Here is a 248235-nt window from a genome sequence, read left to right as displayed (position 1 = left end):
CGCATCAAGCGAATACATGGCACATGGTGTGGTGTAACTTTTGTTCTTTTAGTTAAAAAAGTTCACAGATATACGTGAGCGCCCAAACAAAAACAGCAACAAAAAATCCAATCCTCAAAACGGAATGGCGTCATCGCAGTGCGAAGTCATTGCGTTACGAGCATTTAACTGTGAGTTGCTGTTACTGGTGTGGAATGAAAGGAAGCAGCTGTATTCGTTGATACCTTTCACTTGCTGTTGGGTAACAAATTAATGAAATTCATTATGGCCTTCTGGTATATTGTAGTGAGGAGTATTGTTATGCTGTAGGCTTCCATCGTCCACTGGTGGGTAATATTTTCGTTTTGTCTCTTCAGATTCAGACCCACTTGTTGAGACAACAGTTCGAATCTGCCGGGGAAACTCATCAGACAAAGTAACCAGCAAGTGGAATAAGAAAAGTAAAAAAAAAAAACATGGAAGCTTTTCGTAATAAAAGAACAAAAAATCGAATGAATAAAAAAAACAAAAACATTGAGAGACATCCGAAAAAGTGCGCTGTAATGTGATTACTAAAGTTCGGATGATGTGACGTTTGCGCCGGAACAGAGTTGGGTGTGGGATGATAGAAATTTATCTTATTTTCATTTCCATTTATTATCATTACATTTCTTGACCGTATCGTTCCGATTTTGACGATGAACAAGGGGCGTATCGGGTACGAAGGAAACCCAAAATCGTTACAGAAACTTGTTGCAATGTGAAAGTTTATTAAAACAATGCTCGTCCGGTGGCTTTCCACTGTTTGTTTAGGAGCTGAAGGGGATGTTGCAAGAATGGAAGAGGAAAAATCGGTAAAACATTCACTTCACCATTTTTCGCTGCGTACGCTCGGCTGGGAAGGATTATGTAAATCAAGTGGCGAATCAAGTCTCGAAACAGTGTCCACCACGTCCGCGGTTTGATGATGTCCGATTTTTCCATTAAAATAGACTCCTTCTAGCACACGGACAGCATCGGACTCGCAGGGGGAAAAATGTAAAGAAGTCTAGTGAGAAGGAAAATACATCATCGCTATTGATGGTGAAGCGGAGCGAACATTTCCGAATTGGAAATTGTGAACTAAACGTTTTTATTGTACAGGGCGTGAGCTAATTGGAATAGCATTTCATTTGAAGCCAGTGTGTAGTTTCCGAAACATGATAATCTATTGTGGGAAATTAAAAATAGAGACCATTAAAAATATTTTTAATAGTTCAACAATTAGTGTCAAACTTTAGAACTGAACATAAACAAACAATAACATGGATATTCAAAATATTCACCAAAAAACCATCAGCAAATCCGTCTATTTGAGCTTTTGAATTGAAAAGTGATAGCCCCTAAATATAGGCAAATGTTATATCTCGGTAACTTATTAAATTGTTTTAAGTAAGCTTACAGCTTAACAACCTTAATTGTAATTGCTGCTGCACTTGAAATGAATCGTCTCTCCCAGCGTCTCACAAGACGTGAGACAGGTTTCAGCAAGCAATTACACGGCGACAGCAGTAGCAGCTAGTTAAGATGTCGGCAAAATATTCCAAAGCACGTGTCCATACTAGCCATGCTAGCTGGTGATATCGTTCGCTCGGAGCAAAAAGCAACCCCTCCAGTTTTCGTATCCGATTGGAGAAAATCGGTAGTGGCGTACTGCTGCAACGGAATGTCCATATCGTACACGAAGCGTTACGCAGCGGGAAAAGTTGGTGCAACAGCACGCAAGCGAACATACGGCTGGCTGTTTTCCAGCACTTTTCCAACACACTGGCAGCCCGCTGGGCAAGGTTAATAGTGACTGCTATTACGCACGAATTCCTATTTTTACCATCTGGCTTTTCCATCTGGCTACCCATCTGGCTCGTGCCCTCGCAGACCGCCGCCGTTCTCGACACCCCGTACAAAATGAAACGAAGCGATGAGCGCGTGGTGGTGGTGGTAGCATTTTCTATAATGAAAATGTTTTCACTTCGCTACACATGTTGCATCGTTTTAATTAAAACTACATGAAAATATAATGAAAATATTATCACATCCGAACACATGTTACAGTGCCGTGCTACAAGAAAATAGCCGACACTTTCATCGGGCACATCGTGACGTGGGTGAGGAATGAGGTGACGCACAGCGGGAAATGGGTTGGAATGAAGGAGCGTTTCTAAATCGGCACGAAACGCCATCGAATGCAGTAGCAAACATTACCAGGACAACTAGATCCGTTATATCCTTGAGCAACGGTTGCACGGTTGCTTCGATTACACGTCTTCGACTGAAGACGATGGAAAGTGGGAAACGTATCTCGTACGGATTCCTTTCTGGACCATCCAGGCAAAATGGCCATAAAATATCGAACTCAATTTTCCCTCTTGCTTGTCGATGACTGCTCCTGCCATTCCCTGCTTGCATAACTACATGAAATATGTGAAATTCTAGCAGGAACATATAACAAGACACCTGGAGCGTGCACTTGCCTGTCAGTGCGTTGCCTTGTCTGGTGGTAAAACTTTTTAAAAAGCTTTCACTACCAATATGAGCATCCGTTTGCATACCTTCAGGATGATAGTGCTATATGATCTGTAATACAATGCATCGTTGTTGTAAATTTCTCTCCTGTTAATAGACCGCGTATGTTATTGTTAAATGGATTTTTGTAGCTTGATTATTGACAGGTGCGAATGAAGAGATCACTTAATGTACGTATATTGTTTAATTGTTTATTTTACGCAATTTTCAGATAATTTTTTCGCAATCAATGGATTGCGGTTTTGAACAAAGGCTATACAAATGTAAATTGATTCACAGCGTGTACATTTCTATAATTTTCATTTCAAAACGCCTAGAAGTATGTAATTAAATGTAATTTTACCTTGTTCAACCCAATCAGCGGGAGTGTTTGGTGTATAATAGGTAACATTACATGTTGCTGTAGGTGTTATTAATTTGATTTGCGGTTTGGAGTACGGAGCGAAACGTTTACTTACAGTCGTTACATTAACATTCGTTTTGCTCTCTATCTAAATACATTAGCCATCTTGTTTAATCTTTTTACATACTCTGGTCTAGACGACACTATTACACTGATTCCTAATGACGAACAATGGAACGAAAACTTGTATCCCAATATACGAGTAGTGTATTGGATAGAATATATTTAAAATAAAGCTGCTTGTTCTATAGCGTACACAATTTGGCATCTGTTTATTCGAAAATAGTATGAATAGCATATCTATTATTGGGAACGTTCTTTCCGTATGAAGTCTTGCAATACTTTTCGACACAATTTTCCGCACAAGCACATATCCCTTTTGATGGAACTTGCTCGAAGTCCTACCAATAGAGAGCGTCAGCTTTTGTCTTCACCGCTTCAAACCAATAGAACGATGCGTTCCATCCTGTAAGCTTTTTATCATTTGCAGTCGATATAGCTTTCCATGCTTTCCATGAATAGCTTTCCTTTACAGCAATCCTTTACAACCTGCTGCAACCGAGCAGAGAAGAAAGTGCTGCAAATTACATTAACTTTTGCACACCACTCAAAACTTTACCCCTTTTCCGAAGGAGTGCCTTTTTGATGGTAGGTTTTAGCTTCTCTTTCTTGTGGTTTTTTGCCCAATCGAAAGAAAAAAGAGAACGAGTTTAATTGAGAAACGTGGAGGTAAGGTAAGAGGCTAAAAAAAAGGACCACATCGTGTTTCACACGATTCCGTACAGCTACCAGGGGAGTCTGGGAAGAAGCCCACCGGGATACAAGTGTGTATATGTGTGTGTGTGTGTGTAAAGTCCCCTCCTCCCCTTCTACGAGAACAACGTGAAGAAGTAGTTCCGGAGGCACAGAACTTGGTTAGAAAAAGTTGTGCTACCTCTGAAAACGCGGCTGGATGCTTGCAGTGGAATGAGGATTTTTTTTCGTTGTTGCGTTGGCTGGTCACTGGGACAGAAAGCGAAAAAATACTCCGGCCAACTGTGTAAAGAACGGATCTTGCCACCGAGTTATGGAACGTGATGAAAGTCTCAATTGCGCGATCGTCCTACCATCGTCTTAACATTGTTAGCAAATTTGTATGTGTATGCGTACTAGCTTTCCACACGGCCGGAGCGTTGAAAGTTAGTTTTACAAGTGGATAATTATGTAAATAGTTCTAATTAGAGACACTTTCCAGCCGGTCGGTTCTGGCCAGGCGCGGACCTGGTTCGCTGTAAAGATATTAAAATGAACGGTTAGGAAAACTCGTCAAAGTGTGGCCACCCCGAATGGAGAGCGAATTAAAGAAAAAAAAAATGATAAAAAAGGCAGTGAACAATTCTTGTACCATTCTTTCATTGCACAACTCATTTCGAAAGTTTCCCAAGGTTTGGTGCTCGGTGCAGGAAGGATTGCGTTACAAACTATTGGCATAACTATTTTTATTCCCCTTGACGACTCACTAATCGTTTTTTTAATACGCCTCAAGGTATGCAAGTTATACACTTTTTCGTCTTTTAACGACAAGGAGTAGAGTACATCCGAAGTCTACCATAACCGCGTTTTGAATTAATTACCTTGGATTTATCGCTGATCGTTTCCCATGGTATGTTGCTCATATGTCTAATTTTTTCAGCAGTATTACAAAGCTGTTGATAGTTATATTAAATGCAATACACCAGCAACCGTTCAAAAATGTCCCCATTTTTTGTGTGAACCGCAACGCCATACAAACTTGCGAGAGACATGATTGAGGTCTACCGATGGTTAGATTCTCCAAGGGAGTAAACAAATCAATTTGAAAAATTTAATTTATCGGCCAAAGTGATTGGTTCTTTATTGAATATTGTGCGAAGCTATCCGACCCCGGGTATTTTTTACGGGGCCGGGTGTGTTCGGGCTGATCAGTTTCAAAGTTCTGGAGATGTGGAACAAAGTTCTGGAACAACGCTGCACTCGATGCATTCGATCGGTTGGTAGGCTGATGAACGTCCGTTGTATCGATTACCACCCGGAAGGGTTCAGTTCTCCTTCTCGTTCGGAATTCGGTACGTAAATATATCCACCCAACTCGGACCGTATCCTTTCCGCAATTGGGAGTACGTGAGTGTTTGTGGGTGTAGTTTGGGAGCCATTAAAACTCAATTATGTGCCTCCTTGTTTCCTCCTGCTTTATGACAAAAAGAATCCTTTATCCCGGTAGTGTACGTTTCCGCCTGAAAGTAGGCTTTGCTCGTGTTCGGTATCTAAGGATGCAAGACGATCGTACCGGTTTGCAGATCGGAAGGTTTTGCACTTTTGCGTACAAAATATTTCGATGGATGGAAAAATGGGTAGAGAAAATTAATTAATTTCATGCTGCACCGTGGCCGGGCTGGGCAGAATGGATTTTCCGGGCAGTGGCCAAAGTGTCTCCCGTTTCCGCTGGTACTGGCCGTGTTGGAGGTCGTCGGATAATGGATTGTGGAACTGTTCGAGCGTATGATGTGGAGATGCTCCGATTGCGGTGTGTTGTGCGAGCGAACGAAGCGAAGGGAATGAATACTAATTGGAAACTGATTATCATAAGTGATCCGAACGTGTGTCGAATGAATGCGCTTAGTGCTCGGCGAGCATCCTTTTTGCTGTAGGATGTTTTTCCAATCCTTCCTCGATTCGAACAGTCACACACGCGGGCACATGCGAACATACAGCTACTCAGTATGATATCCTGGTTTTGTGATAAAACATGATCCTAATGAAGATTTTCCTTTGATCTCGGCACTCGTTCCTGCTGCCTGGTTCGCACGAGAGAAAATGCTCGTTTGTAGCAAATAGTATTGATTTTTGAGCACGTTATAAAATCACAGGAAATCTCTCTTCTCCATACACGCAACAAACACACACACAATTTGGGGTGCGTATCGTCAGCCAGAATGATGCCAGTGATTGACGGTGTTATTTGATATTAAAGCTCACACCCACTCACCCACACTTGCCGAACATCTTTTCGCTTTGATGGAATGTTTTGTGTTTGGGAAAATTGTTTTGATTTTCACCCGCCATCGCTTTCCGTGTCTTATCCGCCTTCCTTACCGAATTTCACCCGGCCAACAACCGGCACATTCCGGCAGCTTTGGACGTGCTTTTGATTGGGAGGCTTCATCGTTTCGATGAATTAGTTATGGGTTTGGTACAGTTTCGTCACCCCGCCTGAGTCTATCGTGCATCGAAGATTATCCTTGAGGCGCTTTTACTTTGAAGATCTGGCATACTGCCAAGCCATGTTGCGAATGTGCCGAGGAGTGACACGTTTATTATGGAATGCGTACAGTTTGAAGACTGTTGCGCACGATGGCTTACTGGCCGGGGGAACGACTTCAAATGATGGTTGGTGTTGGAAGAGTAAATAAAGGATTATAATGAAATCTTTGCTAATGAAGGCATTGTAGAGGAAATCGGCTACAATTAACCGAAAGCTGGTTGTGCCGATGCCGTGAATGTTTCGGAAGTTTGCACGAAAGTTTGATCGATGTTATTGTACTGAGGCAAATATTAGCTCATTGGGTATGAAAGACTTGTATTGATATGCGGTCTTTCTGCTAACTCGCGTATTTAGCAAGGTGCGCCTGAAGGTATACTAACATGCATAATGGTGAAACATTACTTTCCCACGGTTATTGAGAACCCAGCAGGCCATGTGAAGAGCATTTCGTATTAACAGTTGCTATTAGGGCAATTAATGTGCACAAATAAACATTTTGAAATATGATTTTAATTTTTCCGATCATTTTCAATGGCTTATTTGGGATTCCCTCAAATATTATCACAAGGATATGGATTACACTTCATACAATAAGCTGTAGGATTTGTAAGTAATTAACCGGAAATGTAGATTCCCTCTCGTCTGTCAAAGTATCAACCATTCAGTAATTACCATTAAAGGTGTGGTGTGATTTAACGTAACCAAAAGTATCTTCATTCCATTAAACGTATACAAGACGGTACCACTGTGAAGACGATACCGTTCGCAAAATCTTTTCCCCTAAATTGACACGCTTGACATTTGTCAATCAGTTGGCGCACGAGCCGGTAAAAGCACGAGCACGTTAAAACCCGCCCCGATGCTTCCAGTAGCCATAGGATTTATTCCCAGCAGAACCGCAATATTCTTTCATTAACTCCGTGCCATTTTGAGGCTGGTATTGTCTTTTTTATTTCAAGAAGGATTTCCGCAGTCCAACGGGCTGCGGTGTGAGCGGGGAAGCTAAGTGGAAGGGAGGGAAGCCGGTGCCGGTTAAATTGAAAATGCCGCCAGTGGTTTTGCTGGGAAATTAGAAAAAGCACCATCCTCCTCCGCTCGTTGTCAACTGCTCCTTGGAGACTATTCGATGGCTATAATACCTTAGTCCCTTTATTTTCCGGGAATCCTTCCCGGGGCAGGATATTCCCCGTTGTGGCTGTGGTGTGAGGCATGTGGGGGGGCGGGCGGGATTAGTGGCGGACGATACCAACCAACCGGTTTGAATTCAGTGGATTTAATTTTCCTTACTTTTTCCATTCCATCCCATTCGCTCACCTAGCTCGTCTCGTGTGCGATCAACGCCGAGTGGGGCTGAAAAGCGTAAGACCGGTCGCGGTGTGGAAAATAAATGAAAAGCGGAAGAGATTTATTAACATTTGTAAGATTATGCATAAGCTCTAGCGCAGGGAATCGTCGCCGTCGGAGTCGTCGTCGTCTTCGTACGCTCTTTTGGTCAGGAAATCGACGGGGGAATCCATCGCGCCGTGTTCCGTGTGAGTTTTGTACGGTGCTGAATTTTTCCTGCGGTTTTCCGGTTCCATTACTTGCCGTTTTATGTGTTTGTCGTTTGTTCGAGGCAGGCAAGCATCGGACGGGAAAGTTGACAATTGGCTGCCGGCTGTTAGATGGCTGGATTAAGACGGACGACGACGATGGTGCGCGGATGTTGTGTTTCTGTGTGTTTCTTTTTCTCTTTTTTTCCTGTGCCACCACATCTCCATTGGCAATTTCTCATTTGCGTGCTTGGCAAAGGGGCGGTTTCCACCTACTTCCACACTTAATCTTCCTCCTCCTCGTGACCGTGACCGTGGTGCCGTCTTCACACGGAGCAGCACACAATTACCTGCGGGATGTTGGTTGGGTGCGACCGGGTGCGATGGTGCGTGAAATTTTAATAGAAAAAGTAAATCCACTTATTATTCCGGAAGCGAATGATGACGATGCCACCAACACGGAGTACATGTTGCTCCTTTGCCGGAACCAAGCGAGAAAAGCGCGACAGATAATTTATCGATGCGTCGCATCGTTGCGATAAGCTTAATGGATTGTAGTACAATTCCGATGACCAATTATTCTGATCAATTGAGCGTGGCTTATGGAAAGGGGGATGGGAAGTTTACTGGCCAGTTTGGAGGGACGGTTTGGGTGATAATGGAAGAAGACATGCCGGAACGCTGGGACGTTGCAGCGTTGAGTTTAGCCGAGCAGTACAATGTTTGCAGTGCAGGACAAGTGTTGAGTTTTGGATGACAAATTGCAATTTAGTTTGTTGGTATTTAGTCATGGCACGAAATTCGTCTTCAACACGGCTGAGTTTACATGAAGGTTGAAATACATAGCAAATAAGCTAGGTTGTATCAATAGGTTACGAAGGATGTTTTATGGAGTTATGAATTTAAATGATCAAGTTTAAAAGTAGCATAACTTTCATGCTGCTGTGCTACGTCCTCCTAAAGCCTGGAGTTATGCAATATGAAGTATTTTTACATCATTAAGTATCTCGACAAAGGTTAAAGTGCTGTAAGCTACGCTACTCATGAATCGCCTTTGGTCTAAAAGACTGTAGACTCTGGGAACTTTTTGTATTTTTGAGTATATTCTTCGGATGGTTCTGTGCAATTTCTTCGATGATAATTCTACAAAAAAAAAAAATTCTCCAAATTTAGGAAAAATTTCTGAATCAAAGCAAATCGATTGATCGGTACTTCTGTTGCATTACTAAACAATCTGCTCGTAGCACATGGAGAGAATGCTTTTTTATCGCATTATTATTGCAATGCGAGCTTATAAACGGTTCAATGTTGCTTGCCCGGTTGCGCTGGTCGATCGTGACGAGCAGTAATGAGCATAAAAGCAGGGATTTCTAACCGATGAAAATCAATTCCCATGCTTACACGGGAAGAATGTAATAAAAGAAAGAGCGTGACATAAAGCATATTTCTTCCGTTGGGGGCGAATTTTATTCGTTGGCCCATCCCATAGAATATGCAATAGAATGATATGAGTGTTCCCATAACAATGGTGCGGTTCGATTTTGATGAAATACCTTCGAGAATATGTAAGAAAGCACACGTCTTGCACCATCAAAGACTGAAAGGAACAATAAAGTTAAATGAAGTAAAAAAGGACCGAAGGGCGCTTTTATGAACCAATTTCCAATGCTAGTTCTATTAATATTTTTGTTTTGTTTGCGTTGTTGCCGGTGAGTGAAGCGAATCCGTCAAGAGCCGAAAGAAAGCTCAATGAATGCAACAATTTTCCGAGCCCCCCAATTTCCGGTGAAGGTTATGCTTTCGGCTTGGTGCGGGGGAAATTTTTCCTCTTTATGCCAGTTTGGTACGGGCATTCCCCGAAGTGAATGTTTGTGTGCTAGAGGGCTTAGTGTGTGCGTGTTTGTATGTGGCTAGCTACGAGCTGTTGCCGCTGTGTCGTGACTATGCATAATCCATATGCTTATTATTATCATCATTATCATCAAAATTCACTTCAGTATAAGAGTTTTTTTTCCGCTCGTGGTGGGTTGGTGACCACCGAGCAATCGCTTGCTATTGTGATCTGCATAATTGTAGCGGCATATTCCGGATGCCGGCTAAACGATTTTTGCTCGAAAGTTTTTCCGGATTCCGCATGCCTGGGATATTACGTCAAATCGGTGGGTAAATGCCAATGCCCACCATAGCGAAGGGAGTAGTAGAGCGAATATGCATACACGCAAACACGCCCTGAACGCAAACCCATGCGCCAGGTAGCCAGTGTCACCCGTGTTGTATCGAGATTTAGTTCGAAAATTCGATACAGTTCCGACTCGGTTTGTGAATTGAGGTTGCCCTCTTGCTATACTGGAATTCCTGCATGAAGTTTTGCTCCATGCAGGGCATGGTTGAATGTTTGTGCCCGATAACCTTCCATTGTTTGATCTAGCATCCATGTTGGTAGTGAATGTGTGTGTATGAGCGTGTGTGCTTGCGTTTAGGATGAGCCACTATCGACATATTGCAACATGACGTGTGTCGTGGCACGTACGCTTGAACCGGTTTTTGGCAGGAGAAACAGTTTTGGTTAATGGCACAAATCTGCATAATTTTTCCGCCATTCCACTGATATGATAATGTTATTTAGTTTTGATTGAAAAATAAACGAAACTTGGAGAGTGGTGTATGTGTATGTTGCTGTTGTTAGTGGAGTCAGAGCTGCAGGGAGAATTGTGTTTACTCCGGTGCCAAGTTTTTGGATCGTCAAGCTTCAGTTGATGATATGTTCGTGGAGGATTTTATGTTATCTCTATTGTTGTATATTCTCATGATTTAAATTTTAGCACTGCATGATGTGATTTGTATTGAATGACTTAGGTGTGATTATGCTGATTAGAAATTAATTTTTAATTAATTAATCAGTTCGTAATCTTTATTACTTACTTTACTTACTTAAGTAATCTGATAAGTGTAATATAAGTGATTATTCATGAAGAATGACGTATTTATAGAACATGTGGTTTAAATAATAAACAAAGGAATCGAGTACTCTTTCCATAATTCAAAAACAGTCGAAATATGGATTGTTTTGTTAATGTTTCAGGTATCTGTGAGTTTCATACTAGCTAGTTGCATGATAAAATAAACAATGAGGTTATCCATAAAATTACTCGAGCCTGCAGGCTATGACATTGAATCACTAATCCGTGGGCAAACAAGCATAGATAACTATCGAATGGACTCAAATGTAATCAACATAACGCTCCTGTTACCATTTTTTTTCTCCGCACTAGAATATCTGTTGATTTGTGTTGATTGGAACAGCGCATGGAGCAAAATTTCCTCAATTTACGCTGTATACTGTCATTGATTGGATACATAAACGCATGAAAAGTGGAACAAAAAAGCATAAAAACCTGTAATGAGGTCTGCGCTAATGATGTGTTTAAATATTGATAGCAAACACAATTGCTGTAAACAGTGGCGGATCAAATGGTAAGCGGTGCACCTGTTGAATATGGAGGGATTAGAAGCAATGAAGTGTGGCAAAATGTTTTCTGATGCAATATATATTGTACACGTTTACAAGTGGATCTGATAGTGTAAAGAAAAGTAAAGTGTTATACACTATGTTCAGCCTTGGTTTTAAATGTAAATATGTCGAGGCAAACGATGGGAGTAACTGTTTTTTTCTTTGTTAAAGAAAATGAATTGCACCATTTTTCTGTTACAACCCCTTAAAATGTTCAACAACGGTAACAATTTGGTCCCATCGAAAAAATACCGGAAACTTGTAGCCTAATTCTGGGCCGGCCAAAAATGTGCACACATTCAGGCAGAGAAGCTGTAAAGCTGAAAATTTTCATAAATCACATTTTCCTCCACCCGGTAACGGTGTTTGTATTACGGGTACGTTGTTAGTACAGCCAGTTTCCAGTTTGCCGGTTGTTGATTATTGCCCTCTCGAACTTTCTTTCGCCTGTAGGCTTCCCTTGAGTTCCCGTGCAACCCTGGGTGGAGCGCAAATTCCGTCAATTTGCAGTCGATTGCAAATTTTTTAGCACCCTTGCTGGGACGTTACATCACGGTAGCCGGGTCGGTATGGGTGGAAATGGGTACTGGTACAGTGTAATAAAAAAAAGAAACTGGTACATGACAACAATCCACGATTCCGGTAAGAAAGTAGGAAAAACCGTTTAACCACCTTGAGTCTGATGAAGCAGCAGATGGATAAGAAAGCATAAGAAAGCAAAAGAGTAAGAGAGAGTGATAGAGTGAAACGAAAAAGGTTGAAATATCCCCGTCAATAACCGGCCTTGAACGACGTAACGTAATGTGAAGAAGTAAAAAAAAATCCCACTCAAAGTGTGAAAAATCTCGGAAGCATAAGAGGAAAATTCGAAATTCTTTATGATAATATACATCATAAAAATAATGAAACCCAACCTTCCCGTTTTCGCCTTCGCACGATCACATTCGTGCAGGGCAAAGGCAATGGAAAAACTCGGTGAAAAAGCGAATAACGTTACAATGAACGCTGAACATAACTCCCATCAACACCGTTTTCCGGCGGAAGAAACCTTCCTTCTGCTGCAATCGGGGTAAGCTCGAGCTGTGTGAAGTAGAAACGGACGCTATTCCTTCGCTTGGCCCACCGGTGAACTTCGATTTCTTAATGCTATTCATTAAACTGGCGTAATTTCGTCCGTCTCACATTATTGCTTTACTCAGCTGCGAGCCTTCCGGAGGGTGTGTTTTTTTTTTGTGTGAACCGTTGCACAGGAAGTAATCGTGTCCGGTTTCACCTTCACCTTACGCCCGAGTTCCTTGAGGATGGTCAATGGTCGAATGATGATGGCCCGTTGAAGGTTGAGTGCAAAAAAACATTGTTTCCTATGACTACGAGTCGTCTACGAGGTGGCATGAAATGTACAAAAAAAAGAACAGTAGGGCTTGAAATTATATGTAAAGTACGCGTTGCAGTTGATGAAAAGGAGGCTTTTCGGTGAACAAGAGTTGTGCCTGTTTTGTGACGGCGAATTTACATACTTTGTTCGATCGTGAACGGTGGTTCCTGTTTTGGTGTGTTGAGTTGTTAAGAAAATTAGCAATTTATTATTTTAACTGAAGGACAACGAACAGTTAAATCAAGAGGCTCGCCTCTTGAGATAAAACAAGATAGCAGCTAATTGGTTAACTAATTTATTATTACCTTCTTCTTATTTAGCTTCGAGCTAAATTATTAATTGAACCTAAAGGAAGTGTTGACATATTTTTAAGTAACCTTTAGTTACAAATCTTTCAAATTCAAGACTCAATCTTTAGTGAAAGCATCTATACAATGAAGTTTGCGGTCACAGTCAAACTTTAAATCCATTTACATTTTCCCCATTCCAGATGCAGAAATTCCAAAGAAATAGATTACAATCTACCGCAATCGCCCTGACGACTCTACTTACCTTCATACGATTCCATCACAAACACCGTTGAAACCCGATTTCTATTTATCAAATTACGAGCTGTCGTGCATATTCGCTTTAGGAGCATTTCAACACAATTCTTTCCACCCGGTGGCGCCCGGTTATTATTGTTGGGTGTGATAAATTTGCGCTAAACATGACATGCGCTAATAAAATGTGTATGCGCCTCATATGCTCGATCACATGCAAGCCAAAGGCAGGCATATCAGTTGAACACTTGCTTTGGTGCAAGAATACATCGGAACGTTTCTTTCAAGGATTTGCCTTTTTTTGTTGTTGCTGCATTCCTTTCTTGAAAGCCACTCAACCCAAAAGAAGGGGGTTAGAAAAGAAGCTCTCAAGCACGATAAGGCCCTGGTGGCTTACGGAACAATGTACCCCCCCGGGGGTGTGTGGGTACGGGAGGAAACAATTTCATACTTGATGTCCTGGTGCGGAAAAGCCTTTTGTGACGGAGCTGAGCTTCTGCGTTGTACGGTATGCTTGAGCGGTGTAATTCCTCAAGGTACTTTTTGTGTTTTACCTTGACGGAAAACCCCAACACACGATAATAACAAGCCATTTGTTTTCTGTGTGCAATTGCAAACAAGTGTAGCCGGCCGGCCGGGGTCACCGTCACCGTGATTTTCCCTCTAAGGAGCGCAAGAGTTGCCACGGGTGCGGGAAAACTCTATTGTATTCCAGCCGGCTCGGCACAAAGAAAAGTGTCCTCCGCGTCCATGCGCTGCTCGGTGCATTTTATTTTCATTTGCGACCAGGTGCTGAACCGTGCAAATTACAAGACATTTTCATGCACCACAAACAGTCACAGTGGGTCGTTTTGCAGTGGAAAGTCAATAATAATAACGGTCGTGCATGTGAGTGCCGCGAACAGTGAGCTTTTTGGACACGTGATACGGAAATAAGCGCTGTAAGCTTGTTGAAAGCAGTTACCATTTTTTCCTGTCGTTGCTGCGGTCGTTTGCATGCGAGAAGGTGATTTGCTCGTGGGATTAAGAAATTTTCAATCAACCATCGGGTATGTCGAGGGTTGGTAAAAAAAAGGAGAACTATGAAGTGAGGGGTCTGTATTAATGGGAAACTGAGAGAGGAAGCCAGAGCACTTAAATGAAGGTTTTTTTTTCTTGCACAGAATAAAGTCTCCAGAGTGGCGTTTTTCTCGTGTTGACCACCGGGATGAATGGTTGCATTTTAAGTGCACATTAATCATAATTTCAAACGGAATGATTTGCTTGCTACTTGATCGAGTTAGCATGTTAACGAGATTCTTGGAAGTTTTTTTTCTCCCCCCACCAACGGCCAACTTGATCGGTTTGTGTGATGCATTATTTCTTGTCCGTTACGGATTTAATTATTGAAGTGAGTCGGAATTCGATTATACAGAAATGGGGACAGTAAATTGAATGTCATTTCCACTGCATCATGCTGCTATTCGGACGCTACGCCTTGCCCGGTCACATGTGAACACATGTGAAGGATTCTTAATGAAGGGCAAGATATTCTTTCATAAGACGTTCCGCTTCTTCTCGCCTTCTTTCGCCTTTCGGCTCGGTCCGCTCTACCGGGCAGCCGGGTTAGGTTTTGGTACGTAGCATGAACTATGTGGGACAAAAGTTTTATCGTCTTGCGGCATTCGTTTTCATCGCAAGAAAGCAGCAGTTCCACAAATGGTCAGTGGTAAATTTCATTAGTGCCTCATCGGTTGTTGTTTACTTTGGTGCTTTCGGCGCCCGGGCCAACAACACTGCGCCAGTGCACTGGGTGGCCGTAGAATGGCCGTCTGACGAGTCTGTGTTTTGTGTTGATCGAATTACCGTTTTCCATTCCCGCTGCAAAGGCCAGCAAACGATGGAACGTTTTCGTTTCGTCCTTTCATTAGAGATAAATTAATAGAATTAGACACGGACGCAAACGGGGGCCGTCGGGAGAAAATTAAGAAAGTATAGTAGAAGTGAGTTGTTGTTGTGTGTGTGTGTCCTGCGTGGCATTACCTTTTTTTATTCATACGTCCCACTCTTGGCAGAGTGTTTAGGAACATGCCTTGCAAAGCTGCCTATCAAGCACGGCACAACACAACGTACGTACCACACAGGGGAAAGAGCTTTCAGGAGCTGCTTTGTAAAGGTCCGCTTATTTTGTTGTTGTTCGTTTCGTTCAGTTGGTTTTCCACTGAATGCTGATGCGCTTCTGATTTGTTTGTTTTGTTTTGGATTGTGTGTGTGTGTTGCTTTTTCTTTCAGTAGTTTTTCCACGAAAGCTGGTTTTGCTTTTGATGCGATAAAAAAAAAGAAACCAGCTTGCACTATGTAGCCAGAGTTTTCCATAATGTAGAGCTTACAGGAGAAAAACTCCACTAGCGGCAGAAAACATCTTTCTTCCCCATTTTCCTCTCGCCTGAGTGTGCAGTGTTTTTTCTTCATTACATTTTTCCTTTTTACAAGGGCAAGTTCGTTGATGTGAGGTTTTCATTCATTGGCAGTTGGAAATCACTTCCCATCGTAAGCTGATTAATGCCAATTAAGACTGACGAGAAATCAGAAACTTTTCCACGTTCTTACCGCTACCATGCTATTTTTTTCTTCTCCCCATTCGACATGCCAACGCACGATCAGTACTTTCTTGCTATCCATTTGCAGCGGCAACAAAGACCTACCCGCAGGATGAAGGTGAGTTTTTCCTTTGTTTTCTTCTTTTGTTTGTTTTGGGTTTCTTACTTTTTTCGTGGAAGTACAAGTGAGCGTAAGCATTTCGATGGTTTCCGGCACAATCGAGAGGTTTTTTTTCCGGCCCCGCCAGCACGGGAAATTGGCTAAATGCAAACCAAACCAAATCACTAGGCCAAACAAAACACAGCCAAAGATGTGCCGAAGTTTTTCGATTTCGTTGTAAATCTCGATAAAGCGTTAATTTCTACGGAGCTTTCCATTCTGGTCTGGGAATCTGTCGGCCCCGGATCGAATGGTTGATTGAAATGGTGGCATGGGAGAGTACAAGGGAGGAGAGTATTTCAATTGAACAATTGGTCAAGGATTTTGGGGCTGATTGGATTTCGCAAAGTTTTTCCTCGCAAATAGGCCGTATTAGTTGATTGATGGTGAAACGGACATGGGATGAGCGGGGAATGGAATGAGCACAGTTTACGAGCAAAGGGAAGTTTTGTTTGGATTGTATGTTGCATAGAAATAATGTTCATAATGCATTTATTTTTTGTAGATGTCTTAATGCACAAGACGGAGCATTTTTGAATCAGTTTGTATGCAAAGATGATGAGTTATTATAAAACAATTAGGTAAAATAGAGGTAAAGTGGGCAAAAATCTCATGCTCCCCAAAGGATGGTATCGTTGTTTTGCAACGCAATGCTGAGTTCCTACAGAGGTTTCCATCACAACAACTGTCACTTTGGTTACTCTGCTGCAAAATTGTGCAAAGATACTCCATCCCAGGAAGAAAACCATCATTAAACAGTATTGAATATTTTTCTCCGAATGAAACATTAAACACGGTTTGGCCCGTTTGGGCTCCTGTTGATATAAACCCCAGCAGCATTTCTTTCTTTCGAGCGAAATTGCTTTTATTTTCCATAATTTGAAAAGCCTGCCCCAGGCTGTCCTATCGGTTGCGGCATAATTTATGGCCACCCAGCTGCCCCGACCAGTTGCAGCCATGCTCCGATGGCAGGACCTTTTGGCTTTCAGCGGTATTATGGCCCGAAGGGAAAATCGTAAATGTGACGCATGGAAGCAACCGATAGCGCGGTTAAGGTTTCCGCTGTGACATTTGTTCCGCTCATTTCTTTAGCCTTTTTTTATGGGATTGCAGGGTGCTTTTCCGTGTGTATTTTCTTCTTTTTTTGCTGTTGAGAGAAAATATGGAGTACAAAATATGTTCCCGTTTTGTTCCTGTCGGTGCGTGGGACGGGACTGGATTTGGTGGTGGGCGGGTGGGTGGTCGTGAGTGTAGGAAAAATTAACTCATGGCCATTGGTAGAGTTTTTCCGGAAAAAAAATCAACCATTTCCAACGGGGAATGACAGGGTAACCGATTCGAGCGATAAATTGGATTTCTTTAAATTTATTGTTCTCTCAACCAATGTTGCACAATTCAATTGGACTGACCGTTGGCAACCCGGGACTGTCGGAGTGTGCGAAGGTATGGCGTAAGGCAGAAATAAAAAGGATGTTTACAACGTTCGCAAAACCCAAACAGCATGGGAATTGGCATATCGGAATGATGACTGTGGTTTGCCGTTTAACCGGAACGGTTTGAATGGGGTTAAAAAGAAAGAGGACAAAAAGGAAGTTTTAAAGCTTACGCAGCTCGTTTTCGTGGAATCAATTTCACTATTTTGATAGCCAGTGTGTGCAGTGAGTGAACCCTTCTCCGGGGTTTCATTTGACAACTCTTTTATGTTCGGTGGTTCGGTAACATCTTTGTTGTACTGTGAGCAATTTGTGTAAGTGGATCTTTTGTTGTTTTGTTCTGCTTGTTTGTTGTTTTGTTTTGTTTTTGTCTGTTTAAGATTTTATGCCTACCTTTAGCTAGAACTTTTACCTGTGATAATGTTTTTAACTAAGTTTCTTTATCGTTTCCCTTGTTTTACTTATTATTTTATTTCACTGCCTTGTATATCTTTGGGTCTCAGTTACAGTAACTTACTCGAATAAGCTTAGTAATCAAGGATTTTTGATTTATTTTTCAAAGAAACCACTATACAATTGCTAACAAAGTAAATCCTAAGCGACCTAAAGCATACGTAAACGTATGCGATCTGTTCTGCTGATCCCATGCTGCAATCTCACTATCTTGCAGCCTCCAGTTTTGTATCCTTTCTTTCGCTTGTCAATCTAGATTAGTGTCACAATTCCCGTAATGGTTTCCGCATTGGTTGAAGCAGCAATGATTGGAAATCGAGACGCACGGGCACGGTGCTAAATGTCCGCACGCCGCTCCTGTCCTGCAGCGCCTAATCCTGCAAATGCGGGATCATTCATGCTTCAGGAGTAATTTAGCAAAAACCTGTCTCTGCGTGAACGCGTGCTATCAACCATCGGTAGGATTAGGCTAATGAACAACGTCCCGCTTATCAATCGTGTTGGTGGAAGCGGAAATGTGTGTGTTGGCATACGGAAACCGGATTTTATAATGTGAGTATCTGTGTGAGTGTGGATGAGTTTGTTTGATCATGAGTGGGATGTTCACCTTGATGGGATTGTGTCTGGTACGGGATGAGAACAATGGCAAAACCGATGGGCCGAAGGATCGGTGAATTGGGTTGGAAAAAAAGGACGACGTAAGGGTCTGGAGGGATGGAGGAACAATGGAAATTCATTCGCCCGGGAATGGCAGAAGGCTTAGGAGATTTTTCCCGTGCTTTTGATGACAGGATGGTGGGTGGTTCCGTAGGTTAGTTGGTGGCTGCTGAGTGTGTGTGTTAATGTTTGCCTCCATTGCGTTAGGTGTGCAAGTATGTGCGTGTAGGAGTTGTCTAATAAATTAATAAAATCCATTTGCGGCAACGCTAAATCCCTGCAGCGTGACGGATGAGTGCAATTTGAATTGTGCGCAGTGATTTGCTACGATGTCTGATATTGCAGAGAGTGTATTAGCAGAGGCGATAGATATGTCATACACGGATATAATTGTTCCGTTCGTCGTGAGCTTGCAGTTACATTTTTTTCCTGTGTTATAGATAAGAATGATGAATATTTTATCAATAAAATTATAATTCTTTTGAAAAGTAGTTTATCCAACAAGCTTATGTTTCCCAGTGTCAAATAATCTTTCTTACAGCACACGTAACACCGATGGAAGATTATTAATTACTGAAAGGGCACATTGCACCCAGGCACAGTGTACAGGTTTAGTCGCAGAAATTGTGCGAATACGTTTGCTCCCAACTGTCCCATCTCGAGGATATGTCCTTTTTATCTTTACGGCACCACCGTACCGGTTGGTCACACAAAACGTGCCAGACGGTGCAACCGAGGTGCTCAAACAGTTAGCCACTCATCACCCGATGCAGCACACCCATGCCATCCGGATTGGATTAAAATGGCACGTTTCCGGATGGTTCCAGGGCGCTTATCGTACTGGGACCGCGTGGTTACGATGTTCCGTGCATGCCACAAGCTTAATCAATCATGCACGGGAGCATCATGTAGGAGAGCATTCGGTTTCGGCCCGGTTGCACCGAAATCGAAAAGCACTCAATGGAGGCCGAAAATAGTAATAAATTCGTACTCGTGTGTGATTTGTGTCTAACGAAGCCAATCGAGCATTTGGAGCTGGCTGGATTTTGGATTGGTGCGATGCATCTACCGGACGGTTCGACGTCCGTGATGGTTGCCGTTGGGATGTCATTAGCAAGAAGTTTGGCTGGAAATGCATGACATGTAGGACCCTGTGGACGGGGAGACGAGTTATCCTGATTTCGATTTCCAAAGTCGAAAATCACACATGAGTGTAGAGTCAGGAAGCGTCGGCTTAACAATTGCACTGGGTTCGTTTTAAGCAAGTGTTGGTGGTCCGAAGACCTATCGTCGAAGCGCATGATTTCCGAACAGGCGATTAGAGATGGTTCAGTGTTGTGCAAGCTTGCGATACTATAGTGGATGGCAGTGATTATAGGTTCAATTTTAAGGAAAGATGATAAACGAATAATGGTTCTTACCTAAAAGGAATGCCTAGTAACGTTGGTGCTGTCATGTTAGAGGACACACATCGTTGACATTTAGGCTATGGATCTGTTGCTATATAGGTAAGTTATAGGCATTGTGTTATTCAAGAGAATACAGCCCTGCAGTTTTAAACGTGATATTGCTCTTAAATAAATGTAAAACAATGAATACTGTACCTGGGAAAAATTTTCAATCATTTTCAACATAATTTTAAAGAATTAATACTCGCAATAATATGGAAAGCACGCATCAGAATATTGAATATCAAGCTTGCATTAATCTTCATCAATCCTCCGTTCACACGAAACGGACGATAAACAGGATTAATGTTCAGCAGAGGCAATGTATTTCCTTTTTTCCTTCTCGGTATGGTACGTTGCCCATTTCGTTGTACACGATGAATTGTTCAATTTGGTATTGTTTGTAGTATTTTACAAGAAATTACTGCTAGCGCTTCGTTGTTTTGGGGGTTTTAGGCTTAATTCTGGTATAACTTTCATTGATTCGATATGCTTCCTGGAGTTTGTAACAAGTTAGGAAAACTTATAAAAAAAAATAATCAAAACATATTAACAAATTGCATACTTTAAAGTGTTGTAATTATAAAATAAAATCGTTTTAGGCAATTAGCAATTTGTAGCGTAAAGCTCCGATTCCAATTTAATGCCATTTATTGTATTTTATCACATCAAAATGGTTTGGTATCTGTTTATACAAATTTCTATGCGCATCCTTCCGTATAATCAAATCATCCTGTACAGGACAAAAGAAAGGGTGGTTTTATAAAGAAAAGGCTTCCATTTTTTCAGCGACACAGGAAATGAGTCCCACACGAGTCATTCGTGCGGGACAAATGCGCCCATTCCCGAGATGTAGAGTGTTTACAATTAGATTTCCATCCTAGAGGCGACATAAAGTTAAAAATCCTCCGGACATCTCCTTCTGCTAGGCTAACGAAAGAAGGAGAGTGCGGTGGAAATTGGCCTACCATTAGTTTGGCGCAATGGTGGAGCTGTTGTATTCGCCGTAAAAAGTAACTAAAACCCGTCGCGATAAAACCCGTCGGTGTGTGATGGGCATTGAAACCTCTACCACTCGAATCGTGCTCGGCTCGAATGCTGCCGCCAGCCCACCGGTCCCACTGACCATCACGTTGCACGGGGAAAAGATGTCGAAAATCATTAAATGTAATGACCATCGTCATGGTGCGCGCACCACTCTCAACTCCGACGGGGCAGTAAAGTCGTGGCAAATTAACAGCAACGGTACCGATATTCGAGATGACTGTGATGCCAATAATCGGAACGCGAACCTTGGCTTGTGTTTGTGTTTACGGGGGTTTGGGTATACAATCCGATACAGTCGGTAATTCCAGCATCCTCGTGGTGTGGTATGCGAGGGCAACACTCAGCAATGTTTCGTGGGTAGGTTTATCCTACACAAACACAACGCAACGTGCAAGGGCAGCGGGACGCTGCTGGTTGTCCTGTGGCGCAGCAAAGGGACGTCCCCTTTGGTGCGCCGTTTTGTGATGTGTTTGTTGAATTTTATGATGTGTGAAGCAAAATTACTTTCCTAGCGATAAAACGCATGTTTGCTTGTTGTTTCATTTAGTGCACATCCGGGATCGTGTGTTTGCTGAAATGTTTCATCGTTTAGTGCGTTGCTGTGCATAGGTTAATGTTCCTGAAACGTAATTTAATTCTTGGAATGCTTTTGCATACAACCTTTCCTTCTTTCTTGACACTTTTGCCCTGGGGGTTAGTGTTGGATAACCAACCAAGTGCGAGGTTTTGCTTGGCTTGAGCATCATAAGCTGCTGGGAAGATACCGTAATGGGTATAATGAAAATCAGAAATGTTGGTTTATGTGATTTAATAGCCAGCAACTTTGAAGGACTGCAATGTACGTTGCTTATCAGACATGTGCAGGCGTAGTGATAGTAGATTCTTACAATTGATTCCACAATAGCTAGAGGGTTTAATCTGTCTATTGCTAAATCTCACAAGACATGAATTGTATAACACAACCTTATTGTGTCAAGTACTTAATAGCAAATATGACGATCATGCCTGCAAATGGAATGACGAAGAACAAATTTCCCTAAGCGATTGTAAAATTTCAAAACTGTAGTGTACCACCCACCCCGTTCAACAGTTATGAAATATGTCCAGGGCAGCCCGATAAGGATACTATCGGGCAGCCCGATAAGGATACTATCGGGCAGCCCGATAAGGATACTATCGGGCAGCCCGATAAGGATACTATCGGGCAGCCCGATAAGGATACTATCGGGCAGCCCGATAAGGATACTATCGGGCAGCCCGATAAGGATACTATCGGGCAGCCCGATAAGGATACTATCGGGCAGCCCGATAAGGATACTATCGGGCAGCCCGATAAGGATACTATCGGGCAGCCCGATAAGGATACTATCGGGCAGCCCGATAAGGATACTATCGGGCAGCCCGATAAGGATACTATCGGGCAGCCCGATAAGGATACTATCGGGCAGCCCGATAAGGATACTATCGGGCAGCCCGATAAGGATACTATCGGGCAGCCCGATAAGGATACTATCGGGCAGCCCGATAAGGATACTATCGGGCAGCCCGATAAGGATACTATCGGGCAGCCCGATAAGGATACTATCGGGCAGCCCGATAAGGATGCTATCCCTAACAAACTTAGCAGAAATACAATCGAACCCATATAAATTAATCAATCAATCATACATTTTTTGCCAATTACTCCTGGAGATCTGTATATGCTAAAAGGGTAACGATTCATACATCGTCGTTTCTTTTGAACAACACAACGTCATAGATGCCACTTAACGTTACAGTAACCGGGTCAATCAACCATCAGCGGACAAAGCATATGTTTCGCATCCGTTGTACTTTTTTGGAAGTTGTCCAGTATTTTACCACCCAACTCACGTCATGTCCCGTCGGAACAATCCCGCCTGCCGGAAGAGTGGTGACAGAGAGTAAGTTAGAATTTTAATTTAAAGTTTACCCACTAAACCGATCGGTTGCCATCCGCTCTGACCAGACAGAGGATCGGCTTACTTCGCATTCCAACCCCTTCCGAATCTGTTGCACCGTCTTTGAACTGTGCGTAAAGAAAGTGGTTATAAAAAAAAACTGCAGGACGCAAACCCCGCTCACAACCAACCAACTTTACTGTACTGTCCCGCCCGTTCGATTTCTTGGACGTAATAATGGAAACTTCGCGCCATTTGGTGAAGCCGATCGGGAGAAGCGTTTGCCGGAGGACAGTGCCGGGTCTGCCTGACAGCCGATAACTGACGTCGGGTAAATTTGCCGTTTAGCTTACGGGTGAAAAGTTTTTCAATAATATAAAATTACACGGCCGGTCATCGCACTGCTGACCACCGTACAGCGAAAGTAGTGGCAATTTTGTTGAGCGGTAAAGAAGTTTACATTTTTGGGTTATTTTGTTCTTTCCTGTGCTTTCTTCATCTCGGGTTTGACATAGTGATGGTGTTACGGTTTCTTGTGATGTGATTGTGTGTGTCTGGTTTTTTTTTCGTATGCTATATTAATATACGGAAAAAGGAACACACGTGGGATGTGCAGTGCACAGTGACTGATGACCAGCTTACCCGATGAATATTAAGCACGGAAAGCTTTCCCTATGTCATTGTTTTAACGAACGAAACAAACGAAAAGGAAAGAACCATTTACGGATTCCTTTTTTGTTGTTGTTTCAGACGCTTTCTTTCGGACCAGCACAAGTGCATGATTATTTTGAAGTGCACCGTGTGTGGGAAGGACACACATTGTGGGACAGTTCTTCAAGGGTTTCACATGCACTTTGGCCAAGTGTTGCGTTGTTTTCGTGCGCAGGACAAAGCGCAAACTGGGGACAGCAATAGAAGACATCCCTCCCCTCCCCTCTCTTTCCCATTGTTTGTCGCTGTTTGTGCGATAGTTTCACCAAAAGCAAATGTGTAATATTTTTCCATCTTGAATGCACTCTCGAGGCGCACAGTGTTCTTGAGCGTGTGTTCCGGCAGAGCGTTGGTGTTTCGGTTGTTGCTAGGTGTGCGGGAAACGGTCCTTGAACACGTTCCAAGCGACGGTACACACTGCAAGGGTTGAGATAGCCGGTTCGTGGTGGTAATTTTTCTTCTAAAAAATAGTCTCAAAATAAAGAATAGTATACCGTTTTCGTACTGCCGGTTCCACCGCTTAACAGGACCGCGTGTGCTTGGGAAGCGGTGCAAAAACATGCTCATAATATGTATACCACCGCCGGTACAAACCGACGGCTGACGGCTTAAATGCACACCAAGCAAACGGAAAGCTCGTTTTCGGTGGTGCGGCACTCCAGACTCATAAATTGCCCTCTTAAACGTTGATCCTCAAACCTTGTCGGAGACGATGCAGTTGTATGTGCAGTTTGTTCGCGACCCGCGTCGGCGGTTTACTGAACGTAGTTCGTTTTCTTGGCAAGCGAGGGACAGAACAGAGTAATATGGGCGGCTTAGAAGAGATTTGTACGCTGTTATTCAGCGGTAAAGTGATGGAAGATGGAGTGCATAAATTGTCCGCCTGGGGATGCGGTTATTTTAAATGCTGGCTAAAATATTTCCAAAGGTTTGTCAAGGTGACAATGATGTTTAAAGGAACTGGGGAACTTGGTTTTCGTGGACGATTTTGCATTCTCCAAATTCATGCTATTTTGACATGACGGCTCTAAATGTATATTTTAATAGAAATAGATATAAATTAATTGCTGTTGTAGGGCGAAATCCAAAAACCCCTTCGGTACTACCTTTTTCCTAAAAAGGAACAGAGAATCGACGGGATAATAACATTATGATAACTGACCAATTCCGCTAAAGAGCATCGGATGAAGATGACCCATATGAATTCAATTGAACACACGGAACTAACTTCCACCGAAAGCGCACAATAATGAACCGGAAATCAACCTCAATGGCAGCGAGCATAATTAAATCCACTTTACCACAACGGTATCGGACGGGGTAGTCTTTCTCCCTTGCGTGTATGTACGTACCATCCCTTCAATCGTCCCAATGTTGCTGTGGTTTCCCTCTGCAGTGGCATACGCAAGGGTCAGATCATTACTAGCGCCGTTGCTACCACAGAAAGGCCAATGTTGCCGTACGGTTCACCTCTACGGTATCATTAGTCAATGGAACCATCCCGTTTCCCCGGTAGGGGCCGAGGGTAGTGGTGGGAATTTAAGCGCAGCAAATCGATTGATCATCGGCGATGCCATTCCGGTGGGTTCGATGGATGCTGGAGGAAACGTTGCAGTTCACAGGTGCACGGTAACCGGTCTGTAATCACTGTTCAATCATGGGCAATAACATATTCGATATCCTCCCAAAATGTTTCGGCTCCGGACGCGTGAAGCGGTGTTTATGGTTTCCGCTTATTGTTCGATGGGGCCCTGCAACCTGGGCCTTGCAACAAATGTCCCATCCCATGCATATATGCAGTACGCGATCACACCGTTGGAAAAAGGTGCTGAATCGTGCGAAAATATGATGGGAATGCGGAATGGTGTGTGGAAAATCGTTTCGTTTGAAGGAAAAACAATATGAATCAATAATTTGCATTTTTGGACAGGGGAACAGGCCCAGGCAGGTCGGAACAGGTAGGACGCTACAGTGCAGACGATTGAATGGGAAGTATGTAAACGTAGCTGGTTGCATAAAATATTCGATGCATTGTTTTAGCAGACGGCTTGCGTGTAGAAGGTCTGATGGGAAATGTTTCGATGCGCAGTGGATGTTTATCAATATTGGGCGAAGAGCTTTATGCAGTTGAACACTTTTACGAGATGCATAAATTATTTACGGTTTGCAATTTATAGCTACATCTGGTTTAGATTGCAAGGCAAAACTAATCGTAGGACTCTCAAATTCTTTAGCTATTGTGGTTTATTTTGTTACCTTGTCCATATTTCCTATAGAAATGTTTTGAATGTTATTCAGAGTCAGAAAGACTGTCCTCATGTCCGCATTAATGGCTATCCAAAATATAAGCTTGAATACTTGTCCTATATCATCAAGAATGTTTTAAAAACGTAGCCATCTGAAACATTGCCGACAATGAAGAGGGTATCGTTACCAATTGACTGATTTGGTCAGGAGTTAGGATCATACTAGTTCATGGCTAGTTCTGGACATACCATAGCCATGTCGCTAGTTATAGAGATATCAAACAAAGAATGCAGAATTTTTCAAACCAATCAATGGACAGTCCTACCTAAAATTGTAAATCTAGGCTTGTAACAGGGAACAACTTAACTTGATCAACTTGGCTAACTTTAAACCTTTAATATGCGAGGTAAACACCATATAATTGTTGCATTTGAATTCTGAGATAGGTTGTTACAAATTGCAAGAACTCCTTTGCTTGTCACGGGTGTTCCATGACGGGAGGTTTATTCATACGTTTTTAAGAATAGCTACTTCCTATGCTTTTAAAATGTCTTAATGTAATTTGTTGGATCAAAATTGTGTTTCCTATTTCGTCTTGTGACTAAGCAAACACATGTTTGAATTTTCCATCCATTTTTCCTTCCACATCCATATTTCTAAAACATTATGCTAAAAAAGCCTCATTGGATGTATTTATTAATTCAACATCAACAATGCTTTCGATGCTGTGCGAGCATAGGCTCGATTTGGGATGCACCAAAAATGAATGTTCCAAAATGCGAACAATAAACACTTATCCCGCTTTTCCACCATCGAATAAAAACAACCCAATACCGGGCTTTAGTGCCCTTTTTAAACCGTTTTATCGACAAACGGCAAAATCACGGCAGCACATTATTATTCGCGTGAAATGTTTGTGTACCGAGGGTGGCGTTTGGGGATGGCCGTGTGGTATCTAGCTTTAGCGAACGTGACTACGCTTTGTTTTCCCGCTTCCCGGACGATGGGCCATGTTTTTGTGCAAACAAATCGCAAAACCCCCGGCAAACGAAGCTCTGGAGGTCGTTGCACGTTGCCGTTCGCCATGGCAACACGGTCACGGAATAGTTTTCTCGCAAGGGGGCGTAAAATTTGGAAATTCAAATTGCGGCTAATGGGATGGCTCGCACGGTGGTGTCACCTGTTGGCAGGGACTGAGTTGACAGTTGAAGTGATTTTTGCATTCGAACGACAGATGAAACCTTCAGCGAGATTCGGGTCCCTGTGGAGAGTGAATGGCACGCTGGGACCTTCATTCCAAATGAGTAATCCTGCCGCAGCGAAGGGTTGCGAAATGCCTAAAAAAAGCTTGAGCCGGAGGATAATTTATGCTCCTGCGAGACGCATGTTGTGTTGATCTCATGGAGTTGGTAGGAAAAAAAAACGGCCCCAGGCACCGACGGCCATCACTCGAACGACCGACCAAATGACCTACCCGTAGGGATGGGCTTATGTACGCATCGAGACTGGAATAATGATGGAAATGAGCACCAAATGAGAGATGCAAACTCGTCTGCCTGGTTCGTCCGTCGGTCCATATGTGTACGGTCATCATTTGTCAACTGGGATGGGACATCAAGATCCCGAACGACCCGGGTAGCCGGGTAACCGGGGCGCTGGTAGAGTTTTGTGCCTGCAAGGGAAGATCCAACCGTTCGGAAGCCTCGAGCCCCAACCGACCCGGAGTGAATTATAATAAAAAGCAAATAACAACCGGGCCGTGATGATGAGTGAATATTCATCAATTTAATTTCATCAACCAGTGACAAAAGTGAGTAGCGGGGAAAAACTGGACCCCGGTACGGTTGGCTTTTCCTCCGTGTGATAGGAACGTGGGTCGGAAAAATCGGAGCAGGAAGCGTGTATAAAAAAGGATGCTAATGCGACGGGCGTGCGAAAGCCTGACGATGGTGGATAATTTAATTTGACAAGCGGATCGAGGTCAAACCGGTGGCTGAGCTGAAATGAGCAGAAAGCGACTGGTGTGTGTTGATCTGGAAGTGTGTAAACGGTAAGGCAAGAAAGGCTCGCGAAATGCTGAGGTGGCGCTGGTGAAAAAACGTTCGCACAAATCTTCCTTCCCTTTAATCATGCTGCGCTCAATGGGGGAAGAGGAAATGTGTTTAATGAAAATTGTGTCAATTTTCATTAGAAAGCGTGGTCAGAAGATAAGGCAAATCGGAAGGCGAGGCTTTGTTGTAGGCAACAAAGTGACGAGGGAGGGAAAAGCTGTTACTTACCAGCTCTAGGGGGTGTACATTTTAAATTACTTATTTACCCCTGCGCAACGTGGGCAGCGAATGAGTTTTTACCTCAAAGCGACCTTAACAGAGGCCCATCGTAATGGTAACCCCGGGACGGGCTCACGGGCTCTTTGAGGCTCAGGCGATGATTAATAGTAATCAGTCGAAACGCAGCTTGGTTGGTTTGTTGTTGGGGGAGATACAGCGCTGGAGTGAACGACCAGGGGGAAAATAATGAAGTGACATTTGATGCAGATCATGGCCAAAACCACCAAAACGGTCAGGCAGTGAATGTGTGTAGAAGTTTTAATTTAGTTTCGGCACGGAATGATACCTTTTTAAATGTGAGAAGCAAGATTAATGATGATGAATTTTGATGACGAATTTGCGTTTTATAAAAAAATATTATGTTTAATAAAGTACACGAAAGGGTAGTAACATAATAAGTACAATATACTAAAAGTTACCTAAAATAATTCAGAGAGTAGTGTCGAGGTCGAAGTTTTTGTTTTGAGATTTTAAATTACTTAAAGACGAATGGTTGTTATTTGCAGACTAATTACTTATGATTATTACTTATAAATGTGTTTTTGGTTTAAATATTCCTTCAACTATACACACTCCACATTCCATAAACTGAAAATATTGGTAATGAAACACTAGTAAAGGGATGCCTGAAAAGAAAATAAAAATATGAAGGTTTTAAAAGAAAAACAACATCAAAATTTAAATACTTTTGAAATGTTGAACAACGATTTGCTCTAAAAGCTGGTACTTACTTGTTCGTTAATGTGTTATGATGACATTAGTGTTATGTGCTACGATACATTACAACAACGAGCTTATCATCTTTTTACAAACATTTGTTTTTATGGCGGTTTGCTTAAGAAAACTCCAGTTAAGTGGAACCAATTGAAAGGTCATTAGCCATTTAAAAACATTTCATTTGAAAAATTAATGTGAAATGATACTCCTAACGACTCTCTCCTCATTCAGAGTTACGAAAATGAGCAACAAACATATTGCAAGGGTTTTCGAACCCCCGTTTCGATGCACGGGAATGGAGTTTAATTGGCCAATTACCTGCAGGCTCTGGATGCATTTAGAAACATAATTCAAAATTCGACAAGTGCATCATCATCATCAACAGCGCCAGAGTTCTCTTTTTTAATAATTATCTTTCTTCCCCCGCCCATCACAAGACCGACAACTTTGAGAGTGACCGACATCAAAGAGCGAAACCAACCGTATCACTAACGGGAAAGGAATAGTTATAACGAATTCATGAAGCACCAGCACAGCTTCGTTAAGCCGAGTGCGAGGAACGTTTTCTTTGCGTGCGGGTTTTTGTATTGTATTTGTGTAGTGCAGGTATTGTACCGGTGGCTAAAGTTACTCTCCAGTCGGCACCGTGGAGTTATCTGTTCCCATTATCGTATGCCTTCGTTTCGCCGGGAGGAAATTGTGGGTAAATTTCGCCGAACGTTGGACGAGATTGTGAGGTTGATGGGGATTGGGAAACAGTTCTGTACAGCCGTGACGGCGGAGTCTTCTTGCCTTCGAGTGCTATGTACGTATGTATATGCAAAGACTCGTTGGATAAGGACTAATCCTTGAGATTTATTATGAATCATGAATATTTGTTGCTCATTCATCGCATCCGAAAATGTTACCATATCCAGCGTGTGTTCCCGCACGAGGTTCCGACAAAGATTGAAAATTGGAGGACGAACCTTCTTGGGCGTACGTTCTTGCAAAAGTGCTCTTCTTTGCCATAGCCACCACCGCCACCACCGCTTACGGCGGGTGGCTTCTCGGACAAAAGGTTCAAAGCCGGTTCTCTGGTAAGCCAAAACGGGCAACTTAGTATCCCGCCGGTGCTTAGCCGGAATCTCGTCAACCGAAAGCCTTCGGGGCGTTTTTGGCAGCGGGGCAGTGAATGGGCCGAATGGTGCACATTCGCTCCAGCTGAAAGGGAAATATTCGGGACGGGTGGGGGGGAGGATTCGTAGCGCAGGTTGTAGAATTGTACGTACCGTTCCTGCGCCTTCCGACACAAAACCGTCCTCGGACACAACCTCACACAAAGGGACAGAAACGCCTGCAAGGTCTTTCAACAAACTTGTTTGAAAGCGATCTAGTATAGGGTAGGGAGGGTTGGTTGGATGAAGCAGGATAAGGGCGACTATAATGGAACGGGATCAGAATGGGCTTACCCGGGACCAGGACCGGATATTACGTATACCGGCGCGTGTATGTATGTGTTGCGTTGAATAGCACCGGGAAGGAAAGTGAGAATGAAATTGAATTAACATTCAAATTCGTAAGCTCTTTTCATTGACGCATACTGATCCGAACGGTTAAGCTTTCGGAATAGAGGAAATGGACCCAAACGCATACACCCACGCACGTAACATAGCCCACCAGGAAGGGGAGTGTGCATCATCTCGGCATAATAAATACCATCATCAAATCCTTGGCAAAGGACAGTGGCGAAAGTATATACAAAGAACTTCTTAATCGTATGTACATCTTCGTCCCAGAGCTCTGTTTTTCTTGATCATGGTGAGGCTAAAATGCAAATGCGTTCTAACCCCATTTTTTGTTGGAGGGTGTTCCAACAAGGACTTCAATTGTCACTCAAGCCGAATTCGTCAGTAAGGGCGTTGGTTCGTTGGGCGTAGTTGGTGTGCAGTTGTGCCTTAAGGAGGGGTCATTATGAATTCCTTCCCTGACTTTCGATGGGCACCACCCGAATGGGAGCATATTTTGTCTGCCAAGAAATCGTTCTTCCAGCAATCGAAAATCTTCTACATATGTGTGTGTGTGTATGTGTTTCAATGTGTACGTGTGTAATGTTGTGCATGATTGCCGACACCTCGCACGAATGAGTTGCCTTGACGAGATCCAATCGGAAAACTCCTTCAGGGCCACAGCCACCTTTCACCGAGACAAAAGGGGTACGCAGACAGAGGGTGATGTTGTATCCTTTTTCTTCCTTTCTGCCGTTCATTGTCTGACAGTTTTGCTGGTAGGAACACACACACGCACACAATGCTGAAATATGAAAGTAAAGATATAAAAACAGATTTCCCACAGAGGAGTTATTATCGCACCGGCGTGTGCTTCCGTTGGCATTATGATGAATACTTTACTATGTGACAATTTCCCCCTGGAGGCCTGAAGTGGTTGCAAACGCTAGGGATAGGAAAATGGGGTTATACACGGTTATGGGGAGCAGTGGTAGAAATGATCTCTTTAAGCAAGTGAGCTACTTGTGCTGCTTTCGGAAGCATATCTTTAAAAACGGAAGGGATGGAGATGCTATCTTCGTCTGGTCATTTTTCCCCGTTCAAAGTTGGCCAAATAAAGCAATACATTTTCACTACGCAAGATAACACGATCATGTCTGTATGAAAAATTCGTATCACAAGGCGCTTGTTGGATCGTTGTGTTTTCGCTGTCGATTTTTTCCGCCGTGCAGTGCACGTTTGCTTCTTCATATGCATCGTTCCTGGTACAACGGTTCGTTCGTGGGTGCATTAACGGGAGAGGAAAAATCATTTTGTTGTGTGAAAAACAAAAAAAAGCTACGCATGCATGTATCGGAAGGAAGAGTTTAGTTTCAACGGTTGCGTTAGCCGGAAAATTGCACCCGCGTGCGCACGGTACCGTATGAGCCACCATGCGTCTCCATTAGCGATAGAAAATGAAAAACGAGCATGGTTTCGTAATGAAAAATCTTCCACCGCTGGTTTCTAACCTCGCGCCGTTGGTGGACGCGCCATTTCCGAGCCAGAAACGCAGAACGCAAAAACCAGCCCGATGATGGAACGGATGATAAAGTTCACGGGTGGATCATATTTTTGGTGGAAAGTTAATATACGCTACCGTGAAGCATTCGTCTTTGTTGGGACGGAAGGCTATCATTTGCGAGTTTTTTTTTTTTATCGTAGCAGTCTATTTTGCTGGACATACGGGATGGCCAGCTAAGTGAAAGAGGTGAAACCGAGTGGCAAATGCTAAGCAAGTTTTATCATGCGAGCTTTTGATTGCTCGGTTGAAGAATAGTGGTTATATGTTTGAATTGGAAAATAACTTCCCCATTTCAGTTTTGCCATTTTTGCAGCAACATTGGCTAAACTTTGGTATTTCAATTTCATTGTTCCTAGTATAGCTGCACGAAACTCGTTATTCAGATATGGTAAACAGCTATTGCTTGTCAACAAGTATGCAATTCGCATTACAAAACTGGCTTGTTAATGGTATTGCTGTAGTAAGAGTTCTATTTTATTCCATTCTAGCGGCAGTAAGGTATAAATCGTTGTTGAAGAAGCGATGATCCTTGGACCATTATTAAAATGCTTGTAGTAAAAATTAAAAATAATATTAACAGTGATCTGTTCTTCTCGTTTCTGTTTCAAATCATTACTTCATTTTAAGAAGTTACTCAACATTGTTCAACTTTTTTCTGTTATAAATCAAACTCCGCTACACAAAAACCTTTCATTTCATTCACCGAAAATGGTGTAACCTTATACTCCGGTCAACATCCATCATGGTCGGATTACGACGACCAGTTACGGAGAATATTATCAAGATACAGGCGGGTGCATCCTTCCGTGACTATCGTTAGTTCTCACGCGTTCCCTATCCGAACACGAATACAAAGTCACCGGGCCCGGGCGTTGGGCCCCCAACCCCCGGCCGGATGGAGTTGGTTTGCATTTCGATTCCGGATGCCGAAAGCACTACCTCGGGTTAGCAGCGTTGTGTTTATTTACAGTGAACTGAACAGAACAAACAGGCGGCTCTCCTCCTTGCCCGGTGCTGGTGCGTGTTATCAACAAAGTCTGCGGAAAGCTAATCTCTCCATCTCACCTCGCTTACAGTGGCCTGTTGTCTGGTTCTGGTAGCCGACTGTACTTTGCTCGGGTGGCGGTAAGTTTTGGAGCGATAGCCCGGGTGACTAAATTACGTCCATGTACGTGAACAACATGGGGTTTGGGTTGTCGGTGGCGCAGTGTTAAAGACCGCGCTGTGAAAGATGGAATGAAGCGCATCCGTATCCGTCCGAATCTCTTCCCCCCCCCTTCAGCAGTTAGCAGGTGGTGGAAAAGGAAAAACATCACGCCTCTTGACGGAGACCGGACGAGAATGCAGAGGAGCGTATATTTCTTCGTGTGCAAAAACGTTACAGTATAAGCTGCATTTACGCTTTGTCGTCGAAAGTGAAGGGAAAGATGATTGTGTTGTTTAGCACGTCGAACCTATTCTTCGCTTCGGGTCGTTCGTACCGCCGTACGTCATGCTTAAGCGGAAGGTAAATGTATGCAACATCTTCATCAAAATACGATCTTCCCGTGCACCGTGCTACTGCTGCATAAGCATCTAATTGTATGCATAGTGCCGAACCACGATTATCCTCGTCAACGTCATCGTTGTCATGCTGGGTCGTCGATTGAAGCCATTTTGGTGAACACATACACACGGTAGCTCAGTGGAAGGATCTTTCACTACGGACGGAAGCACTGACGATGAAGGCAAGCGTTTCGTTCATTGTTGCCTGTCCAGGAGCGTCGTAATTTACCTTCCCGGCGTGACAGAAAATGGGCTTGCACGTACCGAAGAAGTTGCGTCAGCTTCTTGTCTGCCTCGGGAGCTGTAATTTGCATTTATATTGCTGAAATAAAGGATTAAAATTGAGCAGCGCGAGGAAATGGCAAAATAGCTCGCTAATTTTAAAAGGAGTCTTCCGCGGTTACTGTTCCCGTTGCTGGCTTCTGCTTCCGTTCCGTTTAACCGGGGGTTTTTCTAACACCCGCCACCGGTGACGACACCCATGTTGTTGCAACCCGTACGTCGTCGCTAGGTTAGGCGCACCATTGTTGTTGCTTCGCTTCCGCCTTTGGTAATGGTGGTTTTCCGGCACAATAGCTAATGATCGCCTTTGAAGTGATCGTAGAGTATATTATTTTAAAGCAAGCAATTTTCTCCATTCCGAGTTGCTTGTTGGGGATGAAAGCTTGGGAATTCAATTTCCATTCTAGCACTCGACTCAGAAGCGGCAAATGGGGTAATGGAAGGTTGGTGAAAATTGAAACGATCTAATCAGATTAGAGACCTAACTTTGAGGCCGGTTTTGGAATTGATGGGATGTTACGATTGATTTGGGAAACGTGGCGCCTTCGGTGGGCGGAAAATCGGGAAAGGGATGTTAAGCTGGTCGATTTTCCGGGTGTCCGGATGCCGGGTAACCGAACCGAACGTGCCGTGCGTTGATTTGGCGAATTGTGATGTGCTGTCAGAATGCCCGGCCAAGCAATGACAGACATACGGCGAGGGGGTGTTTTGTTTTTTCCCCCGGAATGCACGATTTCTCCGGGAGAGATAAAACCTATCAAAACTTTTCCCTCAGTTTATCAGCCATTTTCACTCTATCCAGCGGTGGAGGTTCGTTGTTTTGTGCCGTTTGTTTGACAGCGGCAGCATTGTGCGAGGGCCGCGGTTGGGGCAAGTGTTTCAGGACGTTCAAACATGGCGTCTCACATCACCGACTGTGAGAGTGAAAGTTTTTGACGAGGGACCAAAAACCCTGCACGTGGAAGAGCGCTGAGACGAAGGCGTTGGCAAAAGGGGGCAACGGAGTGGGAGCAATGGCAATGGAAATGAAATTTTGAAACAAAGTCAAACAAACACGATAAATTAACTGTGCGAAGCGAGCTGTATTGCGGGAGTCCGGTTCTCGGAGGGTTAAACTTAGGCTCCGCAAGGCGTGTGATGGGCTTTGGTCTGTAAAACAATCGAGTTCGGAGTTCCGTCTGTCCAAACGGGGATCGGCGAGATGCCGTGCCAGGAATGGAGCGGAATCGCATTGTTTGATTTACGAACGAGAGAGAGAAAGTTATTCCTGAGGGAATGGTGTGTTGTGTTTCGCATCTGAAAACATTACACAGTGACTTTAGTTATCCGAAATTTACAGCGAAATTTGAGCTTACACGGAAGCGGAATTCTGAACCATTTAACATTGTTCACATGTAATGTGCAAACTGTTTTGCCATTACTCGCACCTAATAAAGCGTATAAAAATGTCCCTCCAGACAGTTTGTTTTTATGTTGGACAAACTAATAAGCTTGTCTCAGGTTGTCAATAACACTAGCAAAAAAGGTCAGTTTGTTCAATCGATAGGGCACGTTTCTTCGCTAGACTATTGCCATCAACCAAGATTGATCGATTTCTTGGTGAGAGCGTTTTATCTCTGCCGCTGTATTTTTTTTGTTATTTGGCTAAGAGAAGCCCACCCACAGGGGGGATATTGGGTCAAGTTTAAAATACATGTTTTGTTTGGTTGGGTTGGGCCCATCTCGTAGGGTATGGTTTCGTTTTGCTTTGAGGTTTTATTTTTCCCGATGATGTGCGAATGGACGGATAAGACGATCTCGTGACGGATAAGGCACATCACTCAAAAGAGATCCATTCCAACGGCGCACGTGACGGTGTAAGGAATGTTGGGTCCGGCGTTATCCAACACGGGTTGAAGTGGTTCTTATTTTGGTCTGGAATGACCGTTGAAGCGTAAAGAAGATGGAGGACAGCAAGGGAGATAGAGAGCGGAAGGGAAAAAGGTCAGTCGTGATGGAGGAGGATATGTTTTAAATTACACTCGAACCTTAACAATAAAAACATTCCAAAGTGTACGCTCGTAGAACGTACATCCGGGTGCGGTGGAGGGCATGGCTGGGATAAACATGAAACCACCGTCGTGATATCGTACCGAGGTGAGGGATGTTTTTGTTTCCAGGCAGGGCGTTGCACCACACCACACCGCTGCCCGAAAGAATTCATCCACCGAGCATGGAGGGAAACGGAAACCTCTTAAAAAATGTGTATTTTTTGGCCCTGAGATGATCCATTTGGTTTTCCCGGTTCTGTTCCCCATTGGTTGGGGTAGGCTTTCGGGTATTTTCTTTACGGAAACGAGAGTTTTAGTACAGGCGAGCACTTCGGTGTGTCGAGGTTGGTCGAGAGCAGGGCCGAAAGAAAACAGAAGTCGGTTGGTCGGTATTGTCATATTTAAATTAAATTTTTGGAAAATGTCAAACATTTTGTCAATTTCTTGTTCGTAGAAGTAAGGTATTTGTGTTGTTGGGAGCAGTTGGAAAACCGAGTGGAGCTTAAGGAAAAGCTCCACTACCGTGCTGGTGCGTTTCTGCAACTAGATCCAAAGTAGGAAAGGAAACACTTCACGGCTTCTTTGAAGGATCATCATTGTGGGGATTTTTTTTATGTTTTATAAGAACTGCCAAAATTTCAAGGAGCGGCTCGCAAGAAAAGTATCCGAGCGCGTGTGACTGTTGCTTTTTGTGTTTGGTAATGATGGAATTTTCGGGAAAAATTACAGAAACATGGAGCGGATTTTAGCTTCCTTTCAGTCAAATGTGACACGTTGCAGATCCGTCACGGTTAATATGTGTACGTTTTGCAGTCTGGAGTCGGATGTAATACCACGGTAAAAAGCTTACGAAGACTTTGTATCGTTAGCGGAATGGAATGTCGTTTGCGTTCCAATCATTCTGGAGATAGAGTTGACAACATAAGGAACTGAGTAAGGAAAACGTTAAGCAAGTGATAAGCTGTATTAATGATGCAGAAAGTGTACTGAAAGTGAAAAGTGTAAAGGAGGTCAGTGGTTTTGTTTTAAAAAATTTGTGACTTTTTAAAAACATATTGTTTCTGTTTTACTTACAAGCAATACAAAACAATTGTTACGAAAGATGTCCTTCGAGATGGTCCTTCGGTAACTTCGAGTACCTTTCAGGTATTTTTGACGTAACAGTACCATCGAGATTCCAAAAACAGGTGTTTCATGCTGTCGTATGTTACAACTGTGCTTGAGCTGTTTTACAATGTCGTAATGAGTGTAATTATTAATTAATTAATCACCATTTACACACGATTAAGTCGTTTGTTGGAGTTGGACAGGGAAACTTTCGCGTTCAACAGAAACTTCATTACAAGAAAGTAAACGCCTGGAGTTATGCAATTTGGATGAATAATTCGGATTACGAAGGATTTGACACAAGTTTAATAAAGCATGCATTGGATACAGTTTGACAGTTGTACGATAATGTTTTATAGTTCCGTTAGTCTCCACCCAATCCACAACAATAGTGTTTTCGCAAAACAAACAGATAATCGTAATCCGTTTCGCTTACTTACACCGCTCCACGCCGAGTAGTTCAGAGGATCACGTTGTGCAATATTTGCAAAACAGTATATCAAGCACAAACCCTTCCAGATTTTTTACCCGACCAACGTCAGCAAACAATCGGATTCTTCACTAACTTCGTTAGCGGGACGTACGACGGTGACGGTGCTAGTGAATTTGTAAGTTGATAACGATCATAAAATCGAATTAAGAAAACAATCGTATCGACCGAGTTGTGCGACTGAATCGGCAAACGAAACAACTCCCGTTGGAGATGAACGTTGACGTTATGCAAAGATTTCACTCCACCACGGCAGGATGACGAAGCGTATCGCATTATTGCTGAACTTTGATGTTACGAAGCAACAACGCAACAGTGTCTCGCGCTCGTTTGACGGTGTGCAAGTTGGTTCTTGTCTGCGCTGCAGGGTATCTTATCCTACCGGTGGTAGGTGAAACGAGAAAGCAACGAAGTCATTTTTACGAGTCGCTCCTCGAATGTAAATATAATGATGAAATCAAACACAGCCACAGACACCCGACCCGGGCGAGCATAAATTCAGGCGTAACGCAACGGAACGCAATGAAATGAAGGAAGGCAAACGACGCCGTGGTGCGAGGGACACTCGAACGATTTCTGCTAACAATGTAAGTCAACAAAGCGAACACAAATGCGAACGGTAAAGGCAAATGGCATAAGCAGCGACTTTGCAGGACATTCCGGACAGTGTCGGGCCGTGTCTTGGGGTTTTTTTGTTTGTTCTCCGATTCCGGTAGCGGTAGAATGAAGTCGGAATAAAAAATGAACGATAGTATAAATTTTAAAACAAAGCAAACGCAAATGTGGACCGAATGGCACACACTACGGAACGTTCCCACGGCAACGTCCGTTGCAGGGCGCTCAGGTTGTTCAACAAGTTTTGTGCAGTGTGCGGCTTCTTATCAGTGCTTAATCTTTCTCCGTTCGTTTACAATTTATTTGTTAGCATGGTGGATTGCGTTTAGATTTGGTTGATCATCCTTCGTTTGTTTTGGGCGAAAGCTCAAATAAACTTATGCTTCATACCGGACACAAACGGCACCACTCCTGGTGACTTTATCCCACGCGGCTCAAAAAAGCATAAGCCGATGCGCATGGGGATAGGGTATGTGTGGTCACATTTTTGTGTTTTTTTTTTCATTCTTTGGTTTCATCCTGAAGTTTCTTTTTATGGCAAGTGAGAAAATCTTGCGAGGGAACCCCACCACCTGTTTTCCCTTCCCCCTGGAAATGGGACCGGGGCTTATCACAGGGAATAAATCAAACTTTTAGCCCGCGCATTGAGTGGTGAGTTTGCTGCAACGAGGAAAAGAAAATTCTCACTTATAGTCTCACAAAGCCACCGAAGAACAACGATTTGTTCGGTGTGGCCGTGTGTATGGGGTGTGTGTAGCTTATGTTATGGGTTTCATCATTCTTTTCGAAATTTGAAGCAGCTTTTTTTGTGGTGGTAGTTGCTGGTAAATGTTTTTCTTCGTTACAACTTTACCACTTTCATGAAGGTTCTCGGTTGCGGAAGGAGACTGTCGGAGATTGTCGGAGTGGTCAGTTTTTGTGGAGGGCGAAGTTTTTGAAGATTGTTTGAGCCAAAAATTTACGCTCGAGTCCTTCCACTTCAAACGATGAGTTGGAGCTGGCTTTGGGAGGGTTTTTGAAAAGGATAAAACAGAAGGATCTCTCCCATTCTTTCTTTATCTTTTGGTTCAGAGTCGAAGGTGTAAAACATTCTGCTTCGTTCAGCTGGTGGCAGCTGGTATAATCTGCCCGAGGACATCTTTATGTTCCGAAAGTCATCTGCCCATACCTCACCATTGGGTGAACTCTTGACCCCGTGGAGCAGGGCGAGGAATTTTATGCTGTGATGTGGTTTACTTTTCGCTTCACAGTATGTTCCCTTTCGCAGAAAGAGATGTGGTTTAAATGAAGATCTGAGCTGTTTGTTATCGGGGGTCTGAAGAAAGAAAAAACGAACAGACAAAAAAAAAACGCACAATGGGTTGAGCTCTGTGTACGAGGCGTTGATGGAAATGTTTAGTTTGGTAAGTTTGTGCTCCCTTGCGAAAGGTTCCTCCTGATCCTCTTACTGACCAATCTCCAATCGGAGCCAAATGTTTGACGACAGTTTTCATTCACCAACCGGAGACACTTGGCTGACAATGATAAATAACTGCTTGTGTTTGGAAAAATCGTTCAAGATGTGCCGTGCCGGGGTAGTTAAGCACCAAACCCAAAGCATCGGCGCTGATGGTTGGTTTAGTGTACTGGTGTCAGCAGGTTCTTGCTCGTTGTCCAACGCGCTCCAGCCAGAAAAGTTTACGACCCATCAAACGCTTCTGTTGGCTAAAGCACAAACATTAATCGTGTTGGGAATGCTTCTTGGCCGTGAGTTTGATGTTTAAAATATGTTGCTGAAAGTATTTATCAGCTAAATCTGATAAATTTTGCTATAAAATGCTTAAGTTTCTACTTCCCCTATCCAGCGGCATCCCTGAATCGGGTTCGCTTTTAGTAGGTTTGCAATTAAGTAATAACATTGTGCCGTCCAACAGCCAGCAGTTAATGGTATCGCGTGATTCAATTTGCTTCCCGAGCCTCTAGCTATGTACGACCCGACCGTGAGCCGATCGATGATGTGCCACTAAAAGCTAGTGTCGCCGGATGTTGCCATAAAATGTTATCCCATTTTAAAATGGGACTACCACTCGGATTGCTACGTTTAAGGGGACGGTTCCGGGGCCTCCTTTCGGGCGTACCGGGTCGGACCGATAAAGAGGCTAAACTTATTTATTACCGAGATGATGCCGATATTGGGGCGCACATCGAGTGTGCAAAAAGGGACCGTGGCGACCCAAACAATCTCGTCACCGATTTTAATCGAACCTACATCCCCATGCTATTGGGGGTTTACAATTCAGGCGGAACAAAAAGGCTCCAAGGGACAACCAGGCAACTAGGTACGGTTGTATTGAACCCATTCCACTACGCCTGTTCTTTCTGCCTTCCACATTGGGTGATGGAGTGTTTGGAGCTGGTTTGAAATTCAGCCCTTTCGAGGCAGTTTCGGACATTTCAGCTGACGAGGGTATAATAATCAAAGTATGTTTCCCAACGTCCACCCGGATGCAGCTTCTTAAACGTTGGTCAGTAACGGACCCGGTAGCAGGAAATTAAATCGATCGACAACGCCGGTTCGCGAGGCGCACAGTTCGCCCCCATAAAGTAGGATGACTTTAGCGAAATTGTCACTTTTATTGCTTGTGGTGCCTGAAGCGGACCACATTTCGTAAGAAGCACATCCTGAGTGAGGTGGGTGAACAGTTCTTTTTTTTGTTAAAGCATTGAGAATAAATACGATTCCGATGCAGATTACAACAATTTTACTGGTTTGAGCAAGGGGATTGGGAATGTCCGTAAAGAAAGGAATTCCGACGAGATGTATAGGAATGATGTTGGAATGGAATGTGGATAAAAATGTTTAACAATTAATTTCATGACTCCATTGCGAATGAAAGTAGCCCTGGCGGTTGATAATAGGTTGACAAAATCGTTTTGTTTTTTTGATGTAATCCGGGTTTTTATGACAGTAAGCTTGTGTTATTGTTGATGTTGGACTACATTTTTTTAATTATCGTAATATAAGCATTTAGAAGTCCAGTGATTATTCATCCAGTTAAAATATGTTCAACTATTAAAAAACGATTTCTTAAAAGTAGTATTAAGTCACACACTCAAGCATTTATTTACACGTAGCGAAATATACACTCTTAATACTGAGCTTTTGTTCCAAAAATTGCCTATATTGAGGCGCTTTAACCTTCTACTTGTTTTATGTACAGTATGTAACAGCTCTCAACAAAGCTCACGTAAGGCATTTCAAAGTTTTTACCAGAAGGCACAAACTGTGAAGAACTTAATGAATGTTTTATTTTGAGCCTCATTTGTGCAGTAAGTTTTCTAGTCGCTGCGCTGAGTGCTAAGTGGTGCTAGTGATTGTTTCGGAGTTCGGGATGTTTAAGCTCCTTGAGCCAATGGGTTCAAAATAGCGGAAATACGCCAGAAGAGAAGGAGGGAGACGAATTGCTTGACGATTTGACGCTGAGTCACTTTGTAGAAAACGGGAAACAAGTTAATCGTGGTGGTTTAAAGAAGTTGTTTTTTGTACCGCTTAACGTTAAGTGAAGCAATGAGTGAAAGGAAGTTTGAGCGGAGTTAAACGTTCTGCTCAAACTGGCCATCTTGTCAATAGTCATGTTTCGCCTTTCGTAGGCTACCGTCATGGGGGATAAAAAAAAGTCAGAAGCAAATTGTACCACCGTCAAGTTATCGTTATTAAATCGTTTAATTACCTACTGAAAAACTTGGTCCCAATGTTGCGCATGGAAAGAATAAACCCTTCCCCCTTCGGGGTGGTACACTCCGAAAACCGAAAGCACTTTTTCCATTAAAACTTTTCGAGCCCGATTAGCGTACTTTGAGCGATTAGGGAATAATTCGTTCTCTTCGTCCCACACCCACGCCGTGGTCGGTGCTACATCGCTTGATCGTTCCCGATTTTGTAGGAGAGTTGCCCAAAAACTCAAATGCTTACTAACGACAACCGGTTTGCAGAAATTGTTTTCGTTAATTGTTCCGCACCCATTTTCCATGGTACCGCTCCTTCCGGGGTGGGGATAGGATTCCAAAAGTTAGGACATGGCCAGCCGCTTGCTTGATGGATGATGATCAGCTTTTACTGACGAGTTACGACAGCAGCATGTTGTTGTTGGCGCCAGAAAGGTTTTGATTTCGGTGGGAGCGGTTCGGTTGTTAAAATTATAGATTACCATGTTCTATTTGTTCCAACTAGTTGTCCATCCGGAATACCAGGACGTCGACTACAGAACACTGGTACACTGTGATGATGATCATGTTTTAGCCTGATGGCTCCGGATGAATTAATATAGCGTGAGTAATGAAGCTCGAAATGTAAGGCCGCCTTACTTTTTCCGAAGGATCTATCCATACGAAGTAACCGTTGATGAACGAATGTTGTAACCCATGTTACGGGGTTTGATGTATTGTGATGTGGACTATTTTTACACGGAACATATTCCGGGGGTAGTTCTTCTTCCGGGGGGATATATACGCTTGAAGGCAGATGGAGTTATAGCTGAATCCAACGAGATCTGCATTCGCACTCGCAGAGTGAAAGTTTCAGCTTGCTTTCGGTATGTTCGGCAAAGTGGAAACTCTTGTAAACAGCACGACCGTGTACGTCCTTGTGGCACTTGCCTCCCGGGATAGTGTAGCGTGGTTTTGTCTCCAGGCAGCCTACCTTCGGAGCAGCTTCGTTTCGGTTGTTGTACTGGGAAGATGTTTTAATATAGTTTCATCGTGGCAAAGGTAGTACCGAAAGAAGAATGGCAAACAGAACGACCCAGAGCGCTCTAGAGAAGCTTATGCAAATTTATTGTTTGTAAAAGTGTTTCCATTCGAGATTTATTTCATTAACAAAAGAAAAACGTTATTATTGTTCTGTTCGTGTCGGTTTAACACGTCCTGTTGGTTACTACACAGCTGGTTCCAAAAATTGTTAGGTGTTAAACTTTATCATCAGATGCACAGGTGTAGTGTTTAGTCCTTTGAAAGATTTTAGTTATTCCCAACCATGAAATTTAATTATCATTATTATCAGCATTAAAGAAAATATCAGACTTATTGTTGATGCTAACCTTCGTTGGACATTTTGGACACAAACACATCTACCACGTCTTTGGTTTTATCCAGACAAACGAAAACTCAAACTACACCACCATACCTCTTGCCAGGATTAATTGCATTCCCTGAAGAGGATCTGTTTATTATCACTCTCTTGCATCCGAAGGACAAAGATCATTCATTCACCAGTCGCAGGATCATTTCTCCCGTGTCCTTTATCCTTTCCACCATTATCACCATCATCGTTATCAATCCGAAACAAAGCGAACGTACGAATTGACCACACAACAGTACACCCCATACTTTCTCCCATCCAAACTAATGCCCATTCCGACCAGGCAGACTGTTTCTTCTTGCATTCAGTACAACTGCTGCTGTTACTACTGCTTGAACATTTTGTTTGCCGGAATCGGAGCACCGGTTCAGTAATGTTGTGTGATTACAAAGCAGTCACCAACAGACGCCATCTTTCGTCAGGATGAGTTATGAGAAAAGTTATGAAATTTGTTGCTTTACCAGCTCACCCCGGTCCAGCGGTTGCGGTTCGTTTCCTTTTGCTTAATCTTTCTGCCAACACCCGCGCGGCAACGCTAAAAGGAGAGAAAGAAAAACTCCATCTCTGTTGTTGGAGTGTTGGAGGAACTCCTCCGGGTTACTTCACTGGTGGCGGCTGGCTTTTATGACTGGGGTTTTTATTCTGCCACTGGGAAAAAGCTGACGGTTGACGCTGGAAGATTGTCTTTGAGCTGTAGGAAGACATAACTACACAAAACACTAAACCACTGTAACTTTCTTACAGTTTTCGGTCGGTCGAACGTTTCGTTTTCTATTCCGGCTCGTGAACGTAGGCATCGTTATGACCATCGTTTCCTTACACCCACTTTTTTTCTTATTGGCTCCCGTCGGGGTGAGATTGATGAGTTTTGTTCGCAGGAAGAGGTTTGGATGTCGCTTACACCGTGGGAACATTGGGTGGATTCTGGAGCGGCAGATTCGAAATAGTGTTGTGGGTAAGGTGATGATAAACTTCCTCGCGGTATTTAATGGATGTGGGTAAGAATGGGATTAGGCCAGCGTGGGTATTGGAAATGCTGTACTGGGCGAAACTATTTACTGTGCACTGGATTAAAAAGGTCAGTTGGCCATGCTAGTGGAGCTATGTATGAAACTGTCAGTCCCCTGAAAGTATGCAATCATTGTGTATCGGGATGTTAATGAGAGTAATTAAAATAGTATTTTGTTGCACATTTTATGGCCTACGTCAAATTGATTCCCGTCTAGTGCCTTGTGGAGGTGATGCACTCAACCAGCATAATGCATTTCTTCATTTTAAATCACATATTTAGGACTATCGGTTGTACAAACAACAGCAACTACTCATTGGTAATAAGAATGAACGAACATTTGTGAACTATTCTCTCATGTTACACTAAAGTGAAACGGAATGAGTAATTTAATAAATATCATCACTCGTTTTGCAACACAAAAATCCTTTCAAGGGAACCGTCGCTTCTGTGCAGACCAGTCGGTTTGTCTATGCGATAATACCAAACACAGACGCTACAAGACACCCTGTAACACCCTGTACAACACTGCGCTAGGCGTGTCGTCTCCAGGCGTATGTGCACAGTGGCTACACCGACAGGGACATCCGGTCGTCTTAAAGGTTAGCAACAATTTTGTGCTCGTGTTTATTATTTACGCAAGTCGGTGAAGTCGGTCTCCTGCTTCACGACGGAACACCGAAGGCGAGAGGATTATTCCAACTGGTTGAATCTGGAAGTTGGGAACAAATCGATGCAACAGGAAAGCGCACAGGGATGGCGCGGTGTAAGGACTTTCCCACCACCTCCCCTACCTCCTGCCGGCTGTCCTGCTCCACGACTGTTGTCTGCTGGACTGTTGGCTTACGATAGCCACGAAAGTCAATCCAGCGTCGCCTCAAGACGGTTTGGACGAAGAATTGATGTGGAAAATTGCTTAAGTGATAAGAAAATTTGCACTTAATACCAACGGTCGCGCACAGGAACGGGTTTGGTACGGCCCCACTCGAGCCAGCACGGTCAGCTCGACGTTCGGGATGGGTCGTATTGGACGCTTGGAAGGGTTGTATCGACGTGTCCTGGTAATGGAGTTTATCCACCAAAGCAATTCACAGTGCTGTATTAGTGCTGTTCGGTAAGCAAGGACTTGCTGTTGTCCATGGAAAGACCTTGGAAATGAGCGAAAGAGAAAAGACATCCACTCACTCTATCTCGCTCTCTCTCTCTCTCTCTCTTTCTCGCTCGTTTCTGGTGGGTGTCCCACGCTTAAAATAAACATAACCCGTTTGCTATCCTGCTGAACGGCTTTTCAATAGAATGTTTTATTATATTGACCGAAGCACACATCGAAGGCGAAGCGAAATTGCCTCGTCGTACGCTACCTGTTGGATCGGGCGTGTGTGTGTGTGGCCTGCACGTGCGGCAACGAACAAACGGGATGAATCATCGACTATGCGCCACCACTTCATGCCGAAAAGCATATTCTAACCGAAAACCGTCCAATGTAAGCGATGATTTATGATGACCGGCAAAGACTTCCACACTCTTACCGCCCCCCATTCATGACGTTCGATTAGTGAAGCTATTTGTTAGCAATTTGAATTGATAAGTAAGTGCGCGTTCGTCGGTATATCCACTGACGGCAGGGAAATGGGTAGGGGAAATATTATTTATCTCATTTCATACCTGAAAAGCTGTGTAACGACGTCCGTCCATGAATCATTTTGTGCCATCCTAATGTACTGGGCCCCATACTCTACCCATCTTACCTCAACTGGGAGATCAATCGTGTTGAACTTGTACGAACCGTTTTGAGACTTCCATAAAATTAATTCCTGCTCTAATCTGGAAAGTAAAACCAAAACGAACGGTGAATTTGGGGCAGGGACGCAAAAGTTTCCTGCCTTTACGCACCGTTTTGCTTGCGCAATATCTTGAAGGGAGGCTTGTGAGATTGACCAAATTTAGAGCAAAACTTTTTGCGCTGCCAGGCAGGAAGGTTATTTACCTATCGGTAGCAATTGGCCCTTCTGGAGCGAGAAGCGGAAGGGAAAGCGGTTGCGCCAGTGGGTGCGAAAATTAATTCCTACACCTGTTCCGATAAATAGGGCAACTTTGTCTGGTGTTTGGTACGTTTCGCGCTTTTTTTTTGTTGTTTGCATTTTCACCATTTTCCACCAGATGCTTCCGCACTCGGGAGGAGTGTTTTTATTATTTCATTTTCCCCTGAACACGCAGTGTACCGACCCGTTGGGGAATGATATTTCGAGTGACATATTTTTACCATCCATTAGACCGTAGTAAGTGCGCACGGATCATTAACATGGCATAAGGTACGTTTTGTACTGACGGTAATCCCCGGCGTGCCCGGGATGGACGGACGGCATGGAGCCGTGGACAGGAAAACGAGTCACCAGACACAGGATGTAACGAAGCAGCAGAATGGAGAAGCAATTGAATCCCGCGGGACATCATTGTCGGCAGGCACCACTCGACATGACCCCTGTGTCAAGCACGTTCGGGGCCGTTTCCAACCATGCTGCTGCTGCGCTCGCTGCTGCTCGCTGATGATATGGAAATTTGGTCCCGGTTGGATTCTGGGGAGGGATGGATACTTTTTGCTGCATTCGGTCACAAACTGTTTCACTGAACCGCACCCGTAGTCACGTTGCTTTACACGCATTCCAATATGTACCTATGCCCAACAAGCATGAGGTGGGAAAGCGACGGGCAAGCATAATGTTTCCAAACGCGAACCAGCGTGTGGAATGCGCTTTAATGTCGCGGGAAAATTGTAGTTCGATTACCCGTCGCTGTGTAGGTCGCCACTGTGCATGTCATAATGGTGACGTACGCGGGGCAGTAGCGAGGAAGTTTTTTTTTTAATTTTCAATATTTTTGCTCCATAAATGGTTTACCACGGATGAGGTCGGAGTGGAGTGAGCCAGTGTAATGTTTTATTTCACATTTTGTTTTCTTTGCTGGCTGCTTTTTCTTGCATGTCGTAAATGTTGCAGCTTATGCATGGAATCGTAACGAGCAAATGGGCTGTCGATAAAGGAACCGGAGAATGCTTGACTTGAAGAGAATCGACCAGCATCCAGTCAGCTTATCGCTTTATGGACTGAAGATAATATGTTTGCACTTTGCATAAGTCTTTGTTTATTGGAAATGTGTTTATGTTTGTAATAATGTCACAATGGAAGAGTTAGCTCGAATACGTTAAAGCGTTGTCTATTTTTGGTACTCTCAATGAAGGTACACCAAATGAAAAACACCTATTCCTAGTTGTTGGGGTGTATTGGGGACGCTGTGTGGTTATCAAGATCTTTTTGTTTTAAAGTTGATGTACAAGCAAAGATCTTGTTAAAAGTATGTTTCATAAATGTTCTTCTTGAATTTTTACCACGGTCTTGAGTTAACTTACACACGATTCTTGTTAAGTGTTACAGTCATAATACAAGTAGTGCATGATATTTGTATATTATTAACACAGTAATAAACATTACTATTAGCATCATATGTACGAAATATCTACGAAATAAACAGACGGTTCGTTTTATGGTTTGTTACAAAAATCGGTAATGATATATCCATTAGTGAAATAATTTTCAATTTTCTGATAACTACATTTCGTTTCGTTTCGTTTCGGGTCAAATATTTTGTCAGCGTAGGTCGGGGAAGCGAAAAACTAAACCCTTAGCAGCGGTTCCATCCCCAAAAAAAGCTGCTTCATTATTTCGCTCCACTGTTTATTGAGAAGCAAATTGCTTTTTTAATTTGTCCACTGTTTCGTACCTTCCTTGAAAGCGGGCACCACTGTGAAGGGTCTGTTCGGAGTGGTTGGGTTTTTTATTTGACTTATGCGTGGCCGTACGCATCCGTGCGCGATTCCTTGCTGCCGCTTTGCCGCACAATGGAAAACAGTGGACGTACCACCGAAAAGCGGGTACAACCTACGACTAAAGGACAAACCGAAAAACAGTTGCCCTTGGGATATGTTCGTGATTTTTTTTTATTCTTGGTTTGAAAAAAACGGAAAAACACGCATTTCCCAAGCGGGTAATGCGTAAAGTTTCGGTCGTCTTTTCCAGGGTGTGGGCCGTATCGAATGATAAAAACTGTCATCAACTTGCACTGATTGGTGCGGAAGGATGGCACCGGTGAGCGAGCAGGATGGCTTGCAAGTATTGCGGGAGGTGGTCTACCGTCCCGCTACCTGCTCCTGTTCTTCCACACACAAGAGGAAATACTTAATGGCGATAGCAATTTTCATACGCTTCATAAATTTGATATTGATTTTCGTTATGGCTTTGCAACCCTCGGCGCTTTTGTTAAACATCAACACACAACGAAAAAGTATTTGGGAAAAGGCAAGCAAGCAACAATAAAACCAACTGTTTCGCTTCTTTTTTTAGGTGGTGTGGAAAAGCGGTGACGGTGTGAGCCAGAAAAGGTTTTGCAAACTACCTCGCGACTTCGCTCGCATGGTGGCTGATTGGATTTTATTGTTACGAACTGTGCAGGTGCCCCGGCGGTGTCAAAAGGATGAGCTTAAACAAAGGACCCATCTCGTTCGCATGGTGGTTTGGAAAATGATGTTGTGTGAAATATAATGCCAAAGCATGTTTAATCTTATGCGCCGTTTTGCTGTTGACACGGTGCACAAATGTTTTAATTATAAGCGTCAATGGAAAATTTGACCTATTGCTGGGAAATTTAACAGAGGCATAGAGTATAAAGATGTTTTTCGCATGTCAACATTATCAGAAGCGCTGACAAAGCATCGGAAAACACTTACCAAAGCCACACAATTTCATATTCAAATATGTCATAAACCGACCTTTTTTGAATGACCATCGTTGAAATGAAGGTGAAGTGCGAAAAGGGAATGTACGAGGTGGAGTAAATAATCGTTTTGTTTAGAAAAGCTGTCGTTTCGAACAGTTTGTTGAACAACAGCTCTAAAATAAAAAGGCTAATTGTAATCATGGGGAGGCTGAGTTTGAAAGATCATTTTCGACTGGAAGGACAAAGCTTTCGTTTGCTTTTGACAAAAACATTCTGTCTGATATTATTTTGTAACATTTTGCATCAACAACAATAGATTGTAACATATTTTAGCAACTTGCACCAATGAAATATCTTTTCGTATTTTTTGAACATTCTTCAGTTTTGCATTACCCAATATTTTTTCTCTTTCGACAATCATTATTAAATGTTAAATTCAAATATAACGCAATGAAATGTTAAAACAAAATTAAAATTAATTCAAACGCAATAATGAAAATAGCAACATCTTTGATTGGTGTTCAATTTCCGCAATACGACAAACACCAAGCGTTAACCTTTCCTCGAAATCGCTGTCAACTAGAATAACTCGAACGTAGCTTTGAAGGGTACCGGTTTTTCGGATCGGGCACGCTGTAAATTGACACATATCATTTGATACAGCGGGATATCATTATCCGGAAATAAATTTCCCCACATCCACCCCGGTCCTTCTGCGGTGGTACAGGTTCCTGGCTTCCGACACTGTGACATCTCGTCGGACGAATTTATGCGAAAGCGCACATCGAAAACGTACATAAATCTAACCCGACAAGTCGCGCCGCTTGTCGGCATAATTGGCTTTTCCTACGTATTGCAAGCCGTGGCCAAAGGGGTGTCAAGAGTTTCTGCCATCTCGGGTTGGAAGGGATAGTCGCGTAAACGGGAGCTTCTCGAATGAATGGAGGACGCCGAAGCTGAGGTGGGTTTGGGGCACGAGGCGTCGAATCGTGCGGATTGTGTTTCATGGTCGAATGTCATAGGCTTACGGAGTGTTGGGCGGGTGAATGTTAAGGACACACGAACACGTTCGCACATGCAAACAAGATGAGATTACTTCAGCGACGGAAGGGACCGAAATGGGATACAAGTGTATGTTTGTACCTAGTCAATTATAATAATCCGGCGGAGTGTTACTTTTCCCAATCCTCCACCCGATCGTGTGTGTGTGTGTGAGTGCACACGTGTAGAATGTTTTGTATACCTTGGAAAGTCGGTACGAGTCTCGGTGGCTGGGCTTGTGTTCCAATGGCTTTGTTGATTACATTTGACGTATGTAAAAAAACATAAGTCAAAGGTTTTCGCTCAAAAATCTAAGAAATATCTTACCCTCTGTGTTTCTTCGCTTTTCAAATATTCCAAACAGGCCCACGAAATGTTTTTTGATTTTGTACCCCATTGGACATTATTCAATTATGATTGAATAATAGGACAACGACGTAACGGAATGATGAACTCGTCCCGAAACATAACGATATCGAAATGTCGAAACGAAACAATGATAATTTAGACAGCAAATTGATTATTGAACATTAATAATCTTTCTGTTTCATCCGTCATCTGCCCGGTCCGGTGGGAATAATTCTCGTACATCCGTTCGCATCCTACGGCCCATCTGAATTCTGACTTCTATTTCCGTGCCGTAATGCTCCACAGAAGGGAAGTTTGGGCGATACATTGTGATCATCGTGACATCATTAAAATGTTTCCACATTCCCTCGTCGGAACATGACTGAATAATGGAGACCGTTGTAGCAAAGGCAAGAGAGAAAAAACAAACAAACGTTACCACTCATCCCAACGGGTGTGCTTTTCCGCGAACGACCGAAACGAAACAGCCAAAAATTATGCATTCCAAACAAGTCTCCGAGGTCTGCACGGACGAGGGAGGATTTGTAGGGGTTATAGCAAGGCTTGGCGAAAAATGTTTCATCCGGATCATGTTTGATGGGACATAATAAACCATTAGACCAGGCCAAGAGACCAGGTTGACCACGGTCGGGGAGGCAAGGGACCACAACTACTATTCCCCACAGGGCGAGGCCTAAGAACCGTCACCGATGGCCCGCCAATGTTGGGTGCATGACAAATTCCGTACCATTCACCTGTAGGATATCAGTCGTTTATCATTGGAAATTGGACGAGCGTTGGATGATGCGTAGACAAGCTTGTTGTTGTTTCGCCCTAATAAGATAACCTTTGACCTATCGTGTGATGCGGCTGCTAACTTGGCACCGGCATGACCGGCCCCGGCTGGCTTTGGTGTCTTGTTTGTCGATGATGATTTTGACAAATGAGTTCCGTGAGTGTGCTGCATTAAAAATGAATAAACGGCGTGGCGCAAGAGAAATGGCACACCGGTACAATGTGTTCGAAAGATAAAGGTTGAGATCAGCATCGGGATACTGCGGAAACTTGCGGAGTTATGTCGTTCGTCTTTTTACCGGCATTGTTAGTGATTTGTTAAACAGAATTGGGAGAAGAAATGGAGCTGTTTTTAATGCACATTGATGTTGTGAAGTTTATGGAAATGTAGCGATAGTAGATCAGTGTGAGAGGATAATTTTGAGCTCTATTCTGGGTATTTGAGCCAAAAGTTTGTACAACGAATCTTAAACGCAAGTAAAGATGAATCACAAAGATAGATGCGACATAAGCAACGACGTTTCAGGCATTCTCGTTACATTGGCGTCGTATGTTTTAGCTCCCCTGCTTTAATCAATCTTTTAACGGGAACGCAATCATTATCGTTAAATCAATTACTGAGGCATTCAACACCTGAGTCTAATTTCGTTTTTCCACACACAACCTGCACCTGCATCGTACACAATGTTTTTTTTTTTTAAAAGAACAATGCCATACACCTTTCTCAATAATGCCGTGAGGTAATAAATCACGCTGCTGCCAAATAACTTTCAAACCCGTGTGCGATTTGCACACTCCATCACGAGGCAGTGGCCCACGGGAAGCGGGAAGATGATGATGAATATTGAATGGGGTTTTTTCGGTGCAATCGGGGTATTCTTGGGGGAAGAAAGCCATTCTACCTGAGAAAGTAATCCCACACTCTCTCTCTCTCCTTCAATCGTTCGCTACCTCCCAAAGGTAATTTTATTTCTTTTGTGTATGAATTTAACATCAGCAGTTTTGTGAGGATGATGTATTACCGTTTCCCTGTTGCAAACGGTTGTATGATTCTTCGGTTGAAAATCTTATTATGTAGATGAGAGATATAAGTTATTTCTCTTAAAAAGAAGGCTGCAGATAGTCTTTAATTTTATTCCAAGAAAATAACATGTGTCCCTAGACCAGTTATCTTGCACGGGGCCCTGGAATGTAGTCTTAAGCACGAGAAAAGCTAGTAATAGAAACATTAGGCACGAAGTAAATATGGTACATCGTGCATCTTGAATTTAAATCAGCTTCTCGTCAAATGCTACACCATCGCGTCGGATGGAGCAGAAATCCTTTTTCTTCTGTGACATTGAATTGATTATCATACGAGCGGAGACATCTGTCGCGTACACATCATTGAAATTCCAGCTTGTCTTTATCTGATTCAAATCATCGTACTGTGCACGGTGAAGGGGAAAAAGTTTGATCGTGACCTGGTTCGCTACAGTCCACCGAGTGTGGGTAAGTTTGCCCCGCCGGAATGGAAGCTAATGATGTGCGAAATTTGGAGCTTTCCTACTGGGAGTTGTCGGAGCTTTTACGCTATCTACGCGTGTGGAATGTGTGCGGGACATGTGAACGTTTTGTATCATATAAAGCTAACGTTAAAGGCTGTACGATGGTTTCATCACCTTCCCATTTGGTGTGTTCCATGTTGCGGATAGAGATAGCAATGGCGGACATCAGCACTGTTTATGGCTGTATAATGGTGCTGCTAGCGGAAAATGAACTTTTTTCTTGTCGTGCGTCACTGGCACACGGAGACAAATAAGCTGGCAAAAGGAACGGGTGGCATTGATGTGACTCGTGACGGTGGCTCCCCGTTGACGAAGGAGTCAGAAAAATTGCTCCAACGCAGGGAGAGCTCTGCTCTTCTTCGGCACACGGGTAAAATGGATGCAAGCAAGCGTTTTCCCTCGCTTCCGTGGCATGACATGAGCGCCTTGTTTTTTCGGGTTCCAACGAAATTCCCCAGTGGAAAGCGGTGCGGATGCACAGCGTTGGTGGGACGGAAAACATATGTCAAAAAAGCAGACGGCTCAACCGAAAAACCGGATGAAGGGCGAAAAGACACTCACGTACTCGTACGCACACGCTTTTCGGTTGAAAAGTGGGATAAAGAATGCTAATCTCAACCCGGTCGGTGGTAAGTCGGTTTACAGCTTTTTATACGTATACGTATGTACCGTCTGAAAGGCGTTCCACCGTCAGTGGCAATGAGAAAAAGGTGGAAATTGTTACCAAACCAACGGTAGAGATTGGGGGAACGGTTCCTTGGGCGTGCGTGTGCACATGGGGGAATGTTTTTTTACATTAAAGCAAACGCTATCAGTGTGGATGAATCTTGTTGCCCACGAACATTTCACCTCGTGTGCCACGGGGACCAGGCGAGATAAGCCCCCTGGAACAAATGTGGGATTCGAAGGCCACATTCGCGTTGATGGATGGTGCACGACGAAGGTGAAAACCCTTTATCCTTTTCTACACTCGCACCCTGGTGTCGCTACCACCACCGTTGTGAAAGTGTCGGTGCGATAGAAGACGCGGTTTACCGCGCGGTAAAAATACGGCCGGGGAAAAGCCAAACATGCGCACACATTTTCCGAAATCGAGTTCCCGAACCGTCGAAATAAATGTGGTTGCGGTTGTGCGAAACTTCATAAACGTAATTTATTTAAATTCTTTAATGCTTTTCTGCATGATTTCGGATGGATGCGAGACCGTGGAAACAATGGTTTCGAATGTGGATGGATGGGAAATGTTTGTTACGGTTTGCGCTATCATCGGTTTGAAAAGTGAGGCGAAAAAGCATTTTCCCGGGCGTTAAATATTCTTTTCGGGTTTGTTTCGAAATAAACAGATTTATTTCTGTGGAAAAAAAGATTAGCTGAATGTGTGTCTGTCTGGGGCCGGAGTTAAAAGCACGCCTCAATCCGCGATGGTGGAAGACATTTCCCTTTCCCAAGCAAACGTACGAAAAGACGGGCAATTTTCTGGAACGATGCGGGCATTATCCCCGGAACGGTTGTTGGCTTGCTTTCGCGTTGCGTTGATAATGCGTGCAATGATCTGTGTTTTGTTTGTTTATTAATTACCATATGCAAAGAGTGCAAAGCTGGCACCGCTAATGTGAACGGTTAATTAATGGGTGCTTATCTTATGGGCCGCTCGTGCTGCGGGATATTGCTATGGAGCGGGTTTTTTTTTGTTATTGGAGGGAGGTTTTAAATAGCGAAGAATCACATTAAAGTACGAGAGAATAATGATACGATTAACTTTAAAATATCAAACAATGATCTGTTTTGGTGTGTGAATATTGAAGAACGGATTTGAGCGCATATTAAATTGAAATTTGATTGTTTCATTTAAAGAATGGTAATATATTTGTATCGTGAAATTAATTTTACACCCATTCGGTACGTTTAATTGATCATTTACCTTTTGAAGTACTATGTAATTTGTGATGAAGATAGCTAATGGTAGCTCATCAAAGAAGATCATGAATAGAGCTTTTGATAAAGTTAAATTTTCATCCAAAATCCTTAAAGTTTTATTTTACCTCGCAAAATGGGTACTCAGTGGAAACAGATGTTTCCGGAAAGCATTCATCTCACATTCACATTCACTACGCAAAGCCTAACCGTTTCGCACCGTTTAGGTTTGGATAAGTATATTTACTTCCTCTCTAATAGAGCCCACCAACGGCCCTGGCAAAGACACACATGCCCCATGTGTGTGTGTGTGTTTTCCATTAAAAAGTTTGTTCCGGAAATTTGCTACTCCGTTTTTCGGTTACTTTTCCGGTACGTGAGCCTTCGCAGGTTTCGCCTGGCTGGAGGTGTAAGTATGACTTTCCTTCCGCGCGTGTAAAAGACTGACGATGCGATGATGGAAGCTACTATTGCTTTCCTATAAAGAGAAGAAAACTGAAGTAGAAAGAAAGGAATAAAAAACATCCCCAACACGACAGGGAGGAACAGAAATTGAGCGAACTAGGTGAAAGCGGGAAGGGAAGTTACATGTTGCAAGATTTACTTCCGTTTTATTGTGTGCTCGGTGATGAACTATGTGTAATGCGTGTATGCTTCTTTTTTTGTTGTTGTTTTCCATCGTTATTTTCTGCGTAAGGATTTCCCGCGCGATGTGAAAAGTAGTACAAAGGCGAAAGAATTTATGTTTCCCCTGGGGACATTCACTCAAACGCACTCACACACGGCCATACCGAGTAAAGTGAAATAAGACGTTAGAGGCAATGCCCTTTTTTTCCCGGGAACTAAGCGACACATGGTAACGAGGTGGTTTTTTTTTTGCCAGAAAGGAATGAAATTGGAAAACATAGACACTTTCCCAAAAGCAGCGTCCCAGCGTTTGCCAGTGTGCAAACGCTTTGCGCACTTGTGTTCCGATGTAATATATTTCCCTCAAGACGAGTTTTTTTCCCACTTTAGTTAGGCGTTGTTTAGGAATTTTTATGTTATTATTTGAAGCTACCTGTTACTGGATGTAGTGTTTATACAAACGACGCTATTTACTAAATACTTTTATTGTGCATTACAGGAAAGTATATCCATTTTGATATGTAACATTCAATTTTCCACGGTCTTAGTGTAAGAAAAGCGTTCAGTCTAATTAAAAATATTTTTTAAGAAGTTGTCCACTGCATACACTTCGTGTTAATAAATGAAAATATTACACCACAAATGACCTTAAGAGTTATTAATTTTTTTGTTCTAAAATTTCGGATTTAAAATGCATATACCAATATGCTTTCACTCTTCATTGGTACGGTGTCAAAGTTATTGAAAAAACTTTTAATCCTCACACAATCAATCCGTTACAGACCCATTACGCCGTTCCACCGTTCGCGCTGTACAAATATGGTTCACCTGTAAACCTGCGAAAAGGAGAAAGTGTCTTACATCATAAAGCATCTAGCGCCTCATATATCATTAAAGCGAAGGTAAGATCTACTACTGCCAACTCCAACGTTACGTTGCTTAAAGCCACGCCAAATCCTTACCGAAGGATAAAGCTCTAAGAGGCACCATTGCAATCGTACGGTAGGTAAAAGGGGTATCCCTTCACTTCACTAGCCATGATTTGGCTTGCCGACAACCAGGAAGGAACGGAAATAAGCGAGTGCAGAGTGGTGTGTAAAAGTCCCGGCAAAACGGTACCGTGGTGCCTCGTTACCCACCGACCGGTCGGATGGCTGGCTAGCCGACAAAATGGTTTCGCAAGCGCAACCCCCGGAAGTGTGCGAGAAAATTATTGCCGAAAGACATTTATACTTGCGATTGTTGAGTTAATGTGTCGTAAAAATGCTATAAAAATATTAAACGCATGATAAATGGATCGCAATCCTTTCTGTGTGTGTGTATGTTTGGGTAGAGAACAGAGGAGGGCCGTGGTAGGTGGCTTTTAACACGAGTTCCTAGCTTCCCCGCTGTGATGCTTCATCGACTAGCGGGAAACGAATGGTGACGGCTTTTTGACGACTATTTCACAAACTCTTTACTCAGATTTTCCACACCGGCACCACTCTTTCGCGCACACTCTGCTAATGGAAAAGGTGAGAACTACTTTTCTCAAGCAGTTACGTTACGTTTGAAAATCCGACACACTAAACGACATCAATGAGGGAAAGCAAAAGCATAATGTTGATGTTTAGCCAAGGGTAGGGGAGAACATTTTAATGCGCATCATGAGCGGATGCGCATTGAAGTGGTTTAGCAATGGGGAAAAAAACGAATGTAGGTGCTCGTGGAAGAATCCTTCGGAGTGTGATTCGATGTTGAATGTTTTCATCGTCAACTGTCGCGGTTAAAATTTGGGGATGGTGCAGAATGTGTTTCGGTAGCGGCGGATGCTTAAGCATCTGTGAACGCGATAGGCACTCAAGTGGGATGAGATATGAATGATGATAAACTGGCAATTAGTGGATGGATGGAAGGAGATTAAACTCGTGCTTTAGTTTAAGGTTATTCCAGCGTGTAGCTACTGACATGGATCTTGGTTTCTGGAACTAAGATTTTAAAATCTTTAAACTCATCTTCAGATACCTCGAATTTCTGAAAGTCCTTTCCCTTCTTGGAATTTCAATTAAGCTCTTTTTATCGAATCAGACATTGTACATGTTTTTCAACCCGGCAGCAGCAAATATCTTCTTCATGTGAGTTGGTTAACCGCTAACAAGAAACGACTCCCCGAAAACCATAGCTCCAGCGTGCATGGCAGACACGTTAAGCCGTTTTGTATCCGTGTGTCCAACCAAACAAAAAAAAACACAACCAACATGACAGCTTTTCGTAGAACTCTCAAAAGCTACCACTCATCAAACGGGGCCCTATCAACCGGTCGAGCCTTTTTAGCGATAAAATGCCAATGTTTGAGGAATTCACTCACGTTTCAGACCCGCGTACCACATTCCATTCCCTCCGTACTAACGCTTTACGAAAGCGGCAGGAACAGATTGGCCACGATAAGAAGGTGCCGAAAATGGAGCATTCTTGTTGAGACGCTAACTGGAAACGGGATGGGCCGAAGTTAACCGAACAGAAAAAAGCGGCATTGGAAGAATTTTCGGTTTGTGCGAAAGGGGTGTGTTTCCGGTGAATGTGCCGAGGGCATGGAGGTAGAGGTGGGTGAGTGTAAACGATGATGGAATGGTAGCGTAATTTGTAATATTTTCCACCAATTTATCAGCACTTTGACGGAGACCGATGACGGTGCGGATGACGGATGACGCGAACGGGCGGGAAAACGGGGCGGGGTACGCTTTTCTTCACGATTAGCCCGGACATTCCGGCACGAGATCTATTGTCCGCTCGGTGGAAGCAGCTACAATTGATGGTACCTTCCGTTGGTGGCAGCAGCAGCAGCAGCAGCAGAAACAGACAACAGGATAGTGGTTTGTGGAGGTTGGTTCTTATCGGGACACACGACCAATCCCAGAAATATCTTTCACATCGTTTCGGTTGGATCATCAATAGCATTTTTGGGCCAAGGAAATACGTACGTACTGCTTCGTGGAAGGCATCAACACCGAAAAGGAAATTACAATCGCTAGCTACCGAGAAAATTGTTCCACTTGAAGAAGTGGATCTGTCCGCTTCCCGAAAACTCCCCCAAAAACGTTAAGAATGATACGTAGAACGTGGGCTTTTTATACTCCACTCGTCACGTACCGATGCTAATGGGTGGGATTCTTAGATTCGGGTTTTTTTGTTGTTGCTGTGAAAGCTAGCCAAAGTTTGTCCCCACCGAGTTTTTCGTCTAGAAAAAAGGGCCATCACTACATCATTTCCTATTTTCGATCCACAATTTCTGGTCCATTCAACGATAAGGTTTCCCTCTCCTATCAGCTTAGCCCTTAGATTCGGATGGACGCAGATGGTCCAGCAACCAGGCGACCACCGAAAGCATAGTGTGGCAGAGAGGTAGAGAGAAGGGATGCATGTGTTCGTGTGGCAAAGTGCATTGATTAGTATTTCGGTCACTTTCGTTGGGTCGCGAGTGTGTCCGGAATATGTAATCCATGAGGCAATTCGATGGTTGATGTGAGTACGAAGCTACCCGCATGGTGTGTTCTATAGGCCAAAAACTAATCATCTGTTAAGTTCGCTCGAGGGACACTTTGATTGTTGACGAGTGGTAGAGAGACATCGTGAGGTAAAATACCATAGGATACGATAGAATATGACACTTATCATTAGTGAAAATTTTAGCAGTGCTTCAAAACCGAAACCTATTAAATGCCGCCAATTCTTTGAATGGCATTGAGTTGATCTTCAATGTCGTTATTTCCCAGAGTGTGCGGCTGTACACGGACGAACTCCGTCCATCAAAGGCAACGGCATTCTATTCACGCATTGTACCATCCGAAAATCTCGCAAAATCGATAAACGCAAGCATCCGGCATAGACCCGATTAGACGCGCGTCAAAGTGAGTTCCCGGTTTTCTTCAAAGAGAATATTTCATCAATGCATAAATCAAAAACTTTGGCACCATGGCAAGTGGATGTTTGTGTGGTGAATGATTTTCTGTCTCCGGTTTCCTGTTGCTACTGCTCAGTTATTCAGTGGAGAGATTTGTTGTTTGATGCGGAAATGACGTACCGGGAAGGAAACACTGAAGGGATATTTATAATATCAATTATTCATTGCCAACTTCAGAGAAATTTCGGGTTGTAATGATCTGTTGGCAGGAGGTCGTATCGTTGACGAACGACGGTTCTGGAATGAATTGTCTTCACTTTACATCTTGGGGGAAGATTTGTGAATTGTACATCGTTTTTATAGCTTAAAGCCATTATATCTTTCAGTATGGATTCCTAAATCATTAATTATCTTCAGTTCTCGTTTACTGGAAGAAGTAAATTATCAGTTGTTTACTTACAATAATTAAAATGTACCCATGAACCAATCAACTTTAGTATTATAATTTGCAATAAAAGTTATTAGCACAATTTTCTATGTGTGTTGTTTGCCATGTTCTCCTAAAATTCATAATTTGATCAAATGCTTCTTATGTTTTTTGCTTTAGCAATCAATTTTGTTGAATTTTACGATGTTTTTTTCTTTCATTAGGTCCCACCCGGAAGGCACGAATTGCCAATTTTTTACGTCCCTCCATGGTGTCCCTAATATAAACGATCGGCAGTGCAAATCACCCCGGCAAGCTCATTTGCATCGCGTCAAAACGGGAATGAATTTTTACGGGTCGTTAAATTTGCTTTCCTTTTTCACCCGCCAAGGTTGCCTGCGCCTTTGCAATTTGAAGCACCCCTTAAAATATGTGACCCCATTTTTCGATAGAACATTCGGTAGCGGTAGGAACTGGCTCTAGGACCGGATGCGAATTTTCTTTCCGAGTGGGAAAAGGAAAATGAAACAAAACAGCAAACGCATCGTTCGTTTATTCGCTAATAAATACTGTCCCAATTTTCTCGTTTGTCGTCCATTGCAGTAACTTTACACCCCATAGGGAATGATTTGAAACAATAAAACAAACAGCAAAACGGAAGCGGAACATCAAATCTTGAGAAGCAACGCGGGAAACGGAATGTTATGTGAGCGTACAAGAAAAACTGGGACAGCGTAGCGCCGTTTGCTGTACAACCCGCATAGGGAATCCCGTACGTGGCGCTTGGGGACGCATTGGGGACTATCCCTCTCGCTGACAAAATAATAACTGTGTGCTGTAAATTTGCCGGGTAGGGGAAGAATTATGATTTCAGTTGATTGTTTTCGGATTTTATGCTTCCCCATGATCAGTTCCCGAAGCTATATTGAAGTATATTGCTTCAAAACCGTCAGTTTAAGGTTACTTTGTTTGGTAAAACTGTTAGCGCAGGAGAAACTAGAATAAAAGTGAAAATTAATTCCCAATAACTCAACCCAACGAACCACATTAATCGTGATTGTATGTGATGGTTTTTCTAATCAAACCAAATTATATTTCGATATTGAAGCGGCTACATACTAAAAAACAATGCAAAGGTTCACAATACGCCTGAAAGGGTCAGACCACAAAAGGCTGTAATAGAAAGCTGATTTGCACACAACTAACCAACTCACCACAGTATCCCATTCCCTTCCCCTTGATTGGTGGAAACACTTGAGATGGTTAACGCTTACTAAGGAAAGTGGTAGCTACTAGCTAGACGTTTGTTTTGCAAGAAAATCTTGAATTCCCTTGAATTTAGAAGTTTAAAACACATTTTTCAGAACGAGATAGAACGAGTAGGACTTTTGTACCATCTCACTGAACTGAAGTACATTCGCGCAGAAAAGCTTCCCGGCGGTCAAGATGATGGGTTTCTGGGAACGACTAATCATGAAGAGTATTTGCTTTTGTATGGCGATCGACTGATTATACCAGGCTAGCTGCTGCAGGGCCATCAGCACTTCGTTACCCTGAAAAGCGAAAGGAATAATTAGCATTCCAGTTAATTATCGTTTTGATCACTGTTCTCTTACCTTATCAGTTAGCTGTGTGCCGAGCGTGCAATACATGTACGTTTCGACTGTCACGATCAGTAGCAGTATGAGAACGTTTAAAATTCTTGAGTCAAATCCCTGCACAAAAGTGGTAAAAAAAGTGGGTAAAAGAGTGGGTCAGCAGCTTGATCTCTGCTAAGACTGCACGAAACGTACCATTAGCAAGATGTAGAACAGCATAAGACACCATATGGCACTGCAGAATGTGAGCTGAACCAGGAGCGATAGGTTGAGTGTGTCCTGTAAGCACTGTGCGCACAGTAAAGTGTTCCGATGCGATTCGATGACGGTGCTAAGTTGCGCCTGTGAGATGTGTTCCTTCAGTTCATGAATCTGCTTTGCAGTTACCTCAAACATTAAGCATGTGGTCCTGATGACGGACACATCCATCACGTCCTTGATGCACAGTGAAGAAGAGGATGTGACGCTTAACAAGCAAATGATGATCGTGTAGAAGAAATAGTGCAGTACATTGAAGCGAATGTCCAGGTAGTAAAGGCTGCGTCAAAGAAAAATACATTTGTTTTAGTGTTCTTTTGGCGAGTCTTCAGCTGTATCGCCATACTTCATTTCACTGGATATGATGAACTCTTCCGGTTCGGCTGTTTGATTGCGTGAGTTACGTAAGTAAACACCGTATGATGCTATCGGAGGCATTACGCAGTACAAGATGTACACGGCGAAAAAGCATTTGCAACAAATCACCGAAAATTTGTTAGTTTTACCATTTGACGTGATGAGGAACGTTTCAATGTGGTCGGAATACTGCTTGCGGGCACACCGTTGCAGCATGTCGACCAATCGGTACAGCTTTTTGCGTCGGAAGTAAAGGGCCAATATTTGCGAGTAGAGGTAAGCGATGAAGGCCAACTCGGAACCCAAGCGCAAAAGCATTACGGTATCGTCAATCTTTACCAGTGCGCGTGGAATAAGGCTAAATACAAGATAGAACACAACCTGGCACCAGTATAGAAGCTTCAGCTTTTCGTCACGTCCCAAACCGAACAGCGTCAGCAACCGGCAACCAATCGGGATCACTTCACGAGGATCGTTAATTTGGAGCAGCTTCATGGTACGTGCAATCACCCGAAAACGGACTTGTTGTACTGCGTATGGGTGGTCGATCTGCTGTTTTATAAGAGTCCGTATGTCAATGATACGAATGCATAGTGCATATCAACATAATGATAGTTATTTCATCAACCGCACACAAACCTGCTTTGCAAACAACCAAATATTTGCATCTGCCTGTACACAGAAGTGTAATTGAAGTATAGTTCCCAGTGAACTGTACCAGCTGCCTGTAAGGTTAGATTATGAATGTTCAATAAATATCTCATCACGCAGTAATGGTGATATTGTACGTACGTTTGCAATGGCTAGAACAGATGCTTCCGAGTGACATATATATTTAGTAGTAGCGTGAAAGAAGGTGCATCGCTCATAACCGATTCAAGGGTACCTCAGTAATCATAGACTTTGTGGTAATTCGATTGTACATATGCTGTGTTTGACTGTAAACTGCGCATTCAACTAACCAAGATATCGTGAGAACGTAACATCTTGATATCGCTACGAAAAACGACTCATATGAAAAGCAAAGGTTTGAGTTGACATTGATTCAAAAATAACACTAAAGGACACTAAGGCTAGGTTTCCAAGGTACAGCGTTTAGAAGAAAGATCTCGAAGAAATTTAAATATCCAGCAATCATCAAGTCAAGCGTCCCAATTAAAAAGACAAAAAATCGAATGCATGATCGCAACAGTGATCACGTTTGACGATCTCATCGAGCTGAGATATAAAAATATACAGGGTGGCATTTCATATCGTGCAGTCAGATCGAAGAGGATTGGTGTTGTGCTCAAATCTTGAGCGTTAAATAACATAATTTAAAATATTCAATTACTTCGTCATTGCCAAAAGAAGCTTCGAAGGTCATCGACAAGTAGTTTGTTTGACTATACTGTGTCAATATTATTTATTGCTCCTAACTATAGCGCTCAGTGCTGCCCGCACTAACACCACGATCCATCGTTAAACCCAGCCCAACCTAGGCAGTAAAGATTCAACGAGCTTTTAATTGCAATGAATAATTTAACCCAAGGTTTTGTGGCTGTGCGTTTAGCCGCTGGTGTACGGGATGGAAAACTGCCTGTCCCCGCTTGATGAGAGCGCTAATGTATGAGATGCCAAGAAAGGCATGAAGCGAATTATGAGGCCGCTTTTTTCTGTCTCGTTTGTATAAAAGAAGGTTTTTTTTGCCATGGATCACCATCCAGCATTTAGGAATTCTGGCTCGTACCGCTTATATCCCGGAGCCGCATTCTCTCTTAGGCAGGAAAGGGAACGATTACAGGAATGATCCCATCAAAGAAGCGAACGAATCGAGCTCCGTGAATGGTAAGATTGCTGCGCTGGATCGTTGGGGCTTTCGGTCTACAATGATTGCATAAATTATCCATAATGTTCGCCTTCACCGAAGGGTGTGAAACGGGATTTCATTAAATTTTGTTGACGGGCACGGTTCTGCCCCCCCCCCCCCCCCCCATTGTCGGTAAAGGGGTTTTTGCTCGGGGTTTGAGTAATGAGAGAAATTAAAATCCCACCCCCCAAAAGGGGGCTTAATGGTTCATGAAGAATTCCGTTCAAGATGTACCGAGATCCCGTCGTTGGTTGCCAAGCTTTTCTTCGCTCGTTTGACGAATGCTGGCGAACGAGAGCGATGCAGCTGTTCAGTGAAGAGTGGTCTGATGGTCTGTCATAAAGCATTGGGAAGGCTGCTTCGCAACAGAAGCACCAGCATAGTTAAGGAATCCCGGGTGCTATAAAGTTCCGAAAACGGGTGCACACACTCAACGCAGGATGAGCTTGGGTCGTAAAAAATCACGACGACATCGTTCGATACTTACCGCGGATGGAGCCGGATTTGCAAACCGCTGCACAAGCCACTCGCCGCGTGATTTCTCTCCTTTCGCAATGATTTAATGCAGTTTAACCCGTTTTAAGCACGGATGGGTACGGTTTGCTAAAAGGCGCACTGCACTTTGCGTGCATCTGTTTATTGTGCACTCCGCGGGTTGGTTGAGCGGAGAGTCGCAAATCGAGAATGTGTCAAGGCTTCGTTTGCCTTCGCTCGGAGTACGTTAAGTTTGACCCCATTTGTGTTGCGAGGTTGCAGGATTATAAAATGGAAATGGCAAATAAAAATGAATGTTTTCCTGAAAGCAGCAGCAAGTGGAGTGTAATATTATGTACGAGTAATATAAATACTTGGGAGCGTGAGCTTAAGTTAGCTTTAAAATGATAAACCATCCGTGCGTTTTGTGTACAATTTTAGAATCATGGAATTTCGCACGCCAGATTCACATCAATTCAAGCAAAACGAGTTCATCCATTTGCGATTCAATTTTCCAACCGATTACGCCTCAAAAACCTCAAACGTTAATTTTCTGTACCAGTGTGGTGCTGCAACCGCTTTGGAAAACAAAGATGCTTCAAAATCCCCCAGTCAATGGGGCTTTCCTTATTTTGCTGCTTGGAATGATCCGTCTGCATGCCACATCACAAAGGCTGCATCACTAGCCAGCGCTTCCAAGACACACTCGATATGTGCCCAGCACGGTGGTGAAATGCATTAATTTTCGCTGTGCAAATTCTCCAACCGGAGCGAAAAGTGGGCCAGAAGACTTTGGCTGACGTTTCCAGCTGCCATCGGCTGCTGGTGGCGCACCACCAGTTGCTGTGGCAAACGTCGGGGAATGTTGAGCGTTGCGCTCTAATGGTGCCATTCGTGTGGTAAGCTTGAGATGTATGCCTCCATGACACTCTCGGCTTGTGTGTGTGTGTGTGAGCCGTTTTTTGTCAGTTGAGAATAATCAACCGAAATTGGCAACAGTTTTTCGAGTGCTCGAATATCTCTGTCGAAACGGGAATCGGATTCAACACGTTACCCCGCAAACCATCGGACCGTTAATGCACGGAACCGGTAATGGTCAACCTCGCAATGGGATGTTCCGGCTGTTCATCAGTCGAATGTGGAGATCGGTCCATTGTTGTTGTTATTCTCCGGCCACAAACTGGCGTTGTGCTGTCGCTGCTGCCAACATTAGGTTACCCGTGTCTGGCATCGTTTTACCATTCGAATCCGATTCCGAGTTTTGTGGTTTGTTTCGCATAATAACAATCATGCTGGCCACCAACTGGCAACGAACGTCATTCCAGCTGCACATCTCGACGGAAAGGTTCCCGTCCAGCCGGTGCAACTATACGTACTCGGGCTACAAATTACTTTGAATTCTAATTTCATCAAGCTGTGTACACACTTGTCCACGGTGGACATGTGAATCGAGCGATGGCGGTGTGAAAGGTATGTGGGACAGAGCACTGGGAGTGGTGGTAATTTATATGTACATATAAAGTAACGGATTAATGCGAGAAGCTTGACGACAAAGTGAACTTTTCCTTTTCCGCGTGCTTGCAGCCAGGTGACCACACTCGGGTTGCCGTGTTGTGACACGATCGGCACCGAACACTCTTTGTTACATGCGGAGGGAAAAGAGGAAGTGTTATGACAATAGGCAACCAGATCGTTAAACGAACGAATTCATCGTAAAAGGGTGGTGTTGGAGCATTGTTCATACTGAGCCTCTTAGTTAAATATTAAACATAGTCTTCAAGCAAGTGTTATAAATCAATATCTTTTTATATCAATAATTAAACGCTTTGTTGTGAGCACAGTAGTACATTGTTGTTAACAGTGGTCAAAAGCACAAACTTAAAGTGAATCTATTACTAATAAGTTAAAATCGGCCAAGCTTAACAAAAATAAGAAAGAAAGAGCATGTAACGATCGCAAGATGCTTATGGTTAGGTCGAAGATGGATTAAAATTGACACCTTGTGTCTGTGTCAGTGACATAATATAAGTTCTATTACACACTTGCATTCCGTTAAAAAAATGTACATCAATTGCTGAATATTGTTTCAACACATTATGCAAAATTAATCCCATTCTTACTCACACAACGTTGCAGATATACTCGTTCTCTGTGCTTGTTTTGTCTTCAACGAGGGCGATGACGTTTTGTTGACCACCAACACGAACCACTTTCGTTGCTGATGACGTTCCCATGATGTTGGGCTCCGCGTATAACAAATCATCACGTTACCAAACTTCGGGAAAGAGAATCCCACCCTTTGTGGTGGGCAGTCGGAACCGTCGTATGCAAACGATCTTTTTATGCCTCTCTCTTTTTCTCTCTCTCGCTGGGGTTTCAAAAACTTAATGCCATCTTCAACCCATTTTCACGCCAACATGAGTGAAATGTTTCATCGTGGTATGACACTGACGGGGCTGTTGGATGCTGCTGTTCGCTGTCCGGCATGTGCTTGACCGTTGTATAACGCTGAAGATGGGTTTTTGGTCGGGACAGTTTTGGTATGAGAAGTGTCCGCTTGTTGGGTCGGAACACCGAAACCAAGCGTACAGCCCGTACCGCCCGAGTGTAACGGAAGGAGCCATTCGACGAAACGCTGGGGTATTGCGGTTACATGTCGGTTTTTACGGGGAGTTGTGCGTTGTTTATGCTACATTTAATGATGTTGCTTTCAAAATATTACGGTTCATTGTTGTAATGTTCGTACGGCAGAATCAACTGTCGGTAGCATCGTGGCGTAATGCGCCAGAAAGAAGAACGATCTACATGCAGGGTGATTCGGGCTCACCAGCTCAGCTCCACACACTACACACAAGGACATGTGTTTGTGGTGCCTTCGAAATGATGTTCCACACCGGGTGAACTGTTGAGTGAGGATACAGGGAAGAACAGAATTCCACGTCGGTTTTGTGCTGGAACTTGTATCCTCCCTAAGCATAACAATAACAAAAGGTTCTGATAAGAGGAAAATCAACCTGTATCGTATCGGTACAAGTGATCTAATGGGAGAGAGAGAAAAAAATGCATTCCGGTGTTTGATAATCCAAACACACCGAAATGTACCGAAACAGGAAGGAAGGGATGAGAAGTGACGGTACAAAACCCAAACAGGACACACCCGGCACAGGTTCACCGATGTCGAAGGTACGTGAAGTGACGGAAAATATTATTTTTTAATTTCCCCTTACGGTACGGGGTACGTTTTGGGCCCAGCAGCACTAGGCCGGATATTGGTTTCAACCTGAACATCAACAGAGTTGTAAAAATATTTCCCTTATTGGGCTTCGTTGTAGGCATTTTTGGAGAGGGAGCACCTTATGCTCTCGGTGTATGTTTCTTTCAAGCTCGGGCAAGAAAGCACTTCAACCGTAAAGGTAAGTTTGTGTTTGTTTTAATAGGAAATGGAAGACGTCCGGATTTTTTTTTTCCATGTTTTGGGTCCAAAATTTGCGATCAGCATGTTCCAAAGAGGTTGTGTTATGTTTTGTCGATTAACATGTTTGAAAAAATGCGTAACCGAAGGTGGATCCGGTGTATTTTGGGTTTCATTGTTATTAAAATGAATTCAACTAAACATGTTTTGGTGAGAAGACAATGCAAAGCTTTGCATGCTTGTGAAGTTGACCCTAGTGAAAGGATTACTGCTTCGTTATAATTAATCCGAAGTTGGCCGCAATCATGCATAGTGTGTATTATGTCTAAGTTATTGCTAAGATTGTAAATTAAAATATTAAATAAATTATACATAAACAATTTTAAATATGGTTGCCTTTTGATTTGTTCTTTGTTGTTTAAAACAGATTTGTTGTTTTGTAATAGATGAGAGATTGACTATTGGTTGATTAATTGAACTTTTTCAAACTTTTTTGTTTCAAAACGACACAAATAAGACTTGTTGGATGTTCAAACAGTGCTTTAAGATAGTTTTCCAATGCAACAAATTCAATAAATAAATAAATAAACAAATTCAATAAATTCCCAAAAGTACTAGGCGCCTCCATCGTTCACTTAGACGCTCATTTGAAAGTGAGCTTCAACATCATATCCTTTGTCCCATAGCTAAAAGAATCAAATTTCCGCTATTGAATACAAATGGAAAAAGAATTGCTCTAACAGCATTGTTTTAATAAGTTTTAATTCTGGTTTAAAAAGAATTTCTCAACATGAAAGCAAAGGGCAAACGAAGGATAAAGCAAGGTAGACAGAGAGAGTGGGAACGATAATGAAAGAGAGAGAGAGAGAGATGATGAGAAAGATAAAAATAGTTCAGTAACGATAGAAGCCCGTTCTAGAGTTGTAACACTTTCCTTAAAATTGGAAACAGCTTGTGTACAGGGAAAATTGATTTCATAAGTATCATGCGATATGCACAGGCGTCGACAGACGTTTGGCTTCGTTACATTCCCTTTCTAATCCCGTTTCGGGATTTCCCGGTGCACGCCATTCCAATCCACACCCATCGAATGGCGCATCGAACCACGGACGAATGCAATGAGTGAGCGGCTATTTCGCAAGTGGTTCAAATTTATCATTCAATCCACTCATGCACAATTTATGGGACGTGCGGCTCGTTTTCATTTTGGTGGATTTATGTGCTGCCTCACTTTCCAGCACAATAACACTTTTGGCCACGCGTTGGTGTGTGTGAGTGTGCTGAGGCGCGATTTGTGCACGCAAAAACCCCCGTTTCTTTCCATACTGCCCATTTCTAATGGGGAAACCTTTCGGTGGATCTCGTTATTATCAGGAAAATGCGAAATCCCCGTGAAGTTGACTGGTGTGACACGGTATGACAAACTCACGCAATTGCAATAGGCGTACGTTGGTGGCACACACTTGTGCACTATTGATATTTGAGCTACGGCCCGGGTAAGATCAGGGCAAATCGGGAGCAATTCCGGTACGGGTCCTGTTGAGCACGAACATAAGGTTATCAATCATTAGCAGTCAATAGTGGGTACCCCCGAAACCCGAATGGGACACGTGGAATTGTTTAGAATCGATTGGACCCTGGACGAAGCGTAGGGTGCGAACCGGTTTGGGGACGATGTCGGCACTCGTCTGTTCGCAGCAATTTGATGCCGGAACTGGTGTCAATGAATGGATTGGGAGAACCGATTGCAATGGAGCAGCAACCCGAACATAATGGATGTTCGATTGCAATATTTGCGAAATGGACCACCGTCGCAGGTCATTAGCAGTGCTGCTGGGGTAAGCGAATGGGCGGGGTTGATGTTTTGAAATGGCATTGCAAAATACATGAGGCTGGATTTTGAATGCATGTATCTATACACGTACCACATACAATAGGCCGGCACCACATTTCCAATCCATCGATAGTGTGCTTTGGCCCACGTAACGTGCAAGAAGGAAAGGGAAGGACAGTTCAACACGAAGAACTCATCTAGCTGAAACCGGAAGCTGAACGAGTGGAAAAACATAAGACCCTCGACGTGATGAAGCACTTTGCAATTAGTTCGATTCTAACGCCTTATCATGCATCGGAACCGAGTTCGGGCACTAGTTTGTTGCAACATTAAAGCGCAGAAGTATGGGTACCGCTCTACCGGAACTAGGCTGCCAGCAGCACCGGGGATGCAGGTGGGTTTGCCTCCCCTTTTGTCCCCCTTTTGTCATTTCCGACACCGGGAACGGAAAAGATATACGACTGCACAAGGTAACAATCCGGTTTTGTGTGGCTTTGGATTAATGTGCAAATCGGGCATGCACCTGTATGCGTGTGTGCCGTGTTTGCTCTGTGTGTTGTACTTTGCGTTGAAAAGGCGATTGCCGCTTGAATTTGCAATGGCATTGTTGCTTCACGAGCAAATGGCTATTTATGGAGAGCGGTGTGCAATTATTTATTACATTCGTCCGAGGTGCTGACACGCTCACGGCGATGCAGTAAACGTTTGGTACATTGGTTCGCAGCAATGTTCGGTCTAATGATGTTTTGAAGGGAAGTAAAGTTGATGCGACACCGAAGGAAGGAGATAACATAGTGCATTGATAATAATGATTCTGTGGAAATATTTTCTGTACTGCAATCTGGAATGTGGAGTTAGTTCGGAAAGCATGAAGAATGTCGGTAGAGGCCTCGTTGTGTTACCTAACCTTGGTTGGACATTGGAAAGTAAATTCTATGAAATAGTTTCGATTGTGCACTTAAATGTATTAATCTTTACTAAACTTATCGCTTATAGACGGCTTCATTCCGATGACATATCATAGATGACAAGCAGATGTAGAATATGTGATTGAGGTGGCCCCCTAGAATGATTTAATACATTTGCATAAATCATAAAAGTAACCTGCATAATTTTTGGCGTAAAAATATAATAATTAGAATTTGGCTAACAATAATGTATTTCGTTGCATCGAATAAAATATAAAAATATTCCATTCCCTGTATGCCGTTTACGAGATCACCTTCTGCAAAACACAATAACTCTATAAGACTTTCGCTTTCGGCATATCAACGATTGTATTGTATTGTTCTGATTGACGTATCTATCCGCATGGGGATTCGTAAATAAATTAGACTTCCATTCTAGCTCGACCACAATTCATCACGATTCATCTTAACGCAAGCAGTCCAATTCGTTGCGAAAGGCAAATCAAAAATGATCGCACACAAATTGAGGGTTGTAGCTGCAGTAAGTAAGGCTGGGCGTTGAAACAAAAAGCACGGCAAAAAAGTATCTCAGCGCCACGGCTATGAAGGCACTAGAACGAAGCCACAATCGAAGATGATGTTGATAAAGATGATGATTGGTAGTGCGCTGCTGCGTGAACATTGAGCCAATGAATCAACATGGTCAGCATGGTATACGAGCACCAGCCAGCAAGCCGGAAACGATGTAACGTTTGTACGTGACCAAGTTGACGATCGGAACCGTTCTGGTCCGCGTGCGTATGTGTGTTCATTTTCTCGGTACCGGCATGGCTGTCCAATGGCTGCAAGGGAAGTGGCCGGCTGGTGTTGGTTGACTCCAAACGAAGAAACAATATCCGAGAACTTTTCTGATCAGTGGACACTGCGTGGTGTGTAGAACGTGTGGCGAATTCGAATGTGCGGCTGGCGCAAACCTTGCCGGTAAAATCCGTTCCGAAAGTTGGGACAACTGCTGATGAAAATTTGTCCGAAATTGATTTATCCTTCAATATCCATAAATTGTTCCGTCTTCTAATAAATCCAACCTTTCTTACCGAACCAAGCCGTTCGCAGAAAAATGCCGACAAGGGTGTCGGTACGTGAGGCGAAAGCTCCACAAGCAAACGATGATGAATGCCGGGACGATTACGGTCCTGCGAACTCGGAAGGTGGGTGTGTAATGGCGAGGGAAAAGGAGGACGGGAGGAGGGGAATCTTCAGAAGTCAATCCCCTCTTATCCTGGTGCGACGAAGGCAAACATGTAAATTTAATGTCTACCGGCATCAAATATACATACATTGCAAAGGGATTTTCTTTCCCTTCTTCGGACGAAACGTTCCCTAGATCCGGGTTTGTGTCCGGGAGCTGCCCCGTACAAGACAACGAACACAGCTCTGAAGATGTTCCAGTCTGCGAAGCACTCGACCCTTGCCAACACACCGGTAGTCGGGTATTTGGGTCTTGGATTTGGAATACATCCGAACACGTACGTTTCGTGTCTGCACGTGCCCTCCCGGGCAGGATGTGCGACAGTAAAGAAAGGCATTTTTCTTCCATGTGTCCATCCCGAACCCGGGGGGTTCATAATGTAGGAGATGCAGCGCCATACGTCGATTCTCCGGGGAATAACCTGAAGTATTGCACGAATGTTTCTTCAACCGCTGCGATACAGCTACGTTTCGCGTCGACAACAAACATAATTTAAAGCTCATCCCTGTTCCTCCGGTACGTCAAGATCTGGCCGATCTGGCTTTCAAACCTGCACAGCGACAAAACAACGGACTTATAAATCCATTGCAATCGCAGCAACATTGAGCGAGGTAGAGTCGGGCTTTATTTTTGTGCCAAAGAGACGGACCTTTATGGTGGGGCGATTTAATATGCGAAAGAGCCCCAAAGAGTAGGCACACAATGCAGGCAGGCATTATTCCACCTCCAACCCCCTGCCACGGGTGGGCCAAATGTATTAGACATAACCGCACGGAACTCAACAAATCCAAATACCGGATCTGAAATTATCATAGATATTGTTAGTTTCCTTTTTGTGCAATCGGTTTGGAACAGCCGAGATGGTTCTTGCTGCTTATTCTCGATGTCCGAAGCTTAAGGATCTGTGAGTGTGGATTTGCACTCAGGTTATATTGTGCTCCTCTGCCAACTCTGGTTGGTAGTTTGGTGTAAAGATTTTTCTTCTCTGTAGTGCTCAGTAGGCTCTGTAGTCATCGGGAATGAAAAGACAGGTCACAAATCCGGCCTAGCTTTGCATTCCAATACCAGCCGGGAGCTTTTATGTGTTACATTATATTTCTTCTCCCACCTTGCGAAATACACTCCCCGTTCAGGGTTAAGGGAGAGACTGAACTGTTTTTGCAACCTATTTTCACACGTCCCATGTATGACCATTATCTTTATTGAAGTTACAAACGGTACGTACGTGAAATGATAATGCTTGTTTGCGTGTGAACAGAGTGAACAGAAGCGGTAAATTAAGCTCCCATGTCGTTTTGAAAAGTAAAGTCAATGTGCCAACAAAATCGTTCTTGATGTTACCGGTTTCTTTATGAATAATAAAGTTTATAATATAAAATGACTTTTTTTAAAGAGATAACAAGAAATTGGCCACATTTAGGGCGTTAATTTAATAGACTAACTAAAAACTGTATTGATAATCGGTTCGTTCAAGAGATCTACATCCGAAGTTTGGGAGAGTACCAACAAGTAGGATCGAATTCAAATCCGTAAATAAATTCTCTGCATTAAGTAACAAATGTAATATAAAAAGATAGACACAAAACGTTGAAAAGCTTCTTTTAATTGGAAACAACTACCTCACACCGAAATTTAATTTTATCTTCATTAACATTACTGCAGCCAAGCTTAACGGACGGGTGCGAGAATACACGTGCGAAGATATTCGCTAACACTCTCGATATCCGACACCATCGGGAATTTGGCGTATTGTTTCTGCCTTCTAATTAGACCGACGGTTCCCACCGGCAGCTGGTCGTGGCCCTACGGTGGTGCGCTCGAAATGCCACACCTAATTTGCATAATAAACGAGTAAGTCCACGCATAGTCACGCTTCACCGCCATGGTAACACCTTTAGCGCGTCCCGCGTTCGGAAGAAGTTTGACGCGCCCTCCCCGCCGTTGTTGATGTTAAGGTGCCGTGTTGGCGTGTCGAAGGAACTAATCTCCTTCCCCCTAATGCGCAGACCATACCATTCTACCATGCTCCTCGTCTGTTTATTCGCATTATTCAATTTCCCCCAATAAAGCTAATTCTATCGAAATTTAACCTCCGCACAGTCTACGACCATCCGGCGGACACCTTGTGCAGATCGCACACCGCCTAATGATCTCATGGGAAAGGAAGGTTCGTTAGCTCATCCCGACATTAATCACATTTTCCGCACAGTAATGTAAACACAATAAATATTAAATCGCTAATTGCAAAGTCACCGTGTGCGCGAGCCTACCGCCCCACCGGTCGTGGACGTGTAAAAATGGCCGAAGGAAATCGTTCACCTTGCCGCTTGCCAGCGCTGCATGCGTGGGTGCGTTCGGTTAGGAATTAGTCGGGAAAATGGGGGGAAAACTGGTAACTTTTCTGCTCATCAAGGGCAACCAACGCGTTGCCATAAATCAGCACACTGTGAGCCGGAGGGAGTATACCGTTCCGAGACGGCAGCCCATATTCCATCAAGCCCGTCAACTCGACTGACGTGCTTTGTCAGGCATCATTACCCTTCGACCTGCGGTTCTTGCGCTTTTCTTAAGCTACGCGTGTTTGTGTGTAGCGTTGGCGTGGTGGAAGAGGGAAAAGTTTTTTCCCACATCCTAGAAATTAGTTTCATCACGCAAAGCAATTGTTAGGGACATCATCCTTTACCCAGCCGATCCGAAGAAACCCACGGAAAGGCCACCTCGGAGGAAATTGTACCACAAAACCCGGGAGTTATGCCGTTCTTATCGCCCCACTCTAAGGTACACGGTGCACTGTGCGTGGGCTATAATCTTACGTGGCCTGGATTGGATGGCAGCAGTAAACGTAAACTTACACGTGTACTTCTTGATCTTCCTGGCGCGACATAACCACACGCAAGTCCTGTTGCTGACGCCCGGTTGCTTTCGCCTTCCGGCTTGAGGTTACGGTCAGCTCTGGTGACATGGCTTCTTGGAGGTCAGTTTGGAGTGAAGTCGCGATTACACGCTCGCTGTCGGGTTCAGAATAAAAACCTGTTGGGCGTTATTTACGGTGTTCGTAAAGTGTTTCACAGCTACGTACATGAAACGTTTCGTAGCTTGGATTTGTACGAGCGAATAGGAAACTGATTTTAGCGAGGGAAATACTCGTGATAGTTGTGATATCTTTGGTAAACGTTCTATTTCAAAGAGTATAATCCACGAATTTGATACTTCAATCAAAAGATTATTAAACACTACATAAATTCAACTTTGGGTAACTTTCTAATTGAAGTTTTGTTCGATCTGAAATAAGATTACTCATCAGTGATGCCAATGTAAGTTAATGAATTTTTTTTTTATATAAGAATTCGGATCTCAAACTTACCCCTTGCGAATATGTATTAGCGTGTCAATGGCGTGCTCAGAAATCAAAATACTACTCACCTAACTCGACCAGCAGAATAAGATTAATTGGAGTATTCCTGTCAAACAATCACAGCAAAAACGTACGCTGCAGTGCCCTGAATATCGACAGCTGCACGGCCGGTTCAATTCACCAACATTCGGCAAACGTAATAGGCAAAAACAAACACCACCTGAACTGTGCCCTTCCCGACGCGATTCAATTTTCCCCCGTGGAGTTAGAGTAAAAGATGCAGCACCTATCAAGCGAACATCAGCACAATTGCAATTGAGTTCTCATTAGGGCCAAATAGGACTGAAGTTTTACCGACAAGTTTCACCCCGCGTGTTGATGGCAGGGCTGGGTGGGCGAAGTAGAAACGAGTTTGAAAAGAATTAAGCTTAAATTCTGAACGCAAAGGCAGCAAAAGCAAACAAGAAAAAAAAAACCCTTCCATCGAAACAACAAATTATCCTTCTCGATCGTGTGTATTGTGCTGGCGTGGATGTTGGGGTAGGGGGAAAAAAAAGAATGCGCGGCACAAAAAGCTTGTAGCTCGTAAATCAATCTCTACCCAATAAGTTCTTTTCCTGTGTGCTGCAATTTCAAAACCCAGTTCCGGTGTGGTACCTACGTTGATGTTCGATCGTTCGTCGATACCAGCCGTATCGTCTTCCCCAACACCCGTCTGCCTTCCCATCGCTCAGGGAAAGTTCTCCCTCCAGCTAATGCTGTTCCTTCGCGTGGAATAATCGTCTTGAGAATTGCCGAATGGGGATGATATGGTGTGGGCCAAGTGCTTCGCACAAACCCACCCACCCCAGGCTACGGAGCGCTCGCTCCCTGATTAGTTCTTAATTTCGACAGACTGCTGCTGTCAGGTTCGTCCGAGTCGCACATGTACAAACATACAAGCTCGTGCTGTACGCTGCTGGATCGCAATTCCGTGTGCATTCACACGTCCCGTGGCGGCAATCACATCCAAGAAGTGCAGCTGGCGAAACCAGTTTGGGTGGGTGAGCGTGTGTGTGTGTGTGTCTCTAAGTTTTTCTGCTCACGTACTTTTTCCTCCATCACAGACCCTCGAGCGATGCCGTCTGGCTGCCGGTCCCCGGGAAGGTGTGCTTGAATTGAAGAGATTTCTCTAATTGCTGTCGAAAAATGTTTTTCTTTTTGCCGCACTACACGTCTTCACGTCGTTCAGGCGAGGGTGATGGTGGGTGTTGCGGGTTGTGTTTGGTTTTTCTTTTCCCGACTGTGTTCGAATGATTTCCGGCGCGAGTCACGGTGGAAATGGCTTCTTGATGGTGGGGGGCGATATTGGAAAGGTTTTTGAGAGGGAATAATTGTTCCCATGCAGCAGTACACAGAGAAATCGAGCAAGCGAAAGGTAGTGGACAATATTAGTTTGTAGAAAACCAAAATATTAGTTAAAAACTTAAAATTTGAAATTTTTATATGAAAGAAAATCGGCAGATGATATAGTAAACACATCAGTAAACAATTAGCAAGCTTACTAGATGATATTACTAAATTCATTATTACAAAATTAAATTATTGGTAATTATTAACACCGGTTACCCTTGTGCTTTTCCATCGGTTTATAAATGACATCTAACAATTGTTGCATTAGAAGAATAAAATTATTCGACAACATTTTGTCCAATAAATGGTTCGAAATTCCTAGCTCACAATAAACCTTTTTTCCCCACCAAAAGCACAAAGTTTTTTTTTCAAGTTTTTCCAGCACCACGTACCAATGGAAAGAAAATGTTGATTCACAAAAGACAACGAACGTCTGTTGATGTTGTGGAGAGCAATCGAAAGCTGGAAGCTGAAAGGTGGTTGGTTTTGCCACACCACCGGAAATAGCTGCCAATGAGAAGATGAACGACGTGCGCCATGACAGGAAACTGGTCCCAATGATCCACTTGCACCGTTATCGAAAGCGCCCCCACCAAACTGGCAACCGAGCAGTGGAAAATGACGGCAGTGTTGTGTTTTTCCTTTCCGTCGTGTTTCTTGCAACGAACCAACACCTCAACCTGATGCAGAATTCTATTGCTGCTTAATGTCGAATTGTTTTTTCCCGGTGTGTGTGTTTTTTTTTGGCAGCAAAAGGCAAAAGCTTCCGCATCATAAAAGGAGCTGCGATTGTACGTATCGATCGTGCCGTGCTTTGTTTTCAAGAGCCGAATGAATCAGCACCATTAAGTCACTATTGATTACTAATCTACCGACACTTTTTCGCTGTTGCTTACAGGAGGGAAGGACTCCTTGTCGTGACTCAACAGCAGCATCGGTTTGGGAAATGGGAAATAACAAAACACCTGGAAGAAAACATGTCTTTCCCATTTGTGTGCTGGATGGTGCGGTGCTTAAGGTTGAACGGCCAGATGTCCAGCAAAGCAAAATCGACAACCGGTAGTCGTTGTGACAGTTGAATAATAATATTACTAAAGTTTTCAATTTATTAGCAGCACCATTTTACGACCCATTTGCTGGAAACGAGTGATTGCCGTGGTAACAAGCGTACCTGCGGCGCTTACTGGAATGGTAATGGGTTACAGTGTGGACTGTAAATGTAAGGTAGACAAAAGTTAATAAAGAAACTTTAAATATTACTTTCAAGCGTTCTTCAAAACTAGTCCTAATCATCGTTCAATTTCTGATAATTAATTCATTAATACATTAATTAATACAAAGCATATTCTAATACTGCTTTAAGCTTTACCTTAACCACGTCGGATCAGTTTTAACAAGATTTAAAAACTTACAGGATTGTTGCAATGGCAACAAAATTTATTTAAGATTTTTTTGCAGTGGTAAAATCTATAATGAAATCTGTCATATAATTCAACAAGAAGAGAGCAAAGGTTATAAATACAGCTAATTGTTGTTTCGTGTAATTTAAATGCAACTTTCCAAGACAACTTTCTTTTCTCGTTTGCATTTGTGCTCGTTGCTGTTAAAGATGTTTGTTAGCTTTAAACACACATACCACACTGTAGCTTGAGAATAAAAGCTTCTTCCCCACCACACCAAGAGCAGCTCATTGTAGATGCTTAAATACTGCAAACAAGCACAGCTCAGATTGTAAAATGGAGCGCACTAGCGAAGTAGCTTGCCCTCTCGCTTGACAAAGGTATGCAGTGATACCGGCACTAAACGTCCAACTACCCTCACGCTTGCATTGTCTTACCCGCTGCTACGGTCGGTGAAGGTTGGTGGGAAGTAAATTTCATTTACCACCGATTTATGTTCCACTGCGTTTCTTCCCTCGCCGGCATGTGTTCTGGCCATCCCTTCTCAGCTGATGCTTTGAGTGAAAAATATTGTTTTGCACGTTGTTTACTCGAGCTTTCACAAGCAGTGCCAGTGCAGCTAAAAACACGGGACAGTTGCTCTCTTTTTCCGTTGCTGGAAGTTTGCAGGAGAAGCATGGTCTTGGTACAAAACAGGCCTGTTTACTAGCCCGCGTAAGCTCGCGTTGTTTACCCCCTGGATGGGTTTTTTTTTTGTGTTGATGCATTGTGACGCACCAGAACTCCTCCTCATCTCCCGTCTTCGCTGGGAGGAGCGAAACCCCTGCACTTGGTTGAAGATTAATTCCGAAAATGTTCCGCAAACTGTGTACCGTGCTAGGCTGAATGTGGGAGCTTTGCGTTCCATTACGTGATGAATTTCTGTCCTGTTTTGTATGGCGGTGGTACATTCTTTCTGTTTGTTTAGGTGGGCGAGATGATTCTGCGAGGTAAAAAACAAGGCAAATAATGCTTTTAGCAACAGAAAGAACGCGAAGCATGGAAAGGTTACTGAAGGGCACTATGTGCTTCATGAGTGAGCTGATCATTTTCCACTGGAAACCAAGAGCAGTCGGAAGGAATTAGCGAAGTCTCTGGTGATCATTATTGAAAAAACGCGAGGGTGTGCTTGCAATACAATAAGGCGACAATGCAGTGGTTTTCATTTGCTTTCATTTGCCTCTTTGTCTGCATGAATTGTTGCTAATAAGGTTGCTCTTAAAGAGAGCCTTTTTTCGTCGCAACGAAGTGTTGCGCCATTGCTAATATTAAACTCTTGCACACCACTTACTCTTTGCCTCGATCGCCCGATCGCGATTGTTACATTTTACAGGCGGTGCAATTTTAAATTAAAATATATTGAAAACCGTTAGCTTGTAAGGTTTACGAGCTCGCCATGGTTCCCACACCTGAGTTGCGGTGCCTATATCTTTCTGCCACTATAATCCACCTAATCCTTTAGCAGAACTTTTCACTTCCGCTCTCCCAGTTTCATCCATCTCTCAACAACAAAACCTTTGCTTCCCCAGATGGTCAACAACGAAGCATCGATGGGGATGATGCGGTTTACAAATGCCACATTTCTTACCGTTAAACTCCCCGCTTCCCTCCCCCGAGAGATGGCTGAATGGGAGCGGGAAAAATCTCACCGGGTTATGTTTTTTAATAAAAGCAGCTCGGTGGCACGATAAAATGAAAAGACATTTACCACATCCGGTGGCATTATGAAGCGTCGCGTCGCGTCCGAACGCCACCGGATAGATTTGCACGTTTTGTTGGCGGTGGTTTTTTGGGTGTGCCGGTTGGTGGTTTCAAACCCCCCGCTTTGCGCCATTTCACTTGGTGCGAAGGACGAAGGAACGAATATCCTGCGGTTTTTCGCTGCAGTTCGCATCCTAAGTTTTCACCTTTCGTAGTTGCGGGCGTCGAGAAATGGGGAGGGTTTTGAGGAGGGTTCTTTCGTTTGTAAGACGACTCATGACGATTAATGTCCTGACCGCAATTTACAGCCCTTGGGTACGAGTTCCTACCGGGCGAGCTGTTAAATAAAGGAAGTAAAAGCGTACGGGATTTATCTTGATCCGTTGCCACAACCCGCTCCCAGTGGCCCGAAGTGTCGAAGTTGTCGACAACGTACACAATACCTACTCCGCGGGGTGGATGGAGTTGGAAGTTCCCTGTTCCTGCCTCCGTGTGGTGGTTGTGAAGATTATGAAAAATATCGTCAATAAATTGTGTTGCGCGTACCTTAAAAGGGACACGATCTTCCGGGAAACGGATATGGGTTGATGTTGTTAGTAATGTGTAGTTCGTTCCTTTGGCACTGCAGTGTGTTTGGTAAATGGAATTAATTTCCATCTCAAAACATCAACGCGCATTGCATCTCACGAACTCACGTTGGATATGAAATGGACCTATAGCAGGTCTTGAAACAGCTTTATTTTGTAGAAACTGTCAAACCGTTGACAAAACAATAACAATTTGTTCAAAAATGTGTCACATAACATACCTATTTATGTTGAAAGTAGACAAAATTTTTCGCGTAAAAGTTAATCTAAACTATGCCTTTAAAATAAATTAACAAGATGAGCATTAAATTATACTCTTTGACGAGCACGATCGCATTTTGCTTAGCACAACTATGAAAAGTTCTTTGACTTTTCGACTTTTTTTTAGATCAGCTGAAATACCGTCTTGAGGAAAGTGATTGAAAATGCTGATTCTTTTAACTTCAATTGGTTAGTTGTGAACAAATTTTAGCATTTACTATATTGCTTTTTGTATGCAATGAAAGCTTAAGTATTATTTATTTGTTCATTCTTGTTACGTTCAAGTAAAATTTCTATTCGCCATAGCAATGACTTTTTATCTTTTATTTAAACAGTAATTTATAGGTACCTGGAAGAGAAATACGAAAGATAAGCACAGAAAGTCAACCCGAATGCTGTTAGTAAATGGAAAAATAAATACCATCCCATTTGAGATGCGTATTACACCAGAAGCAAAGGCGCTATGCTTTGCGTCTATTTGGCCAAAACCTGTCACAGGGTGTCAACTGAAGCATGCGGATTACCACGCTCACGCAACACAACGCAAGGATTTATCTCACATTCTTGTGCAAAAATTCTTTTACGCCGGATAATTGCTTGAAGGTCAACGGGCCGTCAGTACGTTCGTTGACTTCTTTCTTCTACAGATTTTCCCTGTCCAAAAACCTATTCTTGCACTCCCCGTTGAGAAGCTGGGCCAAGAAAAATAGAAAGTTTCTCGCGAGTTTCAAATTATATTGCCATAGCCTGCAGGCGTTTTAAAATACTTTACGTCGAAACAAAAGGCGAATGCCCGTCGGGAGCTTTATGCTCTTTGGGTTGGTTTGGCAGCCCTGCATGCCTGACTCGCTGCTGGGCCCCGAATGTCAACAGCACGGGAAGAGGCTGAACCCTCGCATAAAAGTTCATAAATCCTTTACATAATGTAGCTTGCCGCGGTGTATTTTTATCCCGAGTTTGCACAAGTGCCACACACCTCACATCCGCTTTTGTTCGAGGAAACAAACACTGGTTGTCGTCATCGCCGTCAGTACGGTCGCTTTTCACGGTGGTCGATTATTTATGGAGTTTAAATAAAATTCAAACTGCACGCTGGTGCTTTGATGGCGTTGCCATGGTGCTGCGCCTGGTGTCGAGCGTGGTTCTAGTGAGGTTAAGTTTGCTTTACACCGCAGCCTACCTGATCGAAGTACGGTCGGCGAGCTCAGCCAAACAATTACCACAATTTCTTCAATGTTTCATCAGGCACGCTCATCTCCGTGGAATTTGCGGCAGGGAAATTCGGGAGAATTTGTGGTGGTGGTGGTGATGGTGGTGGTGTAGACCATAAATTATATCCTATATTTATTCTTTCTCATCCCACTGTGCGTCGTGAGAATGAGAGCAGCAAGATGATACTCCCGTTGTTCGCGAGTGCCAAAGAATGGAATTGGTGTTTGGAAAAGTGGATAGGGGGGAAAATGTCCAACGTAACATTATTTCCTACCTCGCCACCACGAGCACGTCCAACGAATACTTGCCCACCAAAATTGAGCTTTAATAACAGCAAACGGTGCTCGGGAATCCGGTTTGCAAGAGAAACGAGAAAAATAAATGCTTCACAAACATATTCCAAACTGCTGGGTTTTTGGTGAAACGCGTGAAGCGCGATTTATATCCGGACGATAATTTCCACCTGTCAGAGGCAAGTGAAACAAATACAAATTTATTGCGGTTCGGCAAACGGCACTGTGTGCGTTCGTTGCGGTATTGTGGCCACCGTGGAATAATGGTACAGTTTTTCGTTGTTGTTGTTTAAAAAGAGAGAAGCCTAAGTGGTGCTTGTGTTTTGCATAATTTTAAAGCACTTGCTACCGTGATTTCGCCGATGAGCTTCGGGGAACCCTTGCCGATAACAGCAAAACCAGCGAAAGTGAAACATTGGCGTCAGCTTGGATGTGTTTGATTTATTCCCACATGAAACGTGCTTTAAATCACACGGGTTACTCGCGCACAAAAAACGGAAATCATTGTTGGCAGCGAGAAAACTTCAAACATTCTCCGAAAAGTCAGTCCGTTTTCATAGCATAAAATGTGCCTCGTAGATAATTCAAAGACCATTCCGACAAAATGTGTGCATACAACACCATAAAACCGAATAATAGGATGATGATTTTATGGCCATCGAAGGATTACCACGAATGAAGTCGCTGCAGATGGGCGTCCTGGGATGGGATAGTTTTGCCACTGTTTGCGAATCAAAATATTATTGGATCCGGTGCCAGTGCCCGGTTGCAATAAAGAGAACAATTTATCTCTGCTAAGCTTGAAACCCAGCTCAAAGTGGTCGATTTTGGTGTGTAATATTTTGGATCATTTTTGCCAGTGTAAAGAAGCCAAAGGTTGCTGCGCTGTAAATTATTGATCAGACACTGTCGTTGGGATAGTGGGATTGAAGGCGGATCCATTTTTCATATGGCAATATTTTTAAGTGTTTACGAACTCATTTTTGTAAATAAACGCTTAAATTAGAGTTTTTAAATTGATATAAAAATTAACTTTTCAAAATAAATTGTCTAACAGAAAGCACATGATGTGTGGATTGCCTACGTGTAGGCGTTATGTAGTTACTTACAATATTTGTGCTTGAATGAGACATTTTTATTCAAATAAATGTTTTTATTTTCTTGTAATAGTTTTTACGGCAGGCTGCATTTTTTTCTACATCTCACACCCATGGTACACAACTTAACTATGCCGAACTGCAAAATCAAAATAACGGCTGGTAGCATTATGGCCACTGCTTCATCAAGAAACTGTACCCCATTTCACACTCTTCAGCACGATCTGGTGTGTTTCCGTTAGGTCGGTCGTCTCTGTCGGCATATCCCAACATTTTATTGACCTTTCGATCTTCCACCCCGCTTAACGTTAGTGTGCCCCATTCCCGTTACCATTCCGGGTGGGGGGTTTTTTGGCGCAAAGGTTTCATCCCGTTTATGATGATTATACCACCGAGGTGTCCTGGGATGTACGGTACCGTAACGGTTTCTTCCGGACGTTGGACGGATGATTTCCCCGGGTGGCAATAAAGGCATGAAAAATATTCTAATCTCAACGGTCTTGCGGAAGACAGCCTGCCACCTCCATCCGCACGTTGCTCACAGCGAACCATCCTGTGTATCGTAAAATTGTTAAACTGATTGGGTTCTCGAAGGGTACCTCGTGAAACCTTAATTGGAAAGTGTGAGTTGTCTGCCGTGAAGCAACGAACGGGGTAAGGCTGTTAGGCACAGGGGGTCTTTTGGTGTGAAAGCAATTCCGGCGCCACACCGTTAAGAGTGACAGTTTATGATCGGGTGACGAACGGGCGTAGACTTTTGAAATTAAATTTCATCCACCTCAGGGGTACTGCACACGTACACAATCTTTCACAATTTCGGAAGGGTGAAGGTTTGGTGGGGCTACGGTTCGATAATGTAATTAGCAGGCGACGGCGCAAGTTGTAGTTGTGGCAGTTGGGTAGTAACCGTATGAATAATTCAGTTTAACATCATCCCGCTGAGCGTTGAGATTGGCTATAGCTGGCAGCAGGCGTGAGGAACCTTCCAGATGTTACATTCCATCGGCTGCAGGGCTTTTTACGCTTTCACCAGCTGGAACGAACGGGAGCCGGGCGAAGTTGGCACAATCATTAGCGCACACGTGTGCGATGGAGACGCCCGGTGCCGCGTACTTCCGTGCAAGCGTTACGCACCAACACCTTTGCGGTTTTGGGATTGGGCGTTTAAGCGTGTGTTATGTGCCTTTCGGCGGACGAAATTCATCGATTAGTTCAAGGCAACAGGAAGCGAGAAAATCAACCATCCTCACGCTGGCTGGTGAGAAAGTGAACGATCATCTTGCGACGCAATAAAGCACGCATTTCATACATTACCTTTTTTATCATCCGAATGAAACACACAGCAAAGAAGAGGAAAACCAAACGATGCATGTTTTCATTAATAAATTTGCATTTTTATTCATAAATGTATGTCTCCAGGTGGTGGTGGTGTGTCCCGTGCCACCGTACAGCGTACAGAGCACACGCATTCGGTCATCTGCTTTCGGGGTGTTTTACGACTATAAATTGTTTCTTTTCTTACTTGTGATCCTGCATTTGGTTGTGTGTGTGTGAGAGTGTGTGTTTTTTTAATTTTACTTCTTTTGTTGTCTATTCATGTATAATGTATTCATCTGTCTGTCTGTTCAATGGGAGGTTCGGTGTTGACCAGGGGAAAGAGATCCGGCTTGAACATTTTCCCTCGGTTGTGGTAGCCTCATCTTATCCTTTGAATGTATTGATTTTATTGCGATTTGTTGCTGCTGTTGTTGGTTCGATTGGTTGTATCCCTTCATCGACAGCATTAATTGCACACTCTGGCTCGTCCGTGGTCCGGGGTGGTCATTAAATAGAAGTTCATTTCCGGCAAATGCAGAGTCTGTTTGTACTTCGCCGCTTGTGTGTATTGATATTTCGATTTCATTATCAGTAAATACATACATCTGGCGCAGCGTTCCCTTTTCACCCTGATAGCTGCCAATTGTATTTATGCATTGTAATGAGCATCTCTCGTGGCCACTGATGTGTTGGCATGTGTGTGTGTTTGTGTGTGTGGTGATTGAACGCAACAATGATCGATCGAAAAAGGGGCGCATTTGGCTGCACAAATGGAATCGGATGGATTGCAATGTTTATTTCGTCTGACTGATACACTTTGCCGCACACTTGGTGCAAATAATGATCATAATAAACAAAACCCTGTAATTACAGTTTTACAGTGCGTTGCCCACTTCACGATACGTGGGTGAGGCTACCGCCCATTTATAGCACGTATGACTTGCCTGACGACATGTGGCTTAATGAAGGGTTTGGTTGGTTCACGCTCGGTACTAAATGTGATTTAATGTTAAATACTTGTATTGTTGCCCCTTCGTTTTCGCATCCCCTTTTGTATTTCATTATTTGGTTCAATATTCATCCCTCCGGTTTGTGTTGTTGCTGTTGGCTAGTGTGTGTAGGTTCGTGATGTTTCCAATGTCTGATTATCGTTATATACAGCTCTATGCTTTGTTTTGGTTTGTAGGTTTGGTTGCCTGGCCAGGTTGTAGAATTTTTCGGTTTTGGTTTATAAACTTTCATATGTACAGTACATGATTACTAGGCATGGAGCGCGTGCTGCAATGCTTGACCAATGGTTTGATACAGGATGGGATACGGAAGGGACTAAACTAACTTGCCATAGTAACATATCTTCCACCATGTTTCTGTTTTCGTGTCTTGCAATTAAAAAACGTTGTCCAACCGAACATTTCCTATCTCCATTCGCTTGCCGCGCATAACATAAACGTTTTCATTTCCTAATGTGGTTTGCTTTACGTCTTTAAATATATAAATATTTATACCTTCAACAAAGTTACCAACACAATTGTTCCTAATTTCCATTCCACTGGGCCGGGCCCCTCCGCTTTTTTCCCCGAAGGGTCATCGATTTTGTTCACTAGCTAGCCTACACATTGGTTTTGGTTTTTGCAAGGAGTTAATCCCCGTGTTTCAACAATTCCTTCCAATCATCAACCGTCCACGTTGTACGTTCCCTGTCCGCCTTTTTTATATACATTAAATTTTTACCACCTTAGCTTGCCGCCTTTTCATGGTTCTTTACGTTCTGTTAATACACTACACGGCAGTCTCTGTACAGCGTTTTCAATCAATTCCCAGCGAGCATATTTCACTTCCATCCGGTCGTCGGTCATTCGGTGTCGGCTCGGCACGCGCTTGCAACCCACGGTCCAGTGGGCTGCAATCAACTTCCGGACTTCCGGACACTGCCGGGCCGGTTCGCTGTACCGTCTCAGGATATGGCCGGCACGCCCAGCTTGGCCAGATTCGAAAGCGTGGTCAGATCGTCCGGCTGCAGCCGAAGCGCTTCCCGATAGCTGTTGGCCGCTTCCTGTGTGCGTCCGAGCAGGTGTAGAATTGCTCCCAGGTTGGTATGGGCCCGTGCTTCCTGTGGTCGTAATTTCACAGCCTGAACCAATCAGACCGGACAGCAGAGACGACAGCAGGGAGAAACGAAAAGCAACAGTGGTAATTATTCATCCATTCTTTCGGCTGAAGGTGTTGAGTAGGGATGTGGCGTTCAACCTTACCTGGCGGTACCATCGTTCGGCTTCGAGTTTGCGGTCATGCAACCGGAGACTTGATGCTGCCGCCATTACCAGTGCGTAATCTTCCGGTGCCAGTTCGGCCGCTTTTACCCGATACTGGAACGCTTCCTCCGTTCGCCGCTGGGAGGATAGAAATTCAGCTAAAATTGGAAACATTGGAAAAGGAGCGAATTAAGGCGAGTTCATTTCGCTGGAACCAAATTGAGACGCAAACAGAGCTATGTTTCCGAATAATGGGTCAAGATTCTCCAACAAAACCACTGACATCGGCATGACGTCGTTCTCCACCCCCGGAGCAGACCTTAATTGGATACTTGATAGTTTGCTTCAGACATTCCGATTTTCCCTCTCGTGGCGAGCAATCTATTCAATTATTTTGTCCTTATCTCTCGCACTGCAACCTTCTGCGACGACATGAAAAAAAGGTTTTCCGGGCCGGGCTTGTTACATATGGTTGCGGGAGCATCCTCGAGCAATTCCATCTGTCGAGCAACTGCTTCTTTTACGCTGATTGTTATGATTTTCTTTTGAATTTTTACACCGGGTCCCTCTTTGGTGGGGGGGTTAGGACGGGGTCTCAAAAAACGGAAGCAGCATAACAAGAATGCAAACTCACATTCAGCGGCAAAGTCAAGTTTTGCAGTTGCCGAACAAAGCTTTGCCGCTTCAATTGGAGAGCACGAGCACGTGGTGGGACATGGTCCTCGTGCGGGGAATGTGTCTAACAATAAGGAAAAGCGAACCGTACGCTTTCCTCACTACCCTTGCCCAGTGACAGTGACTAATGATGGCATTGACGTTTGTGCATCGCTTTTGAGAAAGCTTAAAAATAGGAAGACGGGAAAGCGTGGTGGATGCAAAAGGTGCATGACAACGACTTCCAAGAAATCCTGCTGGGAATATAAAACCAGACATCCCGGGTACTGAGGGTGACTTTGTTTCCCTCTCCGCCGAGAAGATGTCTTCCCGGTTTTGCGGGTCAAGATACGATCAAGGCTGCTTCGTTTGTTGCAAAACGGGACCCATTCTGATGGTCGTTTTGTTGGAGTCCTTGCCTTGTAAGACGGATCCTCATACGCGCCAGCTGCGGATCGTTATCCACCCAGTGCTTGTACGTTTTCAATAACTACTTTTTTGCTTTACGACCGCAACTGTCCCCTGCCGGTGCGTTCGCTTATCGATACCGGGTGGTACAATTTGTAGGAACCGGCTCTTACCGTAATGATGGTGTACGCTGGCATCGTTCGGTGCTAACCGTAGTGCCCTCCGGAACCACTGTTCCGCCTCAGATGTTCGGCTGCTCTGTATGGGTGATGAGCGAGAAGGAAAGCGAGGGATGAGTTTGTTTGTGAGTTAAGTATAAGCGGGGTTTGTCATGTTCAAAGTAAGGGGATGCAATGAAGGGAAGATCCTTACGTTTCGTGCCAGCATCGTCCCATACGATAGATGAGCAGCGATGTGGTCCGGTTGAGCTTCGAGGGCCGCCCGTTGAAACCGTTCCGCTTCGCTCCATTGGTTAAGACGGGCGAAGATGTCACCCAAACGGTGGTAGATACCCTGCGCGTAAGAAAAGAATAACAATGGCCCATTTTAGTTAGAGTTCTGCCAGCTGAAAGATGATGCAAATTCGAATAGAATAAGTTTATAAAATAACTACAAATTTGTAACATTGCTAGTTGAATTGCTACAGGTAATATCTTCTTCAATAATGTGAAGCAATCATTATTTCATGTATAAATAACTCTATTCCATTCATATTACCGGATCAAGTTGTTGGGAGGGTGTTCACTTGATCCGAACAGAGATTATCTATTTGACGAAGCTCTTACAATATTCAGTTATGAAACCAACTCATAACCGAAGCATTCATTTGGCATAAAATTTCTCTATCAAGGATTTTCACCTCTTTAAAGCTCTTTGAGTTTTATATTATTAATATAAAATTGCCATTTGAGTTTTGTTGAGCGCTGGTATATAACACATAGCATTCGTGCAACTTCTTGAAAACATATTCAATATCGTCCCAATTTAGTATGTCTCTAAATTACTATTAAGTAACATTAAGTTCTGCATATAGAGAAGAAATGGAGATTCATAGTGATATATTGTTTAATATAATTCGAACAATAGTTATCAACATGCAAACTATATCATTAAATGGGACAAAGGGTCGTCGTTCATCTGGAAAGAATTTTAATAACGCGTTAGTAACGCGTTTCGTAATGGTTAAAAACGAAACGAACACTCATTGTTCAGATAATGTCCACCTTTCGTTTCATCAACTGCATTCTGTCTGCTTTGCATTCAACAACGTGCCGCGGTGAAACCGTTCCGAGAGGACCTCGAAAGCGGAATGAAATGAAAAGCAATTTAGACACACCGAACGCACGGCACACGTACCGAACATTTAGCTACACAGAACCCACTCAACCGCACAATGGGTTTGGCAATATAGCATTTATGTGCGCAATAATTCCGACTCAAGGGACAAAACAACTGCAGCCGTTATATTAAGAGGCTGAACGCATGCCACGACACATTGACGCGCTTCGAGCGGGAGTAGAAAATATGCCAACCATAATCGTAAAAGTGCACAATTGCTTCGTTTGCTTGTGGTCGCGTCTGATGACCGAGTGACGACCTGAAGATGAAAACCGCCGGGTAATAGAATTGAAGACGGGGTACATCTCGGTGTAGGTTGGAAAACATTGAAGGAATCCATTTGTTATCGTCTCTTGAAATAGAGGGAGCGAACTTCGCGTACAAGGCTGCCATATTCAACTGCGGGAATATAAAGATGCAGCAAACATAAACGGGTGAAAGTGACCGGAATGAGTGAAAGAAAAAGTTATTTTTAAATTAGAAATGATTATCCAATTATTTCCGGTGTCTGTTTCATTCCCATTCAACGGTGTCGCTGGACGAAGGTTAAGCGCCTGCTGGGTATGCAAAGTGGGGAAAAAACATGCAAAACATCGACTGCTTGGATCCGGCCACGTTAGGCACTGTAATTTGGTAGCGGTTTTGTGTCCTTGCTTCATCAGTTTTAGTTAACGAGTAAAGTACCACCACAACCGCGGTGTCGCTGCCATTGTCGAGATCGCATTCAGCAAAAATGCATCTAGATGCATTCGGAGGATATTAGTGTGGTGAAATGTTCGGTACTAGCAGCAACCGTAAAATTTAATTTCAATTCTTTTTTAAGATTCCCATTGCAGCGACAAATGGTACATTTCCTGCATCGAAAATGTAGCCGAAACTTCTTCTCGCTTTTTAAAAGCATTTCATTCCGGTGCCCCATTAACGGCAGACAAATTTGCACGCTGGAGAAAAGTTTTGCGGTTGAATGTTCTTCCAACAGTTTGGCAGATGCATTTTCTTAACACACATGCACAATTTTTGGGATGAAATCCATTTCAAGTATTTTGCGGGGGGAAATTTCTATTTGGTACATACCATTAAAAAAACCCAGAAGACCCGGAAAACAGGATTTTTCTTCATTTTCCTCCCATTCAATTTTCGCATTTTCCAACCGAATGCTTCCACTTAAAATGGGACAATTTAATTGATTATTTTATTTTATTCGAAATCATATAAAATTTAATAGGGCAATTCGGTATCATCCGAGATGATGGTGCACATGGAGTGAAAATGACTTCAGCTTCACCTCACCTCCCCCTTCTAGATCGTGAACGCCGTGTTGGGTTGATAGCGAACGCAAACGGCAAGATGGAATTGGAAGAACGACACAAAAAAAAGACGAGGCAAGAAAAAAAAACGTGAGTCAATTTCCTGCCATAAACATATCTTTATCGAGCACCGGGCTACCTTCTGGTGTTGCTGCGTGTTCCAGAGCGTTCCGAGGACATTTGGCGATGACCGACCGACCGACCGAACTCGCTCGGTATCAGGTAGAGCGGCTATTAACCCGACGATGAAGGGAAGGTATCGAAAATGGCCAAATAGATAAACGTTTATTACGGTGTGAATTGAATTGGTGGAAAAGATTTAAACCGCTGGCCATCCGCAGCAATCACTCGCTCGATTTGGAGCACTGTTTCTTTCGTCCCGACGGTAAGGGGAAACTTGTTCGTATACATAAAATAATAGAGGCAGAGAACCAATAAGCTATTAACAAACAGCGGGAAAGTAACATTCCTTCTTTTAGGTGTCACTCTAAACATAAAGATAAACCGTGAGAGCAACATAAAACGATAGGGTGTGATTAAAACTGTAACGTTTTATGACGCGTTAAATGATTATTGATTAGATAACTCATTTTGTTGATAGCTTTATGAACGAATTTTAGTCGATGGAACAGAGTCGATGGTGGAAAAGTTCTTTCTTGTGGTAATTTTGATCTATTTAACTTCTAAATGTTTTTTCTAAGGCAGTATTACGAAGTTACCTTAAAAATATCATTTTTATATGCCTTTATACTAAAATGCTTTCCACCGAGTTGTGTTTTTTTTTATTGGAAGGAATTAAAGTCTTTCCCTTGAAAAATGTATCAGAAGTCTATTGCCGACATTTGAGGGTTTTTCCTTTTCCCAACAAGGAAGCAACAAGCGTCACGTGAACTTCCTCATTGACCACTTGCATACGCTGTCCCTTTCGTCCCCATTCACTTCATTCACTTATCGACCTTCCACCGAAAGGTTCACAGATGACATGCGCAGCAACGAAAAACATCGAAAAGCTTTAAACTCTGACGGACGAATGTGATTGTAGTGAAGATGTTGTTGTGTAGCTGTTTGTAGTGAAATTAACAAAATTTAAACCATTTTCCTTTTTCCTTCGACTGTAATGGCAATCTTTTCACGTACAATAAAACTACAAAATTGAAGAGAAAGCAAATTGCACGCATTGCGCACAGGAACTAGAAAAGAAAGCACACAACTATTCCTAACCCGGGGTGGGGAAAGATGATGCATTATGCTTCACCGGGCGAAATATCGCTTTCCAGCGCTTGCCAGGAAAATGTGAAGAAACTAATTAAGAATAAACTTGTTTTCATAAATCACATCCCCGCTGGAGCGGGTGTGCGTTGTGCGTTGTGTGTCACTGTCGCGATAGTGCCACTAGAGCGGATGCATCTGTGCGTTAGCGAGGTTGCTTTGAAGTTGCACCGAGCGCAACCAAGATGAAGTTGGATGATTAAGAACAGTCCGAAGATGGTGCCATCGTACTATGGCGAAGTGAACATTCTCTTAATGAAAGTGCTTCGCTTTTTCGTTTGGTCCGAAGGTTCGTTCGTCTGAAGTACCCCCGCCTTTTTGGGACGCAACGCAAGTAGATTGCTACAACGCCGTGCAGGACTTTTGTTTATAATGAGCAAAAAAAAAACAACAACAACACCATAAAGATGACAGAGTTTGTGTGTTCCAAGCATTTTCTTCACTATTTCGCTAATAGGCAATATCGCACGGGAAAGCATTGTCGCCAAGCGTTTGGTCGAGTTCTACTCGAACACAGCACGTGTGCAGCACACCCAGCTTAACAAGCTTCTCCCCCTCCGTTCGGAAGGGTGCGAAAAACCAAACAATATTTTCCAACCAACGCACGGAGGGAAACATGAGCTTTTCCAGTTTATCACAAAGTGTAATCATTTGCAACTTCGTTGTCACAGATTGTGTACAACTTTTTTGCATCGACCGCATTCCCTACTCCTTCCTTCGAGCGCCCTACCTTGCGCAATACGAGATTTTCATTCGGCTGCTGTTGTTGCTGCCGCACATTGTTGGTGTGAGGAAAAAGTTGCCCGTCTTGCCTCATTTTGTTTTTCACCCTTACCAACACGGGCTTTTACGGGTGCCGGTGTGAGAACACATTGGAAACATGTGAAGGTGCCGTAGATAAAAAAAAAGAACGCTTAAAGTTGGCCGGAAACATTTTGCATTTTGTTCCGCTTGCGCAACCGGAAAAGTCGTCCTTTAGCATCAACACCAACACGCAAAGTCGAAAACGGCGCTGGGAGGACACATTGGCGTCACAGTACTCCCGCACATGCACACTGGGATGGAAAACTTTCACTTGTTGGATTTGCGTAAACAAATCGGTACGGGTTTGTAAATATTTTAATACTTTCCGAATACCTTTCGGGTGGATGTGGAATGAAGCTTAGGCAGGCGAGAGAAAACAAAAACGAAGCACGGTGAGATTAAATTCGTTCAGTTCACTTTATTTCCCACAAAAACCAGTCTCCCGGTTTAAGGTGTTTTCATTTTCCGCCGGATTCGTCGACTGGTTTATTATTGTGCGGATAATGGGTGGAGAAGGAATAATGGAAATCGTGGTGGGAAAAAAAAGTGACATTTTTTTGTACCTTCTGGTGCCATCACAGGAACTATTTTGTAAAAGTTTTGTCTCTGAGTGGTTCCTGCAAGTACGAATTAGTGACATATTTGCCACCCAACCGTGTGGATAAATTGTTTCCCTGACAAAACAGTTAATTTGCAATCGTTTGCATGTGGGTTGTGGCTCAGTATGATCAGGGTCATTTCAGTTGGCTTGAATTTTCTGTACTTACTAACGGGATATCAAGTGAGTTGTTTTTTTTTTTTATTTAGTGAACTAACTTCCTTATGAAGCTTACTCCACAAAGTTAAGCTAGAATAAACAAAATATTCATACAAATGTGCTGAATGTGTATGAATGTATCCCCCAAAAACTAAAACACTCCGTTCCGTCTCCATAGATGGAGTTGATTCGCAAAAATCAAGTACAGACTAACACCACACAATACGACGTAATTAACAGTTATTTATGCAGCCTGATGCAGTCACCATACTACCGCCTCCATCCATTGCTATAATAATTTAACGCCAACTAGCCCAAAGCAACAACAACAAAAAATCATCAAGAATGATGTGCCAATAGACCCAAATCCTTTTCATCTAGCAACCCGAAAAACTAACCACTCCTGTGTCCGTGTGCCAAAATCGGCCACACAGCAACGAAGGCCGGAGCTCGTAAAACGTCCGAAAATACTGGCGATCTAATAAAACTAAACTGCACCGAGGCGGATCACCGTGAGTTGTGACCGATTCGGTAGGCTTTTTCCTTTCTCGGCAGGGGCTGTCTTATGTGGCTGTGAGTGAGGACTTTCATCCGTTTCGTTATTTCCACTGTTCCAACGGGCCGTCTTGCCTCGTGTGCAAGCGTGTTTAGAGCGTGGATGTTATAAGACTAATAAAATTTCCAATTTATACAACGTTGGTAATAAAATAAGCATGTGAAGCCTTTCTTTGCCTTCACTCCGCAAGACAACCCCATAAACAGGGAGAAAAAAAAAATAGGAAATTCAAAGCCTACTTGGACATTGTTTTGTTTTGTTTTTTTTTTGTTGTCGTTGGTTTTGGTTTTTCAACAAAGTTTGACGTCCTTTTTTGGTTTTTAAGGGAACGAGAAAACATCACACGTCAATTGCAATCTACGCCGGGAGGTTTTGGGAATGCAGAGACGAAATTTTCCATTTCGACCAGTTAGAATTTTGGACGAACTCCTGTGGCTATGTGTTTGTACAGTGAAAAACGGAAGGGATGGAGACCAAAAGTGCAGATACACCCATACACTCATAGGCCCAATCGACCACGTCTTCACCGTTACGGATTCGAGTCGGAATCACCGCCTGTGACTTACACAGCACGAACAGGAAACACAGCGAACGATCCATTTCAGGCAACCGGAAAACCAACCTGGTATGGATGGATGGTGACCGGGGGGGGTGGAAAATCTTGTGCCGTGTGAATGTGGCTCGCCGCTACGACGAGTTAACGAGGCGAGTTGTGAGGAAAGAAAAACTGGCAGGAACACGTTGATGATGAAAAGCTGCCACGGGGAGGCACATCCGGGCGTGTGGCAGCCGAGGAAAGTGTAAACACTTTTCCCAACCCAATGCCATCGTATGCGAGCAGCCGGACGAAGCTAGGATTGGGTGAGCGTTGGTGCTGAAAGGGTGTCGGTGAAAACTCAACGAAAGAAATAGCGGAAATACGTTCATCCGTTCGTGCAGTCTCGACTCGGCAAAGGGGAACCCGATCCAACGCCTCTCTCGCTGTGTTTCGATTCCGTCGGGGCCACTCGCAGCTACCGTCTTGGTGATGGTTGGCACTGCCAGATGGGGCCCATAACTATAAATATGAAACGTCACCGGCACACGAACGAATGGACGAACGGTCGAACTCCAAACCAATCCAGCCAACCAGCAGACTAGCCAGTCCCAGCACAGCAGGAAAGGTCCAGCCATGCTTTCCCACACCCAGACGGAGCGAGGGTTTTTCCCACGTAAAAGTGTTTATAAAAATCTCTGATATCCGGATTTGCCATTTCCGGTGATAATTTTTCCGTGCGCACGGGCTACCACTTCGGTCGTGGACGGGCAGTGCTGGGACGGTTCTGGTTGCTCACGTTAGCGCCCGGTGAACCGGACAGAGGCGGTCGAATCGGTGTTTTTCGGTTTCCGGCAAGCGCTTTTCGCGCCCGGGCCAAAAAAGGAAATGACGGTGAAACAGAAAAAAAACGGTAAAATCCGAAAAGGAAGGAAATCATTAAAAGCTTTTCAACACTTCCGTTGCCCATTGGGAGACGCAAGATGAAGGGGGTTTGAGCGCGAATGAAGATACATGATAACGATGTTTGGCACGTGACTTTATGAAGCCATAAAGTTTGTCCGAGTTTTGGGAAAGCATCCGAGGGTTTCGGTTTCAGTGTGGCGGATGCCGTACAATCGCTTCGTAGCAGTTGGAAGTCGTGCCTCGACCTCCAGAAATGAATGTAAATGAGTAGAAATCACTGGCCGTACCTGGGGTGGGTATCGTTCCGGCAGTGTGTGCAGCGCCTCCCGGTAGACGGCAAGGGCACGCTGCAGTTTTCCCTGATCGGCGTACAGATTGCCGAGCTGCAGCAGTGCACTGATGCGGGCGTTCTCGTGTGCTGCCCGGTCCCGCAGCCCGGAACCGTCCAGCTTGGTGCCTTCCCGCAGTACGCTGGCCGCTTCCTGGCAGCGGCCCAGTGCTATCAGTGAGGTCCCAAGGTTCAGATAGGCCACTGTGGATAAGAAAGAGAGAGAGAGAGAAAGAGAGCGAACATATATTAGACGCTTTGCGAAGTTTAGGAATGAAGAGCGAGAAATAGGATCGGATTTGAAGGGTCACCGCCGGTTCTTCTTATTCACAGCATGAAATGCACGATTTATGAGCTAAATTAGCTTTCCCATCACGGTTTGAATTGGGTGGTAGGGGAAAGTTTTCATCCAAAGCTCCATCCTTCAAGGGATTTTTTTTTCGTTGAGGAAGAGTTGAGAATTCGATGAATACTAAATGAATTGGAATGCTGTACCGAGCATGCTGGTCCCCCTTCAACTTCCCAGCAAAAACAAGAATTAGGGCGAAAGAGTACTCAGCCTTAGCAGGAAAATGTCCCAACAGGGAGGCTTGTGGTAAAAACGTACAGAGATGCAATAATACTCGGGATAATTGGACATCACTTCCTGATGCCACGTCAACGTCGTAATGAATGAAAAACGGGCATCCCTCTCGAGAGATGCGAGATAACAAATAAAGTTGAAGAATCAAGACTCTTTCCAGCTCATGTCCTTCAGTTCCATTCCGCCCCGGGGTGGAGGAATTCCTGTACCCTATCAACTAGCTTGATGGTGAAATCTTTGACGATGGTTTTGGTTTAATGCTGCATTTGGGTAATGAATGCTACAACACACATACCCACAGGTACCTCATTCTACTATTTTCCTACCGAATGGCTGGCCGTTTATACGTACGAACTTGTCGACACCGCACGGAACATGCAACACCGAAAGCCTCATCCAGCAAGCCTTTTAGCGTGATTTTATGACGAGTGAAATCGTAAAAAAGCGAGCAGCGTGCTTCACCGTGACGAAGGGAACACTCAACCATAGCCTCATTGACGGCACCACAATCTTCGTCGTTCGTCATGCGATGGGGTGGGATCAAGGATTCAAGGATCTCAAATCCGGACAGCGACGAACAACGTCACATCTCCGTGTCGCATCCATTAGGCCGGTGCAGCGTGGGAACGGAGAAGATTCGCAAAGGACAGACAGATTGCCATCCCCGCAACGCAGATAACGCAAGCCAAGTGTCGTCGTTTCAATGTTCTTGCCAGGGTTTTCCCGAAAGAAAATGAAACGAGCGTAGCACTGTTGTGTGGAGCCCGGTTGTTTTCGTTCGCTTTTTCCCGTTTTAGAAACTAACCCAAGCGTTGATGGTACCGCCGAGGAAAGGCTATAGTGTTGCAAGTGGTGTAATCATAATTACTATGAAATATTAAATGAGGAATGTGGTACCCGGCCGGTGAAAGATTTTCCTTTCATGTTTTTGCTCTTGCCAGCATAGGCTAAAACATGGCTTGGGCGTGTTCTACCACTCGTGTGTCTCGGTGCGTTTTTAAGGCTTACAGCCGAGAACGGATGGGTCGGATGCGGTGGGAACGTGTGGATAATCAAGAAGAAATGATGTCCTCCTTCCATGGTAGCACTAGATATCGCTACCAGCTTATGTTCCCACGTTCATACGGTGGGACAGCAGGGACAGCAGGAGCTTGCGCTGCCAAAGCGAAATGAGCAAGAAAGGAAGAAAAAAAACCTACGAGCACGAGGAAAATGGCAAGCAAAAATGAGGTGAGCAAAGTAAGTAAAATCGCTGAAATCAAGCCATAGCCACGGCTTCATGATAAAAGAGCACACAAAGTGTCAAGTATCTTATGAATATTAGAGCGCGTTTTTGATCAACGGCAAGCTGCTGGGCAGGGATAGATCCCCATCAGCTCGAGAGACTCGAGAGCGGCATGCTTGACATGAACGTAGCTTTCGTGTGATTACTTTCAGCCGAGGAGTTTGTCTGTGCTGCAGGCCGCTTTTGACGTACGTCCGTTAGTGGATTTCTATGTGTCAAAAGGAAAGATGCGGATGAGAGCATTCGAACGGGGGGGTGAAAGGTCATTAAATTTACAGATACAAAACAATCTGAAATTTAAACATTTCGTTACATGCTGATGATCCGGTGCATTATGAAGGCGTTTTATTTTTTTTTTTTGTTATGGTTGATAGTGTGAAAGGATGAGGTTTTCAGAAATACTAAAGAGATGGAATAGTAGGCCCAGATTTTTGAATGGATTGAATATATATATATGGCGACTACGCAAGATGGTAGTTTTGAATAAGAATCGTGTTGATTGAAAACATCCTGTACGAGGGTCTCAAATAAGGGATGTATCCTTCTGTTACATTCATAAGGACTGAAGTTGCAATATGGTGACTCCAATGAGAATTTGTAATTCTGTACCTAGTAAACACAGATCAGATCTCAAAGGATCCCCAACTCCATACTTGACTTGAAAGTCCCGCACTCCAGGCTAGTGTGATAAAAATAAAATAAATATTGATATTGATAATGAAATTAAACTGTTTCAGCCTGATACTTCATCTAGTAATATTTGTATAGCTTTTACATTGTTATTCGATTGTTTAAATTTTATACATAATACAATAATATGTAAAGTTACGGTTGAATTTTCGAATGAAATGCTGAATTTGAATGTGACTTTCTTTCACACACATTCGCAAACCGCACAACTTTATGCACCCATTGTACCACTCAACAATGGAATTGACGAACTGTGTACAGCATGATTTGTGTAGTATTTTTCTCCATACCGGCATAAAGCATCACACCGAGCAGATCAGAACATTCTTCAGAAACGATGATGTTGAGGGCAAGAAAAAAGGAAAATCAACCGTGCTCCGATAAAACGGCATACCTTAGCACGGATCTCCTTTATGTTCACCGACCGCACAATGATTGTTAAATGATCTGTGCGAAATGAACAAAAAGGAAGGACTAGGGAATCGAGTTACAGGATATATATTATTCCTCCCGGAGTTTGCGTTACCACGGCCTGCCACAAGACTGATGATACGTTCTACTAGCTTTTCCAGCCAATTGCATCTATGCGGGCGCCACCATTCTCGGGATGGACGGCAATAGACGGCAAACACCGAAAGCCGGTCCGATACACGGTGAGGCCAGTTAGCTCGCATGGATAACCTCAACAACACCCGAAGAACACAGAGAAGCACCAGAACCAAGTGGGTGTGTGTGTATGAGAATTTTTACTTTTTTATACGCGTTGCTGGAACTCCCAGTTCCAACCAGACCAGGCAACGATGACAAAGTTCATCGCTTTCAATTTCTTTTCAACCTGCGAAAAAGGAAGGCGATCCATCTCCTCCCACGGGGAAAACAAATTCTTTCGCTCACTGCGCAGAAAGGTGGAGGAATTCCGAGATGCTAGTAGTAGTAGTAGTAGTGGTAGTGGTAGCCGTAGTGTGCGTGTACCACCTGTATGTCCACGGTGGCAAGCAGCAGTCCTAGGGCGATGGTGGTAACGCATGTTGCCGCACCCAAGCTTATCAGTAAATCTGATCACGTCCCACAGGGTCACGAAGCGTCGGAAGGAAGCGAAAGACGCCCAAAGTCTGAACTTCCTTAACGATGTCTTGCAGACATTGTTGGCACGGGAACGTTGTACGGGATTGACGCAGCTTTGCTTCTCCGGGATGGGAAGAAAGACAGCGCGGACCCTGTTACTCGCTGATCACTTGTTCATATTTGCTCTCTTCCTGCGCACTCGTCCCGTCAAATGGGATGCCTCGGCCTGGTACGGTTTGCACCCCTTCCCTGACGTCGACTCAGTCACATCTTCCCGCAGGAAACGATCCACCAAGTCACAGTCATCATTCAAACACACTGCAGTGGAGAACACACATCAGCAGTCGTGCTATCATAAATATTAAAGTCTATCCTTCGGTTAGCGTCTCTGCCGGTTGGTCCGCACTGGGTGACATTCCCGGTCTTTCAGCAGCAAAAAAAAGAAGTGCATCGTACGGGCTCGTTTATTCGCCGTTTATGCAATGCATTCCCCCCCCCCCCCCCCCCCTCCCCCCGTCCTAGTGTTGGACGTGCTCCCGGGTGGGACCGTGCTATTGTAGCGTTTGGTACGTTCCTTTGGTCGGCATCAGGCTCATTTTGCAACGGTCCGGAGCAGTGGCCCTTCGGAGTTTTTGCACCGGAATGATTAAATTCCCAACGGTGAAACCGTCTGCAAACCGTGTCGTCAGTCCGACGTATGAACGACCTTTTCTGCTACTGGCCACTATTGGCCTCGAGGAACGTTGAGGTAGCAGGAGGAGTGTGTCAGATGGAGAGCTTCAGAAGAAAAACTCCCGTCAGTGGGGGGGGGGCAAAAAAAAATTCCCGTCACACGGACACGGAAAGTGGACACTGTCACATTCGAGTTTTGCTTCGTATCAGTTTTCGCAGCGCTGTGACACTGCCACCAGGGAAAACTTTCAGGGGAGCAAAGGGACAAAACAAAAAACTCAACCCCTAAGCAGCTTCGAAACAAACTCACAACGTGTGAGCGGCAGAGAAGGGTTGTGGGTGTGGGCGAGGAGGAAGCAGGCGGTCCGAAACGTCCTGTCCGGTTGAGTCCGACGTGGAAACTCAAGCACACGAGCGAGCGTACATCGGAAAAGCAAAGTTGAATTATCATCTATTTCACAAAATTGGAAGTAATGGTGCGGAAAAATCATTTATATTTTCCACCCCTTCGGTGTAGGTACGTGTGTCGGACGGGAGGCGTTTGTGTCATGTGTTTTCTTTGTTTGTGTACACGGGACGGGGTTTGTGTGGAGGACGAAGTTCTAAAAATCATATCACATATGGTGTGGTTTGTTGACTTGCGAACGAGAACTGCAGCACACATACAGTAAGGCCTTGCTCTTTCGCTCGTTCCATCCCCCCAACATGGCACAGCTTGTGATCAGTCGGGAGGAAACGATGGAGAAATTAAATTTTGTGGATCAGCTGAAATTGGAATTATTGCCCAGCCAATCATCGGGAGCCCGTCGGCGGGAGTCCGGCACAAATTTGCCGGATGTATCGAATTTAGACGGGGAACCGATTCCTGCCGTAAGAAGGATACGATCGGTTTATGGAATCACGCCCCGCAACATTCCCAGCTGGGCAAAGAGACAGCATCAGTGGAGTGCAATAAAACAATTAGCCTCACAGGACGTGACGGTGTAGCACTAATTCACCGTCCCACAAGTGTACATCCAGAAACATTTAGCAAACATGTGAGGTGCAAATTTTCACCGTTATCAATGTGGTGCGTTTTTCCAGCGGAAATTCTTCACAAAACGCAAAAGTTCTCGGCAGTCCGGTGGAAAATGTTTTGGACGGGAAATTTCCTTTCCCCCCTTTTTTTTGCGTGGAGGATTGCAACAAAACAGTAGTAAATTTGTCTATGTGTGTGTGTGTGTGTGTGTGTTACAGTGGTGTATTATTTTCCTCACCACAGAGTACTTTTTGGGCTTTGTTTTGCTCCGCAGTTGGCCCATCTTCCGGATGGTAATGTACCTCTTTTGTACCGAACGAAAACATCCAAGCGCACAATAGTTGGCACATTCTCTCACATTATGAGGGAGGAACAATTTTAGGGCACCGAGCTGCTAGTGTTGGGGCTTAGGTTGGGTAAATAATTCATAGCGCACACAGTAAATTAAGCAGCTTTCAACTTTCCTATAACGGCTTCCGATAGCAAGTAGCGCTGGAGAAAGTTTTTCTATTCATTCGGTGAGAATGCGAAGGAAACAACACTCGAATCGATCCGTACGTACATACATGCATGGTTTACACACTTCAGGACATGGTGAATCCTCTTAATGGGAGCTTATCATGTAAAAAAAAGTTTGCTGCTTTTGTTTCACCCTTCGAAAAAAGGTTGTGCGGTTCGGTGAGAACCCATCACGTCCCTGTTTTCCCCTGTTCGTGTAAAAGTGCATTCTGTGTCGCTTAAGCGTGTGAGTGTGTCGGGGGTACGTTACCCGGTTGCAAGTGAATAAATTATGAATGAACAATATTATTTCCCTGCTGAGCGTATGGAGCGACGGAACGCATCACGCCTCAAAAGCACTCGATTCCTAACACCAGCAGCACGGTAAGCAACTATTTTCACGATAAATGGGACTTTTGCGTGATTTTGCCTGTACGTCGTCGTTGATCATTTTTTCCGCCTTAACTTTCACGTGTGGGCACCACTTGCCGCAAGGAAACACATCCTTCACCGAGTAGTTCGTGTGAGCGTATCCCATCGAAACAGATCGATCGAACGATAAAACACTTGCCACCGTCAACGCGGCGTGTGTGCCGGGATGGTACTGCTTCAGCTAAACTCGTTAGCACGTTGCATCCGAAATGGACGGATATTGCTGCGGGACACAGCCAAGGGCCGTCGGTTCACCGTCGGTTGGAAGAATCGCCCGACGAAAGACACCCAACCCGGACAGTCTCCGTTCGTTCGCGTTTTGATGCGTTGCGATGCCATGCTGTCATAGTGGATACTTTAGACTACGATTGTGTGGTTCGCATCGGGACATCGTGCCACCGTGTAAGCTCAATCGCACACGTAATGGAAATTGATTTTACCTAGTTTCCTCCTTTCGGTACCTTGCTCTCGAGGCTGTCCACTGTGCTCTACGGGAACACTTTTTGTGGCAGCAAGCTGATACTCGAGCCGGAACGGGATCAAACGTTGGTTGTTTAAGCTTGGTTTCAATTAAAGCACTAATAGACTTTGATTTAAGGCTCTGGGAAGGTCCGCGTGTGTGTGCTATCTTTGCCAAAGAAATCACCATCGTTGGAGGGAATGTCAATCGGTGGCCACCGATCGATATCACTGATCGATTAAAATACCATAAATTATGTTTTCAATCAACACTTTCGCACTCAAAACACTGGCGCTGCATCTCGTAAAGGATTAATCAGTCGTAAAATGGGTGTACGCGCGCGCGCCCATCCCGTAAATCTAAATTACACAAATGGCAAACGAATAAATAATTTAATGACCTGACGCTTGACTGTCTAATAGAATTCCTACCCCACAGCTCAGCTGGGTCGTTCTAGCAGAGAGCATGAGCAAAAGTAAACAAACCCCCGTTTGTTTCCATACATCTGCGCCTAAAAGTATGCAATTTGTATGGCAGATCAGGTCTATTTAATCTATTTTCCCTCCCACATTTCGCGGGGCACAATGCTGCACATTGCTAAAACTGTCAAATTATATCCAATTATTGCCCCCCAAAATGTACAAACTCGAGTGCGAGTGCGTGATAATAAATCAGAAACAGTTTTAGTCTTTATTGCCCGAGACCCGAGGGGGGAACGTGCAATTGTGTACGGGTTTTGGAAATGTAATGGAACTAATTTGCACTGTTGTACGGTGGTCTGCACAAACAAACACCCTCGAGCGTTTGGACGCAATTTTATGTCCATTCAGGCGGTGGCACACTGGAACCATCCGACAATAGGGGACGCTGTAGCGCGCGGGCATGGTGTAAAGGTGGTGCCTTAATAAAATATAAACTAATTTATAGCCGTGCGTATCCGTCAAGGGCGTTGCGCTTCCGCTGTGCTTTCGTGTAGTTCGGGTGTTGCTGATGGGTCGGTTGGTGAGCGTCCAGCGGGACGAACGATGGCGGCCTACCATGCAATCAGCGCTCGTGCGTGCGAGTCACCCCGAATCAACAAAGTGCCCCGTGTACGCCCAACAATGCACACGCGTACATTCTCCTGCTTACGCTCATCCCCGGCTGTTGAACTGTTTGATTAGGCTCTCATTTAGCTTTCGACGGACACCGGCACTCGGCCGTCCCGGCGCACGGCGACCAGCGACAGAAGGCAAACATTATCACTTTGGGTTCGGGATTTGAATTGATTGCGCTGCAAGTTGTCTCTGGTTTTGGGCGAGTTGTGGCAGCTTGATGGAAGAACACTGATGAATGATGTTGGTAAGATGGACCAGCAACACTGTGTGATCCATGGGCACGTAGGCGATGTAAAGCAAAACAGCCTTCGGTGGGGCAGATCAGTCGGATTTGATTGATATGTTTAGCGCTTCCCCAAAGTGCACCGAAGATGTTTGCCGACGCTCGCATAAATTATCGACGGTGGTCTTACAAGGCGACCTGAACCAAACAGTTGTAACGGATGAGGCCGCATTCATGCGATGAGTGGTGTGGTGATAAGTGCTATACGCTGGCCGAGATAAGCTTTAAGTTCGAAAACCGATCTCAACCAGTACAAAGCATGGCGTTTTCAAATGATTAGTCTAATGCGATGCTTTAAGGTGTGTACTGACCTTCACCAATAAAGGCAATTAAATTGTGTCTTCTTTCGCAAACGAAAGGACACACTCCACATCCACAACATGAAGCCATCTGTCAATGCTTTGCCACTCAATCTTCCGAGACCTTCAAACATCAGTCACCTCTTCGTACATAATTTACTTCCAACAAATTCCCACCCCGTAAACGATTAATCACTTTGGGACACGGCCGGCACAAAAAAAGGGTGTATTTCTTTCCATTTCTGTTTCTTCTATACAAACCTCTCAAACTTTTGCTGCCCCCGAAAAGGAACCCCGGAAATCCCCCACAGGCAACTTTACACAATTCGAAGTGAAATGGAAATGAATGGACAAGGAAAAGGAAAAACGAATAAAAGCGATCAAAAGTAACCCTCCCCGCAGCTTCAACATGCTTCCCTCTCCCCCTGCTAGTGTCCTTTCCCCAAATTGCTTGGTGACCACTCGAGAAAGTTTTACCTCTTTTTTTCTGCTCGGCACCCCGGAAGTGTATCCCAGGGTGGTATAATTTCAATTCAATTTCCACTTTCTCGCCCACCACGGCCACGGTGGTTACGGTTTCGTCTAGCTTCCCACACCGCACCACTTCCAACTGTCAACCGTTTTACATTAATGAAATCATCAATTTCACGCATACCTTTGGCGAACTCGCAAGCAGAAAAAAACACGCCACGTGTGCACCGGCGTGAAGGTAAGGGTTCGTTCTCATTTTCCGTTTCTTTTCAGGCTTTTTGTTGCGGTCGTTACTATCGTATCTTCTACGGTAGGAGATGAATCTGTTTTTCTTCGGTGGGAGCGGTTTTTTCTTCGATGACCTTTTTTTGAAAAGGAGGCATGCTTATTTCAGACTTCAAGGGACGAAGAACGAGACATTTCAATTGGTCAACCCATCTCAGTAGACGATAGCGGGCGACATTTTTCTCCAGGGAAATGGACGTTTGTTGGCAAAGGATGCGAAGCCAATATGCGGAATCACACCTTTTCTGTCGCCTTGGTTACGAGCGTACTATAGTCACCATGGGAATGGTATTGCGATTTGCTAAAGCGACTAGTAACGGTTGCTACAGTGGGTTTAATTATAAGCCCGCGTTATATCCTTCCTTCAGGGTCAAGAGAATCGGATTAAGACCGCTGGGGTTCCATCAACTTAAAGTTCGAGAGTGAATGCGAGAGAGCTTTAACTATCATTGACATGTTGCAACATCAGACTGATCACCGCTCTTGGAAAATTGTAACTTCTTTGTCCACAAACGTTGAGCTCTGCTTGCATGATCACGAATAATATCACTGCATAGTTTCGCCAGGAATAGTTTCGTGCGAAATTGCTGTAGTGGCCATAGTTAGGATTTTCGCATGACTTGTGGACATCCAGTGTTACGTGGAATGCTGGTTGAATAAATAATCATGCCATACGGGAGGCAAACTTTACTCTGAAATATTCATCAACGTGAAGAAAGGAGCTCTGTGGGAATTGTTACAGTAAAGCATGCCAGTTTTGACCACAAAAGGTTCTAACGGCTTATGCATCATAAGTTGTAGCGCAGGAAAATTAGTATTGCAGTAGCAATTTAATCTGTTTGCAACAAAAAAGGCGATACAATGCCCAAAATCAATAGAACAACTAGAAGCTTCTCGCTGTCAAGTAATTCCTAGAAAAGGTAATCTCAATTCGAAGAATTCATACTAATGGAAGTGCTTACTGATCAAAAGCACAGAACTGCACAGAAATGTAAATAAATCGGGCAATCGAGACCGCTTGACCCGCTTTCCCGTGGCAAACGAGTTTAATTCTAATCTGTTCGTTCATCCCTTGCGTTCTGATTGATTCGACCATGGTCGCGTCTGCCCTGTGCCCTGTCTGCACGGACTGTGCCTGTGTCCAATCAATGAGGTGTTTAAAATTAACGATACCACTCGGTGCAGTTTTCCAGCGCACCCTTTCCCAAAAAAGGACCAGGGTGAAATAAATTGTGATTAATGGAAGGTGAAATTTGCAAATTACGGCAACTCACCCGGTGGTGCACGGTGTGGCAGTTGCGGATGGCGGACTAGTCCGCCACCGGGATAATTAAAGCCATCGGGTTGGAAAATTGAAAAGCATGTTTTTCACGTTTCGCGTTCCGTCCATCGTTCGATGGATTTTGCTCGTGCGTTTCGCCGTGCCATTCCCTGCCGCCCTGTTTCGTGTTTCGTGCAGAAGGTACGATTGGTACGATTTTAATGTTCATCTAGCGATTGCTGCAGGCGATAAATTCAATCCGATCATCAGCCGATTGGGGGGGGGATGCAAGTGTCCCTATTCGTATACCGCCACTTTCAAGTTCATACGCTCGATAGTGTTGTGCCCGTGTGCAGACGCCCACCAATACGGGGGGCGGTTGGGGAAATAGATTATGCAAACATTTAGCTCTGGCTAACCACTAAAACCTCGCTCATGTAGAGTAGTGTGTGTAGGGAGACTTGGGTCTCACCGTCCAGCAACGAACACCAACCGTTGTGGGACCTGCCCGAGGCTAGAAGCTCATTAAAAACAGCTCTCCCTCCTCGTTCTCATTTTTGTTCTTGCCATGCAAGTGTGTGTGCTCTGAACCGGAAACATTTCCCTCCCACTCGAGTGGGGTAATCATGGTCAACAGGGAAAACCTCAACACACGTGTGCGCCACTACTGTATCGCTTGCCGCTCGAGCGGTATCCTTCTGAAGAATGCATTTACTAATCCTTTTTTTTTCAGGTGTTTATGTAAAATTATAACGATATAGTTTTTTATTAACGGGCGGGTGGTTTCACCTGTGATGCTGGACGTGGTTTGTGACCTTTTGATAGTGATGGGGTTTTGTTGTGGATCCCACCGGCACCCCATAAACGATCATAATGTGCTTAGAATGTTATCATAAAGCACCATTTTATAGCTTTTCCCTACGCTACGAGCTACGAAAGCTACGAAAGCTACGAGAGTCGAAACAAAATGAGGCACCATAGAAAGATGCCGATGGGATATTTCCGGTCAATTCAATCCACTGAACGGATCATAGTCCGCCACCGATAGGCGAGCAGTATCCGCAACGCTTCGGGTGAAATAATTTTCGGTCTAATTAAATTAATTATGCATGTGTGGATGTGTTTGCTTCCTGCTTCCATCGGGGATTCTTCCCTGAGGAGTTGGGTTGGGTGGGTTCGGCAGACAGCCGATCCGCTTTCTACCGTTCACTGACCATATTGCAAGCCAATCATCTTCTACGAGCTGCGAGGTGTTGAATAGACAGTGAAACACTTTTTTGGCACCGGTTCTCATGGCGCTGCCATTATAGGACCCTATTTTCGCGTGTGCCCGTGTGTATGTGTGTGTATGATTAGCGGCAGCAGCGAGTGTGCCAATTTTGTGCGCCTGAGCAAACGGATGCTTTTGGAGTATGGAATATTGAAACAGTCGGAAACGGTTAGTGGTTTCCTGTTCCGCCATTGATCGCACGGAAATGCATCCGGAGCGTTCTTAGCGATGATGATTTGTGATTATTTTGCGTAGCGAATAGATTATGCGCCTGGGTGCTGGAACATGTGCAGATTTCGACGGCCAAGGTCTAACGGGGCTAACGTTTCAACTATTTATGCTCTACTTTTATGATAACATAGTAAAAATGTCGTATCAAATATGTAAATTTAACAGTCGAACAATTGGAGATTTATTATAATAAATTCGCTATTTGTTACAACCAAAAAAAAAAAAAAATTGAAATTATAGCATAAATGATCGCAAAGCTTAATGCATAGCTAGCAATTCTAGAACTCTGAGTGTTCAGCACCCGTCAATTCCTTAAATTTGAAATTGTAGTAGTGTTTCGATTCACACTTCCGCTGAAAGACTTTAACGGACCAACTGTAACTTTCTTCGCAGTAAAGCAAACAGTACAGTCTGTTAAAAAATGGCCCCAATTCAGCGTACGGTTTACGTAAACACCAACCACATCAATATGGAACGCCAGAGACCGCCCGAAGTTCCTTTTCCCGTAACTACTGCTGCTGCTAGTACTGCTGTAAGTAATCGCAACACTTCACTCGTTCGACATCGAAATCCCATCAGAAACCCCTACGGACACACGCAGCGTGCATGCCTGGAGTAGAAACATTTGTTACTAATGTTCCGCCTTTCCGCACGTCCCACACCATTCGCTCCCATTTCCTCCCCCCCACTACGGTAGAGGGAAATTCGTCCGCACAAAAAGAAAAGCGAACATCTCCAGATGTGTTCGCTTGTGTTTTCTGTGTCGCTCTCTGATGGAATTGTTCGACAGGTTGTTTTGCAGAACCTCGCACACTGCTTTCGGGCAAGCCATGCAAAAGGCCGGCGAAATGGGAAGCGAACAGTTTGCCGGCTTTGACGTGTCGCGTTTGACAAGTGTAAAGCATGTTTCGGTTCAAACGTGCGAAATGAAAAAAAATTGGAGCAGGAAGCTACCGGTAGTTCCCCAAAAAATGGAACGAATGCTTGCACACTTCCGGAGAGGTTGGATTACGACATTTCGACGTTCGACACAAAAGTGCCCGATGGCACAATCAGTGAACCGTCACCGAAGCGAGAGTATGCTCGAAAAATACCAACAGCAATACCGGACACACGGAAGACAGATTGCGCCCTCGTCGGTGTACACCTTTTATCCCATCGCACCTTGGAGCGTCATTAGCTTTCGATCGTTTTTCCCATCGTGGAATGGGAAAGAATGGGGCCACCTTTTGCGATACGGTCGCATGTCACACATTTTCCATACGGGGGCCAAACTCAGCCAACCTTTTTTTTTCTTTCTTGTTGGTTGCGAGTGTCCTGCCTATGTCGAGATGATTTTACAAGGCGAGCCGACAAGGCTTAGTGTCACTTTCTTGGTGCGTACATTTTCGAGGAGCTTTTCCGTAGCTTCATCATCGCAGTTCTTCTCGCCTGTAACGTTGGCGACACCGATACACATCGATTTACTGGCCAACATCTCCATTTACTTTCATCGTTGACCCAACCACCAACTGGGTATTGACACAATCTCGGGGATGGGAACGAATCAGGGAGGGGGAGGTCACAAATTTCCTTTACTTTATGAAACTTCCTTCGAAAGACCCTTCAGCGTGACCGGTGCCGCACGCATGAACATGAAGTGATGTCCTGGAAGATGTGTTTCGACCTCCGGGAAGGAACATACACTTATCCTATAAGTCACACTAATTGACGTGGGTTTTCTCGCTCACTCCGGATCCGGTTAGCTTTTCTCCATCGGTGGGTGGTGGCAAGTGCCGCACCGCTGGAATGAAGACACTTTCCGACCGACTAACCCGGGCTGCGCGAGCTGTTTCAACAGTACCCCAAAACCATTCGCTTCGTTCCGGTTCTTTCCGGCGTGTGCGATGATGGAGTCATCTCCGGCGCAACCATCCTGCCAAGGCTTCGATATAAAGAGGGAGCAAGAAGAACGTAAAAAAAGGAACGAACTCACCAGATGGTGCCGTCCTTGGATTGCTTCTTCACATATTCTTTTTTTTTGGTTGATGGCAAGCTTGAGAAGGGTTTGAGGAAGTCTTATCAACAAACCTACCCTCCGGTTTCGTGTGTAAATGTGTGTGTGTGCGTTGGGACGAAATTGGATTTTCTCCCAAAATAAGAAACCACTCAGCGTAGCCCAGCGTCACCGTTGGCACAGGATGGCACCCCGAATGGAATGCCAATAGGATTTAAGGATCCACAGTAGCAAACGGCGTGGTGGGGGGTGGGGTGTGGCGAAAGGGTGGGGATGAAATAGGGGTGGACAGAATTCTTTAAGACTTCCACTAACTGACAGATGACGCAAGTGTCAGAATATACGCCCTTTTACTTTCTCGCTCATACTTCTTCGTGGCGGGGAATGGTTCCGGCCGGTACGAAGAAGGTTGCCTTTCTTCGCTCGAGTGCCCCTTGAGCCTTCGCCTACCGCGGGTTGGATGTGTGTGTGTGTGTGTGTGTGTGTGTGTGTCGATATTTTGTCCACCATTTGGGTCTGAAGTAGGGTGGTTGTGGAAGGTGGTAAGTGTGAGAAGTAAATCTGGCTCACCTTTACAATGTTCGAGGATGAAGATAAGGTGAATGCTAACACCACCGCCAGGTCGGAAGTGGTGAATCCCGTCCGGGGGAAAGGGGATGTGAACATGGGCAGGGAAAATTATGTGCACACATATTATCTAGCAAATACTTACGTGCCAGCGATGGTCGAAAGCGTATCGCTTTTCGAAAGCTCTCCACAGCCTCGTTGTAATCTTGCTGGTTCTGTAGCAAGATCCCTCTGTACGGGAGAAGAAAATAGAACAAATGGGAAAGAAATCGATTAGTTTAGTGCTGAGTAGACACGAGCATCTTAAAGAGTGTTTAAACCATTGGAAATTAATCTAAAGTCAACCATGTTTGTGGCTTCAACTACCTCGAAAACCGAAAGCAAATAACCTTTTGTTCAACGAAACTCGATTCAAACATTTGTAGTGTTCTGTTTGTTCTACAAAGTATCTCTAAAGTCCGGCTTATTATGTTCCCCAGAGTTCCACGCCTTTTAACATGGCTAATTTGTAGGCGGACTGTAAATAACCGTATTTTATTGACCTCCACCCCATATAACGCCCCTTTTACTGGATCTAAAAGCCGACAAAACAAGGTCGACCGTGTTTTTATCCATATCTATTTAGTCGTGAGCATGAGCGTCTCCTTAAGATGAAAATTAGCTATTTGTTAAACCATTTTATTCCTAATTTGAGATTGCAAGTGATAGTGCTTCCTGGTCGTTTCAAGTGCGTCCGACGTGCGGCAAAGCGTCCAGCAACGACTGTATTCGGCGATATCGCGCTGCTACGGTGGTGTCGGTTTGAATTACCATTTACCAACGACGACAACGTGCACAAAACCTGCTGGGAATTATCTCCAGCCCTTTTTCCAAGCCGTGGCTTCTTCCGGCTTTTCTGGCCCGAGAGCTGACTGAGAGGGACCAGTGGAAGCGACGGAAGAAGTCTTACAGAATTTTCAACAGCAGCAGCGTCAGCAAGAATCTGAATCGTCGTAATCATACCCCATTCCTCTTGCAAACTATGTTCCCATTGTTGCCAACCTATTCTGGCCGCCAGCAATGGGGCTTCCTCTTCGGTTGGGTGCAGATGCAGCAGACGGAAGCGTGTTGATAGCGTCTAATTTTCCCGTAAACTGTTCTATTTTTTCAAACAGCTAGACTGTTGAATAGTTAATGTCCCCAAACGGTAAGTGCAATGCCAAGGATGGAGGGTCCTTTTTACGCTGATGGCAGGTTCACAATAGTACAATGCGCTAACTGCCGGATAAAGAAGGTAAGGGGGTAAGGTAAGCGCTTTTTTGTTGTAGTTGCCAATTATGAAGACTGACGACCGAATTCCGAATGAAGAATTCAAGATTAACTTAATGAATTGTGTGCTTAATTAAAACAGGTCAGCGTACTGTCCAATATAAACAAATGGGTAATTAGCAATTCGCCTGAATATAGAAAAATGTTTTTATTAAATTAATTTTGACTTTTTTTGAAGTATGCAGTTGTAGATGGAACTAAGCAAAACATGCAGCTTCTAAAGATCTGCATGATTAAAGCAGAAGAAATTATTAAATTAGAGAGAAATAAAACAAAACAAAACGGAGCAAACATTCTGGAAAGTACTTCTACTTTCCATTGCATTTTCATTGCAGCGCAGTTGCAGTTAAAATGAAAACTCGTTTGTGTTTGTGTGGTTGAGGCTGAGAAAAAGTTTATTTTAATCAAGACCCCACACCACAACACCACAGCGCATTCCGTAGAACGAGGCAGAAATAAAAGTATGGCATTGAGGATTGAGGAATTGAACTTTGAGGAAACTACTTAAAAAAAACAACAACCAGACGCTACCAGGAACACGATCGTACGATAGGAATTAACAGGTTGAGCAAGTGCTTTTGCTTCATGTTTTGCTGGCGTTGTGTTCCGTTGCTTTTTCTTTTTTGCGTTCCGCCATGAGCTTATCTTCCGGCCAAACACAATAAACGAAGGAATGCAAAGCTATAGCCCTTGTTTTTCCCCATCATGTAGTCGGATGGATTGTGCGAGCATACAACGCCCCATTCTTGCACACACACACACACACACACATCACGATGTATGCAATTAAAAGTTTAAGTGTACATTGCCCACTCGGAGGAAATGTAGTTGCAATGCTTTGCCCAGGGAACCTTGACGGTGCTGAAAGCTGACTGAATTCCGATGCGCTGGTTGAGTGGCGGACGAGATGTAATCTGCGATAATATTTCCACACCAAGAATAGTAGGCTAGTGATAATTTAGTGGGTAGCCACCACACGCAAAGTACAGTTGTGGGCATTTTGTATAGTGAAAGCATAAATATTCATGTTAGAAAGGAGAAGAGTAAGACTTAAGGAGTGGATTTTAAGCACGTTTGAACGATAAATAGCTACCGAAAGAAGCAAACTGTAAGACAGAAAGGCTTTAATTTTTTTAATAATTTTACAAGGATTTCCTAAATACAGAAAACACAAAGATTCTAAAGCAACGAATTAGTAACACCTTTACTATAGTAGGAAGATGACAAATAAATCATTTGTCACTAGTGTTGCACCTACCCCAAAAACTGCTTGAACGTTTTTAGCAGTATAAAGCATACTACATATTCACAAAAAGTGCTGGTCGCTGCCTAATCCACCCGAGAGTGTAATTCAATTGAACGAAAACGATAAAGCCGACATCCCTTTCAACTGCACTTAATAGTTAAAGTATGTTTACCCTTGGACACCTCGAATCCGAGCCTTTTTAAGTAGTCCCGAGCACTAAGTGCTTAACTCTGGTTCGAGCGTCAAGGACTTTACGTCATTAATTTTAAAATTACACCAAAACAAACACACCAAACAAGGATGCAGCAATGAACGGACATGGATGAGCTGTTTTTTTTTTTCTATTCTATAATGCACTCAAGTGTCCCTTTTGCATCGTTGTGTGCTAGAAGCAGCTTTTTGTCATCGCCCATCCCATTCCGATTAAGTACCATCGACATATCGCCCCGTACAGACAGGAGGACTACTCGAGGAGTGGCGGTACATCATCACTTTGCATCGATGTTCGCCCTGCTGAGTGGTTCGAATTCCATCGAATGGCACAAGTCCCGACCGTTCGAGTGCTTTATATTGCCGCTCACACATCGATCACAAATGATGGCGGGCATGGTGCTGCTCCGGTTCGAGACTCTCAGCGCTCGTTGGCGTGTCATTTGCATGTGTGACTTAAATGCTTGATCTCAAGAAGGTGTCACTGAAGGCGGCCCCATCACCGTTGTCATCGACACGGGTTGGAAGTTGTTGCAGCATATTCTCACTCCGTTCCTCTGGGACTCCTTCCGCTGCAGGCACGGGCACATCGTTCATTTTCGCGCCCATCCGGTTGATCGGTTCAATGGTGCCATCAGACACCGCACAACCAACACATACGCGGGATTGAAATTCGATGAATATGCATTATTAATCAAACAAACTGATCGAAGTGCGCGAATGCAGCATTCCGGCACGAGGGTTAACGACTGATAACGACTGCAGCTGACATCTTACCGAGTGCTGATGCTTCAGAACATGATTTGGTCCAGCGCATGGCAAGAGGAAATTGCTGAACAAGTGGAGGAAATTGCTTGTTAGTTAACATTAAACGATAGTGAAGGAAGTGACCGAAGAGTAAAAATTGTAGAATAATTTTGCAGGAGAATTTTTGTGATATAATTTGTGTAGTGAACGTAAAGTTATATAACGCTTGGAAGTGTGCAATCTTCCATTCAACATAGCTTTTATGATTTATAAGGAATGTTAAAATGGAGTGCTTATCACAAGAACAATAATTACTTAAAACGTCCTCCATTTTTATTTTAAAAACATCACAATATTTTAAACACGTCGATTGTAAAAACAATTAATGGAAGAAAATTAGCTTAGAATTTTAGAGCATCAGATACCACAAAATTGAACCGGGGGTTATATGTAAAAAAAACTTAAAGCTTTCATTAATTTTTACGTATAATCACTGCTTTAAACACTTTAAAGGGTGCATTTTCTAGTGCAGAACGTGACTAGCGAATGAAAATCAAAACATCCTGCCGTACGCTCTCATTTAGCTCCAGCTGTGACTTGCTTTTATGCCTTTTGGGAGTGATCCTTTCGTTTGCGAGGTGCAGATTTATTTCCAGGCTAAGCAGATTTATCTGTCAAACTAGTCTGTTGCCATACATGTTGCAGTGTACGTGTGCCCTTCAATACACTTCAACACACTTTAGACGGAGGACACACACTGTTGAGAATTTTTACGGGTGTTCAATTTCATGCCCAAGGAAATTCTGATGCCCATTTGCACGACGGCCGGATCCTGAGGGCGACTGGATGCGGACAGGAGGAACAGAGCAGAAACATTCTTATAAATTCATAATTTTATCGTTTGCTCGCTAAAAAAAAAAGGCGGTGCTGGTAGGAACGCTGTAGCATTGCCGAGATTGTGTGCTTCGGTCAGGGACACCGACATCCAACAAGCCAACAAAATGCCACACACGACGTGTACGACAACACATTTCCCGTTCGTAGCATTTATGGTTTTGTGGGGCGGAATGTGGTCGGGAGGTGCGGAACGACACGAGTGGGATGAGTAATTTATTATGCCACACATGAATATTTACTCAGTACGAAACGAATCCGTCACGATGTTTTACCGCCTATCCGCCTACCGTGCGCAGCAGCGTCTTTCCCTTTCCATCTAAAGAAAAGCCCCACAAACGAAAATGCCTCACGAGTGCCGAAAATCCGGCAAAATGGAACATTCTGGCAGTCTGTCTTTTTCCAACCTTCACTCATGCCATCCGCCGGGTCGGAGTGTTGGTATGTGTGGATAAATCTGCTATCATTTTCTCGTCAGTCCAGCTCGATTAGCCCGGCTGCTGGAAATTGCTGCTACCAGCTTCCGAAAAACAAACGCCAAAGCCTCATCCACCGTACAAATGACGTTTGATGGACATATTCAAAGGGGCAGGCGTCCCACAGTGGAAAATCCACCCCTTCATTGCTTCCCACACAGAGCAATTTTGGGGTTTCCGTCTCTCTCTCTTCTGCAACTAGGATGAGAATTGGAATATACCCTATTCCGATGTACTTTGGACGGGCTGTCTGATTTTGGTGAGATCTCCATTTTGGTTTTGGCAGCACTGTACGGTTCCGATGATGCTTCATTTTCCTACCCCAGAAGGAAACTTTAATGAGTTTTAATAATGAAAACGAATGTTTCCAGCATGGAAAGTTAGAAAAAGGAGTTTCTCAGTTACGCTGATGAGACCACGTGACAAGACAGCTCATGTTTGGTATTTGGACAGCACTTTGACACGAGGTTCGTAGAAGGATTCATTTTACACATCATTCGTGAGTGTTTTTGAGTAATTTAGTTGTACTAATTTTGCGTATAGTTCAAGATTTGCACAACCCACCGATATAAAATGCTCATTTATCAGGAATTTCTTGCAATGTTCCCATTTAAAACTGTATTTTCCTCAACCGGTTATGGTTTGTTGCTTTCGCATTAACTTAAGCTGGTGCCGAGAACTGACGACTAAATTAGTGTGGTTTCTTTAACTCTCGACTCGACCTGGAAAGTCCTGACCTATGAATAGTCGGTTTGTGTGCTACTGAAGCATCTACAATTATTTAACGATATCGTACCAACATTGCTGCCAGTAGCAAACATATCGATTAGCACGCATCCGGAGTAAAACCCATTCCCATTCGTTGTGAGGCTTCCAAACAAACAAAATCCCAACTTTTACGACTCCCTTTAGGGTGGAGAGTGAAACTTTTTCCTCGTCCAAAACCCGGGGCCCAGGCTCATGTTTCGATTCGGACCAATCAAAACCAGTTGGTGATTAGCCGATGGCGTTGTAGTTTCCAGCATTCAGGGCCACCCTACTCATGTGCCATAACTGTTCGATCCAACTGCAGTTGGACCGTTCCTCCAATGCCTCAAAACCACTACACTGGATGCAGTTGTGCAAACATGGACGCCACCGGTATCCCACGAATGCGAATGCGTCCCATTAGCCGGAAGGATAATTGAAGCTTGATACGGTGAAGAGTGATTTTAGGGAACCGAAAACCAGAAGTAATACCATTACACAAACAGCTGCAAATCGTGCTGATAGGATCGGTTCGAGGTCTTTGCGGTGGACACAATCGAACAGTTAGTCCGAGATTCTACTTCTCCATCGATCGGGCCGTGTAATTTCCGGCCGAATTCTTAGGGCATGGCAGCAGGGACTAGACAGCATTAGGCACTCTCAGACTTTTGATACGGTGCGTAGTAAATGCTGACGACCAAATTGGAAGTTCCAGCTAAAGACTGCATTTGCCAAGTGACCGGATGTAATTTATTGAACTTTGGGTGGAAGTAATATGGGGCTGGAAGCCTACATCACTTGCCTGTCCAAATAAAATGACGTCTGAACTCGTTTTTGGGGCAGGGAGAAGAACGAGGGCACAGATGTAGACGCACAGATTTAATGAAAATTCGACTAAAACGAAAGAGGTAGACTGGGATTTATCTTTTCCGAATGGATTCGATTACGGTGTCCGGAGGGAGGTGAGTGTTACGGTGCGTACGCAATTGAGCATGGCCCGAATGTAAGCAACCGTTTTGCCGGAAGTCTTGTTTGCAGGGTTAATTTTCTGGCATGCACCAAACAGTGCGTTGAAAGACGACGGTAGGAGTGAAGATAGACTTAACTGTTGCTACCTTGCTGTGATGGACTGTATTGATGGTGTACGACATAATGGGCATGTAGATATGGTTTGAAGATATTAAATTTTACATCATTGTCGAACAAATATTCGATGTGTGTCTATGTTACGCTCTCTCGCAAACACATCGACCCCCTTTTATGGTGGACTTTCACCTCCGGAGCACCTTTCGCTAGTCACCGGATCTGAAGTGTTGCCAAGCAGACGGTCGCATTTAAAATAGTACAAAAAAGCATGTAAAACTGCCACAACATTCTACGCGCTATTGAATTTCCTGAAAGGCATCTGCTTCTATTTTTTTGTTTCCGTTCTAAATATTCCACACAACACGTGCGCATAAGATACTTGGTGCCAAAGGACACATCCACAAGATGTATCAAAAAATACTCCCCTCTGGAATCACCCAAACCGTTTACAGCAAAACGGTGAACACTGGAAATAACAAATGAAAAACACAGGCGAGCCAGAGGGTGAAACATAAAAAAAGTATGTTGCACCCCCACGTTGGGCCATTTAAAAGTGCCATTACTATCAGTGTAATCCACGCGCAAAGAGCCCGGTTGCGGGAAATGGTTTCGCTGGTTGTCGTTGGCGTTGGTTCCATTTTTCACTGTGCACAAATACATGCGACACTTCTCGTCCGTACCAAAGGGGTCTAGAATTGAAATGTGGCATTCCACGGTACTGGGGCACCAGTGTAGGGATATTTTACCAACACACACACACACATTCAGACGCACAGTTGTGAACAAAAACAGATGAAAATAATCTTCAAAACTGGGACACTGGAGTCCGTGTCCGGTTTGCCATGTTTGGGATGAGCTTACGTGCAGCTGGTTGGATATTATGAATCAGTCGGTGGGAGACAATTGGGAGTACACAGACAAAGTTACTTCAAAGTGTTTGAGATCATTTAAATTCTTAATTTAATTGAATACAAGATAATTAAAATACAAGAAAATAGGAATCTCTCGTTGAATTTATGAGTATGAAATTAAGAATAAAATACAATAACAAAATGTTCCTTTCACTTGTTCCATGATATGAAACTTTTTCAAATTTCAAATAAACGAAACTCAAAGTAGTCAAAACAAAATTTCTTAAGTAGCAAGCACGTGGTAACAAAGGCAATTTACATGATTGTAGTATATGATATGATGATCGAAAGAATTATATTTTTTGTCTGCTTATTCTGTCTATTTATTCGCGTACTTGTTATAAAAAATATTATATTAAATTGCGTATTATACTAAGTTGAAAAAAGTTCGGAGATATACACAAATGATTCATCCTAAATTTTTCCTTATAAAAATATAAACATTTCTCCTGTCCGTGTATCCCACCTCATAGCAAAAGGAAATGAAACATGCGACTGGCCATTAAAGCAGATGCGGCGTGCACGAACACGAACAGATACAAGAGTACTCTTACATTATGCCAAAAACAAAACTAAAATCTCACTCGACCGCTTGCCTTCTCGCAAAACAAACCGATTCTCACCAAACCACCACGAGCAAACGAGGAGCAAAGTAATTTATAGTTTTAGAATGTGTTTATTTAATTTGTTCGCATTAATTTTTAATTTTCATTTTGCGAAATCGTTTCCGCAAGTATTTCTCGACTTTCGGAGCCGTTCCGGTGGCTGCCATTGATGGTTTTGCGTCTACCATGCCCTGTTTTCCGAAACAAAAAAAAGTGGGCCACCGAAAAGGGCCGTCCAGATGAAACGAATGGCTGAATAAACAAGTTGAGCATGGGCAGAAGGCAAAAACGCTCCTTCCTTCAACGCAACGTTGCAGTCTGCTCACTGCATCGGTTTGTACACTGCACTGCCGGAATTGCACTTCGCTTCTTTTTTTTTCGTGCATTCTTTTATTGCCTTCCGCCACTCAATGGACTCAACTCGGTAGTACGATTGTCGGTTTTGGGTACAGGTTTTTATTTTGATGGTCCGTTTGTACGCCCTTTACTGTGCACGTACATGAGAAGTCAGCTTACGTTTCGGCCAAACGCCATCGACCGTATTTTCATGCTGTTCCGGCGAATCTCATTCATAATGGACGAAAAATGGAAGGCAACTAATTAAAGCTCTGCTAAACTATTTACACTTTGCAAACCGAAAGCTCAAAGCACTTCAAACATTGAATCGTAACCTTAGCAAAGGAAGTTTCATTCTTTTCAGTGGAAAATGTATTCTCTCCTGCGTTTTCACGTTCCCCAACGAGTACATGTCATCGTGTTGCGGCATCGTGGAAGTGAAGAAAAAGCACTCAGACGAAGCTTTGTTATGCTTCCATCTCAGCCCCAACGGGGACCTTGTTGCTGTTTCAACAATGGATTCACATTCCCTCGTCACAGCAGAACGGATTCCTTTTCATATGGTTGTATTTTTTCGACTTTTTCTGCAAATTTGTCTCGTTTGCTGATTTTCAAACCTGCCTCTCTCCTACGTGCGGCGTACATTATTAGTCCGCAGCGATGCGCTTCTTCAGGTGCAAGGCCGAAAAGCCGTTCGGGGAAAGATAACTCTCATAATGAGCACCGTTTTGCCGTCATGCAGCACGATACACACAATAGACACCGAGACACGTGGTACCCGTTCGTTTCGTTTCCCGTATGAGCGTCTGGCGTAAGCCTTCCCGTCCCGAGAAACCATCCATTGTCCCACGAAGGAAGTAAACATCATTGCCTTTTTCACGCGGGCAAGTTATACCAGACTTTTTTTTGTTCCCTGTTCAAGTGCTGAAAATGGGAAAAGCTTTCAAGAGCTTACGGGCAGCTTGACGCGGAAGGTGGAGAGGACATTTCCATACATTTCGCCTGCGGCACAAGCAGCAAATGCAAGCAGCGGAAGGTAGGGTATTTCATAAATAGACCAAAACGAGCTCCACTTTCACCTTTACGGGTGCGATTCTTACTCACTGGTTTAGTGTCACTCGGTCGGCTCCAAGCCAAGAGGTACACGATGGAGAATGCAGACAACGAATATCCTTTTTTCTCCCTTTTTCGCCACTTCTGCTGCTGACTGATACTGTGACTGTAACGAAAAACCATTGCGAAATAACGACGCTGGCGAGAGCATCACAACCAAACTAGTTTGCCAATGGTCTTTTGCCTCAACGTACCTGTCCCCGGACGTTTCTCCATGCCGTGCCACACAAAAGGATGGATTACTATCCACGATGGGAAGCAACCTGTAAACTAGAAGTCTATCTTTTATGAGCATATTCCAGTGCATAGCCAACCGGTACCTTATGAAATGATTCCTGAGTAGGAACGGTGTCTCTTTTGTGAGCATTTTAACATCACGGTGTCGAAGAAGAGATATGAGTTATATATCAAATGACTGCATGCTCCTTTTAATTCAATTGTCCAGCTCTGGCATCAGACATATATGATATTTAACCATCTCAATTCACAGTTAATTAACCCACAGCATTGATGTGTCGCAACGGTCTTGACCAGCCCTAAACAACACATCTCCGATGGCTGGTTTGGCATTCTGTCAAGAACTGTCCAACTCCATTACTTCGAATGGTTTACGAAGAATTGCGTTTCGTATTGACCACTGAAAGCTCGAACGTCTCTGTCGATGACGGTTGAAATGCATACACATACACACATACATTCACTCTAGATGTCGGAATGGTCCTGGTTGCCACTTGATTGCTTATTATATTTGGCTGTGCTTCACTATTTTTTTCTGTTGGGTCTGGTGAGAAAAGTTGAGGAAAATGAGAAAGGAAATCAATTAATCTAGTTAAACGCCTGTCCATACATATAGCGTAGACCATGTTGGACGTTTTGAGAAGTTCTTGGCCGAATCTTCTTATGTCTAATGCACACCATTACTTAGGATGTCGCTTCAATGTGCAGTGACGACACCAAACGAAAGCAGGGCCAATTCTCAGTGCATCAAGTTTTTACTATTGGCTCTTGCTCTCGGAGAACAAGTTGAAGAACGAGCACTTTTTCCGATGAAAAGGATCCATATTTGTTAATTAAAGTGGTCACAAAAGTGAACTACTGAACTGAACTGTCCGGAATATTATTGAGTGGCATACTCGTTCTTCTTAAAATATCTCAACTGAGTCGACCGTCATTTAGAAAGCCAATAGAAATGTAAAAGCCCATGCAAATATCGTGCCCTTCGAGATTGAAGAGCAAATTCCTTCCGGGTCTAACCTCCCAACCAGTTGACGGGTTCTAGGAAAAGTCAACATTTTCACTTCGCATCACTTTTTTCTCCTTCTAAGCAAAACGGTCTATTAAAAGGAATAAAAGACCACCATCACCACCATAGCCGACGAACCAACCATCGTACCAAAATTCTACTACCACGTCAGAGGCCTATTTATCTTCCGGTGCCTTTCAGGCAAACAAATATATATGTATATATTTTTGCTGCGGTTATTTATCTATTGTTTCTTGCTGTCGCTCTGTCTTCTGCCAACCAGATTCGGGATGGGGGATAAAGTGGCAAGCATTCCTGCCAACACACCGTGTTGGACACGATAAAGCTGTCAACGCGTTTTGTCCTATTCACCGCCGCCTGACAGCACTTCCTACGAAATGATTTCCGAGCTGGAGGAGATGCTTTTGGGGCGGTGTGAGCTGCCGAACGCTAATGTTTCGTTTTTCTTTTCTTTCAAAGTATTCGTTTTCGTCTTTCACAAAAGAAGAAGCTCTACTTCCGTGTGCTACTAAACTGTTTTTAGGTGAGGCTTGTGAGATTACGGATTAGACAGCAAGAATAGCTACCCCCCCGGGGCGGTAAGGTTTGGATTTAATAATTCAAGTTCAACTGGTCCGCTTCTTGGGGTTAGCTAGAGATCGCAAGTCACACAGGCAGGCACCACGATGAAGTGGCCCGTCTTATCTTAAAACAGAAAACGCCACCAAATATTGGTCGCTGTTTTGTGGTTTCGTTTGGTGACGCGAGCAGCCGCGTGGATCGGCTCGGAGATGAAATGAGTTTTAGCCCGCTAATCTGAACCTTATGAAAGGCTTTGATGTAGGATTTTCAATCAATTGAACCTTTCTGCCTTTGTCGGTTTCCTGCTTCTGCTTTTCTCGATCCATCACCATATGTTCACAACACCATCCACCTTCCAGAGGCTGAAAGGGAACTGTCCTGGCGCTAAAAGTTGCTTCGGTGGGTGAGTGTTGGATTATCGTTCCGATTCGTGGAGTGTTTCTTTTCAGGACTTTGGGTTTGCTTGCTTGGGAGCGCTGGAATATGCCTTCTCTTCCCTCCCTTTTTTACGTTTGCTTTATTTCCCGATGCTCCACGAGCACGAGGGGTCGAGAGTTGTCGATTGGAAACGGTTGAATGGTTCGGGCTTTTGCTTCGGTTCGGTTCGAAGCTTAATAAACAAGCGAAAACTTCTGCACAAATCACAAGTCAGTGGAGACGAATACAGCACACCGCAAGGAAGGATAGAGGTAGGAAATGAATGGAAGGATCCACAGACTGCACAGATGAAATCTTCAAGAGTATATCCGCCTTCCGATCCCGGATTGGAATGTGTGCTGGCTGTGGGAGTGGTGGGATGTTTCCTTTCTATGCTAAACTAATAAATAAAGGAAAATTTATAGGCTTGAGACAGCGTCACTCGAGCCCTCCCGGATGTTGATCGTACGGAATATTGATCGGGTCTTTTATCTTTTCCCTGAACGGCAAGCAAGCAGGCAGACCTACAGGCTTTAGCAGGCGGTTTCATGTGGCACCAATAGCGGAAGGTTTAACAGGAGGTGAGGAGTGAGGAGGAGAAAAAATGTGGAAAAAGAAAGACGGGTAGGTCGGGGCCAATGTCAGATAGCATTTGTTTCCTTTCGATTTTCTTTATTTATATTGATCGACCATCCCATCCATACTGTGTGGGTTGTCGTTTTTCCTTCAGGCTCGGTATGCCAAACCGGTTCTCTGTGGGTTTCCGGTATCAGCCTCCAACTCAAAAAAAAAAAAAAATGCTGGGAAACACGACACACTGAGGAGGAACTGATGGGAAGAAGGGTAAGTCATGATTTTGCACAGTCGCCTTGCCACACAGTTCGGTCGCACGCGATCCCTTGGACGTACGGAAATAAAGTGACATTATGGAGAGGTTATCTTATTGAGTTTAGCATTTCAATTGATAGATTACGCTCTTTCGGGCGGGTTGTTGCTGTTTTTGCGCCGCTTTGCGTAGCATATCATGGCTCTAGCGACATTAGGATTTTTTTTTGTGGCTGTGTTTGTTATTGTTGGTTCTGTCAAGCGGAAAAGGCAGGCTGGCACATTTAAATGAAAATGTATTGCCAAGATGAAAAGCAACCGACGGGACGGACGGCTCAGGGGATGCCGCTTTCGATAAGGGTGAATAGTGTAGCACATTCCCAGCGATAGATGCGGTCAGATCATCCGTTCCGTTTAGTGCCTGTTTCATCTGTTCGCACATGAATGCAGGGTCGGTTAAATGATTTTCTCCGGAACGTTTTCATCTTTCACTCTTTAGAAAATTCAACGGAAAGGTTAGCGCATACTTACAGATTATAATGTACATCCGCCATGTTGGGGCGATGGCTGAGTGCTGCCTTCAGGGCCTCCTTGGCTTCCTGATAGCGACCCTGCGCACTAAGGACACTTCCTAAATTTCCGAGTGCTGTAACGAAACGAAAGGTAAAAGAAAACTGATTTAACTTCACTCATTAACGACCACGGCAAGCGCAGTGGAAGGCAAATTTCGAGGGTGTGTTAAAATGAACGGAAAAATAAATTGGAAAAAGTCAACATTTTCCAACCAACCTCCCGAAAACCCTTTGTACACACGAAGCAAAAAAAAAGGTTTAAGGTGAGTTTTTTTTCGGTTGTTTCGGATGCTGCTTTGCTGCTTTTTCGAGCGAATATCATACTGAACCCAGGACAGGCGGGCGCTGTGCAATGCAGCGAAACGAAGGTAACGAATGGTGTTGATAACAATGCAATTAGGAAAATTATCAGTTACCGAAAAAAATGGAAATAGCCCTAGATGCCCTTTTCCACAGCGACATTAACAGAAATTACCATTACTTCCATCAAGCAGGTAATGGCGACGATGGAAAATTACCTTTTCGTCCCTGTAATGGGTGGTTTATTATTTTTTTGTGCTGCGTTTCACTTTTTGGGATGGTTTGTTTCGGAAGAAGAAAATGAATGACGAACATGATGTAGATTTAGCATTTATTTAGATTTTTACACGAGTCATTTGTGATAGATAAAAAAAACATGCCTGGGGAAAACAGGAATAGGACAATTGTTTATGAGAATAATATAAAAAGCAGAAATAATTTTACCAATAACAGTCGATTTTTCCGCTCATCAAGCGCAACGAGCTTTGCCCCAAAACGCGCCGTTGTCCCAAATACCTGTCAAACTGTTACTAAACGAAGGCAACCTTGGCCTTCACTTAGTGCGACTGACAGCGCGATACCCACATGTACGCTGATCCTTTCGTGTTCTAATCGACCCGTTCAAGGGCATTCGATAAGGAAACTTTTTTCCTTCAGAACTGTTCCACCCACGTTGTATTGCGCTGGCGGTAAGAAGTTCTGCAAAAGGTTAACAACATGTCAACGCCGTGATAAGGGTATAAGTGTTTGGTATTTCCAACTATGCGCAAAACGCCTGAAATGTTTGTCCGAGTGACAATTGTTTGTTTGTGTGTTTGTCTATTGTTTGTAGGGAACAAATAAATACTAAATGGAGATATATTGGACGTTATACTAAAGCTTGGTGCTGTAGCCACTGTAGCTAGAATATGTTGTCGTATGTGCATTTGCAATGTTCTGCTGTTAAGTTTTCCATGTAATATATTTAAACTCTTTGTTAGCAGTAGATGCGATTTATTCAATTTTATATTTAGTTTAAAAATGTGCCTTTGTTCAAATAAGTAATAATACCTTCGTTTTCAACAGCATGTACACCCCAATGGAGCTTCCATTACATCACTGACCACAACTCGCACAGAATGTGGAAATTGTTCTAAAAAAAAAAACGTGCATCCACATCATTCAATCCATGGCCAACATTCTCAAACCCTTTCATGCTCTATGTTCCAACCAATCATTAGCTTCGCCATAGAAAATGCGGGACATGCGGGAGTGAAACGAGCAAGCAGAGCAATGGAACGTAATTAGTTCCATTAGACATTCTTCTTACCCCTTCGCAGTGCGGTCGAATGCAAACGAGAACATTCTCGTGCTGCTGGTAATGATTGGAGGGTGAAATTAAGCACCAAAAATCTACATTTCAGTGAGCGCCATTTTTCACCACCACTAGTGATAGCAGTGCGCACACATTCGGTGCAGAGCTGTGGACAGAAGACTTTTTGGAAGTTATCCTCGTTTATTTCACACGTCTTGCAGTGGGTACGGTTTGCTGATTTGATCTAGTGCATTCTCTCGCACCCCGACTTTGTCTGGGTAGTGTGTTTGGTTTTACCTTCCACAATGGAAGCAAATTTTCCCATTTTTTTGCACAGATACCCTCGACCTAAAATGCAATGAAGAAGACGCTCTTTAGAATATCCCCAGAACCCTCCTGAAAACCAAACTCCAAAACCAAGGACATAAATTTTCACCACCCTTCGCCACGTTGCTTCTGGAACTCTGAAAGAAATCTAATGTTTCCAACAAGAAGAAATTAAGATTGTTTGCAGTTGGGCGCCGCTCGGTGTTCACGGTGGGAACAGCTGCATGTAACGCCTATTACAGCTCGAAGTACAAAGACGAGGTGAACGAGTCTTATACGCGTTTCCCATCATATTTGAGTACGCTGTGAGACTGTGTGTGTATGTGTGTTGGGTAAGGTATTGGATGGAAAAGGTTACTAGCAAGGCCAAAATGGCTAAACAAGCCAGCACAGCACTGCAACCGAACATACAGGGTCCCAAGATTTAATTAATTCACACCCTGTGCACCGCCCTTTTGACGCTGTGCCGAAAGGAACCGGGCGAGTGGCAAAGGTTAGCTTGTGCATATGTATGTAAGGAGTTGAGAGGATCTCGCACCAACAAAAACCAAACAAAAAAAAAACAAGCTCACACATGTAAACTGCTAACTAAGGACATTTCAGCCATTGCTGGTAGGTAAACCTCCATTTTTGCCAGTACTCGAACGCGTTCCCAAGTGAAGCTGCGTTCAAAGGTGCGCTGTTGAATTTGCCATTAACCTTTTTCTTTACTTTCCACCGGCGCGGGTTAGAGAGTGGGGTATTTTTCAGTCAGCAGAATTGCGGATGCGAATCCTCGTCGCCGGTCACGAACGAAACCGTGCCAGTTACGAGATTGGCGTGGAAAACGACCGAGAAGGGGTAGCCATAAATTACCTTCTGGCTTGCGCTACAGTAAATAAACGCACACATGGTGATTTGGTTGACTCGTATCCATCCCACGTGTTGGTTTTTTTGTTTTCTTCCATACACATCCCTTATCATGGTGGTGCGATTTTTCAAAAGCTCACCAGTACTAAAGGAAATGCCGGGACGGAGAAGAAAAATCGCGTCCTGTAAGCAAAACGCCCATCCACGAGCGTGTAACGATGAGGGTACGGATTTAACGAAAGACGAACAGTTGACGAAGAGAGCACCGACAAAAAAAAACCCTCAAACTCCTCGAGCATTTTCTTTTGCTTTATACGGTTAAAACAGAGCCATTCAGCGAGGAAAGCAAAACAAAACAAGCAAAAAAAATCAGCACCTGTCATCAGAATTCAACGTGTGACGGAAGGACGGTTCGCGCGAATGCACGGAACGGAATACCGGCGTATGTAATTTTTATTTTCACGATTTTCGTTTAAAGATTGCCATGATTTGGCATGGTGGTGTTAGTGAACCGTCGGGAAGATCCTCGTCCCGTCCCGTGCCGTGCGATGGTCGTGCTATCCACAGGACGGGCAAACGGGGGTTTCCCTGTGGTCGGAGCGATTGGTGCGAAAATTTATGCTGATTGAAAAGAGATGAACTCCTCTCCCGAGGCTGTTTGTTAAAAGGTGGGTTCGTCGTTTGAGCGGTCCATAAATAAGGCTAACCCAGCCGAAAGGTTCTACCGAGGCACGATACAGCCGGGATTCTGATAAGGGTTTCCTCCGGAGGGAGACGGATGGTGGGAAGGAATGGGAAGTGCCGTCGTCGTACCGATTGCACGATACGATCAAAATCAATTAAAATGTACGAAACAAATGTTGAAATATTAATCGAGCCTTTTTGTGCACTGGGGGATCGAGCCTCCCTCATGGTTGGATCGCTCCACCTGTGGGTGGGAAAAATTTGTTCAAGAGGCACTTCTTCCCATTCCCGGGGAAAAGGAAAAGGCTTGAGACTTTTTTAGTGATTTTTCAAAACACACGTACACACACACACACACACACGAACCCCGTCTGGGTGGTGAGGTTCTTTTGCATTTGATAATGTGGAAAACTTTACATTCACTAAAAACCCTTTTTACCATTGGCAAACCCGAACCGGACCGTTCGCTGGTGCTTGTTCTCTGGGGATCCGAATGGGGAAAAAAGGTGAACCATTTGCTCGACGACGGTAGACGGTGTAGTGCTGTGGGGAATAAGGGACCGTTTACTTTTGTGCCGCACACAGCGGCAGCAGTAAGCGCGCACTTCATTAAATCAACAAATTTACTACGACTTCATCGAGCGGTCGTCGGGATCGAGCCGACTGTTGGGAAGCAGTGAGTGTCGGGTGTGTGTATTTTTTTAATTCCCTCTCTATGAGACCTTACGTTTGATTGGGATGGGTAGAATCGGTTGAAAGTTAATTAAACCGATTAATGGCTTTGGGTCCATTCTGCAGCTCCTTAGTGGATGTTGGATGTGAAAATTGTGTATCGTAATTTGTTAAGCGATCAGATATTGGGGGATACCGAAGTAAAACTAAATGCTGTATTAAATGTAAATTATGTTTAAGTAATGCCCAAAAGCTCACTCTAGTTTAAATTAGAAGCAGCAAATTATATTAGATATTCAAGTTCAAGTTGAAGTAAGTTTTTCAGTTGCCCATCTGTTGCTCTACGTCCAATTCTTCCGGAAATCAAATCATCTAAGACGTCGTTTATTCGCTCGAAAAGAAGATTTTTTAACAATAGGCCGGAGAATATTTTTGAAAAGAATATACAGTCAAAATCAACAAAGCAACGCATAACTTAACTTTACACACACATTTCACAGCACTCGCATGAAGGAAATCAGATGGCTTTCGAGATAGGTAAAAAGTCGTGATTCATTTTGAAAACTCAACATTCTGCAACAAATGGTGCGTGATCGTTCTGCGGCTGACAAAACTCCCCCCAAGCCTGACAGGCTGGCTGGTCCCCTTCTCAGAAGGACCACTTGTTGAGGATCACACGTCAATCTGCTTCCAATGCTTACTACCCTCCGACAGTCCACCACGAAGGAGCGCATTCGATTGGAAGATTTGTACGGGGGCTAGAAACTGCCCGTTACCTAAACCTCCCATGTGGTTCGTTGGGAAAAAAGTTACAAAAGTTCACGAACGCTTTCACCTTACCATCCGACAAAACAGCACATTAAAGTGGAAATGGAAGTGGAAAGTTTTGCAAACCGTCGCTATCAGTACGGTTGCGCCACTGTTTCTAATGGCTTTTCGAGAGAGTTTTAATTTCTTTGCTTTGCTGTTCTTGGTTGGCCCTCGCGGCCCTTGACCAATGGTGGGGCTAACCTTGCCAACACATTTCCTAGTTGCGCTAGATATTTTCCACTCACGACGGGTGAAAAATTTAACCACAGTACTGCCAGTTGCCCGAAAATCCCACTATCATTAATTTGCGGGTTGGTCGATGCGTTGATGTGGAAGGCAAAATGGGAAATGGCACAACTTTCAGCTGCAGCACGAACTTGTTTCTTTTGCTCACTGAGGATGAAAATGGAAAACAAAAACCAAACCCGTACGGACCATCATCGGCTAGTCATCGATGTGGAAAAGCGGGCACTACCCAATTTTTGCGTTTTTCCCTGCAGAAAGGGGTCGCTTTGCTGTGATATGGAGACACAAATAAATATCAAAATTTTCCCAAGATGTCCTTCCCTCGAGTACGGTGCTTCCATCGAAATTAATTTCTTTGGCTTTGGAGGAATGAAACCTTAAAAAAAGAAGAAAACCAACCAAACTCAACAATGCTGTAAAAATAAAAGCTTCATGGCTGCGGGCACTTTCCTCTTCGTCTACCGTGAAGCCGAACCGAACCGAAAATGGACTTTCGTTTCTACTGGCGGTGCGCTGTGGTTGCTGTGGTCCATTTTGCCCTCGCCGGGCAGGAATGTTTGCCGGTGTCTCTTTTTCCAGTCGAGCGAACACGTTGCCAGATGGAAGTAGCGGAAAATCTTGAGAAAACTTTACCAAACCCCACTTCGTTCTAGCGAACGGCCGGTGCTGGGCTAGAGGGAAGCAGAAGTTTGGGTGAGTGGGGGTGGGGTCAGGTTTTCCGGAGTGCGTGGAAAATAAATATTGACCAGAGCCGTGTGCCTACCGAGAGAAACTGGCTGTTGGTTTTTACATTTTCCCTACAGTGCGGTCGATGCCTCAACGTGCTGCGGACGAAATTTAATGGTGTGGCTTTTCCGGCCGCTCAAGGGACAAGCAGTATCGCTTTCAGCGCCGGTGAGTGGTTTGGCAAAGCACAACAAAAACCGTTCGATGCAAAGCGTAGGATGAATAACACAACATTACGCTTGAAATTTCCACTTCCAATGTGAACGCCGTACAGCAACAAACGCTAGCGCAAGATACAGTTATTTGCTCCAAGAGCAACAATATAAAATTACCTTCATTTTCCCCATTTCAAGCCCGGCTGCCTGTCAATCCTTTTCCACTACGCGGAGTGGCCCAACCACGGCCATGGAGTGACTTAAAATATGTATCTAAATGCCTATCGATATCCTGATAGTAGCAAAAGGTCCATTACTTCTACCATGGTTGCCACAGCACATCACGCCTATCGGCAAACTATCATCATCCTCGAGGCCTGAAATTGAATCTATAATGACGTTTACGGGAGAATTGAATTAAATTTATATTAACCGGCGACCGGGGTATGCGCATAACGATAACAAATGACAACCCGACACAGCCAATGGATGGTGTGGTTGTTGCTGCTCGGTATGACGGCAGCCATACCACCACCACAATCGAAGGGCTCACTTCTTCTTTATGCCCCTTATTGGCTACCGTTCGTTGCCTGCTGGCATATCTCCTGTTGGACGTGGTCCTCGGTAGAAGATGTTATCCGTTTGGAAGGCTTCTAGCCCCGCATAACTGGAGGCAGTCGAAAAAAGGAGACCACCGTCACTATCGAAAAGAAGTACTGTGCGGTCGTTCGGGACGTTCTAAACCTGCTCGAGCCGCTCCATCATGTCGTAAGAAACATGACGTTTGCTAGTGGAAGATGACAGCTTGGAGCCTAATTTGAATACAGCGAAACGTGTAACAGTTTATTACTCAGCGATCGATAGTGACACGTAGCGCCGCTGGAATGAATATTGACAGGTTGCCGATGGTTAATTCTGTCTGTGTTCAAAATTTGTTGCGAACCTTGAAACGAGTCAAAAACATGAAGAAACAATTTTGTACCACGCGAATCGTCTTCAATCACGCCAAGTCAATTCTGTATGCAGGACGACTTCTTTTCACCCAAGAAGTGCTTCACCGCACAACCATCAGAATTCGTTCACGTACCAACACTGCGGTTTAGTATTCGTTTGACAGCATCGGAAGCATAATTTATTTCCATTTGTCTTCCATTTGTGTACACCACCGTCGCGCCCACCTCCCAGCAGGCAGTAATTTCCGTCACAAATTGATTCTTAATTGTCCGTAAATAGGTCAGCGCACATTAGTTTGCAAGCGTTCGCATGACGAAGAGCGACATCCAGCCCTTCGTTTCCCCAAACCAGGCGAAGGAAGTTTTGCGTTCGGGATTTTGAGGAAGCAGTAAAAAAAAGGACACCGGCTGGTCGACACAGTAAATTTTATGCGAATCACGAATTTTCCGAACCCGAAACGAAAGAAGCTCCAGTGGGTGCAAAATATTTTTCCCCTGCACCTTTTGGCTTTCCTTTTTCCCCCGCGTACGCGTGTTATGAATGCGCGGTCAGTGATTGGGAGCCGTTTTATTTATGAACTGGTCGGGGTCAATGGTGCGACGGTTTCTTACTATTCTGCGCTGGCAGGTTTTGCCGCGTAAATTTATGCACCCTTACCAAAAACCGGAGATGGACGGATGTTTTTTAAACAAAAAAAAAGCGAAAAACGAAAAATTCTTCACCAGAGGGCGCCACAAGCACGTCCATCATGGAGATGTCAGTCGTGCGAGGAAAGCAACACCGCAATTTCCTATTAAAATCGTGCCTATGATTCAACAAAGCAAAGCAAAAGGTAGGAGCATTTTCCAGCTAGCAACGATCATTTCTTGGACGGTTCGTGCAGGATTTCTATTTCTAGGGTTTCAGAAGAACAGAGTGCTGCTTTTGGATTTTGTTTGTATTTATGTGCATTCCCTCCGTTCAAATCTATCAATATGTTTGATGCTTTCGGGCTTTCGGAACAAGCATTATTTTCCATTTCGCGAAAAGACTAGGCCGAGAGCTTCGAGTGTCATGGCAATTTTCGATTGAGTTCAATTTATTGTTTTAGCAATTTATTTCCCATCATTTCTAATTCCATTTGCATCCATTCTGGTTGCGATATTTCGTTTTTTTCTTGCGAGATAATTCTCCACTTCTCCTTGCTGGGCAGTCCGATGAAGAAAACTCTGTTTATCAAGCATATAATTTTGTATGTACATTATTTTTAATATTAAATGAATTTTTTGTGTCATCGAAATTATTTGTTGCCATTACTTCAGCTCCAAGCTGTTGGGCGTCCCAAGTACATGCGGATACTTTCAAGTTGTTGTTCGATCCATTTATTGCTTGATTGAAAACTCACGGAACCAACTTCATTAGACTTGCTGATGATCTGCAATTCCACCAAGATCGTACCATCCGAGCACTGGGGACACCATTATTGGTGGAATTGACTTTAATCAAAATTTATCGACTCTAATTGGTCGACGCTTCCAGTGCCGTACCGTAAACGCGCGCTGGAATTTCAATAAAGCCCCACAGCGTACCCTCCGCAGCGGCCGGCAAGCTGATGGAAAAGGTACTGAGCGGAAAGGAAAAGGAAATTTGCAGCTGAAGCGAGCGTAAAATTCCCCGATTTAGCATTTCCCGATGATTCAATTTCTGTTCTGGTTCCACCCCGACCAACGGAATATCCATTTTCCCGAACAGAAATGGCATCTTTTCCCGTCAGCCGGGTGGAATGTTTATCGGTAAGCGATGGCAGGCGCATGGGATGGAATTTTGATTTTTGTTCCACGCTTACCCACCCGGCCACGGTACGGTTTGGTGACGAATGTTCGCTCAATTTAACGATAATTTCGTTCACGAAGGAGTTGCGGCCCATCGCCATCACACCCAGCGGACGGGTCCTAATTTTTATCAATGCTAATGAGGACCGTTGTTCGCCTAGTACCGGGAACCTTGGCTTACTACCGCGCTGTCGGTGCAGCTGCTGTCATCGAAGATTTGTATCGTTGGGATTGGAATATTTTTGCAAGTAAATTTGGTACAACCAGAGTTTGTGCCAACTACGGAGTAGAATGTGTAGGTTTTGTTTGAATATTTTACGGAGATGCTCACTTGGAATATTCGGCACGTGGGAATAAATTCGCATAATCTTGAGACTGTACGATGACATAAAATTCTAGAATTTGATTTTTCATACGAAAAGATCGCTACTGAAACAGGTGAGATACCAAAAGCTGTCAGTGACTGCTTTTAGGAAAGATTGTGGTAACAATCGGGGAACTTTTAAGCGTGTTGAAGAGCGTGTTAGTAGCGATCATCACATCTCTATACGCTACCCGTACAATGATCTCCGAACGCTTCAATTATTCCCATTCTATCAAGACCTCATCATCCCCCATTAGAACGTGGGAAACGAGAAAAGTTTGGTCCATCGCTATCCAATTTCGCCACCGTAAGCCACCGGCCACAAAACTTTCCTTACCTTTAACCCCAACTGTTGGTCGACTTCAAACAGGTTGGAGCGTGGTATGAAGCAGAGGGAAAAAAATCATTTCTGAAATTAGCTCCATAAAAGTTTAACCACTATCGCTTCGCAGCACGCAGCAATTCCCATTATCATCGGCAAACCAGCAAACAACCCCTTTCGCCCGAAGAAACTAACGTAGAAAATTATCAACAAAGAAAAACAAAAAAAAACGCCACAGAACCCCAATAGAGACAGTAGATAACAAATCGTTACCTCCAATAAGCGGACGGGTGAAAAAAAAAACTCAATCTCACCTCACAAGTACCGGAAAAAGTAAAACACGCAGACACACACTAAAAGAGAGAAAGAAAATGGAAAAAGGTGGACATCAACAAGGGGAAACAAAAGAAAAAAAATAGGGTTAGAGAGGATAAGAAAAGCGAAAACGCAAAGTACGAAAACACAGCTCGCCCCGATAACTACCCTCATAAATCATTCCACGACATTCGCTCATAATAATTCCGACAAGTTTATAACCATAAATTATTAACTACCTTTTTCTCTCTACGCGGCGCGGACTCGCAACGGCGGGCGCGTCCTCTGGTCGCACCCTCGTGATCAACCGTAGTTTTTTTAGAGGCTTTTCTTTCACTGTTACCTAGCTTATCCCTGTTCGCGATGCGTTTTTCCTCTATGTCCGTATATCGAATCGAAGTTTGAATCCTTTCGACTGGTTTTTTCTAGGATTTTTTCATAGCTGAGCGATGTTTTTATAGTCCGTTTGCTTAAGTAAAAACAGGAAAAGCTCACTATATCATTGATATTATACTCTTAGTTTGGGTTTCGATTTTCATCTTTGCTGTATGAAAATTGAGAAAAGTTTATGGTTTCCTTCTATGTATCATTTGTACGAACAACGTCATTGACGGCTACCGACACTTTCCAAATCCAAGAGGATGAAAGAAATAATTTTCCTTTGCATGCAATCAAAACGAGTGGGATAAAATTTTCTATAAAAAAAAAAGTTCGCTAGTTATGCTAACGGTCTGTCCGATGATCGTGTATAGATGGACAGGATACATACAACAGGCCTCGTGTAACTGGTACTACCGAAGAGAAGCCAGGAACAGAAAGAAAAGTAGTTCTCCGCTTTAAATATGATAGAGAGTCGGAGTGTTCGGAGTGTTAAATTATACCGGAGTAGGGTAGCAATTCCGATGAGCATGAAATCTCGCTCATTCTCCGGCCGTTCCTGTTGTGAAAGGCTTGCAAACAGATTCAAATACATTCGAAACCCATGTCACAAATATATTTTATCCCCATTTATGTTTTGCTTCAAGGGATGAAAAACTTGCTCCTCAGAGTGTCGACTGGGCAACATGGAAGGAAGCATTAAAACTATTTCACACATCATGCTTCGCTTTATCAAAAAACTACTTTTACAAAACATTTTTTACGACACATTCCGGTTGGCCATAAATACGACTCATCATCACATGCTTGCGGTACAAAGGATGGAGTTTCCTTGCCATTCGATACACGTTAGCTCCACGGGTTGGAAAAAGAGGGAAAAAGCACCCAAAGCACAGGACACAGTTTCAAGTTTCCTTTTCAACCAACTAAAAACCTACCAACCTTCGGAGAATGTCGATGATAATGCCTTGGTTTTTTTTTACAAATTTTGTTCACACTCGCTCACTGCTGCTTTTCAACCTCAAAAATGAATGGTCAAACGGTGGGTCCTGTAGGCGTGGTAACGTGGCAACGAATTACGGTGAAAACCACATCGATGAAAAATTACACCCAGATACACCAACCCATACCGGGCGAAAGGTGTTTTACCAGGCCAGCAAAAAAAAGGCGACATAAATTCTGCGATATGTTTACAGGACCGGCCAACAGCCTACCGACCGAGCAGTGGAGCAACTTTTACCATCGCTCGAGGTAGCATATCCTTACAGTGGGCGATTCGGTGGTGGGCCTAATCGAGCAAAAGTGGTTGGATGCGGCCAGCACTATTACGCCCGTGAGGTTCAACGAAAGGTGGAGGGAAACGGCACGCAGGGAAGGGAAGAAGAGATTTTCCGTTTTCTGATTACCTACTCATTTTCCTTCTTTCTCGCCTTTTCATGTGATGCTAACAGTAGTAGTAGTAGTAGTAGCAGGGGTAGTAGTAGAGCAGGATGTATTCGTTTCTTTTCCGGCTCGGCTTAATCGGGAAACCTTTATACGCTTCCGTACCCTGGCGCCCGTTGGCCGGGAGGGAAAATGAAGCAACTTTGATCAGACATTATTTTCACACCTCGCCGTTTTTTACCACCCACCGGCCCACACGGAACGGAAAGCCAATGGAAAGCAGGAAACGTCCAACCGAATGAAACCGATGCTTGCATGAAACGAGCTCCTGATCCACTAGCTAACGAACTGTGGCTATACACCCCACTGCATTAGAAGGAAAAGAGTTGAAGGTGCGCAATGGGCACAACGAAGCCCCGAGAGGGAGGGAGGATGAAATTTGTGGGCAATTGGAACAGTCGAAAATTGGAACGAAAACGCTTCCGCTCTTACATTTTCCTACCAGTCGTAATAAGGGCTGGTTGGTGTGCGGAGTGTGGTTTTTGTTGCCGTTTTGCACACCGTTTACTTTCCGTGGTACCATTTGGAAAATCGTTTTCCCGGTGTTACACACGGAAACGCTTTGTGGAAAATCGAATCGGGTAGGAGGTAAAAATTGCTTCGTTGTGCTCAGTTAGATAATTTAAAAAAGTTAAGTTAACAATGTGTAAGATCTTTAAAATTAACACTTCAGTTAGTTACATCCTATCTGTTGGATTGAAATTGAATAAGTTGCCCTTTAATGTTTATATGACTTATTTACACAATATTATATAATTGCTTGCAGAAAATGTTACATGAATATTAACATTGCGCAATCATAGGGAAAAGTCACATGAAACATGTAAATGTAGCAAATCTATCTGATGCCATCATCTCACCCACTTCTTCAAACCCCACTAATGGAAAAAATGAATAAGATAAAAAGTTTATAATATGAAAAAAGTAACAAAAATTTACACCGAACTAACCAACAAGCAAAAAAGCGGGACGATTCCAACAGATGGGAAGGATAAATATCTTCATTTCCGGAATGCCGCGTGTCACAGGTCGTTTGAATCGCTTCTTTTTTATGTTCTCTCTCTCTTTTTCTCTCTCTCTCTCTCTATTCAATATACATCACACGCACAGAACCATGGTGGTGATCATATTTTTCCCAAGAGCAGAAGTTACAGCAGCAGTAATAGTACCCAGAAATGTAGCACCACAAGGAAGGATTTTGGTTTTGTAAAGCGACTTCACAATTTCCGTCCAGGGGAAAAAATATGGGACATGTCCGTATTTCCAAACTGAGGAAATCGGAAATGATGACACTGCAAGTGTGTGTGTGTGTAAGCCAAAGGGTAGGAGAGTAATGGTTCTAAGTCCTGGATCTACCTTGAAAGGGCATTCCAGTGCAGGACGAAATTTCGTCCATTTGCTTCCTGTTCCCTAGAAGCAATGGTACAAATTGGGATGCTTCCGAAGGGAGAAAAAGTGTTTGGGTGTTTGTAAGTTGCAAGGTAGTAGCTTTGAACGGTAGTAGAATTCCCTTTTTCCACGAAAGCTGCAACTGAGTTCAATTTCCCGCACACAAAAAAAAAATCCGGAAAGTCCACTACTATTGCGGAACACAGTTACAGAGCTAATAAACGAGTCGATTAAGGGTTTGGTTTCAGACGGGAAGAGGTAGAGGAGGTGTTTTTCTCTTTTTATTTTCGCTTCCTTTTCTTACGGCAACTTCATCCAACAACCATTGCAGTAAATCCACATGTTCTTCACTAGATTACGTACGCCACCGGTAACGGGCACTAATTCATTCCAGACACGAGGTGCCCAAGGATACCGGTCCACAATCCTGGTGGTAAATGGTTTTGATTTAGATAATTTGTACCTTTAATCAATTTGCTCTCGCTAACCACTAATGAGTGGGCTAGACCCGACCAGACAGTTCGCTCAAACAACGCTTGGTCAGCTGGTGTTTATTAATAATCGATCGCGAAATGACGCCACTGGGTTCGGGGAAGGATTACGCCGAGAAAGTAGGTGATTATGTTCCAAGGGGATGGAAAGGGGGAGGGCTGTTTCAGTGCGGTAGAGTCTACCCGTAGAACTCTCCCCGAGTCGGAGTGCTTTGTGATGGTGTGTATTACTACTTCACTCCTGATTATTAGACTGGTGGCATTATGTACGTGTGCGTATGCGCTTGTGTGAGCGCCATGGATGTAATTCCTGGGGGCCGGTACCTTTGCGGATTAGGATCATTAGAGTGAGATTATGAATTCCACGGACGGGGATAACATATGTTTTTACTCGTTGCTCTGAATACACACACTAAGCTTGTTTGCAGCTCGATTAGAACGAAGCGACACTCCAGCGAGTGGTACTGGAAATCACTCGCTTGTAATCGTTGCGAATTTATGACGCTTAATTGATTTCGCCTGTAATCTAGGCGGATATTGGTGTAGTTGTCGGAGATGGGAAGAACCTTTGAAATAATCGATGCCTGGGAAATTCTCTCCGAAAAGAGATTATCCTACGTATTTTTGGATTAATTGGAAAATTGATGCATTACGACATGCTACAATATATGTGGACAAGAAGATCTAATAGCAAAAGCTTCGTTTTGAATAGTTTGAACATTAAAGTACACAAAGAGTACATAAACAAAAGTTGCCTCGAGAAGAACCTTCGCGCAATTAAAGATTGCATACCTCTAGGCAACTTCAGTATAATATACGTATGACCTTGACCTCGACCTCGTACTATCCTATAATAGTTAATTAATATTATCTTCTGAATATTGCTATTATTGCATTTACCAACCCAAATAAATGATTTTAGGCAGATTGTGAGAAATCTTTCACAGAACTATCCATCTACTCATGTTTGTCTTGTTTTCCAAGGAAAAGAATTTCACTTCGCAGACCAACCTTTTTCCCCTGCTCATAATGGACGTGCACTTGCTCCAGCACCAGCATACTTAACTAATAGAATGATAATCTGTCCACTTACACTGATAATCCCTCACGAAAACTAACTCCTACCGCGAGCGGGCTCTCGAAATGAATGCTTTCGGCTGTACAGTTTTGTGCTTGCTAGTAGTTCCTAATCGCACGGAGCCTAAACTTTGCCTCTTCAACTTGTTTGCCACGCTAATCCATACGGGGAGCAAATTCGAACGTTTTTACCCCCTTCCATTTGCAACACTTGCCGTCCCTTCCCCCTTCCAGGGAAGGAATTTCAATTTCCCGGTACGTCGTACGTTCAACATAATGTCTTCCCTTCATCCTACACATACTTATTCCAAGCGAATGGAAATGTGTTTTGATTTCCTTCTGATCGAAAAAAGAAAAACCCCCGAAACGACCACAACCAGCCAGAAACGATTTCGATAAAATTCAAATGAGCTCATCGCACCGTCGATAAACTAATAAAAGGGCGTCTGACCAAGGCCGTGCCAAAACCACAACCATGTGTGTTTGTATACGTGTGTGTGTGTGTGTTTCCCTCTCTATTGCTCTCTCACTCTGGCGTTACCACTAGCGAAACCAATGGAAACTACCACACCAACCTTCAGGGGCGACATCCGGCGGTTTGAGTGCCGGTTCAAAGGAAACGGACCGCACCGGAAAACCGACACCCGAAGAGTGGGACCGGCCGTGCAAAGTGCAACTCAGCGCAAAAGTTCGACCTTCGGGTTGTACGGTTCGATCGTTGTCGCATCGATGGGTTTGGTTGCCTCCGAGGCACCGAACAACCCCGTAGCCATAGCTTTGCGGCACTGCGGCAGTTCGCAGTTAGTTACACATGGCCGGTTTTTGTGGCTCTTGGTGGAAATGGGAAGTGTGTTGTTTTTTTGTGTGTGTGTGTTTGTGAGCTCCTCCCGGTACTTTAATGGGAAATTATTCCTCCTAACTCCTTGCCCCGATGGGGACGTACCGTAAATGGAGGTAGAATCGATTGGGATTCGAAGAGGGTTTTTGGGTTTGTTCGGAGCGTTGTGCAGGATGGAAAGTCAAGACCGAAAAGGCCCTGCAGATGTATCCCCTGCTTTCGGTCCTCTGGTTTTGGCGGTGTTGGATATCGGAAATGGTTTCTTCTGTTTTGCTAGAGGTAGGTCATTGACCACGGATTTGTGGGAAAATTGTGCTTTAATTTTAGTTGTAGAGGACATTTGAATCAGCGCTTTTTTTTAACGAGCTCACATTAAAGTCACTGCCATGTTTTGAATGTAACGAATATAACATTTCACAGTGAGCATCACCTCCCCCAAGCGCAATAGCTTTATTTCCCTTCTTCATGGAAATCATTCATTTTCCCCGGGAAAAATCATTCCATTCAGGAATCACTATTCAATCACTTGACAGGTGCTTGACACGGAAGTTACATGTCACCGAGACCAACAGCAAAGATCAGGACCGACGACCCCGGACGGTTGGTCGTCGTGGGATTTGTGGCAAATGCAACGTTTGTCAACTTTGTTGAAGATGCATCGAACGTGACCCCACCGCTCACAACAACGCCACGACCACCATCACGAAGGCATCGTCGAACAGACGGATGATTTGCCCGGTCGGATTAAATCTCCGCTTCGTGTCCTTTTGCACCTTCCGTTTCTTATTTCCTCGAGCAAAGTTTCGGTTGTTGTAGAGACGTAGCTGGAGCTATGCTACTACTCCCTGTCTCCTACCGATGTACTCGTTATTGAATGTCCTGAGCTCTTACTGCGTCGCATTTTCAGCTTCGAGTGGATTATAATATTGAAAGTACATTGACTGGAAAAATATGATTGCAAAATCGAGGAACACTTCTTGAGCAGGACAGGCAGAAGTGGGCCAACACAGGGAACGCCAGCAAAGTGACTTCCAGCCAACCCTTTGGCAGCCGTTGAGATACCGGGAAGCTTTTAATATTTTTTACTCGTCTCGTTGCCATCATTTTGCTTCAGTTCGTAGAAGCGAAACTGGCAACACTATTCCTGTAAAGCTCTAGTGGATCGAGCATACAAAAATGGTTGCGATATTCCTGCATCCCGGCCCAGCCAGGTGTGTATGGTATGTGTGTGTGTGTGTGAGGTGTATAAAACCCGAACAAGGATATAAATAAGCTCGAGCGGCAGTAAGATGTAACCCCAGTTTTGCTCTGATAAAGATTTCATTTCACTGCAGAGTGAATATCCGTATGGTGAGCTGTGCAGTAAGAAGGTGAAATGAAGCGTCACGAAGTGCTCTTTGGCTCTTGGAAGGAGGATGGCTGGTTAATATAACGACGCTAAAGGCGGAACATTATAACCGAAAGGCTTAAGGTAATCGCGATGCTTGTACGGCGGAGGTTAGTGTCAGCTCAAGATGATGAAGATCTTTGCAATTTGAGGTGATTTGGTAAAAAGCTCTGTTAGTGCTGCACTGCAGCTCTTATATGGAAGTTACCGTGTACTAGAATTTCCTATAAACTCCAATATCCATAAACCGCGAATAAAATACACCGCGATTTTTTTATATCACTTGTTCTATTGTGAGTTTTTCGTCTGCTCTCAATGTTCCCGAGCGCCATATCAATCTGCAGTCATAAATTTGAACCCAGCAAGAATCCCTTCCATCACAGGGATGGTTCGCGCCATCATTAACCGTTACCAACGGCGACGGCCGTACGTACAGGCTGGCGCACATCAGGCTGTCTCGGCTGTCTGACAGGCACCCGGTGACGAAGACATAAACTGTCAAATACATCAGCCAGCTCAAGCATTGTGTTCCCAGGGCCTGGGTTCCACGCCGCGTTTGCGGAGCCTTAGGACATTGCATTTTGTGCCAGTTGACGGATAGTTTTTTTCTCTCTCTCTCTCTCTATTCTGGAGCTAGAAATCACGCACCGTTCTCTGGTGTACATGCCCTCCATCCTTCCCAGCTACCGATGACAACGATGACGATGTTGACGGTCGTGACCCGCGCCAGTGTGGAAAGCTTGTTCCGAGAGCACGAATCGACGGGACACCGATTGGTTGGTCCATGGACCATGAATGCCACATGAATCTGTCAGCTCGGTCCAGCGTCCATCAAAGAGCCAAGGGTGCATTTTGCGCCCTTGCTGTTAATTGATTTTCTCTCCCGCAGGCACTCAGGTTGGAAGGTGTACCGTCTGTTGCTTCATCGAACCAAGCGGTTTCCTGGGGATCGGTTTGAGTGGCTTTCGAAAACGGTACACGCAATACCGCAACCTAACGGCATGAAACCCATCCAATCAATACAAGCACAAGCGTGGAACGTGTCAGAAAGGACGTCAGAAAGTCCATCAGCAGGCGTCGGGTCGCTACACGCTTGAAAAGTAACAACGGACTAGTAATCTTCCGGCGAAGGGATTGTATTGTCCCCACTCGTCGGACAAACTCGGCGGGTGGTCAAGCATATTGACATCGTCTGATGTCTGGATCATCGGTCGCATATAGCACCTGTTTTGAAACGGGGCGACTGATCTGTCCGTTCGGTCCAATATCTCGCCGGAATTGGACGAGGGTGTGCAGTGCATTAAATCACAGAATGTGCGATTGTGACATAATAATGATTGCGAACCGTTCGATGGGTTTGCTGGGTCTTTTTGCCTTCCCGATTGGTTCGGAGAACCTTTTGTCCTTTCTTTTTACTCTCGTTATATACAGGATTGAGGAACAAAATGCACCACCACATGGACGTAAACGATATGCGTGAAAGGGATATTCGCCACGTCATCAACGCATTTGCGTGACAACAGTACGGCGAGGATTTTGGCTACGTTACTGTGCGTTATGGAACCGTTCAGTAACGTTGCGAATGGCACCGATTGGTTGCTAGTGTTAAATCGCGCAGTAAACAGATTTTCTATGGTTTTGTTTCGGTGGAAATGTAGAAAATGGAAAAGAAAAAATAATCCATATTGAAACGTAAAACAAGATTATTATTACCTAAAAAACATGAATGTCTCCATGTAGGACACTCTGCCACATTGACTAACTCCAAATCACTCGGTATAGTGAGTGTGAAAAATGATTTTCATGTCACAGACTATGTCCACTTTTGCCCTCCTACCTTCATCTCACCATCATCAACCGATTTGGAATTCGTTAATGCCTCTCGTCACGTTACCACCTCCTCCGCGGATGCTCATCATCTTCGTCAGTCATGCCAACGTCTGCCGTTGACTTCATGCGGTCCCTTAAATCTCCGGACAGCATTACAGCCAACGATCATCAGCGTATCGTCCAGCTGGCCTTTATGGCGCGTGTCGAAGTGTTTTGTGGTCTCATGTATTTGACACCACCTCATAATGGTGCAAACATTAGCGTGGACCGAATGGTTCTGGCACATGATTCTGCAGCACAAGTTCCTATCCTTCACCTCGCCCAGTCAGGCTGTCGTTTTGGTCAACTAAAATGACAAATCATGTACACTCTTATTCAAGTACTTGTAGCAGAAAAAAAAACAAAAAATGGCCCCACACACAAAAACTTCCAGACGAACGACAATGGCCCCTACCCGAAAGCTTTATTCTGTGTTTTTGGTTTTGGACTACAAAAATGAAATCATTTCGATGCCATTCGGTAACATAAACGAACCAATGGAAGGAGCAAAATAAAAAAAAAAAAACATTAAAGTTCGGACTGTCATTTATCAGCTCTGGCTGAAGGAATGGTAGGAAGGGAACGTTCGGAAACGCCCTCCACACCATGGCGCTGGAGGTAGGTTGGTAGGTCAGTCTGTTGGCGGTCAGTTGGTAATTTATCATTTTTTCCCCACATTCTTCGTAATTTGATGTTCGTGTTCGTCGTCTTCCCTCGAATCGCTACTTGTTACACTCCCTGCTAAGCTACAGCACGCCAATATGGCGGGTAAGGACCACGGTCGGACATGGCGGATGTTGAATGACCTTTCGTTTTCATGCTGATTATCCCTTTCCAACGCGCATTACCAGTCACCGGTTTGTGACTGGATGGGTGTGTGTGATTAATCAATTAGGATGCCGAGTTCAGATTTATTGTTTCATAAAGTATGCAACCACATTAAGCTTTCGGTAGGGCTGTGTCTGTTCGTTATGGCGCTGCTGTAGATAATGTGCTCCGGCGGATTAACTTGGGCGCGGAGAACGAGTATGGAAGTTAATTTAAATAATTGCAGAAAGGTAGAAGGGATTCACGATGTTAAAGTCCTTCTAATGTACTACGTAATAAAAGCGGAAAGCTCCATTGTTACAGTTTTAAGTAGAAAATTATATAATTTAATACGTAATAAAGCGGTTACTGCATGAAAGAATAAAGCGCCATTCCATTTTCTCCTACGCAAAAACCCCAGTAAGAAGAAGCTTTCCCTGAAGCCTTCCATTAAAACGGTACCCACGAAACCCGAAAGCTCAAGGTTTATATTCTCTTCTGACAAATACAGCAAAGCATACGCTTAACCATCCTGATTTATGCCATTCCATTACCCGGTTAAGCCACTGACGTCTTGCCCTCACCGCGTTACCACACGCGGGAAAGTCAATCAATTTTCGATTCACCTGGCAAAAGACACACTCGTGAAGTACGTCAGGTTTTGCAACGGGGCGAGAAAAATAGCACCAGGCTTAGTGCACTGACACTGTCAGAACTTCCCGGCCCGACCGAACAGCCGGGACAGACACACACCGTAAGGTGAGACAAAGTGGCCCTCGAAATCTCGTTGGCAGGGATTTCCATTCTTCCGAGTGAATGATTTCTGTGGCTTCGCATCTTTTAAGCGTGGAATTTCGTAGCAGATTTTCTACACCATCGAAATTGTGTCTTGGTTTGCGTGGCAGGAACACCACACAGTACATGAGTTCTCCGAATTGCAACCATTTTGCCTCTACGTCTGGTTAGTGCGTTTTGGCCACGTGCGTGTTGTAAAGCACGACAAGCTAGACCTCAATATTCTTGAGGTGGTTTTGGTAGTTTGGGTGGAGCTTTTGTTGGAAAAAAGGTCGTCAAACACGCGCATCCTTTGTTCGAAATAAATGCTTCCCGTTAACATGTGCGGGTAACTGGAATGTCATCCACCCAACACCGATACTTTTTGTGGTAATTTTATGGAATGCCTCAATCACCCTGCTGCCATTGGGTTTCCGCTATTTAGTTTGACCTTAAAATGTGCTTTTGTTTGCTTGCTACATAAAATTATTGCATCCAAAGCTCTACCCATATTTTAACGCAACTCCAGATGTCACGTGGTCTGACAATTCAATTTAATTTTCCGTCTCCCCCGGTTAACTTCCACGATGGACGGCGCAGATTGAATTTAGATACCCGGCCAAGCGGGGGAGTTCCACAAATTCCAACTAAAGTTTACCATCCCATTATGCCAAGCGTGTTCTCGCTGTACCGCGGGGTCTCGTGCTTAGGCTTACTTATCCCTCGAAATGATCGTTTGTCGTGGGGTTTGTTTTTATCCGTTCTCTCGCGCGTTCGCCTTTCCGTTAACATCCATAACATAATGGTATCTGTGCCGTATAGAAAAAAAAATCCCGCACCGTAATGGAGACTCTTTCGCTCTCAGGCGATCTATTACCACTCGGGTCCTCGGGTATGTGTGCAATGGGCGCTTTTACACTCCACCATTAAATCGTGTCTTTGCCTGCACGGTGGAAAACTGCCATGACCAGCGGAATATTATGGCAGCAGCATCTTCGGAGTCAGCGTGGGATGATTGTACAGCTTTTTGTTTTTGTTTAAATAAAGCTCCCCTACCCGTGGAAAACAGCGCTAGTGGGCGAGGGCTTCAGTGCCGGCCATAAATACGCTCTGTGTACACGCTTGAATCACTTTAAACTCTCATAAAATGCTTATGTCAATGGGTGCACACGCGAAGAGGAGCTCCTTAAAGAGCTTAAGCAGTGAACAAGCAAAGCCCGGTTCGGGATGGATGAACTGCTGCTGCTGTTCGAGATGGTTCCGAGCGCAGAAAAGGCCTTTTTTTAGGAGAATCCTTCAGGCACCCAATGCCAATACGGGCGAGAAGAAATGGATGTTAAAATTTATCTTTTATCGTACCGCGCGTTCGTCTTTATGTGTGACACTTGAGCGGAACAACCGGAAATTTTGCTCAAAAAAACATCCTTTTTTATTCAAAAAATAATCAAAATCTTACGGGGTGAGGGAAAAAAAATAAAACGCTGATGTACATACCTTTCGGGGGATTGACTGCGATCGCACTCCGGAACAGGCTTTCCTCGTCCACCCAGTCGCGATTCCGGCGCACCGTTTTTGCACTGTACGCGATCAGCAGTAAGCCGACGCATGCCAGCACGAACTGTCGTCGCCGTAGGCCGTATGTTTTCGTGCTGCGACCACTCGAACGGCCACTCCTACCGACAGTGGCCGTACGGGGCGATTTGCTAGAGCCGCTACCACTGGCTACACTTGCACTGGTCGGAACCATTCCATTGGTGCGGAATTTGCCATACCGGCCATTATCACTGTTGACCGACATACGGTTGATGCCGCTGGCATCATCACCCACTTGCACTCCCGAACCCGCACCACCATCACCATAAACACTCCCCGTGGATGTACGGCGGCTCACTAGGTTCACACACTTGCGCACGACCGAACCCACCCAGCACGGGCCAGTCCGACGACCGTTGCACCGGCCGTAGTTCGGTGCCTTGCCACCGGTCGCGCTGGTTGGGCCGGACGTGCTGGACGAACCGTGGCCACGGGCAACATCGGTACCATCAATCAGACCACTCACACCGAGCCCGATCAGCAGACAGAAGCCAACGCTCGGCAGATAGAGGATTCGTTCCGCGACGACAAACCCGACGTAGAACAGAAGGTTGCTGGCCGGCAGGAAGGGTAGCGTCAGTAACGCGACGGCCATTAGCAATGCGGCAGCGGGCGAGTTGTGCAACGTGCACCCGTCCCGAAGGTTCGCCTCATCCGGGGAAGCATCCGCACTGTCGCCCCGGACGGACGATGCACAGGAACTTGAAGCTGAGGAGAAGGAGGACGAAGAGGTGTAGGAGGAAGAGGACAGGGAGGGCGTGCGGGACGAGGACGCTATCTCTGGGGATGTGGAGAGAAGTGTAGCGAACGGGAACGGTGTGTGCTCCTCGGATGATTTCGCCTTGTTCAGGTTCGACGTCTCACCGGCCGAACCTCGTGGCCAGTGGCAGGCGAACTTCTTCCCGACCGTTCCCTGGAAGCTCTGGTTGTAGTTGATGCTGGCACTGTCGTTGTTGTTATTGTTGCTGCTACTGGTGGTGGTGCCGCTACTGCTGGGCCGTACCGTGCTCTTGCCCGCACTGGTAGCCGTCCGGCAGAAGTAGTTGGCCAGCGACGAAGGCGCTAGTGATAAATATTTGTATTCCGGCGCGTAGGCACACCCGCAGATGATGGACGACATGCCGTTGTTGTTGTGCAACGTCCGGCAGGAGCTGGAATGGTGCAGTCCGGCATCGTGCTTGCACAGCGCACAACTCACCGCACCGTTCGGGTCGTCCACGTCCAGCTGCACAACGGGCAGAGTTCCTTCCTCCGTCCGCAATCGGTGCAGGTTAAGTTTGTTGGTTAGCTTCCGATTGAAGCTGGAAGCATCGTTGGCACTCTTGGGCGACGAGTTGGACGTTTGGCGAGATTGCTTGGCCAGAACACGGCTGCTACTCCACACCGTCCAACCGAGCACCAGATAGAACAGGCAGGCTAGTGCCACCTTACGATCGTACACTGTTCCGATGCGCGGTATCGCATCCATGCCCCAGTCGAAGCTGAGCACATCCGGCAGCAGTAGCAGCTTGAAGTTGACCACCGGCAGGTAGGTGAAGGTGAGAAATCTGGTCCACAGGGAACCACTTCTGGCGGTTGGATTGTCGGCGCTTGAAAACAACGTGGCTGGCCGTGGAAGTGTCAGCCGGCAGTGTAGGAAGAATGCCAACGAAAGCGCAATAATGCTGAGGCTCCGAACTCGGTGCTGTAGTTTGGGACGAGAAAAAAAAGCGAAGAATACGTTATTACACACCAACTTAAAGGAAATCTTGCACAAGCAAATAAACGGAAAGGTGAACTTTGGATCAACCCTGAGACGAGCCGTTAGTCCAAACATTGCAAGAGCAACAATAAACACATCCGAGCACAACATTATCTACCTTCTTGGAGAGATAAAGCAAAGAAACCCTAGACATCCATCGTAGAAAGTTGCAACGCTTTTCCTCGAACCTATCTGCACCTTCTTTGGCCCTGTTTAGATGTACCCGGCTGGTGGCAGACACACTACACTCCCGCAGTAGTACAGAACAGTCTCTTCTAATTAAGCTTTTCGTGACCGCGCATACATATTAGAGTAGCGTCTTCGGTATGGAAGGATGGAAAGAAATCGAACGCTCAACTTGCCATCCATTCCCTTTTGAATTATTTATTCAGTCTTAATTAAAGCGTAAATAAATCATACAACCACCGGCACGTGGTTCGTCTGCTGCAGAAAGAATTAGCTCGTACGACATCGGACGGCTAAGATGCCGACAACGACGACAACGTCGACGAGGATCATTGACTTTTGATGGGTTCATAATGGAGGAATAAAAAGATTCTTCATCTCCACCGTGGACGATTGGCCGTGGGAATGGAAGCAGTCTGGCAACGCATTTATATAGCCAATAATTCGATGCTTCGCAAGGTACGTAAGGCAGAGATAGCCACAGCATCCACTCGAGCCCGAGAAAACGGTCCGGAACCGTCCGGACCGTCGATAGCGTTTTGGATTATTCTATTACAGAGTCAATGTTTGTGCTCAAGTAGATTTTTATTTGCGACATATTTCTTCATCGCTACACATCCCCACCATGCCCTTACGCTGAAAGTGGCCAGCTGGATACTGGGTAAGTTTTTCCTTTATTTTCTACTGCCATCTTGTTGGCTCATTCTCGAAGTGCTTTCGAGCCAAAAAGGACCAACGGGGAATTCAGGCAGCCGCCGGCAATCGATTGATGATGGAGAGCGACTTGAATTCTTAACCTTTTTGCTTCTTGGCCCGCACGGTCGCACTGCCCATTTTCTGCAACTACCCACCCCGGGAGCGACAAGAATTGAGGTATTGCTTGTCGGCAAAAGTGCCCACGTCTTCGACGATCACTAATGGAATATGATGGCTGGAAGCTGGAAGAAAAATAGCTGTTCTTGGCGAGTTGGAATGTGGCAAAACGGAAGGTTACGTTCAAATATTGTCACAGAACCAGGTGCCTTGTGAGACGTGAGTGGAATTTACGTCACGAACGGATCCTTCTCGGTGGACGATTCTTTGGACGATTCTTTGGACGATTCCAAGAAAGAAAGCTAAAACGAGCCATCCTTTTCGGAAAGATTGTGTCCAAACCCTGGACGAATGATGAATATGGCTGAAAGGTACTGCGGCCAACAAATGGACTCCGAGCGTGAGCTTCTGCAGGACGAACTTTTTGACCTCAGTTCGGTGGAACGCAGCGAGTGTTTTTTTATGGGATGGGGGGAAAGAAAATGAAACGCGGTTCAAAAAATCACTTTCAACATCGATCGGTTTTATTGGTTCTTCTGGCGCTGGTTTGAATGGTTTTAATTTCCATCGCCCCCTCCCCTTTTCGAAAGCGCCCGATTGATGGGGTTTCAATATCAAACGAATGAAGCAAGAGGGTTTTGTGTTGGTAACAGATCAAAAGTTGAACCCTTTTACCGTGTTTTTTTTTATTCCTTGCGAAGGGTAGATTGGCGCAAAGTTTGCTTCCCACGCTGGACTATAGTTTATGGAAGCTAATTTATTTTCCAAACTGTCTGAAACGCAGGACGGAATCCTAGGCAGGAGTTGCTCGGGGGTGCAAGGGTAGTTTGTTCGAATTCTTGGATAGTTTTCCAAAGAAACCACTCAAAAACAGGCTATACTTTTGGTGCCTTCAGAGAAAATGCGTCATAGGTTATCAACGGACTGGAGAAACACGGGAAAAAATAGATCATTTTAGTTATAAAAGACTCCTCCACTTTGTGGAGCTTGTTCTAAACTGGCCGCAGTCATTCGTGGACGCCTGGTGGAAGGAAAGCAGTGAATGGTGGAGAACAAAAGTTTTTCCGAACCAATTCTACTGTAGCTGTAAAATACGAAACTTCTTCCACATCACTTTCATCCCAACCACACCATTGAATCGGGGAGATTCATTAAGTCGGAATCTTACATCCATCTTCGACCAAATGGGAAGTTTTGACGTTGTTTAAGAAATCCAACATACACACGCACACTGAGACACCGTTTTCACCATGGAGAGCTGTTGATCCTATTGTATAGACCGAACAGCAGCCAAAGCGGTGGAGAATCGTTGAATAATTTGATTTCATCCGTTTTTTTGCCACATCCCCTCCGTCTAATGCGATCGAAAATGAAATCGAATCCCAAACACTACACCATCCAACACCAGCCAAGACCGTTGGATTGGAACGAACAATAAAAACTAAATAATAACTATTCTATTCTAACTTTTGCTCGTACCCACGGATCAAGTTGATGAGATGAGAAAAGTTCCCTTAACTAGCTCGTTGGGTTCGGGTGGTCGTGGATGCATCAAGGTTGGTTAGCAGCAGTGGCAGGGCTTCAATTTTGAGTCTTTTCCCATCTTCAGAAAATGTGGTATTTACGCTTATTTTGTTTGAGATCTCACCCAACCAGGCAAACCGTTTGCTTCGTACCTCTTAGCATTGGTTAGCAAGACAAGTGAGCCAGTAGTTGGAATACCGGATCGGTTAAGGAAAAACAGTCGGTACGATGTGCGCTTTGTAATGGAAGCGGTGCTGAGTTTCCAGTACTGTGAGTTGGAATTGGAACTTGTTTTGCATTTGAATTTAGTGTATGCCGTGGAGAAGCCACGGCATGGAGCAGAAGCACTTCAAGAGTTTTTGTTTTGTTGGAATTGTTGTACAATGTGCGTATAGTGTTTTGGGGGAAATGGAATTGTGATGAAGCAGATAAAGCGATGGTATGGAAGTTGTATGTGATTTTCTCGAGGTGTTTGCATGGTTTTGGCACCTTAGAGTAGTGGTTAATATAACGAAATTCGGAATTTCCTTCCGTTCTGCAAAAAAGGGCTTACCATTTTACGCCTCTATTCAACTAATCCCTAATGAAGAAGTGTTTTTCTTCTAAAATTTAAAGTATTTTTATTGTTACAAAACTTTCACTGGGAATTTAGGCAAACCTAAATTAATTAAAACCACCAACATGATCATTGTAAAGTATCGACAAATGAAATGGTTCACAAGACAACACATTTCATTTGGTTGATCTTTCTCTCCTATTCTATTCAAAAACTTTCGCCACTAAACTTTCCGGATGGATCACTTCCCGTCCAAAGACACCCGGAAGTGCGGATAAATTTCCACCCGGGTTAAAAAGGTGGCGAGGTTTTGTTCTTTTACATTTGCCCACTTTCCCACCGTTCCATATAGTGTCACAGTAGTTCGCTCTCCAAAACACGAATAAAAGAGAAGCTCAATAGCTAAGTTCCAGCCATGGTTCACCCATGCCAGCGAGCGGAAGGTGGGCGGTGATCTGCTTTTAGTTACGCTACCATCAACCCGGATGAAGTTTCAATTCATTTCGGTTTCACAGTCTGCATCAAATTGCCAATTAGTTGTAAAGGCTCGGCTCTCCGACCGGCGGTCCACGATGGAAAAGCTGACGAAGAGAGATTACTGATTAGTTAGTGAGGTAGGGAAAGTTTTGTGTTCGATAGCGGGCAAACTCTACCTTACGCCGGGGATGGATACACCGTACACTTGGGGGAAAAAAATAATTGTAAAACTTGTAAACTATCCTGCTTTATCAGTAGCTGAAAGTTTATCCCTATCGGGCAAATTGAATTCCATCCACCAGCCAGGCCAGCCTATGCTAGGAGCCTGCAGCATGATATTGGCACTGTTGAATGAATTCAAATTAGTAAGCTAGCATCCTGGCTCCAGGTCTGAAATAATGATGGGTAGGGAAATTGAACGCTCGAGCGAACAATCGCCTTTCGAACGGAACAGCCCTAGCCTAAAACAGTAACAACGGTTGCATTAAAACTAGTTTAATGGTGATGCATTTAATTTGAGCAAGGGTTTTGCCCCTAATTAAAAACTCCTTTTGCTCTTCATATTGCACAGAGAGCCGAACAGATTAATTAAAACATGTAATACTTGAACTCGGATCGCCTTCCCATCATTACCAAGCCATTTATCTTCCAGTGTGGAAGTGTTTAATTTTTACCTTTCACTCAATCAATCAACCTTCATGCAAAACCGGATATGCAATTGTGTAGTATCGTTTGCGTTATTATGATGATTAGCACCACAGTCGAATAAAGGAAGCACGGAAAGAGAACTTCACTAGCAACAATGATCATCAATGGTCGATAATGTCTGAAGATGATTAAGCAAACAGAATTTCCATTTGTAACGATTTTTCATCCTTCCATCACCATCATCCTAAGGGATGTCGGCATGATGGTGCAGTAGTAGTAGTAGTAGTTATCGAACCGTGCCGACTACTGATGGGTGCTTTATAACGGAATGGCCAATCGCTACGGTTGCATCGGAGGCATCGCAAATCAGTTTGCTGGGAAATCGCGTTTCTTTTTTCCATTTCACTTTTGCTGTGGGGAAGAAGCGAAAAAATGGACCGACACACACATACAGTAGAACCGACGGAATCGATTGCTAACGAGCACGGGAAGTGAATTTCTTCCCTGTGCGGCTTTGCGGTTGATTTCGATCAAACTCCTTTCATCGTTCTTCATCGTCAGAATCATCACACAATTTCCTGCTTCCCTTCTGGCACACCGTTCGTTCCGTGTGGTTTCACAACGTTCCATCCTCTTCTTGCCCCATTCACTGCTAATCGCCGATGAAACGATTGATTCAGGAAGATAATTTCTGTAGCGAATTCAATTGATTCAATGCCGAACAAAGGGTGTGTGTTGCAGAAAGGGAAAAGGCTGAAGTGTTTTGTGGTTTGAAGCATTTTTCTCCTTACATGGTGCCAAGAGCCGGGAGATCTATCAGATTGGTTGCGGGTGAAGAAAATATTAGCCGTAGGAGAAGTAAACCCGGCATAAGCGTTCCGATCGTAGGCGATAAATCAATCAGCAAACGTTTGCACGATACAGGTATGGTTGCATGTTGATATGCTGTCTATATTTGATACAGAATGTGAGCCTTCAGGGCGTTAAATTAAATTGTTCTCTAATTTATCGAAAACTTAAAACACATGAAATCAACTTATTGCTTTAGCCACTTGCTAAACGATCAAATGAATGAAAGTTATATCTTCAGACTGTTTTTTTCAAACGATTTAATCCTGCAGGAAACATCCCAGCACATCTTTTGTTAACGGCAAGCCTTTGAAATGTTCAAGTTATTGCAGTTGCGTAAAAATAGCTCCATGATTGCGTGGTGCATGAGACGAAGAAACCTCTGCCCTTTTGGAATCCACCACGCCTACGGTATGCCTTCCCTTGAAAGGCGACCATCACACGAAACTTTCCGCAAATAGCTCAACCCTTGGAAGGGAAGCCTTGTTTGGTGAAATTGTTTGACAGTTTGAGGTTTCCATCTGCTTTCCGGACGCATACAGAAACACAAACCGAAACAGAACCCAAAGAAGCCCAAAGTTTCAGACCTTCCCATTCATCAGATCCCGTCCAAGTGCGGCAACCAGCAGCATCACTTTCGACAGTTGCTGGAATTTTCCTTCAAACGGATAAAGCATGTTGCTTCGTTGGGTGGTGTGGGGTTTTGGTGGGTAGGGGGGTTTAAGCAAGTTGGGATTTTCTGCGTCTTGTTGTGATGGTACAAAAAAGGGGTTCCCAAATTGAACCACGTAACCCGATCAACGGTGTGAAAGTAGACGCGAACCAAGAATTTAAACCGTTTATCCGCAGTAAAGAGATTAGGCCTTCGCGTGGCTTTTACACGTGCCCTTTTTGCCGTAAGTGGTTCGACCGTGAATTTGCATTGATTTCTTTTCATCGGAAAGATTTATGTACTGTCGGCGGAGCAACATTCACAAACACTTTAGCTGAGCATACGGTTTGTATGTAATTCTCGAAAATGTACAATAAAAGGGAATGACACAGTGATGGATGTACCTTTGCAGCTCAGTGTGATTTTACAGATTAAAATCTTTTGAACTGTTCAGGTGACTGTTGTGCAGATGAAGTTCAGTTAAGGACTTTTGGTGAGTAAAAAAATGGAAATCCAAGAATGAAGTTAATGTTTGCTCGTGCATTATATACTTTGTGGCGTTTTATGGGTAAACATGACTATATCATCGGGTAAATCACTGTATCAAACGGAAACTACTCGCTTGAATGTATGCTTCGACAATAAGTTTGTATCCTACTACGAATAATTAATCTGCAATCATTTAAATTTACCACAAAACGTGAAAAACTATTAAAAAACGTTTTACTGCAGATGAAAGGCATCGGTTTATTTACCAATACTAAATATAGAAAAAAATAGTTTCAACCACTCAAGACAGCCCATTAGTCCAACAGTTTTTAAGATGTGCATGCTTAACATGCCACTCAAACTCGCCCAGACTTTCTTATCTACTCCACCAACAGCAACAAGTCCTTCAGCTGAAGCTCCAAACTCAAACCCCTTCAGCCAGCAGCTCCCTCTGTTAGCGTGTCGAGTACTTATGCGATCGATTTTGTTCCCATCCCACCTTTCGAAAGCTCTCGTTACATGCTTGTAGAAAGTGTTTAGTCCAAGCTGGTAGTCATTAGTCAACGGGAAACCGATGATGAAAGGGACACCCGCACCCGTCCGTAGGTATCGGCCGCACGGGTTGCGATACGTCCGTGCAAAATAAAACAGAACGGAAGAACAACAAGCGCGATCCAAGAGCTTTCGCTGGATAAAGTGAACAGAAAAAAGAAATAGCAGCTCAAGCATCCTGTCCTCTCGGACAGCACTCACTAAGGCACTCGTGTTGAAGAGGTAAAAATTTCCTCATCAACCACAGTCCACAGGGAGTTGGAAAAGTTTTCCCGCATCCCTTATGGGTGAAGGGTGGCCGGGGGCTGGCGGGCGGCCTTCATCATCGCTATTATTGTGATCATCGTCTTCGACAATCGTGTCGATTACGTGAACGGTGAAGCAAACGCGGACCGGGTGTACAGGTGCTGTTCGCCTGTGCAATCAAGCACCGAGCGAGAAAACAAGATGGGTCCAGGCACCGGTACGGTACAGCCTTGAACGGAACTTCCATCCCGCGCGTTACGTTCAGCGTGGCGCGTGGAATATTAATTTTCCTGGCAAGCGGCACAAAATAGTTGCGCTGCTAGAAGCAGTTGGTGGTGTCTTCGGTGGTGTGCAACACACACACACACATTCGTTGGGCACAATTGATCGGGATGCAGCAACTGGTGGCGGTGTGTGAGTTGAGGTGTTGATAATACGAGATGTTTTTCACCCATCATCTCTCCACCCGCTCCCGATACAGGGGGTGGGAGAGGCCAAAGTGGACCAACTTTTCCCATAATCAGCGATGAAATCCCGGTTAAATGGAATTCATGAGCTCCAAACGGGTGAACTTAAATTGACGTACTTCATGGCGCTCTTCAGTTTGAAAATAGAGCCGAATTAAGCATGCAATGTTCCAGCTCTGGGTTTTTTTCCTCCTTCGTAGCGCTCTCGAATACTTTCACATCCCAAAATAGGATCGAAGAGTTAACAAAAATTGAAATGAACTCACGTAAAAACAGCCATATCCTTGAAACGAAATGTCAAATGTCGACTTTGATCGTGAACTCACGGTCGAATGGCTGCAGTTGAAAATGAGTTCAGGATATTAGATGGCAACTTCATCCGAAGTGGCACGTGAGAAGAGCTGTAGCCCGTACGGAGAGTTGTCACTAGTCTATTTGCGTACCGCTTGTAATGCACGTTTCATGTTTGCCCGATTCTTGATTGGATTTGGGTGGAATGAAATGGAACGACATTGACACAAGATTTAAGCGAGGGTTAGCGAAGGGAACGGAGAATATCCTTCTAGAACATGGACGAGATACACCGTGGAACGTGTTTTATGCCACGGGTGCACTTTTAAAGTGCATCACGAGAAAAGTCTGCAAGTGTCGCAATAAAGCAAAAGACATTCCGTCGCACTTTGAGAGCATTAATTGCAGTTCGTAGGGAAGTTCTTAGGTGTAATTATAAAAAGGCAATGTCTCGAGTGCTGTTTTCTTGAAAGAAGCGAATCAATCCTTTCTACAAGCGCAGAACAAATCCCACCATTATATTGTGCTTCAAGTTTTGTTTTCTTAAATCTCTCTCACTTAGGAAGTAGATTGCACCCTTCTTGGACGACTCCGTGTAGGTAAACGACATGCAGAGTACTAACAAATCCGCCAACCATAAATCCTTCCCACTTTCAAGAACTCGCACACGGGCTGCGCACAGATCTGGAACAATTGTGAACTCCGTGCGAAAACGGATTGCCAAATGGTTCGCAACGACCGTACGGCGACCGACCGTCGACTACCGATTGATCCGAAACGGATGAAATAAATCTGTTTACCAGGAACATTCAATTCCGTGCGCGGCAAGCTCACGTACACACGGAGACGGCAACAATCTTCTTCCGCAGCCGGACCCATTGTAGAGTCTGTGGAGCCGCACTCCTCACTCCTCAAAACAGAGGGAAATGTTCTGATCTACAGCAGCGCATCGTTCGGTACACAGTTCGGAAGTTATTGTCGAGAAAGTGCTCGCACACGCCCGAGTAAAGGTGAGTCATATTCCTGCGTTGGTCGAGGAACCCCAGTGTGTCGGTTCCAAAATTTATCACAATCCCCACCGGGTGCCAATCTACATCCGTACGGGAAGCAACCATAAAAGAGAGCCAAAACATTAAATCGCAAAGCGAACCAAACATACGACTCCGATTGGTACGGTAATAAAGAAAGCAAAGCAAAAAAAAAGGAAAAAACCAACACAAACTCTAAAGAAAAACATCGATAGAGAACATGCAAAGCATCGACATGCCAGCTCTGGGTGAGTGCAAAGTTCCTGTCGGTCTGCCGTGGTCCTAGTTACTTCTCACCAGACCACGCATTCGTTTTCCAGCAGTGAAAACAGTGCAAAAAAAACCGAATCGAAAAACCGAAAGCAGGAGTGAAAGCAAATATTTGAATGGAGTTAAATTCACGGTTGTTCACCGAGAAAGATGATTGTAAAGTATGCCCGGATCTCCGCGTGCGCTTCCGGGCCTTCCTGCCCTCGATCGATTTCCACATCACACTGCCAGAGTACATTCTTTCGGAGCTTGTCTCTTTTTAGCCCTGGTGTCTCGTGCGTCCAAGCCACTCCACCGCCCCAATCCGCGGGGGAAACCCATTCAGATTCCGACTCTGGACAACAAAAGCATCGGTTGCAACAGCACTTGATCAATGGTGCCGTTGATTATTCCTCTGGTTGTGCTTTCCACCCGGGCTTTCGTCCTCACCCGTATCCGGGTTTTTTTTGGAAAGATGGAAAGAAACGTGCTTTCTTTTCGTTCCCATTGCTGTCTGCTGCATCCGGTGTGATTGGAGTTCTCTATCTGGCTATTCCACGAATAGTTTTTTGCCAGGCTCCTGAAAATGGCTCTGAAGTCTTCTTTTGTGTATGTGTATGTGTGTGTGTGCGCATAGTTCCATTCAGCTGTCGCTATCATCTTCATCCGTATCCTCTCCATTCCGAACGGATGAGCAAATATACATCCCGTCCTCACACTCACACACACCGGTTAGGTCGAATTCTGATGCTTTTCACGTTTGATATCCTGTTGCACGGATGGAGGGTTCAACACCGGTCTGAAAGGTGAGGTTTGTTTGTTGGAGTAGAATATAGACTTACTACTTTTGAATGATTTTGATTAACGGACCAATGATGAATGTAAAGGAAGAATTTCTTTCTCGTTTCGCTGTATCCACCAGCTATAATACATAATTTGTCTACTTCCTGTTCGGGTATTTGCAAATCCCGGAAGTTTGCAAATAATGTTATCGTGTGTAATGATGAGTGGTGGTTTTTTTTTTTGCCGTCGACTGCACGTAACGGATGGGTCGTTATGCTTACATTCCTTTACAAATGTACGCCGTACGCCATTCAGCATTCGTAGACAACCCTTATTCTTGCCCAGCTTTGTGTGTGTTTAAATCCTCTTTTTTACGCCCTGCCCTGTTGCTGCCAGCATTCCCGGGGCACCTTCGAGCAGTACAATACCTGGCAGCATCCATTCCGGTGGTCCAATGTGCAATACGCCGTCCCGCTGCCAATCGGTGCCAATAGGGAAGATACGGCCGTTTTACTGCTTTTGCGCTGTGCTTTTGTGGCGGTGTACGCTGTCTTTTGAATTCATGCTGCATGCAGCTTCAGTTCTGGGTGTATGTGTGCCGGTGGTGTGCGGCATTTTTGCATGATGGCATTTTTGTTTGCATATTTTGTTTTTTGTTAGCACGAAGAACGAAATGGCTATCGTTTCGCAGTGGATTGTCGTCCCGTACGGATGCATCCGTTATCCGTTGTTGGTGTTGCCACACTGTGCTGTAAACTATATTCACAACTGCAACGGAAGGATTTATGGAACCATGCAGGATGCTGTGTGAGAGTGCGATGCAAGTGCTTATGTTGCATTTGCTTAGTATTGCTGTCGTTATCTGTCTTGTTTGTTAGTTTGTTTTTTTTTTGTTTTTTGTCAACAGTAAATTTTAAGGATTGTGATGTTTTTCGCTTGTACTGATCTTCAAATACATTTACTCCACACAAACACTACAACTTTGCTAAGGCCTATCGCTAAAGAAGACATTATTGTCGGCCCACATCTAGAAAAGTGCAACCGTGGACCGATAAATGGTCTAGACAACGTGAAAACAGTGAAAGTGTGACCCATGAGAAAGCGGCGCAATAGTGCTTCCGTTCGTTCACACCAACCGTGCGCGATGGTCGTGATAATGTGGTAGGCAAATAAGATGCCTCAACAATTCTCAGCTTCCCGGACTCGTGACTCCGAGTCCACCCGGGCATATCGTCGTTTCGTTCTCACTTGTTTGAAGCCACACAGCCGTCCAGGCGTATAATTGCTGTCTTCATTTTGCACCATCAGTTTGTTGGTTGGAAGATCTACAGTCGTCGTAGTGCTGATCGATATCATTGTAGAGCCAGAACGCGTCCGGGAAGGTTATCACGCCATCTGAAACGGATATCTTCGTTCGGCAACAGTCAACGAATAAAAAACATGATCGTTTAGTGAGGTAAACGATACGTAAACAAGACGTGCGCAGCAACAGTGATAGCTTATCATCCCTTTGGATTCACATTGTGCGTGATTAGTTGCAAAAGAAATGGCACAATTACACGTGTTTCTTGTGCTTTCGATAATGTTTCATATGCTGCTGGTTAACACACAGCAATCATCTCTAGAGGAAGGTTGTCCAAAAGCAACCCGTCCTCATATGACACGGTGCGATCAATATTATCGCTGCACGGTACTATCCAAAGAGGCTCACGTTTGGGTTGCAACGCAATGTCAGAAGGGGCTCGTATATCTGCACAATCTCGGCACATGTGTCGTACCAGGTGAGTACCAGGACGTAGTGGCAGAGCTGGAAATTAGGCCACCGTTTCCAGTTGCGTCGTTGAGCCACGATCTGTTGCCGCTGCTCCAGTTCTAATGTGCGATAAGTGAAACTTGGCGCTGCTCTGCATAGACGAATGCAGGTCATCAGACACGCCAGTTTTGTGACTTTGTGCTAATGAAACGTGAAATATGATCAACACGTACGGCATGGTAGCGGCGGACGCGATGTGCTTGTTGAACGAAAGTGGTTTTTCGGGTTTTACCATAACTTTAAACGCTATCTTCCCTTTTCTCTCCCATTCCAACAGATAGCGATTGGGAGTGTGATCTGTCGGCTGAAAATGAGAAGAATCACAGTGATGAAAATGTTTACGGTATTGACAATCTGAACGTACCTTCACTAGCCAGCAGCTCCAACTCTGCTAGTGAGGAGCAGTCGCAAGAAAGTCCCACTCATTCGACATCGAAAGGAGATCGAACGAAAGCGTATAGCTCTACACAGCTCGACCAGAACGATATTGAATCCAGTGGAGACGGAATCCCGGAACGTGTAAGCGACGAGCCTCACACACCAACAGCACGCACCACTGACAACATCAGCACTAAAACCCTTGTACGCACAGTTACTCCATCAATTTCATCGGGAAGTTTAAATGCATCTCAGCTGGACTCTTTCCTGGCCTACTACGATACACAGAATGCGCTAAAGCTTCAAACAAAGCAATCTCCACCGAGGATGGACGAGAAGAACTTTCTCGAACATCTGAAGCAGATCGTTAGCCAACAGAAAGAGCTAAACGCAATGGCACGAATTCCAAGCCACAGCGATCCGTTCTCGTACGAAACTGTCCCAGTACAACAGCTCGTTAAAAAGAAAGAAGACGCAGTGGATGATCCTATATCTACGCTTAATCTCTCACCTGGAATGCAGGATATTATCAGAAGTATACTGGACATTTCTCAGAAAGCGATTGCAAATCAAAAATCTCCTGTTTCTTCGATTGCATCAGCCCCGGAAGTAAAAGATCCGGTTGTGAAACCTATATTTATACCCATTTCGGTGAATCCGGTTCCGGCACCGAGCGTACCAACGCTAACGACAACTGAACAACCGCTTAACGATCGATATTCACCTCCGTACGGCATGGGTTTCGGAAATCCACCTAACTTGGGACTGAATGCGATGCCCAACGGGTTAAGAATTCCTGGCATGAATGATACAACTTTAAACGACTTTCCCCAGCAAGTGCTGTACGATGCCTACGGGAATAGGTATGTGCCAAAGGATGCCGCTTATCAGTCGGTGACACCGAGCTATTCGATTACCAACTATAACCCTTACTTGAATCGTTCGCCTCAATCGTCGCTAATGATCGATTCTCCGTCGGGGTCATTCTATTCGAGCAATAGCTTTCCGCCGTCATTTCAAATGCAACCTTCAAGGTTTCCCGATCCGCTATCGTACTTTCCCCATTTGGGACCATCATCTCAGCGAATCAATCCATTAGTGAGCGATTATGACAAAACTGGTGACATTATAGATCAAGTGAAGTTGCTCGAATCCATCGAGTCTATCGATAACGACAGTGAAAAAGATGGCAGCTTGGAAAAAGATCTACCATTACCGGTTAATCGACATTCGGTGGACGTGGACGATGAAGGTTCCGACGAGGATGGTCCGCACGGTGATGCGGACAGTGCTGAGACTAAGTATAAACGAAAACTCTTCACTGTCGGCGATACGACATTCGATTACGAGCAGTACAAGGACAGTATCCTTCCATTGGTGGATGCCAATCCAGACGATGAGCGAATCTCCGTTGTCCTTTGCATGGTCGGCAGTCGACAGCCTAACAATACCGATTGTTTCAATTATTACATCTGCAACCCGCATAATGGCGTGTTCCAGTCGTACACCTGTCCTCCGTTTACGGCATTCAACAAAAAGTCTCGCATGTGTGATTTAACCTCGTACAAGCAGTGTAAAAATTTGATGACGCCACCGGTACCTCCGCGGCCACAGCTGAGAACGCGCAAGGAACCGCCCGCAAAGCAACGCGTGAGCCAGATCAACCAGATCAAGCAGGAACTCCTGAAGGCACAGAAGTACGTCGAGTTGATAAGACTTGAGGCGAACAAGCTGAGGCTTCACAACAGCATGCCATCATCGGAAGGTCAGAAGGTAATCTTCCTTCCATCGATGGGAGGCCACAGCAAGTCGGTAACTTCGAAGGTGAAACCAAAGCAAGCGCCCACAAAGAAGAAGCGTGTCACGGCCAAACCGGCAAGAAAGGTACCACGGTGCCGGCTAGAGGGACGTATGCCAGATCCAATGGATCAGAGCAACTACTACGTGTGCCACCGGAAGAGTCCGAACAAGTTCATCAAGCTTAAGATGGCTTGTCCGGCCGATCTTCTCTACTGTGCCGACACGCAATACTGCACGCTGCGTACCAACTGCTGAGCGACGTCCAAGGGAAGCTATCCTCCCCGGGGGAGGACATTATTTATTCGACATCAATTATTAACGCAAACTGTGCGAGGAGTTTTGAAAAATGTTACGTAGATGTGTAAGCCATTTTGAATGCGTCTGTTAAATAGAGAGAAAGAAATCCATAGATAGAAAACTATCACTTCATGCATTTCATGCAGTGTAGATATCACACAGCGAATGCTTATCGTACTATGCAGTCGTTTTCGAAGGCGTGTAAAGAAAAACTATTCCCATACAATGCGTTGCCTTCTCTCTCTCTCTCTTTCGCATACATTTGTTTTTGTGCTAATGGCCACTGGTACCGATGGGTTGCAGTTATTTTTACTGTTCTGTCCTATTTTTCTTTACACAAAAATGTCATAAACACACAACTTTCCACAGTGAGAGCCGTCGGTTAGTTCGAAACACAGGCGACATTCCATTGTCAGCCAACGCTGCCTAAGCTGGTAACCGGTGGAAGTAACGACAGTGGAAAACAATTCACCGAACACAGATGCAGCTCGGTGCAGATTGCCACTCGGGAAGTTGAACCAGAGAATTCCCTCGCCCTGCTCTGTCTGCATGCCAAGCCCGTCGGCCTGTACGTTCTGCACGAGTATAAGTCGTTATTTTATAGGCCGTTGGAGTTGCAGTCACAACGGGAGGATGAACAGCACGGGTATAAATAAAGCATATTTAAAATTAAATGTATATTCCCGGCGTTTTCCCGGGCTCGGGCCGGGGACGACTGTGGAGAATGGCGGCGGTTGAAAGGCGTACCTTATCTCTGGATCCGGCGTATCCCTTTATGATGTCATAAATCGCGCAAACCACTAAAGCTGTCACGGCCGTTTCCTTGCAGAGGATGGCAGCACCGGCAAGCAGGACGGTGCCGGCGAGTGCCAACCACTGCCGTCCGTCGCCCCACTGCCGCCACCGGACGTGACGTATGTAGGCGAGCAGTGCCAGCAGGTAGAAGATGCACCCGGTCAGATCTGCCCGGCCAACGACACCCGCCACCGCTTCGGTGTGAATGGGATGGGCCGCAAACAGTAGCCCGGTGATGGCCACCCCCGACCGGCCCACCGGAAGGATGTGGCGGGCCAGCTTCACCACCAGTCCGGTCGCGAGTGAATGTAGCAGCACGTTGACCAGGTGGTAACCGAACGGTTTGAACCCGTCCACCAGGTAGTTGAGCTTAAAGCTGGCCACGCACAGCGGACGGTAGGAACCGTGCGAGCCGGAATCCACCATCGGTGTGCCCCAGAAGTCGTTCTGCAGCATCTGAGACCAGCTGCCCGAGCCGAGCACGTCCGGGTTACCAAGGATCGCTCGTCTGCAACGAAGAGAAGAGAAAACGTAAGTCATATACAGTGTGCATGTGTGAGACAGGTGAGAGTGTCAGCAAAAGAAGCGTGACGAAGATGATGATGATGACGCTGGCGATGGTTAGCGGCGCCATGCTGGCCCGAGTGCCTTCGATGCTTCCGGTGTGCAGCAGTGTGCACACGCCAGTATCTAACTAATAGTGCACTAATGACGGAATCGAATTAGCAGAAGACGACGCGCCAGACGACTGCAATTGCATTATTCACATTCACGCGCCTTCGTTCCTTTGGATTTCGATACAGTACGCCCATCCAACAGCGGCACCACCACCACCGCCGACTGGAACGATCCGAAGACGATGGTGGCTGGTTTTAAGCTCATGCATATTAATGCCTTTCCGACCGCATCTCCTTTCCATCTTTTGTGCCGTGTAGGGCATTGGGCGTGGTAGGATTGCGAAGCCTCCTGTTTATTGCCAACCAACCAACACACACACACACACATGGGGCGGTGGGATGGGCTGGTAGTTTCCTTCGAGGAAACACACGCAAAGCGGCGGAAAGCGTTCGTCTGCTGTCGTGGAGCGAAACGACAACATTTATAAATTAAAACCATAAAGTATAATCCATGCGCATATTTGATACAATTATTTTCTCATTAGAAGCTTAGATCCACTTCCGTCGGTGCTTTCTGACCGGGGTAGGCATGTCGTGGATGTACGCTTTGGATAATACGCTCTAACACTTTTAACCGTTCCCGCCCGCGCTGGTCTGTGGAGTACGGGAATGCGCAATCGTCTGATTATGTTTCGTTTCGTAGATTGCCACAATGTCTACAGTGCCGATGCCGGATAAGCACACGATAGTCTGTGTATAGAGATGGTAAACTTTGTTACCGCTGTTGGAATAAGTTTTACGTACGCAGAGGTTATGTGGTGCACTGGAATCGATAACAGCGGAGGACTATTGAGTATATAATTTTCAGTGGGACTAATATGCAATCGACAAGACAGCGAATATTATGTGCATGTTAAATAAACTCATGTCAGATCGAGAGGCTCTGGAACAAAATTTTCTTAAGCACTCATCCATTAAAGACTTAATAAATCATATTTTTGGTATGTTTGTCTACTCTTTTAAGGTCTTGGCTATTGGCTGGGCCTCTGTTTTGTTCTCGAAAATATTGGGGTGCCTACTGCATGTAGAACGATGTACAGGTCCAGGTATTCTAGATTAACTTCTCTATCTAGACTAAGTTCTAGAATTAGACTGTTTTTGTCTGTGCCAATGCCAATATTGTAGTGGTGAAGTTACGACCACGAAATCGAGAATTCGTAAGGCAAATCGCTATAATCGATCCATTTTTGTTTAAAGCATACGTAAATTCGTATGTTTCACAATTCTTGGTCTCGTCTTGTTTGCTGTGGCTTTTCCATGCATTATTAATACATCCCTGTAAGCGATTGCCATCGCGATGCTATTGGATATCGGATTCTCATACCGGGGGAACCAACTACGGCATCTAGGCAGTCGAGTGTGACCGCATTGTTGCACTCGCCCGATAATCCGTCCGTTAATATCGCTGACAACGAAGCCACTTATCCAACGCCCATCATCCGGCGTTCATCCCGACGATCCAATCCGGTCACAGCACGGCCATCACTCAACCCGTCCGACGCGGGCAGCAGTTGCAGCAGCTTGGCGCGAAATATTCATGATGATGAAATCGACGATATCGGGCAGGGGGGACAGCACTTACAACCGAAGCGCCATCGCAATAAACGCACCATCACACTCATACACAGGCACGTGCTCGAGCGATTTAGTGGAAGTGAAAGTTGAGACATTATGCTGCACAAAATGGCCTGTCCCTTCCGGGTCTCGCAGTTTCCCGCTCTGTTGTCGGTGGTATGCTAAAACTAATCGATCATGCAGACTATTAACGTTCGCTTCCATTTCATTCCCTGGGCGCTGGGACCCCTTCTGCACCGAGCGCCCTCACAACACCCAGGCGGTTCGATATTATGCCGTCCCGTGCGAATGGATATGCAATTTTGAAATGGGGCCGATGAAACAGGCTGGGTATATCGTCCTTCGAGCGATAAACCACAATGCCATCAACTTTCGCATTACGATGTACTTCCGCGCTTCGCACCCGGTTAGCTCCCCGGGTGCTGGCCGGATGGTTGAGTGCACTTGCATGAAACCTCCCCCTTTTTGCCAAGGGCGCACATACACGCATTCCGGCACACTGTACCAACGATCAATTCATCACCCCATCCATGACTTTCACCCCGTTGCTGGTGGTGGCCTGGTGAGTTGATAAACATATTTTATCCAGCTCACCGTACATTGACGCCTTCCGTCTGGGAGTAATAATGGTGAGCCTGCCATAAGCCACGGTCTGGAACGGCACCGTACTGCAACTGGCATATTACTTTCCACGACCGGTACGCTGTTAATGCCAAAGTGGGCAAGTTATTATTTTGTGCATTTTCGTGCGCTTCCTGACGGCACGGAACGCTGCCATCGACTTCAGTGGAAGTTTGCGCGAAGGGAAGGTGAAGATTTTATTGGTTTCGTTTCAGCTGGAAACACGAGGAACGCAAAGCACATCTTTGCTAGGTTACTATCAGCAGCATAACGAGCTACTTTTGCTTTATCTTTTAGGGTAGTTTGAAAAGGAATTTGGTTTCAAAAATGTGCTTCAAAATGACATTCAAGCATGGGTGCTTGAAACCGAGGGAGGCAGACGTTCCGACGCTGGTCCATTCTGTCAAAATTCCTTCGCCGGAATGTGTGATTGAAATAGCTCACTTTTCCCAGCAGACGCTGATGCTTGTCTTGGGAAACACCACACTGAGAGTGAATTGTGTAATCCCTGCTGGTCAGAGAAACCTGAAGCTTTCCAAGCCTTCAATCTGCAACCTTACAGCACGACACCAAAGATATATTTACACGTCCCGCCATGGCAAACAGTGCCAAACATTCCATTACTACCGTTCCGTACTTTGGTCTTAGAAGTCCGCCACGGGACGACATCGCGATTCAGGGAGTTTTCGGTACGCGCACACGCATCAGAATGCATGCACGCGTGCCGTTGTATCAAGCGGTTTTTGACGAGTCCGAGTTGAGTGATTGTGAATTTGCTTTGAGTTCCCACTCAATGGTTCCTACCTTTCAACAGAATCCAAAACACACACACACGCAAATGGATGGATCCGGAAGTCCCAGTGTGCTTATTGGGAAGATGGCGCAAGATAGCGTGGCAAACACAAAACCACTCACCAAAACGTTTCGCGACCGAGTGCATTCCGTCGGTGTGAATCCGACCATCGCTAATTAGTTTCCAAGCCGTCGTCGCGCTACGGGTTCTCTGGTGGCGAAAGAGACCCCCCCTCACCACCCCTGACCCCCAGGAAGGGAAAGTTTGTGGTTTTCAATCACGGGATCCCTCGTATCACGGCCGACTCTTGTAGATGGCTATTGGTGCGGGATGCGGGATGCACGTTGATTCTAGCACGTCGCACGTTGTACGAAACCGCAACCGGAAATGCACTATTTCAAAGAGCGACAGGGATCAGCTTGGCTTGAATGGGTTGACCAACTACTAACCGGAACGCACCGGGCAACGGGGGGGGTTGAACCCGTTTCGGTGCATCCTTTCTCATCCGCGTCAATCATTGTGCATTCTGACAGAGTGTGTGCGTGTGTTTTGTCGTTCTGTTTGGTCGAAGGGACATCGAATTACCTCCCGCCAGCTGGATACTGTACGGGTTGTTTGATGTTCGCGACTCGTGTGCTTACAAAACAGTGCGCATTACATTATCAACATAAATCTTCCTTAGCGCGGTCGTTTTGTTTGCATCGGGACAAAGAGGGTATGATGCTTTCGGCAGCACCAGGGTGGGAGGAATAAAAATTCAATACACACGAAACAAAGAAGCATCGCTCCACCGCCACAAGAACGCCAATGAGAAATGGGCTACAAGCATCGTGGAAGCGTTCACATCACGATGCAACTGCAGTAAGCGCGCGCGTGGTGAATGGCGGTGACCTTATGCGGGAAAGTGCGACTTGCCCGGTCGGCAGGAAGATTTCGTTACAGGAAAGTGAGACCATATTGTACAATAATACCAGCGACCTGAGTAGAATGAAACAAGAGTGATAAAAGCAACAAAGAAAAAAACCAACTCCAACCCGGCCAAGATATATTATGGCATTCAAGATTGCAAATAAATAAACACAATCACATACTCTTCCGCTTCCTTTTTAGGTGGTGTAGAGAAGGAACAAGGACCACAAAATAACACTCGAACAAAGTTGAGATGAAAGCCGGGTCGGTTTTTGGACGGAAGAGTGCTCGCGTACGATCCGAATTCAATCCGATGTTGAAAAGCTCCAACCTGGGGAAGGATATTTCTTCAGTTCGACCTGGTCCTTTTTTCGGTTTGCTTAGGTCATATCCAGGATGTGGGTGGTGTTGGCACAGGATGTAGCGAGTGCAAAGCAAAAATCCCTTTCTGAAGAGCGTATGGCAGTGGGGAAAACCCCAACATCCTATGTCGTCTAGCGCGTCGGACGCTTCAACTGTGGAGAGCACGTGGTAGATATATTTTCGTACCTGCACCATTTCCGGTGTCGTAGACATACGGCAAAGGTGGGATTCACCATTAAATTCACAAACAGATGAAGGGACCGAGCACTGCAAATCCTCCACCCTCAGTTGAAACGGATGTCGAAGTTGGAACACGGGCACGGGGATGTTTTTCGTTTTTTGGAGTTTGTTTTCTCGCTCTTTCTCTCGATCTGTATTGCTCTTGGGATTATTTGCAGGATTTCGGAGGCGCTGTTGGGATACATTTTCTGGGAAGTGGCAGGTTGAGTGAACCGGATGCAACAATGCTTAAAAAAAACCGGACGCAATCCTGACAAGATTTTCCCATGGTCAAAACAAATGCTTCGCAAAAGGATGGAAAATTAGCACCCGAAGTATTTTGTGGAAAGTGGAAACAGATGGAAGTTTCTTGGACGGACAATGTGGGCCAGATGTTTTGAGGTTAGAATTTTACACTGCTGCTGCATGGATCGATAGTTGAAACTTTACAGACAATTAATTTCGATTTGCTTGGGTCAGTTGAAGAAAGTTCAATGTTGGAGAGTGTTTTAATACAAGCTATGCCGGAACGCCAAGTGGACGTTTGTTTCGGAGGTCGCACATCATGCAGGTTATGTTTGGGGCGTTACTTACCCAAACTTAAGTTTGGGCAGGCGTATGTCGTGATCTTCAGACACTTTTTTATTATTTTCAGCTCTTTACGAAATTCTCCCTTCTTTCCTCAATGCGATCAATCACAAGACTAAATTCTTCGCCGCCTGCTTCGACGCGTTTTAACATTTGGTTTCGCCCTGATCCTTCGTTCTCTCTCACTTTCTCTTTGAGCTTTTTGAATTATCCGTTACATTTTGTCGAAACTTCTTTTTGTGTAACTAATTGTGCCTTCTATTTTATGCATGTCTAATATCTTTCTTTATCAATCCCAATCTCTACAGGGTGTACTTGGCCATTAAACTGGAACGGCGGTGTTGTTGTGCGTTGGCGTCTCGTAAACATCGACCATTGTCACCGGTGTTTGCTTACAAAATGGGGCATGAAATATCAGGCCACGGTGTCCACTTTACCCTCTTAGTGGCGTAATCTAAAACGTTCTGGCCCTGATTAGATTCCACTCGAAACTGTCAATGATGCATTACGGTGTAGCCTGTTTCGATGGGTAGCGTATTTTTTGTGTACTTCTCCGGCCCGTTATGTGTTATGTGCCCTCCCTTAGTTAAACGCTTCTGTCTCCCTTCCGACAGTCAAACAGGGATGGTCATTTTTGCTGTCTAATGGAGTAGCCATGGTGAGCTTTGCACGAGGAGACGACGGGGTAAGAGGCTGCAGGACGAAAAAGCAATCCCCCAATGACTTTCGGAGACCCGTCAGACCATTTCATGAAGCTAATAGTGGCCCATCCTTGAAATCTTTCGTGGTGCTGTTGTGCGGGAAAAGAAATGGGGCTGGTAGGTCACGACCGGCACCGGGTGCCTGTCAAATGCAGCGAAAATGAGACGCTATAGGCTAAAGAGGAAAGCAAACAAGATTTATGGAATAAGCAAACGTCCGACGGGACATTGGACGGACCATTTTCTCGGGCATTCTCGCAAGATGGAAGGGTTCTTCTCGAGAGTAAGATGGACGGTTTATTGACCAAAATGAGGTAATGGAGCCCGAGCAGTAGCTGCTGGCCGTCCAACACGGTGGGTGATATGGAAGGAAAAGATGAACCAGAGTTGAAGCTGTCGTTTGATAATGATGCTCATAAATCTGCCACCCCAGCGTCTAGGCAACCGAGCTTTCATTCGGTGTCCTATATCCGAGCGCTTCCTGTTGCTTGGTCTGACGTCGATGTTGGTGTGTATGTGTGTGAGTGTAGCTGGGTTTTACACCTGTGTGCAAGTCTCGAGAAGTTCTGAAGCCATGTACGCTTCACCAACATCTTGAACCCATGGTTCGTCTCATCGTAGAATTCGTCTAACGAGTTCTTTAGGTGCCTTTGGTTGCGAATAATGATGATATCTTGCACGGATGCAAACCACCGCACCTTTTTCCTACGAAACTCTGACAGGAATCCATCCGGAGATGGCATAAAAAACCGGCGATTTGCACCCAAAGCACTGTCGGTGTGTGTGTGTGAGCTGTGGTTACACATTAAGATGCTTTTCATCTACACGTTGAACGTTTTGCAGGGATAAACTGGCCAGGTTATGCGGACTGAAAGATGCACCGTATATCAGGGTTCAGTGCAGATTGATATACAGATAACCGGGACCGGGTGAAGGAAGCTCCACCAGAGCGGTAAGCCAAATGTGATGCATAATCTTACCGACAAGATGTATCGTAGGAATTAAGACGATAAAACGACCCACACTTCTTGCGGGAGGGATCCGGTGTGCACAAATAGCATGATTTATTGAGCAGTTTTTGAGGCAGAAATCAGCAGTATTACAACATCGACATTTGCTGGCAGAGGTTGCAGTATTGTGGCATGGAACTTGTGCTGGGAAATAGTTCACTAGTCACTTCGGTAATAGGAAGGATATGGCGGTGATAAATGAAGACTCCCTGGCCGGGCGTGGAGAGTGTTGATCGAAAGGGGATTTGTGGTTAGTATAGGTCTGTTCGATTTCTTAGCTTTTATGAGAGCCGATGATACCGATGTCATATGAGGAAATGAATATTCTGTGACAAAATGGTGCAGAAGTCAATAACTACGGGAATACTTTTATAAACAATTGCTTAAGTACATATTGGGAGCAAACATTATGGAAATAGACAAAGAAATATCTTTTCCTGAATACTTCAAAGAAGCGTTCACAGAAATGCTAAAACAAAAAAAAATGAAATGAATTTGCTTGAACCAAAAAATGAACAAAACATAAAACTGTCACTCAGAGGAAAAAGTCTGCCGTCGCTAAGGTTAGGATTTTTTTGAAATTAAGTTGCGTTCTTTTCTCTTTCCGTTGCAAAGCATAACAAATGGAAAGTTTCCTGTTGCCATTTCCACGTGAAGCGCAAATTTGTTCGCAAAGTTTCCATTCAGCTGTTGTATTATTTAACCTGGAAAAGCTTTTTGCGAAATGCGGTGGATTAAACCGAATGCAATACAAAGGTGCAAACTGCGCAGACTGCGGGATATTAAAGAGAAATAGAGACGACTAAGGCGGGTTGGTAGAGTTTGTTAGGAAAGTAATTCTTAAGTAGATGTTTTTTTTTCAAAAACCTTTCAACCCCTGTTCCTTTTTTGTTTATACTCATATAATTTTTAATGAGTTTAGTGCATGCTCTAAAGCTTCAAAATAAATTTGTATTCTTTCAGAACAATTATCGGTTTTCTCCCTGCTTTATTCCATTCCTCGTCACAGCTGTAAGAGCTTTTGTCGAAATAATTTAACCACTCGATAAACTGATGACAGAAATTAAAAGCATCCATCACTGCCGAGGGAGTGGAAGCAAATCAAGTCCATCTCTTCCGTTCCGATTCGATCCGATTTCCGATCACGTGTTTTTGCGCTCGATTGCACTTCCGCCCGGATGCTTTATTCTTTCACCGCACCGCAACACGACTTTCCTTCCCATCCCAGAACCATCTTCGTTGAAGTAATTGAATTTCTAATTATTCGCAAATTAATTTCCGCGTCCTACTGCCGTCAAATGCTTGTTGCCCGTTGGAGAGCGAAAGGACACCATTAAAATTCTGAAGAATCGAAGAAACGGCCTGAACGAAAGTGAAGAGGTTGGGTTCGGGGATAAGGGGGGAAAAAAACTAAAAACGACATTCAAAGACGTTCCGTCCAGATGGCCGTGACACATCTGGTTGAGTGGGAATTGAAGAACAATTTCTGAGGGAATTCATCGGAAATATAGAGGCGGAATGTACGCCAGTGTCAGCTTCAGCGTGTCGTACCGTTGCGAAATTTGTTGTCAGCAAAGAATTTAATTTAGTTTTCATTAATTGGATTCTGCGTGATTTTGTATGTTCTCACTTATGTTTTGAGCAGCAACTCATTTTTTATTTCGAACAGTAATTATATGAAAGTAGGAATGTGAGCGAAAGACGATAATGATGAAAGCTTGACTATTCTAATAGTTACAGTCTAACCAATATTCTCCATGAAGGAAGTTTCTCCTAGTAAACCCCTTTAAGGTGAATAACCAACATAATAAGTAACGAGAGTCAGGACAGGGATAAGCGTGCATCATTCTTCCTGACGCCATCATTTACACCTTGTTCCATGATGCCACCCGCCAGCACCAATGCCGTACCAGGGTTAACCACAGGATCATATTGTTCATTGCTTCCCATCCATTATACAGTGTAGTCTTGATTCATTTTTTCTTGCGCCATGTCCGATGAGCATGGTCCGATTGGAAGAGATGCATTTTAATCCATCCTGTCCATCATCTACACCGTGTAACGAGCAACAACACACAAAAAAAGCACGAAGCAAGGATCTTCACCATTACACGAACCTTTCACTTCTTATTTGCCGTGCCGTGAATCGAGAGTCAAGCTTACCGCAACAGTGTTGCTTCTGCATGTTCATGTTTTTTTTTCTGTCCACCGTTACATTCATCCATTGCTGGCTGTCTCAGGCGCCACCTTCCCGACCTTCATATTTATTTTACTCGTAAAATTTCACCCTTTTGCACCCTCTGCGGTCAGATGAAAGACGGCGGATGTTAAAAATGAATATTATAACAAGAAAAAAAGAGGAACAACTTACTCAAAAACACATACAAAGGCGCCGCGATGAACGTAAGGGAAGTTGGGTTCGGAATATGTGGTGTTTATGCAATGTTTCACATTATTTGCAGCACCGGAATAAATTGCATTGTTCATTGTGGCACCTTTATTTTGCATGAGTCTTGCGGATGGAAAGTTCCATTCGAGTTCCGAAAACCATCCGCTTTATTATTGTGCAGGAGTTTTCCAACCCTTAGCTAGAAATATACCATGACAATCGGACCGAAGTGTTTTCTAAGTATTTTAATCGAGAAAATAGAGATTTCTTCTTCGAATTCTTAGAAAAATTGTGTTCTTTCAGTTGTTTGGGTGAAGGAACAGATTTGCATGAACTTTAATTTGTGCACACTTGCATACAGGGAGATTAACAACATTTTCTATTATTAGAAAACTTCACTTTGATTCGTGTGGAGCTTGCGGAAAGAAGCTCCCATGTGACAACTGATGTGCGACTAACGTGCAAAGTAAAGATGCTTAAGGGATGAGATTTTACGGTGCGAATTAACGGAACGCTTACTTCTCCCATGTACGGCCCAGCACCGTATGCAACAGAGCAAAGTGGGTCGGTAACTGCAACAGCAAAAAGGAAACCAGATTCGATGAAGTGGCAAAAATTCCGCCCCTTCTACCAGCAACACCAAAAGCCAATGCCTAGCACTCAGCATGTAGACGAATCGGCATACGAATATCCCTGGGGCCCGGCTGCACCAGTCATGGGGAAGATCTGGGAAAATGTATGCATATTGTGTGCACACTGTGCGGTGTGTTTTGAATAAAAATATTACGAACTTACCAACAAGCTCCCGGCTCTCCCGGCAATGGCTGATAAAAAGCGCCTGCTTGGAATGGACGTATGCTTACGGGACGTAGTGCAGTGTTAAAGTTAAAACAAAAACCACACCCACACAAACCCTCGCACACATGGGCGAGAGGGATGGAATGCATGGGTATAGGTTTCGGTTTGGCCAAGAAAGCCAGGGAAGGAAGCCGTACATGGCCGTAACGTTGGAGAAATATTTTTTACCCATTTCACCCGTTGCGAATTACTTGCTGATGGTTGGTATGTGTGTGTGTGTGTGTGTTTGCCCAATCCGGTGCAAGTGGTGATGGTTGGTGGTCCTCATGGAACTCCGTCCAATGTTTTATGTGTAGGACAAAGCATACGTGCATGCTTTTTATTTCCTCCTTTCCACCGCCAGTTTGGAATGTTCTCCGGCAGCAGTTATATTGTTGGGCACAGAAAAAAATACACAAAAAAAACCCTCCGGAACGCAAAAAAGGTCGGGACGGGAAGGATGTATACTGTTGAAAATCAGGTACTGGTTGCTTCGGTGAAAGGCACTCTTCAAACATTGCACGATTTTAGAATGCCAACCGACGTGAGGGCATGATGTGTGCGTGTGTGTGTGGGTCGACACGGATGTGCACGGATATTAGTGACAATGTCCGGAATTCCGATGAGACACCAGGCGCACCCATCACGGTTGTCTGGATGTCAGGGGCTCGTAGCTTTACTTGACGGTGTGTTGTTTGCTTTCTGTGCCAAAAAACCGTACCAAAGCAACCCGAGCGGCACCAAAGGTGCTTAGCCGGCAAACCGGGCGCATGAACGACGAATATCAAATTGTTGCTTCATATACGTACGCACCCGCTTCTTTCCCCAAATGAATCGGTTGTGTGTGTGTTCGGTTCCAATTTTTTTTTTTTTGAGACCTCATCTATGGCTTCAACCGACCAGTGGCCTACCGAGTAAAATGAGACAACAAAAGCTTATGTGCGCGCCAAATGTTTCCCCCTTTTTGAATTGTAACATTTTGTCAAAGCCGAGCTCCGTTTAGGCGAAAGTCAAGCGAGAAAGTTGTTAGCTGGCACGGTGTCTAGTTGAGTGGACATTCTTGTACGGGGGGTTTTGTTTTTCCCGGGCTTGCAGAGTGTTTTTTTTTTTTTATTTTAACCGTTTGCAAGCCTAATGTACGAAAAACGGTCGAATGTCAAAGGATTAGTACTGAAACGTGCACAGCGGCACTACCGACTTTCGGGTCACGGTTACTTTTTTGTGTCGGAAATGACCCAGACGCTAATGGAGAGGAAAAATACTTCCTGCCAGCTGAAAAGTATGCTCAACGGCTTAAGCATTTTGTACGGCTTTTACAGAACTGGAGAAGAGTTTTGGGCATGGAAATTGGGAGACTAATCGGCTGGTGGCATACCTTGAAGCAGGATGGGATACCTGTTCTATTATGTGCGGACATCGTAGACATTATTTACCTGCAATGAAAACATGCAACAAGAAAGAAGAATTAGTTGTCTACTTATAATGTAATTTGAATTGAATTATTTGATACTATTTTAATAATTAAAGGGCAACGATGAGATGTTTTACCACAAAAAAGGCATTCAAATTCTAGGTATTGCAAAACGACTGCACCGCATCACTGCTCCAACTAAGGGCAGGAAAAATCGACAAGATCATCAAAAGACCAACCAAAAGAACCGTGGAAAAACAACTTCTTGCCAATCCGTGAAAGCTCGACTGCCATTTTCTGCAAATCGGTAAAGTGAAGCTGCAAAGCATCTTGTTTGACGCTTGCACCGAACAAAACATCGTAGTCAGTCCCGGGGTCACGGGATGCACAAAAAGCGAGGTCGTATTTCTCAGTACGGAGATGCGGGCTTCGTTGTTTTGAACTCCATCGGTAAAACACCCCTCCATTTCGGTCCATTTCGCTGTGCCGGTCAACATTTGCCTTCTTTTGTGTGGAAAATACAGGTAGCCAAATGTTCGTTGAAGATGGCTACATCTAGCGGGATGGTATGGATGCCGCAGAATAGAGTCCTGGTTGGGGTTTGATAAGAAGCTCCGAAAAAAAAGAGATCTACTCTGCTCTAGCAACACTATTTACCGTGTGGCCATTGTTTGCTACACGTACACATCTTCTAGTTCGCCGTTGCTTGTTGCAATGGTGAGATGTTTTTGTTCCCCGATGTTTGACCGTTCGGTCGAATGACCCGGGATATCGTGCCGTCATTCACGATAGCAACAGCACGGGAGTGGAGGCTGCTGTTTTTCGGAAAGAACCAGAAACCAGACAAACAACACAAGATAACAGGATCCACTCGAATGGTTTCACCGGCAACGGAGGAATGTTACGGACCGCAAGTGTAGCTTCTGGTGTGGCTAGGATCCCGGAGTTCCCGGGTTCTTGTACTGTATTGCCTGATGTGGGCGAAGTGAATGAAACAAATCATCTGTTGAGCCTTCGGTAGAACTTTTGAATCCACTGTTTTTGCTCTGCTTTGTATTACGGTATCAAAATACGAATGACTTGAGAAGGGCATTTTGCATTGTGTACCGCGCTAACGTGACTCAACTCAATGATTGACAGTGTAGTAATATTTCTTCAAAGATGAGTTCCCAGAATTCAGAGCTTTTTATGTCTCTCCCTCTCTTCTTGGCGTAATGACCTTCTTGGCAATGCCTAGCATTTCTAGCTTACTAGACATATTTTTACTACGCAGCTGGATAGTCATTTCTTGCTACGGTCCGGATGGGATTTTAGACCGGTCCTGTCGTGTGAAAACTGGCGCCGACGACTAATGTGTCTAATATTTTTAGATTGTCAGAACACACAAACGGCGTAGGAGGTAATCACAGGTAAGATGTTGAATGATTGGACGCTCTTGTGTTGCATTTCTGAAATTGCTATGTATTGTACATCAACAACTTCAGAAAGTAAAAAGATATTACACTCATAAAACCTTGTAATCCTTCAAACCATAAAGCCAATTCCTTATCACAACAATGGCGAAAGGAATGTTAATCCTTGTGAAGGAATGGCCGCTCCGCCGACGAACGCAACAACAAACCATAAAATATTTTTCCCATCAATTCGCCATCTTCTCGCTAATGTTGGCGATTAAGAATTTTGTTACATTTTTCGCCATTTGTCAATAATTAGCTGCGTTCGGAGGGATGCCTGTCCAGCCGAACGTGGACGATAAATCCTTTTTACGATTTCTTAACGTCGTTCATTCATCGTCCACAAGGGTATTATGGTATCGATGGTGGAGAGCGTTCTTTCTCTTCCTGCTGTCAGCACCACTCCGGCCCTTTCCAATCCAACCTTGGACGGATGGCCCTACCAGTCTCCGGTTGCGTCAGAAGCCTTGTAACAGGATTTGTGTGGAAGCACGTAAAAACATGAGCAGCGGTAGCTATTCGATCCATCGCCATCGTCGTCCGTCAATTATGGCAGTGAAATGGCTTCGCTCGGTATAGCGCTTAAACTGGGAGGGCATGGAATGTCAGCATGCACACATTTCATATATGTTGGGCACGGTTAAGCTCACTAGCTGGTCCGCCTGCCTCGGGCAACCCCGAACGCGAAGACGCCGCCTTTATCCCGGTTGGTCCATAAATTTTACTCATCAATCCGAGAAACCACACAAGCCTCTAATCTCAACTAATTCGGAAGAAATCCTTTCCGTTAACCCCTCCGAAATGTGACCCAATGTGGCCGCTGCTGACGGCGAGGCGTAAATCGGCTCCGAAAATTGTGTCCAATTTGCACCCATTTCGTCCACTTCTGTTGCTGTCGGTTGTGAGGCCAAGAAAGGCGTGCGGTTTAATGACCGGAGCAGATGAAACACGATTTCTCCGAGATGCTTCGCCGAAAGGGACCTTCGATTTACGATAGCTTAAGAAACGGTGAGTGACGCGAGTGCCTTAATCCTCGTTTATAGTGCAATGTCCAAGGGCTTTCTTTATCGCCCAAGATACGATCTAGAGGCAGTTGTGGGTCGAGAGAGCAAAAAAACAAAAACGTTTGCAGCGAAGTGCTACAAGATAATACCCATTTCGGGGAATTTTATTGCCTGCATAACTTGTGCCAAATAATTAGAAGCAACGGCCTGATGAAACATCTTAACGAAAAATTTACCAGACCACTCCTGGCCTAGTATGGTGGCTGGCCCGTGCAGGCAGGATGCTCATTAAATTGCCTCACCAAAATCGAGCATGGTGAGGGATACACGCAAAAAAGACGGAATTACCATCGAACGAGCCACTGCTCATAGAGTTGGCACTTTCACAGCGGTATAAGATTCCATAAAATGAAGGCAATTTTCATCAGCTCCAAACAGGTCCACTTTCAACACGGCGGGGCATCCCAATAATGATGCAAACCTATGACGAGTGAGTTGTTGATCGGGGCACTCCTCCGAATTAGGGGCCAGCCACTGTTTTGCGGTTCATTATGGAAGATGGTGCCTGGCAACTAGCAGCGCACCAAAGGTGCAAAGGCGAGGCACGTCCGCTCTATTCCATAAAAAAAAAACCTCCAGTCCCAAAACCGGACCCTCAGATCACAGACGATATACGCTATATTAGGCGTCAATTTTCTCCAAACCTTTTTTCTTCTTCGGTTTCGTTCGGCGTGGCGGCGGGTATATTTGCTCCCGGTTTTCGCTTTAGTGTTGATGAGTAAAGACGATAATGAAGATGATGATGATTTCGGGCGTCGCATCGTGCGTAGTCGCCCACCAAAACAGCCCTGCTGAAGTTTGCTTTGCTCCGTTGAGGCAATCTACGCACGCCACTGTTCCGTTGCCTTGGAACGAGACATCCTTGGATGGAATCTCCCGTTGGGCCAAATTGTAGAAAATTTTCGCCTCATTTCAATTGAAACATCAACAGCGATGTAGTCGGGACTGCCGAATGTCGTCCTGAATGAGCTGGCCGACCGGTTTCTACACGCGCAGCAAAGCTAAATTTGAGGGCGAAATTGATGAGCGTAATGAGATTATTTCTGATGGTTGTGTTACACTGTTGTCGTCCAACCAGCGCTATTTGTGTGTTTGATGCTATTACATTCTGTTGGTTTTTTGCAAACAACAACGCATCCCTCCGTGTCGTTAGTGTGTGTGTGTGTGTGTCTATTCTATCTTTCGGCGAGCGAACCAGGCCCCGGTAGCCGATGTGCCGTGTCGTGTTTCAAACATTAGGCAAAATGCGTTGCCTAATGGGACGGCATGAAATGCTATCGCGACGTGCCAACGAGGGAGATGCTGTGAATGGCTATGGTATTTTTTGTTGCTGCTGCTGTTACGTGGCCAGCATGATCACGGCTGTCCAGCAGCAAGAATTGTGGTTTCGTTCGTTCGTTAAAACACATATACACACGCTGCTAATCAATTTAATGTCAAGACCGTGGGTTGGGTTTCACTCGGTCGATGCTATTTCCAGCTCATTTCGCTGATTAACGTTATATTATGTGTGGTTTCTGTCAATTTCACCGTGGAACTAGCCTGTGTACTACCAAATTATAATCATTTTTCAAAAGATGGTAAAAAAAATCCTTGTTTGAATTGTTTTATTTGAAGAATTGTATTCATCATTTTTCATATGCCGTTATAAGGTTATGACAAATTGTGAGAAGATTTTTCCTATTAATTTGAGTTATTAGTAAAATAAATTTTCTTTACCATTCGAATTGTCTCTCTCTCAGTATTAATTGGTAATGTTAAATAGCGTTCACTTTCAATAAGACACTCATCCTAATTGTGAATGTTTTGATACAGGAGTATTCTTCAATTTTCTTCGTTATCCGACTTACTTCTTCCGTGCAATATTTTTTTTTATAGTATCAATTCTTCAAAATGCCTCCTTTTCCATAACTCAGCCTTCAGCCAACCGTAGACATCAATAGAATAGCCACACTTCCGAAAATAGTAGAAGAACCTTATTGGTAGAAATAAAAAATAAGCTAAACGGAAAGACGTTTTTTTAATGGATGTAGTAAAAATGTAACAATTCCATGGTAATCGTTTAAACAGTCATTCAGAATGTCCAAAATAGTCAACAAAGCTGTTGCCGATGATCTGTTCCGATTTAAAATCGCACAATACACTGACACAATTCACTGGAACGCTACTGTTTTACTTATGGTTGTGTTTTAGATTAAGCTTAAATAATTTTCGTAAAACTTACGGAAAGCTTATATTTCTATACAAGTGAGTAGTGACATATAAACTCACATTCATGTAATATTCATCAACAATTTCATCAACTGCCATTGCGCAAAAAAAACTGAACCAACCACGATATGTTGCAAATAAGCGGAAACACATAACTGTAATGATGGGCAGGAAAAAGTCTGCAATTTCCGAGAAAGCTGTCAAGAATTTAATATCAGTCAACACCCCACTCTGACGCACAACCCCAAGTTACCACGCAACATGCAGCTTCCTCGCTTTGGGTCGAGCACTCGAAACGATTGGAGTTCCCTGGAAACAGATAAAATCATACTGTTGTCAACTATTCGCACACCAAAGGTACGACCGTCCATCGTTCGTTCGTCACCGGGTTGCGGAAAAACCGCAACCACCACCACACTGTGCGCCACTTGCACACACCGTAGCCAAACATCCCGAACACTGCTGTGACAAGTTGTGACAGTTCGTCCGGGTTGTGGTGAAGGTCCCCGGCTATCGGGAGGATTATGATGGGTATCGTTCGAACAAATCGTCACCACCATTCAGTAGTCCATCTTCGACTCGCTAACGCTCGCTTTGCTCGCCGTAGCACCGCAGCAGTATTAATGGGAAGCTTCCAGCAGCTCTCGTTGGGAAGCAGAAACGTCGTTACAAAAAGCACTCCATTCTTCCCCACGAGAATGCATCCTTGCTGCCCGCAGACGGTGATGTGCAAAAAGCAGGATGCTGGATCCGGAGCCAAATAATCAGAAACCATGCCATGGGTACGGGACGGGATCCCGGATCGTCATCGTTCATCCCTGCAGCGATGGTTGTATGGTTTAGAAATTTTTAGCACGTAATAAATTATTATTCTACTGTTATTTAATCCACGACAGCCATCGCACAGCTGCACAGCAACAAGCTTCGTACGGTTGGCAGGCCGCTGACCGGCGCTGGTAAGAGACTCCAGTTTTGCGAACCAGTTGCCGGCTCGGAACATTTCCACGAGATGGTTTTTTTTCTCTCGCTCTCGTCCATTCATTCTTCTCCAATTTCGTTCGTCTTTGAGTTTTTCCACGTTGCGTCCATAGACCCGGTCGTTTGTGAAAGGATTCTTTCGCTTTCATTACTGCATTCGGTTTGGGGTTTTGTGTGGTGGACTCTGCAGTAGCCGGGCAAGTAAGCTACAACCATTCTCGGTCGTTGCCGCTAATAGAATGGAAGCAAACGGCACGGCACCAGATACACCAGCACGACCATTATATTAACGCGAAAAAGCAGCTTCAACTCATGCACAAACACACAGTCACACAAGGGAAAACCTCCGCGGAGTAACACGAGATATGCGGGACGGCACGAATACCGGTTGCTAAACCGTTGAGGTGAAGATTTTGCATAATGTAAGGAACGAAAGCATGAAACATTATTGGGATGCAACAAAAAAAAACCGATTCTTTGCAAAGGAGTGGTGCACCATTTCTTCTGGCCAGCAGAACTGAACCGTGGCGTAGGAACGGATACCATTAGCAAACGAGACGAGCTTTGCAGAATCCTTGATGGGTTGATGAAGAAGAACGAGTGGGTGAAAAAGCGCATCCCTGTCCATAAATAAACACGAAGAAGCTTAAATGAAACTAATGAAGTTCGGATGAAAAGGGTTTGGTAAGTGACGTTCCGGGTATCGTGCGCGTTTGTATACCATTGGCAATGGGAGGTAAAAGTCTCTTAGCTTTGCACATCATAAGGAATGAATATTCGAAAATACAACGTAACAAGTCTTTATCAAATTGCGAAAAAACATTAGCTTTTACGTGGTGAAGAAACTAAAAAGGCATTTGGAAAGTTCTAATCGATCAAGTGTGTACTCTTAGTAGGCTAAGGAGTGACTCCCAAGTGGTCGTCATTGAAAATTTACTATCAATAGTGTGATCCAAGGACAGTAAAATATCCGAACCTTGCTCCTCGTGTAAATTGGAAGATAAACAACGATTTGGAAAGCTTTGAACGTGGAAAGCTTTTTAATCTCATCATGGTTTCTTCCTCAGAATTAATTTATGGAATTTATGGGATGTGTCGCTACTATTTCCTTATCCTACTTGGGGGACTAGGAAAAAACCGTCACTACCGATAACATCACCTATTCTTTACAGGTTAGTTCAGTTTACAAACCTCACGCCGCAGCCAAGACCGGGACTTTGTAACTAATGTCCAATGTGCCCTTATTTGTCTGACCTGTTGTCAGTTCGGTTGAAGATCATAGTAGACTAGATGTAAAAGCAACATAGTAATAGCTTTACAACTTGAAAGCTATACAAAGCTATATAATGATATCAATTTGTGGAATCGACTGAAACCTCACTACGACAGCTCGGTCACGTAATGAAAATCATAATAATAATAGTAATTGGCACGGCATACAGCCCTGCAACAGTTAACCTGCAAAATTACCCTTCAGAACCGTTGTTAAAATAATCAATTACACCTTATTCGATTAGCAGAATTTCATGTAAAACCCAAACTATGGTTGCGTAAATGTATGTACACGGGTGTCACAATCACCCACAGCGGTAAACGTAATCAATCATCTATCCACCACCCGTAAGGAACGGGTGTTGGCGGTGGAATGCACTCGGGTAAAAATTAATATTATCATTAAGCAGAAATATTTAACTGCTCTTTATTATCGCACATACACCCACACAAACCATCATACACGCACATTGGCTGCGGTTGATGCTGACCACCTTTTGTGTGTAGCGAAAGCTGCGAAATATTACTCAACGAGTCAAATAAAATTTAACAACCGTAACCGAAACGAAACGGATGGAAAATAGCGAGAACGATACAATATGCGTGGCAGATGGAAATAAGTGTCAGTTTGTGTGTGTGTGTGTGTGTGTGTGTGCTGTGTTTTCGCGCTAGGTGGAAAAATTGGTGCCATTCGGTGGTGGTGATGAGAAAAAGGCGGTTTTCCGGTTTGCTTGATCGATCGTTATTTTCCATTCGATGATTTATACCATCTGCAATCGCACGTGTCTGTCGCGCGGTAGTGGCGAATGCCGAACCGGCAAACTGTTACATGGGTGTGCAAACGCTTGGTGTCCTTCGCTGACAAAGTGACAAACACATACAGCTTTACGCCTTCACGTTTCTACACGGTTGAATATGTCCTTCCAGTTCCGTGGGTCACAGTGCTTATCGGGTGGAAAACAAATTATGTTTCCTGGCAAACCGGCCTGATTAATGATAAAATTATTGATTTTGTAATTAATATCAGAATGAAAAATGGGGATCCCTCCGTAGGGATGCCTTCAATGGGTATCATGATTAACCCGGTAGGACCCGTTGCTTGTGGTGCCGCATACATTCATCACTGAAACTCCCAAAACTCGGACGGTTAATGCTGCAGCTGACTGCAGGTGCCATTGTCGAAAGCAGCTGTTTGTATGCAGTTATCAATGTGAACTCTCGTGTGGATCAATATCAGCAATGACCTTACGGTAGGAACTGAGGCTGGGAATTGAGCCGTTTTTATGGCAAAAATGAGGTCAACGGTGGAAGCAAGCGGGTTGGTTGGATAATGTTATTTTAGTAAATTGTTTAATTCACTGCCCTACTCTCGAACCATGCGAAGTGGGGTCAACCGTTTCAAACACTGTTTTACATCCACCTGACTGTCACTTTATTTTGGAGAGTGTTTTCTCATGTCACCGGAACAAAAGCACCAATAGGGGTAAAACGTTTCATGTCCCCTCGGTGTGGTAAAGAGAACTCACAAATGTGTCCACCGTTCATGATGGATACAAACATATCAGGTGTCAATAATGTCCATCAACCGGTGACAGACAAATTGTATGCACGAGCAAACGTGATGGATGGGGAACATGCTATTGATATTTTGGTAAGGCCAGGTAACGCAAGGACGCTTGCTGGCAGGGCAGTAAAGAGCTAATAGTTATGTTTTAATGTTTTCCTGTTTATTCCTTCATCCGTCCGCGAACGCACACTAGCACGCGATATGATGTTCGCTTCGGTTTTTTTTATTTGCTGTGTGGTCAGCTTCAAACGAGAGCCAATAGAAATATTAATTACGCGCCGCACGTTGTTGCCCTATGTAGTAGGTTAATGGTTTATGGAGTGCAGCACCTGGGTTTGGTTGTGAATTGAATTGAATGCAACGCGGCGGAATAGTCAAAGCTCAAGTTATCTACATGTTTTATGAACCGCACGATCCATTGTGTTGCGTTCGTCGCATTTTCCCTTATCTAAACATTGATTGATTTTTCATGTGAAACACAATCGCCAACAAAGAGCTGTTTGTGTGCGGGAAATGAAGTGTGGCTAATAGAGGAGGTTATTACTAATAGAGAAGGAGAAGGACTTCCCTAGACTAATTACCGATAGTTCGTGGCTTGCAAATTCACCATTATTTTATCAAATATTTAGAAATCATTTTTTAAATGCTTCCCTAGAAGGCAACTTGTTTCGCAGAGCAATGAAAGCGCCTAAAAGAATACAATCTGTTGTAAGATTTGCTTCGGAGTAGAAGTACCGGTACATTACTAGATAAATACACGTTCAAGGCTGTGGAGAGTCACGCAAATCTTAAATAATTGCGCATCATATTTGCTTCTATTTCATTCTTTCAATCAACCAAATAAAATTTAAATAAATCCTTTTATTGCTTAAGCGACATCCATCAACACGATTTTGTTGCATTGCGATTGCATAACTTTAGGCGTCGCTTACCCACAACACAAGCCAGTAAAGTAAATTCAAATGAAGAATAAAACACTTCCGGAAAGCATTTAATTTCACTCGTTCATACAGCAAAACCAGTTTTCATAACTATTCAACTTGTGGGAAACCCAGCACCCAGCCGATAAGAATAACGATATTGAAGCATAGAACAAAATGCAAAAAAAAGGTTTAATACACCACACTTTGGGGCGCTTCGTGAGAAAGATTAAGCTTTACATTTAGCTTCCTTTCCCTAGTTCCATAAACGGTGGGTCTCGATTTCCATCCAATCTCACCAACCGGCTGCACCATCGGATTAGCAAACAACACATCTCGATTCACCCATTAAAAGCGTGCAAAAGTTTTACCGGTCGGACGGACGGGAACAAATTTGAATATCGGCTTACTGGACTCATTAGTTGGGAAGCTTTCCCGGTAGGGATTAAAGGAAGAAGGGCTAACCTTGCAACAAGGGTGAACTGAACGGGACAGGAGTTTGCTTGAATGGTGGAAAAATTAGGTCACCCATCAAACAACCATCGCTTCGTACAATTGAACGTTCGTCGAATGTGTTTCATCACACGCAGATTAAAATATTTAAATAGCTTGAAAGGCATCAGCAAGCTTCGAAGCACCACAGTTGTGATAATTTTATAAAACCTGTTCTTATTACATCGCAAAAGTGCAAATCGGAAACCTGCCCGAACTGTAAGTGAAATATTCATGATCAACCGTAAGCTTGTGCACAATTCCGCCTGCCATGAGGAGATTACTGAAAGGTTGGAAAACCCCGACACACCCGACACATTGGCCCCGATTCGATGAGGTAAAAGTTTTCGATTTCGATTACTTCCATTTACTTTCCGTTCCTTTAAGCGCCCCTTAAAGCCTTTAAAAAGGGCTGGATGTTTTACCCTCAAGCCAAAGCAGCAAAATAAAGTGTGGATTAAATCCGTCGGAATACATTTACGTTAATTCTGCACCGTCCGGGCTTTTTTCTTATCCAACAGTGAACAGTGAAGAAAAACTGCAAAGGAAAAACTTTAATCGTAAGCGGTTCTTTTCTTTCCTATTTTATTGCATTCTTATATACCAATGTTTTCTTTGCCGCTAAGTTTTTCGCTGCCCCCACTAAAGTTCGCCTCGCTAGGGAAGGAGTGCGAGCTTTACTACCAATACTTTAACACTTTCACGAACAGTAAACCTGCGCAGAAGCTTCACCGTGGTGCAGTTTGCACAGAATCTTGAGCGTATTATGGGCACCACTTCGTAATCGTTTTAATTATCCTTCGAAGGAAGGCTTTTCAAAAGTAGCAATCCACAAAACTCCATTCCCGCACGAACATTTCCTTGTCACGCCGTTCCGGTGCAAGTTGTAGATTTTAGAAACATTTCTATTCCCTCTGGAGTGGAATGGTGCGACCCTATTCGTTGGTGTCCGGGTCGGTAGACGGGGAACACAATCAGGAAAAACATGGCCGGACATAAATTTAATCAAATTACTTTGACTCATTTCTAACGCTGAACGGGGGATCAGGATATTGACCGACGGTGAGGGTGAAGCATTGTGTGTAGGACTAGCGAAAGGGAGCGACATAAAAGTGAGTTCCGTGCAATTTAGTTGTCCCCATACACCACCATCCACCGGAAGGCATTCGCTCCAGGAATTCCAGGTTTTGCTGTAGGCTCCCATTTCTGGTCCATTACGTTTGATGAAATTATACGAATGTGATGTCAAAACACTCGGTTTCACCTTACCACCCGCGGCCGTGCCCCTGTGTACAATGCTTCATCATCGAAACACCCCATCGCCGAGAGGGGAGTTGAAATTAGTGATCATAAAATTCCATTTAGTTTCCTTTTAATTGAATCGTCCACCCGGTTGAACTCCGGCCAGGTAACGCGTAACCCGGATGAATGGGGGACACCACCAAAACAACAACAAAAAGTAGCATCAAACAACAGGGTGGAAAGAAAAAAAAAACCCGCTGGAGGATACATGGCGCACGGCGTCCATCGCCACCCGTCGTTATTAATTAAACACGCAAATCGCGCGATATTATCAATCAATTATAGAACGCTCCGGAACACAGTACGGCGACAGTTGTCGTCGTCATAGTCGCCGTTGGTGGTTCGACTTGCAGTATGCGAGTGGAGCGGTGACTTTCAGCCGGCACGCAACAAAATATTTAATTTGTTTTAATGGTGGAGACGTGTTTTTCGAAAAATGTGAAAATTGCGGTTTGATTATTAGCCCCACCGGGTCTAAATGTTTCTATAGGCGGATGGGGGGGGGGGGGGGGGGGGGGGGGGGTGTGTGCCTTCCTAGTTACATTGTTGTGGTGATGATGGTAATGGATCGGGAAAATATTACTATTTATCTAATTACGATGTAGTGCAGTGAAATGGGAAAAAACACATTTAAAAATTAATCTTAATCATTAATTGCTATTACGGGAACGTATTAAATTCATAACTTCCCTACTAATACTATCGTGTGCTTTAAAACTTTAAATTTGCAAGCCTTCAGAAACATGAGCTACCATTTTAGCAATGCATTCCACATTTTCAATGTTTACTTAATATCACAGGCTTCTTGGACCTTTTTTTCAAACTGGCCTGTACATTATTTCAATGACTATTTGACACTGTTTTGTTTCCAACATGCTATGGTTTTTTAATCATAAATTTGTACTATTCCGGCGAGTAAAACCCCAGCCATTTAACAAACTGTCCAACAAACTACTATCTCGTTAAGTTCTTCATTTTCACATACACAGCCTGTAGCTACACCACAAACGAGTCATCGCCTTAGAACAACTCGTCCCCTCGTTGAAAACTCCCAATGTGCAGTAAAATGTCCAATCATTCAGCTTAGATAACGATCAGCCAGAAAGGGGACGGGGAGGTTGACTATCGTTCAAACTTTTACGACTATTTCCATCCTCATCTAATGGCACAGACCCGTCACGGCACATGTGCCTCAGTGTGTCAACCGTGGTGACACTTTTTAACACTAGCGGGAACAATTTCATGGTTTGTTTCACAACAACATTCGTGGCGAGTGTGCAGTTCGCGATGTTTGCTTAAAATAGGCAATAAAAACCGTCAACATCTAGTCACAATTCCCCACGGATGTGACGTCAACCAGAACAAACAAAACCGTGCTCAATGGCCGCCAAAGGTTCCGTTGTGCTCGGCGTTAGCACATTGCCCAGTAGGTGCAATCGACCGATTTTGGAGCGGTTCAGACCATCAAAGATTCGGTGACGGTTCGCGTTCCGAAGTGTCTCGAGGGAAATCAACGCGCAAAATGTAATCCACTGTCAGATTAACGAGCTGAAGTCATCAACCGATCGATCGGGTTGATCGGGTCAAACCGGACACACCGATGGGCACTGACACCGGGGGAGGGGGGGAGTGTATGTTTTGCAATTTTGTGCTTTACACGTATGTTAGGCGCTTTTGGCAGCTGCTGTGATGGAATGGACCACAACGCACTAAGCTATTCACTATGTCACAAGTCGTGAAGTTTGCACAGGAAATTGGAGGTCAAAGTACTCCCAAGGCTTAAATAATGTATCGCAATGTAGAGATGCGTGGCGCAAATTGCAAAGGTTTTCATTATGACACCACAAAGCAAAGCTTGCTTAGTCGTACACGGTTTGCACCTCATAAACTTTCCTTCCATTCGCGAGAGTGTTTGTAATCAAATTACATTAACTTTCATTATTGTTCGCCTCATAAAGAAGGGCTGTCGAAAAGTGTTATTGCTAATTAAGCGTTTGAGGAAATGTTTTTGCCTAATTTTCTTTGTTGCCTACCGTTTATTTTTGTTATTTTTTCCCCCCATAAAAGAAATGGAAGGTTTCACCACGGCTTACCTTAAAACCCTTGTACGACGCGTCGATCCAAAGCCCGAGCGGGTTCGTGACCGAAAGTAATGAATAATAATTTTACATTACAATCACAATTACGACTGCCCGGTGGAGTCAACACTGTGAAGTCACTGTACCTGTCCGGCACCAAACGTTGAAATGCGAGACATGTTGTGTGGCGTGCCAACTTCCTCACGGCAGCAACGAAAAACGAATCCCCCACAGGCAGAAACGCAAGTCCCTTGCCGAAATAAAATGTTGAATGTTCGTTGGACATGAGCCTGCAGGCGGATACCAATCGTTTAATTCATCAGCAATGGGACAATGGCTACTGCTCGAGCAAAGAAAGTGACTCTTTCGGAGCATACTGCTATTGTCCATCTGCCAATTGCGTCCATGTGCCAACGCTCCCCGGGAGGCTCATCTGTTTTCGGCAAATAGTACCGACACGCCAACCGTCGGACCGGGCACATTAGCTAATGAAGAAATTATTCATTCTTCCTACCCGTTTAGTGTGACACCTACCATGCAGTAGGTCAGCAACATGCAGGCCAGTTGGAAGGGCGTCCTGATGTCACCGTACATACTGCTCCAGACGTTTGCAGTCAGCTCAGGTGGTTGGCAAATATTTGCCCTATCAGAAACTATCACCAACGCCTGTACGGACACAGGCTCATCATTCCTCTACGTTTCGTGCGTTTTGGGAAAGGGGACATCCACATTCACCACTAGCACCACCCATCAGGTTGGCTGCTGGTTAATTACACAAATGCTTTATTGCCTCGAACGACGGCCCGGTCCTGTGGTGGCACCCATAACAATCAGCTTATGGTGTTGTATTTCATTTTATTTCATTTCATTCACTTCGACACTCTTCTTCTTCCGGTGTTGCCCCGCAGTAAAATGTTGCGTCCACCTTTCACGGCTAATCGTTTGGTAATGAACTAGCTTTTACTAGCTTTTCCTGTGGGCGGCGTGTTCGGAAAAATTCGTTCTAATGAACGAACAAAATGAACAGGTGCCCGGAAGGGCATCGCCTCGTCGTGGCACGGGTGTAGGTTGGTGGTGAGAAAACATTGCTCTTAATGTTGTACAAGCGCCCGGGAGCTAATTTTGTGATCGTGCAAACAGTCCATCCGATGGTATGAACACGAGAACGATGATGATAACGATACTGGTGGTCAGGATAATGGTAAACAGTCGACCTTATGCTCCGGTGACGTTTGTGGTTGCTAAATATAGTGTTTGATAATATTGACGTAAATTTTTTTAATATAAGTTTTAACAATAATTCACCACACATAGTTCCAAAAGAAGAAATTCGATTGTAATTTAAAAATATTCAATTAAATAATTGGCAAACAATTTCTGCTAGTAATATCTTCGGAGCTTATCAGAAATTCATAGAAACTATTCAAAGAATGAAATTTAAACGCATATGCTGCGAGCGATCAAACATGCCTCTCGAATCCACAATACCTAATCTTAAATACCTTTTTATGTGAAGTTCACGCCATTTTCCCATCGCTCAAAAATATCTCCCTCCTCACCGATTGCCTCCGATGAGTGATCAGCTTGAAGCGGTCATAAAATAATTCAATATCACGATAACGAACGTTTTGATTACGAACAAAAATGTCCACCCTTCACGCTCCTGCTCGTGCGCCAGTGCGTTACGGTACGCGTTTTTGGGATGTGGAACAAAAAAAAAATCATTTACAAAAAGTGATTGAAATTTTATGCATCTCGAGAGCGCCCCACCGGCAATGATCGATTCCCCGCCCCACCATTTGATTGCCAAACGGATCGATTTTAGCGTTAGCGAATCTTTTCCAAAAATGTTCCAATTGACTGACGTCCCCGTTCGCGTTAGATAGAGTGAGGTTGCATCGTGTCACCGAATAACGCGTCTCTGTCAGTGTTTCCCGATCCGATGCATACAGATACTGCGACCCATCAATGGGGGAAAGAAGGATAAAAAAGGACATCACTCGGGGTTGCCAGCCCGGTTGTTCATGCCGAATTTTTATCACCCTCCCGCCCGCTAACCCTCTTCCTTTGTTTGCTCGGAATCGGAATGAGCTCACGGTGGCCCACAAAGCGGCCGGGAAACGATCATAAAAACAACACGCAAAAAAGAGTACTCCACACACACACTGGTATTGGCACATTTTCCAACCGGGAGATGGTTTGGGGGTTCGAATCCGTGTCGCATCGTGTCGCATCGTCGCACGAGAGTCGTGATGCGAGATTGTGACAGTTTTTGTCATTTTTACGCCCATCAACCTCATCGCGGCCGCACATATAGGACCGGTGGCAGCATCGCAGCCGCGCAACATAAATTCAAGCCACACGCATACTGCACACCCGCCCAAATACAGCCATCAATGGCGGACCGGCGCCCCACTTTCCCCCGATTGGGGTAGTTTGGTAGGGCGATCATCGTACGTGGATCGTTTATTTAAGCTGTCAATCTACGCGAATGCACGTTGGAATAATAATGATAAGCGCGCCGGCTGTGACGCACCGACTATTCATATATGCATGTGAATGTCGCTGGAATGTCGACCATCCCAGACCGCACCGTGGCACCGTCCCACGCGTTCCCACCCTCCTTTGCCATTCTCTCAGGGTCGCAGAAATCGCTCGACCGGAAATCGAATTGTCACCGTGGTGGGAAGAATGGTAGAGAGCGAAATACTAAAAAAAAACAACGCTTCCCAGTACACAACCACCACTTTACAGGCGAATGGAGACACGCTTTTATTTTATTTTGCTCCCTACCCGTGTGCTCAGCTCGGCAAATTACGACTGGCGTGATTTTTCGCGATGCCATTACCGCTCGATGTCATAAAAATGATCATCGTTTCTGGTTTTCCTTTTTTGTGTTCTTGCTGTTGTTGCTGCACCCCCCCCCCCCCCCCCCCCTCCCTTTGCTTTGGCTTATTTTGTGGGTCGGTTTTATCCCAAAAACACCTCCGCCACCTACTTCCACGATAGCAAATTGTGTCCCACCGTACCGAACGACAGGACGATAATAATCCTTCGCGTTTTGCAATAAACAGGTGACCGGATTATGTGCTCTATCGGTGTTGTTCTTTTGTGCGTTTGTTGATTCCTCTGTTTCATTTGCTCTTCTTCTGCTTTTATTCTCGGTTTTTCTATTTCCACACGATCGCTCACCACCAACTACGGACGAGCCGGTCGCTGTGGTTTAAGGATAATCCGGAAAATTTATGTATGGAATTGAAACATTTTGCACCTTCTTATTGCTTTACTTTCATCTTATTGGTGGGAAATAATGGATTTGCCATTGGTGACATGGTGTACTCACTTAACTGATAAAGAGACGTGTATTACCTGGAAAGAAAGAAAGAGAGGACGAATTTAGATTATTGAGGTGTTTGAGTTTTTACACTTAAAAAGTCATTTCGATGACGTTTAAACGTGTAAGATGATGTATTTTTACGAACACTATGATTATATGTTGTTATGCCAATTGCATATTTTAGACGTACATTTAGTTCGATGCAAATACTAAACGCCTACAAGTATGCAAACTCCTGTTTAAACGATTTTTAAACGGACAGCTAAAAGGCGACCATAGGTCCAGTAAGTCAATATCTCCAGGAGTCCATCATACTAGGACACAGAATGGGAACTAGTTTACTGTAAATAGGCAAATCAACCCCAACGAGGAACTCTTAGAATATTGAAGCCCGAATTCCTAACACTGATGTCGTAAACATATTTATAGTATTCATGATAGGAAGTTTGGTTCTTTCAATGACAACCTGTGAGCATTTTATAAGTATTTTTCTGGTCTATTGTGTGGGTTGGTGATGGTGCAAATACAACCCCTAAAACAAAGTAAGACGGAAAGAAAAAAAAAATCACTCCTAAACCTCATGTCCCACGTCTCTAAAGTCCCTCAAGCATGATTGATATCCTCTGTAAAAAGAGCTCTATTTACCAAAGGGTTCCATTACAAACCACATTCAACCGCACTGTTGCCCACAAGACTGTGTGGAAGTTAATTCCACGACATGAAAGATGAGCCCTCGTTTCCCTACACTTTTTTGGTGCTTCCCTTTAACGGTTGATCAAACAAGGAGGCGCCGTGCACCTGAACAAATGATGGCGTTTGCTGTTTGTCCAAACAACCAAAACCGAAAAACCTCGTACGACAGGTATTGATTACAAAACCCCGTCGACTTGTCTCGTATTGCCATGGGAGGGAGAAAAAACGGAACCAAAAAAAAGGGGTTTTCAGAGAGAGAGAGAGAGAGAAAAGGCACAATGCACCATTTGTGTCTTTCTTGTGGCGTATCGATATTTTACAAACAATTCCAAAGGACAACAATCTCGCCAGGTCGAAAAAGATGCTAGACGGTAGGAAAATGAGGCGAAAGTTCTACAAGAACCCAGCAAAAAGGCTGAATGGAACCTTTCGCAGGGTTGGAACAGGAAGAGCTGGGAAGGATGAGGCGAAACTATAACAAACATTTCAGCCGGAAAGGCAGCAAAGCCAGAACCACGCCGGTGACAGTGGTTGCTTGCATCGACAATAATCGTAACCTGAGCCGAGCGTGTTTACGAAGCGAAAATTTTTCCACAGCACCTTTCGGTTGCGGTTTTCCTTTCTATCCCTTTTTCTTGTACGTTGTTTTCTTGCTCGGTTTTTCTTTATCACCCTCCAAATACAGCTTGCCCACAAACGGAAGGCAAGCGTCATATTTTCACCTGGGCGTTCGAACTTTTCCCGATGGAACGTCTTATCACGGAGAGTGCATCCGTTGGCGTGAACGGAAAAGGCGAGCATTTCTTCCTGGTTTGGTTGTTGTGCGACCCCTTTTAACCACTACCCCGAAAAGTGCACACCGTGCTCCCTGTCGATGCTCTGCGAGACACGAAACGTAATCATAATCAAATGATTGTTATCTCTCAACTTTATGAAGCATTTTCGGCTTACACTGCATAAACGGTGCTTGCCGACTCCCGGTGCGGTACCAAACCAAACTGCACAACACAAGCACACAACCTCGCCCTCGAGGAAAGCGTGTTTTGTTCGGAGATTGCCTGTGCAGTGGCTGCGGCTGCCATGGTGGAACGGTGATTTTTCCAAACCCCTCCCCATAAAAAACACCCAACTTGAAAGATCTTCTGCCACGGAAAACCGAAACACTGCGCCATATGCCCTTCCAGTCGGGGTCCAAAGGGAAGGATTTGTTTTTGGGAAGGAACGGGTGCATGGTACTCTAAATGGGGGATGCAGAAATGAGGTTATGTACCTACGCAAAAGCCCCGGACCCCGCCGTACGGAACCAGACAGCAGGGAAATTCGGTCTATTCTGGATGGTGCTTGCGGTGGTCCGGAGAGTTTGGCGAGTGGAGATGATTACTTCTAGGAAATTATCTGATTTTCCAACCACTTCTGAGTGTTTGCGCTTCATCCTCCGAGGTTCGAAGGGTTTTCGACGAGCGGAAACCAAACCACCCGAGGAAACGAGGGGGGGAGGGGGGACGGATCATCATTGACGCCTGCCGAATTTGGGTTTCATGTATCCATCCCTCCGTTTTCTTCACTTCCGGAGGTTTTCCGGAGGTGTCATAACCACCCAGACACTGGGAACACAAATTTTCGCACCCTTCGGGGCAGAGGCAAATAGTTGGTTGTTGGAAAGCACGGAAGGACACTCCGGTGAACGACACCGGAGCAGTGCAAAACAATTCGTTAGTCTCTGAGCGTCTGAGTGAGCACGCTTTCGGTCGGGTGTTGGGATCTTTGGTACCGTGTTACGCCAAAAACCCCCCGAATAGAAGGAAGTGGACAAGCAAGCAAATGGGCTTAGGTAACAAATACGAAACCCCACCAGACATGCAGCCCGGTATCGAAAGTTCAAATTTAAATTGGAAACGCTAGAATCTGACGCCTCGAACTTGTGCTGTGTGGTGGGAATAGAAAAGACAAGACAAAAAAAAACATAATTAAATTCTGTTATTTCACCCAAAATTGGCAATGCCATTAAGTTGCGGTGGATATGGAACACTCGCAGGATCGGCATTAGAGCAATCGCCAGGGTAGAGACACAAGGCGATGGCCGTGAGGTACCATGTAAACATGGTACCGTGTATTATTATTTTTTGTTCGCCTCACTGTAAGAGTTCACCTTGCGAATGTTAGGGTGATCAAGTGAAGAAAAAACAAAACACCAACTTCACCATATGGTAACGATGGGATGTTTAATTTTGTTTTCCACCGTCTGGTAATGTTTGCGAACATCCGGGCGACATGGTTTTGTAATTTTTGGTACACGAACAATCATGATTAAAATGGGATAAGGACAGTGCAGTACATGTTTTGGTGTTTTTTTTTCCTTTTTATTAAGATCCTATACACGTTTGGCAGAGTGTTTTTGGAGGTGTTTTTTTCTGCAACATGGTTAATCTACGTTTGGAATATTTTTCACGTGGTGTTTTCCACGCACAAAAAACCCGAAACGCAACTGCACGCAACAAGCGTCCTTGAGGAGACTAAAATTAAAGTAAAACAAATTAAAATAAAAGAATTAAAAAAACGGCTCCTACCAAACCACCGAAGAAAAAACGCTTCTTGCCACTCGTTAGCAAATAAAGTTTCCGAACGACTCAACTCAAACTTTGCACCATTTTCTTCGCACCGGTTTTGACGTTTACTATCGTTGGTTACGGTCGTGCTTGCTATGTTTTTTTGTTGTCGCTCTCCCGTTCGACCTTCTTCGACAAAGGAATCATGGTGCCTTAATGATTTTATGCCCTTTTGTCGTTCCACCTCCACTCTTTCCACGCCACCTACTGCGCCACGTCCTTCCCTGACCACGAACGAAAAAGGTACGGGGCTAGTGCGTGGTGGAATGTTGTGCTTTTGCATTGCAGCGGGCTTTATGCGCCCCAACGGACATGAAAAGCCACGAGCTTGAATGTCAATGGCGTTTTCTTTCCCTTTTTTTTACAGGGACCGTACGTAACTGTTACTCTTACTCCACGAACACGGCAACAACTGCAAAAAAATGTGGTTGTTTTTTGCCCACCGGCCTTCCGCGTTGAAGGCACGCTCACCCCTTCCACCAGGAGGGGAACAATAGGGTGAATGGGTTTTAGCATGGATTTTTTGTTTCTTTTTTCGTGCAAGCCTGTTGTTGTTGTATGTGTGTGTGTGTGTGTGTGTGTTGCAAATACCCATCAGCCGCGTGTGCACCGGGTGGTGATAAAATTGTGAACGAAACACCATCACAAACCGGACATAAAGCCTACCCAAAACAGGGAAGGAATGGAGGGAAGGTGCACGTGAACAAGGGGGGGGTGAAAAAGTGAAAACTCATTTTCATTAGCAAGCCCCAACGATGGACACGGAATGGTCGGCAGCAAACACCGTGCCCAATGACAATTTATTGCGCACGACGACACTCTCTCCGGTAATGGAATGAGTGCGACCGGTTTTGCTGTCTTGCATTATCGTTTTTCATTAAATTCTTGTTCTCCATTTTCCTGCGTTTTTCTTGTGATACTTTTGATTAATTTGTGTTTGATTCTTTGTCTTGGTACTTTCCCTGAGGGAAAAGGGAGGCGTGTGGTGCATACGGGGAGCTGCTTGCTTTCTTATTGATTCGATGATTCGAGCGCGCCAATCCGTTACAAAGTTTCATTAAAAAATATGAAGTGACGTCCGTTGATTACGTTTCAATTGTGCACATTGTGTTACGTTGAGAGCTCTGTCTTCGTCTGATAACTGTCGGCGGATGATTTATGAAGGAAGCTTGTTGGTTTGGGCGAGGCCGGTACGATGAGGGAACGATTGTAATCAGCTGGTGACATGACTTACGATGAAAATATGCAAATTACAGTGTCAAAAGAAAGTATTTGCAGTAGAAAAGCATTACCAGAATAATTCAATGTACAGCAAAGTGATGAAAAGCGTGGTGAACATTGCAAATAATTCATAATAGTATGTTTCAAACATATTTCGATTGATTGCAGACCCTTGGAGTAACAAAAATACGTTATAAAAATATAAAAGTGAACAGACTTAATGTAAGAACGGAAGGAAAAAGCATAAAAAAAATAAATCAAAACTCAAAATCAAATAGCGTTACTCTAATTGTGTTATTTTTTTAGTAAAGTTTCTAACGTTGCGGAATAGAATGGCATTAATAATTCCATATTGAATTATCATAAGCATCAAGTGTAAATAAACCGTAGCATTAAAGGCACGTGTGTGAGTGTATTAAGTCTCCACAACCAATATTCATATCGAAGCTCCCGATGCTAATCGATCATGAGTCTCCGTTCCGTGTGAATAAAGCTGATCAATGCACACGACCGTTACGGAAGCTGAATGAGAAAATGTGTCCCCCGCTCCACCGTTCTTCCACCCACGCACACGCTTTTGTTTTCCACAATGCTTTTCGTTCCGTTGCCCGTGCTTCCATTCGTGGCAATTTTTTCCCGCTCGTTTAACAATTCCTAAGCACAAAAAGGTAAAATGGCTTCGTCACGAATGGTCGTCGGTTTTGGAACGTGGAGGCGTTTGCGGTTTTGCTTCTTCCAGCCGGACGTAAGCGTGCTTAAGAAGGAGGTTACGCGTGGCTAGTACGCTAGAAAGGGAGTGATCGCACGATATCAAAAAAACTCCAGCTAAAGACTCGTTGGTCCTTCCGATTGCTATCACTTGGTGTACGCGTACGAACAGACAAACTTGTGGTTTCATGGTGTGGAGTTTTCGGTGGCCTTTTCAACCCACGGTTAGCCCATTTTCATTTACACTACACGCGGGGGAAAGTTTTTTTTCCTGGTTGCGTAGAAAACAATAACGTGACATTGCGTAAACCCAGGAAACGTGAACCAACGCGCCATGGTTACGGAACGGACCGAAACCAAAAAAATACACAAAAATCAAAGACGATCCATATACTGCGCCGCTATGGATGAGTTGTGGTTTCCTGTATTTTTTTCCTCTCTTTGCTCTTCCTTTATCGCGCTTATTATCGCTTTGTTCGCCTTTTGGCTCAGGAACCTTCGTGACCAGCGGCTAAAAGCCGGTACGCTAAAGGTACGCTTTTCTGACGCTCAGTGACGCGAGATACGCGTGCGGATAAGACACAATGGACAGCGGTGCCATTTCACATGCTGACCGGAACACCATCGGTATGACATCGAAATTGCTCTTTGTCATGTTGATTTGATGATAGGTTTATCGCACAGGGAGATTAGTCCGCTCGATTAAACACAACCGTTTTCGATCCCCAATTCTGGGGTGGAAATCACTTCCCCATTGTTGAAACGGGGAAACCATTCATGGACAGAATGGCACTCGCTTAGCTTTGCCTTTATGGGTGGTAAATTCATTTTTTGGGACGCCTAATGCGCGGCTAATGAGAACCTAATATTGTGTCGTGTAATAATAAAACGGGAAGTTGAAAGTGGAGTCACAAATCCCGAGCGCGAATTTCGACAGCAAAACATTCAACTTAATTGAAAAAGATGATCAAAAACAAATCATAACAACCGACCGAGAGAGGTGGCGGCGGCGGAAGTGGTTGGAATTGAATTATCCAAATCGGATTTTCGGTTTTGATGGCACGATTGACGACTGGTTCTGTAGAATGGCAACGGCAAAGAACGGCCCCGAGTAAGGTCAACAAGATTCAAGATGCTTTTGATTTGGCGGTCTCTTGAGTGGCACAAGCTATTGTTGAGTTATGGGAAGCTGGAGGATGGAAATTTGCAAAAAGATAAACGTATTCTTTGCACATTTGGTTACGATGAGCATCAAGTCTCTATTGAGTGGCTGGAAGCAAACATCATTCTCGAGCAAAGAACGACTCGAAAGCAAGTGGAAATAAAAAAGTTGGACGAATATTCCGCAGGGGAAAACATTTTAGGGGACCCTTCCGAATCTATTTGCCGTTTCGTTTTCACTTTGTTTGATGCAGATCATTTTCATCAATTTGATTTAATTAGGATTAAATTTCCCACTAACTTCCTCCGGACGGGTCGGCTCCCACAATCGACCACAATAGCCAAATTCGGGCCCTTTTTCGTTGACTTTTCTTTTTGTTCCGTCCAAAGCGTTCAACACGGATGGTGTTCGTTTTGATTAGCGGTTTGCGAAACAAATATTTGTCTTCGCGCAAAGAAATCTACCAATCCCACAGTGCTTCGGGGTTTTCCTTCCCCCTCCCCCACTACCGGACCGGGACCGTTGGACCGGCATTCGAGTGGAAAAATGAAATGAAACGAAACGAAATCGGCTCAACGCCTTGGGACGTGAAACCTGCCAATCGCCGGGTGTAAATCGTGGCCATGAAACGACCCTACACAAACAACGGGCACGTGAACCGTTCCTATCGGAATTAAGTGTTTGTGCTTAATCTCGACGAGATTACACAGGAATTAACGCTCCTTAGCGATGGTTGCCAATTGCCGGCAATCCGAACCGGGGCGACCGAATGCGACCATTTCGGACAAAACGGTTGTAGTGTGAGGCCGGTTTCGCTTGGCAAGGAAACGATCCCAGCAGCCGGGACAAATAAATTGACCACATTAAATCGATTAAGATAAGACCTGGCCACTCTCGCATTGCCTCGTGCCACTAGGTTACGCTGCGGAGCCAGTGTTTGCGTGAAATATATCAACAAATCAGCGAAAAGCAAAAACGAAAGAACAAGAGAGGAAATTGTTAGTTCTTTCGGTGCTGCAAGCCAAAACACACCACCTGCTAATGGGCGCTACATTACACCACGTAAAGCAACACCACCCAGAAATCAAGCGGAAAAACAACAAAAAAATGGCGTCTGACGACAAAGAGATCAGACGAATTTGTTGGCCCGGTGCGAATGCTTTTCCGCAGTGCAGCCGGGCATGGAGGATAATATTTTCTCCGTATAATAATCTCTCTCGCTTGGTTGGGGTGCGTTCTGTTTTCTGCGAATCGGGTAAATTCGACAAGCGGATTAAAGTCGCTTTCGTTGGAATGTGCTGCTCGATCATTGTTTTTCATGGGAAGTGGATGAAGAGTTTGCTAGCGCTGGCATAATTAGGATTTAAATTTTTAAGTAAATATTTAAGCCTCGGCAATGCTCATCAACACGTGGCGCATTGGAAAATTTCAAGCAAAACGGAACAACCTTTCAAGTGGGTAGGATTTAGCTTGAGTTGGTCATTCATTATCCGTGGCTAATTAAAATAATTATTAAACAGAAAAATGATTCAAGTGCCGATATGGAATAGAACTCAGGTGGGGAAAGAGGTGTTTTTTCTCGAAAACTTCAATATTAGGCAAGAAATTTGGATAATGACAGAGTTGAATTTGTAGGTGGTAAAGAATTATTAGACACGAACGACCTTATTAGGTACTTATAGGACTTAATCATTAAATGTCAATTTATCGAATTTCTATTCTTCAAAGCGAGTTCCCCCTAGTAATTAATGATGTCTTTTGTTAGAGCACATCATCATTTCATCATATCATCTCTAGAAACGATTTTTGCAATTAAAGAAGTTTCTTTGAATAAGTTTTGTTTTGTAAAGCTTCAATTTATCCATGAAGATATTTGGCAATTAATTATAAATTTTCAGGAAGTTTAAAAAATCTTTCATACCATTGCTACTAGTGGAAATAATAATTAATGTAGTTAGCATTGCGAGCCATACACAAAGTCCAGAACACAGAAGACGTTTAACTGACAAAATTATATTAGAAGTACTTCTTTCCATAATAAGTTTCATTTATAAATCCGAAACTTAATTCATTCGGATTCCACACACGCACACACACGTCACGCAAAACACTCTCCACAAGCCTTCCTGTCCTCTAGCTCAGGTCCTCCAGCTGAAGCTCCCCATTGGGCCGGAAATAGCAACTGTTGCTATCGGTGGAAGAACTACCCGGGAAGCAAAAATAAATAATACGCTGTTGATCATTTGATGGCTTTCGCTGAAAAGCAAAGTCCCTTGAAATATGTTGCCGAACATCGGCCGGAAGAGGTCACGATGAGTGTGAGTAAGTGGGTCATCCGTACCAGCGCTCGGTGGCGCGTAGGTTCCACCTCTCCCATGGAGGCCTGCCGGATGACCATTTCCGTCACGAATGTGGCAGCGAAAGAGCGCGGAAAAAAACTTATCTCGCAACGATGAGAACTATGCGCCACGGTACAGGGAATTAATAGCCAACTCGGCGTATCGGTCAATAAAATCACTTTTACGATCACTTTCCATCGAAGCCAATGCCCTGCGATTCCACGGTGTGTGTGTTTTTTCCTCTTTCCTTTGTTCCTTTGCGGCTGTTACCCTCGGACGTCAAAGGAATCCGGCGAATTTTGGAGACCGGAGACGACCATTTCCTGACAAATGACCTGCTCCCTTCCGGTAAGTGGGCGGTCGGTGGGGCGCAGTGCTTTGTATCGTTATGCGAGATACGATCGACGAGAGTCGTTACAACTGGATATCTTCACATAAAGCGTGGACTTCCGTGGTCGGGGTGTAGCGGGATCGGGTGGTAAAATTGCCAAAATACGAACTACCAGGACAAGGCCTCACGTCAACAGCCCTGCCCGCGCGCGTCTCCCCAATCACGGCCCAAAATAAATCGCCCGTTGATATCGAGATACTCCGGTTACCCCTATCTCGGGTTCGTTATTAATTTGGACAAGCGTTTCGGGTTTCGTGTGGCAGGGCGTGTTGTTTTTCCTTCCCATCGTGCTCCCCGGAACTGGTGGCGGAATCCGCTCGGTCTCGTTTTTCGAGGTAGGAAACGAAAAACCATGGAAATTCCACCACCGAAAATACCACAAAACATATTTCATTCGGCGAACCTCCGGGCGCATACCGTTTGCCACCGATTCCGTTGCGTCCATTACCATTCCGTCCGCTTTTTCGGGTAAGCCATTGCCGGTAGCATTAGATCATAATTTTCATCAATCATTGTCATTAGATTGCTTTTATAGGAAAATAATACGGCAAAGAAGCACCGCGAGCAACGGGAAGTCACCCGATTCCCTTGCCAGCAGGGTGAATTTGTAGGGGGAGCGGTGTAAGGGAAAACCGGCCGGGGTTTGGGGTTGCCAGACATTTTGCCATTTTCTTGTCGTCTTGGGAGCAACGGAATGGAATCTTTTCCCGAAATCCTCAGTACCCTTTACCACGGTGCGGTGCGGTGCGGAGTGTGTATTACGGGTCGACCGCGTATGCGGATGTGTTCCTATGCGGTGCACAGCAAAGGATTTGCGCAACACTGAGCGAACCGAGCTGTCCCTTACAAAAGCAGAGCAGAAAAATCGATACCACGCCATAATGCGATTGGTAGAAGGGAATCGAAGTAAACTTCCTTTCGGATAGTGTGTGACAGAAGAATGGAAGAAGTATCCGGGAGTTTCTTCGCGCGTCTTCCCTGCTGGGGAAGAAAAAACCCTGGTAACAATGAGCAGTACATTTTGTCGGTCTGGTTAGACAATTGATGCGAAAAAGTGAAAACTCATCGCCGTGGTGTGGAGCAACATGTTGAATATGGGTGTTTGGTATTGATTAAATTGTGTCATGGTACCATTTTGACATGGATTTGTTACAGTCATTTATGTGCACTTCTTTAATGTTACTGGGAAGCGTTAATGCAGCGTAATTATTAAATTAGCTTTTACTTTAGCGATTCATTAGGTTTCAAAGACGCCTTGTGGCACGTTTTATTTGTGTAAAAATGGATCTTTTTGTATACAGTAAAGTCATACAGTTGCATTATGCATTATGTTTTAGGTTAACAGTGCAAGTTTTTCTTAAAACCACATACTCAGTTTTATGGAATGCAAAGACCTTCGTGAAGATATGTTATAGATTTCAACTATTTGGTTTATAACTATGTTTCGTTGTCCGTCCTTTAATTACATGCACTGTAATTAATACATCACACGCCGACTAGCGTCCTTTGTTTTGAAGCCGTCTTACCACCCACCAAAAGAAAATAACCGTTTTCGTTACCGCTTTTAAACACTTCAATTGGGATGGGGCACATAAAATCAACCATTAAAGCAACCCGTATCGTTAGACTCCACTAACCAAGGGCAGCTCACCAACCCATTCGTATCACCTGCCAGTAACATGACAGCAACATGATTAAATTATCATACACGAAAATAAATCACTGCTCAAAACGTTCTCAAAAACCCTGTGCCCGGGTTGCTAGACCGAGCGATGATGATAAGCACCAGGCACACGGCGGTATGCGAGAACCCCTTTCCTACCGTATACAATATTTATTCGACAAATTGTTTTCCCATTATGTATTATTTTTCTCGCTCCAAAACAAAAAAAAAAGACTTCACGAACCACGCACCCATTTCCAATCGAACCCATTATCTTTCTTTTTTCCCGTTTTGTTTTCCCCGTGTGGTTCTGCTTCGACTCTTACCCAACTCCCGACGGGGGAACGATAGAAGGAGTTGGTATTGGTATTGTTCCCCTTTTTTTGCCTGATCCTCTATTGGCCCCTGTCTCGTAAAACGGTAAGCTCACCGTCAATCACAGGTAAATGTGTTTATCGTCAGTTGCTTAATAATCGAGCGATGGTAGATGATTTATGAGAGGGCCCGTTATTGCCGATTCCCGATACCCGAAGTCAGATTGCAGCTCGCTGAGACCCAAACCATCATCATCATTTGTCTGTATACCGCCCGGTCAGACGGTGAAATGTTTTATCATCATTATCCGAATCCGTGCTCGCTTCTGTTTCACCGCAGATACAGCAGCGATCCCATTCATGTTCAATTGTAGTCTCCATTTCGTCCGTGCTTTATTTCACCTGTTTCATCACCAACGAGGCAACTGTGTGTACGCGACTTGTCATGTTCGTCGTCCATTTTTCCCCGCCAGCATAAGGGTGGTGAGTTCCTGCGTCGCAAGCGATAAGCGATCGAAAATGGTCCGCAAACGTCAACGGCAGGGCAAAAAAAAACTACATCCCCCCTTAGTTGGTCGCTCGTGCCAGCTTTGATTCAATTGACCGTTTTTCTTCACCCTTTCCGACTGGGGTGGTCCGGACGTTGTGATTTGTGCTCGCTGATACATTTCTTCCATGTTCAATTGAATAGTTTATCAATGTTGAAAGTGCAGACACAAAGCAAAAGAGTGCAGCCCACCCCAATGTGCTCCATGTGGTTTAGTTATTTCGGTGGAACTCTTTTTTTTTGTACCGTCCCAGCCAAACGGAGACATGTGGAATGTACTTTCAGCAGGTATGCTGAAACCAAAGCAGGGGGCTATTGGTGATTGGTGGATGTACTAAATGTTAACAAAGCGCACGGGCTTTCGGCAGCTCCATTAGGCAATGGGAAATTTCCGACGGGCGCCCGCGTTTCGGAAATGGAGACGCCTGGTCGTTTGTGGAATTTGCTTGCTGTGCGGAATTTTGATCAAAAATAGCTTGACAGGTGTATTTGGAAAGCTTGTTCGTTTACGCTGGAACTAGATGTGACGTGGCCCAGGACGGTTGGACAGTGAACAGTGTGTCGAGGTTTTTTTTTGTCATTTGAGGCAATACCTTCATCAAATGTTGGTTATTTTTCGGAGGATCAAGGATTTTTAATCTTTATTTGAATTGCACAATTCACAGTAGGCATTATTTGCACTAGACGTTTACAACAGTGATGTCACATTTAAATTTTTGAACATTACTTAATGTTTATTTTTTGTATATTTCTCCATCTCTATTTACTCATTACTTACTTTATTGCTTATTTATATTTACTTATTTATTAGAACATTTTAATCGAAACTCTATTGTTTTAATTATCTTAGTTGAATTCATTCCACAAATACTTATTCGATAACCATAATAGAACCATGATGAAGTGTTATGGCCTGCAGTGTGCTAACCGCCTAAATCTATCCCCATCCTTATGAAACTTTTCAATGAGCATACCAGCATGGCATGATTGAAAATTTGTTCAACAGCATCATAACGCCGTAACCATTTTACCTTCCATCTCGGTGCCATCGAAAAATAGCGAGCGCCACTAAACTTTGCCCTCCTTTTGTTCGCTATCACGTTACACGGAGCACCATGAAATGGCTGCCCATAACGATTAATCAGTTGTTGCTCTATCCGGTCTCACTGTTCCTGCATCCGGGGCGTACCATTACTGTGTGTATCATGTATCGAAACCTGCACTGCCCTTACATACGATCCGATGCTTCTCATCATCATCATCATCATCGCCATCATGAAGTACCTCGGTAAACGGGGGACTCCTGCCGAGATGGTTTCATATGGTTCACTGGCATCATTAATTAGCCGTCGAAAACAACTCGTTACATGCGTGCCGCAGACTTCACTCACCCACCCTTCCGCGTCTAATCATTATGAACGGGGTTGTTGCCAAAAAAAAAAGTTGTCCACTTATCAGCACCGATGAAAATGAGAATTCCTTTCTTGGCACGATGGACTTTGCCGTTTGAGCTCGAGGACATAAAAAACCACACTGCAGGTGGTGCCGGTTCTTCAACGTGCTGCTATCCGATCACACATGCTGACAAAGGTGAGTTCTCCATGCGTATGTGTGTGAATTGTGTGACGTAAAGCACGAAACGGATATGGTGTCCATTACATTCCCACCGTACCAATGGTGAAGTTTGCAAAGCAGTAACGAATAAGGGCTGCATTATTGGACACCTATTGACAGTCCAGAATGATAAGCATGTGTATGTGTGTGGGTATGAGTGGATCAGGTTGACAAGTGCGATACTTGAAGCTTCAGAAGGAAAGCGTTGTACAAGAGGTGAGACTGTGACAGCTACCTTGAGTTTATAACCCCTGAAAGTATGCACATGTTATTCGTTTTTAGATCGTTTCGATAGTTTGCAGGATGTTATTAGATGATGATGGAATATCATTTTAGACTACAATAATTGATTTATTCTTAAGGACCTCCAAAGTAAATTAAAACACATCTAATAATATACCTTATGTTCAAGAACTAGGAATTTTGTGACTGAACATACCTCCAAGTAGAACATTTCTTTAGGGAAAGTTCAACTTTGATTCGGAGCTTTTTGTGTGTGTGTTGTTCAATACATATTTCGTCCACACTTTTACTTCCACCAACCTTTCCCCAAGCGTGTAACAGTCAGGTGCGAAAGTGATGAAAGATAGCGTGTACATAATTACCCCTTAGGGTCATACCTGTCCGAACGTTGTCGGATGGCAACGAGCAGCTACAATCTTCTTACCGCATGCCTTTCCACTTACCTTTCACCTTTCTCCATCCTACCACACAGAGCCTTTAGCAATTACAAATTCCCGTCCCGCCTTCATCACACTTCACCTCCGGGTGGTGGATCTCCGAAAATCGCTTTACATCGTGGCTATTTCGAATTGCCGGTGGCATTACGCTTGTTCCCGACTCGAAAGGACACAGATTTGTCCCTTCCTTAATCAACTCCCCAACTCCACCTCCGAATACAGTGCATCAGTCCACGGTCTGTTTGATCCGGTCGGAGGAAAGTTGTGTACAGTTGTCGAGCACAAACTCCTTCAAGTCGCACACCGTTGTACCTGCACCTCCGGGGAATGGTGTTTGGAAGGGGGGAAGAGTGGGGGGTAAATTTAAAACAAAACAATAACCATAACTCGAGTGGAAGCGTGCGTGGCAAATGTATGAATGTATGTTTGAGCGGGAACAAATCGGTCCCGGAAGTTGTTAGCGTTAGTTGGTGGTATTGTTGGTGGTGAATTTCTGCACCTTTCAAAGGGCATGATGGGTTTTATTTTTCCTTCACCTCCAACCATGGGAAACAAGAAACGCACCTGGTATGGTTCTATGGCAGTGCCGGAACGTGAGTAAAACGTTGGGCACGCAAGGGAACGCTTGCTGTCAGATGGTGGGATAAGGACGATTGTTTTGACTTCCTTTCCGAGTGAGGTCCCACTGTCGGTGTGAAGGTCGGAAAATCGATGACACTGTCTGACATTACCTACCGGGGCCATCCACGGCTCTGACGTTTTGGGTGAGCTGAAGGTTAACCCCCCCGGGGTTGGACTACCGTTTCTCTTTTTGGGGGCTAGAGATAAATTGAATTCAGACACAGTGAGATGGAAAGCGTAGCTAGAGAAAACCACAGACACAGAAACCGCAAGAAATAATCCAGAAGCGGTGAAATAATAACCATTTTCATCCGGGCCCCCGTGTAACCGACCGTTCCGAATGTCCGTTAGGAGTGTGAGGAGGTGTTTTCTTCTTCGTCCTATATTTGGGGAATCCCTTTTTCCCTCCGCACACCGAGCCGCCGGAGACCCATCTATACGTGCGTGGGTACGATAATACACTGAATAATCTATTACTTGTGTGTATGTGATCGGCACGGCGCCTGCAAGCGTGTGAGTGAACATGGTTTATTTGAATATAAATCTTCTTAACGTACTTATCTACTTACAGACACGCCACGCATCCTCTGAACGGAAGCGAGAAACCTTCGCAACGTGTGGTTGTATGAAAAAGGATGTTTTCAGTGTCGGAGATTTGTTACCGGCAGCAGCAACTTAAAGGGAATGAGCTAGAGAGCTTTCCCAAACAGTGCACATAACATTTTCCGTCAATTTAAATACTATGAAAATATGTGTGTATTCAGCTTGTTCTTCGCTGTAACGAACGTATTTTATTTAGCGATAATGAAGGATGATTAATAGATCAAAACTACAGTGAAAATTTGCCCACAATCCATTTCCTTCTTAGCAACGACAAATCGACACAAAGGCTGATGGTTTATTTTCATTCCCCATAATAAAGCAACGAATGTACAAATCAATATTTCCCTTTGTTCTTTCAGCGTCTCTTGAGCACACCCCCTCGATGGGTTGCCATCGCTAAGCTAAGCCTTTGAAGCACAAGTAGAAGTGTTGGAGCAAATTAACTAGATGAATTAAAACTCAATCTATCACTGTTGAGCACTGGTTGGCTGATAACCTGCACAAGCTTGATGCTGGAATGAATTCCAGTAGCTCCTTGTTGCAGACCAGACAAGACTGTAGATTAAACTAATGAAAATGTCGTCCTTGTTGCTTTGATGAGTGATAAAAGGAACTGGAGAAATACTAGGAGCCGAATTTTACCGATGAGCTTCCGATGCTAAGCAGGCCGGATCAAGTTGCTAGGGAGAAGCTCTTGGCAAAATCAATGTCCTTTATTTAAGATGGTTGAACATTTGCTTAATGAGACTCTTTTGTTAGAAATGATGAAGGTGAGTTTATTACGGTACAGAAAGGAGGCTAGTTTCTACATTCAGCTGTACGTGTGTGCGTGTGTACCATCTGTCATGTGATGACGTTTACAGCGATTCACTTACCTGTCATCGTAGACGAATCCAGCGCTCAGTGTGTTGATGTACAGCACGAAGGCCAACGTGCAACAGCCCAAACTAACGTAATCCATGCTGGAATGAGAAGGAAACACAAACAAAAAAATGCTGAATAAGTTTCTATTACCAAACCCCAACATACACCGAGCGTGTATTATTTCGCGGCGTAAATGCATCCATTTAATCCCGCACACGGTTTTGGGTTCTGCGAAGCCGAAATGATGTTTTGCCTCCCTTTTTACTAGTGCCAATAGCGCAATCGTTGGACCTACATTGAGCGATGATAAAAGCGATGCACGCCGAATGCAAATATCGATTTTAGATTATACCCCCGTTCCCGGTCCGTTCCGTGGAAACGTTCCACTCTCGCTATGGCAAAAGCTCAATTGAAAGAAGGTTTCGGATTTTCGGATTTTGCAACAGGTCAAACGCATGCACGCACGCACAGGGCACCCGTGCCACCACCGATCAGGGAGTTTACCGATTTGACCTTTCGCTAGTTTTGCCCTCGTCAAACCGAGGGGCGTGGAACTTGGTGCCATTTATTTATGCGTTGCCGTATGTTGGAAACGAAACACAGCCCGGAATCGTCAGTTCGATTGGATATCGATCAGCAAACGAAAGAAGTAACCTCCATCATGGAAGACTGCTGTAGAGCGCCAGGAGACTAAAGCAAGGTACTGTGCCATGGATTTTTTTTGTGACTTCCCTTTACCCTCCCACCTTACCCTTGTCCACCCGAACTGTTTCCGGGCGAGCTCACTGCACACTTCTTCCGGCCCACTAGCACAGATTATCGTAATTAAATTCGTATCGAAATTCAATTTATGCACAATTTTGCAGCCCACGGCTACGGGACTAGCTCCTCCAACCCCACCTTCAGGGTGAATGGCAGTGGTGAAACCCCCGTGGTTATTGCTTGAAGAGCTCCAGCCAAAAAAAAAGGAAAGAAATTCCATCGAAACGGTACACTGATCCTCTGCTGGCCAAACCTGGCGGACGACATACAAACAGTAAAAACCGATAATTCTCAATACTGTCCCGGCTTTGGTCATTAAATCTGAATAAATTGATGGCGTCTTTTTGTGTGCGGGTTGTGCGAGGGAGACGATATGGTGGGTAGAAAAAAAAAGCGCTTCCATTTGTGAATCATTTTCCAATATCACTGCTGGGCAGCGAATCCCGATAGATGCAGGCAAAAGAATTTATTGTGAGTCGATGGACCGATTTATGTCACAACTCCTGACGTGTTTGAGTTTGTGAGTTGTGAGATCTCAAAGTGAACAAAAAATGGATATGGTGAGGGAAAATGGTACACAAATGATCCGTTTTCTTTTATCTAGTTGTGTATATCGAAACTAAAATAGAATTTCTCGTATTGATTGCTTGTAAGAGGAAACCCAGACATCCGGTAACTGCTATCTCTTGTCTCTAAAAAAAAGTATATCTGAGCGAGTTTTCTCGTCGGCGAATAGCAACGAATTCAAAAATTTGTAAAATCTCAATCCCGTTTCTACCGTGCCTGAGTGGGCCCGAACCCAGCCCCAATTAATTCCAACGAATGCTGTTACAATGTTTGCTGTAGGAAGTTTAGTGTGTGCATAAAATATGCACATTTGTTCACGTTTCCTGACGCTGCAATAGTGCCGATAACTTTCCCAAAGCTCACAAAGCTTTTCAGTGGTTCCGGGAATGAGTCTTTTCGGTGAGTGCGCCCTTTTTTTATTTCTTCTCTCTCTCCATTCATTTCCATTCCGCCAAAGCTTTCAGGTGCTTTAAAATTGGGATAAAAATTGCATAAACCTACTGGCTGCTGCTTGGGTGGGTGGGAAATCTGTCGAAAGTTTTGGAGCTAAAGGGAATTCCAGAGGTAAAGTGGGAAGGAGGCAGGGTGTAGTTTCCATGTGATGAAAATTCACACCTTAACATTCCGCTGGCAACTCTTGCCGCACGGTACATGCGGTGAACATATTCATGAGACCGACCTATGATTTCATCGCACAAACGTTCATTCACCAACCCGTCAAACAATAGGGTGCACTATGGCAGTTCTCGCGCAACAACCAAAAAACCCTGCTCCCAAACGTTAGGAAAATCCTTTCGAATATCGCTTTTCCAACCAAATGCGTTGCCCGGGAGTAGCACCGCATCCGGCATCGTCGAGTCGCGTTCGTCGACGGGCTCTGGTTGCCTTCCGTGCATGAAAATTACACACATCACAGCCTCAGCCGGCGAGTGAAGTACAGATATTGGTTTGGCTTTTCATTGCATATGTGTCATCTCACCCGGGTACTCACACACACGGACCCCATTGGTACCGGTTCGTAGCTGCACATAAATGCATTTCACTCATCGGTGTACGTGTGCCTTCTTTGCATTTCCCCTTGTACTATCCCTCGTCCCTTCTTGCCCCTTGTTAACGTATGTGTGCAAGATTGCAAATTGTGCGTTTCAACGTTTTCACCTTCATAGGCAGACACGGCGAACGAACCTGGCGGACGGTTTTTACCCGTGGCCCGAAGTCAAAGTTAGCGTTAACGTGATTTATGCCAAAATTAAACATTTCCACGTACAAATTATAATCAAAAATTCAAATTCATGCCAACGCTCGCGGGATAGTGTGCGAGCGTGGCGAAGTTGATGGTGGCTTAAAAACGGCTTCATCAACGAACTGCAGCAGGCATCGCGCGACTATTGCATCGGGTTCACCTTTACCATCGCAGTGAAAGCGCGCTTCGGCTACGTTTTCTAAGCCGCTGGGAGAAAGGGATTTAATAAACCTTAAAATTTGGTTGCCAAATAGTAGGCGCTGGTAGCTGTTCTAATGCCGACGCTCAGGTGGTTCCAACCGTTCTTTGGAAGCAGCTGTGGGGGATCGTTTGACAGGTAGCAGCGTCAAATTTTTTATTGTTTGAATAAGATGCATTCTGTGAGATTTGATAAGACATTTGCAGAGGAATAATGCACATCAGAAACGTGACAGGCATTGTGATTACGGAGTTACTTCCGGTGGTGATTTGATTTCTGCAGTTGATGAAAGTTGTGTATGATTGTGAAGTTGTTTAAAAATGTTTTTGTTTTTGTCCCCATACAAATTTTGATGCACGATTTAAAGTTAAAAATCATCTAAATTAAAAGCAGCTTTGAATTATCAATATTTCCATTTTTTAAATTGATTTAATTTTATTAATCTACGCAATACACTGTCGAGCACAATCGAATGAAATATTAATTTCATCCATATTTTTCATTTTGAATGGAAAAGATAATTGTTTAAAATGTCCTTTGGGTTAAATGCTTTTCAACATTTTTTTTTTAACTCAACAACGCAACTACTCAGTTGGTTTGTAGTTGCTTCAAGAACCACCATCGGGTAGCTTAACTACACGAGGACAGTCACACGGGAAAGGAATGTCAAAACCGGTCGCTCGATACCCCTTTCTTCTCGCCAGCGTTGCCATGGGTTGACCGCGCATTCTGACAAATAATGGAAACAATTTAAACTTTTTCACTGACTTTAATCAAAATGGGATACGGGGACGGTGTCGCTTTCCTCCATCTGCCACCGCGTGCAAGGGAAAAGGAACAAAAGACAGGCGAACTTTAATTTTCACTCCCATTTGCTCCTGATTTGCTGTGTGTGTTTGTGTGTGTGAGAGTGAGTTTTTAGCCATTTTGGCCACGAAATTGTCAACCTTCTTCTCAGCTTTGGACGCTGTGTGGGGGTTATTTTTCACAATTTTCATACCATTTCACCCGAGAACGACGAAATGGACGAAAATGGCCGGTAGTAGTCCATTTTCTTCGCGCCGGCAAATGCCGGGTTGCATTAATGGCCGCTCGAAACTTGAACCAAATGCTCATTAAAATTAAGATGGTTTCCTACTACTGCTACTACTGCCGGTAGGAAAAGGGGGCTTGAAAAGATGAGATCGTCTCTCCAAACCACCACCCGCCCCCACCCAATGTGGTAGTGGTTTGCTCTCACGAAGGCGCACTTTTCCCGCATGAAAGAATGTGCCGCCCCGTAGTTTTGGGGCCACTAAAGATGCAACCGCACAAATACTGCTTCAGGCTGATTCAGATAATGAAATTTTCGAGCAGAAGACAGTTTTCTTACCGTTGCACCATGCCGGCGAAAATCCCCCTCGGCCCGGGTTCATTTCCCGCTTCGTTGAACCTTTCCCCTTTCCGGAAGGAAGGACAGTGGGAAAGGGGGGCTTTTCTTCCGTGTGGCATAGCGGAGGGAAAGAGGGGCGGAGATCAACATTGGAAAATAAATAAAACGGAAAACTTTCCGCAACTTTCTCATTTCCTTTCTCGGTGTTGCCTAGTCGAGTCCTTTCGTTCATGTTGTACCAATTTTTTTTTTGCATTCCCAAAACTGTTCGTTGGCAAGGGGAGTTGGACTATGGGGGCGGAAAGGTGACGAAGAGTGTGTTGCAGGCAAAAAGCATTCCCCGGCAGCATCTGCAGGATGTCACGGAGTGAACTTTGCATTGGCAGCAGGCGCATATCGGCCATGAGCCCAACTGAAATCGAGTAGCTCGGCCGGACCGACAACTTTTCCTTGGGAGGAAAACCCAAATAGGAAAACAAGTAGAAGATGGAACAGATTTTCCAGCCCAATGCCAGCCGTGTGGCATATACCGGGAGGAAGAAAAGTTTGGATACGGCCAGACCTGCTCGTACGGTCAACCAAAACGCCCGCCAGGGAGAAACCAAATCCCAAATGCCCGCACGCCGGCACAATGTGACCCGTCGCCAGGTTCAAAATGGCCGACTCGCGTGCCATTGTCTGGTGCACTGGAGATCGGTCGCGTGGTGTATGGCTCTGTGTGAACGTGTGGGACTTGCCGTACCCATATTCACCGGCTACTTTGAACCAGCCGATTCAGTCGGCGGCCGTTGCCAATCCGCAACATATGCAAATGTTCGATTGTCATCTTCGAACGGAAGAAAATGTGGGTGCGAAAGTTTTTCTTCTTGCAAGGCCTGCCCGTAGTATCTTCGTTTTTGTTTTTCTCCAGGCTCCATCAATTCTTCAGAGCCATCGGGAAGGCGAACCTTCCGCATGTGGAAGTTTCATGTTGGCACCGTTTACTAGGCGGATTGGAAAGGTTTAGGGAGAGAGAGAGAGTGATTTTTATATGACATCTTGTGGCATCTTGTTTTTTGTTGGAGGCGTTGTTTTGAAAACCACACGTTGTCATGGGTAAGGTGCTGGTTTATACTCTTTCTCCAAGCAATTGCCAAGGGTTGAGAAGTTTAGTTTGGAAAGTTTTTTTTTATAACCGATTTGGAATTTTTAGATTATTTTATTATACCCTTTCTGAATTATTGTGCTGTTTATTTATTTTTGGTACATTGTTTTAAATAGCATTATTTATAACATTCTAATAAAAATCTCATTAAAATGAACTCGTATGCTCTTTTAAACTAACCAAACGGAGAAAATTGAAGGTCAGGCTTAAAGCTTAACACATGTGACTATGAAACATCAGCTTAGACGAGCCTACATGCATTGCAAAACAGAAACACAGGCTAAAAGAGCTGATCGATCGCTGAACAGTTGCGTGGAATTATTCATGAAGTTTTTCGTTGCGAAATTTTTCGACAACAACTTTGACTAGCTAGGAGGCACAGCTCACCGTCAAATGGCGCTTGGTTCGCAACATCAATACAGCATGCAAAACATGTACGACAAGCCATCGCCTGAGGTTGAGCACAACAAACGGTGCAGTTTGTAACAGTTTCTGTTGTTATTTTATAAACTTTATTCGATTTTTTTTCCTGGAAGGTTTATCGATTGTTATAGTTGTATGCGGACAATCGACTTATTGATAGAATTATTTATTTATTTATAATATTTGATAGTGACGCTGGAGCAAAATGAAACGATCCATACGTCACAAACATTCGGTTAAAATGAATACCTACAAATAGGGGCAAATTAAAACATCCATTATCGAGTACATCACCCAATCGGCGCATCGATTGCAAACCGCGAATCCTAAACCAAAACCATCCGACCATATGCTATCTCGTGCTAAACCTATAGTTCTGCCATTCGATAGAATTGGTACCGGCTGTCTGTACAGAATCAAACTGCTAACCGGACATTCGCATGCATCTATTGCACCGGTACGCGATAGCAATGTGACTGCACGGGGAAAATCGTCCACAACCGGTGCGCAATAGTGTGATGTAGGCACTGGAATTGTGTGTTACCACCACACCGACGAACCACCGCGGCTCGGTTTCCTGCCGGTTGGTTGCAATCCGGTTTGTTTTCGGTGGCACGAACCGAAAACCTCAAATTTCCTGCGGCCGCTCGTATCTCGGGTGGTGGGTTTTTTAGTTATTTCCGGAACGTACGAGCGGAACGGCTTGTTTGGTGCATTTCCCTGTAACAATCTAAAAAAAACCATTGCATATCATCTGGCTGGGCCACGTTCGCGCTGGTGGGTGTTGAACCGGACAGGCGTGGGGATGAACACCCTTCATTTGCCATCGGAGCACGGGAACGCTCATTCAAGGGCTGGGTCACGTTGTCAACCGCAAAACTGCCAGCGGAAATAATGACCATTTAGCTTCTAGTTTTTACTGGCAGTGGTAAACCGAACGGAATACTGTTCCAGATGGGAAAGGTTGATACACATGAAACGCGCAAATGGTGGATTTTATGTGAGATATAGGCCTTGTACTGAAACATTGGTACATGAAATCTACAGCAATGAATCAACCTCAGCAACGGTCATTTTAAACAGGTTTTAATTTTTCTTCAATAGTTTGCATTAAAATTCAGAATTTGTTACTAAAAAAACGGATTTTTCAGGCAGGTTCAAACATTGAAAAGGATGAAACTTTTCTTAACGTGACCATAAAAATATTTATCCAAGTAACAACGCTTAATAATCAATCTAGATTACTTTCATTAAAACTCGTTGATCTAGTTTTCTAAGCATAATTACAGTTTTTTCAACCAATATTTATTCCCTATTGTATTAAATGTCTAATTTAAAGTTGCTTAATTTTAAGAATCACATTAATTGAAGGAAGGTGAACTACATGCACCCTACTTATCTAACGTTACGAGATATGCTCATTAGTTCGTTACTTGCGCGTCACTTAATGACCAAGGTCCCACAGCGTTCACCTGTTTCTACTTGCTTTCCTTACTCCTTGCTGTTGCTGGCAAGTAAATTTGATTTGAAGCAATTTATACGAGCTGTTATGATATAATTTTCACCCGAGCTTTAATTAATTCCACCCTTTCTTTCTCATTCTCTGTGTCTCGCTAGGTCCACTCTACTGTCCATGATTTTGCACCATCCCAGCGGGCTTTTACGCCATGTTACAACAAAAAATCGCACAAACCTTCAACAATAAACTACCAGCAGCGAACGGCCAGTGGTTTGGTGCTCGTACTTCATTAAGGGCTAGTCTGCTGCCCACCCGGAGGACGCCAAAGCCCTCCGCATACGGAATGCATATAAGCAGGTTGCGCCGTCGTAAAACTTTTCATCATGGCGTTTTCCTGCTCGCAAAAGGCAATGACATTGACGAGCAACTGACTAGCATCAACCTGACTCTCCTCCAACCTCCAAAAGAGAAACACACATACATAGCAAACAACCCCTTTGGGATTGTCCCATCCCCATTGTTGCCGACCTGACTCACCCACAACGGTGCGTTTTTGCGTTTGAAAATCATAACCTCAACCGGGCGCGTTTTATCCCTTCATCGTCGTTAGTTACGTTTTTACGACGGTGAACTTTCGGCTGGCGGTGAAGCCCCATGCTCCGTACACGAGGTCCCACACACAACAACATGACGAAGCTGCAATGTTACTGCAAAGGTTTCTCCATTGTTTCGGGCCGGCTAATGGATCTGGCAGCACTGGAACGCTCTGTGTGTGCATCTCCAGCACCCAGCAAAACATCATCATCGTCTTTACCGTTTTAATAATTCTGCCTCACGTTTCGGGGGCCTCACCTTCGCGCGTTAGCCGGGTCTCTGAGGTTTCCCATCCTTATCCCCGGTAGGGTTTACGTGCCGCTCATAATCACCCTTCGCTCCGGTTTCCGGTATTCTTCCCTCGCCAAAAACGGTAGCCATTGTGGTAGCAGGGAAGAACAGCACCATAAGATCATTTAATGGGCTCCTACCGTGAGACGAAGGGTTCACCAGAATACCTTCGATACCCTTCGTTAGCGAGGTTGCTTGCTCATCCATTCGCCGCTCGTGTTTAGCGAGCGAATATTAAAAAAGAAACGTAAAATCATTCCATCATCTGGTCCGTTGGACAGTCTTTGCAAGTACGCCACAATGTATGCAATGCATCGGACAATCCTTTTCCAACGCTTGCTAAGAAGCGACGCGCCGGGTGGTTAGTTTTACAACAATTTTTACATGCCAGCTTTATGCAGATTTAATCAAATGTAATTTATTATCTTAATGGTGTTTTAATGCTTGCCTATGAATATAAATTACCGGTCTTCTGGTCAACGTGCACTTACACCGCTCGGTCTGTGCTGGTGTGGGTCTTCTAAAATACATTCTCCACATTCGGCTCTTGCAGTTTCTACCGACGGCCCTGACCATGGTTTCGTTGCCAAAGCGAAAGAAACGCTTCAACCGATCGTGCAGCACCGTTGCGGAAATTATGTTGCATCCTTTATGATGCAAAAGCTTTGTCTTCCAACAAGCGAAAGTACTTGTTTCTTTGCTGGTAAGGTTGGTAAGGTGAAACAAATCTGGGCAAAATTTCCGCAACCGGCATCGAAGAAGCGTTAACGTGCACCAAAGGGAAGGAAATTAGTTTTATAATTATTGCACGGTATCGATCCATTCTCGGCAGCAGCTGTAACCTTTTACAAGCTTAGTCTCATCTTTCCACCATACCGATACAAGGAACGAAACGTCTTTTCGTCCTTTCATGCTAGCAAACAAACGGGGAACTGGGTATTATGTGTTTAAAAATTGCATCCAGCAAACAGGTGCACCTGTGTAGGTGAGGGCAACTGCTGATACGACAGTGGAGACAAAAGTTTTAATTAAAGATTAACGCTAATGCTTTTTAATGAAAACGAAACCAAGACCAATGGTGGATATGGTGGGCGGTGCAAGAGGTCGTTTCTCCCGCCAAGGTAATCTATGCAGCAGGCACAGTAGTTTAGTAATTATGAGCAGGAGTGGATTAGATGGTGCTTTGCGTAGATGAGATTTAGCTCCGTATTTCTCCTCGGTAGTGCATTATTAGTATTTGAGAGTGCTGTAAACTGGCTGTGGATAAATGTTGCTTTAGGTCTTAGGCAGGTGAATAGCATTTGATTTTTTTTTACTCAAACCAGTTATGAAGGTGACCGAAATGCATCAAATTTGGCATTAAAAATTCGATGGTTTCGATGGCAGACCAATGTTTACACATGGTTTTGTAAGAATCGCTGTTGGTCGTTGTCAAATATATAGTCAAATTACGTACCACGCTTACGACAGAGATAAGCTATCAAACTTCATTCGTAAAGCTATAAATATATTAGCTCCTAGTTGCATTGAAGCGTTCTCCAATATAGCTATCAATTTCATACATTAAACGGCCCACTTACCACTTCTAGGTAGCGATGTAGTTTCTAATTGGAATTGATGCGCACAGCTGAAATCGTACCGTTTGCACGATAATGAACTTGAATCGAGCCACAGCTCACAATCAATTCCGTGATACTCGAAATGACTGTTACAAACCTATGATATGCGTTGTGCATGGCAAATAATTCCACTTGAAGGAAGCCTTAAATGGCTGACGGTGACATGTAACATTTCATCGCGCAGCATAACATCGAGTGCAATGATTATTCTATCCGTCACAATTTAATGCTCCCTTCGATGCCTTCACCACTCGAACACTCGAAACATTAGCGAAATTAATTTTCCCCCGGCGTCGGAACGGAAAAACGCTCGCGCCAAATGCACATTAAATTGTGTAAAATGTGCGTGAAAAATTGATTTTCCCTCCCCCTTCCAAAAATGTTTATGCTGAAAAGTTTCGATTTGTAACGCGCATTATTTTCACATACCATTGCGAGCTTAACCTACCTTGACTTGTTGCGCTGTACCATCGTTTTGCTAAACCGTTGCTAAACTTGCCGTGCCGCACTCTGGGTTGACGGTTGCTGGAAAAATCATATTACGGTTCACGGCTTCGGTTCACATGCCGCCCCTTCGCTGCCCCAGTTGGCGCGTGAACACACCCGACACACTCGCACGCACACGCACACCAGCAACCGAACAGATAACACTGGCCCTTCGAACCGATACGGGAACCCGGCGCTGCGGGAAGCAACGGCAGCAACGGGCAAGAACGAATATATTTTAACTTTTAACAACTCCACTTGACTTTTGACTTCTTTTAACTTTTCGCCCTTTTTTGTGCCGCTTTTTTTCCTGCTTTTTCAACCAACTTTCACTCGGAGCAGCATTTTATTCGTATTCTTTATTCACACTTAAAGTGGAACACTTTGCTGGGATCTGGGTTTCGGGCGCGTTTGAGTATTGGTACTCCTTTTTTATTTCTTTTTGCTTCTTCAATACACTGCACACTTTTATGATGTTGCTTACACGGAATTAACCTAATCGAAAGGGAGAAGAGAAAGGAAATAGACAATGAAGGAAAGCGAATTTGATAATGTAATTGACAAAAACCGGAGTAAATGTTTGCCCAATGTTTGCCTCATGATTGGTAGGCAATTATAGACCAAAACGCCATTAGTTTGTGTCTTTAAAAGTTTAAATCGAATGCAACTTGTCCAGCTCATCCGTCAACTGTCCACTGTTTTTACTCACTGCAACACAAACACACCACTGTAATGTAATCACCACCAGTCGTAAACTTTTCTGCAGCATTCGATTTTCCTTTTGCCGTGGCGGAATTTTTCTGCTTCTCAAGCAGAACCTTGCTCCTTTCGCCGGGTGTCACAAGGCCAGGCAAATTCTTTTCTCCGCGAACTATTTATGTAAATTCAACTTGGCAACTGATTTAGCTGGTCGTCGCTGCAAGCTCACGTGCGCTTGTCTCGCAAAGATCCACCAGCTCAACCTTTCAAGCGCTGGTCTAAGTTGTCATATTCCAGCTCCAACTGGTATCTCCAAGGTACGCTTACGCGTAGGAAGACTGCTTTGCGCTTTAACTTGCTACCCGTTGGGAAGTCTGCTGCAGCCGGCCAACTTTTTGACTTCCCGCTGGTGGAAGGATTTCCAAACGTGTGCGTCAAGTTTTTCGTCAGGATCGGGGGTGAAAACCGCGAAACACAGGACGGCCAATAAAGTTCTCGCTGTGTGTGTCGTGTCGCTGCCACACGCCGTGAGACAAAACCCCGTGGATTAGTTGCCCCGTGGAAAACTAAACTACTGCATTTCGGGTGAGGTTTCTCTAGTGGGTATCGAGTTTCGGCTCCATTTTGTTCTGTTCTTTGTCCCCTCCCCGTATTCGTACAGCTTTGGTGTCAGCGAAAGAGGCTGTCCGGAAAGGAAGCAGCAACTTCCCACGTTCCTTTCTTCGGTTCGGTAGCCACGGAAATCAGATCATCAAAGTGCTTTCTTTTGCGTCACTTCGCGATCCCGCATCGTATTAAAGCAGCAGCCCTTCCGAGCACCGTCCAACTTCAAAACAATTCGATACGTTCAACGGCGAACAACAAACATTCGACGCAAAAGAAGCGACTTCATGCTGTCGGTGTGGCCAAACAGGCCAAAGAAAAAGTTGAAATGTACCAACAAAAAAAATAGTGGGTATGGATTTCGTCCAAGGATTGTTGTTTTTCTTTGCAAAAGCACTGACGACCCTTGCCACCTTCCTGGAGTGTCGTTTTGTGTGTTTTCTTCTTCGTCTCTTTGGTATTGAACTTCTTTTTCTCTTGATGTGTATAGTCGACTTTCTACACTCTTCAAGCGCTGTGTCTTTTGAGCCACAGGAAAAGAACTTTGATGAGACTCTACGACCGTCCGGTGTATGTTGGTGTTGGAAAAAGGGACAGCTGAACAACAGGGAAAAAGAACGCGGTTAGTGCATTATGAAATTGTGATGAAAAACGAAGCTAATGTTGAGTGTAAAAGCATTCGAAATCGTAACGAGTGAGATGACAGCAGTCGGACGACCTGTTCTCCAAGTGTCGTCCAATGTTACCAGGGACAGTGTCGATGTCAAGCTTTCGTTTATAGCGAAACCATTTAATATCTTCAAATGAGACCCATCGGGAGCGGAACCCACAATGTTGTACTTGTGCGCTGTCCCCCGAGACAAACAAACCAAACAAGGCAAAGAAGTAGCTTTTACGCCATTTTGTTGTACTTTCTTTGCCATCCCAGCTATTGCGCACCACACAAAAAGTCTTGCGTCTGTTGTACTGGTTTTTGTTTGGTTTGTAACTACAGCCGGTCAACTTGTGGCCCCCTGTCTTTGCCACGGCAACACGGAAAAGGTTGGGTAGGAAGGTAGCCGAAAAGTTCATCGTCTCATTTCGAAGCGCCACGTGTTTCACGTCAAATGTGTGAAACGTGTCCATCTTCTATGGGTTTCATTCGGATCAGCTTCAGACAGAGGAAGAGGACACCGGGTGACACCGAACAAAGCACGATACAAAACTGATCCTTTTAGCAACAGCATCCAATCGGCAAACTAAACTGAGCCAAAGTGAAGGAAGAAACAGAAAAGGGAAAAAGGGACCAAGGTACAATAAATGAAGGATATTGCGCTTTTCCGTTTCCTTGTTCGTGTTTTTTTTTCTCTCGTATTGTTCTTTCTTCGGAGAAAAAAATGAGCTAGTGGGTGGCATTTCCCTTAGACATACGCGGTACCCGAACCGGATTGTGAGTGTGGCAAATTTCTTCTTTTCTTGCTCAACAAAGACGATACGATCCGTTCCTTCTTTGTTGCCGTTCCGCGTTGGTTCCAATCGTCCCATCGGTTCCAGTTCGTGATGCTAGTTTTTGTTTTCCTTTTCGCTTTATGTCAAAACCGGATGCTTCCAAATAGATTGGATTCGCTCAATCGTGCACCAACTGTTGGCCGAGTGCGGACAGTGCCGATAGTTTTCGGGGCGGCGATGTGTTTCAAGTTTATCAATGGCCGGTTGGGTTGAACCTTGGTTGATGAAGCAATTTCGGGTGGAAAATGTGAATATGTTTCGTCGGTAGTTTACGCTCTGTCTGGGACTGTTTTCGCTTCGTATTGTAGCAAATTGAGTTTGCATAATTTCATTGGCAGAAGTATTTCACTTAGTTCATCATAACGCCTGCGAGTATGCAATTTTGCGTTAAAGCGATTTTTGAAGCTCAGCTTTCATGTTTTCTGACATTGAATGAACTAAGAACAATCGATTCACATCATTTAAAGAGAGCTAAGGTTCATTAGACTACTAAGTTATGTTTTGAGCAAATAGCATACCTTTAGGCGCTATGGTAATTGTTTGTCTCATAAGGCTCTTAGCTCCATCGCTTACCTTTTATTGTTTCTATGGCATTTTTCTTCGTGTTATTACAGTTTTATACTTTCAGTTTAAATGTTTTTGGCAATCGCTATATACGACGAACGAAAAAGTTAGCTTCTGTAATGTCCTTTAATTTAAATCACCCCATTAGCTCGGGAGCGAACTGTTCCGTAATGCCTGCTTACTGCTGAATTGGAACTTTTCTAAACTCGATTTTAACCATCCAGAGCCAGTCAGACAGACAACCGAACTTGCATCGAGCGCCATCACATTATAACGGCAGTGGCTGAAATCAAAACTCGGTGCGGCCCTAATGGGACACTGCCGTGAACCTAATCCAACCGTTTCGTACGATGTACGAGCCCATCCAGGGGTGGCTAAGGAAGCACAAAGCAAGGGCAGCAGGGTGGTTTTGGGTGGGAAAATTTATACCGTCATAAAATCCAAGCATCTTCCACACGTACCACGGGCGCAGTTCCGCACAGACGAAGGATCAGGCGTCTCCATCGAAACATCCGGGTCGTACATCCTAAGCCGAATGTAAATAGTAATAGATGCTGGAAGGCATTGTAGTAGTGCGACACGGCTAAATAAGATGCTGTAGGGAAGAAAAAAAATCCGCGGCACACACAGCATCATTCACATCGCAAAATGCGTGAAGCACTAAAACACGAACAAGGATTGCTTTTGTTTTGTTTTTTTGGGTGGAACTTTTATCTCCTCGACCGGGAAATCTTTCACCAACGAGTGGATTTGTGTTTTCGCGCTACGAGAAACAAAAAAGAACACACACCCAGATAGAAACAGTTTGCTTCGTTCGGTGAAATGATTTTAAGATTCAAACCAACCCACTCAAACACACGAACACAAACACTAGAGTAGAGCCTCTCAAAAAGTCGTATCAGCAAAACTAAACGAACGAATTTCTTAAAGCAATCCGCGTAGTCTTTCTATTCGTTTTGTGAAAGAAGATTTGCGAGCAAGAATCACTACGAGCGTGCGTTGAGGAGTGCGTCAGCCGGAATGGAACAAGTGAAGCCGCCGACAGACGATCAAAGGAAAATCTGTGCTTTTTTTTCTTCCGGTTGTCATTTATTCGAGCTTTATTTCCTCCGGTACGCCTCGCGAACTAGTGCGAACATAATTTTCCCATCCAATCATGCTGTTCCGCCAAGAGTTTGCCGTTTTGTGCCTATTCGCCAATTGTCATTGTTATTTTTTGCCTTTCCTCTTTACCCTCACGACACAAATGAAGACTTGCATTTGGAGAAGGACAAAAGTTCCGAATTTCCCTAAAGCGGCTCCTACACCAGCGAAACAATTCAAACTGCCATCAGGCTGGTATTTCAACACAACGAAAGAAGTAAGTAAAACAGAAATAGAATAAAGTAGAGGAAAAGTTCACTTTTATGTGCGCTTGGTATGGAAGTGTGTGTGTGTGTCTGCGTGTTGGAGCCTTATAAATTTATCTCTCAATTGGGAAAGTTTGAAAATTGCAACTGATTTTCTTTTGCACGTGGGACACCGACCGGGCGGCGGGCCACGGAACCGAATCCGCTTGAAATTGGCAGATCAAGTAAGCAGGCGTACTGTCGCCGGTTTGAAACAAACCATAAAACACACATATAAACACCGATTCTCGCTTTTGCATGCGGGCAAGGACAGCCCAGGGAAGAGATGGATACCTTGCCACCAACCTCACCCCCATTTCCCTGTCCCGCAACACCCACGCTGGTCGCTGTGGATTGTCTTTGTTTCGGTGTGGAAGCGTAAGCCTTTGCCATTATTTGCTTGAAACCAATATAAAATGTGGTGGTGCCTGGTGTGCTCGGTGTGGCCTGGTGGAAAACTTTAGCGAACCAACCTGCTCCAATAACCCACTGGGTAACAAAAAGACAGGGGTGGTAGAGACCACACACACACACACACATACAACCCCTTTGGGCTGAGCTTGCTTTATTGCGAAACAACCGGCCAAAGTTAGGCTGTGTACGGCGGCAGGTTTGAAGTTTATTTTTATTCGAGCTGATTGAAACAGCGACTCGTGTGGTGGTGGGAAAATTAAAGAGATTTCTTGTTTTGTTTGTATATTCTTCATTCTATAAATTAACATACTTGTTGTTCTCTCTGTGATGCTAAGATACATTGAATCGAAGTGATTAAATTGCGCTCCTTTAAAATTGTAAAACAAAAGATACGAAATTATGTACTTTAACAATTAATTTCGAACAGTTAAATCTCACAAATGCTTCAATTTAAAATGTAATTAATTTAAATTGTAAATACATTAGGTAAGGGCATCTCATCGTACACTTCTAATTCACTTAGACTTTTCTAAATGATAAAAGAAAAATATCCACACTTCATAACGCACACCGCTGCCACGTCAAGTTACTGTTGACTACATAGTTTTCACTAGCACTAAAAAATCAACAGACGAGCATAACCAATTAGGAGGAAAATAGCCCGGCACTTTTTGCACTTCTTGCCAGAGTTCTCCCCTGTCCCCTTACTGAAACGTTCATTTTCTCGCTGATAAACACTTTGCACAGCACTTTCTGCACAGCACTGCTTCTCCAGTGCCCCTGTTTGCAAACGTTCATCCACTTTCGCAAGCCTTCACTTTACGTACGTAAGCACACCAACGCACACACCCACCCACATTCACACTCACACGCCATTCGTGAAACAAGGGCCCTTAAAGAAAGCTATCTTATAGCCCGTACCGGTGTAGAAGCGTTTGGTACGTTGCAAGTTGCAAGAGCATTATGATAGGGAAAAGCGTTTTCTGTCGTGACACGAGCTTAAACGTGCCGTTTGATGTTAAGGGAGACAAGAACGTCCCTTGGGAGATACGCGGACAATAGGTTGGTAGATGAGATCGTTACGCGAAAAGGAAACACCGAGAAGAACGACGAAAGACGTCTTCAGGAATCCGACGTCAACTGAAACCAATCGTGCTATCGCCAATTAAACACTCCACATTGGTGATGGCCCAGCTGTCCTACGTTGGACCGGATTTGCTATGTCCGCTCTCACTCATTAGTTCAAAGGTTGTGTACAGCAAGAATGGAAGAGATTTTTAGCGACATTCTTAAACGCTCCCGCTTGCAAGGGCTTCAGCTAGCGAAGACCTTCAAGGGTCGGTTGGAATTTAAAGCAACAGCAAAATAAAATCCTCCACCCCCATTTGGCGCCACTGTCACGAGCAGCTGTAGAATTTGTGCATTTCGATTGTTTCGAGCTACAAATGATGCCTTTTCTGTTCTGTTTCTTGCAACCGGACACGGACAGGCGGAGAGCATCCGTCTCGTGGAGGTAAAGGAAAAGGTACGAAAAATAAAGAACCGAAGGATAGCCTGCTTGCTGAACAGCTCGGTACCGCTGTGCTCAGATTGGGTCATGCTCCCTAACCTTTCGCAAACCTGGCCACCTTCTTCGGGACTTCCAACGCTTCCATCGTATCCGCTCCAAACTCCAACCTCGACTGAAGAGTAACGATGCAACTTGGGAAATTAATTAATTTTCAATTTCGATAAAACAGCTGCCTAAAGCCCGTCCGTGCTCCGTTCCCCGGCAGCAAACCTCCGGTGCGGTACAACATCCTGCAGTCCGTCCCGATAATTTCGGGACCGAAGGTTTTGCTGGGCATGACACAGAAACGCTACGCCGAAAGAAAATTGTTGAAGCAGCACATAAATCTTACAGTTTCAAGAAAAGCGAAAGGAAGCACGGTGCCGGGCATTTCCACCCAACGCCACGGTAGGAAAGTGTCATCTCGCCCTCGCATCGTGCTCGCAGTCGATCCGAAAGCGTGGAGTGGAGAACTCCCAAAAACCCTCCCCCCTTCCTGCCATGTTACGCCATTCCAATCTGCCTCCTTGTGCAGATGGTTGCCGCAGTATGCCATCCATTCCGGGAAAAAACTGCAATCACTTTAATGGAAAAGCAAGATGTTCGTTCGCTCGCCGCGACTGCCGCGCGCCGCATAAATGGGCAGGATTCATTTCGCATGTTGCTTCTTCGATGGGCTAAAGTAAGTACGCTCTTTGGTGACATTTCTTGCACGTTTATTTTTTTTTCCTCCTCTGTGACCAGCGTGCCATTTCCACTGCGTTTGAACACAAGGGAGGGAAGAAATCATAAGGGAATTTTGTCCTACATTTTTTAGTATTCCTCACCAGCTGACTCGACCCCTGAAGCTAGGCGGGGTGGCAAGAGGGATGCTGGAGGGGAAAAGTTTTGATACCGATCGGGATGGTTCCGCAAAAGGGAATGGAGCGTGGAACGCAAATTTCGCGAGGAAAATGCGAAGAAAATGTGTTTTCCCAACAGCTGTGCTGCAGCGGCAGCAGCACCAGCTCAGTGCCCGCGAGGGGATTTTTTTTTATTCGTACCCTAAGATGTGCAACTTCTTTCCGGCTTGTGCCGATGTGCTGCACCGGATGTCCGGTTTTGGTGGAAGTGAAATCGGATGAACGATATGAACAGATGGATTCGACTGGAGGGCGAATAAGAATGCATTCCGCTTTTGCTTTGCAGTGAAAATGTGTTTTTTTTGCAGACAAGAATTGAAAATTCTTCATTTTCAGCGGAGTGCTTTAGTTTTAGAGGATGGTTTTTCACAACACTTTTACACTCGTTTTAGTTTTGCAGGCAGCCGTTTGCTTTAATAGTCACCTCTTTCAAGCTTTGTGACGCACTTGCTATTATGCCTCCTAGATCGTACGAATGGCGTTGGAATGTTTATTTTCCATGCCGACACCAGCTACAGTCACCATTGAACGTCGTGGCCATACTTTTGCCACACAACTTCAGTTCCTTCACACTCCAATCGTGCAGGGAAAATGCTTTGTCACACACATTTGCACCCTGCAATAGGAAAACACTTTTTGGGCGTGCAGCACAATGCAATATCTCATCTCACCCGAAACAGTGCAGCGCAAAACGGTTTTGCTTTTTCCCTTTTTTGGATGAACCAGCTCTACGCTATTGTTACCGCGACGCGCATAAAAACCATCATCCTTTCGGCGTAAGGATTCGGTGAAAACTAAAGCCGAACGGGTGGCCGAACGTTTGCTTTAAAGGAAACATTCAACACCGTGAGTGTGAGTGGTGGTTGCTCACACAAAACCGATGCTCATGTCACTAATCCCGATCATCAGAGCGGATACGTTTTCTTTGCCACAAATATGTGCCTAGTGAAGAAAAATTCCACTGCTGGTGCGAGAAAATCAAAAAATGCGAGAGAGTGAGCGACTGCCTTTCGAAGTTCGAAAAATCACTCACCCATAGTGCGCCGGCGCAACTGTTTGTGTGTGACACGTGAACGACAGACGAGATCCCCGAAGGGATTTCCATCGAGTTTTCCATTGCACCGTTTCACCACACTACACGACCGACGCGAAGACCGGAGCGAACCGTGAGCGTGTGTGCGTATCTCTTGCGTGGTGAAAACCAAACACCGAGTGGTGAATTTTTGCCGGGTTTCCCACCTTACTGGCACGTATTGGAGGACACGGCATCGGGGATTGTGTGGGTGGTAAATGTTGATTATTGCAACAGACCTCTTATCATGGTCATTGTTTTGTCATCCCGCCACTCGCAACATCGCTCTCGCTCTCTCACGCGCGCGTGCTCTTCTCATCGGCCGTAATACGAAACTCTCACTGCAATTCATCTCCGAACATCGTTCATCGTGGTAAAATAACACAATTTAAATTGACAACATTGGGGTCGAAAATGCGCTCGGTCGTGTGCTCATCACTGCGAAGGAAAACCCCTGTTCCGATTTCTTCCTTCCTTCTCGTCTCACACGCAATCACAAAGTCACCCGTTCCGATGGGGGTGTCACTGTGCGGAGTGTTTATTTCCCTGTGCCGAGCTGTGTACGCGTTCGATCTCTGGAGTTTTGGGAGATTTTTCTCACGCTGGCGACAAGGTTTTCCACGAGTTGCTCCACCACACCCGAGTGGACAGGGGTGGGCCTGGTGGGTGTTTGGTGTCGTTTGTGCGAAGAGAAAATTAACTGAGAAATATATGCAAACGGAAGGGGTGAGTGGGGGTGGCGAGAAGGAGGAAGAAAGGACTATAATGGGAGAATAGGTATTCGGTTTCTTTGGCTAGTACGCTCGTTTCCCGCTAGAGTGCGCTCAGTGTTGGAAGCTGGAAGGGATTCTTCATGAAATGGGGCGTTTGATTTAAACAGTTTAAACGGATTTTTTAAAAACATCGATACAATTTGCTTCGCATGCAATACTCCAAAGGAATATTATGTATATTTTTCGACCACGTTTAGCCCCAGACGGTCTATTGTTAACAGTGCAACATAATTGATTATAGTCACTTTTTTACTTCGCATTCATATAACATTGAAATATTGAAATTTTGAAGCCACCTTAACCTATTGTATATTTCTATAAATAAAAAAGTGAATTGGAAGAAACTTGCTACTTCAATCTTCAGTAGTATACTTATCGACGGAAAACATTCAACTTACATCATATTCAAAGTTTAAATAGGCAACCAAAATTGAAGATTTTTATTACTTTAAAAAAATTTAATACCAAACAAGCCAGAGAACGCAGAAGCTTTAATTTGGTTATCTGTTGTTGCATTGTTGGATTTAAAAAGAAAATAAATATCAGTAACCAATATCATTCCGGTATGTTGATTTTTTAAACATTTTTGAGAATAAGCAATCATCAAATGGAATTCGACTGGAAATTCCAATGTGTATATTTTTTACAAAACAAAAAAAAAATCAATTATTTTGATCTTCTTCAATTATACATATATTGTATTATATATTATATTATTATATTATTATTATTATTATTATATTATATATTGTTCGACATATTATAAATATTGGCAAAATCAAAGAGATGTTTGCAAAATGCAAATATAGAAACATTTGTACAATCTCACTCCCACTGGCTAATTCTGAAAAAACTCAAATTCGCACTATTTCAAAACGTTTTGTAAATTTCTCCTTTTTCCACCATTCCACCATACACCTCGCCACTGCTCTAGTCAGCTAACAAGGCCTGAAATTGCACCTATCGTTTGCCCATCGGTTTAATTTAATTAAAACGACTTCCCGTCCTTTCCAACCGGTAGCAGAACAGTAGTATTCAGGTGCTGTATTAGTATGAAGCAAAGCAACACAAAAAACAGAGGACTAACTCCAATCCGTTTACTAGTTCGTCGACTTTACAGTATCAACGGGAATGCATTCGGCCGGTTCGGCTGGCGCATTAGCGCAATGGTGAACAGGTATAAGAAGCGCACCAAAAAGCCCTTCACACATTAAACGTATGGGAAAAACACGGGCAACTTACTCCTAGATCGTTTTCGGCGAAGAAAAGGCATCCAACACCACCATCGGTTTGCCTTTTCAACGGCGAACACTGGCTGACGAAAGAGCGATTCCTTTAATCACCACACATTCCATTTAATTGCTTTATAAATTCAGCATGAAATTTCGATGCAAGTCGTCTGGTGGGCAAGCTGTTGTGGAGTTTTTTTATTCCCAGCTTCAAAGATTCAACTGAAAGCTGCGAAAAGCGTGAGAGTAAGAGGGCTAAAAACACACGACCCCCCCTGCACCTACGGACAGATGGACGGTGGCCAAACAGGAAATGAGATTTTCATATGAGTTCGTGTTCACGGAAATGGTAATACGTTGAATATGGCAGAAGCCTTTCGGTGTAGTTATCGTTAGCGAAATTCTGAATGCGCTGCAGCATTTTTTAATATTATTATGTGTGGTTTTCGTATGGATTTTTATTTCCACTCTGCACGGTTTTTAGTTCCACTTTTGTTTCAAAACGTAATTTCATCTTTAACATGCGCTTTAACGGAAAAATACGGTTTCATACGCCGAGAAGAAAATGGAAGCTAAAATGTTCCAAATGTCAGCGCTCTCCAATCAAAACGGACCCGGGTGAGATTAACGGGTTACATGATCCTTTTCTGAATGTAATGCTACCAGTATTTTCAAATTCAAAGGGAGAAATTGGACGGCGGAAAGAAGCCAGGGTTGCCTTGTATGCATACCTACTCGGGCCAGTTTCCGTTACGGCAGCGAGGTCAGCAAAATACTACAAACCGGAGCTCATTTTCACTGGCATCATTAGTACTGCGTTTTCGGTACGGAAGGTAGAAAATGAAGGAAATGAACATCCAGCCAACCAACTCCAATCGCCCGCTTTTGCCCCGGATCCAGCGCGATTCGGTCGAACCCCCATGCGGAAGGCTTTATTCTACTGCTCAGATTGGGTGTAATTTCAAACCCGTAGCAAATTAAAATTGTGATTTTTTCTCCTATCAGCTTTCCTTCACCTGCATGGGATCGTGTTTTTTCTTCTTCCATTATTTTTATTATGTACACATTCCGGCAAAGTTTGCGAAGGTTCCCTTTTTCGCCGGCGCGTGTTTGCTCGTGGCTTCATGAGCGACTACCACATTCCCTGGACAGAATTTCAAACATGATGCAGGAATAACACGGATTACTCCGGGGTGCTGTGGGATGGGGCGGGTATTTTTTTTTGCTTTGTAGAGCAAGTGTGCATTTTTATTACACATGCTGGCAAATTAGTACCATTGCAGTGAAGAGTACGTAAAGGTGCTATCTACGTGTAACGTAAGCTCCATTCTTCCTTGGCAGCCATTGTTTGTAATTAACGGAAAAATGGGAAAGAAGCTCGCGATTAGATTACCTTACACTCTCAGCAGTGTGTTAAGCAGAATGCTCTTAATCAAGGGTGTCATTTGTGTAATTGTTTTTATTTTAAAGAGAAAAATAAGTATGCAATAATTGTAATGCATTCTACACAAAGTATTAAAGCATAAAAGCTATGGAAGCTCGCAAGCTACAATGTACATAAGTTTAAGTTCATGAATCTTTCGAAAGTTAACCAATTTAAATAATATTTCATACATTAAACCATGACTACCTTCGAAACATTCTTTAAACTTAATACTCATCATGGGTGCAAAGATGTTTAGTTTATATTTGCAAAATATGTTAAAAAATTGGAAGAAGTTGAATTTCTATCGTTGTGTAAAGAAAATTGCATCACTTATCATGAGAAAACCACTAATCTACTCTTCGAAACCATGTTTGTTTATCTTAACATCCAATTTTTCGATTTAAACTAGAAACCGATCAAACAAAGAACACCTCAGCTTGATATCAACACCTTCCTATGCCTAGGCCTACACACTGGCTATTACCGGACCGTTTTCCTGCATATATTTCGCTTCAACAATCGGCTAACTAGTTGTTCCGCTTGAGTATAACTTTCCCAAAATACACGCCCATCCCTCCGTCTGGTTGAGGGGTCGTTTGGTTTGAAAATTTAAGTGCTTCGGGGTCACCTACCTCGGTAGGCTACCTGCTTCGCTCCCAACCGCAACCCATTCGCCCCCCTCATTCCGTCTGTTCCGGGGCCGTGCAAACCGAGCAACAATTTTACACGATCGGCATCGGTTTCAAAACTCATTACCACAATCTTTTTGAAGATTTATGAAATTTTAACTAGTTTTACACCAGATCAACCAGCCGGAAGTATCTTTGACACAAACTTTAACGAAACACGCAAAACTTTTCCATCCCGAGGTTTCGTGGCCCGTTCGGTACAGTGATGCATACGTAAGGATCGGTGTGAAGCCCCGATGAATCTCGGGGAACGCTCCATTTTCGTACCACACACGTAAGTCTGTGTGTGTGTGTGTGTGTGTTTGGGTTCCATCCTCCTGACGCTCGTTAACGATTCAAAGCCTTACCACACCCTCGGACGGGCGTATGCAAGCGCACCACCCAGAAGACACGCAAGATGATTGAGCACATGCACCATCCGCAGTCAGCAGCAGTACGGCGGCACACTAGTGGGTATGATGCACCATTAAAATGTATAACATCTCACATCCTGCAAGCGCACGAAACGAGCGTACGAACAGCTTCCGGCTTGGGAGCGACTTTTTTGAAGCGTCCCGGCAAACGCTAAGACCCGGCAGCACTCAGGGAAACTTTGTAATCCAGTGGAAAATTGGGTGCTTGTATAGCAGTGGGCAAGGTGGGGTAAGGCGGGTAAGGTCCTGAAGTCCTGAAGCGGAACCGGAAAATAACCAAACGCAGTGTCTCAACAACGGTTTCGGTGTGCTGGAATGATGCTGCTGTTGCTACCTGGCAGAGAAGCAAGATTAAGCCAAAACAAATTAATATGGAAACACTCGTGTTCCCTTGATCTTGGCACACACAAACACAAGCCTTTCACAATTTAGCAACAACGCTACGTGTATCCCAAAGTTGTTTAATTAACACTTGCTATCTTTATAAATATTTCACCGTTTTCTTTTCACATCAACGTCTGGAATAGATTATCTACGCCGCAACGGAAGGAGTATGCATGTGCCGGTGGACGGGCCGGTGGTGGACGGGTGGAATTCGATAAAGATGGCTCACCGATGATTCCACTTTTCAACACACCTACGCCTACCTCATGGCCTCCTCTGGGTTCGGGGTCATCTCCACATCCACGGGCCGAAGTGGTCTGTGTGGCGCACAGTGCGTACCTTCAATGAATAGTTAATTGATATGCCACAGGCAACCTGGCGTAATGGGCAGGTCGGTTTTTGGGGCTTCTTCGTACCAGCAACCGCATTATGTCGACCAACGTTGGCTACCGAATGCGACAACCAAATGTAAGATGATAAAGTTACTGAGACGCTTCGGCGGTTGTGTTGATCGTACCGGTTTCAGGGGGATGAATAATTTCTGCCCAAGTCTGGCGACTGGTGACTCTTTGTTGCATGAGAAGGTTTGGTGCGAAAGGAAATCATGGCGGTCAGGGAAAGGTTATATGAAGTGTAAAAAGTAGTTTAATATTAATGAAAGATTTTCGAACCGGTATGATGCCGGTTTTGGACGACTTTTTGAGCAAGTGTTCATGGAAACTGCCTGTTACGAAGCTCAGTTCAAAATGTCACCATTGACTTGGTAAACAAACGAATTTTGGATGCCCGAGATGACATTTTTGATAACCGTAAAGTTGGAAGTTTGAGTGCATTATTGCTGTTAACAGTTGTTTTTTGAGATTAACGTAAGATGTTTCTTAATGTTCTTTGTACGAACTCAAAAGCTTCCAGAAATACACTAGTTCCAGGGAAATGTAACGACTTTTGATGTTATTTTTATGTTTATTTGCTCCGTATGATTGAAGGACGAAGTTTTGTTGAGAGTTTTCCTCGCTCTTGTTGTGTAAAGACCACCGCCGCTACTAACACTCCACCGGACCGTACCTGTTAAAGCTATTTAAAGTAAAATTAATTCCCTTCCACGTGAATGGTATTGTTCAAAACCATATTTTGTTCTACATTTTTAATGCATTCTCCATAAACATTGGACCGTTATCTATAAATCAAGTACTAGTTCAACACGCTCGGTGCTGATTTTGCACTCCGTACGCAAACAGGTTTGCGTCTCCAATGATCACCGTAACTCTCTTAACATTTGTTTGTTTTTCTGGTGTCATTTGTTTGTTCCACGCCATTATCGACATACGGACGACCGAAGTACCCCGTAACCACTCCACCATTAAGCCCGTCAACTGTTTATTTGCGTTTGAAAATGAAAACAAACTCGATGAATCGCTATGGCGCAATCTTGTGCCATTGGAGCAAACGAAGGGAAAAGGGTCGCCAAAGGGTACACTTGCTACCCGGCGAAGTATCCGTGGCCCACAAGAAAACGCTCTCCGAATCGGTTCCGTGGGCGATAAATAATTTAGTCGTTTAATTAAACAACCTTCTCCGGGTGCATAAGTAATTAGAACAAATGAGCCGTGGCGACGATATCGTGGACCCGGAGACGAGCGGCGTGGCCCGCCAGTTACGACAGGCACCGCTGACAACGGAAACGAAACGAAGAAAACGACCTCCAAACATGGAGTGCCGGCCGCCTTGGGCAGCTGGGTTTGAGTGCAGCAGTCGCCACAGCGCCATCTTACAAGCAGCAGTTTGTGCGCCACGAACTCTGCGGTGAGAAATGACATCATTCTCTCGGGCCGGTACGGAGACAATCGGTCGTGGTGGTGTTGGGAATGAAAAATGTCATCTTCCACCCGTGAAGGGAACGGGCGCCGAAGGGTGCCTTCCGGTTTCACAACAGCCAATAGAATGACGTGGTAAATATGGCCGCCCTGTCCGTTTCGACCTAAACGTTGACGCAGGATGTGCGTGCCTACCGGAAACGGGAGTAAAATCTTTGCGCCTTTTTCCCCCTTTTGCATCCCTTCGTGGTGGGGGGGGGTGATTCCGGTGGGAGGACAGGGAGGGAGGACGTTTCCCGGTAAACGGGGTTCCGTTTTCAGCCGTCTTCGGTTCGCTTCCCGTTTCCACCGTGTCACAGTCAGTTTTGTTTTCCACATCAACACGGCACCGACGCGGTCTGGGTGAGGAAAACCCCATTATCAAGCACACTCCACAGGAGAGGACGCAAGATGTCTCCCACAATTGGACCGTGACACCGGTTGCCCGGTCGGGAAAGATGCAGCAAATAATAAACACACTCACACACACACACCCTCAAAAAGAAAAGGAGGTGAAAAAGTACGAGCCGCGGGTCCTCGAGAAAAATGTAATTTATGCCTAACGCACCCGCCACGGTCCGGCTCACAGCGTGTCCGTATAATTAGCCCATTCTCTGTCCTATTTCTTACGCGGAAGGATAGAAGACCGGGTTTTTGCTAGGGGCCTTAGTCTTGCTGCCTTTTTTTGGGTTTTCCCGTCACCTAGCTTGAGTGTTCTGTTTAGCCTGTCTTTGCGTGCGGGAATGGCGGCAAGTGTATAATTTATGCACGGTTTCTTCGCTTCCACGGTCGGCGTCCTTAAATGGTTTAAGATAGCGGTAAAATTAACGAAAACATATCTCCCGAACGTGTTTAGGGCGAGGGAGAGAGACCCCTGCAAGGAATTTCAAGAAGAGTCAAAAAAAAAATGTGGAAAAACTGTAGCCCCGTAGATGTAAATTTGTGACGATAATTATCATCTCTATTTTCTGCTTTTTTTCCTCTGCTTTCCAACAGTTCTCATCCTGGGTGCTTTCTTTTATGTTTAACGATAAATTATCACCAGTGCGTTGAAGTTCCGGTAGGGATCATGTACTAAAAGTTATTAATGAAATGTTTTGCATGCGAGAAAAGCTATTGTTTTGAATGATTTTAAATTAAATTTAAAAAATTGCTTTTGTTATACTTTTGTGCGCACAAAAATCTTCTACTTATTTGACTTTCCTTTCAATGGACGCCCTTTCATAAAAGCGTCTTTCTTTGTAAGGGCTATAAAACCATTTGCAAGGAAAAGAAATCAAGCTGAAACGCTTTCATTTAGCTTCCAGCAGATAATTCGTCGTGAAGCGCTAATAGAATAGGTTCAATTGCCCACTGTCTTACAGCGACAATGGTTTAAGCTGGCTGAAAAACACACGATGTAATGTAAAATTTAAATGAAGAAAAACAACATTGCAAACGATTTCTCAACAAGATCGTACATCAAATGGAATGATAGCGCTGGACAGGATGGCAATGTGTGTTTTACGTGTAGGTAGGCATTAGGTGTATGGAAAAGTTTCTTCGCACATGCGAATTTTATGAAAATCATAAAACATTATGTAATATGTATAAGGCATGGAGAAAACTGACCGAAAATGATGTTCGTGGTTCTAATTTTTTGGTAGTTTCAGTAATTATTGAACACTTAAATTAAACTACGATGACTGTTTTCTGTTCACAATCAAAGGTTTTGTGGAAATCAAGTAAGCTATGAAATTGGAACACTGTCAGACTGAAGGTATTATTAACTTCATCCGCCTTCTATTAAGCCGTTGAATGTTAAAGGCTCGTCAAGTTACATTTTTTTGTTACATCTTAATGATTTTTCGCAACCTATTGTTAGACAATTGGTTTAATTCAACAACAATGTTGGTGTTTGAAGGTTACTTTTGAACTTCACTAATAGTTTTGCAGCAATTATCTACTGCCTATGAGGCCTGTACGGGTTATAAAGCAACAAGTATACCTTTCCTTTCTTGTTAACTACAACCGCTGCTACTTATTCGTACACCTAATAACTCCGCAATACGTTACCAAATGCAACAAAAAGGAATATGCAACAAATACTACGTTAGTGTCACGGAAAGGCTTATGACTGATAGTCACATTACCTCTGCACTTCTACGCTGGACGAGATTGAGTGAGCGGGTGTGTAAGTTCATAATTTCCCCAACCTCCAACTAGAGTCCTTCGCAAAAAAAACCTCCACCAACCACACCAACGCGACAGTACTTCCCACGAGGGTAAACATGTTTTATTTAAAAATTTATGAACACTCCAGCTGTACCCGGCGACCCACGTTACAGCCGCCCAGTCGTGTGTACGTGCGTTCGAGAGGTTTTTATGGTGGTGACATGAAAATTGTATTAATATGCAAATGAAGAATAAAGGCCATTGTCATAAAGCGGCATGAGGGGGACCAAGCCAGGAGAGACAAACACAGAGAGCAAGAGAAAAGAACGATGTTAGTGTAAAAAAGGCGTAGGCACAACCCCGAGCAGCAAGTGGATCAGTGGCAAGGATCCTTACCGATGGAGGTTCCAAAACAAGATCCAACCGGGCGTGGAGAATGGATGCCGGACCGAATTCCGAGTGCCGCTGTTCGCACGCCCGCCCTGAAACGGAACGCAGGCCGGAAATGAGACTAAAACTCAATCCATTTAAAAACTGCTCCCGGCGCGTGGGAAAGGAAAAGGGTCAGTTAACGAAGTGACTTTGTTCGGTGTACTGTTTCGAGAGTGGCTACGGCTTTCCTGCTACGGTGGCGGTGTACTGCACAGGTACTGGCGAGTGTTCACACGGTCACTGTTTACACAGCGGGACAGGAAACCCGGAATCATGCTAATGGTCACCGCTAAGAGCATTGTCCATCCGGAGTGGCCCTGCAGTTGAGTCAGTACAACTGAGAACATCTAAGTTGCTGTGGTACGAGAGGGTGTATATAATATTACCGAGTGCATTCAGAGAGTCGCGTCCTTGAGATTATTAAGTCTCTGTTTTTTTAACTTCCGTATAAAAAAATATTTCCCTCGTTCTGAGGCAGCAAATAAAATTTCACCTCAATAAACGAAGAGTTTTTCTTTTGCTGCGCTCTTTAAATAGTGATCACTAGGAGTAAAAAGGGATCAACATGAGGTTGGTAGTTGTAAAAGTTTTAATGAGTATACCGGACCATATCGCCGTAATGGGCTGCGCGGCTGGCATGACACTAGCGATGAATCCGGTCAACCGGACGTGCCGGAAATCCTGCACTCCGGACAATAGCGATGCGTTTGACCATATCGGAGATGTTTACGGAAAACGAGCGACAGAAAAAGATGAAACTAAAGCGGTCTTTAGATGATTCTTTCCGGACATTGCGCCACCAGGGGTTTTGGTGATTATGAAGGGAAAAAGGTAAGCACATTTAAGCTTCGGATTTGATGCCTTTTTTGTGTTGTGGTGTGTGGTGGTTTGAACAATAGTACCCAAAAGCATATTGAAAGTAAGCGACTAAAATGGTTCCAAAAGGTAGATAGATATCATGGTTCGTTGTCGCTGCTATAATGTGTTTTGGTATACGTCGTATGATTCGATATAATTTTGGGGCCAAATTAAAAGAATGAAGATTTTTTTTTATCAAAAAATAATATTATAAAATATAAATTAAAACACGTTCTAGCGTAAAAGTTTGACGCAACTTTTATTTTTGTGTCAAGTTTCAACATTTTTCCTATGACCTTGTCGAACAACAGCATAATAAAATATCACACACACATGAACAAAGCACAACCAATAATTCATAATGAAGGTAATAAAATTGTCATAATTTATAGTGAAATATTGACTGGCCAATCGTCCAGCATGACGCACAGTTTCCCATAAAACGCACATACATACAGCAGAAACTCGCCGAAAAACGTACCCATTGTCCGTTTTCGGGAGGAAAATAAACGACACATCGATAACGAACGAATATAAATGGAACAAGTGTGTTGCAGGGAGTGAAATAAAAACGAGCAACATTCTAGTTGGTGGCTTGTTGAATAGTTGCGAATCAATAAAAAAAAACCCGCAGAAAGAAGCTTCCAATTTGCTTCACTTGCCAAAAAGGTCAGATGGAAATGAACCGGGACAGCAAGCGTATAGTCAAACGGGTTGCGAATCAGACGAGAGCATGGAATGTGCCATCCGGCCGACATAGCTCATTTGCATACCGAAAATGTGTCTGTTTGAATTTTATATTACTTGAAAATTGACATTATATTCATTCGAATCTTACGTTTTTCTAGATATTAATAAGCAACACAGAAAGGGGGTTAAACAAGGCGTTGGCTTGCAGTCATTCTCATAACACGATCTAAATGGCATTAACAAAACAACGAAAAGGAATCAAATTAGATTTGAGTTTGCGACAAAACCAAGACGATGGTTTTTAACATCGTTTTAGACGAATTACGGCAGACTTCGTTCTTGTCCGAAAAAGTTACACCTCAGAAGGAATATCAGAATCAACGTCACTTGGATGTTGGTGTTGCGTTGCGGCACAAGCAGCTAGATGGCTTAATTCGTTTAGTGATTCATCCTGCATGGGGTAAGATTATGATGCGTGCAGGAGAGCATACGTATTTGTTTGTGATAAATGAGAATAAAATAAAGCCATTTACGAACCCTTTTACAGCCAAGCATGATGAGCAAGTCGCTTGTCGCTTTCGCTGTGGCATAATTTATGTTGTGAGCGAAAAAGCAGCAATGATCCAATTAGACGGGTTTCCCTTTTTTAATGAGCCATTGCAACGAGGGTTCGAGATGAGTCTCATTCCACTGCAACGGGTGTTTGGAAATTCATTCTCCATGAACGATCGCTGGAAAATTGTACAGCATTGAAAACTATTTAGCCGTCAGCAAAGCTATTTCATTTCAGTGGAATTCTTATCGTTTCAATTCGCACCGTAACCCAGAAAGCATCCATCCAAATGTTCCTTCAGTGCGTTGTGTCCCCAAAAAGATGTCATCCGTCAATACCAGAAAGATCTAAACTTCTTCTTAGACGGTGCTTTCCCGGGAGCCATTTTTAATTGAGTCAAATTTAAATAAGTTGAGTGATTTTATCCATGAATAATTCACCGCTTAATGGATGATTTCGGAACTTCAAACGAAAGCCCTTTTGTGTTTGTGTGTGCCGGTTGGCTGCTTGTTTAATTTTATTTCTTTCTCCTGCTGAACGAACGGGGTTCCAGAAGTATTTACGTTGACCCATTCCCACGACACTCCTCGAGGGCGAAGGCTGGGCAGAACTGGGCAGAAGCGTAATGGAGAATTATGATCTCCGGTGGTGAGAAGAGTCAACAGCGATTGACAAGCGGACGGCTTACGGGAGAAGGTAACTTCTCGTTTCCACAGTACAGCAATGAATATTCAATGAGTATTTTATGGTAAAGGAAGAGAAAGAAGAACAACTGTTTTCTTATTCAAACTTTTCAACAGATCTTAGTGCAGGACATTGGATAGTTTTCTTTTGAACTTTTACTGTCGTGTGACGAACTTTCCAAAGCTGGAATGCTTTGCTTTGAACTTTAAATGCAAGTGATTCACTGTGTTGCATAAAACATCAGACATCCATTGATTAATTGGCATTTCAGCAGTGGCTGAAGAAATTAAAAGCTGTAGCAAAGTAAATAATTAAAAAAATGCTTTCCTTTTTCATGATATGCGCATTTAGAACAATCTGGGCAAAGAGTGAATTCCTTGATAAAATCAAATTCTTAAATTTCAAAGCTGATATTTTGAAGATAATGAAACTGATCTTCTAATCGGCATAATTTAATGTTATAATTACAATAATTGTAAGGCAACATGATTTTGCATTTTCGTGCAACTAAACCTTAAGCATTGTATCCAGAAGAGGGAACGTAAACATTCCCAGTGTCACTCTTAGCGAGATAATACATGTTTTGGTCTTGGTCTTTTGCTCAAAGCTACTTCGACCTTCATAATTTTAAAGATCATTCCAAACAGGATAAACTGAAGTAAACTTCCATATTTTCTTTTAATCCCCTTGTTGATATGCGTTCATTTGTCCACCTCATTTGAAGCTGCCAGCTGGAATTTTCGCGTATAAAATACATATACGTTGTTAACTTCACTTTTAATTCCAGTCATTAGACATTCATGCTTCGAGCTACATGCGGAAATTTAAAATCATGCGACAACGGTTTTATTTCCTACTCTGCACTCGGTGCTTTTTTCAGCTAACTGATTTTAATGTTCTTGGTGGTACCAGTTTCGTATGCGTAATGCACCATTACTTTACACCATCAAGTCGGGTAACATGTCGCACTAAAAACCCATCCATTGAACGGTCGCAATAAAACGCATTACAAGGCGGCTGGCTGACTGGTGAAAAGATCTGACGTTATCACCGGCACAATGCACGATCATAACCTTACCGTTTTATCCTTCCCCTACCGTAGTGCAACATTCCTTTCCTGTCTCTGTTTGGGCTGGGCCCCCGTAAACAACGCCCTCCACAAAGGAACCAAGGAGTTCCGCTAAACATTTTATGTTGCTTTACGATTACAACTGTACCAAGCTGTGGTGCAATGCTGCCTGAACGGTGGCATCCCACCCACCACGGAGCGGCCAAAAACCGGCGGGTGTGTTGCTTCAGCTGGCTTGTACGTCTGGTTTTTGTTGTGTTTCATTTTTATTTCTGCACCGCTATTTCGCTCCATTAGTGATGAATAATTTATGCTGCACGAACATTAGAAAGGAAACAGCCAGCAGCAGGATGCTGCTGTCGAGCAGCGCCGAGAAACAACAGATGGCCTCGGATCTGGCGGTTTTTTTTTCTTCATTCACTTGTTTCGTTACATTTCTTTTATTTGTTTTGAAGTATGGAAAATAAAACATCATCGAAAAATTCCTCCACTTCGGTGCACGTGACACAACATTTGACGTGCGACAACGGTTTGCGGTTTTCGGGTGCGTATTTTCTTTTGCTGGGTCGAGCCTCGCTGTCCTCGTGGTTTGTTAGTTTGTTCCGGTGTACTGTGAGCTGCTGTTGAATTTTTACCGAATATTTAAGAGTCTTGAACTCTCACATCATTCAATGTCGGCTTGTTGGAATTGATTTTATGCATAAAATGTGTTGACATTTATTCGTGGTTTCACTTATAAAAAAGCGTCAAAAGTGTATTTTTTCTACGATGACCCTTAATAGTAAAGTAATTCTCCCAATTTACCAGCCAGTAGGGTATGGTCAAATTATTGACGGTTGAAAATTGCCATTCTTTCTACGTGTTTCCCTTGGGACGAATAATTATTCCAAAGAACCTTCGAGAAGAATGGAAACATTATTATCATTATCGGTACGTCGTAGGTTTCCACGTTTCCAATTACCAAATTTCTACCATTTCTACATCATAGACGCTTTGTCGGAATAGAAAGTGAGAGCGAGCCAGAGTACAAATGAGCGAGACGGGAATAACACCATCTTCTTCCCATCTATCAACGGCCCAACATTCACAAAGCAGCTCATGACAAAAAAACGGGGAGGCATTTTCTCGGGGGAAATTGTCGCGTGCTCACATTACGCAAAATGTTATCTTTCCGGCACAGACCGTGGGAGGACGATAAAAGGGCGAGGCAGAATATCAAATTCAAACAAATCACAACCTGTCAGAGTCTCCTGGGGCATTCCGTGACCGGAGGCATCAGGGATTTTCTTCCCCCTTTCATTCGCCGCACGGTAACCATCGTGATGGAACAGAGATCCGGCCGTCTATATTTGATTAAAGCCCTATCGACGGAATGGGCACCCGAATGGAAGGCGCACGTTGCATCCGGACGAATTGCTCATGCCGGGTAGGGACGAGAACAAAAAAAAAGGGGAAAGCATCGGCCCGGCAAGGGTGAATAACTTATGAAAAAGTAGGAGTCAAACGAAAAGAAATAAGTAAAACCAAGTGCAAATCGGTCGTGTTAGTGTTGTCTCGAAATAAAAGACACTCCGGAAAGCGAAACCCAACCCCGGAAATGGCAGAAAATTAAACCGAATTCACATACACACAAACACACTCCAGTTTAACGCTGCCATGGTTGGAGGGTGTAACGACGTATTAGGGACAAACTGGTAGAGTTTGATCAGACTCGGTCAGATCGATTGTCGGTGTAATGTAATGAAGTGGACGCGGTCAATCACTGTGTAGAATCCGAAGGGATGAGGGTGTGTGTTTGAGAAGTTTATTGATTTTGTGTTGTTCCGCGTGTGTAGGTACGATAAATAATCAACCATTTTCAGGATTATCGATGCATCCCATATGGTGGTTTTTCATCTGCGACGCTTAAACATGCCGACCAACATTGGGGGAGAATACAAGAGAGAGAAAATGATTAAGTTCAAAGATAGTAAGTGAGTGGGCTTTGGTGGAGAGCTAAGGGGACGTTTGAAGATGAGCGAAAGTATTGGTAAATAGTGCATTTACACATAAGTAGGCATTGTGTTGATCCTTAGAAGTGGGTTTTTATACGTGATGGGCATATATCTCACTTGAATTAGGGACGTTTAATTTCGTTTTCTTATTCAAGATGAATGGATAACTTTTAAAGGTTAATGACTCTAGTAGGCCTATACTAAAAGAAACTCGTGAGACACTCAAACAATCATGGTTTACCTTTATGTTTCAATATCGTATTGTAATTCTTAACCAACTACTTTATGTGATGTACTTTTAAAATGCGTTGCTTCTTATCAATGAATCATGAAAAAAATATTAGCAATAAAATTCGGTTTCCTTACATGTTCTTTAGTATCCACACAATTTTTTTTAATAGTCCAAGATTCCGTGACGATGTAGATAAACAATGTTAAATAATATCTCTTAAAAACATTCAAATTTATGAAGACCATGCTCAACAAACACAAACGCGTCCCACTCAGTAAAGTTTCGCTTTTCATCACTTAAGAAGACAATTAAAAAGAAGCTTCTCAGTCCTTGGACTGCCAAGGATTCTGGCCGCAATTTCTCCGCTAATGGTGCTGGTATCCACAGGGAACGCACAAACTATATTACCTTTCCAGGTTACAGACCACACATGGAGCAATCAACCATTCCTGCTGGTCCCAGTCCCTAACCGAATTCAAAACGGTCTGCTTATCATCTCACATGACACTTTCATCAATCATTTGCGAGCCTACCTTACATCGGGCTTTGCTTCATCAGCGTCCCGCTTGGGGATCGTTTGAATCATGATTTTGCCCTTTGGTCACATCCCCAAAGTCCCTGTCGGCGACACGCTGCATTTATAAATGATTATCCTTTACTCCCGTCGCCGACCAAATGCAGCGCACATCGAGTCACCGATATCATAAGCAGGGAATGCGCACACATACAACTTCGCTTGAAATATTCATACCGTTTGGTTCTAATGTGCTCTTGCGCCCGAATTAATCTGTTTTCGGCACTGCCCGTACTATCCATGGGCTTCCCAGGAGAGATATCAATATTCCTCACGCAGTCTGCAAATTGTTCTTTAGCTGGAAAAGCTGCTGGACGCTTCGTCCCGCATGCAGCAGCAAGGGAAATTGTCACATAAACACGGCCACACCACGCCATCCGTCTCGGTCTCGCGTCCGCTGAGACAGTTTTTCATTTGTAGCTCAACAATCGCCCTCGGGGAGCCGTTTCGACCTGTTTCGAGTTCGATGGCAATCCGAAACCGTTACCCGGAGCGCATTGATTGTAGCTGTGTAAAGTCACGTTTCGACCAGAGTTCGAATCCGTTGCATCGGTGGAAGCGCATGGATTGAATAACGAACATTGAAAGCACTCACCAGCATCCACTCGGGGAATGCCACGAGGGGCAGGTCCAGCGGCGAAGGCACTAGTCCCTTCCGACTCCGGCAAAGCCGACAGGATCAGTTGCCTTTCCCTTAATGGAAAACGAATCAACTGCGACGGGTTCGATGCACCGTGGTTGCCCGCTCGTTTGTTGAATGCTTTTCTCCCCATTTGCGAGCGTGTCCTTTGCGTGTCGGTTTTTATCTGCTGCTTCCACCATGCGGCGCAGGACATCGAACCGAAACCGTAGCCACCGATTGCATCCTGTTGATGAGGAGGTGGAATTGAATGACCAACTCGATCTCAACTCCAAACGCACATACAAACTGGTATCATTGTCGTCTGTCCCCAAAATGCAGATGGACAATCATAGTCTGTGACATTCTTACCAGCCACACAGGTCCACTGGTCACTGGCTCGATTCCCAGCGCCCAGAAAAGCACACGCAAAAACCGAAAAGTGTTGATCCGATTTGAATGATTTGCTTTTCCATCGGAGACGGGTTCTCAACGGAGGGAAAAAAAGGTCGGAGAAAATCGGTTTTGAATCGGACGGAAAGACAGCGAACGCGTTGTTTGGTGAAAGGATGGTTGATACCACCTTCGCTACCACTCGCTGCAGATGCGTACATTTGGACAGAGGGTGGCCGTTTCCTTCAGCTTTTGCAAGTGTTGAGTTCGCTGGCAGGGCAAAATACTCTGATAGGATCAAACATTGACCGACGTCGAATGGAATCGAATCAAGCTGCAAAATGGGAAGCATTATTTTTAGCAAACTGCAAACGTTGGATGCTTCTTACTGAGGGGTGTGATCGGAAGGCAGGTTCAGAAGAAGGGAACGCTAATGGAAGGGTGACTTTTAAAGGAATTTGTTAAGAACACATCAGTGGAGCTATTTTCGAACTAAAAGTTATAAACTTGTTGCATTTGAAAGCTAGAAATGAGCTATTTTCTTTAAATCATTTTTGTAAAATCTCACAAGACTGTATTCATGTGTTATACAATTCAACTTACTATTCAGTAACCCTGCGCACTTAAATTTATATTTTTGTCATTTAGCTTTTTAGTTTCCACACGAAATTTTGAGACGTTAGATGTCCTAATGTTAAACATGAGTACCGATCAATTCGATTAATCTACAAAATTGAATAAGTTGATTCAAAGTAAAACTTGATTAAAGAAATGGTAAAATTTATGTAATAAATTCCATTTAACTTAACTCTTTTATATATCTAAATAAATAGAGATAAATTAAAAACCTTAGAACAACAAAATTAATAAGAAAGAAAGTTCTTGACGAAGTTGATAAAAAAGGACATAACATGAAAAGAATAATCACAAATAGATTATTTTTCAAAGTCACCCTCCACAAGCAAAGCATGTCATGACATTAGAGAAAACCCCTTCACTACTCATCCTTAAACACTCACATACCTGCATTGCACAACCTTTCTTGGTCATCACTTAGATTTTCTCCCCTGTTTGATCTTTCTTTCAATTTTCATTCATCGTCAAACTGGTCTTAAACCACAACCATCTTCAACCGCGGTGCTAACTGGTGCTACCATCCCTTCGGCTTTCGACCGGGACTCTTGCCCCTTTATTATGCCGCACTCTGTTGATCACAGCAATTACTACTGCGCTCCGGCTTCTCATCTTGCTCGACATTATGACGCACGTCAACCAGAGCAACCTTCTGGTGCTGCTAGAAGGCCCTTGCGGGTGTTTTCCATCATATTGACTCGAGTGCATACTTGATTACGCCAATGCTCCGAAGGCTGTTCGGCCCCGAAATTAAAGGGATGAACATCATTCATCAACCATTGCTGTCTTGTGTCTGGTTTTTTTTTCACTCCCCAGCAAAGTTCAGCAACGTAACTGCCGATGGTTACAGAAGGGCTTGAAATAATTTCAAGCATGTTACACTTGCTTGATTTCTTGAAAACGAAGACCATCCTTCCTCTGTGGGGACCATTGTTATGTGTTTGCTGTTGTCTAAACGATTAAGATAATTGATGATTTTGAGACGGGTGACCGGGCATCCGCTTGACTAGGAAGAGTCAATGCAAAAGGGGAACGAACGTTTGCACGGTACACAATGAAAATAATCAACAAATCATGCCTTGTGTTTTCCTTTTCAAGTGCAAAGAAAACAATTTTCAATAAAGTTCCATTCATTCACGCCACACCACACCACACACTGCAGAGCATGAAAGGAAACAAACAAGCATGTACGTACATAATTTGCTCATCCTATGTGCCCGGCGTTAGCCAAGAATCAAACCCTAAGAAAATATCCCCGTTCATCCGTTTTGGGAAGATTTTTATCCCTCGGTAAAATGTACCCCACGTGCTCGCAAAGAAATGTGTGTGTGTGGGCTTGTCTCGCTCGTTCCTTCAGCAATGTTACCACCGTTTTTCCTATTCTGGTGAGAAAAGTCACCGCATGCTGTGGTGAAACCATCGTGGCTCATCGTTCGCTCCCGTTCGCACACTCTATATCCGGTGAGATGAGCAATCTCCTGCTGGCGTGAGTAAGATTCAAGGAGCCACCAGCTTACTTGTAGGTACATTTTCCAAAGCAACCCACGAAAGAATACAGTGCGCCACCAGAAAGAATGCTGCTGTGAGTTTTCTTTTCCCCACGCAAAAGAAGAGTGGGAAAGGATGAGAGCTGCCAGCAGCATCACACCATTTTACTCTTTCTCGCCCTGTTTTTTCTCACCACCGTACAAAATACCCTTTCGAAACCAAAGGAAAGGCTGGAAAAGTGTGTTTTTTTTTCTTTTTCACGATAATTTTTTTTTTTTTTCCAGCGTATTCATACCAAAGTGGACAGCAAAATTGTTATCTCTGGGAATAGCAAGATGTTTACTAGCGCAACAAATTCAGCACTAAGCGCTACACAATCATCACTAACTGGCAAGAAAAACGAAGATGCAATAAAATGCAAGGATTTATTACATTCGCACCGGGTGTACGATCAACCCAAGCTGTATTGTATCTGCATAATTTTATGGGACGCGCAATGACGTTGTTTTCAGGGTGGATTTGATGCGATGTAATAGATAGGGGTTCGTATGGAATTATGTCTTGTGTTTTGTGTATTTCTTATGACGTTTAGCGTTACAAATTTACAGTTTATGTCAAGTACTTTATATTCAAATGTATAAAAGGAGATCAGGAGGAGATACTCTGTTGAGTATGATAATATAACACGAGGAATACAAGTTATTGGATAAGGACACGATCTGCCATTCGCTTCTTGCTTGTTTATTCCAAACTATTCCATACTTAAGGCACACATTTCAATGTGTGTGTTTCAATGACAACATAACTCTGCCTACAAATATTCCACTAAGCACACTAATCAATATATTTGGAATGTGAGATAGAAGTTTTTAAACTCTATGTGTTTTAAACAACTGTGTTTATTTTACGAGAAAATTGGAGAAAAAAAATTGAGCTCAGCAAAGTATATCCACTTGTTGACTGCTAACGAAGCACTTGTTACGAAGATTCAATATCTTCCAGTAAGATCGCCTAGCACTACTGCCCATCAACAATTCAACAACAGTTTTTTTCCTGCTCTTGGTTGAGGATGGCTATACTTCTCCTCAAAGAAATTGATCAACAGTCGCGTCTGGTGAATGCAAATTCAGCAGAAACCTTGTCTGCCTTGAAGCTAGCCTCTTATTTTGTATAGAAACATAAAACAATCCCACCCACAACGCAAATCGAATCAGCAATTTTGCCACCCGTGCCGAGGGTTGTTGTATTGCTCCGCTGGAAAAGCCTTCAAGCAACGAATACAGCCCAATTATTCCGTACCAATTCCGTCTTGTAGTTGTTTAATTTGTTGATAGGAAAACGCATTCGACGACCGACCGAGTGTCTTGAACCAATATTGCCTCGATATTGCGAACGTGGAATGCAAATCCAATCAAAAGCCCCATTTCCACACATCATCATCAGCACATGCCCGATTGCGTCGCTTCGTATGCAGAGCTCATTAATTATGGTTTGTTTTCCATTTTCTTCGACTAATTGCCAGATGCGCATACTGAAGTGTGCCTCGATACCATGGCCCAGATGTGAATGGTGTAGGGAAATTAGTCACTCGTACGGTTCCATTGCTGTGGGTTCGGTTTTCGATCAGCGTGCGGAAAAAAGGTCCTGGAAAGAAAATACATTTCCTTCGTCAAGGAGGCATGAAGCAAAACAATACAAGGAAATGGCGTGCAAGCAGGCAATCGGTGTCGGGCTACACCACTCACCATATCATTACCATGCACATTCATGCAGCATACTGCAACGAGGCAAAATTACGTGTGGTTTTGTGGTGACAGATGAATTGGCATTCGAGCGGCCAACGGGCTGGTCGTCTATCGTGTTCAATCTTGAATTATTTCCTCCCAGTGCCAAAATCCCTTCTTCCAACGATGACTATTTCATTACAGTACTTCGCCGTGTCTTGTACCGGTTCCATTCCCGCTTGGTCCGTTTCTCCAATCTGCCTTGATACGACCTCGATTTTATATTACAAATAAACCGAGACACCGTGGGCGAAACTAATTTAAATGTAAATCAAGCCAAATCATCAGTTCGCAACGGATCACCGAAGGACCAAACTGGACCACGGGACGATTTCATTGAAGCCCTCGGAGGCTTCTTGTAAAGCGGAATAAGAAAAAGGCAAGGAAAACGCCGGAATGGACCTTCGTTCTACTTTATTTAACATTCATCGCGCACAAGCACAATTACTGGCGCAGACTGGCTGCCAACACGGGCCAAGGCTCGTTTCGCAACCGTTTTTGACCAGTTTGACAATCGTAAAGACAACCGGTCTGTAAGACAAAGTTCGATATAAGAAGCAATAAAATGTAATGAACTTTGTGTCTTTACTCTTCGTCTTCCACTCGTATCCTTCCCTTTGTGGGATAACAATGGCCAATGGAATGGTGGGTCTTTTGTGCATTTTTTGCCGGGAGAACGGGTTTTGTAACATCTTTTACCATCGGTATGGTCGTATGGCGCCATGCTGATGATTTCATCTCTTCATCCCTTCAACCGTACAGCCATGGTTCATTTCGGTCCAGCGCATAAAGTTGGCTGAAGAAGCTGTTCCCTCCCACTAGGCACTCACCATGACCCTAGCGAAAAACATTCCACCTCCGTTGACAATGTGTGCTGGGTGCTTTCTTTTGCGCGTTCCAAAAAATTACCCAAAACCGAATAGAAATGATACACATTGTTCTCAACCCACATAAAAGTGGACCGGGGGTTCGTTGGGTTTTGGTCACATACGTCCAACTAGCTGGAAGGTTTTGATTAGTTTCAGTAACAAAATCAATAAAAATGGATCGCACCCCGAATAGTACGTGATAATCGCTGTGTGTGTGTGTGTGGAGTGTGTATGTGAATGTATCGTATCTGCCGTACGCTATCCCAAACTATCGAACGATTCGAGATGTGATCGAGCAGATCATTTGCGAAGGATAGTTTCACGGAATGGACCCATTTGTTGTTGGGTTATGGTTTTGTTTGTTTTACGAAAAATGTATCACAGTGCTTGTCGTAAAAGTAGGATCATTCGAAAGGTTGCGAGTTTCACTTCAGCGTTGCTTCGAAGCAATGAAGTCAATGGAGATAGTTGATATTTTTATTTGATTCTAAAGCTGAAGATCCTTCGATAGGCGATAACCAAACTAAGCTAAACCTATGATGTTGAGGTAAAGTTTATACAATTTCGAAAGGTTTGAAACGCTTGTATCAAGTTTGCAGTTTGTGTGATGTTCACATGATATTCATGTCATATTATAACATTAAAGAAATACTAAAAATAGGAAACATGAAATGAAGGATTAATTATGTATATTTTCCAACCATATGTACTAAAAAGACTAAAGTTTTCCATTTTGGAAGTTTTCCAACGAAACAATATCTAAATTTTGAATGATCTCCGAAATAATGTATTTAATTTCGGAATAAAGACACATTGACTTCTTCGAAGATATCCTAAATAGTTAAAGAAATGGAAGGATTAGAGTTTAGTTTCAAAATGTATGTATTGGTTGTTGTGTCTAAACGGTATAAGAAAATCTCATGACTAAAACTTAAAAAAACGACACGACCAGAATGTGATAATCACACACACACACTGTAAATGTTTCTATAGTCTATAATGCCATTTTTATATATTATGTCGTTACTTTCTGCATAAAACTCATCAACAAGCTGGTAAAAACGAGCGGCCCACCAAGTCAGCGTTCTTGTTCTATTTCCTTTTAAACTCACAATCAACTCTGACTTCCCCAATTCACTTGTCGATAAAACCAATTTGTCTGCTTCATCGACATCCTGTGACCCAGATTGGAGTTCCCTGATTTGCAACCAATTACAGCAACTTATTCATACAACGCTGTCGCTTACAGACGACGAACTTTAGCGTTGGATTTTGGGAACGCAGCGACCCAGTACCATCCCCGGCCAGCCGTGTGTGGATGTTGATTAAAAAGC

At 44.1% G+C, this 248235-nt stretch overlaps 4 protein-coding genes across 4 annotated transcripts; 1 reads left to right on the top strand and 3 right to left on the bottom strand.

The window, feature by feature from the left end:
• Positions 1 to 60825: 60825 nt before the first annotated feature.
• Positions 60826 to 61506, bottom strand: LOC128716296 (odorant receptor 49b-like). The gene is made up of 3 exons (XM_053811216.1): positions 61273 to 61506; positions 61096 to 61194; positions 60826 to 61032 (listed from the first exon to the last, which is right to left on the bottom strand). Exons 1-3 carry the CDS (start codon positions 61504 to 61506, stop codon positions 60826 to 60828), a joined length of 540 nt encoding a protein of 179 aa, XP_053667191.1.
• Positions 61507 to 61641: 135 nt separating this feature from the next.
• LOC128716295 (uncharacterized) lies at positions 61642 to 62187 on the bottom strand. The gene has a single exon (XM_053811215.1). The coding sequence runs from the start codon at positions 62185 to 62187 to the stop codon at positions 61642 to 61644; it is 546 nt and encodes a 181-aa protein (XP_053667190.1).
• Positions 62188 to 86026: 23839 nt separating this feature from the next.
• On the bottom strand, positions 86027 to 206367 carry LOC128716310 (protein O-mannosyl-transferase TMTC2). The gene is made up of 10 exons (XM_053811230.1): positions 206282 to 206367; positions 161429 to 161984; positions 144744 to 146526; positions 122927 to 123041; positions 109795 to 109880; positions 95146 to 95390; positions 87759 to 87899; positions 87560 to 87644; positions 86325 to 86482; positions 86027 to 86203 (listed from the first exon to the last, which is right to left on the bottom strand). Exons 1-10 carry the CDS (start codon positions 206365 to 206367, stop codon positions 86027 to 86029), a joined length of 3432 nt encoding a protein of 1143 aa, XP_053667205.1.
• LOC128716311 (uncharacterized) lies at positions 157940 to 160639 on the top strand. Its single transcript, XM_053811231.1, has 2 exons — positions 157940 to 158174; positions 158484 to 160639. The coding sequence occupies exons 1-2, from the start codon at positions 157940 to 157942 to the stop codon at positions 160637 to 160639; spliced, it is 2391 nt and encodes a 796-aa protein (XP_053667206.1).
• Positions 206368 to 248235: the final 41868 nt, after the last annotated feature.

The sequence above is a fragment of the Anopheles marshallii genome, chromosome 3 (genome assembly GCF_943734725.1).
Source record: "Anopheles marshallii chromosome 3, idAnoMarsDA_429_01, whole genome shotgun sequence".
In the NCBI taxonomy this organism is placed as follows: Eukaryota; Metazoa; Arthropoda; class Insecta; order Diptera; family Culicidae; genus Anopheles; species Anopheles marshallii.
This window is presented reverse-complemented; position numbering and strand designations above follow the sequence as displayed.

Excerpts from the sequence above, each read along its gene's own strand:
- LOC128716296 (XM_053811216.1), bottom strand. The coding sequence starts at position 61,506 with ATGGATGTGTCCGTCATCAGGACCACATGCTTAATGTTTGAGGTAACT. Across the intron at positions 61,195-61,272 it reads TGTTCTACATCTTGCTAATG|GGATTTGACTCAAGAATTTT; the intron begins GTACGTTTCGTG and ends ACTTTTGTGCAG. Across the intron at positions 61,033-61,095 it reads GCACACAGCTAACTGATAAG|GGTAACGAAGTGCTGATGGC; the intron begins GTAAGAGAACAG and ends TTCGCTTTTCAG.
- LOC128716295 (XM_053811215.1), bottom strand. The coding sequence starts at position 62,187 with ATGAAGCTGCTCCAAATTAACGATCCTCGTGAAGTGATCCCGATTGGT.
- LOC128716311 (XM_053811231.1), top strand. The coding sequence starts at position 157,940 with ATGGCACAATTACACGTGTTTCTTGTGCTTTCGATAATGTTTCATATG. Across the intron at positions 158,175-158,483 it reads CGGCACATGTGTCGTACCAG|ATAGCGATTGGGAGTGTGAT; the intron begins GTGAGTACCAGG and ends CCATTCCAACAG.
- LOC128716310 (XM_053811230.1), bottom strand. The coding sequence starts at position 206,367 with ATGGATTACGTTAGTTTGGGCTGTTGCACGTTGGCCTTCGTGCTGTAC. Across the intron at positions 161,985-206,281 it reads GGATTCGTCTACGATGACAG|ACGAGCGATCCTTGGTAACC; the intron begins GTAAGTGAATCG and ends TCTTCGTTGCAG. Across the intron at positions 123,042-144,743 it reads CGCAGTCAATCCCCCGAAAG|CACTCGGAAATTTAGGAAGT; the intron begins GTATGTACATCA and ends GTTTCGTTACAG.